The 288358-nt window shown below is 41.6% G+C and overlaps 7 protein-coding genes, 1 non-coding gene and 1 pseudogene across 11 annotated transcripts; 2 read left to right on the plus strand and 7 right to left on the minus strand.

The window, feature by feature from the left end:
* The first annotated feature begins 6112 nt into the window (after nucleotides 1-6112).
* Nucleotides 6113-33830, plus strand: LOC106589846 (glyoxalase domain-containing protein 4 pseudogene; annotated as a pseudogene).
* Nucleotides 33831-48529: 14699 nt separating this feature from the next.
* Nucleotides 48530-51077, minus strand: LOC106590134 (alpha-2A adrenergic receptor). The gene is made up of 2 exons (XM_014180757.3): nucleotides 50742-51077; nucleotides 48530-50600 (listed from the first exon to the last, which is right to left on the minus strand). Exon 2 carries the CDS (start codon nucleotides 50399-50401, stop codon nucleotides 49082-49084), a length of 1320 nt encoding a protein of 439 aa, XP_014036232.1. The 5' UTR covers nucleotides 50402-50600; nucleotides 50742-51077; the 3' UTR covers nucleotides 48530-49081.
* A 3097-nt stretch (nucleotides 51078-54174) lies between these two features.
* Nucleotides 54175-90809, minus strand: LOC106590140 (leucine-rich repeat protein SHOC-2). The gene is made up of 10 exons (XM_014180771.3): nucleotides 90705-90809; nucleotides 69649-70339; nucleotides 67113-67548; nucleotides 65915-66052; nucleotides 65407-65537; nucleotides 65133-65321; nucleotides 64467-64589; nucleotides 64089-64226; nucleotides 60841-60958; nucleotides 54175-60224 (listed from the first exon to the last, which is right to left on the minus strand). The coding sequence occupies exons 2-10, from the start codon at nucleotides 69925-69927 to the stop codon at nucleotides 60016-60018; spliced, it is 1761 nt and encodes a 586-aa protein (XP_014036246.1). The 5' UTR covers nucleotides 69928-70339; nucleotides 90705-90809; the 3' UTR covers nucleotides 54175-60015.
* A 3200-nt stretch (nucleotides 90810-94009) lies between these two features.
* Nucleotides 94010-95477, plus strand: bbip1 (BBSome interacting protein 1). Of its 2 annotated transcripts, none has more exons than XM_014180786.3 (3): nucleotides 94010-94099; nucleotides 94302-94366; nucleotides 94942-95477. In XM_014180786.3, exons 2-3 carry the CDS (start codon nucleotides 94321-94323, stop codon nucleotides 95094-95096), a joined length of 201 nt encoding a protein of 66 aa, XP_014036261.1. In that variant the 5' UTR covers nucleotides 94010-94099; nucleotides 94302-94320; the 3' UTR covers nucleotides 95097-95477. The 2 variants fall into 2 exon arrangements, with proteins under 2 accessions (XP_014036261.1, XP_014036272.1); XM_014180797.3 differs by having other exon boundaries at nucleotides 94029-94062.
* Nucleotides 95478-95557: 80 nt separating this feature from the next.
* On the minus strand, nucleotides 95558-111193 carry pdcd4 (Programmed cell death protein 4). 2 transcript variants are annotated; one of them, XM_014180174.3, is made up of 12 exons: nucleotides 111090-111193; nucleotides 110440-110548; nucleotides 109781-110092; nucleotides 106078-106172; nucleotides 105792-105905; nucleotides 105322-105543; nucleotides 98559-98656; nucleotides 97637-97751; nucleotides 97131-97238; nucleotides 96842-96952; nucleotides 96471-96610; nucleotides 95558-96378 (listed from the first exon to the last, which is right to left on the minus strand). In XM_014180174.3, the coding sequence occupies exons 2-12, from the start codon at nucleotides 110480-110482 to the stop codon at nucleotides 96318-96320; spliced, it is 1419 nt and encodes a 472-aa protein (XP_014035649.1). In that variant the 5' UTR covers nucleotides 110483-110548; nucleotides 111090-111193; the 3' UTR covers nucleotides 95558-96317.
* Nucleotides 111194-116305: 5112 nt separating this feature from the next.
* Nucleotides 116306-207612, minus strand: rbm20 (RNA binding motif protein 20). Of its 2 annotated transcripts, none has more exons than XM_045707939.2 (14): nucleotides 207066-207612; nucleotides 145159-145387; nucleotides 143972-144907; nucleotides 138249-138310; nucleotides 137009-137121; nucleotides 136038-136129; nucleotides 124565-124711; nucleotides 122994-123125; nucleotides 122786-122865; nucleotides 121882-122608; nucleotides 120988-121777; nucleotides 120708-120818; nucleotides 119558-119679; nucleotides 116306-118000 (listed from the first exon to the last, which is right to left on the minus strand). In XM_045707939.2, the coding sequence occupies exons 1-14, from the start codon at nucleotides 207197-207199 to the stop codon at nucleotides 117932-117934; spliced, it is 3744 nt and encodes a 1247-aa protein (XP_045563895.2). In that variant the 5' UTR covers nucleotides 207200-207612; the 3' UTR covers nucleotides 116306-117931. The 2 variants fall into 2 exon arrangements, with proteins under 2 accessions (XP_045563895.2, XP_045563896.2); XM_045707940.2 differs by lacking the exon at nucleotides 207066-207612 and adding an exon at nucleotides 152819-153005.
* LOC123739783 (small nucleolar RNA SNORA18) lies at nucleotides 124276-124409 on the minus strand. Its single transcript, XR_006767927.1, has one exon. It is a non-coding gene; the product is annotated as a small nucleolar RNA SNORA18 (small nucleolar RNA).
* Nucleotides 207613-222348: 14736 nt separating the features above from the next.
* On the minus strand, nucleotides 222349-251017 carry smc3 (structural maintenance of chromosomes 3). The gene is made up of 30 exons (XM_014180841.3): nucleotides 250804-251017; nucleotides 250082-250157; nucleotides 249889-249927; nucleotides 249700-249767; nucleotides 249524-249595; nucleotides 249339-249418; nucleotides 249144-249222; nucleotides 248533-248650; nucleotides 247983-248158; nucleotides 247671-247751; nucleotides 247002-247166; nucleotides 245901-246022; nucleotides 245335-245548; nucleotides 245051-245154; nucleotides 240080-240179; nucleotides 238365-238525; nucleotides 237952-238093; nucleotides 237640-237790; nucleotides 237163-237315; nucleotides 235261-235412; nucleotides 234495-234653; nucleotides 231013-231120; nucleotides 230341-230449; nucleotides 229978-230120; nucleotides 229462-229566; nucleotides 228342-228554; nucleotides 227521-227712; nucleotides 224352-224529; nucleotides 223391-223497; nucleotides 222349-223195 (listed from the first exon to the last, which is right to left on the minus strand). The coding sequence occupies exons 1-30, from the start codon at nucleotides 250816-250818 to the stop codon at nucleotides 223124-223126; spliced, it is 3654 nt and encodes a 1217-aa protein (XP_014036316.1). The 5' UTR covers nucleotides 250819-251017; the 3' UTR covers nucleotides 222349-223123.
* A 3287-nt stretch (nucleotides 251018-254304) lies between these two features.
* On the minus strand, nucleotides 254305-260899 carry dusp5 (dual specificity phosphatase 5). The gene is made up of 4 exons (XM_014180855.3): nucleotides 260408-260899; nucleotides 259265-259428; nucleotides 257909-258128; nucleotides 254305-255176 (listed from the first exon to the last, which is right to left on the minus strand). Exons 1-4 carry the CDS (start codon nucleotides 260769-260771, stop codon nucleotides 254722-254724), a joined length of 1203 nt encoding a protein of 400 aa, XP_014036330.1. The 5' UTR covers nucleotides 260772-260899; the 3' UTR covers nucleotides 254305-254721.
* Between the last annotated feature and the right edge of the window lie 27459 nt (nucleotides 260900-288358).

The following is a 288358-nucleotide window of genomic DNA, read 5'->3' on the forward strand; positions in this document are numbered from 1 at the left end:
GGGACAGTTAAAGGAAGAGAGAGAGATGAAAGGAGAACGAAATCCATCTAAAGCCCTGTGATCTGGAAAAAAGGGTTCTGAGGAGAGACGGAGTGTGAGGGCAGTCAGGTCACTCGAGATCCAAGGCGATATTCGACGTTCATCCATGTCCCCAGGATGTCGGGAGATGCCTTCAAAACAGGCCACTAGAGGCAACTGTGAGGTCCATTACCATCAAGTAGACTTGCGACAAGGGCGATGCGGATGGGGATGGCGGATAAGCTGCGAGCTCGGGGCTCCGAGGGTCATGTGTTCAATCCCAGTGCTAGGCACTTATTGGACCCTATCCCAAACCTTAACCCTTAACTCAACCATTCAGAATGAATGCCTAAACTTAACCGTCAAAATGTGACGTTTATCCCCTCCCACCTTGACAAACGTCGAATACTGAAGTCAAACTGTGAGATGTTGTTGGTGACCTCTGTAAAAGGGTTCTGATGAGAGGAGGGGTGAGAGGGAATATGAAAATTGAGAGAGAGAGACCATGGCCTGGGCTAATGGCCACCACAACCATATTAGCCACACAATAAGGGTCAGCCACACACACACGTGTGTGGTGTGGCCAGGTGGGGGGTTGTGAGATGTCATTAACCCTCCCAACAGCTGCACTGTGTGTGTGATATACCCAAAGTAAACAGGCACCAAGATAAATGGTGCAAAATGGCTCACTACACCGTGTGGTGTGTGTGTGTGTGTGTGTGTGTGTGTGTGTGTGTGTGTGTGTTATCTGGCCTGGCGGGCGGTCATGGCTGGCGACGGTGTCAATGAAAACGTTATTAATGTTTGTGTTGCAGAGATAATGGCATCATTTTTCCAGTTGCTCCTGTTTCAGTGTGTGTGATGTCGTAAAGTGGAGCGTGTGGTGGGGGGATGTGACGGGACAGTGAGAGGTGTATGTGTGAGAGTGTGCCTATTGTGCCTGCCCATGAGCATGCAAGTGTGTGGGATGTGACACATTTCTTTACTAAATAAATAATAATGACTGTCACAAGTCCAGCCACCATGATATCGTACACAAACGCCAACCCCCAGAGTTTATGAAATGTTCTAAATCATAAATACACTATATTACACCTATATGCCTACATTTTATTATTATGTTTGTTCTCTCACTCTGTTGAAGTGTAATAAAATGTGTTCTTCTCGAAAATGAAAAAATGGCAATAAATATATATATATATTGCTCAAAAAAATAAAGGGAACACTTAACCAACACAATGTAACTCCAAGTCAATCACACTTCTGTGAAATCAAACTGTCCACTTAGGAAGCAACACTGATTGACAATACATTTCACATGCTGTTGTGCAAATGGAATAGACAATAGGTGGAAATTATAGGCAATTAGCAAGACACCCCCAATAAAGGAGTGGTTCTGCAGGTGGGGACCACAGACCACTTCTCAGTTCCTATGCTTCCTGGCTGATATTTTGGTCACTTTTGAATGCTGCCGGTGCTTTCACTCTAGTGGTAGCATGAGACGGAGTCTACAACCCACACAAGTGGCTCAGGTAGTGCAGCTCATCCAGGATGGCACATCAATGCGAGCTGTGGCAAGAAGGTTTGCTGTGTCTGTCAGCGTAGTGTCCAGAGCATGGAGGCGCTACCAGGAGACAGGCCAGTACATCAGGAGATGTGGAGGAGGCCGTAGGAGGGCAACAACCCAGCAGCAGGACCACTACCTCCGCCTTTGTGCAAGGAGGAGCAGGAGAAGCACTGCCAGAGCCCTGCAAAATTACCTCCAGCAGGCCACAAATGTGCATGTGTCTGCTCAAACGGTCAGAAACAGACTCCATGAGGGTGGTATGAGGGCCCGACGTCCACAGGTGGGGGTTGTGCTTACAGCCCAACACCGTGCTGGACGTTTGGCATTTGCCAGAAAACACCAAGATTGGCAAATTCGCCACTGGCGCCCTGTGCTCTTCACAGATGAAAGCAGGTTCACATTGAGCACGTGACAGACGTGACAGAGTCTGGAGATGCCGTGGAGAACGTTCTGCTGCCTGCAACATCCTCCAGCATGACCGGTTTGGCGGTGGGTCAGTCATGGTGTGGGGTGGCATTTCTTTGGGGGGCCGCACAGCCCTCCATGTGCTCGCCAGAGGTAGCCTGACTGCCATTAGGTACCGAGATGAGATCCTCAGACCCCTTGTGAGACCATATGCTGGTGCGGTTGGCCCTGGGTTCCTCCTAATGCAAGACAATGCTAGACCTCATGTGGCTGGAGTGTGTCAGCAGTTCCTGCAAGAGGAAGGCATTGATGCTATGGACTGGCCCGCCCGTTCCCCAGACCTGAATCCAATTGAGCACATCTGGGACATCATGTCTCGCTCCATCCACCAACGCCACGTTGCACCACAGACTGTCCAGGAGTTGGCGGATGCTTTAGTCCCGGTCTGGGAGGAGATCCCTCAGGAGACCATCCGCCACCTCATCAGGAGCATGCCCAGGCGTTGTAGGGAGGTCATTCAGGCACGTGGTGGCCACACACACTACTGAGCCTCATTTTGACTTGTTTTAAGGACATTACATCAAAGTTGGATCAGCCTGTAGTGTGGTTTTCCACTTTAATTTTGAGTGTGACTCCAAATCCAGACCTCCATGGGTTGATAAATTGGATTTCCATTGATTATTTTTGTGTGATTTTGTTGTCAGCACATTCAACTATATAAAGAAAAAAGTATTTAATAAGATTATTTCTTTCATTCAGATCTAGGATGTGTTGTTTAAGTGTTCCCTTTATTTTTTTGAGCAGTATATATAAACAACTCTCTGGTTTTGACAGAGTCGGGAGGCAGCTCTGGCCGATCCGTCCAAATCAATAAGGAATTTAAGACGTTAGTGCTCGGGCCTCTACCTCATTGCTTTAGCTCATTATTTACAAGCTTGGCACGACTGGTCCTGAATGGATGGAAAGTGTTTTACTCAACAATCCCCCACATTCTCTCTCTACCGCTCTCACTCTCTCTCTACCACTCTCTGGCTCTACCTACCTGTCTCTCTCTTTGTCTGACTCTCTCTCTCTGCTTCTCTTTCTCTTTATCTCTGTCTTTCTCTCACTATCTCTCTCTTTCTGTCTCTCTTTCAATTCATTTCAACAGTAAATATTACACTCACAAAATAATATCTCTATGTTGTATTATGTCTATACAGTGTTGTAATGATGTGCAAATAGTTAAAGTACAAAAGGGAAAATAAATAAACATAAATATGGGTTGTATTTACAATGGTGTTTGTTCTTCACTGGTTGCCCTTTTCTTGTAGCAACAGGTCACACATCTTGCTGCTGTGATGGCACACTGTGGTATTTCACCCAATAGATATGGGAGTTTATCAAAATTGGATTTGTTTTCTAATTCTTTGTGGATCTGTGTAATCTGAGGGAAATATAGTCGTACATTTGGCAGGTGTCTCTCTCTCTCTCTCTCTGCCTCTCTGCCTCTCTGCCTCTCTGCCAAAGCATGTGAAATGGATAAACAATACAAAAATAAACATTACACTTACAGAAGTTCCAAAAGAATAAAGACATTTCAAATGTCATATTATGTCTATATACCGTGTTGTAATTAAGTGCAAATTGTTAAAGTACAAAAGGGAAAAGAAATAAACATAAATATGGGTTGTATTTACAATGGTGTTTGTTCTTCACTGGTTGCCCTGTCTCTCTCTCTCTCTCTAACTATATCTCTATCTCTCTCTCTCTGTGCATGCTGGGAGTTTTTTGGGATTCTGAGTGTTTGGTGTGGAGTTACATTGCCTGTGTTATTTATTTTTTTCATTTTCTTGGTGGTTTTCCTTTTTCTAGGCATGATTAAGGTTATCATTACTTTAAAAAGTTATTGCATTTTGGAAAGTTTGCAACTTCAATTAAAATTGTCCCGTTGGGTTGCAAACACCCGGCTCTGAAACGGGTTATGTTGTTTCAAACACCCGGCTCTGAAACGGCTTATGTTTTCACACCCGGCTCTGAAACAGGGTATGTTGTTTCAAACACCCGGCTCTGAAACAGGTTATGTCTTTCACACCCGGCTCTGAAACAGGTTGTTGTTTTAAACACCCGGCTCTGAAACAGGTTATGTCTTTCACACCCGGCTCTGAAACGGGTTATGTCGTTTCGGCGACCGGTGTTTGTTTTTGGACTCACCGGAGCAGACTTTAGAGTTATTGTTTTAAAGTAAAGTATGACAACAGACTGTACAGTATATGGCTTATGCTAGTACGGGTAGTCAACGGTGTTTTGAGTGTGGGGATGTTGGTCATAAGCGACATGCTTGCCCGAAAAGGGAGAAGGCAGAGGGAGGGGTGCAGGTGGTTCTCGTAACGCCTGGGCCCACTGATGTAGAGAGAGGTGGTCCTCGTAACGCCTGGGCCCACTGATGTAGAGAGAGGTGGTCCTCGTAACGCCTGGGCCCACTGATGTAGGGAGAGGTGGTCCTCGTAACGCCTGGGCCCACTGATGTAGAGAGAGGTGGTCCTCATAACGCCTGGGCCCACTGATGTAGGGAGAGGTGGTCCTCGTAACGCCTGGGCCCACTGATGAAGGGAGAGGTGGTCCTCGTAACGCCTGGGCCCACTGATGTAGAGAGAGGTGGTCCTCGTAACGCCTGGGCCCACTGATGTAGGGAGAGGTGGTCCTCGTAACGCCTGGGCCCACTGATGTAGGGAGAAGTGGGCCGACAGTGATAGAGCAGTCACAAGCACCTGTTGCTGAGGAACAAGTTGTCCGCATTGAGGGTTGCAGCTTATACCAGAGGGGAACATAGCGTCTGTTATGCAGCAGAAAAATATTGTTGTAGGAGGTAAGGATGGATTTGGGGAGGCAATTCCCCAGACTGGTGAGGAGATGCCCAGTACGAGTGTTGGGGTTCAGGTGGAGCTAGTCTCCCAGGTAGTGGAGGAGATGTCCACTACGGGTAATGGGGTTCAGGTGGGGCTAGTCTCCCAGGTAGTGGAGGAGATGTCCACTACGGGTAATGGGGTTCAGGTGGAGCTAGTCTCCCAGGTAGTGGAGGGGATGTCCACTACGGGTAATGGGGTTCAGGTGGGGCTAGTCTCCCAGGTAGTGGAGGAGATGTCCACTACGAGTAATGGGGTTCAGGTGTGGCTAGTCTCCCAGGTAGTGGAGGAGATGTCCACTATGGGTAATGGGGTACAGGTGGAGCTAGTCTCCCAGGTAGTGGAGGAGATGTCCACTACGGGTAATGAGGATCAGGTGGGGTTAGTCTTCCAGGTAGTGGAGGAGATGTCCACTACGGGTAATGAGGATCAGGTGGGGTTAGTCTTCCAGGTAGTGGAGGAGATGTCCACTACGGGTAATGAGGATCAGGTGGGGTTAGTCTTCCAGGTAGTGGAGGAGATGTCCACTACGGGTAATGGGGTGCAAGTGGGGAGTGTTCAGAGGGATGTGGCTGAGGAGAGTCAGGGGTCTGTGGCCTCAGTTGAGGAGGATCAGGAGAAGGATATGGACATCTCTGTTGATATGATAGCAGCTGGTGACGACTCAATTTACAATTTAGCGGATGTAAATGGGTTCCTGGATCAGACTTTTGGGAAATCTGTCAAATTGGCAGATTTCTTTGACGTTGATAAGTTTGTGAGGTCAGTTGTGGTGTTACAGGAGACAGTGGGGTTAGACCAGTTGAGTGTGAAGAAGCATTTCCGCTTGAGGAAATGTGTTACTGCTGTCACGGCAGCAAAAGGTAGTGGGAAACTTAGTCAGGTTCAGAGAAAATTAAAACAATGATCGTGATCATGCCTCTTAGGGTGTTTTTTCTCTCGTTTCTCTGTGGTTTCTTCTGTTTTTTCCTTTCTCTTTTCTATACGGCAATCAATTTCAAGGATGCTCAATCAACGTAGACAAACTGAGCGTGATATATAATTATACAGTACACAGCAAACTCACTTGGATTATATTGGCTTTGAGGCAAGCCTTGCATTTAGTTTTCAAAGTGGGTGACAGAAGCAAAACGGCCACCTTTTTACCGAGATGTGCTCGGCATGAAGATTTTGCGTCACGAAGAGTTTGAAGAAGGCAACTTGTAAGGACCCTTATGATGGAAAATGGACCAAGACAATGGTCGGCTTTGGGCCAGAGGATGATGACTTTGTGGCTCAACTGATCTACAATTATGGAGTGGGAGGATATCACCTAGGCAATGGCTTCCTCGGTTTGACTCTGCAGTCTAGCCAGGCTGTCAGCAATTCTAAGCGGCTTGGTTGGCCCCTCACTGAGGTTGGAAAGGGCCTCTATCTGGCTGAGGCCCCATGAGGTTATTGCTTCTACCTGATGGACAAAGAACAGCCTCCCAATGATCCTGTACAGAAGGTGTGTCCGGCAGGGTCTGACCTGCAGAAATCAATATGCTGCTCCTCCCTTCTGGGGATGAAGGTGAAAGAGAGAAATGAGGAGAAGAAGACTGTGCTGACGGGATTCACAGACACTCAGTGTAAACTAGAGATTCACAACATTGTTGGGACAGTAGATCATGGGACAGCCTTCGAGCGGATAGCATTCTAGTGTCCATGTGAGCAGTTGGCAGATCTTGAAACCTTGATGACAAAGGGAAACCACAAAATCCTTACTCTCTTGGTTAGCCTGGAAACCCCTGGGAAGGCTACAGTAGAAGTGGTCATTTGGGCTGACTCTCTCTCTCTCTCTCTCTCACACTCTCTCTCTCACTCTCACTCACTCACTCACTCACTCACTCACTCACTCACTCACTCACTCACTCACTCACTCACTCACTCACTCACTCACTCACTCACTCACTCACTCACTCACTCACTCTCTCTCACTAACTCTGCTTTATTGGCATGGGAAACATGTGTTAACATTGCCAAAGCAAGAAATAAACAATAAAAATGAACCGTAAACATTATACTCACAGAAGTTCCAAAAGAATAAAGACATTACAAGTGTCATATTATGTGTATACTGTATATACAGTGTTGTAATGATGTGCAAATGGTTAAGGTACAAAAGGGAAAGTAAATAAACATAAATATGGGTTGTGTTTACAATGGTGTTTGTTCTTCACTGGTTTCCCTTTTGTTGTGGCAACAGGTCACAAAGCTTGCTGCTGTGAGGGCACACTGTGGTATTTCACCCAGTAGATATGGGAGTTTATCAAAATTGGGTTTGTTTTTGAATTCTTTGTGGATCTGTGTAATCTGAGGGAAATATGTGTCTCTAATATGGTCATACATTTGGCAGGAGGTTAGGAAGTGCAGCTCAGTTTCCACCTCATTTTGTTGGTAGTGTGCACATAGCCTGTCTTCTCTTAAGAGCCAGGTCTGCCTACGGCGGCCTTTCTGAATAATAAGGCTATGCTCACTGAGTCTGTACATAGTCAAAGCTTTCCTTAATTTTGGGTCAGTCACAGTGGTCAGGTATTTTGCCACTGTGTACTCTCTGTTTAGGGCCAAATAGCATTCTAGTTTGCTTTTCTGTTAATTCTTTCCAATGTATCAAGTAATTATCTTTTGTTTTCTCATGATTTGGTTGGGTCTAATTGTGTTGCTGTCCTGGGGCTCTGTGGGGTCTGTTTGTGAACAGAGCTCCGAGACCAGCTTGCTTAGGGGAGTCTTCTCCAGGTTCAGCTCTCTGTAGGTGATGGCATTGTAATGGAAGATTTGGGAATCGCTTCCTTTTAGGTGGTTGTAGAATTTAACGTTTCTTCTGTATTTTGATAATTAGCAGGTATCGGCCTAATTCTGCTCTGCGTGCATTATTTGGTGTTTTACGTTATACACAGAGGATATTTTTGCAGAATTCTGCATACAGAGTCTCAATTTGGTGTTTGTCCCATTTTGTGAATTCTTGGTTGGTGAGCGGACCCCATACTTCACAACCATAAAGGGCAATGGGTTCTATAACTGATTTAAGTATTTTTTTTTGCCAGATCCTAATTGGTATGTCAAATTTTATGTTCCTTTTGATGGCATAGAAGGCCCTTCTTGCCTTGTCTCTCAGATCATTCCCAGCTTTGTGGAAGTTACCTGTGGCTCTGATGTTTGGGCCGAGGTATGTATAGTTTTTTGTGTGCTCTAGGGCAACGGTGTCTAGATGGAATTTGTATTTGGGGTCCTGGCGACTGGACCTTTTTTGGAACACCATTATTTTTGTCTTACTGAGATTTACTGTCAGGGCCCAGGTCTGACAGAATCTGTGCAGAAGATCTAGGTGCTGCTGTAGACCCTCCTTGGTTGGGGACAGAAGCACCAGATCATCAGCAAACAGTAGACATTTGACTTCAGATTCTAGTAGGGTGAGGCCGGTTGCTGCAGACTGTTCTAGTGCCCTCGCCAATTCGTTGATATATATATGTTGAAGAGGATGAGGCTTAAGCTGCATCCCTGTGTCACCCCACAGCCCTGTGGGAAGAAATGTGTTTTTTGCCAATTTTAACCGCACACTTGTTGTTTGTGTACATGGATTTTATAATGTCGTATCTCTCTCTCTCTGCTTCTCTTTCTCTCTCTGCTTCTTTCTCTCTCTCTCTCTCTCTCTCTGCTTCTCTTTATCTCTCACACTATCTTTATCTATCTCTCTTACATACACTGTCTTTTAATTCAATTTGATTCAAAGGGCTTTACAGGCATAGGAAACATATGTTTACATTACCATAGCAATTGAAATGGATAATGAACAAAAGGAAAATAAACCATCAGAAATGAACAGTAAACATTACCCTCACAAAAGTTTTGAAATAATATAGACATTTCAAATGACATTATTGGCTATGTGCGGTGTTATAACAATGTGTGAGTTGAAGTACGAAAGGGAAAATAAATAAACCTGATATAAATAGGTTGTAATTACAGTGGTGTTTGTGCTCCACTGGTTGCCCTTTACTTGTGGCAACAGGTCACAAATCTTGCTGCTGTGGTTGCACACCTAATAGATATGGGAGTTTATCAAAATTGGATTTGTTTTCAAATTCTTTCTGGGTCTGTGTAAATGGAGGGAAATATCTGTCTCTAATATGGTCATACATTTGGCAGGGGGTTAGGAAGTGCAGCTTAGATTTCATCTCATTTGTGCACATAGTCTGTCTTCTCTTGAGAGCCAGGTCTGCCTACAGTGGCCTCTATCAATAAGAAGGCTATGCTCACTGAGTCTACAACAACACCGGATGAGACCCAGATGCAGACACCGGATGAGACCCAGATGCAGACACAGGAGGCAGATGGTTCGAGTCTCAGAGAGGTATTAGATACAGTTGAAGTCGGGAGTTTACATACACTTAGGTTGGAGTCATTAAAACTCATTTTTCAACCACTCTTGTTAACAAACTATAGTTTTGGCAAGTCGGTTAGGACATCTATTTTGTGCATGACACAAGTAATTTTTCCAACAATTGTTTACAGACAGATTATTTCACTTATCATTCACTGTATCACAATTCCAGTGGGTCAGAAGTTTACATACACTAAATTGACTGTGCCTTTAAACAGCTTGGAAAATTCCAAAAAATTATGTCACGGTTTTAGAAGCTTCTGATAGGCTAATTGACATCATTTGAGTCAATTGGAGGTGTACCTGTGGATGCATTTTAAGGCCTACCTTCAAACTCAGTGCCTCTTTGCTTGACATCATGGCAAAATCAAAAGAAATCAGCCAAGATTGGTTCATCCTTGGGAGCAATTTCCAAACACCTGAAGGTACCACGTTCATCTGTACAAACAATAGTATGCAAGTATAAACACCATGGGACCACGCAGCCGTCACACCACTCAGGAAGGAGACGTGTTCTGTCTCTTAGAGATAAACGTACTTTGGTGTGAAAAGTGCAAATCAATCCCAGAACAGCAGCAAAGGACCTTGTGAAGATGCTGGAGGAAACAGGTACAAAAGTATCTATATTCACAGTAAAACTAGTCCTATATCGACATAACCTGAAAGGCCGCTCAGCAAGGAGGAAGCCACTGCTCCAGAACTGCCATAAAAAAGCCAGACTACGGTTTGCAACTGCACATGGGGACAAAGATCGTACTTTTTGGAGAAATATCCTCTGGTCGGATGAAACAAAAATAGAACCGTTTGGCCATAATAACCATGTTTGGAGGAAAAAGGGGGCTTGCAAGCCGAAGAACACCATCCCAACTGTGAAGCACGTGTTTGGCAGCATCATGTTGTGGGGGTGCTTTGCTGCAGGAGGGACTGGTGCAATTCACAAAATAGATGGCATCATGAGAAGGAAAATTATATGGCTATATTGAAGTAACATCTCAGACAGTTAAAGCTTGGTTGCAAATGGGTCTTCCAAATGGACACTGACCCCAAGCATACCTCCAAAGTTGTTGCAAAATGGCTTAAGGACAACAAAGTCAAGGTATTGGAGTGGCCATCACAAAGCCCTGACCTCAATCCTATAGAAAATGTGTGGGCAGAACTGAAAACGTGTGTGCGAGCAAGGAGGCCTACAAACCTAACTCGGTTTCACCAGCTCTGTCAGGAGGAATGGGCCAAAATTCACCCAACTTATTGTGGGAAGCTTGTGGAAGGCTACCTGAAATGTTTGACCCAAGTTAAACAATTTAAAGGCAATGCTACCAAATACTAATTGAGTGTATGTAAACTTCTGACCCACTGGGAATGTGATGAAAGGGAACCAGGAAGACTAGCGAGAAGGAAAAACACATGCTGGGACTACTTGACGGGACAAGACGACCTGGCAACAGAACGACAGGAAACACAGGTATAAATACACAAGGGATAATGGGGAAAATAGGAGACACCTGGTGGGGGGTGGAGACAAGCACGAGACAGGTAAAACAGATCAGGGTGTGACAGTCTGTACATAGTCAAAGCTTTTCTTAATTTTGGGTCAGTCACAGTTGTCAGGTATTCTGCTGCTGTGTACTCTCTGTTTAGTGCCAAATAGCTTTCCAGTTTGCTCAGTTTTTGTGTCAAGTAATTATCTTTTTGTTTTCTCATGATTTGGTTGAGTCTAATTGTATTGCTGTCCTGGGGCTTTGTGGGGTCTGTTTGTGTTTGAGTCCCAGTACCTCTTTCTCTCTCTCCCGCTCTCTTTCTGTCGGTAACACCACTCACAAGGACAGAACAAGCTGCTCCTTCCATGTCACTGTGATACTGTAGATAGCTCCCCAAACAAAAAGATACTCCTACCACCCCTCCTCTGATTCTAAAATTGGTCTAATGCCCAAGTCTCCTCCCTTACAAAATATGTTGTTGGTTTTAGAAGGCAAGAGGTAGAGCGACAGAAAGTGATAGAGTGAGTGAGCAATTGAAAGGGAGAGGGAAAGAGAGAGCAAGCTGTCTAGACACCGTACTCTTCTCTGAACTCTTCACCATGTGTCATGTTATGTACAGAACATCCTAACCCTAATCATGGCGCAGGGGATGCATCCCAAATGACACCGTATTCCCTATATTGTGCACTTATTTTGACCAGAGCCCATGGGCCTGTATAGTGAATAGGGTGCCAATTGGGAGTCAGCCTCCTGCCTCCTAGCTCGCCAGTGTTTACCCAATCTGTTTAATCAGGAAGTGTCCACCCACGGATTGGGACTGGGGATGGGGACAGGAGTACAGGTTCATATTCATTTGGCACACTGTAGCAAAATGTTTAGCAACCGGAAACTAAAACAAGCATTTTTTATTGGACAAGTTCAGGTAAAGACCCTCCATTTCAGTCTGTTTGATTGTTGTTGAATCATTTGATGCATAATGAACCAGACCTAGAACAGGAGTACAGAGTACCTTCTAGAGCTGCCAAATGAAGCAGTGTGTATGTGTGGGGGGTGGGGGGGAGGGTGTGTGTGTGTATGACGTGTACTAGACCTACTAGAGCTGCCAAATGAGCCAGCAGAAACAGGCTAATCTATATGAGCCTGGCTAACAATGCTACGGGGGGGGGGGTTTCCCCCTTACATTCTCACACATTTTTGTTCTCTTGCTATATTTTCTCTATTGTATCTCTCTCTCTCTTTCTCTACCCATCTCTTTCTTTCTTTACCTCAGTCTCTCTCTTATCCTCCTTCCCCATCCATCTTTCTCTCTATTTTACCCTCCCCTTCTCTCGTTGTCTTTCTCTCCAATATAGACTTTGTAATGTGTCTTTCAAATCTGAGGACAAGTGTCTCCTGTCGCCTTCTTCACCATAGAACATTGTTGATTCCACCCCCCCTTTCAGGACAAGATAGACAGGTAGGACTATCTGTCTGTTTGATGCTGCTAGGTGTAAATTGCAGGAAATTACATTTACCGCCATTCCCCCATGAGTATTGACAATACCTCTCCCTTTATTCAAATACCGCTTTTATGTTCGCCTTCGTCCCAAATGGCCACCTATTCACTATATGGTGCACTAGGGCCCATAGGGTTCTGGTCAAAAGTAGTGCACTATATAGGCAATAGGGTGCCATTTGGGATGCAACCTGTAAATTGAGTGGGGGGAGGAAGGGAGGAAAGGAAAAAGGTATAAAAGTGAATGCTCACACTGCATGAATGATAATTGTGTTTCTGTGGGTTGCTTGGTTACCGTTCACATGAAATTGGAGGTTGTGAAGAATTGTGATTCCGCTGTGGGTTTCCTTGCGCTGCTGTGCGTGAGCCGGTGAAAACACACTCCAGGAAATAGCACCATCACTTTGATATAATTTTTGAAAACAGTTTATGGGAGAAAGAAAGTTTGCAGAGAGACACAGAGTAGGCTGTATGATCTGTCTGTGCAGACAGATCAGATATTCTTCAACTGTTTAGTCATTTCATGGAGAAAGCAGGCGTGCCAAAACTTGGATCATATTTTCAGTAGCATAAAGACACATGGATATTTATGATAATATATTCTGTGCTCTTTCATGTCAGTCCAGAGAACAAACTAAAGAACTCAATGTACCATCCAGACAATGCATTTTTTATTGGCATTGACACACACACACACACACACACACACACACACACACACACACACACACACACACACACACACACACACTGTGGGTGGTGGTGGTGGATGGTTGTGGTGGTTGTGCTGGTGGTGGTGGTGGTGGTGGTTTTGATGGTGGGTGGTGGTGGTGGTGGTGGTGGTGGTGGTGGGAAGTACATTCTGGACATAACAATAGTAATATTGGATGATGCAATACTAGTTATAAGACTAGTATTGGTGTATCCCACTATATGGCTCTGGTCTCGGGGTTTCACTTCTTCCTATTGGAAACCATCTTTCATGGCTATCGGAGCTCTGGAACTCTGCTGCATGCATCATAATCCATTTCTTAGAAAAAATATAAATGACAAAATACTGTTCTTGGAAATAGTGACAAGATACACAATGTGAATATAAAAAACAATGTCCAAATGCAACCCGCCAGCCCATATGGAAAAGAGAATATAACAAGATTCTTATGTTTTCCTGGAACTTGTACAGCAAATACACATGCAAGATTCATCAAATGTTCTTGTAATATATACTTATATGAGTAGACAAAATGTATACTTTACAAAATGTTGCATGTATTATATAAAAACATACAAGAGACATGTAAGCTAAGCCTTCTAAGGTCTCACATACATGGGACACTGTCTGATGTATTGAAGAAAGGAGGAAGAGGAGGAGCAGGAAAAAGGAGAAGCAGGAGGAGGAAGGGAGCAAGGAGGAGGAGGAGGGAGAAGAGGAGGAATGACTTTCATAGCATTAGTGAATCTATTTCTATTTAGTGGGGATCTCTCAACAATCATTCTCATGTTCACACATTGGTCAGTGACAATGACAAATATCAAAGCTAAGCAGGGCTGGGCTAGGTTAGGGAGACCGTAGATAAATGAACTGTCCAGTAGGAGGTGTTGCCCAGCCTTAATGATGGAAACTCATATCTGAAAATGTACCATTTGTGAACAAAACATTAGGAACACCTGCTCTTTCCATGACACAGACTGACCAGGTGAATCCAGGTGAAAGCTATGATCCCTTATTGATGTCACTTGTTAAATCCACTTCAGTCAGTATAGATGAAGTGGGGAAACAGGTTAAATAAGGATTTTTAAGCCTTGAGACGATTGAGACATGGGTTGTGTATATGTGCCATTCAGAGGGTGAAGGCGTAAGACAAACGATTTACGGGCCTTTGAACAGGGTACTGTATGGTAGAAGGAGCCAGGCACACCTGTTTGAGTGTATCAAGAACTAAAACACTGTTGGGTATTTCACGCTCAACTGTTTCCTGTGTGTATCAAGATGGTCCACCACCCAAAAGACATCCAGCCAACTTCACACAACTGTGGGAAGCATTGGAGTCAACGTGGACCAGCATCCCTGTAGAAGGCTTTCGACACCTTGTGGAGTCCATGCCCCGACGAATTGAGGCTGTTCTGAGGACAAACTTAATGTGTTCCTGTTTTGTACACTCAGTGTATATGCAAATATTGGAATTTTCTTATAGTTTTTTATATGTTAACTTATAAAAACAATGTGAAACCTATAAGGAAAGCATTTATTTTGTGGAATTGACATTGTCAGAACATAAAATTGTATTATGATATTCATAGATGACTCCTGTAATGTCTCAAATATGTCATACCATGTTCATGTAGGAAATTCACCACAATCATGTAATTAATTGTGTACATCATATAAGGCATATAAGTTAACACATAAACAACTACACCACTGACACACAGTGACTTTGGAAAGTAATCAGACCCCTTGACTTTTTCCACATTTTGATACGTTACAGCCTTATTCTTAAATGGATTAAATAAAACAATTTCCTCAGCAATCTACACACAATATCCCATAAAGACAAAGCGAAAACAGGTTTTTGAAAATGTTGGCAAATTTATTAAAAACAAAAAACAGAAATACCTGATTTACATCAGTATTCGGACAATTTGCTATGGGACTCGAAATTGAGCTCAGGTGCATCCTGTTCCTTTGATCATCCTTGAGACGTTTCTACAACTTGATTGGAGTCCACCTGTGGTAAATTCAATTGATTGGACATGATTTGGAAAGGCACACACCTGTCTATATAAGGTCCCACAGTTGACAGTGCATGTCAGAGCAAAAACCAAGCCGTGAGGTCGAAGGAATTGTACTTGGAGCTCCGAGACAGGATTGTATCAAGGTACAGATCTGGGGAAGGGTACCAAAATATTTCTGCAGCATTGAAGGTCCCCAAGAACACAGTGGCCTCCGTCATTCTTAAATGGAAGAAGTTTGGAACCACCAATACTCTTCCTAGAGCTGGTCGCCCGGCCAAACTGAGCAATTGGGGGAGAAGGGCCTTGGTCAGGGAGGGGTCCAAGAACCCGATGGTCACTCTGACAGAGCTCCAGAGTTCCTCTGTGTAGATGGGAGAACCTTCCAGAAGGACAACCATCTCTGCAGCACTTCACCAATCAGGCCTTTATGGTAGAGTGGCCAGATGGAGGCCACTACTCCGTAAAAGGCACATGACAGCCCGCTTGGAGTTTGCTAAAAGGCATCTAAAGACTCTCAGACAATGAGAAACAAGATTCTCTGGTCTGATGAAACCAAGATTGAACTCTTTGGCCTAAATGCCAAACGTCACGTCTGGAGGAAACCTGGCACCATCCCTATGGTGAAGCATGGTGGTGGCAGCATCATGCTGTGGGAATGTTTTTCAGTGGCAGGGACTGGGAGACTTATCAGGATTGAGGCAAAGATGAACAGAGCAAAGTACAGAGAGATCCTTGATGAAAACCTGCTCCAGAGTGCTCAGGACCTCAGACTGGGGCAAAGGTTCACCTTCCAACAGAAAAACAACCCTAAGCACACAGCCAAGACAACGCAGGAGTGGCTTCGGGACAAGTCTCTGAATGTCCTTGAGTGGCCTAGCCAGAACCTGGACTTGGACCAGAATGAATGTCTCTGGAGAGACCTGAAAATAGCTGTGCAGCAACGCTCTCCATTCAACCTGACATGGCTTGAGAGGATTTGCAGAGAAGAATGGGAGAAACTCCCCAAATACAGGTGTGAAAAGCTTGTAGCGTCATATCCAAGAAGACTCAAGGCTGTAATTGCTGCCAAAGGTGCTTCAACAAAGTACTGAGTAAAGGGTCTGAATACTTACATTAATTTTTTATTTCCTTTTTTTTTATTTTATACATTTCCTAAATTTGATCAACAGTTTTTGCTTTGTCATTATGGGGTATTGTGTGTTGATGAGGGGAAAAAATAATTTAATCCATTTTGGAATAAGGCTGTATAGTAACAAAATGTGGAAAAAGTCAAGGGGTCTGAATACTTTCCGAAGGCACTGTATCAGGAAAACCTTTCAACATCTTACCAGATACTTATTAGATTTTTGTACAAATCTTCTTCTGCCATACAAGGTTCTAATTATATTTTCAGGATTCTTTTCCTTCAAATCTATAGTATATGATAAAATACAGCTGGTCATCGGGGTCCATAGATACACATATAACAACTAATAAACAACGCAAAAAAAATGATAGCTGATAAAATTCCACCACGTGGGTCCATATTTCATAACCACACCATGAGATCAAATGACCAACCAGGTCCATACATTTTACATCAACTGATAAACAATGTGAAAATATAACAGTAGATGATCTAATGCCAACAACAGTGAATGAGTGACCTTTCAACCCTCTCTAGCATTAGTGGAGGAGGATGATAAAGGTGGATGAAGTCCAAGAGTCTGACAAAGGTCCGGCGCAAGTCAGCCGCTGATGTCGGAATCATCTAACGCCTCTCCTTATAATGTACCTCACCCTTCCCTTTACTGAACATAATGGCTGGAAGGCTGAACATAACACAACTATTACACACACACACACACACACACACACACACACACACACACACACACACACACACACACACACACACACACACACACACACACACACACACACACACACACACACACTGTCATCTCATATCTCAAGTATGGAACGTATTGTACACGAGAGAGAAATATGTGTACATGCCTGCGTGTGTGTTCGCGCACGTGTTCTGTATGCACGGTGCACGTATGCGCTTGCGTGTGTGTGTGTGTGTGTACTAGCGAACCTAATGGAGGTCGTAGCACCTGGGTGATTACACCCCTCCAAGTATCCCTCTCATGGGTAATTTGGAGCTGCGTGTTCTGACAGACAGGAAACGTAACCATGACAAATAAGGCATTTCTCCAAGTTCTAATGTGGGGATAATGGGCCAGCTACAGGTCCACTCCATTATGGATGGATGGTTGGTTCTCCCCCTCAGTGGTGTGTGTTGATATGAATCACCATAATGGCTGTTGTTTTAGACTGATGAATTAGACTTGGCGTTTAATGGATTATGTACAAGTTCAGTGAGTGTACGTGTGTTTGGTTGTCAGGCTGAATTTAAGATGGAAATTAGTATTTTTGTGTCCTGTAGAGTCAAGGACTTGTATAAGTCACTGTAATAGATGTTGTTTTCAACAAGACAAGTGTTCGACACGTAACTGAGTCTGAAATTCCTATTATTTAATATAGTTGTATGAAGCACTGCTAAGAACGACTGTTGTTTTGGACTCAACCAACATTCAACAAATCATATTCCTGAACTTTACAGTCGTCACATTGAAGTTGAGAATGAAACCCCTAGTACTTTATGCCGTTGAAGAGTCCAGTGACTGTACGTTTGTCACATTCCTTTTCACATCCCTGTCACGTACACAAAGAACATAGTACGTCACGGCTGTGTTAGAATCAAAGGGTTCCTTCATCTTGGAGCTGTGGAGCATCTTACCCATTTGAAATAATTATGCAAAAATGTCATGTAGAGAGTATGCAAATATAATGTATCCACTGAGTAAAATGTGACAAATTTCAACCGTTAGCACACTCAGTACCATGTTTTCATGAAATTCAGAGTAAGCTGACATGTACAGCTAATCTCTCTACGTATTAAGCCCTTTACACACACGCACACACACACGTGGGTGTGCATAATCACACACCTTCCTTTGGGATCCCTCTTAGTCCAGTATGATTCCTTCCAAGTATACTGTGTTCGGGTTATGGTGTGGGTCTGGCTTGCTATTGGTCTGGAGATGGCTGAATAGGCCAATCGGTGACGTGCAGAGGTTGTCTCAGTGAGGGCAGGGGGGGGGGGGGTCATCCTGTAGACATGGTTTATTGTTACTGGCACTGCTGTCGGTTCTGTGCGGCGTGCTCTTTTCCCGTGAAACCCCCTTGAGTCTAAGGGCCCGGGGCTGGGTTTCTAATAAGCTAACAAACAAATGGAATTGTTTTAAGATGGTCGTACCAAGGAATTGTTTGAATTTTAGGACCCAACAAAAATAATAACTTGATGAAACATTACATTTCGCTTTCCTGCTATTAGCCCATAACAACACATTGAATACATTGATAGTCAAAAAATACATTAAAAGGAAGCATATTTTGAAGTGTCTCTCCTATATCTGAGAGCTATAAGACAGTTCAGGAAATTATTCTATATTTTTTTTACACATATTTAACCCTTTTTTTGGCACTAAAGTACTTCCATACTTCCATTCCTTTTTTTTAACTGGTACAGGGTTACTTCAGACCAATCTTGTGAAGCTTGTAAGCATCGTAGAGAGTCTCCTGTTCGTGAGAGTCTCCTCTTTCTACAGTGGGGTCATATTAGTTTGTAGCGCATACTGTTTGGTCGCTACAGACATTTACATGAGAAGACAGACTTCCGGGATGTCTCCTGGTGTAGCTCTACCAGGTTCCACCGCAGATGGAAGGCTGACGGTCTGCGGACAGTAGCCCATGCAGAAACGGATATCTCTCTCTAAAACGGATGGATTTTGATGAGGATTATTTGTATTATGCTAATTAGATTAGAGTCAATCGACTCTAGGGGGTAGTTCTCTTCTTTGAGTTCCATTAGTGATTTTAGTCCTCCGCACACTCACACACTCACACACCACGCACACACACACACACACTCACACGCCACACACACACACACACACACGCACACAGCCCATCCTGTCCTCATATGACACATACAGTTGAAGTCGGAAGTTTACATACACGTCGATTGGAGTCATTAAAACTCGTTTTTCAACCACTCCACACATTTCTTGTTAACAAACTATAGTTTTGGCAAGTCGGTTAGGATATCTACTTTGTGCATGACACAAGTAATTTTTCCAACAATTGTTTACAGACAGATTATTTCACTTATCATTCACTGTATCACAATTCCAATGGGTCAGAAGTTTACATACACTAAGTTGACTGTGCCTTTAAACAGCTTGGAAAATTCCAGAAAATTATGTCATGGCTTTAGAAGCTTCTGATAGGCTAATTGACATCATTTGAGTCAATTGGAGGTGTACCTGTGGATGCATTTCAAGGCCTACCTTCAAACTCAGTGCCTCTTTGCTTGACATCATGGGAAAATCAAAAGAAATCAGCTAAGACCTCAGAAAAACAATTGTAGACCTCCACAAGTCTGGTTCATCCTTGGGAGCAATTTCCAAATGCCTGAAGGTACCACGTTCATCTGTACAAACAATAATGTGCAAGTATAAACACCATGGGACCACGCAGCCGTCATACCGCTCAGGAAGGAGACGCGTTCTGCCTCCTAGAGATGAACGTACTTTGGTGCGAAGCACAGGGGTGGCAGCATCATGTTGTGGGGGTGCTTTGCTGCAGGAGGGACTGGTGCACTTCACAAAATAGATGACATCATAAGAAAGGAAGACTATGTGGATATATTGAAGCAACATCTCAAGACATCAGTCAGGAAGTTAAAGCTTGGTCGCAAATGGGTCTTCCAAATGGACAATGACCCCAAGCATACTTCCATAGGTGTGGGCAAAATGGCTTAAGGACAACAAAGTCAAGGTATTGGAGTGGCCATCACAAAGCCCTGACCTCAATCCTATAGAAAATTTGTGGGCATAACTGAAAACATGTGTGCGAGCAAGGAGGCCTACAAACCTGACTCAAGTTGCACCAGCTCTGTCAGGAGGAATGGGCCAAAATTCACCCAACTTATTGTGGGAAGCTTGTGGAAGGCTACCCAAAATGTTTGACCCAAGTTAAACAATTTGAAGGCAATGCTACCAAATACTAATTGGGTGTATGTAAACTTCTGACCCACTGGGAATGTGATGAAAGAAATAAAAGCTGAAATAAATCATTCTCTCTACTATTATTCTGACATTTCACATTCTTAAAATAAAGTGGTGATCCTAACTGACCTAAGATAGGGGAATTTTTACTAGGATTAAATGTCAGGAATTGTGAAAAACTGAGTTTAGATGTATTTGGCTAAGGTGTATGTAAACTTCTGACTTCAGCTGTACATAGTTGATAAGGTTGGCGTGATAAACTCTAAACCTATCCGGATATAGAGCAGGATCTGTAGCACTTTGTGATGATTAAATTGACTGAACACGCAGTAATAAATCAACACACACAATTGTGTGAACACTGCCCATGTTTGGCTTATAGTGGTCTATGAAGCGTGACCATATCACACACACACACACACATACACACACACACAGTGTTGGCAAATAGTGTGAAGCGTGGCTGTCTAACGTGAGAATAGGAGTAGGGAAGGGAAGGGAAGGGAAGGGAAAGGGGATGCCTAGTCAGTTGCACAACTGAATGCATTCAACTGAAATGTGTCTTCATTTACCTGACTGACTAATTCTGTTGTTTCTGCACTGTACTAAGAGTTCTTGCATGTGTCAACAGGGAATGCAATGTTAAATATTGATATTGTGTGTGTGTGTGTGTGTGTGTGTGTGTGTGTGTGTGTGTGTGTGTGTGTGTGTGTGTGTGTGTGTGTGTGTGTGTGTGTGTGTGTGTGTGTGTCTGTGTGTTAAGAAGAAGCAAGCAGGTCAATGCGAAAAAAATGAATATATATATATATATATATATATATATATATATATATATATATATATTTTATTTTACCTTTATTTTACCAGGTTAGGCTCATTGAGATTAAACATATGTTTTCCAAGAGAGACCTGGCCAAAAAAGCAACACAAATTTCCGTCAACATAAAACACAAAGCACTACAGTTGAAAAACATCCGTTTACACATTGAACATGCACATAGGGTTTGGGAGGAGGGGTTCAAATAGGGGTCAAAACATTGACATCCCGCTAAATCATTTCCCACAATAGATTTTACCCTAAATAAACTATATGACCAAAAGTATGTGGACACCTGCTTGTCGAACATCTCATTCCAAAATCATGGGCATTAATATGGAGTTGGTCCCCCCTTTGCTGCTATAACAGCCTCCACTCTTCTGGGAAGGCTTTCCACTAGATGTTGGAATATTGCTGTGAGGATTTGCTTCCATTCAGCCACAGTAACGTTAGTAAGGTCAAGCACTGATGTTGGGCGATTAGGCCTGGCTCGCAGTCGGCGTTCCAATTCATTCCAAAGGTATTCGATGGGGTTGAAGTCAGGGCTTTGTGCAGGCCAATCAAGTTCTTCCACATCAGTCTTGTCAAACCATTTCTGTATGGACTGCGCTTTGTGCACGGGGGCATTGTCATGCTGAAACAGGAAAGAGCCTTCCCCAAACTGTTGCCACAAAGTTAGAATCACAGAATCGTCTAGAATGTCATTGTATGCTGTAGCTATAAGATTTCCCTTTACTGGAATTAAGGGTGCTAGCCGAACTGTGAAAAACATCCCAGACCATTATTCCTCCTCCACCAAACTTTACAGTTGGCACTATGCATTGGGGCAGGTAGCGTTCTCCTGGCATCCGCCAAACCCAGATTCATCCGTCGGACGGCCAGATGGTGAAGCGGGATACATCACTCAAGAGAACGCGTTTCCACAGCTCCAGAGTCCAATGGCGGTGAGCTTTACACCACTCTAGCTAACGTTTGGAATTGCGCATGGTGATCTTATGCTTGTGTGTGGTTCTCGGCCATGGAAACCCATTTCATGAAGCTCCCGACTAACAGTTATTGTGCTGATGTTGCTTTCAGAGGCAGTTTGGAACTCGGTAGTGAGTGTTGCAACCGAGGACAGACTATTTTAAGTCCATACGCGCTTCAGCAGTTGGTGGTCCCGTTCTGTGAGCTTGTGTGGCCTACCACTTCACGACTGAGCCGTTGTTGCTCCAAGACGTTTCAACTTCACAATAACAGCACTTACAGTTGACTGGGGCAGCTCTGACAGGGCAACATTTTGACGAACTGACTTGTTGGAAAGATGGCATCCCATGACTGTGCCATGTTGAAAGTCACTGAGCTCTACAGTACGGGCCATTCTACTGACAATGTTTGTCTATGGCGATTGCAAGGCTGTGTGCTCGATTTTATACACCATCAGCAACGGGTGTGGCTGAAATAGCCGAATCCACACATTTGAATGGGGTCCACATACATTTAGCCTATAGCCTGTTTTCGAGAAATGTCATCATCGAATATTGTAAGAACTTTCATTATCTACTTATATGCCCCCTTTATTTGTCCCACGATTCTGACTTGGTGTACAGGGAGAATACTGTACGAATGGCCCATGTTCTGAATTCTGTCACTGTACATTTCAAAAGGGCTGAACAAATAGTTGTATTGACTACGTCAATCAAAATTACGGATTACCTCTTATCCGCTCGTTGTCCCATTATGCCATAGTTTGTACATCCCAATTGTCAGTAGAAACCACATTTGTTTAAGCAAGTAAGCCATATCAGCTATGTATTTTTAAAGGCACTAAATGAGGCTGAATGAACTGTTTCGCTGATAGTCAGGTGTAGCAGTGGCTGAAAAGAAAGCTCTGATGTTGGGCAGAGCTTTATGCAGGACCTAACAGCTTGTGGGCACTGTTTGTCACCGTTATAGTGCAATTAATGTATTGTTTAGTGTTGTGTAGTGGCTTTGCTGGCATGCATACATTTTTTTTGCCCCACCAAGATTTACACACACACAGACACATGGTGTTGGCAAATAGTGTGAAGCGTGGCTGTCTAACGTGAGAATAGGAGTAGGGAAGGGAAGGGAAGGGAAAGGGAATACCTAGTCAGTTGCACAACTGAATCCATTCAACTGAAATGTGTCTTCATTTACCTGACTGACTAATTCTGTTGTTTTTGCACTGTACTAAGAGTTCTTGCATGTGTCAACAGTGAATGCAATGTTAAATATTGATTGTGTGTGTGTGTGTGTGTGTGTGTGCGTGCATGTTTTTGAGAAAGAGCAAACCGAACAATACATTAAAGAAATATATATATAATTGATTATTTTACCTTTATTTTACCAGGTTAGGCTCATTGAGATTAAACATATGTTTTCCAAGAGAGACCTGGCCAAAAAAGCAACACAAAGTTTCCGTCATTTACAACATAAAACACAAAGCACTACAGTTGAAAAACATCAGTTTACACATTGAACAGGCACATAGGGTTTGGGAGGAGGGGTTCAAATAGGGGTCAAAACATTGACATCCCGCTAAATCCTTTCCCACAATAGAATTTACCCTAGCTGTAAAATAATTTGAGGAGACGAGATCCTGTACTTTCAAATGTTTTTGTAGCTCGTTCCAAGTAGAGGGGGCAGAGTGGGCTACTGGAATGCTTTTTTACCTAGCTCTGTACGGGCCTTAGACACGTTCCTGTGAGCGTGGGAGATAATTGCCATTAGCCTGCTGGACAATGTAGATTCACAGGTAAAATGGGAGCTGTCTCAGTATGGCCTTATAAATAAAAACATACCAATGACATAGTCTCTGTCTCCCTGAAGAGCTAAGGAAGGCCAGCCACTGTCATATAGAGGGTACAGTGATGAGTGAGGGTTTTGGTGTTCGTAATAAACCTCAGTGCCCCATGGTACACAGTGTCAAGCATGCGTAATGACGCAATAGGGGCATACAGGTACAAGGTATCCCCATAGTCGGATACAAGCAAGAAGGTAGAGGAAAACAAGTCTCTGTCTCGCTTCAAGTGAAAAACATGACTTACTTAGAAAAATGTAAAACTTCTTATCTTCTTTTATAAGCACCAGCTACATGTTCAAAATCACTATTTCTCATTAGCATTACAAATGGTTCCCCTTCCTTTCTGACAGCGACACACACACACACACACACACACACACACACACACACACACACACACACACACACACACACACACACACACACACACACACACACACACACACACACACACACACACACACACACACACACACATCCCAGCCCTCCTGACAACTCACGTAGTGCGAAAGTGCATGCTGTGATCGGTCTAATGGCTTATGGAGTGTTACGTTTAGCGTAAATTACATTGGAATGTTGGTACTGTATAAGTGTATGACCTTTCTAAAAGCGAGAACAAAACCTTCTGTAGCCAACGATAATGGCTGCATCCCAAACAGCACCCAATATTGTTCCTGGAGGCCCTATGGGCCCTGGTCAAATGTAGGGTACTAAAAATGAAATGGGGTGCCATTTGGGTCGTAGATCATGTGTTTTAATGTCTTTATGCTCAAATACCAGTGTGGGTTTTCAATAAGTGTAACAAAAAAAAATGTAAAATCCTCCAATGTTGGTTCAGGTCGTCATGACCGACCAACCAAATGGCTTAAGAGTAATTACATCGAAAATGACATTTTCTTTCAAAAAGGAACATTTATTTTTCCAAAAAGGAACATTGTTCGCATCCCAAATTGCACTACTTTTGACCAGGTCCCATAGGGAATAGGAAACCATTTGGCACGCAGACATTGAAATGCAATGCAGCTAATTAAAACAGACCTTTAGGAACGACCCCAACTCCCCCAGTGTGCTTCACTGTATTCCGTGTCACCATCTCTCTCCACCTATGAATGAGGAGACTGATGACACTCAGACAGTCCCACAAAGGAACATTGAAATGAAACAGAGTTAATTACAACAGACCTTTATGAATGACCCCCATGTGCTTCACTGTACTACGTGCCATCACTGTCCACCTATGGGTGTCGTCAATGCCAATCAGTACTCAGTACACGCACAAGCGGCACGCACACACCACACACACACACACACACACATAAAAAAGGTTTATATACTGTAAGGTCAACCTGATTAAAATGTCACTGATTAAAACAGATAAGCGCCTTGTGATGATGACTGTAACATTATTACTCACTGACTGTGTGTGTGTGTGTGTGTGTGTGTGTGTGTGTGTGTGTGTGTGTGTGTGGAGGCTCCTCAGAGGAGGAAGGGGAGGACCATCCTCCTCAGTGAATTTCATAAAAATGAAAATAGTGAAACATTAAAATAATTATCCTTTTAAGATAAAACTATACGAAATATATTTACGTCTTACACAGTAATTATGACAACTTCCGAAGAATGTCCTCCAACCTATCAGAGCTCTTGTAGCATGAACTGACATGTTGTCCACCCAAGCAAAGGATCAGAGAATAAATCTAGTGCTAATGAGCACTGCAGTTTATAAAATGTGGTGAGTAGTCGACTCAAAGAGCGAGAAAGACAATAGTTCAACAGTTTTGAAGAAATGTATTTATTTAAAAATGAATGAGAAGCAGGAGAGAGAGCTAGCTATATGTCGTTGTATTTTTTTCACTTTCACTTAGCTAGAGAATATAGCTAGCTAGTTTAGCCTACTCAAACACCTGGCTCAAACCGAAAGGGATGCTATGTTAGCTAGCTGGCTATGGCTATCCAACATTGGAACTCTTCCAAGTAAAGGTAAGCTTTTGGTTTTGTTAATTTATTGCCAACAGGGCCCGCTGGTGTAACCGCTAAACTGCTTGCTGACTACACTGTACTGCATGATTGTAGTGAGTTTACTAATGTGTTAGTTCCAATAGCTATGTTGACTAATATGATGATAAAGATTTGGTTAGGAAAGTTTTTTTCGCCTGGCCACAACCAGCTGATGTTTTGTGCACTGAAGTCCACAAGCTAAAGGCGAGAGGAGGAGAGTGCGTAGATGCGAGAAGGAATTATACAACGTGCTGTCATGCTGTTTGTATGTGGCTGCTATGAAAGTGAACTGTGTCTGCGTGTGATCAGGGGTGTATTCATTCCGCCAATTCGGTTGGAAAACGTTTCTTAAACGGAAGCAAAAGGAATGAAACGGGGATAAACATACCTGATTTTCTCCAATAGAAACTATCGTTTGGAACTGTTGGGCTAATGATTACACGCTAGATGCAGGCAAGCGTGTGCAAGGTGATATTGAATGTGTCACTGTCTGTCACTTTGATTACTCAAATGTTTCTCTCGACCTGTGCACCTACGTCGTAAACTTTCATTCATATCAAATCAAATCAAATTTATTTATATAGCCCTTCGTACATCAGCTGATATCTCAAAGTGCTGTACAGAAACCCAGCCTAAAACCCCAAACAGCAAGCAATGCATGTGAAAGAAGCATAGGCTAGGTTGTAGCAACCTCGTGATGGGTATAGAGAAAATGTAAACTGTAGTAGCCTAAACCTATCGATGTTACATTGAGGTGGGTGAATGGAATATTACTGACAGTCATCCAATATGCTGTAATGGAAATAAGGCCATGCTCATAAAAACAATTATCCTCCTCCCTTATCTTAAACGGCACCGACCGCAACTAGTGTACTGTATGTGTGTGTGAGTGTGAGTGTGTGTGTACTGTTGTTAAGACAATATTAATTTAGCCACCCCCTCATGGGATAATGAGAATGGAGTTGAATAGAAAAACATCCAACCAATGCATTTCAGCGTCATTTAACCTTCATGTTATAGTATTCATCAAGTTCCCTTACAGAAAAAACATAATTTCACATGTGGAAAATCACACGATTTCACATGAAATTTCACATGTGAAATCATGTGAAAATGTTAATTTGGAACACTTCACATGTGATCACATGTATTAATACGTATAGTTCCATGTTATCACGTTGGTTTACATGTTGTCACATAATCATATAAACTTTACATAAGACCATGTGATAACATGAAAACATATGTTTTTGGAACACTTCACATGTGATCAAGTGAAATTCGAAATGTTTTTTCTGTAAGGGTTGTTTCCCCTCTCTCTCTGTCTCACGCTCTCTCTCTTTCTCACGCTCTACGCTCACTCTCTTCGACAACCTGTGACGCTGTGTGTGTGTGTATCTGTATGAGAGAGAGAGAGAGGGAGACAGAGAGAGAGAGTTAGTGAGAGAGTTAGTGAGAGAGAGAGTTGGTGAGAGAGAATGTGAGACCACAGGAGGTTGGTGGCACTTTATTTTAATGATTTATTTTTAGGGGGTGGATCAGCTTTAATATTGCAGATAGATTTAATTGTCTCCATCATTTCCAATCCCCCATATACACTACCGGTCAAAAGTTTTAGAACACCTACTCATTCAAGTGTATATCTTTATTTTTACTATTTTCTACATTGTAGAATAATAGTGAAGACATAAAAACTATGAAATAACATATGGAATCATGTAGTAACCAAAAAAGTTTTAAATAAATCCAAATATATTTATATTTGAGATTCTTCAAAGTAGTCTCCCTTTGCCTTAATGCCAGCTTTGCACACTCTTGGCATTCTCTCAACCAGCTTCATGAGGTAGTCACCTGGAATGCATTTCAATTAACAGGTTTGCCTTCTTAAAAGTTCATTTGTGGAATTTCTTTCCTTCTTAATGCGTTTGAGTCAATCAGTTGTGTTGTGACAAGGTAGGGGGGTATACAGAAGATAGCCCTATTTGATAAAAGACCAAGTCCATATTATGGCAAGAACAGCTCAAATAAACAAAGAGAAACGACAGTTCATCAATACTTTAAGACTTGAAGGTCCGTCAATACGGAAAATGTAAAGAACTTTGAAAGTTTCTTCAAGTGCAGTCGCAAAAACCATCAAGCGCTATGATGAAACTGGCTCTCATGAGGACCGCCACAGGAAAGGAAGACCCAGAGTTACCTCTAATGCAGAGGATACATTCATTAGAGTTACCATCCTTAGAAATTGCAGCCCAAATAAATGCTTCACAGAGTTCAAGTAACAGACACATCTCAACATCAACTGTTCAGAAGAGACTGTGTGAATTAGGCCTTCGTGATCGAATTACTGCAAAGAAACCACTACTAAAGGACACCAATAAGAAGAAGAGACTTGCTTGGGCCAAGAAACACGAGCAATGGACATTAGACCGGTGGATTTTTTATATTTTTATATTTTGGGGGATTTTTCACCCCTTTTTTTCTCCCCAATTTCATGGGATTCAATTGGTAGTAGTTACAGTCTTGTGATGGTGTGGGGGTGCTTTGCTGGTGACACTGCCTGTGATTTATTTAGAATTCAAGGCACACTTAACCAGCGTGGCTACCACAGCATTCTGCAGCGATACACCATCCCATCTGGTTTGGGCTTATTGGGACTATCATTTGTTTTTCAACAGGACAATGACCCAAAATACACCTCCAGGCTGTGTAAGGACTATTTTACCAAGAAGGAGAGTGATGGAGTGCTGCATCAGATGACCTGGCCTCCACAATCCCCCGACCTCAACCAAATTGAGATAGTTTGGGATGAGTCGGACCGTAGAGTCAAGGAAAAGCAGCCAACAAGTGCTCAGCATATGTGGGAACTCCTTCAAGACTGTTGGAAAAGCATTCCATGTGAGGCTGGTTGAGAGAAGGCCAAGAGTGTGCAAAGTTGTCATCAAGGCAAAGGGTGGCTATTTGAAGAATCTCAAATATAAAATATATACTGCTCAAAAAAATAAAGGGAACACTTAAACAACACATCCTAGATCTGAATGAAAGAAATAATCTTATTAAATACTTTTTTCTTTACATAGTTGAATGTGCTGACAACAAAATCACACAAAAATAATCAATGGAAATCCAATTTATCATCCCATGGAGGTCTGGATTTGGAGTCACACTCAAAATTAAAGTGGAAAACCACACTACAGGCTGATCCAACTTTGATGTAATGTCCTTAAAACAAGTCAAAATGAGGCTCAGTAGCGTGTGTGGCCTCCACGTGCCTGTATGACCTCCCTACAACGCCTGGGCATGCTCCTGATGAGGTGGCGGATGGTCTCCTGAGGGATCTCCTCCCAGACCTGGACTAAAGCATCCGCCAACTCCTGGACAGTCTGTGGTGCAAAGTGGCGTTGGTGGATGGAGCGAGACATGATGTCCCAGATGTGCTCAATTGGATTCAGGTCTGGGGAACGGGCGAGCCAGTCCATAGCATCAATGCCTTCCTCTTGCAGGAACTGCTGACACACTCCAGCCACATGAGGTCTAGCATTGTCTTGCATTAGGAGGAACCCAGGGCCAACCGCACCAGCATATGGTCTCACAAGGGGTCTGAGGATCTCATCTCGGTACCTAATGGCAGTCAGGCTACCTCTGGCGAGCACATGGAGGGCTGTGCGGCACCCCAAAGAAATGCCACCCCACACCATGACTGACCCACCGCCAAACCGGTCATGCTGGAGGATGTTGCAGGCAGCAGAACGTTCTCCACGGCGTCTCCAGACTCTGTCACGTCTGTCACGTGCTCAGTGTGAACCTGCTTTCATCTGTGAAGAGCACAGGGCGCCAGTGGCGAATTTGCCAATGTTGGTGTTCTCTGGCAAATGCCAAACGTCCTGCACGGTGTTGGGCTGTAAGCACAACCCCCACCTGTGGACGTCGGGCCCTCATACCACCCTCATGGAGTCTGTTTCTGACCGTTTGAGCAGACACATGCACATTTGTGGCCTGCTGGAGGTCATTTTGCAGGGCTCTGGCAGTGCTTCTCCTGCTCCTCCTTGCACAAAGGCGGAGGTAGCGGTCCTGCTGCTGGGTTGTTGCCCTCCTACGGCCTCCTCCACGTCTCCTGATGTACTGGCCTGTCTCCTGGTAGCGCCTCCATGCTCTGGACACTACGCTGACAGACACAACAAACCTTCTTGCCACAGCTCGCATTGATGTGCCATCCTGGATGAGCTGCACTACCTGAGCCACTTGTGTGGGTTGTAGACTCAGTCTCATGCTACCACTAGAGTGAAAGCACCGCCAGCATTCAAAAGTGACCAAAACATCAGCCAGGAAGCATAGGAACTGAGAAGTGGTCTGTGGTCTCTACCTGCAGAACCTCTCCTTTATTGGGGGTGTCTTGCTTATTGCCTATAATTTCCACCTGTTGTCTATTCCATTTGCACAACAGCATGTGAAATGTATTGTCAATCAGTGTTGCTTCCTAAGTGGACAATTTGATTTCACAGAAGTGTGATTGACTTGGAGTTACATTGTGTTGTTTAAGTGTTCCCTGTATTTTTTTGAGCAGTATATTTTGATTTGTTTAACACTTTTTTGGTTACTACATGATTCCATGTGTTATTTCATAGTTTTAATGTCTTCACTATTATTCTACAATGTAGAAAATAGTAAAAGATAAAGAAAAACCCCTGAATGATTAGGTGTTCTAAAACCTTTGACCGGTAGTGTATAAATATAGTGTATATATTATGTTAAAAATATAGATATATTATAATTTATTTATATATATTTTCCTTTATTATTTTCCCCTAACCCTATCACCCCTCCCGTAATTGGAGTAAACTAATGAACAACAACACTTAGGCTTCTACTTCCAGTTTATACATACTATATACACATTTTACAGACACAGTATATTTTACATTAGTTATATTTTGTTTGTCTTTAGTCACACCCTTCAGCTCCACTCAACCCCTCCCATCTATCTCTGAACACCATCCAGTTGATTTCTATTTGCCATATATTTTTCCAACTGTGCCGTTTCACAAAAGTTCTGAACCTTTCTATTCTCATAGTTTCTACAAATTATAAATGAAAGAAAAACATTTCTGCTTAGAGTATTATTATATTATTGATCGATTGACTATGACTTTTCAGATCACCCTATCTCCAGAGTTAACTCCTGGTACATGTTGCAATTCTTCATCCGTTCCTGGACCTGCCACCAAAAACAAGCTACATATGGACAGAACAGATCTAATGATTCTGCCTCCTTGCAGTAAAATCTGCAGAGCTGGGATGGTTGTATCCCCCATATATATACCATTCTATTGGTTGCAATACATTTTTATAATCATTTATATTGAAAAAAGGAAAACTCTAAATTGATTTGGTTGGTGGCACCTTAATTGAGGAGGACGGGCTTGTGGTAATGGCTGGAGCAGAATAGGTGGAATGGTATCCGATACATTAAACCTGTGATTTCCATGTGTTTGATGCCATTCCATTGACTCCATTCCAGCCATTATTATGAGCTTTCCTCCCCTCAGCAGCCTCCTGGGGTACACACACACGGTGTACATCATCTAAATAATTGTATTTCCTGGCAAAAAGCGACTGACCATGTTTCACGTTGATACCAGTCACATACCAGGCTGTGTGTCATTGCTGTTACAGGATTAAAGGAAAACACACAATATAAATGTCATTGCTGTTATGAGTATACCAGACAGACAGGAAACATAAGATTGCTCTTAAATTACTCCACTGATCCACAAAAGGGTGAATATAGACAACAATATAAAGAAACACAAAACATAAATGAATATGATGAAAAATTTAGCATTAGTATATTTTTTATCGTACACAACCTTCATGTTCATATCTATCAAAGAAAGAGAGGATATAAACAGTGAGGGGTGTTGTATTTGGGCTGGTTTTTGGAGTGCTGCTTTGTGCTGCGCTCCATGAGAGAGCTTGAAAGGGCAGCTTCCCAAACGGCACCCTATTCCCTACATAGTGCACTTCTTTTGACCAGAGCCCTATTGGCCATTTGGGACGCAATGGTTTCCATTTGGGACGTAATCTAAGAGAGGTGGTTACTCGTACATGTTATTTAATGCACCTCAGAGAGCTAGAAGAACAATGCGGATGTTAAACCTACATGACGAGCAAATATTTAAGCTGGGAATGAGCCTTGTCGCGTGGCACTTAAACCAAAAAACAGGTGCATTAGCAAATATATATTTGTTACAAGACTGTGTGTGTGTGTCTGTGTGTGTGTGTGTGTGTGTGTGTGTGTGTGTGTGTGTGTGTGTGTGTGTGTGTGTGTGTGTGTGTGTGTGTGTGTGTGTGTGTGTGTGTGTGTGTGTGTTTTGTCTCTCTCTCTCTCTCTCTCTCTCTCTCTCTGTGTGTATGTTTATACTGTACGTTTATTTGATCTGGAAAATGGGTGGCAAATAGGTTCAGTTGGAGGCTTTTATCAATCTTTAGATTGAATTAACAATGACAGTTGGCTAATGTTTAATAGGACCTAATCCACATCAAATAATAATCATTTGTCATAAACAGGAGATGATCATATGCTCTGAGATAGTTGATCCACAGTAACTACGTAGTCTATTGACTTAACTCTAAGCCTACTGGACAAACATAATGAAACAATCTCTCATGCTTTGCTCTATTCTTCAAATATACTTGTTCACAGCTAGTGTAATTTGATTATTCTATTCCACTTGATAGCTCAACTTGTTTTCAGAACCTATCCATCCATTGTTATTAGCCAGGCTGCATCACATCCAGCTGTGATTGGGCGTCCCATAGGGCGGCGTACAATTGGCCCAGCGTCGTCCGGGTTTGGCTGGGGTAGACCGTCATTGTAAATAAGAATTTGTTTTTAACTGACTTGCCTAGTTAAATAAAGGTTCAATTAAAAATAAAAATAAAATATTCAAATACAGCTGACAGCTAGTGGAAAACTGTATTCCATCCCACTTGTGAGCCCATGTATTTATTTACTATTTGGGAAGAAAAGGTTTTTAAACTATGCCATTGAATTGGTTGCATGGCAGCACAGCAAAGGTCATAGTAAAGAGAAGCTCTTGTAGAGAGTCTGCAGGGAGTCACTTTGTTTGTAGCTCTCTTTGAGCAACACATTGTTAATCAATACAGTTGTGTGTGTGTGAGAGAAACAGAGTGCATTTTAGAAATAAGCCTTGGCCCCTGAAGCAACTCCATCTCTCCTCTACCGCTCTAACCACATCTGCCCTCTATGCTCTCATCCTTCCATCCTCTCACCCCTCCCTCAATCCCTTCCCACAGGGAAAGACAAATGGGAAGTTTTTAAATACATCTTCTACATCAACAATCGCTGAGAAAAAGGCAGAAATATGCCTCATGTTTTTGATTTACAAAGAAGTCTTATATCCTTAGAGCTTATGGTTAGTGGATGGGAGGAAGGATGGGTGGATGGATGGAAGGATGGGTGGGTGGATGGATGGAAGGATGGGTGGGTGGATGGGTGGGTGGATCGATGGATGGGTGAGTGGATGGAAGGATGGGTGGGTGGATGGAAGGATGGGTCGATGGATGGGTGGATGGGGAGACGGATAGGTCAAATCAAATCAGATTTTATTGGTCACATACACATGGTTAGCAGCTGTTAATGCGAGTGTAGCGAAATGCTTGTGCTTCTAGTTAGTGGAAGGATGGGTGGATGGGTGGTCAGGAAGGATGGGTGGATGGATGGATGTGGGGAAAATAAAAAATAAGACACAAAGCAGGTCAAATGCTAATCAGGGGCCCTGTATACACTCAGGTTGTACAACTGGTGCACAAGTTATTTGACACAACGGTTGTGTTACAACTGGTATTGTTGTGGGACAACGGAGAGCTTCACTGCACAAAAACGATTACACAACCATTGTGCGGATTCTTGACAACTGTTGTTTAAATAAAATTGTGCAGACAAACTCTCTGCTGTATTAAAACAGTTGTGTCAAATGTGTTGTACGTCAGTTGTACAACCTGAGTGTGGACGGGGCCATGTACAGGGAGAGGAGTGAGAGAATCAACTGTCCGTATGAGTTGCTGCTTGGAATGCTGATGAAGTAATCATTTGATCCTTCTTTCCTCACAACAGGCAGGTCTGTCCATCCGAGCAGCGGCAGGAAAAGTGGAGAGGAGAGCTTAGGTGAGGGACACCATCTGCTCTACTCTGCTCTCTACACTCTCTCTCTCGCTCTCTCGTTCTCTTTCTCTCTCTTTCTCTGCTCACATGTTGGTAGTTTTGTTTGTTTCATGGGGAATTACTCAGACCATGGGGGATTTTGTCATCAAAATAGTGAGATCGAATCTTTCACAAAATGAAAAATGACCCCAAAAAGCAACAGATAGCCTGTGGTATTCCATTTTTCATGAACTACTATGTGGTACAATATGATGTCCAGTCAGAGGCCTCATTTATACATTCACACACTATTAGTTCTCTTATAACTGGAGTATTTTCCTGATCTCAGGTCTCATGGGTCGAGGAAAAGTGCTGATCCCATATTGAGATGTATATAAACAGAAACATTACCCCATAGCCCACTTTAAGGATGTGATCCTAGAGAGAGGAACATTTTTCTGGATGTGTCATCCCCCAGTGATTGGTCAAGAGTGTGTGTGTGTGTGTGTGTGTTATCTCTCTGACCCACTCAGCATGGAGCCAGATGGAGCCTGTCCAGCCTGTCCTGTCCCTAGTAGTCTATCCTCAGGGTCCCTGGGGGGCCAACATAACAAACAGCCAGCTTATTCTGGTCCCTCTTACTAACAACCCCCCCCCCCCCCCCCCCCCTAGTCGTTCTCCAGCTCCACCATCCCTCCCTCCATTGCTCTCACATCTGGGGACCTCTCCTCCCCCCTGCTAAGTGGCTAAGTGGGAACTCTCAGCTGAAATATGAAAACAACACGTAGCAGCCTGAGTTGTAGTAAGTAAAGTAAGTAGCCTCGCTTGAGAACAGCTCATAGGGCAGGAGCCAGAACGGCCCATAGGGCAGGAGCCAGAACGGCCCATAGGGCAGGAGCCAGAACGGCCCATAGGGCAGGAGCCAGAACGCCCCATAGTGCAGGAGCTTATCTCTTGTTGTAACTTGAGGCAATTTGATGTATAAGTACACCCCCTGGACAGGACGCTGATTGGCCTGATTTGGCATGGGTTCAAACTCTACCCAGTCCCCTTCTGTCTCACACTCATACCTTTATTGTCTTCTTTTCGCTGTCCTATCGTTCAATAAAACCACACAAACATGGAAGAGAGAGTGGTACTCAAGGCTGTACTGTAGGCTATGCAGGCCTGCCACCGTCGTCAGCGACCGGTGTCGGTGCGGCAGCGCTTGAGGAGATAAGCGATAACGAGTATCTGTTCTTTCAGAAGCACCTCATCCATGGAGAGACACACACACTCCGAAGGTAATGCAGCAGGAAACGATTACAGATATGCTTCAAATGGTTGAAATTAGAGGCAGTCAGGCAACCGACCGAGGTTCAATTGCTGGCATCCTTCTTAGGTTTGCAGAGACTCCCGGAGGAGGATGTCTCAGCGCGCCAACGTTACATCAGGGTTATTGCAAGGTGTGGAATGAGATTGTCATGATCATTACCAGCATGTGATTGAGATTCATTGAACCAATAAGGAGAAGCCTAGACAGTGATAATTGTTGTTTTGTTCTAATCGCCAACATAGATGGTCTACGAGATGTTTGTACTAACGGTAGAAAGTTGGACTAACGGTAGAAAGTTTTGTCGAGTTTATCGAAGGACAGACAAACAGCTCTTTCTACAGTGACAGCCAGGAAATAAATAAAAAATGTCTGAGAAATCATCAATATCACGATTGTTGTTTTGTCCTCATCTCCAACATTGACGGTAGAACATTACATGATGCTATGATTGGTCGTGGGCTTGGAAACATATTGATGAACAGATTATCGATGAACAACCGAACAGCTCTTTCCCTCAGTGACAGCCAGGAGAAAATGAGTGTAAAAAAACAGACCAATTATTTTGGATTGTTGTGTTGTGGCAGCAGCGGGTAGAGAAACCAGACAGACTCAGTTATTAGCTATTTGCTGTAAAAGCCCAAACAAACCAATAAAGGTGGGGAGTAGGGACTGCCTGGCAGCATGGCATCTTCAGGACTGTGAGTTATCCAATCTGGATGAGGCCCTCTGGCTGTATTTGATTGAGCAGAGATTACTGTGTTTACTCTGGGGGATGCTGTGTGTGTGCGCATGTGTGCTCTGTGGATGGTCTGCGAGTCATAAAACAGTGGTAATTGAATGAGTGAGAGACTGGAGCCCCCCTTCAGACAGATAGGTAGTAAATCACAGGCTGTGACAGGAAGGTTATCCTCTAGTATCCTCCTCCTACACTGTGAACAGACCCATGAAGACAACTCTGACAGGCTAGGGCCCAACCTGCACTCAAGGCACTATCCCAACTGACATACAGGTAGTAAATCGGACTATGACAGTAAGGCTATCTTCCTCCTACTATATATTGACCTAGATTAGGGGCCTGAATTGCATTCTAGGAAGCACCCCAAATAACACCCTATTCCCTATATAATGCACCCTATTCCCCATAACGTGCACAAAAAATACAGTGTCAGTTGAAATGGAACAATGTTTTAAAACTTTTTTTTTTTTTTTTTTACCAAAGATGAGTGAAAATGTCTAATTTGTCGAATAATACATTCATCATGACACGCTTGGCCCTCTTCAATATCTGTTTGCCACTTCACAATATCTGTTTCATTCATGTCATCCCATTAAGAGCTCTCTGCTCTTGGCTGATTGTTGTTCATCACACACATTAACACACACATCCCTCCCTCAGGTGCATCAGGTTCCAGCTACAACAAGAGACTCATAGAAAAATGCAGTTGTATAAAAATAGCTGCATTTATGAATCACCGGCATGATTTTTTTCTAGAAATGTAAAAATGTATAAAACTTCTAATGACGCATTGTGATGACAGAGGGAAGTGGTGTGTGTGTGTGTGTGTGTGTGTGTGTGTGTGTGTGTGTGTGTGTGTGTGTGTGTGTGTGTGTGTGTGTGTGTGTGTGTGTGTGTGTGTGTGTGTGCCCCCAATACTTTCCACAGGCCATTGGGTTCTAATAGGATAAGAAGGCATTCCATTAATTTCTAGCATTCTCGTTTAGTAGGTACCAGTAATGAAAAAACCCATAGAGACTGCGGAGAGAGAATGACAGGAGAGATGTCTATAATATAATATAATATAATACAGTATAGGCTGGAGACCAGAGACGGATTGGGACCAAAAATCGGCCTGGGCATTTATAACACCGGTTCTTCCTTGAGGTCCCCACACTGGCCCATTTTCTTCAAGGCCCCCATTATTAGCCAAATAATGATAATTTTGCTCAAGAAAAAAATATTTAGACAGGCCCACTCAGCTTAAAATGGACCAGCCCATCTGGCATTTGCCGAACTGCCCTACGGCCGGTCTGTTTCTGCTGGAGACTGGAGAGCTAGGCTGGTGTATAGTCTCATTATAAACCAACGGACAGAGAGGAAGAGTTACCATGGTAAATTTACCGACTGTGTCTGAATAGGACAGAGACAGACGGTGTCAACTGCGTCACCAGACAGGAGTGTTCGGCTATACGTCAGGAGTGTGTGTGTGTGTGTGTGTGTGTGTGTGTGTGTGTGTGTGTGTGTGTGTGTGTGTGTGTGTGTGTGTGTGTGTGTGTGTGTGTGTGTAACAGGCAATTGCAATGAGTTATGATCACAATGCATCTCAGTAGGAAGTATAAGAGTTAACTTTGATAGGAAACTTTACTCTAACAACATAACAGATACAGAATCAAGGTGTCGGGTTCCAATATGAAAGATAACACCATTACATTTAACCCCAATAAAACTTTCTGTAGGTATCTGTCCCAGCCCGGTAGCCCACGGTACAAGTCAGTATTCAACGTCCATCCATCTGAGGACGTCAGGAGATTACGTGGAAATCAGCCACTGGGGGCAAAAGTGAGTGCTGTTACCTTCAAGTAGGTTTTAGTTTTGCTAGGGTGTTGTGGACGGGGATAGCCAGGAATTTCATTACAACGCGAGCACACGTATGCACACACACACACACACACACACACACACACACACACACACACACACATACACACACACACACACACACACACCTGTTGGCTGTGAACCTGAACCTCTTTGGGTCTAGTTTGAATTATGTGAAGGAACTCTGAATTCTTTGGCAATACAATCTCAGCCTGAGAGTTTACAGTTATATGAATGTTAGTCTAACCCTAGCTATGAATGTTAGTCTAGCCCTAGCTATGAATGTTAGTCTAGCCCTAGCTATGAATGTTAGTCTAACCCTAGCTATGAATGTTAGTCTAGCCCTAGCTATGAATGTTAGTCTAACCCTAGCTATAAATGTTAGTCTAGCCCTAGCTAGGAATGGTAGTCTAGCCCTAGCTATGAATGTTAGTCTTACCCTAGCTAGGAATGTTAGTCTAGCCCTAGCTAGGAATGTTAGTCTAGCCCTAGCTATGAATATTAGTCTAGCCCTAGCCCATAGAGGAGCACAGCATGGTTTTAAATGCAAATATTGTCTGTTCTACTGCATTTTTTCATTGTTCCCCTTTAATCAGAGACTGATTTCAACCTGGGACACCAGATGTTCGCAAGTAATTATTAAGTAGAACAGAGAACGAGCAGGCTCTGGACCTTGTAGGGTATAATAATTGCTCTTTATCACGTGTCAAAGCCATTCCACGGAGGGCTGAGTGTCTGTGGGTTTTCGCTCCTCCCTTGTACTTAATTGATGAATTAAGGTCACTAATTAATAAGGAACTCCCCTCAGCTGGTTGTCTCGGTCTTAATTGAAAGGAAAACCAAAAACCTGCAGACACTCGGCTTTCCGTGGAATTAGTTTGACAACCCTGCTTTATATGGTGTTAAGAATGAACTCAAATTCAGGCGAAAGGACAGGAACACTTTAACTAGTTGCCTTGAACGCAGCTCCCTAGCAACTCAATAAGCAACAGCTGCTACTAATTGCCAATCTGTCTCCATGCCTGTTTGCATCACTTTAACTAGTTGCCTTGAATGCGGCTCCTCAACAAGCATCAGCTGTAACTCATGTCTAATTAGCCTCCACCCTTGTCCTCACTCTCCTTAATCACCACTGCCACCCTACTTAAACCTGACCAAACTAACAATCCTCCTCTTGGTCTGCAGTGCATGTTGCGTTGAATGACACTGCATGTTACGAACATGATCAAGGTTTTGCATCCGTCTAGCTAGTATCTCTAAGGTTCTTCCGAGGATCTCTTGGGGGGGGATTGTCATCACCACAGCAGCCTAACTACCACAGCCTGACGGTGACATCTACCTGAGACTCCAAGCCAAACTCTACAGAGTCAACCCTCTGGATCCTTCATCTGCGACCCTCTGCTTCATCCGTTCCATTCTCATTGACTTCCTGAATCCTCATTATCATATCCATTCTGTTTCCTCAATAAATATTCTAAACTGGTCCTTTAACTAGTGAATAGTCATTTCCTCTGTCTCGCTAACTCTGCCAGCAGTCCTCAGCCTTATCATAAGTTGTCAGCTGCTGTCTTCATTTCCCACCATAGTAGATGGCTGACACATAATAGTCTGCCTTTTGGGTTGTTAGTCTAGCCCTAGCTAGGAATGATAGTCTAGCCCTAGCTATGAATGTTAGTCTAGCCCTAGCTAGGAATGTTAATCTAACCATAGCTAGGAATGTTAGTCTAGCCTTAGTTAAGAATGTTCATCTAGACCTAGCTAGGAATGTTAGTTTAACCCTAGCTATGAATGTCAGTCTAACCCTAATGATGAATTAAGGTCACTAGTTATGTTTGACAACACTGCTTCTTGTCAATGTATTTGTTCAGTCTCATTGTTAATCAGAGAGCCTTTACCCCCTACTGTTCACCACCTCTGTGTTCATCATAAGACAACCATATCAGGGGCCCGTATCCACAATGTCTCAGAGTAGGAGTGCTGATCTAGGATCAGTTTTGGTTTTTAGATCATAATGAATAATATTATATGGACAGATCCTAGATCAGCACTCCTATTCTGAGCTGCTATGTGGATATGGTCCTGCTCCAGTTTTCTGTGGATGGGGGCATAACGGCCTCTTTTCAGCCAGACTGACACTGATCATTACTCTAATTTCTACTACAAACATATTAGAGATGCTTTCATAGAAAATACCCAAAACACCTTTGTACACGACTATGATGTTGCACGACATCGCACTGCTATCAAAATTGCCATTTACACCATCAAGCTACCACAGACTGCCTCTACAAGACTTCAAGGATAATGGCTAACTTTAAACCATCACGCCCTGCTTTCATAAAAAAATATTTTATTGAGAACACCCAAACTACTCTATCACTGCTTGAGAATCAAGTTTGAAAATCAAAACGTCTCCTTTGTACAAGACTATGAGGACATGGGTTTACAACTAACAAAATGTCAGTTTATGTTTAAGGCCATTACAGACTGCCAAATAGGAGGGTACTTAGGTCTAATCTCCATCACACACCCACAAGCTGTCCATCACCACTCACTGGATAGAATATTAGAGCTCTCTACAGAGAGAGAGAGAGAGAGAGAGAGAGAGAGGAGAGAGAGAGAGAGAGAGAGAGAGAGAGAGAGAGAGAGAGAGAGAGAGAGAGAGAGAGAGAGAGAGAGAGAGAGAGAGAGAGGAGAGAGAGAGAGGAGAGAGAGAGAGAGAGAGAGAGAGAGAGAGAGAGAGAGAGAGAGACTGTGTTGATTATGGTAAGGCTCTGTCCCTCCTGATATCAAGTTACAGGGAATATGGATTAATGGACATTGGATTAATGGACTCAATGGACATTGTTCTGATTTCTGAACTCTTTTATGAAAGTCAACTCTGTGAGATGACAGCATCACAATTTTATGTGGTCACACATACACACACACATATATACGCACACACACACATCAATGTGACTTCAGATTAAAATAATAATATCTCTCCCTGAATGTGAATTTGAGAACACAGTGAAGCTCTGTCCCTTCTTTACAACAGTCTTTATACTGTATGCCCTCACACAGTGAGAAATGAACATTGGAACACTGGATCAGAGAGCACCAATAGGAACGGGTCTTAATATAACTGTTATAATCATCTATCATTATTATATCAGAATTATACCCCATAATATAATATACTCTACAGTATTATCCATGATTGACGTTTGTTCATGGGAAGAATTTCCTTTATGATTGTGTGTGTGTGTGTGTGTGTCTTTGCTGTATTCTGTTAAAGCCTCATTAATGCAGCTGTGAGCGACTGAAAACATAAATTTTATGTCTCTTATCAGAGTGAACAGGAAATCTTCCTGTTTCCATCGATGGCACAGAGAGAGAGGGAGAGAGAGAGGAGAGAGAAAACGAGAGAGAGCCTGACACGGCTGTGTGTGTGTGTGTGTGTGTGTGTGTGTGTGTGTGTGTGTGTGTGTGTGTGTGTGTGTGTGTGTGTGTGTGTGTGTGTGTGTTTACAGTTTGTGTGTATGTGTGTCTGTTTACAGTTTGTGTGTGTATGTGTGTCTGTTTACAGTTTGTGTGTGTATGTGTGTCTGTTTAGAGTTTGTGTCTGTGTGTGTATGTGTGTCTGTTTAGAGTTTGTATGTGTGTCTGTTTAGAATTTGTATGTGTGTCTGTTTAGAGTTTGTGTGTGTGTGTGTGTGTGTGTGTGTGTGTGTCTGTTTAGAGTTTGTGTCTGTGTGTGTATGTGTGTCTGTTTAGAGTTTGTGTCTGTGTGTGTATGTGTGTCTGTTTAGAGTTTGTGTCTGTGTGTGTATGCATGCGTGCATGTGCGCCTGTGTGTGTTTCAGAATGGCAGGAAGGTTCAATAATCAAATCCCCAAATGTCCTCTCTTTGTCTGTGAGAGGATGAGAGATAATTGCGTTCGGTAATAATGAGCTCTGGAAAATAGATTGTCTACCCAAATAGTTTTCTGGGAAATCTGTGTTTAGGGAATTTGGCATCCTGGTATACAATACATCCAGCCTAATACAGTACTATCCATAGAAAGATAGATCTATTCATTTAAAATAGATAGTACCATAGAAATATAATGAATATCATATACAGGTAACTGACAACATAAAGGAAACACCAACATGAGTGTCTTAATAGGGAGTTGGGCCACCACGAGCCGCCAGAACAGCTTCAATGCACCTTGGCATAGATTCTAGAAGTGTCTGGAACTCTTGGAGGGATACAACACCATTCTCCCACGAGAAATTCCATCATTTAGTGGAAAACGCTGTCTCCGGTGCCGCTCCAGAATCTCCCAGAAGTGTTTAATTGGGTTGAGATCTGGTGACTGACTGACACACACACACACACACACACACATACTTTATACCCCCTATGCTCCTTTGAGACCCCTCTTTCAAAGTCACTGAGAGCCCTTCTAATAGCCATGGTAGCCACAATAATGAGCAACTGGGCATTTTTATACATGACCCTAAGCATGATGGGATGTTAATTGCTTAATTAACTCAGAAAACCACACCTGTGTGGAAGCACCTGCTTTCAATATACTTTGTATCCCTCGTTTAATCAAGTGTTTCCATTATTTTGGCATTTCCCTGTATTTATCAAAGAGATTATTAAGATTTTTATTAAGGTTAACCATAAACTGGTGTTGGCATATATTCATCATGTGTTGGACATACAGCCCAATCTATTAACAACTAGATTATTCCAGTTAAAGTGGATAATAGCTTTATGTGTTCACCCAGACTAGAATACAGTAGCTACCATCATTTTATATAAGAATTTGTTCTTAACAGACTTGCCTAGTTAAATAAAGGTTAAATAAAATAAAAAATGATAATGTAGTTGTCATGGAGATTATTATTAAAGTTATCATGACCTATTGTTGGTATGTCCAACCTCCAGGCTACAGTCTCAGTGTACTAACAGTACTAATTGCAAATAGATTGTTGCAGTTATTAAACTAACATATTTAATAATAGGTATTAAGTTGACGTCATTTCAACCAGTTAGGCCTACTGGAAGTTAATAACAGGTTTTAAATCAGATGAATCATCAACATTTTGGGGGGCATTCTACCACCACGTAGACTACATTCTCAGTGTGGAATACACAGGTAGCCAAATACAATACATTCATGTATCTCTTTCTCTCTCTCTGTTCTTTTTTCTTTTCTTCTCTTTTTTTTTTTACAATTCGTCCATTTTTTTTAATCCGTGGACCATATACAGTTGAAGTTGGAAGTTTACATGCGCCGTCGCCAAATACATTTAAACTGAGTTTTTCACAATTCCTGACATTTAATCCTAGTAAAAATTCCCTGTTTTAGGTCAGTTAGGATCACCACTTTATTTTATGAATGTGAAATGTCAGAATAATAGTAGAGAGAATGATTTATTTCATATTTTATTTCTTTCATCACATTCCCAGTGGGTCAGAAGTTTACATACACCCAATTAGTATTTGGTAGCATTGCCTTCAAATTGTTTAACTTGGGTCAAACATTTTGGGTAGCCTTCCACAAGCTTCCCACAATAAGTTTGGTGAATTTTGGCCCATTCCTCCTGACAGAGCTGGTGCAACTTGAGTCAGGTTTGTAGGCATCCTTGCTCGCACACGCATTTTCAGTTCTGCCCACAAATGTTCTATGGGATTGAGGTCAGGGCTTTGTGATGGCCACTCCAATACCTTGACTTTGTTGTCCTTAAGCCATTTTGCCACAACTTTGGAAGTATGCTTAGGGTCATTGTCCATTTGGAAGACCCATTTGCAACCAAGCTTTAACTTCCTGACTGATGTCTTGATGTTGCTTCAATATATCCACATAATTTTCCTTTCTCATGATGTCATCTATTTTGTGAAGTGCACCAGTCCCTCCTGCAGCAAAGCTCCCCCACAACATGATGCTGCCACCCTTGTGCTTCACGGTTGGGATGGTGTTCTTTGGCTTGCAAGCATCCCCCTTTATCCTCCAAACATAATGATGGTCATTATGGCCAAACAGTTCTATTTTTGTTTCATCAAACCAGAGGATATTTCTCCAAAAAGTACGATCTTTGTCCCCATGTGCAGTTGCAAACCTTAGTCTGGCTTTTTATGGCGGTTTTGGAGCAGTGGCTTCTTCCTTGCTGAGCAGCCTTTCAGGTTATGTCAATATAGGACCTGTTTTACTGTGGATATAGATACTTTTTTCCCTGTTTCCTCCAGCATCTTCACAAGGTCCTTTGCTGTTGTTCTGGGATTGATTTGCACTTTTCGCACCTCTAGGAGACAGAACGCATCTCCTTCCTGAGCGGTATGACGGCTGCGTGGTCCCGTGGTGTTTATACTTGCATACTATTGTTTGTACAGATGAACGTGGTATCTTCAGGCGTTTGGAAATTGCTCCCAAGGATGAACCAGACTTGTGGAGGTCTACAATTTTTTTTTCTGAGGTCTTGGCTGATTTCTTTTGATTTTCCCATGATGTCAAGCAAAGAGGCAGTGAGTTTGAAGGTAGGCCTTGAAATACATCCACAGGTACACCTCCAATTGACTCAAATGATGTCAATTAGCCTATCAGAAGCTTCTAAAGCCATGACATCATTTTCTGGAATTTTCCAAGCTGTTTAAAGGCACAGTCAATTTAGTGTATGTAAACTTCTGACCCACTGGAATTGTGATACAGTGAATGATACGTTAAATAATCTGTCTGTAAACAATTGTTGGAAAAATTACTTGTGTCATGCACAAAGTAGATGTCCTAACCAACTTGCTAAAACTGTAGTTTGTTAACAAGAAATGTGTGGAGGGGTTGAAAAACTAGTTTTAATGACTCCAACCTAAGTGTATGTAAACTTCCGACTTCAACTGTACCTGAAAATTCTACTCTGTGTAGTTTTGATGTTACCAGTCTATATACTAACATGCCCCATTAGGGCGGTCTAGAGGCCCTCATGTTCTATCTCAATGTACGTCCCCCTAATGCTCTACCCAGCACCAATTGTATTGTGGACTTGGCTGAACTGGTACTAGCCTCCAACTATTTTCTCTTCAGAGGAGACTTCTTCCTCCAGACCAAAGGGACAGCGATGGGGAGCACTATGGCTCCTAATTATACTAACCTATATCTAGGAATGCTTGAAAAACAGGTGGTGCTGAATCCAGACCTTAACCCTTTTCTCTCCAATATTCTCCTAATTCTGAGATATTTGGATGACATTTTTGTGATCTATACAGGCACCCAGGAAGAACTTTTGGAATTCCATGTTTATCTAAACTCTATGAATGAACACCTTCACTTCAGCATTAACTATGACCTATTGCGGATCAGTGTTCTTGATGTGATGGTTATTAAGGACAAAACCTCCCTCTCTACAGCTCTGTATAGGAAACCTACGGACAGGAACACCCTCCTTAGAGGTGACAGCTTTCATCCACATCCACTTATTAAAAGTCTCTCTATAAGTCAATTCATGCTTTACCCAATACTCACCATTGGAGAAGGCATTTAAGGACATTATCAGGAAGCACTGGTACATTATTGATACTGACCCACAATTGAAACCCATTTTTAAATATCCTCCACGTATGGTTTTTAAAAGACCCCCAAACATGAGAGATACTGTGGTTAAATCTGATTACCCACCAGAGAAAAGGGAAACTTTTTTGGTCAAGGTTCCGGAGAGTAATTACAAATGTGGCCAATGTGCTCAATGCAGCTTTATGTACAAATGCAACTAATTTACCCACCCCCGCACAGGACAAAGATTTCAGATCAAGGGCCTGATTATCTGCATGTCTACCAATGTTATTTACTTGTTGAAATGTCCTTGTGGTCTGTCTTACATAGGGAAAACCTGTAGAAGCCTTAAGACACGGATCAGTGAGCACCGCAGCAATATATAGACAGGAGAAACAAAAAATCTGGTTACTGCTCATTTTGTACATGCTGGACATCCTATTAGCTCTCTGAGATACATTGGAATAGAAATGGTCAAGATGTCACGCAGGGGAGGGGACATTGAGAGGAAACTTCTTCAAAGGGAATCTTTTGGGATCCACAGGCTCAACACACTGTCTCCTCTTGGCCTTAATGACGAGTTTGACTTGAAACCGTTTTTATAGTTTCAATATGTCTAAACTGTGTGTTTAAAAAAAAAATCCTAATTGAATATTGTATGTGTATGTATATTACTATAAATATTGATCACATTCCCTGTGTATGATCATATATGTTGATACATTGAATGTTAATATTGGGAAACTATGTTATAATTTGTTTTACCTCCAGTTTCAGGAAGGGATGTCACTGAGTACTGCCTCTATATATAGGACCTTCCACCCCCACCTGGGATATGGATGCCTGATGAAGCCTAAGGGTCGAAACGTTATTGTAAATAAATATCACCTGGGAGCATGAGCAGCAGTGTGCAGTGTTTTCCTTTCAGTTTTCCATGAGTTTGCCTATAACTCCAGGAACTGCGGAAAGTACCTGGATGTGCGGATGTTTTTCAGCTTTGTGCAATTCGTCAAAACACCAATGCAAATAATCATATTGCCCTATTCTGCCATGATGATATTGTTTGGGTAGGCCCCTTGAAAAAGCAGATGTTTTTTGCTGAAAGTGCACTGGAGGTCGGAATGTTACGCAGGTGTGTTGGATTCATCATTTCCCTCCTCCACTATACGGTACTATGACATCACCAGTGAGGCAGTCAGGTCAAATGTGATTCCAGCTCGACAGCATCTCTTCCTAACTGCAATTGATTTGTCCGAGATGGCAGGAAAGAGGGTAACATTTATTCATGTATTTTGATTGGTTGGGCCCTCTTGGTGACAAATGAGCACTCAGGTTTGTTGATCTATTACCGGGGGGTGTGTGGTGTGTGTGTGTGTGTGTGTGTGTGTGTGTGTGCGTGCGTGCGTGCGTGCGTGCGTGTGCGTGTGAAAGAGAAGGGAGGGCTGTAGACTTACCAGCAGGCCTGTTAGTTGAGCTGATTTTCATATGAGGTTCTTGTTATGTGGCCCAAGTGAACGAACACTGAGCGTGGTGGTTTGTTTGGAATAAAAAATCTACAAAAAAGTGGTCTTGGTCTTTTTCTTTTCTCTGCCTGAAAATGAGGGAACGTAGCCAATATCTTCACACAGACGATATTGGCATTTTAAAACCATGCTGTGCTCCTCTATGTGCTAGGGCTAAACTAACATTTATAACTAGGTCTAGACTAACATTCATAGCTAGAGCTAAACTAACATTTATAACTAGGGCTAGACTAACATTCATAGCTAGGGTTAGACTACCATTCATAGCTAGGGCTAGACTAACATTCATAGCTAGGGCTAGACTAACATTCATAGCTAGGGTTAGACTAACATTCCTAGCTAGGGTAAGACTAACATTCATAGCTAGGGCTAGACTAACATTCCTAGCTAGGGCTAGGCTAACATTCATAGCTAGGGTTAGACTAACATTCCTAGCTATGGTAAGACTAATATTCATAGCTAGGGTTAGACTAACATTCATAGCTAGGGTTAGACTAACATTCATAGCTAGGGCTAGCTATGAATGTTAGTCTAGGGTAAGACTAATATTCATAGCTAGGGTTAGACTAACATTCATAGCTAGGGTTAGACTAACATTCATAGCTAGGGTTAGACTAACATTCCTAGCTAGGGTAAGACTAACATTCCTAGCTAGGGCTAGACTAACATTCCTAGCTAGGGCTAGACTAACATTCCTAGCTAGGGTAAGACTAACATTCATAGCTAGGGCTAGACTAACATTCCTAGCTAGGGTAAGACTAACATTCATAGCTAGGGCTAGACTAACATTCCTAGCTAGGGTAAGACTAATATTCATAGCTAGGGTTAGACTAACATTCATAGCTAGGGTTAGACTAACATTCATAGCTAGGGTTAGACTAACATTCATAGCTAGGGCTAGACTAACATTCATAGCTAGGGTTAGACTAACATTCCTAGCTAGGGTAAGACTAACATTCATAGCTAGGGTTAGACTAACATTCATAGCTAGGGCTAGACTAACATTCATAGCTAGGGCTAGACTAACATTCCTAGCTAGGGCTAGACTAATTATAATTGTATGTCTTCTTTAAATGTGAGCTCAGTAGTTAGAGAGAGAGAGAGAGAGAGAGAGTGTGTTTGTTTGTGAGTGTGTGTGTGTGTGTGTGTGTGTTCTGCCCATGACCAGTCTATCAGGTTCTGGTTTGATGAGCCAGCTAGATCCACATCCTGGGTTTAATGATGCGTGAGGCGGCGGTACGTGGAACTCTAAATGATACGTTACTCTGCAACATGGATGAGACCTGCTCTCGTAACTGCCTAACTACGTGTGTGTGTGTGTGTGTGTGTGTGTGTGTGTCTGAACAGACTGGGAATTAACATTGTTCCTTTGATTACAGCTGCTAGGCTATGTTCAAAATGGAACGATATTCCTTATACAGTGTGCTACTTCTGAAATGACACACTATATTCCCTGTCCTCACAGTGAAGCAGTGTCTGAAGCACTTTCATGAACAATGATCAATCTCACTTCTTTCTCCCTATCCCATTGTCTGTGTTCTCTCCCTAGACATGAACTTAAGGCATTATTATTATTTTCATCAGAAGTAACACTGCTCTGTGTGTGTGTGTGTGAGATACCACGCATACTATTGTGATGCTGTCATCTCAGAGTTGACCTTCCTATCAGAGTTCAGAAACCATGACAATGGCCATTGAGAGATGTTTATTCTTTAACATAACTATGGTAACCCATACTCCCAGTTGTAACATGATATCATATAAAATGACGGTGTTTCAATAACAATGAATAGAACACACCAAGGTGGCTCAGAAAGAGACAATTATTTCAACATAACATCATAAAATACTACATATATTATCATATTCCTGACCACGTTTATCCAATGTTGTGATTCAAACATTCACAAAACTGTAGAAAAACATTGGTTGAATGTTGGATGAACGTGGCTGTAATGGTTGAGCTTTTTTAAAGTCTGTATTCACAGGATAGTTTGTTTCCAAGCTGTGGTGTGGCGTAGTGCTGCCGACCTTTTGGAAAAACAACATTTTGATGCTTTTACTGCACGTACTGTAGTAGGTTTTAGTCTTTCCCCCAAAAGCCTTTGCAACATAATACATGTAGATGTTTTGTCACAGGTAGGTACATTATTTGTTTAAAGCCACGGATCAGACCATGCACGATAACAATTTATTTAAAAAAAAAAAAAACATACAAACAACTAAAAAGTCCCAAGTCTAATCATACCATTCTTCGGTTATCCCTGCAGAGAATCTTTTTAAAAGACCTTCGGAAGTCATTGTTGAAGATTGTATAGATAATGGGATTGGCTGAACTGTTACAGTAGCCGAACCAGAAGAAGAATTTAAACAGTGTGTCAGGTATGTAACACGAGTCACAGAGCGCCGTCAGAGTGTAGGTAAAGAAGAAGGGGAACCAGCAAACGACAAAAACTCCAATGACCACAGCCAAGACAAAGGTGAAACGTTTCTCCCTGTTCTGTCTCCCCTTCCATCGACTCCCCTTAGAGCTCTGTCTCACCACCAGTTTGGGCAGCGCCGGGTGGTCCAGTCCTGGTTTGATCTGGCTCAGTTTGGTTTTAGCCGTGTGTTTCTTCTTCTTGATAGAACAGGGGTTGTTGACCTGGTGGTCAGACGATGAGGAGTCCTCCATGTCCACGCCGTTTATCTCCCCTTCTTTCTCGTCCTCTCCTCTGGGTTCATCCCCCTCTCTGTCTCCTTGCTCTCCGTTGAGCTTCTCGTGACAAGCGTGTTGGTCACCTCCGACTCCCCCAGCCCCGTTCTCCTTCTTGCCCGTCACCGGCGACACCGCGGCTGCCATTTTGGGTTTCCGGTCGCCTGGTGGTACCCGCGTCCGTTTCTTAGCGATCTGATAGATCCGGATGTAAACGAGGATCATGATGACGCAGGGCACGAAGAACGAGCCGATACTGGACGAGATCATGTACCACTTGTCTTCGTTGATCTTACACACCGGCCCCTCCTCTTTATCGCTCTCCTTCTCCATGGTGATGAGGGGCGGGAACGAGATCACCGCGGCGATGACCCACACGATGACGATGATGCACTTGATCCTGCGCGGTGTCCGTTTCAGGTTGTACTCGATGGCCTTGGTGATTGACCAGTACCTGTCCAGACTAATGGCGCACAGATGGGCGATGGATGCCGTACAGAAGAGAACGTCCAGTGCAAGGTAGAACTCGCACCAGACTTTACCAAAGTACCAGTAGCCCATGAGTTCGTTGGCCAGGGAGAAGGGCATGACCAGGGTCGCAACCAAAATGTCCGCCGACGCCAACGAAACCAGGAAGAGGTTCTGAGGGGCCTTCAGGGCCCGGCTAGTAAACACAGCGATGACCACTAAGATGTTGCCGAAGACTGTCAATAGGATGAGCATCCCGACCAGGATCGTTAGGGGCAACGAGATCTGGAGGGTATAGGGCGGACCCCAAAGGATGGTCTCATTGGTCATGTTGCTCATGATGGTCGTGCTTGTAAGAGTCTCATTGGTCACGTTTGTCATGTTATCCCACCCCGCCATTGATTCTCCTTAGATCCTCAGGGATCCAATCATGTAAGGTCAGCAAATGTCATCCAGGAGACCATGTAGTTTGCAACTGGAAGACTGGAAAGTGAGGGTGTGGGACTCTTCAGTGGTTTTTCTGTAGTTATTTTTCGCTCCATTGCATGGTGGTCGATCAAGAACAGTTTAGGTTGAATACAGCGGATTGTCACTTCATCTGAAAAATAGGAGGCAGAAGTAAGAATTTTAAAAAGCCCGAACTGGAGATGCCTTAACTGTCAATTTACACAAATACAACATAACTCTCTAGTTATACTTTCCAAGAATATTGCAGGTACACACTAAATACAACTCTTACCTCAAGCATTGTGCTGTGTCACTTGGGTCCTTTTGAGTGGCCGACAATAGAATGGACAGTGAGTAACTTCTTCATGCAGGTCAGTTACCCGAATCAGCTGGCTTCTCGCGCATCTCTTCTGTGTTCCATGGACGAGCGCGAGCTGAGGTTTCACAGTCAGGTTTTCCTCTCCACAGAATGATCCGCTCCGTATCTAAGTCTGTCTCACTAGCGGAGAGCTAATAGAGCCGTAATCACGTTATCCTGTGGCTGCTGCTCCTGCTGCTGCTGCCGTCGGTTCTGAGTGGAGACTATCGCCCTACTATGCTACTGTTGGCCGCTCCAAGCTCAGTTCCGCCACGCCCTCTATTTATAACCCCAACCTCCAGTAGTGCGTTGCTATAGCAGCACCCGGAGCCCACACCACGTGGAAATTAAACATAGGCTTTTTATTTACTTGGCGCGCGCTAACTCCATTCCGTTCACGAACCAACCTCTTTTAAGCACCATTTATTGCCACACCAACCATTCTAAAACTTTTTAAATGATATTTAAAAAAAACTAAAGGGGCTGGGGTTCATAGTCAATGGTAAGATAATTATAGGCTAGGCCTACTAAGCAGTAAACTATTGACCAGTCAACATTGGCTTTAGTATAATAGTTAGCCTATAGGGTAAAATAACCAATGTCAGCCCATGTGATGCTCATTTCTGAATCAATATCTATTAAGCATTTGCAAAGGCTCTTGCATAGAACATCACATTATTGTATTAGTATTAGACATGGTCTAACACTTTCCTACGTGTGCACAAAACATGTAAAAACATGATTTGGCCACTGCATAAAAGTAGCCTATATCCTAATCATGGGCGCTTTATGTATCTCCATTGTTTAATGCTGCAATATATAACTTTTTGGAAGACTGCGAAATGTGAGTTACAGATCTGTCATTTTCATTGAAAGCAAGCCTAAGAAGTGATAGATATGTTCCATCTGCGCTATTGCTATGCTTCCTGTTCTTAAGTTTAGTTTTTGTGTATTTTATTTTCGGTTTTGCACACCCGCTTCAAACAGCTGAAAAAACAATATTTGTGGTTATTGAAAACATATTTCATAGCAGTTTAGATGATACAATTGCTTGTTTTGTCACAAACTGAAATTAGGCTATAAGAATTTTAGCAACCAGGAAATGGCAGAGCGATTTCTGCATATTCTATCATATGTTATTGAGACAGACCGCATTGGATCAACTTGAAGAGTGATAACACCCAGAGGTAGGCTATGCCCAATGTAGCCTCTCTTCCATTTTAGAACAGCCGCTTTCAATAACATAGCCTTCTATCAGTATAAAGCTTTTCTACCATATCATGTGTGTTTGGGGAATGGAGGAAGGTGTTGTTAGTGTGATATCATATGACAGCGGAGTTCTGTGTTTAGAGTAAACATCACTGCTAGTTATCATGCGTCAGTACGCGGATGGAGCGCGAGGATAGTGACACCTGTCGTCTTCTGAAACAGCTTCCGCGCCCGGCGTCGGTCTCTCCCGGATTCGCTTTGGAAGAAATAGCCCGAGGCGCGCCATCACCACTGATGTTATGTGACATTCAGGATTGTAAATCCTACCGTTAAGTATCGAATGATACCGCATAGTACTCTATGCTTTCACTGAAAACAATATTAACTATTATGCGTTTTAACTTTTACCTTTTCTAATAAGACCATAGGTAGTTCCAACTTCTGTTTTCCCATAAAACATTTTTAAAAATGCAAAAGCGTCACATATTTGACATAACCTATTTAAATTAAGACAGGACTATCCTAGGTAAATCTTTAGGCAAGGTATTTGGTTAATGCACTAAATTGTCATTTACTCCGATTCAACATCATCATCACGTGCTAAGTGCAGTCCAAATTTAGACTGCCAGTTCAGATGACACATGAAGTATTGTGATACTTTACCAGTTGTTGAAAAACGTCCCAAACTCCTCTGTCTCCATTTTCTCGTGGTGGCTTAAATGGGAAACGACAAGACAGAAGAGAAAAAAAACATACCTCACTTGTAATATGTCTAACGTAATGTATTCTGAAAAACCCAGTCAAAAACCTCAATCTGACTAGAATTCAAATCAATTTAGAAGTTGAAGGGTGAAAGTAATTGATGTTGACTGGAGTCTTGACTTGTTTTCAATTGACGTTGACTTGATGTTTTCAATTATCCAGTAGGGGACGCTCTTGTATTGGGACAGGCAGAGCCCTTTATAAACCTCTCTGGGTACAGGTGCAAATAGAATGGAACAACGTGTCGAGATTGAGAAGTACAATTTCCAGTTTTATTACACAGACCATATCCATCTACTTATTCATATTTCATCAACCGTAATATTGAATCAAAGTCAGACGTACCCCATCCATATAAATAGAAAGTGTAATTATGTATATATCGTTTATATTTAGACAGTTTGGAAACAGTGGGAGGCAGGGAAGCAGCGGTACAGAAGAATGAGTGGATGTGAGATTGAACAGTGGGGAGTTGTACACGTGCCATGAATGTTACCACTCGACTACAGGTCTTCAAAGTTAGTCATTCAGATATTCTACGTGCCTGTTATTGCTCTTCGATTGCGGTTCAGACCTTTTATTGGTCAGTCTGACGTAACCTTACTGTATATGTGCATCCCAAATGGCACACTTTTCCCAATATAGTGCACTACTTTTGACCGTAACCCTAGGGACCCTGGTCAAAAGTAGTGCAGTGCACTGTATAGGGTGCCATTTGGGATAAACAGTCATGTGCCATAAGTGAAGTAAAGAGGAAGATATTGAACTAAATGTAAGACTGTATTGAAACAGCAAGTCACTACCAGTATTTACAACTTTACCTATCTATCAATTTGTTATCGCTTTGTCCAATTGGACAATATAGGGGCAGTTTCCCCACACACTAATTAAGCCTAATTGAGTTAGCTTTTAGTCCACGACCAGGCTTAATATTTGGCCGGGAAACTGCTTCACAGTCCCTGATATAGTGGTCAGTTATATTTTCTCATTTGAAAGAACACATCCATACAACATAATGTATAAATTCAAGACAGAGTAACCGTTTTCTTTATATTGAAGAAGTAACAAACAGCACATTACAATTAATTGGATTAAAAGTACATTTATCAGTTTTTTTTCAGAGCTTAAATTCCACAATTTGACAAATAGTGGGAAAACCTCCAAAATATAAAATGAAAACCAAAGCATTGTGCAGGCATGACAGGAGTAATATACAAACATCAGAACATTGTAAAATGATAAAGTTTGTACACTCGAATGACAACAAATGACACGTTTTTCTAGGTACAAAAGAGACATTTGAGAGAGAACAGCCCAGTCCTGAACATAATAAAAAAGGCACAATACTGTCTCTTTTTGAAATGTGGGAAACATTTCAACTGCTTTTTTTGGGGGGGGGGGGGGGGGGGTGTTAACTGACTAACAGGATAAGAGTCAATTCCATTTTAAATTCAACCAAGAAGTACAACAAAATCAAATTCTAATTTCCCTCAATGCTCCTCTTTGTAATTTCAGCAAACATCAGGAATTAACTGAATTCAAATGGATCCCTGCTGACTAACGTACAATATACTTTTCAAAGGTCTCCAGCTGATACTGCTGTCTATAATAGACAGAGAGAGATATTGAATGCACTTCACTACCAAAGATATATACTGACTAATTTTTACCTTTAGCTAAAGGGCCAGACAATGTAGATAATGCTTCTAGAATCTACATAACCCAAAAACATTCTGGGCCTAGACGGTATAGCAACAATCCAAAGCCTATATGAGTTTAGTTTTTCATTTAGCTTCAGGCAACAAGTTTGGGCACCCTACATATCAAGTGTTCCAGAGTAGGTGTGCTGCTGATCTAGGATCAGTTTTGCCCTTTAGATCATACTGAATAAGATTACATGGACAGGTGGGACCCTGGGCCAGTGTTCAAAAAGCATCTCACAGTAGGAATGCTGATCTAGGATCAGGTCTCCACCTGTCGATATAATCTAAAAGGCGAAATGGATCCTACATCAGCACTCTTACTTTGAGACAGACACTTGGGCTGTGTTTAGACAGGAAGCCCAATTCTGATCTTTTTTCACTAATTGGTCTTTTGACCAATCAGATTAGCTCTGAAAAAGAGCTGATGTGGAAAATAAGATCAGAATTGGGCTTCCTGTCTAAACGCAGCCCAAGTGTCTGTCTCAAAGTAAGAGTGCTGATGTAGGATCCGTTTCGCCTTTTAGATCATATTGAATAAGATTATATGGACAGGTGGAGACCTGATCCTAGATCAGCACTCCTACTGTGAGATTCTGTGTAAACAGTCTAAGTGCCATTGTCTTCTGTATGATTGGGATTTTGAAATTGTGCCCTTGCTGTGCAAATCATTGCTAAAAGGTCATATACTGTGCAGGACTCTTGGCTTAAATGCTGCTTCATGTGTTTTGAAAATAAATACAAATTCAGTTACAGAGAAGGGAAAAAAAAGAACAAAGACAAAAATAGGAATTACTTGAGGACATAGGCAGCTCTGTTCTGCTCTCTCAATGTGACCGGCAAACAACCAACCATGTTCATTTTGCAGTACTTTTTGGTGAAAGCAAAAAAAAAAAAAATTACAAGTCACTTTTTTATTTTCAAATTTGTAAAGGTTTATAGGTTTATTAATTAAAAATATTTATGTATGTACATGCAGAATGTCACCAAACATTGCAGTTTTTCACCCATTTTGCAAACTTAGGAGTCTAAATAATTTTCTTTACAATGGGTCGGCTTTGATTAATAATTGTGTCATTTACAACCAAGCAAACAAATCCTTTTTCTAATTTCAATCGCCAAGTAATACTCAGTAAAGGCATGTCTCTCGGTACTAAACAGTAGGATGTTAAGGTAAAATAAATTTGTCATGTCACTATTTTTCCAATTCTCTTACATACTCCTCAACTTGGACCATGGTGGCCACCGTAGTCAGGTAGTCACGTCTGCATATACTGTACTCATATTGGTATAGACAGAAAAGAAAGCCATATAGTTATTATTGGCTATAACTCTTAGTTTTTCCTGGTCAGGTGACTGGTCACATTAAGGTTGGGAAAAGCATTTCCCCCTATTTATATCAAACTGATTTGTCTTACATGATTAAAAAATAGCAAAGTGACTGAAGGTCTGACTGGGTGAAAGTTGAGGGAGAGGTGATGCTTGGTGCACGACTTAAGGCAGTTAAATGAATGTTGGTTTTTGCTCCAACCCCAGTTGTAACTAAACTGATTCAGTTTATCAACCAGCTAATTATTAGAATCTGGTGCGCTAGTTTAGGGTTAGAGCAAAAACCTACAGGACAGTAGCACTCCAGGACCAGGGTTGGAGACCACTGGTATATGGATTGTTTGGAGTGGCCTGTAGCTAGCATGGAATCCGAACTGAATTGTGTTGTTTCACTATTGCTCACTAGTGTTCCAGAATAATGAAACTGAACACAGAATTCAGTTTGGAGAGTGCTTATGTGAACTGTCAAGCAATCATCAGATCAGGTTAAAATATGCATGCACAGAGCTAGAAAGGAAGAAAGAACAGAAAATGAAAGTTACCTACTACAGCCACAGACACGAAGGGTTAATAACAAAAAGGTTTTTAACAGTTAAGGCTGCTTGATAAAGAATAGGTAGGTAAAGCATTGCTGGCTGCACAATGTTTCAAATACTGTGAAATGTACAAAAAAAATCTACAGGAAACATTTTTGCAGATACCAAATAGTAGCAACATTATCTGGTCTTCTATTTACAACGAATCGCCACCCCAATGTAGCTCCGATCCAGACAAAAAAAACCATGTCAAATTATTTTTCAACATGCATTTTGCTACAATTTAAAAAATAAAAAGAATTAAAAAAAGGCCACGATTACACACTTTATGACCCAAAATCAGACTGAAAAATAAACACCACCTAGTCATCTCCAAATCATTAGGATGCATCAGAACAATACCTCTTCGTCATCAACCTCAGATACAAGAATCCAAAATATGATCACCCCCAAACCTAGACTAAGTCACACATTTCTTTTCCAAAAAGCGTGTTTTAACTTACATTCCTTGTTTTGATAAATGCTTTTCTGAACAATGACGATTATGTCTCAGGTTCTCTACACATACGTCAGTCATCCACCCCTCACCTTGCAAATGGCACATAGATACAAATATGAACAAAAACAGACTCAACATTATACAGGATAACAGCGTTTCTCTTGCTGCATACCCTAATGCACATCTCACTTAAGTACTTACACTGAAGGCATTTTCACATAATGATTCCATTTTGTTTATAGATAAAACGTAAAACGTAAATACACAACCAATCCCCCAAAACAATTTACATATTTTTATTTTTCATTTCTTCCGAAGCTTTTTTAAAATATAAAACCAGGAATGCAATGCCTCTGGTGGTATTCTTTGAGCGTGAACGAGAAGAAAGCCCTTTTTACATTTTTTTGTCTTTTCAAAAAAGTATTGTGTTGTAACTGCGTCGTTATAGGCTCAAATATGCACCTTGGTTTTTCCTCATTGTACGTCGGTCCAAACAATTTGATCTGTTTGAAAACCACCAGACCTCATGTGACCCCAAACTCAGAGGTCAAGGACAGAGGTCAATCTTCCCAGGCAGGCTACTGTACGAGTCTTGTGTATCGATGTTGATTTTGTTTAGGATAGATCTCACTTTTCCCGCCCCATCAATCGTTTACAGCACATTTTTCAAGCAGCAATAGGTTCTGCTGGTAGGATTAGAAGCAGCAATACATTTTGTCTGGGTGTGTGCTCTGCCCAGGCCTCGTTTTTTTCTTAGCAGTCCACAACCCACATCGAAACTGTAATCCTAAACTGCTGCCAAAAAACTAGACCCACACTTGATTGAAAATAAATACTAAAAGATGATTGAGTACAAAGCTTGGACGCAACACATTCATTTCCAAAACCAAAAAAAGCTTTTGGTTTGATCTACCTTAGTTGGGATTTTAATGTACAGTCACGTGATATAATACTAACCCAATACAGTGTCAAAAAAATTATAGTAACAGAAAATGATTTAAATTTTACAATGTGGATCTCAACGAATTGCAATAATTTGACATAAAACATTTTGCTTGTAGTACATATGAGAAAGATATGGGGTACTTTAATACATCTTTAAACATATCAATAAGACCCTTATTGGACATACACAGTTCAAGCTAATATTTTCCATCAAGATTGATAGGACGAAAGCCAAAACGTCTGAATTCGACGCTCCACATACTTACTAGTTTAGATTAATCTTGAGCTTGTCATCTCATCCTTAATATTCATTTGACACCATTATAAAATGTACACGATACACTGTTCAAAGAGATAAAATACTTCTTCACTGTGAAACAAAAATGCCCCAGTTCCACGTAACCATGGAGATAAGGATATTGTCATTGTTAAAAGAGGATGATGCCAATGTCATTTACAAAGTGCATAAGAACAGCATCATTGCTGGGACAGTGTGGGACAAAAAAAAAAAAAAGGAAGCCAAGTAACAAACTTTCAGATCTCGTGAAGAGGCGTATTCAAAAAAGCAGTCAAAGAAACTGGATGTAAAATGACAATTATGGGTTTTGATTCATGTTTTTGGCATACCTTAATGACCGTAACCATGGCAACGTTAGTCATTAGTTATAGACACCTTTCCTTCAACGTTCCTGATATGTTGTTGTTGGTCAATCGTTTCCACGTTGTATGACAGCCCCAACACTGAAGACATAGCGAAAAAGTAAACATTAAAATGACTCAATTGCACTCAAGGCAACAATCAGTATTTATAGAATATATAAAATCACTACAGATCACTTATCTAATCACCTGTCTTTTTACAGTTTAACTATTTATTTATTTTTCTCTCAAAGCAAAAACAAATCTAATATCTTAAACATGAGGGCAACATTACTGCCCATTTTGGAAAGGTTTGAGTCAAACTTGCTAAGTCCATTTTTTAAAGCATTAAAGATTTCGCATTTATTTTATATATTACTAGCTTACTGTTTAAAGATTACTGCTTTTTTTTTTTCTTTCTTTAAAACCTCCGAACGACATTGATTCAAATGTATACTTTATCGCTTTATTTTATAGAATCATTGTCATCCAACAATGATAGAACTAATGTAAAAAAAAAAAAAATTTTTACAAACCATAATTCTAGAAAGAAAATTGGTTTACTAAATGATACCTTTGTATAATGGACAATTGTGTTTAGAGCGTCAGAAAAACCAGTGGACCTTCCTGGACATATAGGCACTGTTTTTTTACGTATTAATGTGAAATTAAAATCATCAACATTAGACCTTTGTTCTTTAACCTCAAACCTCACGATAACAAATCTTTAGTCGAGTGGTAAAAAATATATATACACATATCAAAAAGAAAGACATGACAAAATGAACATCGATAATGGCAGCAGCAGTAAAAATTTAAGTTTCAAATATTATTTTTGCATACAATAGTTGTATCCTAAGCTCTCCTAATATACATACCTAATTACTGTAAATATGTTGGCATTGGGAATCTGGTTTCTATGTTAAAAGAATCATAGCCACTTTAGCTCACTGGTACTCAATATACATGATCCGTTTTGGCAAAAGGTGGTAGAGATATTAAAGGGCAATTCCACCACTTTTTAATCTCCTATTCATTACCTCCAGCACTATACCAGTGTCTTCATATGTATGAAAACAGATTATGTAACATATGGTGCTGGAGTTAATGAATATAATGTAAAAAAAAATTAATAATAAGTTGTGTAATGACCCTTTAAGTTTTGTCTTACATGATTCGGGAATAAAATATTGGAGAAGTTGGCCTTCTACATGGCTATGATTCCTCAACAGAAACGCTGGAGCACAGTCTCAATATAAATGTACTTGTTACGTTTTTTTTCCGCATATAGATAGATAATGTATGAACCGAAAATGTTTTCCTCTCTTTTTGTACATTTAGTTTGTTTTTGTTATGATGTATTTTAATTTTTTTTACAGTGTATGACACACGTAGTTGGATAGGTATGTGATTGGGTGGGGTGTCTGAATGGGTGGGCGTCGGCCTTCAGAATATGGGCATGGTCTATCCAATTATGGGCGTGGTCCGTTATCAGATCATGGGCATTGCGTGGGCCTGGTATATCAGCCATCAAATCAGCTCTCAGACTATGGCCTCCCTCTGGGCCCAGAGGCCAAGATTGTGGTCTATCAGACCATGGCACGGTAGGGCCCCTGCATCTTGAGGAACTGGATAATGAAGGAGGGGCCCCCGGCGACGATCTGCGGGGGCAGATGGCTGAGAGGACAGTTCTCGATGCTCATGATGGACAGCTTGCTGCACAGGGCCAACTCAAACGGGAGGCTGTGCAGGTTGGGGTTGTCATTGAGGTACAGCTCCTCCAAGTTCTCCAGTGTACCTAGGATGGAAAGAAAGGAGGGAGGGAGGGAAGGATGGAGAGAGATAGGAGGGGTGGAGGATACAGGAGTGTTATATTCTATCTGGAGGCACAGACAGATCATCAGCTGGTACATACAGTAATTATTGATGGGCTGTAGATTGCTGGGGCTAAAATATGCTAATTAAATTGTTTAGCTGAAGTTACATTTTATATGTAATATATAAATATATGCCATCTAGCAGACGCTTTTATCCAAAGCGACTTAGTCATGTGTGCATACATTTTAAGTATGGGTGGTCACGAGAATCTAAGCCGCTACCCTGGCGTTACAAGCGCCATGGTCTACCAACTGACCTACAAAGACCACATGTAGTTCCCTCTCTATTCTGTCAAGTGTAAGTATCCAAATGAAAGCTTGTGACCTCCTCCAATAAGCTCCTTGTTTCTCAATGACATTTGGAGTTCAGGTGAGGATGGAAGTAATCAAGGAAGTACTTTTGAGTTTCACTCCTAGTCTGAGTTGTATGTAGCCTGGGTACCAGTCTTTCTGTATATTTGGCAAATGACAGAGTACAAGGAGTGGTCTCAGCAGAAACAGACCGGTACCCAGTGGTATGATGTAAAATGTATTTACCGATCTCCTCCGGCAGGTGCTGCAGCAGGTTCTCTCCCAGACCCAGGTGGGTCAGGTTGGTGAGGTGACCGATCCCACGGGGCAACGTGGTCAGCTGATTATTGGTCAACACTAGTTTCTGATAGGATACAAGCAAAAGATGCAAACAGCTTAGCTGTCGAAACGTTGGTGAATAAATTATTCTATCTGAGCTCCATCGTTCAAACCCGGGAGATATAAAATGGTTTATCTAAAAAGGTCCAATGCAGCAGATCAATATAAAATTGTTTGTTTTCAATTTTTAAAAAAAGATTATTATCCAAGAGCAATTTCTCCAGCAAGAATTTTGCTAGGAGTGTCAGAGTGGTCTGAGTGGGGAGGGGACAAGTGAAAACTAGCTCTTATTGGTTTGGGACTCTTTCTTTTTGGTCTATTAACTAATTTACCACTGGGTGATGTCAGGCCGAAACTCCAATCCACCAAAACAGGCTTACATTTTAGAGACAGTCTTTTCAAACAGCTCTTACACTAAAAGAGCATTATCATAATTTTTACAATTTCACAGAATTATTCCAACCTTACAGTGTGGAAATACAAAAAGTATGTGGACACCTGCGTGTCAAAAATCTCATTCCAAAATCATGGGCCTTAATATGGAATTGGTATCCCCTTTGCTGCTAGAACAGCCTCCACTCTTCTGGAAGGCTTTCCACTAGATGTTGGAACAGGGGGGACTGGCTTCCATTCAGCCACAAGAGCATTAGTGAGGTCAGGCACTGATGTTGGCCGATTAAGCCTGGCTCACAGTCGGTGTTACAATTCATCCCAAAGGTGTTCGATGGGGACTGCCAGATGGTGAAGCATGATTCATCGCTCCAGAAAATGGAGTCCAATGGCGGCGAGCTTTACACCACTCCAGCCGACGCTTGGCATTGTGATCTTAGGCTTGTGTGCTTGGCCATGGAAACCCATTTCATGAAACTCCTGACCGACAGTTCTTGTGCTGACGTTGCTTCCAGAGGCAGTTTGGAACTCATTAGTGAGTGTTGCAACCGAGGACAGATTATTTTTACGTTTCAGTACTCGGCGGTCCCATTCTGTGAGCTTGTGTGATGTACCACTTCACGACTGAACCGTTGTTGATCCTAGACATTTCCGCTTCAAAATAACAGCACTTACAGTTGACCGTAGCAGCTCTAGAAGGGCAGAAATTTTACAAACTGACTTGTTGGAAAAGTGGCATCCTATAACAGTGCCACGTTGAAAGTCACGGAGCTCTACACTAAGGCCATTCTACTGCCAATGTTGGGCTATGGAGATTGCATGGCTCTGTGCTCAATTTTATACACCAGTCAACAGGTGTGGCTGAAATAGCCAAATCCACTAATTTGAAGGGGTCCATGTACTTTTGTATATACAGTGCCTTTGGAAAGTATTTAGATCCCTTGACTTGTTTCACATTTTGTTAGATTACAGCCTTATTAAATTGTTTTTTCCCCCTCAATCTACACACATCTACATAATGACAAAGCAAAAACTGTTTTTCAGAAAATAACACATTTACATAAGTATTCAGACCCTTTACTCAGTACTTTGTTGAAGCACCTGTGGCAGTAATTACAGCTTTGAGTCTTCTTGGGTATGATGCTACAAGCTTGGGAGTTTCATTATTCTCTGCAGATCCTCTCAAGCTCTGTCAGGTTGGATGGGGAGCGTTGCTGCACAGCTATTTTCAGGTCCGGGCTCTGGCTGGGCTACTCAAGAACATTCAAGAGACTTGTCCCAATGCCACTCCTGTGTCGTCTTGTTGGAAGGTGAACCATCGCCCCAGTCGGAGGTCCTGAGCACTCTGGAGCAGGTTTTCATTAAGGATCTCTCTGTACTTTGCTCTGTTAATCTTTGCCTCGATCCCAACTAGTCTCCCAGCCCCTGCCGCTGAAAAACATCCCCACAGCATGATGCTGCCACCACCATGCTTCACCGTAGGGATGGTGCCAGGTTTCTTCCAGATGTGACACTTGGCATTCAAGCCAAAGAGTTCAATCTTGGTTTCATCAGACCAGAGAATCTTGTTTCTCATGGTCTGAGTCTTTAGATGCCTTTTGGCAAACTCTAAGAGGGCTGTCAAACTCTAAGAGTGGTTTCCGTCTGTCTACTCTACCATAAAGGTGTGATTGGTGGAGTGCTGCAGAGATGGTTGTCCTTCTGGGATTTCTCCCAGCTGCACAGAGGAACTCTAAAGTTCTGTCAGAGTGACCATCGGGTTCTTGGTTACCTCCCTGACCAAGGCCCTTCTCCCCTGATTGCTTAGTTTGGCCGGGCGGCCAGCTCTAGGAAGAGTCTTGGTGGTTCCAAACTTCTTCCATTTTAAGAATGATGGAGGCCACTGTTCTTTGGGTCCTTCAATGCTGCAGAATTTTTTTGGTACCCTTCCCCAGATCTGTGCCTCGACACAATCCTGTCTCTGAGCTCTTCGGACAATTCCTTCTACCTCACGGTGTGGTTTTTGCTCTGACATGCACTGTCAACTGTGGGGCCTCATGTGTGCCTTTCCAAATCATGTCCAATCAATTGAACTGACCACAGTTGGACAATCAAGTTGTAGTTTATTTTTACTTTACCTTTATTTAACTAGGCAAGTCAGTTAAGAACAAATTCTTGTTTACAATAACGGCTTACCACGGCCACACCCTAACGACGCTGAGTCAAATTGTGCGCCACCCTATGGGACTCCCAATCACGGCCGGTTGTGATACAGCCTGGAATCGAACCAGGGTTTGTCGTGACGCCTCTAGCACTGAGATGCAGTGCCTTAGACCACTGCACCACTCGGGAGTAGTAATATCAAGGACGGTCAATGGAACCCGGATGCACATGAGCTCAATTTCGAGTCTCATAGCAAAGGGTCTGAATACTTACGTAAAAAAACATTTTCGCTTTGTCATTGTGGGGTATTGTGTCTAGATTGATGAGGGCAAAAAAACGATTTAATCAATTTTAGAATAAGGCTATAACGTAACAAAATGTGGAAAAAGTCAAGGGGTCTGAAAACCTTCCGAAGGCACTATAAAGTGTATATATAAATCCCTTTTTATTTATGCATTGGGCCTTTAAAAGTAGAAGAAAGATTACAAGTGTCAATCACAGCACTACAGTATCACTACATCTGTTAGTGGTCTTTGAATGGTTTATAACTCAACACATTTTAGTTAAAGGTAGGCCTAAATGCTTACGTGACAGTGCAGGGAAATAGCGTAATAGTATCAAACCTGTAAATCTTTCAGGTAAGCGATTTCATTCGGGAGCGATTCCAACTTGTTCTCCTCCAAGTCGAGCTCCCGTAGTTTCCTCAGGTTGCCAATACCATGTGGCAACTTCTTGAGAAGATTGTTGGACAATATCAAGACCTGTGTACAAAACAGATGTTTCAGAACACTGAAGCGAACTATCACAACCTGTAGCTTGTGTTACAGACCTAAAAATAACTAAATAGTTGATCACCTACTGTATGCTGAAATGAGAGAGTGATAATCATTCAGATTTTCTGGTCAGTTTAAATAATGTATGAATTGATGACGGCATCAGAAAAGTACTAAGTCCACATTTCTCAGGAAAGATCCCATCTGGGAATTCTATCTAGGCCTCACCTCAAGCGAAACGAGACCGCAGATGTCCTCTGGGATCTTTGTCAGCTGATTGGTGGCCAGGTTGAGCTCCACCATACTGGTCCACGTGCCAAAGTCCAGAGGCAGAGACGTCAACTGGTTGTCCTGAAAAAAATAAACAACGACATTGACAACAATTCCAGAATCAGAGCAGAAAGAAGACATTGGTCATCATGTCAGCTCTTTACCTAAGCAAGCACCGTCACCAACCATTGTCAACCTTAAAGGGATAGTTCGGGATTTTGGCAATGAGGCCCTTTTTCATCTGACTCTGGGGAAGTAGATATCGGGGATAGCATTTTTATGTCTCCGCGTGCAGTTTGAAGGAAGTTGCCATCTAGTGTCGGCGCAATGACTGTTCCTGTAGACTTCCAGTGATTGCGCTAACGCTAGTTAGCACTGGCTCACGAAACTACCATTAACTTCTTTCATACTGGATGCAGACTCATAAAAATGGTATCCACGACTCTGGGAAAGTACATAAAGGGCTTCATTGCCAAAATACCCAACTATCCCTTTAACGTCAGAAGAAAGAGACGTTGTCCTGCCTACATAATATCTGGGACTATCGTCTTGGTCCTCTTCCTAGAAGTCATCAAAAAAAGAGGGAAGGAGATGACAACACATAACAATGGACAGCATCCTTACCTTCATGTTGAGTTTGCTGAGGACTTTGGCCCTGGAGAAGATTCCAAAGGGTATCTTGTTGATGCGGTTGTGCTCCATGTTGAGAGAGTAGATGGTGGAGAACTGGGAGGGTCCTCCCACCGGGTAGGACTGGAAACAGTTCCTCGCTAGGGTTAGACTGGTCAGATTCACCAGACTAGACAGGAGACCCTGGGATAGAGAGAAGGAGGTAGATAGATCTGCTATATCCCTAACAATACCATTAAATGCAGTAATCGATAAAAGCACCACTCACTTCTGGTAACACGGAGATGTTGTTGTTTTCTAGGTTGAGCTCTTCCAGTTCTCTGCACTTGGCTAGCGACCTGGGGATGGCTGACAACCGGTTGTACCGCAGACCCAAGCGGTTTATGCTTGACAAGTTACCTGCAACGAGAGAAGGTTAAATACAAAAACGACAATCAACAAAGTCAGATATTAGATATCATGTTAAGCGTTTCAAATGTATGTATGTATGCATGCATGCATGCATGCATGCATGTATTGGCTGGTGCAATCAAATTTCCCCTCTGGGGGATCAATAAAGTACCATCTTATCTTAAATACCAGCACTTGCAGTTCCTAAAACTGTAGATTATACAATTAATGAGAATTCTCAAATGTTTTATCCTAGTCATCACAATGTACAGTTAGGAATGTGCACTGTGCAGCTGTGTCAGTACTGGTATCCTGTAGGCAGATGATTGCCCAAATTGCATTGAGGAGAGAATATTTCTGACTGCCGAGGTCCCGGTCAGTCTCACCTATAGTTTCTGGTAGGTCCAGTAGCTCGTTGTGCTGTAGATCCAGGTTGGTGATCTGGGTGCAGTTGCCGATCTCCTTGGGTAGATGTTCCAGCTGGTTATGGGCTACGTCCAGGGTGATGAGGTTACAGAGCTCCCCTGCAGAGAGGCAGGGCCAATACAACAGTCAACACACAAACGTGACTAATCTGGACAAGAACCGCAATCAGAGTTATTAAAAGACTGGTTTAGCTTATGGCTTTAGCTTATTCACAACACTGCAGCAATGTCTTCTGTAATGCCGGGTTTACACCAGACGACTTTCAAAATCCTAACATCGCTGAGCTGCTCACATTTAACGACCGTCTTCCCTGTAGCTTGTTGTCTGGCTAACGTAGTGGTGCGCACACTAAACCATGTGGCACAGACGGGTGTCACACACTACAAGACTCTTCAGTTGGTTGTGAGGATTCTCCATACCACGCTGTCTCGCGAAAACAATGTGATTAGATCGTTAAAGTAGCCACAACAAGCTGTGGCTCAGACAAGCCTCACAACGTTTTGAATAACATTGGTAGTGAACTTCAGAGCTGTAACGATTTGATACTTTGGCTTTGGTTAAAGGCAAGTACAAACACATACTAGTAGTAGTTATCACTCCTGCTGGAGAGTCTACACATTCTGGGTGATGTGATGCAACATCATCTCACTGGCTTCTTCTCTGGCGAGCGCTCATTGGCTATTGCTGATCACTGTTCTCATAACTTGTCATTGCACCTCTCACACTACAAGAGCATTGGAGATTTTGAAAATATTGGGACGTCTGAAAGACGGGATCGGAAGCCCTCGGATTGCATCACTGAACCGAGCGTCGGTGACGGCCATGCGCCCCAAGTAGGCAACGACATGGGGATTTTGTCTCCGATCTCAAAAACTTGTCTGGGACAGCTAAAATCAAGGCCAAAAGAGTGCGTATGCCCTTGGCTTATGGTAGGCAAAAATTATGATGCATCATCATTGTTATCAAGAACCCAATCTGCCAGCCTCGACTCCCTCCCTCCCTCCCTCCCTCCTCAACACTCATCTGTTTGATCTTGTTCTTGTGGATGACTCTCCCTCCCACTCACTTCTTCCCCTACATCCCTCCCTCCTCCACATCCCTCCCTTCTCCACTCACCTCTCTCTATTTCCCTCCTCCCCATCTCCCTCCCTCATTCACCTATCTCAGCAGGCAGCTGTTTGATCTTGTTCTCACGGATGCTGAGCATGGTCAACTTCGCCAGGTTCCGGATGTCCCTCTCCACCGCCGTGATCCGGTTGAACCTCAGGTACAGTGTGGTCAGCGACGTCACCCGGTAAACCACGGCCGGTATCTCCCTCAGTTTGTTATGCCTCAGGTCCAGCATCCTCAACTTCTTCAGGGAGTCCAAGGACTCTGGTAGGCTGGTTAGAGAGTTCTCACTCAGGGCTAAGGTGACCAGGCCAGACAGGCAGCCCACTTCTGAGGGGAGGCTCTGGAGCTTGTTGCTGTACAGGTAGAGCTCTGCCAGCTGGGTGAGTTCCTTGATGGAGGTGGGTAACATGTGGATGGAACGCTTGGACAGGTCCAGACGCATGGAGTTCTCCTCACGGCACTTGTTGAGCTCTTTGATCACCTGGGAATGGGAAAGTTGTGTCCACGTTATTGAAGACATGTTATGCGTTTCCAAAACTCAGTCTTGAGGACCCACGGTTAGTTTGCCTTAGCACTACATAGCTAATTTAAATAATCGACTCATCAACAAGCTTTGATTATTTGAATGAATGGTGCAGTGCTAGAATAAAAAAAAGATGTGCCCCCCCTTGGGGTCCCCAGGACTGAGTTTGAGAAACGCTGTGTTGTGTGATATAGAATAATAATACACAAGTTTTTTCTGGATCAAAATTGGGCTTAGGTGGTGGGCGTGGCAGGGGCGTGGCCATGGTGTGGACGCCAACCCAATTGTTTGGAAATTTCTACACATTTTGCCATGTAGCGGAGACAAAAATGTGCAATTTTAAAGCCAATTTCCTGCAATTCTACACATTTTGCCATCGGAGTGACTCAAACATACATTTCAGACAGAATATTTGTTCTCATTGAAAAGTATATTGGTCCATTATCTTTTATACATACTTTACATCTGTATCCGAAAGTTACACAACGCCATACATGTGGTCTGCGGTTTTGAGGCCTGTTGGACGTACTGCCAAATTCTCTAAAATGACGGAGGCGGCTTATGCTAGAGAAATTAACATGAAAATTCTCTGGCAACAGCTCTGGTGGACATTCCTGCAGTCAGCATGCCAACTGCAAGCTCCCTCAACTTGACACAACCATGAATGCCATGGTTGTCTCAAGTTGAGGGAGCTTGCAGTGTGACAAAACTGCACATTTTAGAGTGGCCTTTTATTGTGCCCAGCACAAGGTGCACCTGTGTAATGATCATGCTGTTGAGTCAACTTCTTGATATGCCCCACTTGTCAGGTGGATGGATTACCTACATATGTACATATGTGTGTGTGTGTATAATATATATATATATAAATAATTCTGGCAGCTTCATTAAATAGTTCCCGCAAAAGACCAGTCTCAACGTCAACAATGAAGAGGCGACTCCGGGATGCTGGCCTCCTAGGCAGAGTACCTCTGTCCAGTGTCTCTTCTTTTGCCCATCTTAATCTTTTCGTTTTATTGGCCAGTCTGAGATATGTTTTTTTTTTTTTTTTGCAACTCTGCCTAGAATGCCAGCATCCCGGAGTCGCCTCTTCACTGTTGACGTTGAGACTGGTGTTTTGCAGGTACTATTTAATGAAGCTTCCATTTGAGGACTTGTGAGGCGTCTGTTTCTCAAATTAGACTCTAATGTACTTGTCCTCTTGCTCAGTTGTGCACCGGGGCCTCCCACTCCTCTTTCTATTCTGGTTAGAGCCGGTTTGTGCTGTTCTGTGAAGTGAGTAGTACAAGAATAGACTGACGAGTTTCATAAGAAAGTTCTTTGTTTCTGGCCATTTTGAACCTGTAATCAAACCCAGAAATGCTGATGCTCCAGATACTCAACTAGTTTAAAGAAGGCCAATTTAATTGCTTCTTTAAAATCAGCACAACAGTTTTCACCTGTGCTAACACAATTGCAAAAGGGTTTTCTAATGATCAATTAGCCTTTTAAAATGATAAACTTGGATTAGCTAACACTACGTGCCATTGGAACACAGGAGTGATGGTTGCTGATAATGGGCCTCTGTAACCCTATGTAGATATTCCATTTAATTTTTTTTTATTATTATTATTATTTTTTTAAATCAGCAGTTTCCAGCTACAATAATCTTTTACAACATTAACAATGTCTACACTGTATTTCTGATCAATTATGTTATTTTAAAATTGACAATTTTTTTTGCTTTTCTTTCAAAAAACAAGGACATTTCTAAGTGACCCCAAACTTTTGAACAGGTATGTATGCATCTCTGCAACTTCAAAATTAATTTACATGTAAATGGACAATAAAGTATATCGTATCGTACATTAATTTTCTTATGAGTAGCCCCTGCAGGAAACAAACCCCTTGACCATAGCGTTGCAAGCGCTATGCTCTACCAACTACCACATAGGAACACAAATAATGTGTCTTATTAATATTAGTTTAGATTTTTTAAAAAATCAATATTTTCAGCCACAAATGTGTACGTTATGATATGTTAGGCTGTGTGTTTTGTAATAAAGTATCTCATCTTACCTCGGCGTTACTGGACTTCTTGCGCGTCCCCGGCGCCGGGTTGGGCCTCTTTATCGTGTTGTCCACGGAGAAGGCGACGGCGGGCGACGCGGAGCCTGCATCCTTCTTTCCTTCTTTGGCATCTTTCCCTTTGGCCTTGGGATCCTTGCCGCAGTCTTTGCCGCCTAAGCCAGCCAGGGCCGCTTTGGCCTCTTTTTCCCTTTCTTTCCCTCCTGTCGGACCTCCTTTCAGGTCCTTCTCTTTCCAGTCTTTGTCTTTGTTACCTAAAGTACTACTCATGGCGTCGACGTGATTGTCGGTCCCCCTGCGGAGTCTCTCATGGGACCGCAACACCCCAACTGTCACTCTCCTTGGTTTGTTTGGAGTTTTCCCTCAAAAAAGCAGTCAACAGACAAGTAGGCGTGGAGAGGGATAAGAGCAGGAGACGACCTTTATAAACACACCAGCTGATACATACCTGTGTAGGCCTATACATTTACTTCACAAATAAATCCCTGTGATCCAAGCGGTTTCGTTTCTCAGAACGCCATAGGGGAGTAAATCCTTTGAAGCTGTGACTTGACAGGAGTGGTGGTGGCAGCCATGGGTCACCTAGTTGTTTGAACTGTAGACGATTATCCCTCAGTTCGGTTTGAAGCCAGTTCAGACTAGAAAGGTCATTGAGGTTCTCATCCTTTGGGCTTTTTGAATGCTGTTGAATAAAACAGACAATGAGTCAAAAGGCTGTTCAACGTGATCATATTTGAAATGACGAGTCAAAATCACATTTGATATCTTAGTGAATAGCGGTAGAAAAATATCTATAAAAAAGGAGGCAGATGGATGATATTTTAGGCCGATATTCAATATCATTAAAGGGGCAATCGGCAGTTTCTACATTCATTTTTGGACTAATGATATGTACCCATTGATTCTTGATGAATATAAACGTATAAATGCCTCATGAGCTTAATTCAACTGTCACACCCCAACAGAACCCCAAATAATCTTATTTCACTCCAATGTTTGTAAACAAAGTAAATGTAAACAAACACTATATTGCCTCAAAACATGGTTAAAACTAATGTTGATATCATGGATGACCAATCCTTGCATCCAAAGCTATGAATTTGAGAGTGATTCAATGTCTCCAGCCCCATGCCTCAGCTTTTTACCGAACCAGGGGTGGGGAGTACGCTTTACTATTGTTTCTACTACTGATTGCCGCTTTAAAATATGAACATTTTGATAACAGAATTTGCCCAGAGAGCCATGTACGCATTAATGTATCAATTTTAAAATCAAACAATACATTTTACTAATCTAACTTCAAAACATAATGGTAATAATTTTATTTGAATGGTAAATCTCTTGATAAAATGTAAATGAAGATGGCATATGCCTACTCACAATGCATGCATCAAGTTATTGAGCTAGTTTTGGCTGATCAGTGGAGTCAGATACCTTATTTACATAAGTATTCAGACCCTTTGCTCAGGTGCATCCTGTTTACATTGATCAACCTTGATGTTTCTACAACTTGATTGGAGTCCACCTGTGGTCAATTCAATTGATTGGACATGATTTGGAAAGGCACACATAAGGCCCCACAATTGACAGTGCATGTCAGAGCAAAAACCACACCATGAGGTAGAAGGAATTGTCTGTAGAGCTCAGAGACAGGATTGTGTCGAGGCACAGATCTGGGGAAGGGTACCAAAACATTTCTGCAGCATTGAAGGTCCCCAAGAACACAGTGGCCTCCATCATTCTTAATGGAAGAAGTTTGGAACCACCAAGACTCTTCCTAGAGCTGGCCAAACTGAGCAATCGGGGGAAGAAGGGCCTTGGTCAGGGAGGTGACCAAGAACCCACACTCTGACAGAGCTCCAGAGTTCCTTTGTGGAGATGAGAACCTTCCAGAAGGACAACCATCTCTGCAGCACTACACCAATCAAACTTTTATGGTAGAGTGGCAAGACAGAAGCCACTCTTCAGTAAAAGGTACATAAAAGCCGCTTGGAGTTTGCCAAAAAGGCACCTAAAGAGACTCTCAGACCATGAGAAACAAGATTCTCTGGTCTGATGAAACCAAGATTGAACTCTTTGGCTTGAATGCCAAGCGTCACATCTGGAAGAAACCTGGCACCATCCTTACGGTGAAGCATAGTGGTGGCAGCATCATGCTGTGGGGATGTTTTTCAGCGGCAGGGACTGGGAGACTAGTCAGGATCGAGGGGAAGATGAACCGAGCAAAGTACCAAGAGATCCTTGATGAAAACCTGATCCAGAGTGCTCAGGACCTCAGACTGGGGTGAAGGTTCACCTTCCAAAAGGACAACAACCCAAAAGGACAACAAGCACACAGCCAAAACAACATAGGAGTGGCTTCGGGACAAGTCTCTGAAAGTCCTTGAGTGGCCCAGCCAGAGCCCGGACTTGAACCCGATCGAACATCTCTGGAGAGACCAGGAAAAAGTTGTGCAAATCTCCATCCAACTTGATAGAGCTTGAGAGGATCTGCAGAGAAGAATGGGAGGAACTCCCCAAATACAGGTCTGCCAAGCTTCTAGAGTCATACCCAAGACGACTTGCGGCTGTAATCTCTGCCAAAGGTACTTTAACAAAGCACTGAGTAAAGGGTCTGAAATTTCTGTTTTATTTTATAAATTACCAAAAAATTCTAAATACTGTTTTTTGTTGCTTTGTCATTATGGGGTATTGTGTGTAGATTGAGGGGGAAAAAAACGACTGAATCAATTTTAGAATAAGGCTGCAACGTAACAAAATGTGGAAAAAGTCAAGGGGTCCAAATACACAATATATTAGCCTACTGATCAACAACATTTGCATAGAAGCATCATTGAAGATATAAAATAACATCAATTCAATGTAAATGGGTCTAACGTAACTTCATGATTTGTGATCACGGATGCTAATGAAACTAGTATTTGTAATTTTCTGTGATCGGGAATTATTTTAATTTTTTTCTGCTGTCAGGACACAACTGTAAACAACTCACCTACCAGGACAAAATCCAAAACAACTCAATTGGCTAGTTCAGCCATCTGTCAAGAAACAGGCGGGTTCTAACTTGTATCCTACTGCTACGATTGGATAGAGTGAGGCTGTAACGCCGTTTACTTTCATATCTCTTTCCATCGCTCATATCACTTGGTGCTGTGTACTGCTACTATGACAACTAGTTCAATGGCAATGGCATTTGCTACCAAGTCATAAATGTACATAATATCTAACAAGGACAACGAGGGTAGGGGGAAATATCTTGTTGCCGAAAATGGTGCATGTGTAAAAATGACAACCAGCTAATGTTAGGGGCTAATAGCCAACGTAGCTAGCTATCTGATATCTTAGGACCATGCTTATCTAGCTAGCATAGTAGCTAATATAGCTAGCTAACACCACAGATGAAATGGCTAATAATCGTAATCTTTGCTAACAGGTCACATAGCTATGTGCTTAGCTAGCTTATTTTTTTTTTCACCAGGTAGGCTAGTTGAAAACAAGTTCTCATTTACAACTCCGACACAAACAGAGTTACACATGGAATAAACAAACATACAGTCAATAACACAATAAGAAAAAAGTCTGTATACAGTGTGTGCAAATGAGGTAACATAAGGGAGGTAAGGCAATAAATAGGCCATAGTGGCAAAATAATTACAATTTAGCAATTAAACACTGGAGTGATAGATGTGCAGAAGATGAATGTGCAAGTAGAGATACTGGGGTGCAAAGGAGCAAAAAATAATAACAGCATGGGGATGAGGTAGTTGGATGGGCTATTTACAGATGGGCTATGTACAGGTGCAGTGATCTGTGAGCTGCTCTGACAGCTGGTGCTTCAAGCTAGTGAGGGAGATATGAGTCTCCAGCTTCAGTGATTTTTGCAATTCGTTCCAGTCATTGGCAGCAGAGAACTGGAAGGAAAGGCGGCCATAAAATGAATTGGCTTTGGGGGTGACAAGTGAAATATACCTGCTGAAGCGCGTACTACGGGTGGGTGCTGCTATGGTGACCAGTGAGCTGAGATGAGGCTGACCTTTACCTAGCAAAGACTTATAGATGACCTGGAGCCAGTGGGTTTGGCGACGAATATGAAGCGAGGGCCAGCCAATGAGAGCATACAGGTCGCAATGGTGGGTAGTATATGGGGCTTTGGTGACAAAACGGATGGCACTGTGATAGCAAATTGGATGCAGTCTGAGTAGAGTGTTGGAGGCTATTTTGTAAATGACATCGCCGAAGCCAAGGATCGGTAGAATAGTCCGTTTTACGAGGGTATGTTTGGCACCATGAGTGAAGGATGCTTTGTTGCGAAATAGGTAGCCAATTCTAGATGTAATTTTGGATTAGAAATGCTTAATGTGAGTCTGGAAGGAGAGTTTACAGTCTAACCACACACCTAGATATTTGTAGATGTCCACATATTCTAAGTCAGAATGGTCCAGAGTAGTGATGCTGAACGGGCAGGCAGGTGCTGGTAGCGATCGGTTGAAGAGCATGCATTTAGTTTTACTTGCATTTAAGAGCAGTTGGAGGCCACGGAAGGAGAGTTGTATGGCATTGAAGCTCGTATGGAGGTTAGTTAACACAGTGTCCAAAGAAGGGCCAGAAGTATACAGAATGGTGTCGTCTGCGTAGAGGTGGATCAGAGAATCACCAGCAGCAAGAGCGATATCATTGATGTATACAGAGAAAAGAGTCAGCCCAAGAATTGAATCCTGTGGCACCCCCATAGAGACGGCCAGAGGTCCGGACAACAGGGTCTCCGATTTGACACACTGAATTCTATCGGAGAAGTAGTTGGTGAACCAGGCAAGGCAGTCATTTGCGAAACCAAGGCTGTTGAGTCTGCCGATAAGAATGTGGTGATTGACAGAGTCGAAATCCTTGGCCAGGTCTATAAATACAGCTGCACAGTATTGTCTCTTATCTATGGCGGTTATGATATCGTTTAGGACCTTGAGCGTGGCTGAGGTGCACCCATGACCAGCTCGGAAACCAGATTGCATAGCGGAGAAGGTACGGTGGGATTCGAAATGGTCGGTGATCTGTTTGTTAACTTGGCTTTCAAAGACCTTAGAAAGGCAGGGTAGGATAGATATAGGTCTGTAGTAGTTTGGGCCTAGAGTGTCTCCCCCTTTGAAGAGGGGGATGACCGCGGCAGCTTTCCAATCTTTGGGGATCTCAGACAATACGAAGTAGGAGGTTGAACAGGCTAGTAATAGGGGTTGCAACAATTTTGGCTGATCATTTTAGAAAGAGAGGGTCCAGATTGTCACGCCCTGCAGATTTGTAGGGGTCCAGATTTTGCCGCTCTTTCAGAACATCAGCTATCTGGATTTGGGTGAAGGAGAAATGGGGGAGGCTTGGGCAAGTTGCTGTGGGGGGTGCAGGGCTGTTGACCAGGGGTGGCCAGGTGGAAAGCCTGGCCAGCCATAGAATAATGCTTACTGAAATTCTCAATTATCGTGGATTTATCAGTGGTGACAGTGTTTCCCAGCCTCAGTGCTTCCTAGCCTCAGTGCAGTGGGCAGCTGGGAGGAGGTGCTCTTATTCTCCATGGACTTTAGTGTCCCAGAACTTTTTGGAGTTTGTGCTGCAGGATGCAAATTTCTGTTTGAAAAAGCTATCATTTGCTTTCCTAACTGCCTGTGTATATTGGTTCCTAACTTCCCTGAAAAGTTGCATATCGCGGGGGATATTCGATGCTTGCTTACTGCATGCATGCATGTCCGGGCACATCGACACAAGCCTTACTATTACTGAATTAACTACACAAATATTTTATTTTGGTCATAGTGTCAATTCCTCCATTTCTCAGTACTGCACCTTCCTGTTGGAGAATGAGCCAGCTTGCCGCTGTGGTTGATTTTCCCAGCTAGACATTCCTCAGCATTGTGCAATTAGAGATAGGGCTATCATATCATGGTATTTTTCACAGTACATTTCTTTGTGCACTTATTTGAGAATTTCCACACTGCCACATAGGGCTGCACAATACAGGCAACAAATCTAAGCCTTATTTTTAACCAAATGTTGCAACTGTGATTTAGATCAAAAACACTTAGGTGAACTGTTGGAATCATGGAAGTAGAATGTGGGCACTTAGAATAGTGTTATTTGACATGACAACAAATGAAAATGCCAGGGAGGAGTTATTGTGACAGGATAGGAACCAAAGTGTTAGTCAGCGTTTCCTAAAGGACCCTATAATCTTTGCTTACATTAAAAGTTCCTTCATGTAGCCAATATATTCATGCTTAGCCTATTCCTCTTTGATTTGGAAGATACTGTTACACAAACAACATGGTGATTTAGGCCTACACCATCACTGTTATCAAGCTGTATTAGCTAGCTTTGCCTCAGTACATTTATTAGCTAGCAAGCGAGCTAACTAGCGATTAGCGACTAAAACTTGCTAAGAAAAGACAAGCGCATAGTGTAATTATAGAACGCTTGAGAATTTACATTAAGCAAAATGTATCGTTGTCATCAACATTGTTGCATGTACTGCATTGACCATGCAGACTGAACAACAAATGCGCTCCTTGAATGAAAGGGGGCGGGGCTAAGTCGGTGTGATAAGCGGCATGGAATGAGAGAGCGGAGGGGGATGACTCAAGTAGAGGTGTAAACTATAAATATTTTTGTTACACACGCCATATCACATTTACAAACCAAACATACAAATACTGTTATAGAAGATAAACAAAAAATGGTCAGTGGATCAATACCGGTATATAGTAAAATACGGTATACCGCCCAGCCCTATGTGCAGTGCTCGTGGCTCAGGCTGGCATAGCAGCAGCTTTGCCATGTAGAGGGACTATCAGCAAAGCCGATAGAGAGGGGCCGATAGAATAGAAAAGGCCAATATCATCCCGATACATCGGCTTGGACGATTATCGGTCGTTCTCTAAATCCTATCATATTGACAACATTGCAATATTATTTGCGCTAGCTGGCTGTACCAAAACTACAGTATTTTTCCTTCATAGCTTGTTCAAATCAAATTATATTTGTCACATGCCCTGAAGACAACAGGTGTAGGTAGACTTGAAATGCTTACTTACGAGCCCTTTCACACAAAAAAAGGAATTAGCAAATAAGAAAAAAGAAATCGTAACAATAAAATAACAATAGCGAGGCTATATAAAAGGAGTAGAGGTAATATGTACATGTAGGTAGAGGTAAAAGTGACTAGGCAGCAGCGTATGTGAAGAGTGTGAAAGTGTGTCTATGTGCGACAGTGTGTGTGGTGTCATAATGCGTGTGTGTGGTGTCATAATGCGGTGTGTGTGTGTGTGTGTGTGTTGGAGCATCAGTGTAGTCAGTGTGTGGGTAGAGTCCAGTGAGTGTGCATGGAGCCAGTGCAATAATATCTCTCCATCTTTGTAAATAGGGAGACAATTTGTTTTCCGCACTTATCTCCATGACTGATCAAAAACATTTTCTCATTGCTCTCGTCCCTCTGCAGCAGACAGAGGTGAGCAATAAATCACAGTATCGAATCTACGGTGGACCCCATTTAGTCGACTGGTTGATTGGCTTTTGGTCGACTGCTAAAGATTTCTTTAGTCTAGCAGTAGCAAAAAATAAAATCATGGTGTACAAGACACCTGTCTGATTGGCACCTGTTTGAGTGGACTGATCCATTGTGGGGATGGCACAGTCCATCACTAAGACCTATGCTACTGAAATTGTATATGGTTATATTATGTAAGAACAATGATGCTACACTAATAAAAATAATATTTTATAACAAATGTGCCTTCTCCTGCATTGGATAGTGTTCGCTGTCCTCAGTTCTGAAACACATCAGCGCGTTGTTGAATTGGCACATTTTCCTAGACCATGTTGCTATGTGCATAATAGAGAAGTTAACAAGCATATTGGTGTGGAGAAGAATGCTGGAGGCAGCAGCGAAGTTAGGAGACTAGAAAACAGCCCTTGCCTTAATCATCTAAAAAAAGTGAGGAGAGAGGAAAGCACCTTAATTAGGCCTATAATCAATGACCTAACTGTTAAATGTACCTGGCTTTATAAATCATCCATATATACACTACCGGTCAAAAGTTCTAAAAGGTGTTCTTTATTTTCTACATTGTAGAATAGTTATGACATCAAAACTATGAAATAACACATATGGAATTATTTAGTAACAAAAACAGTGTTAAACAAATCAGAATATATTTGAGATTCTTCAAAATAGCCACCCTTTGCCAAGAGTGTGCAAAGCTGTCATCAAGGCATTCTCTCAACCAGCTAAATGAGGTAGTCACCTGGAATGCATTTCAATTAACAGGTGTGGCTTGCTAAAAGTTAATGCATTTGAGCCAATCAGTTGTGTTGTGACAAGGTAGGGGGGTATACAGAATATATGTTTTACCAAATAGGGCTCAAGTCCATAATATGGCAAGAACAGCTCAAATAAGCAAAGAGAAACGACAGTCCATCATTACTTTAAGACATGAAGGTCAGTCAATATGGAACATTTCAAGAACTTTGACAGTTTCTTCAAGTGCAGTCGCAAAAACCATCAAGCGCTATGAAACTGGCTCTCATGAGGAACGCCACAGGAATGGAAGACCAGAGTTACCTCTGCTGCAGATAATAAGTTCATTAGTTACCAGCCTCAGAAATTGCAGCCCAAATAAATGCTTCAGAGTTCAAGTAACAGACACATCAACATCAACTGTTCAGAGGAGACTGTGTGAATCAGGCCTTCATGGTCAAATTGCTGCAAAGAAACCACAACTAAAGGACACAAATAAGAAGAGGAGAATTGCTTGGACCAAGAAACATAAGCAATGGACATTAGACCAGTGGAAATCTGTCCTTTGGTCTGATAAGTCCAAATTTGAGATTTTTGGTTCCAACCGCCATGTCTTTGTGAGACGCAGAGTTAGTGAACGGATGATCTCTGCATGTGTGGTTACCACCGTGAAGCATGGAGGTGGTGGTGAGATGGTGCTTTTCTGGTGACACTGTCAGTGATTTATTTAGAAATCAAGTCACACTTAACCAGCATGGCTACCACAGCATTCTGCAGCGATACGCCATCCCATCTGGTTTGCGTTTAGTGGGACTATCATGTTTTTCAACAGGACAATGACCCAGAATACACCTCCAGGCTGTGTAAGGGCTATTTGACCAAGAAGGACAGTGATGAAGTGCTGCATCAGATGACCTGGCATCCACAATCACCCGACCTCAACCCAATTGACATGGTTTGGGATAAGTTGGACCGCAGAGTGAAGGAAAAGCAGCCAACATGTGCTCAGCATGTGGGAACTCCTTCAAGACTGTTGGAAAAGCATTCCAGGTGAAGCTGGTTGAGAGAATGCCAAGTGTGCAAAGCTGTCTTCAAGGCAAAGGGTGGCTACTTTGCAGAATCTCAAATATAAAATACATTTTGATTTGTTCAACACTTTTTTGGTTACTACATGTGTGGTATTTCATAGTTGATGTCTTCACTATTATTATACAATGTAGAAAATAGTAAAAATAAAAATCTTGAATGAGTAGGCGTGTCCAAACTTTTGACTGGTACTGTGTATGAATATGTAACCCTACCATCCCTCCAGTAATTGGATTAAACTAATGAACGCCACCACTTAGGCTTCTAATTCCAGTTTATACATACTATATACACATTTTACAGACACAGTATATTTTACATTAGTTATATTTTGTTTGTCTTTAGTCCCATCCTTCAGCTCCACTCAACCCCTCCCATCTATCTCTGAACACCATCCAGTTGATTTATATTTGCCATATGTTGTTTTTTGTAACCTTTATTTAACTAAGTCAGTTAAGAACAAATTCTTATTTACAATGACGGTCTAGGAATAGTGGGTTAACCTCTATGGGCTAGGTGGGACGCTTGCGTCCCACCTACTCAACAGCCAGTGGAATCCCGTGGCGCGATATTCAAATACCTTAGAAATGCTATTACTTCAATTTCTCAAACATATGACTATTTTACACCATTTTAAAGACAAGACTCTCGTTAATCTAACCACACTGTCCGATTTCAAAAAGGCTTTACAACGAAAGCAAAACATTAGATTATGTCAGCAGAGTACCCAGCCAGAAATAATCAGACACCCATTTTTCAAGCTAGCCTCTTAACCTGTTGGGTCTAGGGGGCAGCATTTGCACGTCTGGATAAAAAAAATGTACCCGATTTAATCTGGTTACTAATCCTACCCAGTAACTAGAATATGCATATACTTATTATATATGGATAGAAAACACTCTAAAGTTTCCAAAACTGTTTGAATGGTGTCTGTGAGTATAACAGAACTCATTTGGCAGGCAAAACCCTGAGACATTTTCTGACAGGAAGTGGATACCTGATGTGTTGTATTGACTTTAAACCTATCCCATTGAAAAACACAGGGGCTTAGGAATATTTTGGCACTTCCTATTGCTTCCACTAGATGTCACCAGCCTTTACAAAGTGTTTTGAGTCTTCTGGAGGGAGATCTGACCGAACAAGAGCCATGGAACGATGATGTCCCATTAGACACCTGGCGCGCGTGTTCATGTTGGGTACCCTCGTTCCAATACGTTATAAAAGAGTATGCATTCGTCCACCTTGAATATTATTCATGTTCTGGTTAAAAAAGGCCCTAATGATTTATGCTATACAACGTTTGACATGTTTGAACGAACGGAAATATATTTTTTCCCCTCGTTCATGACGAGAAGTCCGGCTGGCTTACATCATGTGCTAACGAGACGGAGATTTTTGGACATAAATGATGAGCTTTTTTGAACAAAACTACATTCGTTATGGACCTGTGATACCTGGAAGTGACATCTGATGAAGAGAATCAAAGGTAATGGATTATTTACATAGTATTTTCGATTTTAGATCTCCCCAACATGACGTCTAGTCTGTATCGCAACGCGTATTTTTCTGGGCGCAGTGCTCAGATTATTGCAAAGTGTGATTTCCCAGTAAGGTTATTTTTAAATCTGGCAAGTTGATTGAGTTCAAGAGATGTAAATCTATAATTCTTTAAATGACAATATAATATTTTACCAATGTTTTCTAATTTTAATTATTTAATTTGTGACGCTGACTTGACTGCCGGTTATTGGAGGGAAACGATTTCCTCAACATCAATGCCATAGTAAAACGCTGTTTTTGGATATAAATATGAACTTGATAGAACTAAAAATGCATGCATTGTCTAACATAATGTCCTAGGAGTGTCATCTGATGGAGATTGCAAAAGGTTAGTGCATCATTTTAGCTGGTTTTATGGTTTTGGTGACCCTGTCTTTGACTTGACAAAACATTACACACAATTCTTGTAAATGTACTGTCCTAACATACTCTAAATGTATGCTTTCGCCGTAAAACCTTTTTGAAATCGTAAAACGTGGTTAAATTAAGGAGATGTTTATCTTTCAAATGGTGTAAAATAGTTGTATTTTTGAAAAATTTGAATTTTGACATTTATTTGGATTCAAATTTGCCGCTCTTGAAATGCACCTGCTGTTGATGGAGTGCACCACGGGTGGCACGCTAGCGTCCCACCTAGCCCCAAGAGGTTATTAAGGATACCCTAGGATAGGGGGCGCCACAGCGCATTTTGAAAACAATTTGTTCCCATTTTCAACGGCCTACTAATCAAACTCAGAAGCTAGGACATGCATATACTTATTATATATGGATAGAAAACACCCTAAAGTTTCTAAAACTGTTTGAATGGTGTCTGTGAGTATAACAGAACTCATATGGCAGTCAAAACCCCGAGACCGATTGAAACAGGAAGTGTAATTCTGAATTGTGGACTCGACTTCATCACTTTGCCTATTAATCACACCGTGAGCAATGGTTCACTGAGCACTTCCTATTGCTTCCACTAGATGTCCCCAGTCTTTTCACAGTGGTTTGAGCCTTATACAGTCGAAACTCAGTCAATGAGACACATTGGAAATTGGTCACAGGGGATGGGCCATCACCATTATGACGTCGGCGGCCCTGTCTACCCCCACCTTTGGAAACGTTTCAAAACACTCTGCAATCGTCCCCGTCGAATCTTATTGGCTCTCTTGGTGTTACAGGCCCTGAAGATGAATGTTTTACAACGTTTGACATGTTTGAACGAACCTAGTGGAGGAAAAAAGTAAATTTTCCGAAACTACTGTCCCGCGCACGTCGGAGCAGTTGGAGACACGCTACCAACAGCAGGCTAATGGAACATGAAGGATGGAATTTTTCGACAGAAAATACATCTGTTGTGGACCTGGGATTCCTGGAAGTGCTTTCTGATGAAGACAACTAAAGGTAGGCGATTATTGACAATATTATACAAGATCAGATGTGACTTGCGATTGTGCCAAGATGGCGCGGCGCTAGTTTTCCAGGCTCATTTTCTGAGTATCGCATCTCCTTTTATCGCAAAGTGTGATTACCCAGTAAAGTTAATTTAAAATCTGGTATGACAGGTGTTCAAGAGATATTCATCTATAAATGTTAGATTGACAATATACATTTAAAAAATTGTTTTCGAATAGTAATAAAGGGAATGATGCACTGTTTCCCGGAACGCATTTGAGGGGAAAATAGTTAGTCAACGTCAGACGCCGATGTAAAATGCTGTTTTTATATATAAATATGACCTTTATTGAACAAAAGAATGCATGCTGTGTGTAACATGATGTCCTAGGTGTGTCATCTGATGAAGTTTGTAAAAGGTTAGTGCTGCATTTAGCTGTCTTCTGGGTTTTCGTGACATTATATGCTAGCTTGAAAAATGGGTGTCTGATTATTTCTGGCTTGGTACTCTGCTGACATAATCAAATTTTTTGCTTTCGCTGTAAAGCCTTTTTGAAATCGGACAGTGTGGTTAGATAAAGGAGAGTCTTGTCTTTAAAATGCTGGGAAATAGTCATATGTTTGAAAAATTGAAGTTTTCGGATTTTAGAGGAATTTGTGTTTCGCGCAACGCCCATCATTGGATATTGGAGCAGGTGCTCCGCTAGCGGAACGTCTAGATGTAAGAGGCTAGCATATGTCACAAAAACCAAAACCACAGCTAAATGCAGCACTAACCTTTGATGATCTTCATCAGATGACACTCCTAGGACATTATGTTATACAATACATGCATGTTTTGTTCAATCAAGTTCATATTTATATCAAAAACCAGCTTTTTACATTAGCATGTGACTAGCATGTGACTAGCATTCCCACCGAACACTTCCGGTGAATTTACTAAATTACTCATGATAAACGTTCACAAAAAACATAACAATTATTTTAAGAATTATAGATACAGAACTCCTTTATGCAATCGCTATGTCCGATTTTAAAATAGCTTTTCGGTGAAAGCACATTTTGCAATATTCTGAGTAGATAGCCCGGCCATCACAGGCTAGCTATTTTGACACCCACCAAGTTTGGTACTCACCAAACTCAGATTTACTATAAGAAAAATTGGATTACCTTTGCTGTTCTTCGTCAGAATGCACTCCCAGGACTTCTACTTCAATAACAAATGTTGGTTTGGTTCCAAATAATCCATAGTTATATCCAAATAGCGGCGTTTTGTTCGTGCGTTCAAGACACTATCCGAAGGGTAAAGAATGGTGACGCGCCCGGCGCGTATCGTGACAAAAATTCAAAATATTCCATTACCGTACTTCGAAGCATGTCAAACGCTGTTTAAAATCAATTTTTATGCGATTTTTCTCGTAAAAAAGCGATAATATTCCGACCGGGAAACCCTGTTTTCGTTCAAAGACTGAAAATGTAAACATGGTGGAGTCTCGTGCACGCGCGCCCCAGTCTCATTGTTCTCAGATCGACCACTTACCAAATGCGCTACTGTTTTTCAGCTATGGCCTGCAAAGTCATCATTCAACGTTCTGGCGCCTTCTGAGAGCCTATGGGAGCGTTAGAAAATGTCACATTATGCCAGAGATCCCCTGTTTTGGATAGAGATGATCAAGAAGGCCAAGAAATGGTCAGAGAGGGTGCTTCCTGTTTGGAATCTTCTCAGGTTTTGGCCTGCCAAATGAGTTCTGTTATACTCACAGACACCATTCAAACAGTTTTAGAAACGTTAGGGTGTTTTCTATCCAAATCAAACAATTATATGCATATTCTAGTTACTGGGCAGGAGTAGTAACCAGATTAAATCGGGTACGTTTTTTATCCGGCCGTGCAAATACTGCCCCCTATCCCCAACAGGTTAACCTGTCTGGGCTAGGGGGCAGTATTTTCACGGCCGGATGAAAAACGTACCCAATTTAAACAGGTTACTACTCTGGCCCAGAAACTAGAACATGCATATTATTAGTAGATTTGGATAGAAAACACCCTGAAGTTTCTAAAATTGTTTGAATGGTGTCTGAGTATAACAGAACTCATATGGCAGGCAAAAACCTGAGAAAATTCCAAGCAGGAAGTGGAAAGTCTGAGAATTGTAGTTCTTTTGATTCTCTATCGAAGCTACAGTGTTTGTGGGGTGACGTTGCACTTCCTAAGGCTTCCATTGGCTGTCTAAAGCCTTCAGAAAGTGGTTTGAGCATTTTCCTGTCACTGGGCAGATAATAGGAGCTCAGTTACTGAGTGGTCTGCCTGGCAACAAAGGGATTGGATATGCTCGGTCCCGCGAGCGCGCCCCTCGTTTTTCTTCTTGAATGAATATGCTATTGTCCGGTTGGAATATTATCACAATTTTACGTTAAAAATACCATAAAAATTGATTTTAAACAGCGTTTGACATGCTTCCAAGTATGGTAATGGAACATTTTGACTTTGTCTCTGGTACCGCGCTCACGCGTTATGCCTTTGGATAAGTGATCTGTACGCACGAACAAAACGGAGGTATTTGTACATAAATATGGATTATTTCGAACAAAAACAACATTTCTTGTGGAAGTAGCAGTCCTGGAAGTGCATTCTGACGAAGATCAGCAAAGGTAAGAGAATATTTCTAATACTAATTCTGAGTTTAGGTTGCCCCAAACTTGGCGGGTGTCTGAATAGCTCACCGTGATGGCTGAGCTATGTACTCAGAATATTGAAAAATGTGCTTTCTCCGTAAAGCTATTTTAAAATCTGACACAGTGGTTGCATCCAGGGGTAGTCTATGTATAATTCTTTAAATAATTGTTATATATTTTGTCAACGTTTATGATGAGTATTTTTGTAAATTGATGTGCACATTCACCGGACGTTTTGGTGGGAATACATTTTCTGATCACGCGCCAATGTAAAATGCTGTTTTTGGATATAAATATGAACTTTATCGAACAAAACATACATGTATTGTGTAACATAATGTCCTAGGAGTGTCATCTGATGAAGATCGTCAAAGGTTAGTGCTTCATTTAGCTGTGTTTTGGGTTTTATTGACACATGTCCTTGCTTGGAAAATGGCTGTGTGATTATTTTTGTCTATGTACTCTCCTAACATAATCTAATGTTTTGCTTTCGCTGTAAAGCCTTTTTGAAATCGGACAATGTGGTTAGATTAACGAGAAGTTTCTTTAAAATGGTGTAAAATAGTTGTATGTTTGAGAAAGTTGAATTATGACATTTTGTTGTTTTTGAATTTTCCGCCCTGATATTTCACTGGCTGTGTCCTGCAGGCTACCGTCCCACCTAGGCCATAGAAGTTAACTTCCTTGTTCAGGGGCAGAACGACAGATTTTTAGCTTATCAGCTTGGGGATTCGATCTTGAAACCTTTCGTTTAATGGCCTAACGCTCTAACCACTAGGCTACCTGCCGCCCCAAGCTGTAAGCCTAAGAGCTGTAGGGCTAAGAGCACCTCCTGTTTACTCATAATACCGTACTTAGGCCTATATTTCAATAGGCTACAGTACTGCATCAATAAATCAATAATTCCTTCATATCACAGCATACAAGTCATTCATGATTTGAAATGCAATCAAGCATTTTAGTTTTAAAATAAAATATAGCAAGCCTTGAATAATTAGCGTAAACAACAAACCGTTCCATTTCGGAAATTTCATTCACGAACGTTACAAACTCTGGTATGCTTGTAATTTATTTAGTGTTGTTTACATTCTTCCAAAAAGTCAGAAAAATGTTTTATTGTAATCTAACAGCCCCTTTTTGGCACACATAATATGCACACACTGCTTGCTCCTTTCTTTTTCTTGATCTCCAGTATTTTCCATAACTAGTCAAACTCATTCCACACATCTGACTTCCCCTTTACCTACTGACTACTGAGCAACCAGTAAACATTCCCCCGTTTGAGTTTGTCACGTCCTCTACATTCATTTTGCTGTAATGTGTTACAGTGTTCGGAGTTTGCTATAACCAATTATTGATGTGATTATGATATGCTATAGGTCAGGCCCTATTGGTCACGCGCATGTGACGCATACATGTGTCATGTGAAGACCACAAGGATTGAGGGTATAGGGAATGTTTTTCCTAAACAAATGAAGGATTTCAGCAACGACTTTTCAGTCTATATAATGGAAAAATACGTTATAAAATGTCAACCAAATAATTGGTTGAAAGAACAGACATCTCGGTTGACCAATATAGATTTGTTATTTCTCGGGGACAGCCCTAATCAAACTACATAGAATCGTGAGAATCACAATACATATCGTATCGGCACCTAAGTATCGTGATAATATCGTATTGTGAGGCCCCTGGCAATACCCAGCGCTATTAGCGAATAAGCTAGGCCATAGGCAACTTCAACAGGTTAAGTGAGAAGACATTGTAAGCCAATGAATGTACTACAATAGCTACAAGTGATGTTGAGAAAACCTGGTAAGCAGGTTGGCCTGACTTAAGCTAAAGGTCATAAAAGACAAATTGACAACAAGTGTCAAGAGCGTCAACATCAAAATGATTGATATAAAACCAAAGTCTCTTGGTTCCTGTCTTTGTTATGCCCATAGAAATAGATTATCTAGGAAGGGTTTGGAACCTCTAACCCTCATTTTAGTTCTGTGGTTCCATCTCACAGCCTGTAGTACAGCAGTAGCATCATTTGTATGTAGTAATAGGCTACAGTATGAAGCCTAATAAAGTCATTGTCTGTTATGCTCTAGGTGTGTGTAGTGTAGAAAAAGAGCAGGCTTGGCTACAGATCAGAGCTAAGGGAAAGGTTAGCACTGCTGCTGAGAGTAGGGGTTTGTGTGCGTCTAATCTTTGGGAGGGAGCGGTCTTCAAAGCATAAGACTCATAAAACCTATAGGGGTAAAAAGGGGTCCTGTTGATCCCCTTAATGACAAAGAGATAAGCTTAAAGGCCCAATTTCTGCTGTTTTTATATCAAATCAATTCTGTAATAGCTCACCATTAAAAATGGTCAAAAATAACAAGTATTGCTTTATTAGCAAAAAAACTCCAAATTATTTGCTAGGACTGTCAGAGTGGTCTGAGTGGGTAAACTGGCTGTTATTGGCAAAGGTTTGTAACTGTTATTTATCTATTAATTACTTTTCCCCTGGTGATGTCATCAGGCAAGCTGAAACTCCACCTATGCAAAACCAAGTGATTAGAAGGTCCTGTGTAGATTGTATTTTCAACCAGTAACTATCAGGAAATTACGATCAAATGTGTTCACACTTTTACAGTGTTAGTGTCATCAGCTGTTGTACAATATTATACAAATACACAGGAAAAACTGAATGTTGACTACACAGGGTCTTTAATATTGCTGTGTAGGTAAATGTTGTGGCTCTTCTCAGTAACAGTTATGTTCACTCAACAGAGAAGTATCTAGCAGCACTGACCTCACTGACTTAGGATAACTGTGAACTCTATATAAGGCTACTAATAAAATGAGAAAAGAGATGATGAATATTAAAAATACATAAATAACAATGTGACAGACTGTATACTGTGAACTAGGCCGACAGCAAAGCATCAATCACTGAATGACCTCTGACTCAACCCAGATTATAATGAACTAAGAGAAAGGTGATGGATGTTGAATATCAAAATACATTACTGTATAAAATAATAGTTTGTTGTATCAAAGCAGATAGCTTCTTTGTGTTTTCTTTTGGGAATAGTCCCTCAAATAGGGTCGTCACTAGATGCCAAAAAGTCAGAAACCCCGTGCCACAAAGTCACTGCTAAACTTAAGACAAAAAAGCACATTTTTGTTTTCATGTAGAGTATTTTTACAATACAGCCAATTTTGACTTTGTGGCATTGGTAACTTGTGGAAACCCTAAAATAGCCTACTTACTATCACATCAATCATGTCTTGGATAAAGGCAACACAGCAGTGGGGTCTGGGGTTGCCTGGCGACTCATTCTGAATTTAATTTTGCTGCTCTAACTATCATTCAGTCAGACTGCCATCGTAGAAGTCCTTTCTGCTGATGTCAACGTGAGGGGCGTTATACAAAACAAGTCATCTGCGATTGAATTGTCTTTAACCAATCAGAGTATCAAAAGCAATGACCATTTCTGAAACGCCGCTTTACCCACGTCTTCAGGCTCTGGCCACACCCATGGGTTACTGGGACCAACCAGAACGGTTTGAACGTGTTGGCATTCGAGAAGTCCTCGGGGAGGAGATCAAATGCAGACTCATTGTGGAGAATACATTTTAATGGGCGTGGCGTTTGGCCAGAGAGATGTGGACTGGTCACCAGGCATAGTCTGGGGTGCATCAAGTGTCAAAATCCCAACAATAAACATGGCAACGGCAAGCAGAGAACTAACCTACTGGCCCTCACCTAAACAAGCAGTGGGATGTCATTGTTTGTTTATTCTTTAAATTCCTCTTCAAAATCATAAAATGTACCCAAAGGTTTGAAACAAACATGAGAGCTAGTTTAATAATATGCAGGTGACCGAACCGAAGAAGCACTCCCCCCCCCCCCCCCAACTCCAGAAAAATTACTTTTGGGCGAAGTCATGCTGTAGAAAAAGCACATAAGGTCAAGGGTCACGGAGCTCAGCAACTTTCCAGTTATTTTTCATCACTGACTGACTAAATGTATCATTCCAGATTCCACTCCATGGAGAGCAACCAAAAGGAGAAGAACCAAAAGGAAAGGAAGAGGAACCAAGTTTGGGATGAATGGCAGGCGGTGCAATAGATGATATACATAAAATGAGAAGGCTGGACACCATTTTCCTCTGATTATTATGATGATCCAGCAGCACCCCCATATTTTGGAAATAAATATTTTGCCGTGAGCATGGGCATGGATGAGTGAGCCCATCATCATACCTGTTTTTTCAGTGTACCAGACAAGACAGGCTAATGAAACATAGTTCTGGAACAAAACCTAAACCCAACTGTCAATATTTAAATCCCTACAGTTTTCATGCCAAATCATAAACGAATCCTTCATTTCCTCCACCAGCATCATCATAATCATCACTGTAGCTTTCCTCAATTCACGTGCCAATTGTTAAGCCTCTACTTGTATAATGTAGCCTATAGCCAGTTTGTGGACATCTTGGGCAAAGCAAGCAGTCACTACTACCAATCCTGCCAAGTCTTCCCATGTCGTTGCGTCATGTTTGCTCAAGACTGGCCAATTTTCTTCATCTCTGTCTTCTCCCTTTGAGGATTGCATAAGTATACGCATATATCATCATCATCATAGGAATAATGTTGGAATAACACATAGGTTTAGGCTTTGATATGATACAAACACTACAATTGTGCAAATACATTTGGCTGCCATATTTGTGATTGTTCCAAAGTCCTTAACCCCCAATCAATCTCCCCATGTCCACTCCTGAATGAATGACAGTGAGAGAGCAGAAATAAACTCTTTCCCTTGCATATCTTTTTTCATTTTACAAAGCATTTAGCTAACTAGGTAACGTTAGGCTTAACAACTCTCTCACTGACTGACTATCAAAAATGATTACAACCAATAGGCCTAATACTACGCAGCTCCTGTAATGTGTGTCTACATTTGACAGTGATGGCAAGAGATGCACTGGTGAGGTGGCAGGCTGCTACATAACCAGCCCACAGCACAAGCAGGATGTAACCGTGCCAATGACAAATCCGTGGAAAGAGAGATTATGGATAAAACCGGTGCCACAGTTCGTGGAAGTCAAGTTACGTTCAAGATCACGATTGATATGCGTAAAAACGAGACGCAAGCCAACCTGTGTGTGTATGATACAGCAGCAAACGATGGGGTGGTCCTGCTGTTCTTGTCAAAGCCACATACTAACGTTAAGTTGGTTAGTTAGCAAGCCTACGAACTGGCTAACATTAACTAGCTAGTTAGCTATTGATTGTTTGGGAAAAGTAGCCGCAAATAGTTAGCTATTCTTAATTTAGTGTCACCCTTGTCGTGCTATCAAAATCTGTAAGCAAACTAGCTAAATTATTTCAACTGGTCATGAAATCAAAAAACGAAACGTCAACACATCTAGCTAACTTCAGAAGCTAAGCGAGGCTGACAAACATTTTTTTGCAACCATTCAGTCAAATCGAGGAGCAAACAACTATGACAACGTCATATCTAGGTACAATTCTGGTAGAGGAAACAAATATCAGTCTCAGTAGCTAGATAGCCTTCTTATTTATAAAAATAATTGCTAACGTTAACCTCAAAGCTCACATACCCGAGCGTTCTGACTGTGCGGTTCCCGTAGGCCCCACCAAAGCAGCTGTCATTCTTGGAACACCATCCCGACAATCGCGAGCCTATCACGGGGAAATAAGCAAGCACGCAACCCCACTATCGAGCTACCTTCTTCAACTGTACTGACACCCACATAATAACAACTATGTTAAAATCGTTAGTTTACAGTTTGACACTTGGTCATTCAAGGCCGTTTTCTCGTCAAGCATTTTCGCAGCGCCCTTTTCTCGCTCTCGTAGTGAAATGAGGAAAAAACAAAACATTCTCAAAACAGCGGCCATTCCGAACAAAGCTTGAACAAAAGAGTGCGTTCTCAGTCTACGGAAAGGCAGTACTGCGTCATCAACCAAGCTATGCGGATGACAAAAGGGACATTTAAGAAGCCTACTATAAAAACATCAGCTTGATTTAAAGGTATATTGAAAGGTATGAAATAATAGAACTGTTTTACCTTCAGAGGTGTGACTCTGCCATCCCTGCTTCCTCCTCTTTTCTACCACTGCTGTTGCTTGGGTCCCCTCCCTACCACCAAATTGCGTCACACGCACGCATTACCAATGTATCACGAGACTTACTTGAACAGAAAAGGTGTTTGGTTGAGTGAAAGTGGTGAAAATGTGTCATTTAGCTACCTGACATATTTATTGTCATAATAAATGTGTAAAAGTCAGAGAAACCCGGAATATAACTCAAAGCTTTTTCCTGGGAGTGAAAATTAATGTTTGAAGCAAGCATATATTGCTAGTAGGTTTAGTATAAATTCGTTTATATTCGTATTCAAACAGTCAGTTAGAACAATAATGCACATCCGAAGAGTTGGATTAGGTCTGCTCCATGAGCATCTATTTTAGCCACTACCAGAGCTGCCAACTCTCACGCATTGGCGGTGAGACACGCATTTGACGATCTTCTCATGTTCTCACGGCACAGCTTTTATATCACACGCATTGAAAAGTACAGATTTTATTTGTCTAATTATTCCATTGTATAGACAGCGCGTTCACTTTTCAACTGTGGTCTAAATCGTTTTGAAATCAGAGCATCTGCGCCTGCAATTTAACATCACGAGCCACAGCGCTGTGAACAGCGGCACATTGAAGCATATGATTGGCCTAATTATGTAAGAGATCAAGGGGATTGGAGGCATGTTTTAAAGAAACGCCCCTCAAGATTTGAGTGGCGCTAAATAGAGAGAGAGCGAGAGAGAGAGAGAGAGAGAGAGAGAGAGGGAGAGAGAGACAACGTTCTGTGATGAGGTGTGTGGACCACGGTAGCACGCTGTTTTATGTACCACGTCGTCAACAAAATTAGGTTGCTGTTACTCCCGTCCCTATTGCAGAATGCAGCCTTTAGACAGCATGTACTAATATCGATTTAATCCACGTTTGCATTAGTCCCCTCGTTTGGTGATTGGCATTTAGGCTGTGACAACGAACAGGCAGCAGACAGACCCACACAGTTTTAGTCGGGACGTTTGGTATTGTGACCTAATTTGTAACTATAACAAATAATTTGGTCAAACAGATTGTGAACCCAACACTGTACGTTTGATTCAAGAGGGGGGACAATAAATATACCAATTATTTGGTTTTGGTGAATGGGTAGATTTATGTGGTTTTCAGGAGATTGTATTATCTATTTACTTTATTTTGTCTGATCAGTGGAACAATTCTCATTCTTAACATTGTGCTACATTTTCAGCAAGAACACTACTGCTATTCCCCACACTTATTTTATTATTCTGCTTCTTCCCAATTTTGACAGTGCATTTAAATATTTGAAATCTGATATGCTGACCTGTGTCTCTGAAAATGAATTATATGAGGCTATGTAGTTTTTTCAGCCGTTCATGAACAGTTTTGAATAAGTCATACAAATAAGCATTGGATATTAAATGCTCCAGGAATCAAATATAATTTTTGGCATTTTAGAATTGTGTGCATCAGTGGTGGTTCTAGCTTGTATGGCTCCCTGGGCGAACCCCCTCTTCAGCGCCCCAACAAACAAACAAAAATCACCATTCTGCACTAACTGTCATTTTTTATTCAGACATTTTGAACAACATAAATAAATAATCATAACATTTAAATTCTATAAATATATATACAAAAATAAGACTCATAAATATCAAAAAGAAGTAACAAAGACAAATAGAAACAAATTGTAGTTTATAAATAAAAATAAAAAAGAGAATTGAATTATTAAACTATTACCGTATTGCTAACAAAAAACACAAATAAAACTAAATTGCACAAATCCTATATCACACAAATACACATATAGAATAACACACTTATAAAGAAGAGAACCTGATTATTACACTGTTGAACTTCAAACAAGAAACACACAAACTAAATTGCACAACTAATTGCATTACTAATTACATTAGTACTGTACAAAGTTAGAGATGTGCTGTATGATAGATTCCCCCACTCCCCCTACCTCGGGCTTCCAGTGGGGAGACCTGAGGTCAACCTACCCCCACCCCCTTCCCATCTCGTACTTCTGAGTGGGAGCTCACAAACTGGAATCAGGGCACCCACTCCGACAAGGTTAATTGACCCACAGTCCCACACGGTGACATGATATCATTGACATGACGTGTAAATGAGTGATAGAAAACCGATCGTGCAAATGTCACCATTCGGAATATTTGTTGTTTCTTTGTGTTTTTTAAAATTAATATATATATATTTTTTTTGTGTGGGCACCCCATGCCGCCCCCTGGCAAGATGCCACCCTGGGTGGCTGCTCATGTCGCCTATGCCTAAATCCGCCACTGGTGTGCATGCTAGGCAGAGATGGTAGGGGGTCTCACAACTCATAAACTCATATCACATTAATTTATGTTCTACTAGTTGAAGATCCTTGGCATCATCTTACTGATTATTACACTATTGTAAGATGATGCCACTGATATTCAACTAGTAGGCATAAACCACCTGAATATTGATATTCGTTCGATTTTTCTTGAAAAATGTATTGTTATAACAAGAACATTTTCAAACATCTAGCACTTGGAAAATATACAGGGTCAGGGGTGGCCAACCCTCTTGGAGAGCAAATTGAATTTTCTTCCAGCCTGATTTTAAAGTGAGTTCACCCAAATTACAAAATACAAATGTTTGTGTCCTTACCTTGAAAGCAGTCTATGGACAAGGAGACTGCGATCTATAATTTGGTTACCCACTGCCATGCACCTTTAATATTAACATTTCCTGTGGAGAGCCTTGGTGTAGTGGTACGTGTCCTTGGCACATGTCACATACAACCTTCCACCCGAGAACAGGGATCAATCCCTACTTCCAACCTTCCCACTGTTTCTAGCATTTGCCTGTCTCCCTATCTCATTTAATTATTGTCTGAACAAAGTGTCAAATTACTTAAAAAACATGTTTACAAAAATATTAGCATACTTTAAATGTCAAAGTAACAAAGTAGTTAAATTCTGAGAGCTCGTTTAATGTTCAAAGCCTCCTGTGGTTTTTATTTTCCAAATCTCACTCCAAGCTTTCTTCAAAAGTTGGCAGCCCTGCACTGCCTACCTCTACATATTACATATCTTCTCACTCCTTATTTTCTCTCTGGGCTAGATAAGATATGTTTAAATTAAATGATGTAAAGAAAATACGTGATTTATCTCTTTATCACATTTATATGATGTGTAGTGTTTTGAGATTTTATGAACTCAATATAAACTTCCAACTCTGCCCACCAGATGGCTGCAATGCGATGCACTGTTTCTAAACCGGGTCGTAAAACCGTAGAGGAAAACGCCAGCTGACAATCCCGGAAGGGGACATACATTGGTTTGTTTGGCTTGGCAACCTGAATCTGTCAATTGTGGTAATGTTGTGGTTATAAATCAATTTCGTGTGGATAACGTCACGTACCTATATGATTGAAGATTGATGGATAAATATGTTTTTAATCATCAGTGACTAAATAAATCGTGTGTGTGCAGCTCATTAACTACAGTAGCTAGCTATCTTATCGTGCCTTAATCTTATGCCAACTATAAATATTCATGTTCATGCTTTTATTTCAGCTGGACCTAACAATACATAATGCCTGAAGTCAAATCGATGTTCAGAGAAGTGTTGCCCAAACAAGGTGAGTAACGACCATTATGAATAAAGACTGTGTGGTATAAATTAGCAATTTCGTCTATCATGCAACTCAACACAGCAGCCACCCCTTCACTTCTGCAGTAACGTTAGATGCTCTAAAATACTGTAAACACATTCCTTTCAGTAGAAGGAACAGTTCGAAACACTGCCAAGTGTGTGCCAACTGCCAACCGATGTTATGTTCCTTCAGGTTTTTACTCCTACTGAAAATACCTCTCTGCCATCTACTGTTGAAACCGGTCACTGACCCCAAAAGATACACCTACACATAGCCCACCAGATTCTTTCTCTTTACCTGAAAACTTAACTACAGTATGTTCAGTGGAAAACTGCACGGTACTACAACAGTATACCATGTTGATAGTGTGAGGAATTATGCAGATTTTATTGGTCATAGTAATGAGTCTATTCTTTAAAGACAGTCTTGTAAAGTGTTGGTTAATTCCTAGGCTTGTGGCATGCAGGAAACCTGGGTTTGTGTCTTATTTTCTGTTTGCATTCTGATAACTAGAAGACAAGCCTGTAACTTCTCACTCTTGGTTATGCTACCATCTAAAGGGCAGTTGTCCATGGAGGACGTCCCCACCATGGTGCTGTGTAAGCCCAAGCTGATGCCTCTGAAATCAGTCACCCTGGAGAAACTGGAGAAGATGCAACTGGAGGCCCAGGAGGCCATCAAGCAACAGGATCTGGCACTGAACGAGCCACAGTAGACACGGTGGCAGCCACGCAATGGCAGCCCAAGGAGTAGTACGGTCAGTAGACACAAAATGGATGATAGTTTTATTATCAACCAACAGGAACTGAATGAGCAGCAGGAGCCACAATGGAGGACAGTAGCAACACCAGTAGACACAAAATGGACTACAGCCAGATGTTAAGATGGATACAATGGAGGGCAGAGGGTCACAACCTAATATTGCAATATATCACTGTTGGCATCAATCTCATGGATTATTTTAATTGCTGAGAATGTATAATAGCCTTGTAAATATGAGAAGTCTTATTTCTGAGAGAAGTTGAATTGGAGTTTAGGTAAATATAACATCTTTTGTGAACACGTTCTTCAAATAAACTAAGATTTATTTCCCATTTATGACAGTACTAGATTTAGATCACACCATGATTCTCAAGTCATCTTTCATCTACTCACACAAATATATTGACAATAGCATACATTTTGTATAGCAATTTATTGAACTTTTGACAATCAGGGTGCAATTAAGACTTGGTACATTTTCACAACAGTGTTCGCCAAATATAAAAATAAACATTCTGGACACCATTTTGTTGTGAAATGATCGCAACCAGATCCAAATCTCTTAGCTTAACTTTATTTTTTATTAATTGCCTTGAGTAATGACATATTTAATTAAAAAATATATTTTTAATTTTTTTTTTTAAAGTGAAGAGAAAAAAAAGTCAAGCACAGCATAGAAATAGACTAGTCTGGTACCCAGATCTGTTTGTGCCATCTTGCCCAAATTCCTATGGTAGAAGTTGTGTAAAACAGCACAAACAGATCTTGAAACCAGGCTAGAAACAGACAGCAGCTGGTGAGGGAAGGTGTTGCTTTGAACCAACGATCTGCCCCCCTTTTCATTAAAAAGCTTTATACACAAACCAGTTTAATTCTTGTACAAACACTTTAATCTAGAACAAGAATGGAGTGGCAGTGAAATAAAGAGAAAATATAAAAACAACATGGAATGACTCGTTGAGGTGTGGCACTTTCTGGGTTTTAGCTTATACATGTATACTCAAACACCTTAAATGGGTGTATCGTCTAACTTTTCGTCAACTAAAGAACAAAGTACCATTTTACGCATTTTTTTATGTACATTCTTTCACTGTTAAGGAAAACAATAAGTGACATGGATCATAGTAAAAAGTAGCTTCAGTTTTGCAGAACATCTCTGGCACAAAATGGCTTCTTAGTAGCTTTCCAATTTGAAGCGACCGCCGTCCCCCTCGCTCACAAATCTCTTCCGGCCCCTGTGAAAATAGCCAAAATCAGTACATCTCCATCAATCATAAAACATGGATGTGTGTGAGAAACAAAAATAGTAAATTAAAAAGATACTTACCGACTAGGACAAAGATCCCTCAGCTTTTCACAGATGAAGCCAGCACTGAAACTCTTGTCGACAAACTGCTCCAAGATGAAGTACGCACGAGGGACGTCGATGTTGATTTCAGCTATGTCCATGTAAACTCTTTCGTATCCCTGCAAACAAGATAATTATCATGTAAACAGTGACTTTCAATGTAATTCCAATGAAAAAAATAAGTGTAACATTTTATAGATCAAATCAATGGTAAACAAGGAGATGCAGTTGATTTTTAGGTAAAAAGTATTATATATCACATTGGTCCTCGAACCACAAGTCTCAACACCAGGTGGCGCCACATGCACTGCAGTAGTATAATGTTACCACCAGGTGGCACCCAAGCTCACCCTTCTCATTTGGTCCACAGTGATGATGGAGGACACCCACAGAAACTTCAGCAGCTGCAGAACCATTTTGAACGTTTTCTCCCCTTTGGATTCCAGGACCATGACTATGGCCTATTGATAATAGGAAGAAAAGATGAATAACTTTTCTTACAATCAACTAAGGAAAATTCAGTATGTGAGTACATCAGTGAGTACTTTTCCAATGCACCTACAGGTAATACGTTCATATAAGATAAGTTAACATGAAAACTGGGGAAAGAAAAACTAGACAACGGATGCTGTGAGTTACCTCATAGACAAACTCATGGTGGAAGTGTGGTACCTCCAGTTCTCTCAGACACCTCTCTGCTTCCTTGTTGTCTCCAGACAGAAGATACTCCTTCAGCAACAGGGTCATCTGATACAAGTAGAGAAAAAAAGGGGACAGCCAAAGTCAATGTATGCCCATTGTACACCGGAGGTTCATCGATGACAACAAAAAGGCCTGCTCACAGATAGGGAATAGGAAGAACACATGAAACTAAGCCAGTTCAGCAACGGCTGAGGATGTTCACATGACGTGTACATCCGAGTAGCCGTAATGGACGTGTCGATATCATGTGATCACTGGAGACATCAGTAAAACTCTAAAGCAGGTCTTGATGACCTCACCCTTTCATAGTGAAAGCTCAATGAAATTACATTCCAATAACTTCATTTGGAGAACATAAACAAGATTTAAATAGCTGGCATACATAAAGAACACACACTTGACAAGCAGCTCATTCAGTCCTCTATAAGATGAGCAGGTCTCACCTCTCTGACGAGCTGGGTGACAGGTCTCTGACCCCCACCTGTTCCCCAGAGGTTGTCGATGCGCAGGCCGCCCATACCCATCTTCAACAGTACCGCCGCCCGGTCCAAGGCCGCTCTATATGGAAAACACACAGCGACAAGACAGTGTGGACACTCTCCTGTCAATCATCCATCTCTACCTCCCTCTGTCATGGAATTATCCTTCCCATAGTCATTCATTCCTCTGCCCCAGTTTATACCCTCTCATTCCAAACTCCCATAAACCATCCCTCGGGATGCATTAGATTTCCCTCATAAGTTCTCTCAATGCATTCATAGAATGAAGACATTTCATTACGTAAACTCTGCCTAGCAACAAGCCACCAACTATTCTGTAACCAATGTATGACACTTCCCCAAAAGCTTCACTCATTGGTCTCAGTGAATACACCCACCGAATTACAAGTTGAAACACTTAACATAACAACCCAGGGGTTCCCAAACCTTTTGGGGCTGGGGGACGCCTTTTATGACAGAAAATTCATCAGGGGCCCCCTCAATATCAGAACACAACTCCTACTTTAGAGTGTGATTAAAAAAATAAAAATAAAATGTTTTACTACGATTACTGCAGTGCATGCTAAGTCTCAAGACCTGGGAAAGAACATTTTAAATGCCCCCCCTCTGCATCGGAGAGAACATTTTGCCATTTTAAAGCTTTTCCTGAAACTCCACACATTTTCCCATGGAGCAGGCAATTTTGCAGTGAGGACGGTTGAGGAAAACTGAATCATTGATGGAGTATTGTAGATCTCTGTGAGCCTCCCGGGCCCTGTTGTGCCTATAAGGGTATACTGTAAACGCCCTCATCAACATCTCCATGATCATACCACATAGAAATGGGAGAAGGCGTTTCGTGTTTAATAATAACACCAACACATACCTTGCATGAACACAGTCGACTTTCCCCTTGTAGCCGTCTAAGTAGCTCTTGGAGAGGATCTTGTCTTTGACAGCCCGGGCAATGAATTGGCCGACGAGCTGAAAGAAAAAGCAAACACGGTTAACACACACACACACACACACACTCTGGCCTCGAACACTTATCTCTCTGGTCCACCCCAAAAACGACAGAACGGGAAGTTGGCAGAGCTAACGAAGAAATGAAAATAAATAGGGCAGACTGAACTGTTGCCAGATAGCATGCCCATGGGCCTGAAATATCTTGACTGCAGCATAATGTAATCCATTTGGAAATGAAGCGTCACGAACACATGTAAGCTTAACTGCATAGCCATAAACCATTATAGTACAATACACATATTTTATAACCTCATTTGATAATGAATTACTGCAGAGGCAAATAGACAGCAAATCACCTACATTTAGCATCAAAGTAGGCCAATGGAGAGACCAGAGGCTGGATGGATGCATAAACACTTGTGTTGTTTGGGATGAGGTGACAGTGGCACTGTTTGTTGACATGAGTCAGAGAGATGAGAGAGATGAGAGCGTGACGAAAAGAAGAAAAAAAAGCCAGAGAAAAATGCTGGCCTTGCTGTTCTGGACAGGACAAACTGGACAAAGCCTGTTGCTAACAAGCCATTGTGTCTGTGCAGACAAGAGAGCCCCAAACTCATCTGACCAGAACCAGTCTGGAAAGAGAGGAATGAGAGAGAAAGAGACTGCACAGTCAGGGGGAAGAACAGAGCGGGTGGCCTTGCAGGAAGTGAGAGAGAGAAAGTGTGAGAGGGAGAGATGATAAATAACCCTTTTATCAGCCTCCTACGCTGAGCTAGCATTTTGTGCCTGGCGCTGCCGAGACAATGAGGCGAGAGATCGCATGTCTGCTCTGTGTGGACGGGGAGAAGAGAAAGAAAAGAGCTGAAACTCACCATCGCTTTCTTTCACAGACAGTCTCATCTACCGTACCACAGTGTTATTCAGTGGTGTAAAGTACCTAAGTAAAAATACTTTAAAGCACTACTTTAGTTTTGTACTTTACGACTTTTACTCCACTACATTCCTAAAGAAAATAATGTACTTTACATTTTCCCCGACACCCAAAAGTACTCGTTACATTTTGAATGCTTAACCGGACAGGAAAATGGTCCAATTCACACACTTATCAAGAGAACACATGGTCATCCCTACTGCCTCTGATCTGGAGGACTCACTAAACAAATGCTTAATTTGTCAATTATGTCTGAGTGTGCCCCTGGCTATCAGTAAATATATACAGTACCAGTCAAAAGTTTGCATACATTTTGATTTGTTCACCACTTTAAGGGTTTTCTTTATTTTTACTATTTAGAATAGTGAAGACATCAAAACTATGAAATCATGTAGTAAAAAAAATTAAAAAAAATAAAAAGTGGTGAACAAATCAAAATATATTTTATATTTGAGATTCTGAAAAGTAGCCACCCTTTGCCTTAATGACAGCTTTGCACACTCTTGGCAGTCTCTCAACCAGCTTCATGAGGTTCTCACCTGAATGCATTTTAATTAACAGGTGTGCCTTGTTAAAAGTTCATTTGTGGAATTTCTTTCCTTCTTAATGTGTTTGAGTCAATCAGTTGTGTTGTGACAAGGTAGTGGTGGTATACAGAAGATATCCTATTTGGTAAAAGACCAAGTCCATATTATGGCAAGAACAGCTCAGATAAGCAAATAAAAAACAAGAGTTCATCATTACTTTAAGACATGAAGGTCAGCCAATACAGAAAAGTTCAAGAACTTTTAACATTTCTTCAAGTGCAGTCATTGTAAATAAGAATTTGTTCTTAACGGGGTTAAATAAAATAAATAACCAAGCCCTATGATGAAACTGGCTCTCATGAGGACCGCCACAGGAAAGGAAGACCCAGAGTTACCTATAATGCAGAGGGTAAGTTGATTAGAGTTACCAGCCTCAGAAATTTCAGCCCAAATACATTTTTATAACAGACACATCAACTGTTCAGAGGAGACTGCGTGAATTATACCTTCATGGTCAAATTGCTGAAAAGAAACCACTAAAAGGACACCAATAAGAAGAGACTTGCTTGAGCCAAGAAACACGAGTAATGGACATTAGACAGGTGGAAATCTGTCCTTGGGTCTGATGAGTCCAAATTTGAGATTTTTGGTTCCAACCGCCGTGTCTTTGTGAGATGCAGAGTAGGTGAACGGATGATCTCCGCATGTGTGGTTCCCACCGAGGAGGTGTGATGGTGTGGGGGTGCTTTGCTGGTGACGGTCTGATTTATTTAGAATTCAAGGCACACTTAACCAGCACGGCTACCACAGCATTCTGCAGCGATACACCATCCCATCTGGTTTGCGCTTAGTGGGACTATCATTTGTTTTTCAACAGGACAATGACCCAAAACACACCTCCAGGCTGTGTAAGGGGTATTTGACCAAGAAGGAGAGTGATGGAGCACTGCATCAGATGATCTGGCCACCACAATCACCAGACCTCAACCAAATTGAGATGGTTTGGGATGAGGTGGACTGCAGAGTGAATTAAAGCAGCAAAAAAAAGCGCTCAGCATGTGTGGGAACTCCTTCAAGATTGCTGGAAAAGCATTCCAGGTGAAGCTGGTTGAGACAATACTTCAACTGGGCTTGATTGAGCTTGCCTGGCGCAGTGGAACGGAACACACAAAGTGGAAACCTTGTCCACCTGGCACTCTAAAGCAAATGTATTTGAAAGTATTTCAAATACTGTTTGAACCCAGCTCTGTTATGCACACAGGGTACAGAACAACAACATACATCCCACACAGTAGTGACACCAACAACAAAAAAAAGCATTGTATCTGGGACAAATCATTCACCAACTCTTGTAATGAATAAACTGTCATGGTAAAAACATATTGATACAACAGTAGCTAAGATGGGGAGAAGTCTGTCCATAATAAAGCGCTGCTCTGCATTCTTAACACTATCAACAAGGCAGGTCCCACAGGCCCTAGTTTTGTCACACCTTGACTACTGTTCAGTCTTGTGGTCAGGTGCCACAAAGAGGGACTGGAAAATGAAAATTGGCTCAGAACAGGGAGCACGGCTGGCCCTTAAATGTACGCGGAGAGCTAACATTAATAATATGCATGTAAATCTCATGGCTCAAAGTGGAAGAGAGATTGACTTCATTACTACTTGTTTTTGTAAGAATTGTTGACAAGCTGAATGGACCAAGGTGTCTGTTTAAACTACTAGCACACAGCTCGGAAACCCATACATACTAGAGGTCGACCGATTAATCAGGGCCGATTTCAAGTGTTCATAACAATTGGTAATCGGCCTTTTTAGACACCGATTACATTGCAATCCACGAGGAAACTGCATGGAAGGCTGACCAGCTGTTACGTGAGTGCAGTGTCAAAAGGACCCAAGTTAAGTTGCTAGCTAGCATTAAACTTATCTTATAAAAAAACAATCACTAGTTAACTTAGTAATATCATCAACCATGAACCATGTGTAGTTAACTAGCTTGTCCTGTGTTGCATATAATCAATACGGTGCCTGTTAATTTATCATCGAATCACAGCCTACTTCAACTTCGCCAAACGGGTGATGATTTAACAAAAGTGCATTCGCGGAAAAAGCACAATTGTACCAACCATCAATGCCTTTCTTAAAATCAATACATATTAGTATATTTTTTTAAACCTGCCTATTTAGTTAAGAAATTCATGTTAGCAGGCAATATTAACTAGGGAAATTGTCTCACTTCTCTTGCGTTCAGTGCAAACAGAGTCCGGGTATATGCAACAGTTTTGGCCGCCTGGCTCGTTGCGAACTAATTTGCCAGAATTTTACATAATTATAACATTGAAGGTTGTGCAATTTAACAGCAATATTTAGACTTAGGGATGCCACCCGTTCGATAAAATACGGAACGGTTCCATATTTCACTGAAAGAATAAACGTTTCATTTTCAAAATGATCGTTTCTGGATTTAACCAGATTAATGACCAAAGGCTCGTATTTCTGTGTGTTTATTATAATTAAGTCTATGGTTTGATATTTGATAGAGCAGTCTGACTAAACAGTGGTAGGCAGCAGCAGGCTCGTAAGCATTCATTCAAACAGAACTTTACTGCATTTGCCAGCAGCTCTTAGCAATGCTTGATGCACGGCGCTGTTTGACTTCAAGCCTATCAACTCCCGAGATTAGGCTGGCAATACTATAGTGCCTATTAGAACATCCAATAGTCAAAGATATATGAAATACAAATGGTATTGAGGGAAATAGTGGACGCGTCATAATTCCTATAATAACTACAACCTAAAACTTCTTAACTGGGAATATTGAACCACCAGCTTTCATATGTTCTCATGTTCTGAGCAAGGAACTTAAACGTTTGCTTTTTACATGGCACATATTGCACTTTCTTCTCCAACACTTTTTGCATTATTTAAACCAAATTGAACATGTTTCATTATTTGAGACTAAATAGTTTGATTTATGTATTATATTAAGTTAAAATAAAAGGGTTCATTGTTCATTCAGTATTGTTGTAAATATTATTACAAATGAAAAAATAAAATAGTCGGCATCGGATTTTTTTGGTCCTCCAATCAGTCGAACTCTAATGCATACCCCACAAGACATTTTACACTGCTGCTACTCTGTTATCATCTATGCAGTCACTTTAATAACTCTAACTACATGTACATAATACCTCGACTAACCGGTGCCCCCGCACCTCCTGTATATAGCGTCAATATTGTTATTTTACTACTGTTCTTAAATGTTACTTTTATTGGTTACTCATATTTTTGTAAAAAAGAAAAGAAAAGTCAACTGCATTGATGGTTAAGGGCTTGTAAGTAAGCATTTCACTGAAAGGTCTACACCTGTTGTATTCGGCACATGTGACAAATAAGATTTGATGCCACCAGAGGTCTCTTCACAATCCCCAAGTCCAGAACAGACTATGGGAGGCGCACAGTACTACATAGAGCCATGACTATGTGGAACATTATTCCAAAAACAGGTAACTGATGCAAGCAGTAAAATAAGATTTAAAAAATAAATAAATATAAAAAAAACGGGTAAAAATACACCTTTTGGAACATCGGGGACTGTGAAGAGAAAGGTACAGACAAACGCATATTGTTGTATGGTGGTATTATACATTGTGTATTGTACATGTGTAATATTGTCGTATTATACATTGTGTATTGTAGATGTGTAATATTGTCGTATTATACATTGTGTATTGTAGATGTGTAATATTGTCGTATTATACATTGTGTATTATAGGTATGTAGTGGTGTAATATTGTTATATGGTGGTATTATACATCGTGTATTGTAGATATGTATTGGTGTAATATTGTGGTATTATACATTGTGTATTGTAGATATGTAGTGGTGTAATATTGTTGTATGATGGTATTATACATTGTGTATTGTAGATGTGTAGTGGTGTAATATTGTTGTATTATACATTGTGTATTGTAGATGTGTAGTGGTGTAATATTGTTGTATTATACATTGTGTATTGTAGATATGTAGTATGGTGGTATTATACATTTTGTATTGTAGATGTGTAGTGGTGTAATATTGTTATATGGTGGTATTATACATTTTGTATTGTAGATGTGTAGTGGTGTAATATTGTGGTATTATACATTGTGTATTGTAGATATGTAGTATGGTGGTATTATACATTGTGTATTGTAGATGTGTAGTGGTGTAATATTGTTATATGGTGGTATTATACATTTTGTATTGTAGATGTGTAGTGGTGTAATATTGTGGTATTATACATTGTGTATTGTAGATATGTAGTATGGTGGTATTATACATTTTGTATTGTAGATGTGTAGTGGTGTAATATTGTTATATGGTGGTATTATACATTTTGTATTGTAGATGTGTAGTGGTGTAATATTGTGGTATTATACATTGTGTATTGTAGATATGTAGTATGGTGGTATTATACATTGTGTATTGTAGATATGTAGTGGTGTAATATTGTTATATGGTGGTATTATACAATTTGTATTGTAGATGTGTAGTGGTGTAATATTGTGGTATTGTAGATATGTAGTATGGTGGTATTATACATTTTGTATTGTAGATGTGTAGTGGTGTAATATTGTTATATGGTGGTATTATACATTGTGTATTGTAGATATGTAGTATGGTGGTATTATACATTTTGTATTGTAGATGTGTAGTGGTGTAATATTGTGGTATTATACATTGTGTATTGTAGATATGTAGTATTATACATTTTGTATTGTAGATGTGTAGTGGTGTAATATTGTTATATGATGTATTGTTTTATATGTAATGTAAGTTCCTTAATGTGTTTGGACCCCAGGAAGAGTAGCTGCTGCCTTGGCAACAGCTAATGGGGATCCCTAATAAATACCATGCTTGAACAGTGCGTCTGTTGACTTTACAGTCGCGATAGGAACGGTCAGATGGCTATAGTAACTGTAAAGCTCTTATTTTATGACCTGCATATAGAATTTCCAAACAGAACATATGCATTCTGTTCTGAGATACACTGCTCCGGTTTGCATGCAGAACAGAACACAGAAACACAGCACAAGCATAAAAGACAACACATATACACACACTGCAGTGCGCCTGCTAAGTCACTCAAACATTCACAAGGGCACGCGGTCAATTAGACATTTTCACAGATACTCCCAAACACTTCTATTCTTAGACGGCGCGATATCAAAACACACTACCTGAGCGGCTCCAGGTGTGTCCAACACCAGGTCAGGCAGCTCCCTTAGTAACTTGTCAAATGAGCTCTCCACGTCTCTACGGCTCAGCACGCGGCCACACAGGTCCGCCAACAGCCTGGACGTCAGCTCTCTGTGGCTGGCCTTGGCCTCCAGGGCCAGGCTCACAGCCAGCATGGGCACACCGCTAGACATGGAGCCCAGGTTGAGTTCACCCAGGAGCTCCTACGGAGGGGAGAGAGGGGGATGGGTTTGGGTCAGATGGAATAAAGAGTCGGTCATGGGGAGAGAGAGAGGGTATTGGCCAAGAAGAGGGAGTGGGCTCATAGGGTCAAATCAGAGAAGAACATAGCTACATCCTTCAGAATTAACTTGGTCTACAGTTAGATAAATGGCAGAAGCAGGTCCAGTGTTTAGGACATTAAAAGCACTAGTTAGCACTACAGAAAACTCAACCTTTGAAATTAACCTACCGCTACTTCATTGGTGTCGCCATGTTCAAAGTACTCCTGCACGATGGGAGTGAGCGTCTTCTCAAAGTCCCCTTCCTCCAGCGGAGGAACCACCGTCTCATACACACAGTTCTCCTGTAGAGGACACCAGAAAGCAGAGGAATGAAGCCGATCAAGACTGGATACCAAAAAACTTGTATAGTACACTTAAGGCTCTGAGTTCTCATGAGCAGGTAAAACTCAGGGTCCTAACCATACTGTACCTAACTCAGACGGTCATAGGTCCAAAATAAAAATGGTCCAATACCTGAGCTTCGTCATAGTTGGGGTCTTTGACATCGACCTCCTCCAGGTCGTACACTTCTCCAGGTGGGCCCCACACCCCTTTGCCTCCCGCTCCACCTGACAAAGAACAAGGACAATGCCTCTGATGTTTTCAAAACAGAAACAGTTTCATGGTGCAAAATAGTTTAAATCTGTAGCAAAACGTAAAAATCATTAGAATCCGGCAGTGTGATTTAAAGACACAATATGCAGAAATCGCGACGCCATTTCCTGGTTGCTAAAATAGTTTGATAAAACAAGCAAGTACAGTGTAGAGAATCATTGTACCATCCGAACCACTGTGAAGTGTCTTTTCCATAGCTAAAAATGTTGTATTTTCAACTGCAAAAACAAAATTTAACAGGAAGCATAGAAATAGCCACATATACTGAACAAAAATATAAAATGCAACATGTAAAGTGTTGGTCCCATGTTTTCCATACGCACAAAAAGCTTAGTTCTCTCAAATTTTGGGCACAAATTTGCTTACATCCCTCCTTTGCCAAGATAATCCATCCACCTGACAGGTGTGGCATATCAAGAAGCTGATTAAGTAGTATGCCCATTACACAGGTGCACCTTCTACTGGGGACAATAAAAGGCCACTAAAATGTGCAGTTGTGTCACACAACACAATGCCAGACATCTCAAGTTGAGGGAGCATGCAATTGGGAAGCAGACTGCAAAAATGTCCACCAGAGCTCTTGCCAGAGAATTGAATGTTAATTTCTCTACCATAAACCACCACCAACGTCATTTTAGAGAGAATTTGGAAGTACCTCCACCAGGCCTCACAACCGCTGACCACGTGTAACCACGCCAGCCCAGGACCTCCACATCCGGCTTCTTCACCTAAAGGATCATCTGAGACCAGCCACCCGGACAGCTGATGAAACTGAGGAGTATTTATGTCTGTAATAAAATATTTTTGTGGGGAAAACTCATTCTGATTGACTGGGCCTGGCTTCCCAGTGGGTGGGCCGATGCCCTCCAAGGCCCATGGCTGCACCCCTGCCCAGTCATGTCAAATCCATAGATTAGGGCCTAATTATTTATTTCAATTGACCGATATGAACTGAAACTCCGTAAAATCGTTGTTTATATTTTTGTTCAGTATAAAAATAGCCACATACAACACTCCTTTCTTCAGCAATGTGCGTTATAAAAAGGCCACTATTGATGCATTGCTCAGATTAGGGTGAAGTCATCCCTAGACATTGGTCTTGGGGTCAGTTTTGCATTTCCCCCACTTAGGGTTAAGGTTAGGATTTAGGGAAGGCAAGCTGATCCTAGATCTGCGTCACCCCAGAGCTTTCAAAAACATACTACCAACCAGTAGCCGATATGTGGTCACCTGCAGCGGGTTGACATTACAATGCAGCCTACATCTGAACACAAACACTGTGCTGACAAAGGAAAGGTCAACAGTACCCCATGTACAATATACAGCATGTCACACACACAGCAGCGTTCTGTGCTTGAGACAGGATGCCTCCAATACAACTGAAGTGAAACACTGAAAACCACCTTCAGTTCAAAAGGCTTTTCTCCAGAAAGACAGAGAGCATATGACGTCATAGTGTCAAAATACCACAGGCAGACAGATACTACTGATTGCGGAAACCAGTATGAAACATTACTACAAACAGGAACTGGCCTAACTATACAGGGGTACAGATAAATAAAATCATATTTCCTATAGACCTTTTATTTATCCATACCACTATGGTGGGCCTATAACTAGACAGGAACAAGTGGTGAGCACAAAAATACCCCCTTACTTCCTCTATATGACACTTCCTATATAGTGTGTGTTGTTCAGACAGTATAGCACTTTAAAGGCTCAACTGGTGACATAAACCACATATTTAAAAAGGGGTCATTCCTCATTAGTAAGTAAGTGTTACACAAAGCCACATCTGTTGGTGGCTCTGTAGAAACAAATTGCCAGTCTATTTAAGAAGAGACCCATTTCCAAAGCAGCTCATCTTGTCTAGGCCTACATGTTTTAACCCCCCCACCCTCCTATAAGTCCCACCCAGTGTGTGTGTGTATATGTTACATTCCTCCTGTATATAGCTCTGCCCATTTAGAAAGTTGTCTGTGCCATGGCTGATTCCGGAACATGATGTACCTATTACCCTCGTTGCCCTGAGAGATTCCACCCATAGAATAGTTTCTGTTACACTTCCAAAACCTTACACCACTTTAATTTTTACAGGAGCCCCTAAACCACAGCGGGTCCTAGATTGTGTTCCAAATGGCACCCTATTCCCTTTACTATAGTGAATAGGTTGCCATTTGGGACAGAAGCCCAGGCATTTACATTGACATCATGGTTCTTTGGTTACATAACAACTCAAACACATCTGTGCCAAGATGGTTCCTTTCTATCAGAAAACAACTAACTGTACTGTGCTGCAGCAAGATGTTATTTTGGCAATGGGGACTGACATTAAAGGCCAAGAAAAATACGTCAGTTTCATTTTATCAGATAAGAACCGAACTAACCAGTTCGAAAGGTCTCTCAGAGCAGGAGTACTGATCTAGGATCAGATTCCCACCTTTCCACATAATCCTATTCATTAAGATCTAAAAAGGCTAAACTGATCCTTTATCAGCACTCTTACTCTGAAAGTCACTGTCAATATGAAACCAGAGGTAAAACAGCTGGGGGTATGGCAAGCTGCTCTGACTACATCCCAAATGACACCCTATTCCCAATGTAGTGCACTACTTTTGACCGGGGCCCATAGGGATCTGGCTAAAAGTAGTGCACTATATATAGAATAGGGTACCATTTGGAACACGTACTTTGACTCTGCTGAGAAGCAGCTTCCTCTCCAGTTATACATAACCGCTGAAGCGTCATGCATGTACAAGGTGATTACAAAGTAGTAAATAGCTTATCACCTTGAATATTAATATGCAGGCAACTATAAGATTTAAAAGGAGTCACTCATGTAATTGGTAAACAAGCCAGGCTAGTTGGAGATGTCAGCCACCATGGGAAGGTGAGGTGATGTTATCTACAACAAACCACCATGCTCTTGCCATCTAGGTTACTTTATTGCCTAGTTTGCATGTCTTTGGACAAATGCTCAATCTTGTTTCAGTTATCCAAATCGCTTAGACGAGATATTATAATGTGCTGAATTATGGAGCCTCTATAAGCAATAAGATTTCAATCTTATTTTTCTTTCTTTTTGACTCCAGGAAGGATCATACATCACCCACAAATCTACAAAGTCAGTCACCTTAAAGGTCATAGGCCTAGTGGAAACTTCTAGGGGGGGAAAAGCCTTCAGCGGATGGATGCCAAAAGGAGATAAGAGTTGTGTTAATATAAGTGAGTGTTAATATAAGTGAGTGTGATCGGATCAGCCTCACCTTGACATTTTTTAACATGCTAATTGGTTTACTACTGGGCTGGCAGTTGGAGGGACAGATACACCTGTTAGGTATTACAATCTTCTAGAAATGTTAACGCCCCATTACTGGTCTTCGGTAGGCTTCAATGGCCTTACCTTCCCTAGCCGTGACTTCACGTGATCACAAGTAGGCCTATGTTAACAACACTTTATTACATAACCACATAAATAGTCACTCCCCATTCCTTTCTCTGATAGTCCTCTTCCCTTCCATTTAACATTATATGTTTTTAACATCTACATAACTCCCCATACCTTTCTTTGGAAGTCCTCTTCCCTTCCCTGCCCGAGACTTCCTGTCCAGCAGTTTGCTCTTGGGGCTGGTGGGGGGTACGGTGCCGTTAGTGCCCCGGGAGGGGTCCCCGTTATCACTAAACGAGTCCCCTCTCCCAGAGTCTCTAGAAGAAGTCTTCCTCAGCCTCCTCTTCGCTTTGGCTTTGAGACGGGCCTCGTGGATACTGTTAGGTGCCGAAATCCAGTTGCCATTTATTTCGTTCTTGACGTTTTTGGTGATAATGCCATTCTCCTCTTCGCCCGATAGGAAAGAGTCACTCAGGTCGTCTGCGTCTGTTGGCGGGGGGTGAAAGAGGTGGTGAAAGACAAGGTAAGAAGGCAGTTTGACTGATTGACCAGAAAACACTTTTTGCAGATGTTATATTTCATGAGCGAGGTTATGGGTCATTTGATGTTCACAATGCACTAATTGTCTTATAAACATAGTGTGTATATAATATAATGCATTATCACTTTAAAAAAAACGTATTGACTATATAAAATGTAAGACCAGCAGAATACAAATCATGATCAGTGGTTACAGAAAACGCTGCAGTCACTGAAAGTTAGAATCGCCAGTAATCACTGAGTTACTTCCGCATAAAAAGTCCAGACAGAATAGACTGGTAAAGATAACTTACCAAGGGGGTTAGCGTTCAGCCATGCCTCGCAGTCATTTGCCATTGTTTTAAAATGGGGATTTGGAGCAGCGGAAATGCGTGCGAATAAAAAAAAAAATTATGCAGACACCTAAAATGATAAAATAACGTTTCAATTCATTTTGATGTGCATTCATTTCATTGGCACGTCAACATGTCCAGACAAGCCCCCCCACCTGACCTAATTCATGCATTGATAATCTCCACACAAAAAAACATTTTGTTGACAGATTTGTATTTAGACAGCAGCACAGCAAATCACTTTTGTCAGTCAATCGCAAGCCCCTGCTGCGACGACGCACCACTACGCAGGCAAAACAATGACCGCATCGTTGTGCAGAAATCAATGACGAGATATTACACGGTAAAAATGGTAAGCAATGAAACAACAATAGTTAAATACAGCTTAAAGTTGATGCACTCTATATACAATTCATATTTCAGGGATAATTTGTATATTGTCATTAGCTTTGCAGTTATCACAAAGTTAAAGGCTGCCTCGGTTGTTGTCACTTGGCAGCCCAAGTCCCAAGCGACGGCACAACAACAAAGCCAGCTATATTACAGTAGGTAAAATAATTTTTCGTCAACTTAGAAGCGCTGCTCCATAATGTCAAACATTAGCTGTCTACCTCTTGCGTGTCCAAAGGAAAATCACTGACCGTTGATGTGGTTTTAAATTCTGTTGTTTTTATGTTGTGCACCCAGCAACACTTGGCATATAATTGTGTTTGAGATATCCGATTGGCTGACCTTGCAAACGTGTTGTAAAGAGGGCACCAATCAAAATCCCGGATGAGACCTGGCTTCTCGTATTTTCTGTAGGGTCGACTTCCTAATGATATAGTGCTGCCCCCTATCGTTGGGGTTGCAGAGTAGCAACAATACGTGTTTGAAAAACTTTCAACACTATTGCTATAACGCTATTGCTATAATAACGACTTATAATAAGCATGTTTGTGTTGGAGAAAAGGTCAAATAACTTTCATTGTATTTGAAACCCAACAAAATAAGCCTAAGTCCTAAATTGTGCAATGTTAGACCCTAAAATACCTAGAACATTTTGTCCACTACAGTGTAGGCCAAGGGTTCTGAAACTTTTTGGGGCCATAGACCCCTTTTGTGATAGAAAATTCCTCATGGACCCCCTCATAATCAGAACACAACTTGAGTGAGATAAAAAAAAAATAGCATACAAGGAGTACTATGACTGGCAGTGCATGGCTGGATGAATCAAATCTCGACTCTTTGGAAGGAACATTAAAGGCCCATACCTTGTCATCAGAAAGTACATTTAGCAGTTTTCAAGCAAATTTCCTGCAATTCTGCACATTCTGTTATGGGGCAGAGAGATGTTTTTGTTGTTGCAGCTTTAAAGCTAATATCAATCAAATGTATTTATAAAGCCCTTTTTACATCAGCCGATGTCACAAGTGCTATACAGAAACCCAGCCTAAAACTCCAAACAGCAAGCAATGCAGATGTAGAAGCACGGTGGCTAGGAAAAACTCCCTACAAAGGCAGGAACCCAGGAAGAAACCTAGAGAGGAACCAGGTTCTGAGGGGTGGCCAGTCCTCTTCTGGCTGTGCCGGGTGGAGATTATAACAGTACATGGCCAAGATGTTAAAACAATCATAGATGACCAGCAGGGTCAAATAATAATAATCACAGTGGTTATAGAGGGTGCAACAGGTCAGCACCTCAGGAGTAAATGTCAGTTGGCTTTTCATATGGGGTCATTCAGAGTTAAAGACAGCAGGTGCGGTAGAAAGAGAGAGTCGAAATCAGCAGGTCCGGGACAAGGTAGCACGTCCGGTGAACAGGTCAGGGTTCCATAGCAGGCAGAACAGTTGAAACTGGAGCAGTAGCACGACCAGGTGGACTGAGAGAGAGAGAGAGAGAGAGAGAGAGAGAGAGAATTAGAGGGCGCATACTTAAATTCACACAGGATAAGACAGGAGAAATACTCCAGATATAACAGACTGACCCTAGCCCCTCGTCACATAAACTATTGCAGCATAATTACTGGAGGCTGATACAGGAGGGGTCGGGAGACACTGTGGCCCCGTCCGACTATACCCCCGGACAGGGCCAACCAGGCAGGATATAACCCAACCCACTTTGCCAAAGCACAGCCCCCACACCACTAAAGGGATATCTAAAACCACCAACTTACTACCCTGAGACAAGGCTGAGTATAGCCCACGAAGATCTCCCCCACAGCACGAACCCGAGGGTGGCGCCAACCCGGACAGGAAGATCACGTCAGTGACTCAACCCACTCAAGTGACGCACCCCTCCTAGGGACGGCATGGAAGAGCACCAGTAAGCCAGTGACTCAGCCCCTGTAATAGGGTTAGAGGCAGAGAATCCCAGTGGAGAGAGTAGAACCGGCCAGGCAGAGACAGCAAGGGCAGTTCGTCACTCCAGTGCCTTTCCGTTCACCTTCACACCCCTGGGCCAGACTACACTCAATCATAGGACCTACTGAAGAGATGAGTCTTCAATAAAGACTTAAAGGTCGAGACCGAGCCTGCGTCTCTCACATGGATAGGTAAACCATTCCATAAAAATGGAGCTCCATAGCAGAAAGCCCTGCCTCCAGCTGTTTGTTTAGAAATTCTAGGGACAGTAAGGAGGCCTGCGTCTTGTGACCATAGCGTACATGTAGGTATGTACGGGAGGACCAAATCGGAAAGATGGGTAGGAGCAAGCCCATGTAATGCTTTGTAGGTTAGCAGTAAAACCTTGAAATCAGCCCTAGCCTTAACAGGTAGCCAGTGTAGAGAGGCTAGCACTGGAGTAATATGATAACATTGTTGGGTTCTAGTCAAGATTCTAGCAGCCGTGTTTAGCACTACTGAAGTGTCCTGCAATTCTACACATTTACAAGAAGTAAATACAACAAGTATTGAGTTGAAATATAATTGGTGAAGTAGGTACTGTGTGTGGATACCAATATCCGTGTGAGCTTCCCAGGCCCATGTTGCCCAGGGGTAAGAACAGACAGTACCAGTCAAAAGTTTGGACACACCTACTCATTCCAGAGCTTTATTTGATCTTTCCTATTTTCTATTTTGTAGAATAATAGAAGACATCAAAACTATGAAATAACACATATGGAATCATGTAGTAACCAAAAAAGTTTTAAACGAATCAAAAAATATTTTTGTTTCTTCAAAGTAGCCACCCTCTGCCTTTATGACAGCTTTGCACACTCTTGGCATTCTCTCAACCAGCTTCACCTGGAATGCTTTTCCTACAGCCTTGAAGGAGTTCCTACATATGCTGAGCACTTGTTGGCAGCTTGTCCTTCACTCTGCGGTCCAACTCATCCCAAACCATCTCAATTGGTTTGAGGTGGGGTGATTGTGGAGGCCAGGTCATCTAATGCAGCACTCCATCACTCTCCTTCTTGCTCAAATAGCCCTTACACAGCCTGGAGGTGTGTTGGATCATTCTCCTGTTGAAAAGCAAATTATAGTCCCACTAAGCGCAAACCAGATGGGATGTTGTATTGTTGCAGAATGCTGTGGTAGCTATGCTGGTTAAGTGTGCAGTGAATTCTAAATAAATCACTGATGGTGTCACCAGCAAAGCACCCCCACACAATCACACCTCCTCCCCCATGCTTCACGGTGGGAACCACACATGCAGAAATCATCATTCTTTTTTATTTAACCTTTACTTAAGTAGACAAGTGTTTAACTAGGTAAGTATTTAACCAAAGGTTGGAAACAAAAATATCAAATTTGGACTCAAATTTGCTTGTGTTTCTTGTTCCAAGCAAGTCTCGTCTTATTATTGGTGTCCTTTAGTAGTGGTTTATTTGCAGCAATTCGACCATGAAGGCCTGATTCACGCTGTCTCCTCTGAGCAGACGACACCATTCTGTATACTTCTGGCCCTTCTTTGGACACTGTGTTAACATCCCTCCAGACGAGCTTCAATGCCATACAACTCTCCTTCCGTCCGTAGCCTCCAACTGCTCTTAAATGCAAGTAAAACTAAATGCATGCTCTTCAACCGATCGATGCCTGCACCTGCCCGCCCGTCCAGCATCACTACTCTGGACGGTTCTGACTTAGAATATGTGCACAACTACAAATACATACAGTAGGTGTCTGGTTAGACTGTAAACTCTCCTTCCAGACTCACATCAAACATCTCCAATCCAAAGTTAAATCTAGAATTAGCTTCCTATTTCGCAACAAAGCATCTTTCACTCATGCTGCCAAACATACCCTCGTAATACTGACCATCCTACCGATCCTCGACTTCGGCGATGTCATTTACAAAATAGCTTCCAATACCCTACTCAATAAATTGGATGCAGTCTATCACAGTGCCATCCGTTTTGTCACCAAAGCCCCATATACTACCCACCACTGCGACCTGTACGCTCTCGTTGGCTGGCCCTCGCTTCATACTCGTCGCCAAACCCACTGGCTCCAGGTCATCTACAAGACCCTGCTAGGTAAAGTTCCCCCTTATCTCAGCTCGCTGGTCACCATAGCAGCACCCACCTGTAGCACGCGCTCCAGCAGGTATATCTCTCTGGTCACCCCCAAAGCCAATTCCTCCTTCGGCCGCCTCTCCTTCCAGTTCTCTGCTGCCAATGACTGGAACGAACTACAAAAATCTCTAAAACTGGAAACACTTATCTCCCTCACTAGCTTTAAGCACCAGCTGTCAGAGCAGCTCACAGATTACTGCACCTGTACATAGCCCATCTATAATTTAGCCCATCCAACTACCTCTTCCCCTACTGTATTTTTTTATTTATTTATTTATTTGCTCCTTTGCACCCCATTATTTCTATTTCTACTTTGCACTTTCTTCCACTGCAAATCTACCATTCCAGTGTTTTACTTGCTATATTGTATTTACTTTGCCACCATGGCCTTTTTTGCCTTTACCTCCTTTATCTCACCTCATTTGCTCACATTGTATATAGACTTATTTTTCTACTATATTATGGACTGTAGGTTTGTTTTATTCCGTGTGTAACTCTGTATTGTTGTATGTGTCAAACTGCTTTGCTTTATCTTGGCCAGGTCGCAATTGTAAATGAGAACTTGTTCTCAACTTGCCTACCTGGTTAAATAAAGGTGAAATAAATAAATAAATAAAAAACAGTTGATGTTGATATGTGTCTGTTACTTGAACTCTGTGAAGCATTTATTTGGGCTGCAATTTCTGAGGCTGGTAACTCTAATGAATTTATCCTCTGCAGCAGAGGTAACTCGTATACATAACAAGTTGTTACTGGGAAACTGTCCAAAGATAGATAGTTTATTGTAAAAAAAAATCCTATTTGACTGTAATGTGTAATGTCAATGATCAAGTCCAAGGGTGCAGTTGACTTGACAAAGTCTGTGCTATCAAAAGGAATAATCATTATACAATTCGTTTTGTCTGACAAGTGTAATATCCTACCTTAACATCTGGGGGCGCTCCCCTCAAACAGTAGAACGTCACAATGCCCCATGCACATGGAAGTACCAGTTTTTCTCATTCTCAAGGATTTTATTTATGCACGTAGTCTTTTACTGTGTTTTGCTTTCCAAATTGTCTAATAAACTAAACTCATTATTTTGCATCCCGTTATTCAATGTGAGAAAATAGAGAAAATAGCTAAATTGGTAACACACACACCACAGGAGGTTGGTGGCACCTTAATTAAGGAGGCAGGCTCGTGGTAATGGATGGAGTGGAATAGGTGGAATGGCATGAAATACATCAAACGCATGTTTTCCATGTGTTTGATGTCATTCCATTTGTGCCGTTCCAGCCATTATTATGAGCCGTCCTCCCCTCAGCCTCCGCCACTGATACACAAACAGCTTTCTCTCGTAACATTTTTATTCAAATGATTGCATCAGAAAATAACCATAAGAAAAGTTCAACAAAATCTTAAACCCAATCTTAAAACTTGGAGCAACATTCACAGTGTAGAAAACAGAGAGAGAGAGCAAGTTTCAAACCCTGCCTCGACAAGATATTATACTGACTTAAAATCACACTTAATTTAACTCTTAAATAACACACATGGTCCAGTTCAAGTTTCTCTACAGTTTAAAGGCACTGTATAAATTATTTAGACATTTGCAAAATATTGAACCTGATTGAAACAAACTTTACAATTCACAAAGTTGTCAAAGTATTTTTAAATTAAATCAAATACAGGACAAAACACAATAGAAGAAAACCTGAAGAAAACGTATGGCGATACTTTGGCAAAACTGTATCTCAATTTAAAGGAAAATTCCACACAAAAAAAATATATTTAGGTATTTGTTTCATTAGTCGATTGATGACATAGTCCCAAAATGTTCTGCTTGTCAGAATTTTGGGACTAAAGCATTTACAGCACTTAAGTTTTCAAGATATGTAACTTTCAAAATTGATGCAAAATGCATCATACAGGGATGATTTCTGTATTTTGAAAGTTACATATCTTTCAGACTGATATGTCTTTGTCCATGTCTGTCGGGAACCGTATTCCATTTTGTCTCAATGAACAGACACAGTAGGTATAACAAGTGTAGGCCTTCATATCCTTCAGTTATACACAAAAACACTGTGTAATGAAATATACATTCAAAATTCAACATCTGAATGAAACCAACCTGAGGATTACTTCTACACTACCAATGGCAGATATGTTCTAAGGCACTTTGCATCTAAAAACACATTATGTAATATCCCTAACACTTTACAGACTAAAATTAAAAGTTAAATCAAATGATTATAGTACTATTTGGAGTACAGCTACATAGAACAACATGTAACCAGAACCAGGACAAATACTAATATGGATGAGTTTCAGTTCACTATATCACAGAATCTGACTTCCACAATAATTACTAGGAAGAAGGCTGTGTTTATTCCTGTGATGAAAAACAAACACATTTATTCTCTACTGCAAATAAATCAAAGGCTGAGAGATAGATAAATATCTTTTAACACAAATCTTTGGTGACCGGTTTTCATTTTCACAAATGTAGTACATTAACACTGGAACCTTTTTAAACTACAGTATTTTTATACTATGTACAAAATCAAACATATTGCTATATTGTATAGCCTCGTTATTGTTATTTTGTTGTGTTACTATATTCTTTAGCAAATATTTTTCTTTCTTTTTAACTCTGCATGGTTGGGAATGGGCTCGTAAGTAAGCATTTCACGGTAAAGTCTACACCTGTTGTATATGGCGCATGTGACCAATAACATTTGGTTTGATTTGATTTTTAGCAATGAGTTTTAGTCCAAGCAATTCTCATAGAATCGCTCTTCTCTCCGGGTCCAGTGCATTTTACCGTGTGACTTCCATCCGATATGTCATTTATTCATGTCTCTTTCGTTGAGTGGTCCTTGGCAAGCTCAGATCACTCAGTCTGTAGCACACACGCAACGCTGTCCACCATATCCACTTGATAGTACCGAATGATGAGTATAGGTCAGAGGTCACTCTGTAGCTGAGGTGTCAGTTAGTGCACCAAGTAGACTCTCCTCTGCCAGCTGAGACAGGTACTTCTGTGAAGAGCACAAATATAAAAGTTAGCTTTGTGTACGTAGTTGTAGAGTTCCCCTTTAAGTGGGATATTCAACTGCCTTCAAATACTTAGCCTATAACACAGCTATCCACGTTCCACCTTTATTTCGCTTTCCACTATGATACACTACAACTCCATCCGACTTCCTGTGAATTTTAAAATAAGGAGACCTGATTCATCTGTACTGAGTTTCTTATGCATATTCCGCCATAGAAACTCCTCAGCCAGAGCTACTGCTGTTTGACACAATAGTGAAGGAGGGAGACCTCAGAGAGTGGAATGTTCTGAGAGAGAGGCAGGTGCTTCCTGAACAGACATTAACCTGTCTAGTTTCTACATTCACTGTATTTCCCCAGTCCTGTTAAAGGCCAAAACCATCATCACCAGCCTGCTCTCGGCTAAGCGGGTAGCAGCAGGGAGCCCCGACACACACAATCATACACACAAAACCCCTCAGCTTTTGACGGACAGCGCAACTGTTCTTGAGGTTTTTTACCCTCGCAATGTAATCCATCAAATGTGAAGGAATCTTTTCCCCTTCTGGCTGCTTTCAGCTGTGCAGCTTTGCATGTGTGGGGGGTGTTTGCGTGTGTGGGGGGTGTTTGCGTGCGAGTGTGTGTGGATGTGCCTGGATGGGCATTGGGCACTAATAGGTAACCTAATACAACTCCCAGTACTCAACACTGTGAGGGGGCCTTCCTGTAGTCAATGGGCTGCCCCTTCCACTGCCTGTTCACAGCCGCACAGAAATACCCTGGCCTGCTGAACCAAGAGCCTATTGGGAATGAACCTTCAGAATGTTTTTACTTTACTTGAAGAGCACAATGGGTCTAACAAATGTAGGACTTTCTATCCGCCACTTAGTCTACATGTTGCCTGTATACAAAGTAGGTCCCCAGGAAGGACTAGAGCAGCTGGGAGCCTTTAGGAAGTAAAGTAATGGATAGACTCCCATGGGCACCACACTAACACCCTCTACTCTACTCACTCATCGAAAGTCTCCTTTTCTGACACCCCACTGTAGGACCCCCCCCCCCCACCACCACACCCACGGTGGAGAGGGAAAAAAAGCTTTGGATTTTGACGTATGTGTGTGTGTGTGTGCGTGCGTGTGTGTGTGTAATAGAGATAGTGAGTGACTGATCTCTGTATCTTGTGCTCTGTCCCATGGTTGGGTAACATGTGCCACACTGTAACTCAACTCTAAAGACATTTTTCTGAACTTTGGTCTCACAATGATGTCACTGAGTGATAAGCTTTCAAGCGTTCCCCGTAATAACTAATACATGTCACACATATGTTCATGACTCTTCTGCAAGGGGTAGTGTAAGTTAACGATGGAGAGGGTTAGTGTTTCCTGCTATCAAAATCTTCATCATCATCATCATCATCGTTCATCCCCTTCCTTCTTTCTCTTCTTCTTCCTCCTCTTCCTCCTCCTCATCCTTCTCCTCCTCTTCTTCCTCCTCCTCCTCCTCTTCCTCATAACCATGTCTAATTAGAACGACCTATGTTAATAGTAAATGTGTTGCTGTACCTGAAGGTTCCTGTAGTGGACAGTACTGCGACAGTGAGAGGTCTTGGCTGTCTCCTCGCTGGTGTAGAACAGGCCACACAGCTTACAGTAGAACCCCGTACTGGGCACGATGAACTCCACCCCTAGAACAGCAACACACCAATCAGAAAACTGCTAATACACCTCTAGAACAGCACAAACCAATCAGAGAATAGAACATGTACCCCTTCAGCAGCCGCAGACCAATTAGAAAAGAGAATCCCCCGACCATACAACAGCATCAGACCAATCAGAACACAGCCCACGTACCTCTAGAACTGTTAATAAAAGTTGTTACAAATGTGATTAGAGTGTTAGTACACAGGGACTAGAGTAACGTAATGTAGTGTTACCAATGTAACTGACCGGCTAGAGAGGTTACCCAGGGCTAACTCCCAGGTCTGAAACAGAGGCAGCTAGGAGGAAAGTCAGCGGGCAGCATGGCCCCTCCACCCCTCATCAGTAGCCTTGTTGTCAGTGTGACAGAGGGAAGTTGTCAACTCTTCGAGCTGATCTAGATCAGCTGCACTGTCACTGTCTCTCTCATGGGAGAACACAACACTGCAGCCAGACACTACTCAATTGTGAATGACCGTAGCATTTGGCTGTGAAACACACACACACACACACACACACACACACACACACACACACACACGGTGCACATACACTGACACACACCCACGTACACACGCCCGCGTACACACACACACACACACACACACACACACACACACACACACACACACACACACACACACACACACACACACTCGAAGGCCATCATAGTCCACTCATGTGTAGCGTTCACCAACGAGGCACAGTAAGTCATGTGTTGTGTGTGTGCCTATGTCATTCCAGGCCTAAATAAACACATCTCAGGGGTGCGTTTAACACCTTGCTCTCAACAAGTGGCCAGCTGAAGCTACCACATGCGCTCTTTCACTCCAGGCAAAGATAGCATTGGTATAACTGGTTGTTGATTAATAATCATATTATATTCAATAAGCTTTATTTGTCTCCAAGGCCAAGGGGCAATTGCTACTGGACTTAAAATGACATTGCAGATAGCATACATACAACAAAAAACAACAACAATACTTCATGTAAATAAAAGTAATTTGGTCCTTACCCAGAGGGATGCTGTGTTCACTGATAATCTTCTCCTGCTCTCTAGAAGGTGAGGGAGCCCATATGTCTATCAGGTTTATAGGACGTGGGACATGTGTTGAATTCTGGATGACTGTAAATGAGAAGTGAACATAAGTTACCTATAAAATCTAGAAGAATAACATCTGTCCAATAATAAACAGGAAACATGGATGACGATTCAAAATCCCGATACTGGCTTATTTTATCAGGAAGTAAAATACTGGACATATTATTTCATAGTGAGAGCAAATGTTCTGTACCTCTAGGAGTCTCAGCCTTGTGCTGCTGTATGTCTGGCTCCATGACCGTTAATTCCCTCCCCACGTCCTCCATCTTGTGTATTACATCCTGGGTCTTGCTGCTTTCACACGCACCAGCGTGATTGGTTAGCACCAGCTCCTGCGTCGGCGCTCCACTCTTCAGTACTTCAGCTTCCAAACACGTCTCTTCCAGGGCTGCCTTGAACTCTGGGTTGGGGAAATCATCCAGATCTGAACTGATCTGTTCTGAGGCTACTGGGATGAGTAGCTGTGGATGTGGCTGTGGCTGTGACTGTAGCTGTGGCTGTGGCTGTGGCAGTGACTGGTCTGTGGGGCTGGGGTTTGTGCTAATCTCCCCATCTTTCTCCTCTGTAGGTGTAGGATCCACCACCCCACCTACCCCACCTCCTCTGCCCAACTTGGTATCCTCTCTCTGGGCTAACTCCTTCTCAGAGCAGGGCCTGGGACTGGGGGTGGAGGTTGATCGTGGAGCCTCCCCCTCTTCCTCCTCCTCCTCCTCCTCCTCCGTAGGATCCTTGTGGAGGTCTGAGGCTGACACGTCCTCATGCTCCTGCAGCTCAGGGAGGTCCGGTTCGATGATGGAGTCGTCCTCTCCTACCTCGTCCACTGTGACCAGCTCCTCCATGTTCTTGGGGTACCAGCACTCACCCTCCGTGTCGTCCCCACTCTCCCACTCCTCCGCCTCGCTGTCTTTTTCACTCTCATGTTTGCCACTTCGTTGAGGAGAAACAGACTTCTCTTTGGATCGCTGATCCTCAGCGGTTTCTCCCTGTAATGATACGGCATTTGTTTGTAAATAAGATATAACGTACATGTCCAACTTCTGTTTTACCTATAAATCTTACTTACTTAAAAAAAAATCCTAGCACTTACGTTATTTTCAGTAATCTCTATTTCCAGTTTCTCCGTTCCGTGTCTCATGGTGGGTTTCTTGCTCCTTCCCCGTGTCGGGGACACTCCTCTCTGTCTTCTGTCTTCTCCTGTCCTGGTGGGAAGAGACTCCTCTCCCAGCTTTGACTCTGAGTGTCTGGATCTGTGGTAGTCCCCTCCATCTCTCCTCTTTGACATGACTCTCCCCTCCTCATGTCTCTGGTACTGTGGCCTCAGGGGCTTCTCTGACTTGTACACGTGTTGTGTTTTGTAGGAGTCCTCATCCATGTTCCTGTACGAAGGGAAGGGGGGCATCCCCTGAGGGCTACCCCGCGGGTGGGGGTACCAGTCTCCCCCCCTGTTTCCCCCCCTCATCCCCTCCCCACTTCCTCCTCCTCTTTCGTCCGCTGATCTGGGACTGATCCGGTCTCGGTCGGAGGGTTTCAGGTACGGCTTGTTCCGTCGATCCTGCATTCTCCCGTTCAGCCTGTCGTCATCCACTGTACCTCCGTTCCTCCATGGCACCTCCTCCCTTTCCCTCTCTCGTTCTCTGTCCTCATCCCCCTTTCTCATGTGTTTGGCGGTCCAGGAGCCCCGTTCCGGGCCTCCTCGGCAGGGTGCCCCCTGCGGGCTGTGGGCTGAACTACAGGAGGTAAAGCTGGGGCTGTGGGAGCGAGGGCTCAGAGAGCGGCTGATGGGACTACGGGACCGCGCTCTCTCTGGCATGTAGCTGGGAGGAAATAATATAATTAATATGCAGTTTGTAGTCAGGAAGTAGTGTTGGATAATTTCCTCCATTATTTGTCGTCTTCTTCAGGGGATCGATCGTACATGGACAATCGCATATTACAACAAAAAATTGCCGCTAAGAAAATGTACAAGGAAAGAATGAAACAAGTCGCCTTACTGATCAATCTCCTGCATCTCGTCCCTTTCCCTCAGAGAGTTGATATCCTGGATGATTGAATCAACGTCTTTACCTGGTTTCTGTATGAACAGAGCGTTTTACACCATAATATGATACTGTACTGTAGATACAGTACACAGTTGGTATGAGCTAAATAACAACTGTAATAAACATTTCAACACCACATTGTCAACCCAGTACAACTCACCTTGAGCTGAAGCTCCTTGTATCTCTTGGACATCCTGATCAGTAGTTTCTGATCGTTGATCGTGGCTGGAGTCAGCTGGTAGTATTGAACCATAGCCTGGGCCGCCTCAATGTACGCCATCTCCACAAACGCCTGTGGAGTGAAGAAGAGGAAGAGGAAGAATACTTTATTGATCCATTTTCCCTTACAGTCCAAGAAAATGTGTCTTACATTTTACCCCAACCCCTTCAAAAGGCAAACACACACAGGTTGGAGATGTTTGCGCAGAGAGTATTCACAGTGCAGGCTGCAACACCCCATGCAGACTTTAGGGCTTAAGTGCCTTGCTAAAGGGCACAACGGAAGTTGAGTGGAGTGAGAGAAAGACACCAGTGTTAGACAACTGTTTGTGACAGTTTAACGTCCTTTTTTTCAAATAACATTTTTGCAATAACATATGTCAAACAAGGTGCGAGCAAATCTTCTATATCCCAGCCAGGTTATCATATTTCATTGGCATCATAAATCAGAAAGACAGTTACAATCTGCTCAGATACATTTCTGGGTAACCAACACCCATGATTTTAGTGTAGTCGAGCCCCTTGAATGTGATGTGGGTGACATTAATGAGTCATTTTAATACAGTGTCTGATAAATGAAATTCTAGAGACTGAGTGAGACATCATGTTCTGTGATAAAATGGTTGGATGGACCGTAGGAAAAAAGACATCATTATCACATTACAATGGAAAATGGTCCATGAGAAAAAGGCATCTTATCGTATTACAAGATAATATGAAGTGGAAACAATTCATCTGGTCCATAGCAACACAGGGGTACTGGTCCATAGCAACACAGGGGTACTGGTCCATAGCAACACAGGGGTATTTGTCCATAGCAACACAGGGGTATTGGTCCATAGCAACACAGGGGTACTGGTCCATAGCAACACAGGGGTACTGGTCCATAGCAACACAGGGGTATTAGTCCATAGCAACACAGGGGTATTGGTCCATAGCAACACAGGGGTATTTCAAGACATTAGAGAACTGCTCCAGTTGTCAAGGGCATTGACCCTTTTCTCCCAACAAATATATGTGACTAATATTGTGACTAGACTCCACAGTAGAGCAGTAGACGTTTGTGAGGGGGGGAAATGGGGTATCTGGTCCATAGCAACCGAGGGTTATTTCAAGACGTTCGCAAAGGGCCACACGTCCTTTGGTTTGCGTTTCTCCATGGCAGTTCTTTGTTCATTGAAGTGTGACTTGACTCCTTAGTGGTGCTGTATACATTAGTGAGTATTTGTTCTGCAGTGATATCCCACAGGGCTAATGGCAGTAGCTGTGAGGGTAAAGCGAAACCACAGGTTTGTTCTTTGAGGCATTTCCAACGACTAGGGCTCACTGTGAGGAGTCTGTCGGGATAGGCCTCAGTCGTTAAGTTAATCGTTTAATTAATCTTTTAATAATCATCAGGTAAGACCAAAAACGAACTCACTTTTTGGCCATTCTGGGACTGGAGGACTGGAGTTGTGTGCTTGTGTTTGGCGTTGTGTGCTTGTGTTTGGAGAGAATAACATTGTACTGTACCTGGTGGGTAGAGCGCATGAGGATGTAGTTGGTGACTTTCCCGAAGGGCAGTCCCAGGTTGATGACATCATTCTCTGTGCAGCTGCCCTCGGGGAGGTTGCAGATGTGGACGACCCGTCCTGTGATTGATTTCCTGGGTGGAAATAGCTAAAATAAAGAGAAAAATGCATCAGTATGTTTATTACTGTTAAAACATCATACAATTCGTGTAATATTTCACTGTATTTCGTGGATTATTTACACTAGTAAAAGTCTGATTAAAATAATCAATTACAGGTATGCTCTTATCTAAAATGACAAATATGAAAAAACATGTCCGCATTTAAGAAAACAGCAAAATGATCTGAGAAATGATCAGACAGAAATGCAGTCCATTCTAGGATGTTGCTGTCTTCTTCCCTCTTTTTGGAAGACTTTTAAGGTCAATGAAAATATTTGAACCTACTTCAGCCACAGACTGTAGACCTAGACTAGACTGTGGGGAACTATTTCCTCTCTAATGTCAAAGCACTTCAACATTATCACTCACACTCAGCTACAGAATGTGATGTATCCCTCCACTCTTAGAGCGTATCCCTCCACCTCAGTGGCTCTGATATAAATAGATCCCTGGTGAAGTGACACGATCGCCGTGACAATGATAATGAGAGCTTTCTCGCTTGGATTTGGGAACATGTCAGCTGACCATGTACACACACACACGCACACACACACACACACACACACACACACACACACACACACACACACACACACACACACACACACACACACACACACACACACACACACACACACACATCCCAGTCATCTTTGTCACTAATCCCTCTGGATTGCCAGAGGGCAGCGTAGCCTAGTGGTTACAGTGTTGGACTAGTACCCAAAAGGTTGCAAGACTGAATCCCCGAGCTGACAAGGTACAAAATCTGTCGTTCTGCCCCTGAACAAGGCAGATAACCCACTGTTCCTAGGCCATCATTGAAAATAAGAATTTTTAACTGACTTGCCTAGTTAAATAAAGGTAAAATATAATAAAAATAGCAAGCCCTGCTGCTCCTCTCCTCCTACCTCCTCCCTCAGAGTGGTGTAACTTACACCCAGGGGCAGCACTCAGCTCTGAGGTAAAAACCATTGGCTTCTCGTCTGACTGACTAATGGCCAACAAAGTAAGTGAATGAAGAGGGCGTCAACACTTTTCCCTAACAGCTACGACACCAGATGTAATGGGAATCAGCATCATGGGTCAACCTATGGAATATATCAACCACTGTGTTGTTCAGTTGATACAGCACTGGATGTACAGTAACATATGTACTGTACACTACTCAGACATTTCATGTTCACTTACGGGAAGACATTCAACATATCTTTATTTTTTATGTATCTGTAATCTTTCATTCTGCATTGTTGGAAAAAGGACCCGTAACTAAGTATTTTGCTGTTAGACTACACCTGTTGTTTACAAAGAATGTGACAAATACAATTTGATTTGATTTGGATTTGGAAATTCCAGGCCAAACCGGGATCATTCCTAACCCTAACTTTCACCTTCAGATCACTTCAAAGCAAAATGTGTTTATGTGTCACATAAAACAGCACTGACAGACAGTCCCTGACAGCCGGGGGTTTGGGTGACCATGATATTACCCAGGGAGGTCATAAATCCCTCCATGTTCTCCCCTAACCTCTGCCCTCTCTACTGTTCAATATGTCAGTTAGTGCTGGATTTCTTCAGATCAGATTTATAAGAACAACAACACTGCAGCCTTTCAGACCTGATCTGTCCGTAACCATGACATTACCCCAGAGACGGGCTGCCCAGCTAGCCTGATACACAGTCCCCCTCTTACCTCTACCCTTTGTCCTCTCTGCCTTCTGTAAAATGTCCGGTAGTGCTGGATTTCTTCCGAGAATATTCCCTTTACATGTAAGAACAACACTGTAGCCTGACTAGGGTTGCAAAGGGAGGGTATATTAGTGGTAACTTTCTAAGTTTACCAGTACACTACCAGAATTTTGGTAACTTTCAAGGCATTTATGGAATTTTATAGTGGCCTTTTTAGGTACCGTAATTTCCGGACTATAAGCCGCAACTTTTTTCCCAGGCTTTGAACATCGCGGCTTAAACAATGACGCGGCTAATATATGGATTTTTCCCGCTTTGAATTTTTTTTCTCCAAAAAAACACATTCTGTGACGTGCTCAGTTTTTGCCGGCATGAAGCTTTCATTAGACCAATGAAATTGCCGAACGGGTTAAGGTCAAACAACTATTTTTGTTTACTGTTTAGATTAAATCGAGCGCTCTCAAACTTCCCATCATTCTGATTACGGTAGTCATTTTGTCACCCTGATTCCTGGGGGCACAACAAAGTATTTGCAGCCACTCGACATCAGTGTAAATCGTGCATTTAAGGTGGCGCTCCGTGTTCAGCGGGAGGCTTGGATGACAAGTGGGGAGAAATCCTTCACTAAAACGGGCCGCATGCGAAGAGCAACTTATGGTCAAGTCTGCCAGTGGGTCCAGACAGCGTGGAGCATTGTCAAAAAATCCACTATCATCAACGTGTTTCGAAAGGCTGGACTGCTGCGTGTTGAAGAGGGCTCAGCGGGGGATTAGCCTCCGGATGAAAGTGACGAGAGCGACAATGAAAACGATCCAATATCGGATGAAGCAATTCTGAGGCTATTCAACTCCGACACCGAAGGAGATGGTTTCAGTGGTTTCAGTGCACAGGAGAAGGAAGATGGTGACCAATGACTTTCTTGGTAGGCTACTGTTTACTGTTAATTTTGTATTTTTTGTTACAAGCCGTGTTTCGTTAAAGCCTATTTATTTTTGTTACAAGCCGTGTTTCGTTAAAGCCTGTGTAAAGTTCATTTGTTTCAATGTACCGGTAGGCACCTGCGGCTTATAGACATGTGTGGCTTATTTATTTAGTAGCCAGGGCCAGGGATGGTGTTGTTTTTATAAGGAACTTGTACAGAGGAAATCTAGCACCCCCGTAACGTCCCTGATGCGAGTTTGAGTAATGCCCAACGATCTTCTGTAAAATAACTTAACTGTCTTGTTAAGAAAATCAAACTTGCATTGTGCTTGATGGTCCCTATACACCAGGTCACAGGCTAAAATGGGGGAACTCTTACCAGCGTATCTGTATAGCTACCTATTTCCACTAAGGAACACTGCTACATTTGATAGTAGACAGAAAACTAGACCATACTAGTACTATGAGTTAGGAAAGTTGTGTCAAAAGAACATTGCTACTATGCTGCTACCCTATAATCCTTCCCTCACCCCAAGATTAGAACCAAGATGTTACACCACAAGATCAGAACCAAGATGTTACACCCCAAGATTAGAACCAAGATGTTACACCACAAGATTAGAACCAAGATGTTACACCACAAGATTAGAACCAAGATGTTACACCACAAGATTAGAACCAAGATGTTATACCACAAGATTAGAACCAAGATGTTACACCCCAAGATTAGAACCAAGATGTTACACCACAAGATTAGAACCAAGATGTTACACCCCAAGATTAGTAGGTAGTTTATGTGAAGAACATTGCTACTGTGCTGCTACCCTAGACTAATCCGCTATCCCCAATGTTAATCTATCCAAAGCCCTGATTGCCTACAGGGTTAAATAACTGTCGTTTAACTGCCTCTGGCACGCCACCTGATTTTAACGGTTTCAGATGCGAGAGTGATAATTCTATTAGCGGCTCTGTGCCAACTACCACTAGGCTAAGCTAGCTAGCTAGCGTGCACACACACACACACACGAAAGGTCACAGCAGCCCAGTCAGTAAACAGCTACAAAAATAGACAGCAACAGGCTGTTAATGTCCTTGAGGTGAAAGAGGGAACAAGAGTCTTGCCACCGGCCCGGCCGGTCATCGGGGTTGTATCAGTCAGAGTGTTTGCCTTGTAAATATGTGGTCCAGCGATCTGGACACTTGTTCATGCTTTTACATCCTTTGGATCCATAAATTGAGGGTCAAACAGTATCTGTTTCTGGGCTTGGGGAAGATGTTGACGCTTCTAAATCACAGATCTTGGATCAGATTACCCTAGTCATAAACCATTAGGAGGATGACTGTCTGACCTTGTATCAGTGGTTATGGGCTAGACTTGTTCATACTTTTATACAGCCTGAGCCTTACCCCTGACTTGAGGGTCATACAGTGTAAATGTTCTTAGGCTGTGGAAAGATGTCAACACTTCTTAAACACAGCTCTAGCATTTTTTTATTTAACCTTTATTTTACTTGGCAAGTCAGTTAAGAACAAATTTGTATTACAATGGCAGCCTAGGAACAGTGGGTTAACTGGCTTGTTCATGGGCAGAACGACAGACTTTTACCTTGTTAGCTCGGGGATTCGATCTAGCAACCTTTCGGTTACTGGCTCAACGCTCTAACCACTAGGCTACCTGCAGTAGCAATGACATTACCCCTTGCTTCAATTTTAACCATTGGAAGGGTGTAACAAAAAAAAGCCTGACATTGTATCAGTGGTTAAAGACAATTTCTTTACTATAAATCTATGTACTGTAGTGTATTGCAGATTAAAAATATATATTATTTCAAGCCATAATCCCCAAAAGGACCAAAAGGAACCACTGGTCCTTACGTTGACATTGGACATTGTTAGTGTGTATATTACTAATTTAGCTGATCTACAACAGCTGTGGATGGACTGGAGTGTTGCTGTTGATTAGTGTGTGGAGGCTGAAAATGGCAGATGATTTACACATCTCGTAAATCATCATCATGTGTACATTTACCTCATTTAGCAGACGCTCTTATCCAGAGCGACTTACAAATTGGTAATGCGATGCTACTGGCGGCAGAGAAGTCAGGCGCAGGAGTGCGGAAACTGATTTACAATGGTTGTGTTTAATAACCATAAACCACCGTCAACAGAATAATACAATCAATGGGTCAAACAAAACCCGGTAAATACCAGCATACCGTGCACAAGCACTACAACAAACAATTACGGACAAGGACATGGGGGGGGGGGGACAGAGGGTTAAATACACAACATGTAATTGATGTAATTGGAACCAGGTGTGATGGAAGACAAGACAAAACCAATGGAAAATGAAAGTGGATCGGCGATAGCTAGAAGGTTGGTGATGTCGACCGCCGAACGCCGCCCGAACAAGGAGAGGGACCAACTTCGGCGGAAGTCGTGACAGTACCCCCCCCCCCCTTGACGAGTGGCTCCAGCAGCGCGTCAACACCGGCCTCAGGGACGACCCGGAGTGCGAGGCGCAGGGCGATCCGGACGAAGACGGTGGAACTCCTGCAGCATTGAAGGGTCCAATATGTCCTCGACCGGAACCCAGCACCTCTCCTCCGGACCGTACCCCTCCCACTCCACGAGATACTGAAGGCCCCTTGCCCGGCGCCTCGAATCCAGTATGGAGCGAACAGAGTACGCCGGAGCCCCCCCGATGTCCAGAGGGGGCGGAGGAACCTCCCGCACCTCAGACTCCTGGAGCAGGCCAGTCACCACCAGCCTGAGGAGAGACACATGGAACGAGTGGTTAATACGGTAATCGGGTGGAAGCTGTTACCTATAACAAACCTCGTTCACTCTCCTCAGGACTTTAAATGGCCCCAGAAACCGTGGACCCAGCTTCCGGCAGGGCAGGCGGAGGGGCAGGTTTCGGGTCGAGAGTCAGACCCGGTCCCCCGGTGCAAACACCGGGGTCTCACTGCGGTGGCGTTCTGCGTTCTTCTTTTGGCGCGTCACAGCCTGCTGAAGGTGGACACGGACGGCTTCCCATGTCTCCTCAACGTGCTTGAACCAGTCGTCCCCCGCAGGAACCTCGGTCTGACTCTGATGCCAAGGCGCCAGAACCGGCTGGTACCCCAGTACACACTGGAAGGGAGAGAGGTTAGTGGAGGAGTGGCGGAGCGAGTTCTCTGTCATCTCGGCCCAGGGCACAAACGCCGCCCACTCCCCCGGCCGGTCCTGGCAATAGGACCGCAGAAACCTACCCACATCCTGGTTCACTCTCTCCACCTGCCCATTACTCTCGGGGTGAAACCCTGAAGTAAGGCTGATCGAGACCCCCAGACGTTCCATGAATGCCTTCCAGACCCTAGACGTGAACTGGGGACCCCGATCAGACACTATATCCTCAGGCACCCCGTAGTGCCGGGAGACATGTGTAAACAAGGGCTCCGCAGTCTGTAGGGCTGTAGGGAGACCGGGCAGAGGGAGGAGACGACAGGACTTAGAGAAACAATCCACAACAACCAGGATCGCGGTGTTAGCCTGTGAGAGTGGAAGATCAGTCAGAAAATTCACCAACAGGTGCGACCAAGGCCCGCTGTGGAACGGGTAAGGAGTGTAGCTTACCTCTGGGCAGGTGCCTAGGAGCCTTACACTGGGAGCATACCGAGCAGGAGGAAACATAAACCCTCACGTCCTTAGCCAAGGTAGGCCACCAGTATCTCCTGCTCAAACAGCGCACTGTCCGACCAATCCCAGGATGACCAGAGGAGGGTGACGTGTGGGCCCAATAGATCAATCGGTCATGAACAGCAGACGGGACATACAGACACCCAGCGGAACACTGGACGGGAGCGGGCTCTGCACGTAACGCCTGCTCAATGTCCGTGTCCAGCTCCCACACTACCGGCGCCACCAGGCAGGAGGCCGGGAGTATGGGAGTGGGATCCATGGGCCGCTCCTCTGTGTCATACAGCCGGGACAATGCGTCTGCCTTTACGTTCTGGGAGCCTGGTCTGTAGGAAAGGGTAAACACAAAACGGGTGAAAAACATGGCCCACCTTGCCTGGCGAGGGTTCAGTCTCCTCGCTGCCCGGATGTACTCCAGATTGCGGTGGTCAGTCCAGATGAGAAAAGGGTGTCTAGCCCCCTCAAGCCAATGTCTCCACACCTTCAAGGCCTTGATGACAGCCAACAACTCCCGGTCCCCCACGTCATAGTTTTGCTCCGCCGGGCTGAGCTTCTTCGAGAAGAAGGCACAGGGGCGGAGCTTCGATGGCGTACCCGAGTGCTGAGAGAGCACCTCTCCTATCCCAGCCTCGGACGCGTCCACCTCCACTATGAACGCCAAAGAAGGATCCGGATGGGCCAGCACGGGAGCCGAGGTAAACAGAGCCCTCAGGTGACTAAAAGCCCTGTCCGCCTCAGCCGACCACTGCAAATGCACCGGGCCCCCTTCAGCAGTGAGGTAATGGGAGCCGCTACCTGAACAAAACCTCGGATAAACCTCCGGTAGTAGTTGGCAAACCCTAAGAACGGCTGCACCTCCGTTACCATGGTGGGAGTCGGCCAATTACACATGGCTGAAATGCGGTCACTCTCCATCTCCACCCCTGAGGTGGAAATGCGATACCTTAGGAAGGAGACGGATTGCTGGAAAAACAAGTATTTCTCAGCCTTGACGTACAGGTCATGCTCCAACAGGCGACCATGCACCCTGCGCATGTGGGACACATGCTCGGCGCATGTAGCGGAGTATATCAGAATGGCATCAATATACACCACTACACCCTGCCCGTGCAGGTCCCTGAAAATCTCATCTACAAAGGCTTGGAAGACTGATGGCGCATTCATCAACCCGTACGGCATGACGAGGTACTCATACAGTGAGGGAAAAAAGTATTTGATCCCCTGCTGATTTTGTACGTTTGCCCACTGACAAAGAAATGATCAGTCTATAATTTTAATGGTAGGTTTATTTGAACAGTGAGAGACAGAATAACAACAAAATAATCCAGAAAAATGCATGTCAAAAATGTTATAAAATGATTTCCATTTTAATGAGGGAAATAAGTATTTGACCCATCTGCAAAACATGACTTAGTACTTGGTGGCAAAACCCTTGTTGGCAATCACAGAGGTCAGATGTTTCTTGTAGTTGGCCACCAGGTTTGCACACATCTCAGGAGGGATTTTGTCCCACTCTTCTTTCCAGATCTTCTCCAAGTCATTAACGTTTTGAGGCTGACGTTTGGCAACTCGAACCTTCAGCTCCCTCCACAGATTTTCTCTGGGATTAAGGTCTGGAGACTGGCTAGGCCACTCCAGGACTGTGCTTCTTCTTGAGCCCCTCCTTTGTTGCCTTGGCCGTGTGTTTTGGGTCATTGTCATGCTGGAATACCCATCCACGACCCATTTTCAATGCCCTGGCTGAGGGAAGGAGGTTCTCACCCAAGATTTGACGGTACATGGCCTCGTCCATCGTCTCTTTGATGTGGTGAAGTTGTCCTGTCCCCTTAGCAGAAAAACACCCCCAAAGCATAATGTTTCCACCTTCATGTTTGATGGTGGGGATGGTGTTCTTGGGGTCATAGGCAGCATTCCTCCTCCTCCAAACACGGCGAGTTGAGTTGATGCCAAAGAGCTCCATTTTGGTCTCATCTGATCACAACATTTTCACCCAGTTGTCCTCTGAATCATTCAGATGTTCATTGGCAAACTTCAGACAGGCATGTATATGTGCTTTCTTGAGCAGGGGGACCTTGCCGGCGCTGCAGGATTTCAGTCCTTCACGGTGTAGTGTGTTACCAATTGTTTTCTTGGTACTATGGTCCCAGCTGCCTTGAGATCATTGACAAGATCCCCCCGTGTAGTTCTGGGCTGATTCCTCACCGTTCTCATGATCATTGCAACTCCACGAGGTGAGATCTTGCATGGAGCCCCAGGCCGAGGGAGATTGACAGTTCTTTTGTGTTTCTTCCATTTGCGAATAATCGTACCAACTGTTGTCACCTTCTCACCAAGCTGCTTGGCGATGGTCTTGTAGCCCATTCCAGCCTTCTGTAGGTCTACAATCTTGTCCCTGACATCCTTGGAGAGCTCTTTGGTCTTGGCCATGGTGGAGAGTTTGGAATCTGATTGATTGCTTCTGTGGACAGGTGTCTTTTATACAGGTAACAAACTGAGATCAGGAGCACTCCCTTTAAGAGTGTGCTCCTAATCTCAGCTCGTTACCTGTATAAAAGACCTGGGAGCCAGAAATCTTTCTGATTGAGAGGGGGTCAAATACTTATTTCCCTCATTAAAATGCTAATCATTTTATAACATTTTTGATGTGTTTTTCTGGATTTTTTTGTTGTTATTTTGTCTTTCAGTGTTCAAATTAACCTATCATTAAAATTATAGACTGATAATTTCTTTGTCAGTGGGCAAACGACAAAATCAGCAGGGGATCAAATCCTTTTTACCCTCACTGTACATGATGTCAGAGCTCAGGCTTTGCGCTTCACAGCTATGAATGGGTTTTGACTGACAACCATTCTGAACATGAGCACCGCGAGCGACAAGAAGTTGCCTCCCCCCTCCCTCACGCTAATTGGGCAACTTTTAGCAAATGTTTGGTTGTCCGAGTGAGGTAAATTCTGTAAATTACGAGGACTCTGTTTCTTACATATACCACATGGCACAAATAATATAATATAACAGAATAAAATAAAATAGAATGGATCATTGGTGAAAAAGGATGAATCTATCATTAAAAAAAACTATACTGAAAATGAAATAACACACGTAAAAAGATCTATTCATACTCCAAATAAATGAATACCAAAAATTCAACAGTTACATGTATAAACCGTTATTATCTGGCCAAAGCCTACGGGGGTTTAGTATCTGTGTAACTACATCTTCGCATAAGGTTGCGATTTAATCAGATAGACCCCTTTCATCACTAAAGAGCTGAAATCTGTGTTTACAAGCCAGGCATTTCATTATATAGTTTGTAGGATATATAAGTTACAAATCAAATCAAATCAACAACAACAAATAGTATAAAAAGCAACAAAAATGAACCGGGATTATGAAAATCTATCTTGCCACAGCCAATGTATTTTTTTTGCAGTTTAGCACTGTAGAGTCCTCGCATATGGTTGTGATAAAGTCCATTAGACCCGTTTTATCACTAATACGCAAACTTAAATCTGTTCATTTCACACACGCGTTTTCAAGCCAGGCATTTAATTACATAGTTTGCCGGAGATATCCATTTAAATGGAGTTAAGTTGTCTAACAAAGACAAAAGCTGCTCTCTGGATCCACAGCTGTCAACAAGGCCCTTCGCTGGTCCGTTATTATTGACTGACACAACACACAACACCATCCACCACCACAGCTTAGATATCCTAATAGCTGAAACACAGTTGAAATCCGTATGCTCAAAACCAGAGAGATATGGATGGAAGCCAGTGGTCAAACTAAAACAAGAGTGCACATCTCAGTCAATATGGTTCTTTTAAATATACTGTATTTAAAAATACATCAAATAAGTAGAACTGACTGGAGAAACACTGCCATACAACAAGAAAAATACACCTTGGCACAAATACATAGCCTGCTATGTGCCCCCATGTTGGGCCCCTGTGTTGAGCCCTTCCTCTGCCATGCTCTCTCTAGGCACAGAGACAAGCCAGGGCATAGGTGGAACAAGGTGACGTGTCTAACCAGCTTTCTCACAGACACACAACACATCACACACCAAATGAAATATACGTTGATTAATTATGTAGGAATAGACACATTCAATTCAATTATATTAATAACTTTAAGAGCAGAGACTGTGCGCCAAAGATGGTGGTCAAATTAAAATACTTCACTGAGGCCATTTACCATTGACAAAAATGGTCAGTTCTTGTCTACTTAAGCTGTGATAGCATGGGTCTGGTCTACTTAGTTTATTGACTTCCATTGAAACAGAAAAAAATGAGGGAGTGGGATGTCTCTCTTCCTCTTCCGTCTCTGCTGTGCGCAAAGTAGAGAATCCCGCACATGCGAAGAAGCTTCAGACCTTTAGCTGTCAGGAAGAGGGTTCCAGAAAACATGGATCTGCAGCCACTCCGTAACTTTAATTAATAAGCCATACTAAATGCTTTTTAATGTTTTTTTATAAATTATTGTAATGCATATAATGCTTAGAATTTGCAATGCTTATAAATGTTTATAAATGCACTATTACTACTAACTTATTGATAGTGTATTTACTATGTATAAATAGTTGATGTATGCTGACTAGTTAAATTAAAGTAATATTTTATATTATAAAGTTATTATAAAGTGTTACCATAAAATCAATCTGTCATTCAGCCCAAATGTACTATATGTATTTCACAAAAGCATGTATTCACTAATCTTGATATACAAAAGCCAAAACATTGACCTTTAAATTGTTTAATCATGCTTATTAATGAAAGTTATTGTAAGGCGTTACCCCAAACTACAGTCCTTATATCTCATTCAGTAGGGCATTTACAGTTTTTGTTTCACAGCAGCAGCCTAACTGATCTTGATAAGAGAAAGCCAAACATTTATCTGACCTTTTACAAGTTTAAGTAACCCAAACTGTACAATCTGACGTTGTAGCCTACACGTATTTACATCCACACACAGCAGTAGCACATATCCCCTAATCTTGATAAGCGAAAGCCAAAACATTTGTCTGACCTTTGACCCAGGTGGGAGTTGGGTAAATCCAGCCCCTGACATGGGATAGGTCCTCATTACTCCAGCTGGTAGGTTAGCTCCGGATGATACATCTGGATAAATGTGGAGGAAACAGGAACGACAGGACCATGAAACACATGGGATTGGGGAAGTTTATGTTGTGTTAATTCTTGACTGTGAAGAAACCAGAAAATCACAATGACCTATGTTAAAATGTTGTCATGCTATCCTAGTTTTGCTTGTTATGTTTGTATCATGGCTGTTCTTGAATTTAAAGGGCCAGTCTACTTCACAAGCTCACCTTAAAAATTAAAAATAAAACATATTGGCTCCGATAAGAAAATACCACATTTCTATTATTTTATTATTTTTATTTAACCTTTATTTAACTAGGCAAGCCAGTTAAATACAAATTCTTATTTACAATGACGGCCTACCCTGGCCAAACCCGGACGACTCTGGGCCGTCCTATGGGACTCCCAATCACGGCCGGATGTGATACAGCCTGGAATCGAACCAGGGACTGTAGGGACACCTCTTGCACTGAGATGCAGTGCCTTAGACCACTGCGACACTCGGGAGCCCAAAAATAAGTTGTACTCTCAAAATACTGTAATCTTTACTGAAAAAAAACTATAAACCCCAGACAAATAGTGTAAAAATACAAGTTGCACAATTAGTATTAGTAATTTACATCGGTATTACAAGTTTTATTCGTGTTTTATAAGTACTATATTGAGATGATATCAACACATCAAGTTAGCCCGATCTGCTCCCTACTCCCTAGATCGAAAAATCCAAAATGAGACCCATGCCATGCACCCTGCAGTCTAAAAATAGCAGCAGTTCCACCCCCATCTACTGCATATCTACCACATATCACATATTTCCCCTCTTAAAAACACCACAAAATTGACCTTCAACCTCCAACCCGAAGTCTTTGAGACACAGACACACACACTCCAACCTACCTTGATTGGCGGTGGAAGAGTAAGCCATGGAGTTATTCACTCCGACGTTGTTTAGGCATCCTTCAGACGACCCGGCGGGACCGTAGTGGACGGCTCCGGCTGTGATTGTAGCACTGCGGACAGAACCGGACGCCACGAGAGGCTTGTTTTAGTTTCCTGACTAACTGATTGAGTGATCTGACTACCTGCACTGCTCTGTCCTCCCTGGCTAGTCTATCTTGCTGACTAACAGAAAAGTAAACGTATGAAAGAAAATTAAATAAAGAATTTTGCACACTCTATATATAGTATATCCCAATGATTTAATGGGTATTAATTACACCAATGTTTTGGGCATTATGGCCCTTCTGCAGGGACGCTACCGGAGACTAGTTTTAGATTTCTGACAGACTGACTGACCACCCTCCCCTCGACTGTCCATGCCTGGCTGTTGCTATATCTTGTGACGGGGGACCTCAAGTCTCATATTCAAAAGCCATTAAGGCTGTATATGGAACACAAGTGTAAAATCAAATGCCTCGGCTGTCCGGGGGTTTTTACTTTGGGAATAACGGATGAGATTAGATTAAGGTGAAGACATGACGTAATGGTCACAAGAGTATAACGATTAAACTTACAAAACAAGGACAGAAACTAATACATGAAGTAACTCATCCTCTTTTATAAAGCATTTTATAAAGCATGTATAAACAGGTATAATGGCTTAATTATGAATGTTATTACAATTTTGTAGCCTATATCTGACTGTAACGTACCCTAAGAACAAACTTTCAGTGAAGCACATGCTACACAACTGCTACACAACACAAAAACACGTTTTTGATAATACTTTGCAATAAGGTACACTTTCTAAAGCGTTTCTAATTATGTTATTAATGATTTATAATGCATTTACAAATGATTAAATAACCATTAATGTAGTTATAAACCCTTTAAACTCTATATGAACGGTACCCTATTGTAAAGAGTTTTTTTCCTTATATCTGATGTCAAAACAAGATCAAAACAGAACACATTTAAGAAATAGTTTTAGCCTATACTCTATCTAACAGAAAGGCTCCCTCAATACTGTACTTCACAACCCACAGTATGAGCGGAGCACGTTACACATTACTCATTTGTTGTCAGTCACTCCCTATTCCTAGACAGGAAACAGAAAGACGTTTCTAGATCACACAGAAGCATATCAACGTGCTGTCTAATAGATTTGACCTCCCTATAACTCATCCTTATAACTCACCCTTCAGAGTACAGCAAGCGGTTCTGCAGGTGTAGTTTACCTTTCACGTGCTGGTCCCAGTCCTGAAAACACACATCCAACCAAACCCAGTCAGATAGATAGACCCTGACTCACTGAACGCTAACCCCTACCTCAGTGCACCCCCTTTGAGCACAGCAACATTCCCCCCCTGTGTGTCTGGCCCTGATCATGGGTGGCTGGACTATAATTAAAGGGGCAACGACTTGGAGCGGAGAGCAACTGCTTCTGGAGCAGCTACAGTTAGTCTGGTCTCAGATCTGTTTGTGCTGTATAGCCAACTTGTCATGCCAATGGGATATATGAGTCCCAAAGGAGTTGGCTAGACCACACAAACAGATCTGGGACCAGGCTAACTGTAGTTGGCTCTGTGGTGTAATGATGTTACAGCCTGCACACCACAGTAAAACTAAACTGTTCCTCACACCCCCATTCAAGGAAGAGGCCATTTACAGTTCAGTTCACACACACTAATGAACTAGTAGTTGTTGAGCAAAGGATCTATTACAGAGCTTAACATTAGAAAGAGCAAGATGCAAAAGGGATTGAGTTCAATATTTACACCATAGAATTAGGAATTAGTATACTAGAATCTACATGAACCTTCTTATGATGGGATAAAGGTCAGCCATTTTGGTCAGGAAGTTGATCAACCATGGTTTGCCAGTGTTGTGATAAGATATTGTGTAAAATAATGAATTTGAAGAATTTATCTGCACTGTGTTTGTTAGCTAGCTAGCCAGCCAGTTTTAGAGGAATGATTCCAATAACTTTTCAAATTTACTGCCAACATTCCATTCAAACAATGCAGTCAACCCACAGCCATACACTGGCTGAAATCAGTTGATGATAGGACTTAGACAAGTTGTAAATGCAACAAGTACTGATTGTATCATATAATAGCACTCACAGCATTCCAAGAAAACTGAAATTGAGACATTAATGGTCTGTTTACATATATTTTTGTCACGCCCTGATCTGCTTCAACTGTCCTCGTGCTTGACTCCACCCCCCTCCAGGTGTCGCCCCTCTTCCCAACTATCCCCTGTGTATTTATACCTGTGTTCTCTGTCTGTTTGTTGCCAGTTCGTCTTGTTCGTTCAAGCTAACCAGCGTTTTCCTGTCAGCTCCAATCGTTTCCCAGCCTCTCTTTCCTCATCCTCCTGGTTTTTGATCTCTGCTTGTCCTGACCCTGTGCCTGCCTGCCTGACCTCTCTGCCTGTGTCTGCCTGCCGTCCTGTACCGCTGCTCCACCTCTGGATTACTGAACTCTGCCTGTCCCTGACCCTGAGTCCGCCTGCCATCCTGTACCTTGGCCTTACCGTGGTTCTTTCGACCCCTGCCTGCCTTGACCTGTCTTTGCCTGCCCCTGTTGCGGCAATAAACATTGTTACCTCAACAGTCTGCACCTGGGTCTTACCTTGATCCGTGATAGTACGAACTGGCCATGACTGACCCAGCAGACCTGGACCAGCTCCGCCATGCCATCTCCTCCCAAGGAGCCGCCATTGGTAGGCACGAGGAGTTGCTTCGCGGTATGATGGAGGGGTTCCAGGCCACGGCCGAACGTCACGACCAAGCATTGGACATTTTGCGGGAGCATGACGGTAACCTCCCAGCCCCTCTGTAACCCGGCTGGTAGCAGCGCCGTCACCCCGGTTTCCCGGGAACCACGCTTACCTCCACCATAGCACTATGATGGAGATTCCGGAACCTGCCAGGCCTTTCTCTCCCAGTGCTCCCTCGTTTTCGAGCTGCAGCCTTCTTCGTTCCCCTCAGACCACTCGAAGATAGTGTATATTATTACGCTGATGTCCGGGAGGGCACTTGTCTGGGCCACAGCGGTGTGGGAGCAATAATCTGCCATCTGCCTCAGTCTGGAGGTATTCGTGGCGGAGGTGAGAAAGGTGTTCGAGGCTGTGGTGTCCGGGAGAGAGGCTGCCAAGAAATTACTCCAGCTTCGGCAGGACACCCTTAGTGTGGCAGACTATGTGGTGGAGTTCCGCACACTAGCAGCGGAGGGTACCTGGAACCCGGAAGCGCTGTTCGACACATTCCTGCATGGATTATCGGAGGAGGTAAAGGATGAGCTAGCAGCCCGAGAACTACCGACGGATCTCGACTCACTCATCGCTTTAACCTGTTATGGCTAGGGAGCAGTATTTTCATGGCTGGATAAAAAACGTACCCGATTTAATCTGGTTACTACTCCTGCCCAGTAACTAGAATATGCATATAATTATTGGCTTTGGATAGAAAACACTCCAAAGTTTCTAAAACTGTTTGAATGGTGTCTGTGAGTATAACAGAACTCAAATGGCAGGTCAAAACCTGAGAGATTCCTTTACAGGAAGTGGCCTGTCTGACCATTTCTTGAACTTCTTTGCCATCTCTATCTTTTACAAAGGATCTCTGCTCTAACGTGACACTTCCTACGTCTTCCAAAGGGCGCTCAGAGCCCGGGAAAAAACAGAATGTCGTCATCCCAGCCCCAGGCTGAAACACATTATCGCCTTTCTCAAGTGGCCGATCAAGGGACTGTGGGCTTAGGCGCGTGCCCTGGCCGCCCCCGTCTTTGTGATTTTTCCTCTGTTTGCCGAAAAGGAGATTCCCGGTCGGAATATTATCGCTTTTTTACGAGATAAATTGCATAAAAATTTATTTTAAACAGCGGTTGACATGCTTCAAAGTACGGTAATGGAATATTTCGAATTTTTTTGTCACGAATTGCGCCATGCGCACGACCCTGATTTACCATTTCGGATAGTGTCTGGGACGCACGAACAAAATGCCGCTATTCGGATATAACGATGGATTATTTTGGACCAAACCAACATTTGTTAATGAAGTAGCAGTCCTGGGAGTGCATTCTGACGAAGACAACAAAAGGTAATCAAACTTTTATAATAGTAAATCTGATTTTGGTGAAGGCTAAACTTGCCGGGTGTCTAAATAGCTAGCCCGTGATGGCTGGGCTATGTACTTAGAATATTGCAAAATGTGCTTTCACCAAAAAGCTATTTTAAAATCGGACATATCGAGTGCATAGAGGAGTTCTGTATCTATAATTCTTAAAATAATTGTTATGCTTTTTGTGAACGTTTATCGTGAGTAATTTAGTAAATTGTTAGCAAATTCCCCGGAAGTTTGCGGGGGGTATGCTAGTTCTGAACGTCACATGCTAATGTAAAAAGCTGTTTTTTTATATAAATATGAACTTGATTGAACAAAACATGCATGTATTGTATAACATAATGTCCTAGGTGTGTCATCTGATGAAGATCATCAAAGGTTAGTGCTGCATTTCGCTGTCTTCTGGGTTTTTGTGACATTATATGCTAGCTTGAAAAATGGGTGTCTGATTATTTCTGGCTTGGTACTCTGCTGACATAATCTAATGTTTTGCTTTCGCTGTAAAGCCTTTTTGAAATCGGACAGTGTGGTTAGATAAAGGAGAGTCTTGTCTTTAAAATGCTGTGTAATAGTCATATGTTTGAAAAATTGAAGTTTTTGTATTTTTGAGGAATTTGTAATTCGTGCCACGCCTATCATTGGATATTGGAGCAGGTGTTCCACTAGCGGAACGTCTAGATGTAAGAGGTTAACCATCTGGATCGATGGTCGGCTGCGGGAACATAGGAGGGAGAAGAGGTTCTATTGCAGTCCCAATCGCTCACTCAGGGATCCCACCCTGCAGCTGATAAACTCCGTAAGTCCCCGAAAGGATCCGTGCTTACCCGAGTCCCTCCAAGAGCCTCCGGAGACTGCAGATTCACCTCTTCCCGAGCTGACACAGCTCGACAGGGCTAGGCTGCCTCCAGCCGAGCGCGTACGCAGACTTGGAACCCAGAGTTGTCTGTATTGCGATACTGCTGGTCATTTTGTGTCTACTTGTCCCTTCAAGAGAGTTAGCTCATCCGTTGGAGTGAGTACACTGGTGGGTCTGAGAGATAATTGTTCTTCTCCCCTTACTCGCCCCCCTTTCTATGCCACCCTGCTGTGGGGCGACCTGTCCAAGTCTCTCCAGGTGCTCATCAACTCGGGGTCCGATGTGAGTCTCATGGACAATACCCTGGCGTCCGAGCTGGGCATCCCCACTCAACCCCTCCCCATTCCCATGGGTGTTAGAGTGCCGGACGGGCGCTCTATAGGCTGGGTCACCCACCAGACCACCCCCGTCAGCCTACGAGTGTCAGGAACCACAGCGAGGCTATCCAATTCCTGCTGGTTGAGTCTCTGCAGGTTCTCGTGGTATTGGGATTCTCTTGGCTCCAGCGACACAAACCCTCCATTGATTGTGCTGCTGGTGCCATTGTGGGCTGGAGCCCGTCATGCCACACTCGTTGCCTAAAGTCAGCTCTGCCTGCATCTTCCTGGGGGCTTGGAAATTGCCCCAGACCTCTCCGCAAGCTCCACAGAGTACCAGGACCTCCGGGAGGGGTTCAGTAAGACCCGGGCCACTGCGCTTCCTCAGCACCGACCGGTATCCAAGGAAGTCAAGTCTGAGGCACTGGCACGTCGCTTTAGGGCCATGGCTACACCCCCGGAAGCCACGACCTGTCCCCCCCGCTCCAAGATCACTAGCCCCTCTGCTGTTTGTCTTCTGTTGCCCTGTACCCTCCGTATTTTTCCTACCTTTTCGGTGTCTAGAGTCAAAAACATGTCTGACTGCCCATTGTCTTCTGTTTCTTGCCCCCCCCCCCCCCCCCCCCCCCGTGTCATTGATGGCCAGCCAGCGTACACAGTGAGACGCCTCCTGTGGATTCGACCACGGGGCAGGGGTTTCCAGTACCTGGTTGACTGGGAGGGTTATGGCCCGGGGGAGAGGTGCTGGGTTCCCGCTAAAGACATCTTGGACCCGGCCCTCATCACCGACTTTCACCGCCGGCACCCGCCCAGGTCGAACGCCAGGTGGCATCCCTAGAGGTGGGGGGGTACTGTCACGCCCTGATCTGTTTCACCTGTCCTCGTGCTTGTCTCCACCCCCCTCCAGGTGTCGCCCCTCTTCCCAATTATGTCCTGTGTATTTATATCTATGTTCTCTGTCTGTTTGTTGCCAGTTCGTCTTGTTTGTTCAAGCTAACCAGCATTTCCCTGTCAGATCCTATCATTTCCCAGCCTCTCTTTCCTCGTCCTCCTGGTTTTTGATCTCTGCTTGTCCTGACCCTGTACCCGCCTGCCTGACCTCTCTGCCTGTCCCGGACCCTGTGTCTGCCTGCCGTCCTGAACTGTTGCTCCACCTCTGGATTACTGAACTCTGCCTGTCCCTGAGTCCGCCTGCCATCCGCCTGCCATCCTGTACATAATTAAAATCAGGATTATGCCTCTACTGCCATTCATTCCAATCAGACTGGTTTGGATTTCTCCCTGACCAATATGGCTGCAATTTTCACTTCATTCTGGAACTTTGAGGGTTTATGACATAGCCCCTCTAGTAATTTAATAGGATCTCTATGGTTCGCACACTACAGTAAATTAAAATTGAAACGTATTGATGATATATGTTCACTAGAATAAAACCAAATGTTATCCAGCATCGTCTATGCCTGCATCTCAGTTTCAAAGAGCAATACATTCTAACCAAGCTTGTTCAATGTAAGTATTTCTCTAGTCTAGACTTTACAGGAAGTTACATGTTTCTCCACAGGAAGTGACATACTGCCCACAGGAAATTATATAATCCCCGTCCAGTGAGCTCCACCCACCTTGAGGTTATAGACCTTCTTCTCACAGATGGTGCACTGGTGGGGCAGGTGGGGTGGCGTCACAGCGTGGAAGTCATTCAGCTGGTGAGGTTGGAGTTGTACGGAACCACCTGTAGACAGGATCTCCTCTCCCCCCTGCAGGGGCTGCTTGTGGTATCCCACAAACCCCTTGGTGCCACCCATGCCTGCTCCGAACGAGGAAGTAACTCCCCCACCGCCGGAATACAACTTGGGGTCAGAGGTTGGTTCCTCTGGATTGTACAGTTCCTCTCTGGAACGGAATGGCTGCCCAGTCCCCATCCATACTGTGGCAGTATTGGAAACCATGTCCAACCCTTTTCCCGTGTGGCTCATGTTAGCTGGGCTTTTCCACTGCTGTTCATTAAAAGCGTTCTTGTTCTGATCGTTTTGATTCCCAACACCGAACCCAGCCTGTTGTTGTTGACTCTGACCGTTTTGTCCATAGAAGTCAATCTGAAAGCCTTGGTTTGTACTCTTTGCCTGAGTCATGATCGGCACGTACTGTCCTTGTCCCTCTCCGGCTTCACTCAACGCCACCGACGTCCCCCCTATGAAGCCATACTGGAGATGCCTATCCGTATCTGAAGGGTATGTTGAGCCAGTTTTCTTGCCGTAGTCTGATCCACCATGCTGGTTGGCCTGTTGCTGCTGCGGTTGGTTCCCAGAAACACCCCCACCTCCGTAATGGTTCAGCCTCACATTACCATGATTCTGGTTGAATCCGGCCCCTACCAAAGTCCCCAGGGCAGAGTTGGGGGGCGGTGGCGGTGGCGGCGGTGGTGGCGGTGGTGGAGGCAGTTGGAAGGCTAGGGCACTGGAGTGGAAACCACCACCAACTGCTTGGGTATTATTGACCATGGCCGAGGCGCGGAGCTGGTTGAAGAGGGGCTGGGACATGGCCACATTGGCGAGGACCTGATTGAGGGAGAAGATAGATGAAAAAACATTAGTCTCGAAAACAGCCGACAGTTATTTGAAAAGTGTGTGAAAATAAATGTTTGCATTTCAGAATAAAATTCCCAGATATGTAAATACAAGAAAACCAACCAACCCTGTTACAGATCTGATTGAGGAAACTGTATGACACTGTAAGTATGTCAAAATAAAAGCTTGCATTCCAAAGTACCCAAAAGAATACAAGCAAACCAATAAATTCTGTAACAGACCTGATTGAGGATGCTGGCTGCGTTTGCAGAGTTTGCGTTGCCCCCCACAGCACTCTGGGCCAGTTTAAGGCGGTGGAAGGTGAGCTGGGCCTGGAGCTGGGCTAGCTGGATGCTGGCGGGTGTCAAGAGGAGCTGTGTGTTCTGGTGGGTCCCACCCCCACCACTCAGGTGGCCCTGGCCACCACCCACTGGCTGGGGCTTGTTATAATTGCCGTCTGACACGTTGGTGCTATAAACAAACAGAAAAATATGGATGAGAAAATGTAAACAACTATAAAACACAGCTTTTAATCAGAGGTTTAAAATGAATAAATAAATACATTATGTAGCCTTAACATTTAGCTTCTGTGGAGGAACTACAATTCGTATCAGGATCATAGACTGTTGCATTATAGAGGAACCAGTAGCAGTAACAGCTTGTTTCGCACCACGCATGGTTAAACGAGACAACAACGTTTTGCAACCAGCTGTAGACATTAACCCTTATCCACATACCCACATACCCACCCCAGACCCTTCCCGAAGGCACTTTGACTGGGCCCTGTCCTTTCGTGTTCTGATGAATGTGCTCACATGCTGGCTAAATTGAGTGTCTTGCACTATCAATCAAATCATCTGTAGAACCCCATGACTTGACACAGCCCAACCCGACCAACCATCACCCCCGATCCAACACTCTAGAACTAGAAGGCGAGAGACCAATTGAATTAGGGGTGGGCAAGGTCCCAAGAGAAAGTTGTTTTAGACATTGATGGACACGGCAGCTATGTTGTTTTCTCACATACACGAAGGTCTATAGCCCCGCATAAGGGACATTTTGTTTGTGAAACGTAACATCACAGCTTCTTCACAGGGTTAGTGTCTGCTGGGTTCCAATTCTGAAATATGGACAAGAGATTAATATAGATATTTAGATCGTTGTGGTTTTGTTCGGAACATGGAGAAGCAACTGAATCGTTGCGAGGATTAGCACCTCTTGGTTTGTGGTGCTACCGGCTTGTAGAGTTGTCATATGATCTTACGAAGACGTATGTTTCCACATCAGAAAGTCAACACGTCAGTGCTGTCGCTAAATTAGACATCACTTATATTATAGACCACGGAGTTGATTTTGTTATTGAGATTTCACCATTTTAACAACCGATCACATTTGAACGATTATATGCCATCATTATTCCATAGATTATTCAAATAATATTTTTCCATAGTAATAGTCTAACATCATACACAGTTAAAGTGCACCTGCGACTTGCATTTTTTAGAGACATCTTGATATTAGCATACTGCATTACACACTTCTGATAGTACACATGTCCCTCTGTGACCTAATTCAAACTTGGACAATTAACCGCTATGACTTAACGGTAACAAGATGACCTCATACTGACATCCTCATACAGTATTACTGTGTATATCATATCACTATGACTTTGGTCTTACGGTCACATGTTACTGTATAACATCATCATACTTTGTTTGCACCATGGCACCAGAGCTTCATGTTAAATTACATACTAGCTTGTACTGAGGCTTGTTGCCTACGGTGACGCTAAGACTTTAGGACCCCACAGCAGCTGCCCTTTTAATTGCCTGTCTGTCTTTCCATCCTGGCAACACCACACGCTAACTCTGTTGTAGTATACGTAGCCATCTTTAAAAGTCCTGCTTTACGACCTGCAAGCTGTAAAACCACACAAACAACAACTGCCCCGGTTGCCCCTCGTCGTCCTTCTGTTAGCTGAGATTAAAGTGGCAGTAATGTCACAATGATACCCTCTGTCTCAGTCAGAACAGACCAGACTATAGGCCTAGCTGCCCAGATCAGATGAAGCTGTTTATGTCATGTCACCCAGTAAACGGATAAAAACTGTGATTGTCACGGTATAGGTGGATAAGCAGGGTGACTTGTGCTAGAGTATAGGACAATATGAGAGGTGATTTATAAATACGGGTTTATAAAGGAAGCAAGGAAGCAAAAAGATTGAATAATTTAAATACTTTGCAGCATATTGTTGTCTTTCCACAAGATGCTTTGAGCACCAATACCAATATGTACTTTATTTAAAAGCTACGTAAGTAAGTGTTGAACTAGATCTCTTGGACACTTGACAGGGCGGTCAGCCCCCTGTGCTGCATGTTGTACACACTCTTATCAGTACAAGCACGCTGATGGATCATATAAACTCTGCCACAGCCAATGACTCGCTGCTAAAAATACTAGTCTCTCATCTGTTCTGACACACAGCCCTTAATAGACAAATATGGCCTTGGCTCTTACTGAGGCAGTTGGCTCTGAGTAGAGCAGACCTGGGTCCAAATAGTATTTGGTTCATTCAAATCCTTTAGCTGCTCTTGATTGAGCTGGCATAATGGGACCAATGGAATAGTCCCAAAAGTTCAAACACTGCCCACCTGGCATTCAGGGCAAAGCTCAATCAAACGGCTAAAGTATTTTAAATACAGAAAGTACTATTTGAACCGAGGTGTGGCTCGCTGAATGCTGCTAGCCAGGCCACAGACCTGTTCAGATCTTGTAATACGAAACAGATTTAGTAGTAGAGGTATAGATCCATGGATGAGTCTCAAATGGCACTTTATTTTCTATATACTACTACTTTTTACTATGGGCCTTCTTCAGAAGTAGTTTTCTACATTTATTTTATTTTAAGAACAAATTGTTATTTACAATGACGGCCTACACATAAGGAATAGGGTGTCATTTAAGACGCAACCCAGGTGTGAAGTCGTCCCGGACAGTAATTTATTCATTAAAATCAGGTGGTGGGATATTGGAGCGTGATATGATAAGCCATCATTAGATGCCCCCTGAAGAATGTGTGTGTGTGTGTCTGCCTGTCATACAATCATTAATAAATTCAAACCAGGTGTTAGGGGTATTGGAGCGTGATCGGATAATAGATCATTAGATGTGCTCTAAAGGATTGGAGGCCTTTACACCAATCAGAGATGGATACAGTGTATATTACACTGACTGATGACAATATGAATGTCACACTGTGAATTTCTCTTGGAGCGATCCTCAGCTGAAGATGACTACATATGGTAAGTTGCACTTATACCTGTGTATTAACTAAAGCAACAACGTTGTATTAAATAGTACCTAAGTAATTGCATTATAATTGAGTTAAACATGTTTTTTTTATTACAGAGGAATAAACTGTTGCTTTTAAAAAAACGCTGAGTCCCCTGTTGTTTTGCTAATGACCTTGTAACTGACTAGGCTATTAGGCCCAAATGCTTGTCTGAGGTCCTATTGTGTGTCTGCTGTCTGCTGGGAATCTCTTACCATGTCATAAATGCTGGACCCAGTCTCCTATACGCCAGAAAAAGACTCGCACACACAGGGTGACGTCATTGCTGCCTTAGCTTATGTCGCCACGGTTCAACAAGCTCAACCTTGAGTGTATATTTGGGGGTGTTCAGTTTTAGAAACACAATAACGACGTAGGGAGTGAGCTATTATTTTCAACAGGTACATACCGGTATGTCTAGTTGTACACCAACTAAAATAGAATTAGGATCTTATAAATCACTATATCAGAGACAACATTGTGAATAAATATAATACAGAAATACATCACAAATACAAATTATTAATCATCCAAAATAATCTTAGCAATATCCAATCCTATACATATAATTCAACCGAATCAGACTAGTTTTAACGTGTGAAATTATTTCATGCTCCTGTTTTTAATGGTGTAACAATGTGGACGGGACGGTGTTGTACTGTGGGTATGGCCACATGCTTCATCATTAATTAGTAGTAGTTATTATAAACAGGGAAGGGCGGAGAGCTCACTGGCATTGTTATGCTGCATACAGGTGTTGGATCTTCATTTCACCAGTATTGTCAAAGCAAAATAATTTTAGTCCATAATGTTGCTTGATTATTGGTTAGGCTATTAGCTGGCCAAAATTAGGCTACATGAAAACTGCAATACTGTTAGTGTAACCCACCATGTGTTAGTGTGGGTTTTCAGTGAATTCATATCAGTCATGAAGCTCATCTGCATTTCCTGAGGTGCATGAAAATTCTCATCAACAAAAGAGTGATCAAATTAATATCCTACATCTGTACGTATATGGTAATATGTGATAATATGTTAAACGTTGGAAATGTAGTTCATATAAGCAGTCATTTAAAGAAACAGGATACTAATAATGTTAATGATGTCAAATTGCCCTAAAGTGTATGCGTTCAAAAACTAAAATATAGTCACTATTTTGTATATTCATTTGAATTGGGTTGTTTCTCTCAACATGCTGAGAGAGACCATATTGCAGTCTAACTTTTACTAACAGAAAACAATTAAGCTAATAATAATTTATTAGCTAATTTTCCGTTTACAATTTTACTAATAGAAATGTGCAGTAATTGAAATAAATGAACGATAGATATATTTTTATTTGTGCTGCTACTAGGACACAAATATTATACATTTTATAAAGTTTATATAAAAGTATTTTTTTTAAATTATATATTTTGTTTAAGTATATGTCAACATTTGTTAACATATACTTAAGTTATATGTATTTAACTTATACTTACTGTATACACTGTGTGTTTGAAAACACTAGGAACACCTGCTTTTTCCATGTTCCCTGTGGAACGCTTTTGACACCTTGTAGAGTCCATGCCCGGACAAATTGAGGCTGTTCTGAGCGCAAAATAAATGGGGTGCAACTCAATATTAGGAACATGTTCTTAATGTTTTCTACACAGTGTATGTTATAAGTATAATTATAATAGTATATGTTTTGGGAAAAAGCTAATTGATTGATTATTATTGTTTGATTATTGGGTTCTACTTAATTCAATAACTTACATTTACACAAAGAACAGTTTATGTATTATGAAACACTAATTATTTGAATGTATTTATTTATTATGAAACACTAATTATTTGTCCAAACAATGCTTCAAGCAAATGTGTTCCTAGCAAAATGGAATATTGTTGTGTAAAATATACTGTATACAAAAATGCTACTCACAAAGTCAAACAAATTCTTAATGAATCATTCTAAATGAACAAAATCTTAATGAATCATTCTAAATGAACAAAATCTTAATGAATCATTCTAAATGAACAAAATCTTAATGAATCATTCTAAATGAACAAAATCTTAATGAATCATTCTAAATGAACAAAAACAAACATAACCCAGCAAAAGCAAGTCCCTCTATCTCCGCTCCAGACTTTCCTTCTCTCTCTCCCTTGTTCCCTCTTTCCTCCCATGCAACACAAGACACTATTTGGAGCAGCTGGTTCCCTCTCCTCTGTGTGTATAACCAATTTGTCATGATCAGACTTCTCACCAACATTCAAACACACAGTCCCCCTCTCCTCTGCAGACTGATAGATGACTGTACTAACCATTATCACCCGTTTCTGTTATGTGACTGTCTCAAAGCCCAATGAGTGTTGACTCCACAACAAATGAGGACAGAGTAGCTTAGCTGTGTAGCATGTCTCCATAATGGACTCTGTAACGTACACTGCATGCATATATGATACATTGCTAGTAAATACAGTATATGTGTATGGCTATATGTATGGAGTGTGTGCATGTATGGCGCATTACACAGACGTACTATATGTAGCCTGCATGTTGGGGATTGCATTTCTAGGGACATAGTATCGATATAGCACATACATATTTTAAATGAATAGAAACAGTATATATTAATTAGCTCAATATATCATTGACACTATATTTTAGTCTCACGCTGAAAGATTTGTCTGTAAGCCAAGTGTTCCTGCTGAAAATATTAACACACACTTGAACTTGAATGAATATGTAAAAACTGAAATAGTACATTGAACAGACGTAGGGAGAAGGAGATATGATATGAATTAATCGTGATATGAATATGATATGAATTAATCGTGTGTCCAAACAAATACAATAATTATCTTATATTAGTAGTGCAATAAAAATGCCAGGGATAAACCTTCATGTTGATTCATTGAATAATTAAAAAGGACACCAATTACATAATTTGATAAATAAATCTGAACTAAATCACTTGAACAAATTATTTGTGGACAAAAGTAAAACTAGCAAAATAAATATCTGAAATAATATCTGAAACAAACTCAAAATCACTCCCACTTTCCAACAAATCCCAAAACCCCCAGTGTCTACCAGTAAGTCATCAAACAAGTCCAATATTCAGATATAAGTCCATATTGTTCAGATATAAGTCCATATTGTTCAGATATAAGTCCATATTGTTCGGATATAAGTCCATATTGTTCGGATATAAGTCCACATCGTTCGGATATAAGTCCATATCGTTTGGATATAAGTCCATATTGTTCGGATATAAGTCCATATTGTTCGGACATAAGTCCATATTGTTCGGACATAAGTCCATATTGTTTGGATATAAGTCCATATTGTTTGGATATAAGTCCATATTGTTTGGATATAAGTCCATATTGTTTGGATATAAGTCCATATTGTTTGGATATAAGTCCATATTGTTTGGATATAAGTCCATATGGTTCGGATATAAGTCCATATGGTTCGGATATAAGCAGGGTTACTCAACCAGTCCCATTCAAGTAGAGATCCATAGTTCCTTCCACACACTTACAACTTAGAACACTTCTGAAGACATCATCATAAAGTTCTACACACCAAATAGGCCAAGTCCCGCTAGCTTTATGAGAGGAAATATACTACTTAACTGGACCCTAAGGTGCCGAGTGAGTGAAGCAATTTAGGGAGCACAGTTCAAAAGTGAAAAGTGTGCGGAACAAGACGGCACATGCTTTCCCCAACCAAATCAAATCAAATGTATTTATAAAGCCCTTTTTACATCAGCCGATGTCACAAAGTGCTATACAGAAACCCAGCCTAAAACACCAAACAGCAAGCAATGCAGATGTAGAAACACAATGCAGATGTAGAACCACAATACAGACGTAGAACACACAATACAGATGTAGAACCACAATACAGATGTAGAACCACAATGCAGACGTAGAAACACAATGCAGATGTCGAACCACAATACAGACGTAGAAACACAATACAGATGTAGAACCACTGCCCAAACACAGCAAGCCTACAGAGAGATATCAATTTGACTTTTGGATTTGATGAATTAAGATCCCCATTAGCCAATGCCAATGGCTCTATAGGTGGCCGTAGGCTACAACCCACCACTACATACCCCTGCACAACACAGAGAGCTATCAATCTGTACAACACAGCGAGCCTACAGAGAGCTATCAATCTGCACAACACAGTGAGCCTACAGAGAGCTATCAATCTGCACAACACAGCGAGACTACAGAGAGCTATCAATCTGCACAACACAGCGAGACTAAAGAGAGCTATCAATCTGTACAACACAGCGAGACTACAGAGAGCTATCAATCTGCACAACACAGCGAGACTACAGAGAGCTATCAATCTGCACAACACAGCGAGACTACAGAGAGCTATCAATCTGCACAACACAGCGAGACTACAGAGAGCTATCAATCTGTACAACACAGCGAGACTACAGAGAGCTATCAATCTGCACAACACAGCCTTGACCCTATACTTCTATACTCCTATACTCAACAGAGCATCTCCAGTCTTAGAAACACTCCCAGAGGAACAGAAAAGTCACACCAACCTGGAGCAGCGGTTGCACTGTAGGAGTCCTCTCTATGTTACACCCCACTAGCAGCTACTGTAGTTACGTTATGACCTATGTCTAGTGGCTGAAGAGGCATGAGACTTGCTTACTGCCCGTCTCTCTACTAGCACTGCGGCTGTGTACACCAACTCCACCACCCCAACCCTTTCCTATGTAGTTAACTTTAACTCCACCACTACACCCCTGCCCTTGAGAGTGCACTGACGCTATAGTCTAACACACTGCCCTGTGAGTCCCTGTATGAGAGTGTCCCTGCCCCTATGTAAGTCCAATGTTGTTAACGCTAAGTTTACCACTATACCACTACCCTCGGCCCTTCCCTGAGATGGTCCCCCAGCCCACCTGGTTTATTATTTACCACCAGATGTATTGGGAGAGATGGGGGCCATTTTGTGGGTCAACTCTACTAGGATTCCACTATGACAAAAAAATACAGTATTTAGAAAATATGTATATTTTATAGGTTTAAAATAAATTATATTTAAATTACTTGGCTGTTGCAAGTTAATATAATTTCAATGATCAGACATCTAAATACATAAAACAAAAATGTCTTCTAAATCATAACATAGATATTTTAGATAGAAGCTGGAATATCGGGTAGGTTAAAGATGGTATTTATAAAGTGCATTACCTTTATAACGTATATGAAAACAATTATTAGGTGATATGTTCAACCCGGCTTTCTCATACTGACCGTAACATGGCTTAAATAAAATGTTATCCACATCTATCCACCTTGGTAGGCACACACACACACACACACACACACACACACACACACGAACACGAACACACACACACACACACACACACACACACACACACACACACACACACACACACACACACACACACACACACACACACAGACAATTATATTGAGTATTATATTAATATTTTACCCTATGGTACATTTATAATAGGAAACATTTAGCAACAGGTTTAACAACACAAAGCCCATCCTAAATGGATATAGCAACAGACGCCAATGACCATAATGAGAGATTTTTTTTCCCATAACGTTTTCTTTGCCCACATATTAAAAACAGCTGCAGGTATGCTGATAATTTGCTTGAATAAATTGTTTATTTTTATTCTTCTACCTATTATTGTTATTTTTTTTATTTTTTTACAAAGAACCCATTTTCATTAAGAAAATATTTCGAGCGGCTTTATGAATTATTAGGTGTTAAAACTGTATGTTTACTGACAATGTAGTAATGCTTTTGAAACAACTACATAGGCCTACTTCATCTATCAGTTTGCACCCAAAAAAGAATGTTCACAACTTCGTATAGATTGTGTATTTTAATTTGACAACGAAGGAATATTATTGCATCTTCAAATGTGTTTAATGAAGATATTTTTTTTTATCAATTTTCCTAGGCTTATCAGAATTAGATAAATGTCCACAAGCAAATTAATGAAAGTAAATGAATAGGCCTACATTAACTTTAATTAAGTTGTAAAGTTTCATAGCATGTTTGGATAATGTTTGATATTGTCGGTTGTGTAAAATGCATAGCCTATGCTATTATAACAAAGAAGAAGACTAAACATAATTAATAAGAAGCCTACGACACAGACTTATAATATAACGTTAGCAAATGCGGACAATATAGGCTATTTAAATCAATTAACTTTTCTACAACTTTTTCATCTATTTGAAGAAAAAATGTACAATTTGTATTCTGCCTTTTAGTCCCCAGATAACATCATTCTGCCTCATGTTTGTCAACACTGTAATTCTCAAAACTCAACATAAAGATATAAATTAAATTCGATCGATATTTGAAACACTACCCACTTCGGACGACATTGCTAACTTGCCAGAAAATTGGTGAAGGCGACTAGGTCTAATATCCTGTTAATATGTCCTTATTATGCATTAATAAAAATGATGATTGGGCCATACTTCGAATCAATAAACTCTAGGCCTACTTTATTAACATGCGGATAGTTAATTTGGTGACATCTCACCACTTTTGCGCATTGGTTTCCAGCTCTCATAAAGACGAGCATTTAACCTAAACTCCCAGGCATCCTATTCTCTGTGAGGTGCCAATGCAACAGATTTACATCCCCTCCATCTGTTGCAGTTTAGCTCGGGGCGGTCCATCCGGTGGAGAGAGAGAACAAACTGCTTTTAGTGAGCCTATCTCCAACTTATTTTAAAAGTCCGGAACAGGACATGACTGGGCCAAAATGTTAGGCCCTAAATACAGTGCACCGTGCAACACGGTTCTTTCCAACGAGTTTCTCTCAGGACAGCCGCCTATAAGGTGACGCCTGTGGCCTACAGGTAAACTCCCCATCTCGCTGACCGTAAATATAATTCACGGAGCATCAATTTGATTGCGCAATATAAAACTTTTATATTGAGTTACCAAGAAATGTGCCTGCAGAGGACGAACGTTTGCCTAAAAAAGTACAACATTAATATCACAATAATCATCATTAATATAAAAAAGTGACAAGCAAAATTGACAAGCAGAATTAATGCATATGACCTACAAACCTGTTCACTTTAAAATAAATGAAATTGACAGATTATCAATTAAGCCCCTTAATCAAAGCAACCCCACCAAACCATCGCCTCTGTATGAATACAATCTTTAATTAACCTAGTCTAATTTAATCCCACTAGATGGCACTAAATGCTTTGCTCTGTGGCTCCAGGAGTCCCTGTGGAGATAGGATTTAACCATATGAGGGCACCATTCTCTTTCTGATGAATCTAAACCTGAGGTCTCCAAGCCTTTTCCCAGAGAGTTACCCTCCTGCAGGTTTTCACTCCAAACCCAGTTGTAACCAACCTAGTTAAGTTTATCAACCAACTAATTATTAGAATCAGGTGTGCTATATTAGGGTTTGAGTGAAAACCTACAGGAAGGTAGCTCGCCAGGAACAGGGTTAGAGCGAAAACCTACAGGACGGTAGCTCGCCAGGAACAGGGTTCGAGCGAAAACCTACAGGACGGTAGCTCGCCAGGAACAGGGTTCGAGCGAAAACCTACAGGAAGGTAGCTCGCCAGGAACAGGGTTCGAGCGAAAACCTACAGGACGGTAGCTCGCCAGGAACAGGGTCCGAGCGAAAACCTACAGGACGGTAGCTCGCCAGGAACAGGGTTCGAGCGAAAACCTACAGGAAGGTAGCTCGCCAGGAACAGGGTTCGAGCGAAAACCTACAGGACGGTAGCTCGCCAGGAACAGGGTTCGAGCGAAAACCTACAAGACGGTAGCTCGCCAGGAACAGGGTTCGAGCGAAAACCTACAGGACGGTAGCTCGCCAGGAACAGGGTTTGAGATCTCTGATCTAAACTGTGTCATGTCTGTCTGTCATGTCTCTGTCATTTATTTATTATGTATTTATCTTGCTCCTTTGCACCCCAGTATCTCTACTTGCACATTCATCTTCTGCACATCTATCACTCCAGTGTTTAATTGATATATTGTAATTACTTCGCCACCATGGCCTATTTATTGCCTTACCTCCCTTATCTTACCTCATTTGCACACACTGTATATAGACTTTTTCTACTGTATTATTGACTATATGTTTGTTTATTCCACGTGTAACTCTGTGTTGTTCTATGTGTCGAACTGCTTTGCTTTATCTTGGCCAGGTCGCAGTTGTAAATGAAAACTTGTTCTCAACTAGCCTACCTGGTTAAATAAAGGTGCATTTAAAAAAAAATAATTAAAATGTCTATCTTGTCTCTGTCATGTCTGTCCTCACAGCTATGAGAGTTTGATTATTGATAGAAATGTGGTCCAATGTGGCTCAGTTGGTAGCTTATGGTGCTTGCAACACAAGGGTCACGGGTTTGTTTCCGGCTGGGGCCCCATACGTAATGTATGCGCGCATAACTTTAAGTTGCTTTGGATAGTTATTATATTATTAAAAACTGCAGCCATAAGTAGTATTAGAATGCAAGATAAAGCAAAGAGTACATCATAAAATGGTCCCTTGTGGCTCAGCTGGTAGAGCATGGTGCTTGCGACGTCAGGGTTGTGGGTTTGATTCCCACAGGGGACCAGTATGAAAATGTATGCACTCACTACTGTAAGTAACTCTGGATAAGAGTGTCTGCTAAATGACTAACATGTAAATGAAATCACCTGCCTGTTGATAGTTAATAGAATAAAGAATAATGCATTTAGGATGATGACCGTCTCTCTAACACAGGTGTATGCTGCTACGCTGTCTTTGTCTCACCCAAACGCACACCAGTGGAGGCTGCTGAGGGGAGGACAGCTAATAATAATGTCTGGAAATTAGCGAATGAAATGGCATCCTGGAAACCATGTATTTCATACCAATCCACCTATTCCGCTCCAGCCATTACCACGAGCCTGTCCTCCCCAATTATGGTGCCGACAACCTCCTGTGACGCACCCACCCAAACCCCCCAATCTCACGAAGAGACATGGATCAGGTTGTCAAGTCCATCAACCCTAACCATGCCCCTTGACTTTTCCCAATACGGAACAACCAGTCAATCACATTCCCACAACCCTAATGAAAGTTTTCAACAGATCCATCACATAACACTCGACTGCTTACTCATCACGGGGTTGTCATGTTCACTGAGGTGAGGGAGGGTGAACTATGGATGGATGGGTCAGCTAGATTACTCATCATGTGGTCTAAATGTTTGTTAGGGTGGGGGGTGGGGGGTGAGGGAGGTTTGGGGTAAGGCCTGGGCTAGGGGTAAAGTATGTATGGACGAGTCCGGGGGGTCTGGGTCAGCTAGATTGAGCCTGAGTTTGCAGCTCCAGGGGATCAAATACATGGTATATGGCACAGCTGAGGGAGCCTCTGATTTATAGCTGCCCAGGAACGGGTGAGGAATCCTGGCCACGGACACATGGGCAGGATCCTGAGGAGCCTGGAGGACTGGTGCTCCATGAGACTGATGGGTGGTAGCTGTGGTAGCGGTGTGTGTGTGTGTGTGTGTGTGTGTGTGTGTGTGTGTGTGTGTGTGTGTGTGTGTGTGTGTGTGTGAGTGTGTGTGTGTGTGTGTGTGTGTGTGTGTGTGTGTGTGTGTGGTCCAAGTATAATGGCCGTGATTGGCACATTCCACCTGACGTTTTTAAAAGGTGGAAATGTATGTTGCAGGTTAAATGTGGGGTTTTTATTAAGTAAAATAAAAACATTTACTTTAGGGTAACACACACTAAAAGCATCACGTCCCCTCTGTCCCCTGCTGTCAAATAAATGTTGAGTCACATGGTAGCAAACACACATACTCTCACAAATCCTCTCTCTCTCTCTCTCACACACACACACACACACAGTAGCTCTTATTTCAGCCACCAGCTATTAGGAAGGTGTAACATAGGATATCAGGGTCACAGAGAAACACGCAGGTCAAATGGAATCTTCTGGTCGAAGACAGCTGGACCATAACTGTGTTTCAGCACTAAGAGCATTCCTGCTAAAATGATCATACGTGTGTGTGTGTGTGTTCATTCCTGCTGTTCGGTGTGCGTGTGCGTGTGTGTGTGCGTGCGCGTGTGCCTTCCTGCTAAAACACACAGTGGAAATACCTAACTTAGTGTTTGACACTGACTACCAGTGGAAGTGTGGAATTGTTCCCTAGAGTACTATGGAAATACAGTGACACCTGTTGCAATAATTAAGTAAAACATTTATTTAAACAGGAAGTTAAGGTTATAAACAATGGATTTACCTTAATCTATACCCATCATTGCCTTCATTATAACTATCAATCATTGTAACTGTCACGATTGTCGTTGGTAATGGAGGACCAAAACGCAGCAGGTATGTGTAAGCTCATCTTGACGTTTATTAACTCAGAATGAACGTACAAAAATAACAACCAAGAGAACGAACACTCAACAGCCAGTCTGGCCAGGCACAAGGCTAAACACAGAACAATCTCCCACAAATACACAGACAAACACACCCAACTAATATAGGACTTCCAATCAAAGGCAACACCACACAGCTGCCTTCAATTGGAAGTCCACCCCAATTAACTCAACATAGAAACACACTCACTAGACTACACATAGAAATACATAAACATAGACCATAACTCAAAACCCGGAAATAATAAATCAAACGCCCTCCTAACTAACACACCACCCTGAACCACATAAAACAAATACCCTCTGCCACGTCCTGACCAAACTAAAATGACAATTAACCCTTATACTGGCCAGGACGTGACAGTAACCATACAGTAGTAAGTAGTAAGCTCACTTTAACTGCAATTTAAGAGAAAAATATTCTGAATTCAACGAGACAAAATATCAACCAAAACATATTTCAGAAAAACGACTAATTGATTGATTCTCAATGGACCAACACTTAAAAATGTAATACATGAATATAACACATTCCTACGGCTAATGTTTTTCAGTAGCTAGATAATGTCTCTGAGTAGAGAGTCATTTCTTCAGCTGGTGTTTCTGAGCACGAAGCTAGCTCATAATACAGCTAATGTTTTTGAAACTGTTCGTCAGTACTTGTCCACTGTATCGAATGCTCCTCTGCGGTTTGCATTGTGAGGTGTGCATAGAGCTCTGCATGTGTGTGTCTAAGGTGGTTGGACCGTCTACAGATTGACACAGGAGGCCCCTAGGAACTGTAGATGGGAGACGAGAGACCGAGAATGTCTAAAACTAACTAACAGACGTTACTTATAGTGGGTGGCCTTAGGGATCACTTCCAGGTCAATAGGTCAATTCTTCGCTCCACTATCAGGTCGACGACACTACAACCCTGCCCCAAAACGAAACCTAACCCCTACCTCCTGGATTTAGCACTAGATCGGAAAGAATTGTGTAGATCAGAAAGAATTGGACAGGTATAAGCAATATAATTGTAGATCCAACTTGGCTTCTGATAGGATAGTTCCGATTTAGGTATTTGCTCATACCTCTCCAGTGCTTTCAGATCTACACCAGGAGAATCACTAGTTTCTTTGGCAGACAGTGAATTGTTTTGGCTATAATATAAAGGGAGAATTGCTATAACAGCTGAGTCTGACAAGCAATTTTCCTGCTGTGTTGTAAAATATATTTATAGCTTTACTAGTGTCCCCTTGTGGAGAATCAATTCTCCATTTTCATTGGCTGAGCTATTCCTGTGACAGATTAAAAAGCCATCTTTTTTTCCTGATGAAATTCCACAGTCAAAACAACAGTGAAAACCGATGTTCCACTGACATTTTGGACAATTTGAAGGATGAAGTGCAGCTCCTTGCCACTCAGGAGTCTTCCCTCTCTGCAGACAGCAACACAGGAGCTTTTTTTGGAGTACAGGGTGACGCATTTGTATCTCCCCCTCTGTCTCTCTCCTTCTCTCCCTCATCCCTCTTTCTCCCTCTCTTTCCTTCACTCTCCTTCTCTCTCTCCCTCCCTCGTCCCTCTATCCAAAGCAAGCGTAGCATTTAACCATCTGTCAGCGCCATCAGCCAGCGACTGCCAATCACACCCTGTCACACCCTGGCAAAGTGTGCCTCATCAGCCAATCGGAATGCAGTTTCCCCTCCACCTGCTCCACCCCCCCCCCCCAACCCTGACCCCTACCACCCTTGCTGTCCACACATGGAAAACTATGGCCACTCACAACAGGAGGTGCGAGGTAAGGCCTCTCCAGCCTCTCTCCTTGGCCTGCCTGCCTGCAAACCTCTCTGCTCTCTCTTTGTTAAAGACGAGATGCCCTCCTTGAAAGTAATAGTGCCCTGGGCACTGATGAGTAGGATCCCTTTGCCATGGCAGTCTGTGTATATCAGTTCAGAGCAGAGGAAGAGAGAGAAAGGAGAGAGGGAAGAAAAAGTAGACTATGGAGAGGATGAAGTGAAGAGAGAGAGGGAAAATGCTTGCCTGTCTACCCAGAATTTTTGCTCCGGCCAAACGCCACACCCACTGATGTTAGTTTCTTCTCCGCAATGAGTCTGGATCTGAATACCTCCCAGACAATTTATAGAATGGAAATCCATTCTAGACCGTCTGATTGGTCCCAGAAACCAATGGGTTGGGCCAGAGCAGAGCCAGAACACATGTGGGTACAGAGGCGTTTGAAAATGTGTCATTGTCTTTGTACAACACCCCTCATTTTGACGTCACCACAAATGACTTCAACGATGGCAGTCTCAGACTGAAGGAACATAGATCAGTGGAAGAATTCAGTTTGAGGCAAGGGACAGACAGGATAAGAGAGTGGGGTAACGAGAGAGAGAGAGAGAGAGAGAGAGAGAGGAGAGAGGAAAGATGAGATAATGGAGAGAGAAGGGAAAGAGAGAAGGAGGAAAAATGTGAGTATTGAGAGAGAAGAAAAGAGAGAGGTAAAAGAGAGAGTGTAAGACAGGAAAGTAGCAAGAGAGTGGGGTAAGGAGAGAGAGAGAGAGAGAGAGAGAGAGAGAGCGAGAGCGAGAGAGTGAGAGATAATGGGATACAGAGAGAGAGAACATGAGGCATAGCCTAAACATCTCTAGATCTCTCACTCTACCCTGTAGGACTATTTTTTCACATCTCATTCGTATCCACCCTGACAGGGAGTGTTGAGCCTACTTGAGTTAAGTTACGTTGTAAGATAAGCTCTCACCTTCCATCTCTGTCAGATGGATTAGACATGGCCGTTCTCCACAGGAGTGCAGTTCAATTCATGACTCATATTTGTAAGATGGATTTGACTCCAACTGTATTAGATTCCTTCTCCTGTGAGGTAGCCTGGTACCAGATTTCTTTGTATTGTCTTGCCAACACACTATGACCACAGGAGTTGGCAAAACAGACAGACAAAACTACCCCTGCCTTGCTGTAAGGTAAAAAAAAAGTCTACTCTATTTCAATATAAGGGCTTTATTAGCATGGGAAACACATGTTTCCATTTCCAAAACAAGTGAAGTAGATAATAAACAAAAGTGAAATTAACAATACAAATTGACAGTACACATTACACTCACAAAAGTTCCAAAAGAATAAAGACATTTCAAATGTCATATTATGTGCAAATAGTTAAAGTACAAAAAATAAGTAAACATAAATATGGGTTTTATTTACAATGGTGTTTGTTCTTCACTGGTTGCCCTTTTCTTGTGGCAACAGGTCACAAATATTGCTGCTGTGATGGCACACATTGGGTACGTTTTCGAATTCTTTGTGGGTCTGTGTAATCTGGGGAAAATATGTGTCTCTAATATGGTCATACATTTGTCAGGAGGTTAGGAAGTGCAGCTCAGTTTCCACCTCATTTTGTGGGCAGTGTTCACATAGCCTGTCTTCTCTTGAGAGCCAGGTCTGCCTACGGCGGCCTTTCTCAATAGCAAGGCTATGCTCACTGAGTCTGTACATAGTCAAAGCTTTGGGTCAGTCACAGTGGCCTTCTCATGTACTCTCTCTCTCTCTCTCTCTCACCAGTAAGAGTGGATTGATGTGGTTGTCTGTGTGAAAGCCAAAGCTATTGAAATATTATGTTATAATTGTAAATGTTTCACATAGTGTAAGCCAGTACAGTACAGGAGAAATACAGGAGAAATGTACAGGGGAAATGTAGATCGATTAAGCTTTCTAGTTAAGACAGAGGAACAGATGGGATGAGAAAAACAGTTTAGGAAAAACCTTGCATAACACACACACACACACACACAGACAGACAGACAGACAGACAGACAGACAGACAGACAGACAGACAGACAGACAGACAGACAGACAGACAGACAGACAGACAGACAGACAGACAGACACACACACACACACACACACACACACACACACACACACACACACAGACACATAGACACACGCAGATGTGATTCTGACAGCCAAGCCATGTGGTCCCATTTGTCTCCTTCCCAGAAGCCATTGGGATCATTTTCAGGCCACATAAATAGCCAAATAGCCATTAGCACAAATGAACGTAAACAATGAGAAGAATGAAGCGATCTCGCTAACAGCTGCCATGGAACTTCAACAGGAAAGAAAGCCAGCTCAGTGAAAGCCAGTGGACAGAACGCGTTGGATTTGCCCTGATATAGTCACCATCTAGCACTGGATATCAAGACCTGGGTTTAAATAGTATTTGCTTTCTTTCAAATAATTTAGCTGCTCCTTCATCGAGCATGCCTGGCGCAATGGAACAAATTAAATAGTCCCAACAGTACAAACTCTGTTCCTCTCACACTCCAGGCCATCACAATTAAACGCTGAAAGTATTTAAAAGAAAACAAATACTATTTGAACCCAGTTGGATATCAAAGCCATGCAGGCCCAAAGGTAGTGTGATGATCCCTCATTCATTACACTGCACGGACTTTTGAGGAAATCAGAGCGCTTTGTGGATGAAGACATGCAAACTTGTCAAAGTCCAAAGAAAAATGGCAACCGCAGCCAAGTCTCAGACTAGTGCTGATCTACTCTGAGACTATGGTAACTGGTGCCTCCCTCCCTCCCTCCCTCCCTCCCTCCCTCCCTCCCTCCCTCCCTCCCTCCCTCCCTCCCTCCCTCCCTCCCTCCCTCCCTCCCTCCCTCCCTCCCTCCCTCCTTATCTCCTGTCACTATGGTAGCTGGTGCTTCACTCCCTACCTCCTTATCTCCTGTCACTATGGTAACTGGTGCTTCCCTCCCTCCCTCCCTCCCTCCCTCCCTCCCCTCCCTCCCTCCCTCCCTCCCTCCCTCCCTCCTTATCTCCTGTCACTATGGTAGCTGGTGCTTCACTCCCTCCCCCTCCCCCTTCTCCCTCTCTCCCCCCCTCCCTCCTACTCTCCTGTCATTATGGTAGCTGGTCCCTCCCTCCCTCCCTCCCTCCCTCCCTCCCTCCCTCCTACTCTCCTGTCACTGTGGTAGCTGGTGCTATGCTTATTGATGGTGCTACCAGAATGGATCTTGGCTGCTGTTTTGAAGGGATGATGAGTGAGGAATTGTCACATTCCATGTAAGACAATATACTGTCAGAAATGATCAGATATATTTCACAGGTACATGATTGTCATGCCAGAGGGAGTCCTGTGTAAGCTAATATACTGTCACTGACGTTTTTCACCAAAGGTTGCCCAGACATTGTTATCGGAAAATATTCCGAAGTTGCCAAGATATTACACATAAATATTTCCCAGGTGTGTGCAGGCCAGGCCTACAGTCTATGTATGGCTTAAAGCCATAGGTGATGAGTGGGCAACAAGACAGGCCAAGAGCTTGATATCTAGTTCAGCTCCCATTCTGTGACCTACAGATCACCTCTGCAGGTATGCTGGTCTGGATAGTAAAGAATAAAGAACTTACCCACCTCGGATGTACATCTCAAACTAAAGCAACGTGGGTTTATTATCTTCAGTTAACAGCCTGGAATGAGGGGCTGGCTAGCCTGGAAGCCGCAGGAGGGGCTAAAACGATACGGCCACCCCTCCCTCTCTCTCTATCTATCTTCACCACGGAAAGTCTCTCTCTCTCTCTCTCTCTCTCTCTCTCTCTCTCTCTCTCTCTCTCTCTCTCTCTCTCTCTCTCTCTCTCTCTCTCTCTCTCTCTCTCTCTATCTATCTTCACCACGGAAAGTCTCTCTCTCTCTCTCTATCTCTCTCTCTCTATCTCTCTCTCTCTTTCTCCTCACACACACACACACAATCAAACTTGTCAAGTTGGCATCTATGTCTTGCAGAGCGAGAATACATTCACATCTAGGGTCCGATTACTTAATAGCAGCTATCATCAGGTCTCCATCAGCTACCTCTCCCAGTCCTTTCCCTGGACTCCTCTCCCTGTGGGCCCAGTGATTGGCTAAGAGTTAATAAGCAGGAGACTCTTTAGCTGGAGTCACGACCTTGTACTGACAGACCAACATTTTCCAGGCCCTCACTGTTGTCCTATATGGGTGTTTTGGGGTAGGCCATTAACATGCCTGATGTTAAATGAGTGCCGCCAACAATACACTCTCTCTGTCACGCTCTGTCGTTCTCTCTCTATCTCTGTGTATATCTGTCGCTCTTTCTCAGTCTCGCTCTTCCCCTCTCTCTCCCTCTCTCCCCATCCTCTCTCTCTCTCTCTCTCTCTCTCGCTCTGCCTCTCTATCTTTCTGTCTCTCCCTCTCTCCACGTCCGTCCCTGACACTCATCTGTCTGTGTTAGCAGATACAGTAGCTGTAGAGGAAGGGATGATAGCAGTGATCCAGAATAGCATTCTGAGGTCCGGGGAGTTTTGTACAGAGCCAGGTGCCGTGATTAGAGCCAAGGGGAGGAGGACACCTCATAGAAGGATATCTCATTAAGCCCTTGCTTAAGGGACGCACGGTGACACCACCGGTGACACAGCAGTTGGTCTAAGCCGAGAATGATTAATGACGTCATAACTGTATGTTCTGTAATGAAGGTAGCCTACATGTGATATCCTGAATACACTTCCCTCTGGGCACACACTGGTCGAATCAACGTTGTTCTACCAACGTGGAATAGACGTTGAATTGTTAGTTATGAAAGTTATGAAAGACTCGTCCATAGCACCCAATTCAGAGGAGGCATAGAACACTTGACAAAAGCATACAATAGATAAAAGCCTCACTGTGACTGACCTTCGTACTTCAAACAGCCATTTAGAGGCGTTTTCATTTTCAAATCCTACGATCCAAACTTTCCAAACTGGGTTACCTCAAAGCGACACATTTCATAACCCACACGGCTGACTCTGGCCTCAGGCAGTGTTGTTATGGTATGGTTTACGTACTATAGGCCTGCTGCTTCAAACTAACACATTGCATCCCCCCTAGAAGTGGTGAACCAGTTATCAAAGTAGTACCAAAGTGTGTGTGTGTGTGTGTGTGTGTGTGTGTGTGTGTGTGTGTGTGTGTGTGTGTGTGTGTGTGTGTGTGTGTGTGTGTGTGTGTGTGTGTGTGTGTGTGCGTGTGCGTGTGCAGTTTGTGTGTGTGTGTGCCTGTGTGCGTGTGCGAGCGCGTGTGGTGTGTGTGCATGTGTGGTGTGTGGTGTGCGTGCGTGCGTGCGTGCGTGTGTGTGGTGTGTGGTGTGTGTGTGTTATGCAAAGTGTAGGAGTATAGACGGTCAGTCAGTTATCAAAGTAGTACCAAAGTGTGTGCGTGTGTGTGTGTGAGTATAGACTGTCAGTCGTGACTCACTCAGACCCACCAACCAACCTGTCATATGAGTCACTTGAGACTCAGGTCTCTAACACTGTTCCACACCAGCTATGTGCCCTTTTCAGACCCCCGCTTGCTATTTCAAACGGTACACATTAAATAAATACATGAAATAAAGACATTAATGAAGCCACAAAAATATCAAAAGTGTTATTTGCACTTGACTTTGCACCTGCTGTGATCAAAGTCTCGCCAACGGGAGGAAAAATCAGGAATAATCGTCGACGTCTGACTTAATTAATAGTTTCAAGGTAGTGTAGGCACATCCAGGGACTTGCAGGGGCTCAGTTATTAATAACCTCCCGTGAAGAGGAAGAAAGCAACATTTGATTAGAAATGTCTCCATGTCAGGGGAAATAATAATGTATGTAATTAACTGTATGAGCAATCATATTATATTTATCGTCTTCATGTGTTCCGGACATGACTAATGATGATTCATGTGTTGAAAAGTTGTGGGATTTAAACACCCAAAGTGTAATGGAGTGGTGAATAGAACTAACCAGAGAGCTGGGCCAACTTTTAGAATGGACGCCATGTTAGCGCCTTTGAGCATTCTATTTGTCCATTCATGACGAGAATTTGGACTCTTGTACATTGCATTGTTTAAAATGTAGAAAATTCAGTGGACTGCTATTGGTCAATATTGCACATGCGGAGCTAACATGGCTGCCGTGGAATGTAGTGTCATGTAAATCTCTATAGTTACTACATGACCAAAAGTATGTGGACACGTGCCTGTCAAGCATCTCATTCCAAAATCATGGGCATTAATAAGGAGTTGGTCCCCCTTTGTTGCTGTAACAGCCTCCACTCTTCTGGGAAGGCTTTCCACTAGTTGTTGGAACATTGCTGCGGGGACTTGCTCCCATTCAGCCACAAGAGCATTAGTGAGTTTCGGCACTGATGTTGGGCAATTAGGCCTGGCTTGCAGTCGGCGTTCCAATTCATCCCAAAGGTCTTTGATGGGGTTGAGGTCAGGGCTCTGTATAGACCAGTCAAGTTCTTCCACACGGATCTCGACAAACCCTTTGTATATGGACCTCGTTTTGTGCAAGGGGGCATTGTTATGCTGAAACAGGAAAGGGCCTTCTCCAAACTGTTGCCTCAACATTGGAAGCACAGAATCGTCTAGAACGTTATTGTATGCTGTAGCGTTAACATTTCCCTTCACTGGAACTAAGAGGCCTAGCCTGAACCACAGCCCCAGACCATTATTCCTCCTCCACCAAACTTTACAGTTGGCACTATGCATTGGAGCAGGTAGTGTTCTCCTGGCATCCACCAAACCCAGATTTGTCCGTCGGACTATCACATGGTGAAGCGTGATTCATCACACCAGAGAACGCATTTCCACTGATTCAAAGTCCAATGGCGGCGAGCTTTACACCACTCCAGCCGACGCTTGGCATTGCGCATAGTGATCTTAGGCTTATGTGCGGCTGCTCGGACATGGAAACCAATTTCATGAAGCTCCCGATGAGCAGTTCTTGTGCTGATGTTGCTTCCAGAGGCAGTTTGGAACTCGGTAGTGAGTGTTCCAACCAAGGACAGACGATCAGCACTCGGCGGTCCCGTTCTGTGAGCTTGTGTGGCCTACTACTTCGCGGCTGAGCCATTGTTGCTCCTAGACGTTTCCTATAACAGTACTTACAGTTTACCGTAGCAGGTCTAGCAGGGCAGAATTTTGGCAATAGCACTTGTTGGAAAGGTGGCGGTGCCTCGTTGAAAGTCACTGAGCTCTTCAGTAAGGCCATTCTACTGCCAGTGTTTGTCTATGGAGATTGCATGGCTGTGTGCTTGATTTTATACAACTGTCAGCAATGGGTGTGGCTAAAATAGCTGAATCCACAAATTTGTATATAGAGTGTATATGGCTCTGGGTCTAATGGTATGCCACATCTGGACCCACCTAGATAGACTGAAAAATCACAAATGTAACTGTTCCACAGTTTATGGTTTCTGTGAAAACAAAATCCATGTGTGGGCCATTAATTCAATTGCTAATATGGTGAGGAGCAGGGGAGGAGAGTTTGGTATGGCCCTCCAAGTCTCTGATTACATGGAAAGATAATACGGCTAGGGCCTGGCCAGTGCCGGTGACAGGCTGACCAGCCGGAGTCGGATTTCCGGAGCTGGGCCGGAGTCGATTTTCCTGACCCTCAGTATCCATTGGACAGCGTGAACATTTCTGTTGCCACCCGGGCTTGTCCCATTTCCTTTCCATCCTTCTCCTTTGGGAGAAATCCCATGTTGGTTCCCATTTGTGTTGAACCAGGTGTCAAAAAGGGACTGAAGCCAGAGAGAGGGGAGACTGAGAGGACATGGGATGATGATTCTCTCTCTCTCTCTCGCTCTCAATTCAATTTCAATTCAATTTAAGGGGCTTTACTGGCATGGGAAACATATGTTTACATTGCCATAGCAAGTGAAATAGATAATAAACAAAAGTGAAGTCTCTCTCTCACCCTCTCTCTCTCTCTCTCCCCTCTCTCTCTCTCTCTCTCTCTCTCTCACCCTCACCCTCTCTCTCTCTCAATATACTGTAGCAGCTATATCTTTAGCAGCTAGTTTCTCCCATGTGATCCTAATTGTTCTAATTCTACTCCTGTGGTTTCCTCTGTGTGAGAATACAGACTACAGTATAACTGGTTCGTGTAGACCTCCATGCAAGGCCTCCTCTTCTTATGAACTCATCTAATGCTCCATGAATATGCTGTAACATTCACTGAAAGCCATGAGCTTTTGATTGTACATGGATTTAACATCTGCTTGCAATAATAAACATAAAGGTATCATAAACCAAATAAAAATGGATTTTTCTGTTTGTTAAGTTTATCTAACCCTATTTTGTGAGACTTCTAAGATGTCCCGTCAAAGCAGCCAAGCCAAACTGATTGTACTGTATTTCTTCGCTATAGTCAGAGTTATTTTTCAAAAAATGATTTATATCGCCTATCAGCAGTAGAATTAGAGTCCCCCGAGTGCCAAAATGAGCGGACTACAGAATATTAGTATTGCCATGCTAAGCCCTCCTTATTTTTTTAACATATCGCACAGTAGGTGTTGGCCATTAGACACCATGGCACAAGACAAATGGTGACCTGTTTTCAACTGTCAACAAGTCCCACAAAACGTCACCGGGGCCTTGATCCTCGCTCAACCCCATTGACTGAGCACCACCCGCACGTACCTCATTGGCCGAGACGGGTCTTGTGACACTCCGTGGAGAGCTCCGTTGTGAATAGCACACATTGTTCCTTTATGATGCGGTGGTGGGTATCGTATCTTGAATAACCAAATGGTGAGGTGTAACATTTTCTATTAGCCCCCCCTCTTCTAACACACCTGCTGGCCAATCTGATCAGGGGCACAGTGGAGGGGGCAGTGGGGTGAGGATTCAGGGGTGTTGGTGTGACAGATCATTTATACACATCCCATCTGGTGTTATACTCAGACAGGCCAGACCTGGGTTCAAATACTGTTCTAAATCATTTCAAATACTTCAGCTGTGCTCGAATGAGCTTGCCTGCCACAATGGACCCAATAGAAGAAAAAGTACAAAAGTGAAGAAAAGTGGAAACCCAGCCTCCAGGCAAGCTACAGCAAACATTGAAGGTATTTGAACCCAGGTCTGGGACAGGCTGTCTATAGGGCCAGACATTATTCAGGCCCCAACCGATCTCCTTGTAGTGTGTCGTTGGTGTAGCTTAATACGTCACAAATCACTGTCACTGGTGTCATTGGTGTCAGGTAAAAACATGCCGTTAGTGAGGGGCTTAGGTATGCATCAGCACCTCCCTGGGAGACATAGGTCTGGGTAGATGGGATACATGTAGGCTACAGGGACTACTTTCAAACATTAAGCACCTGGACCCACCGCCACAGACACTTACTCACCTACGATCCAAAATACAAAACACAAACTGACATGGCACCTCCCCTGTCCAATGAACACAATGATTATCAACTTCATTCCATGGTTACCAACGTGATTACATGATCACCAAGTTGTCAAACACACCTACCGTATGTGGTTCTTCAGAGAGACACACAGCACTTGTTATACAGGCCCTTCCCCTCCTCCCCTATCTCCTGCCATTGTCCTCCCCCTCTCATTCTCTCTCCATTGACACTGAGCGACAGGCATATTGGACTGCTGACAGGGCGATGGTCGTGTCATACAGGGCTCTCTGATTTCACTCGTTTTCAAAGGCTAGGCCATAGGAATGCTCTACACACTCCTCCGTTTTACCCCTCCCTTCCTTCCTCCCTTCCACCCACTTTACCCCTCCCTTCCTCCCTTCCTCCCTTCCTCCCACCCACTTTCCCCTCGTGATCAGGCTCCACATGTGAATTTTCAATATCGCTTACACACCACCAGGTGTTTTGTGGGTCTCTCTCTCTCTCTCTCTCTCTCTCTCTCTCTCTCTCTCTCTCTCTCTCCGAAGCTGTGCCGGAGTCGGTTTTCCCAACCCTCAGTGTCCATTGGACAGTGAGAATGTTTCTGTTGCCACCTGGCTTTCCCCATTTAATTCCCATCCTTCATACCAACTCCTTTGGGAGAAATCCCATGTTGGTTCCCATTTGTGGGACTGAAGCCAGAGAAGGGTAGACTGAGAGAACATGGGATGATGATACTTTCTCTCTCTCTCTCTCTCTCTCTCTCTCTCTCTCTCTCTCTCCCTCTCCCTCTCCCTCTCTCTCAATTCAATTTGAGGGGCTTTATTGGCATGGGAAACATATGTTTACATTGCCAAAGCAAGTGAAATGGATAAACAAAAGTGAAATAAACAAAAAGTGAACAGTAAATATTACACTCACACATTTCAAATGTCATATTATGTCTATATAGTGTTGTAACAATGTGCAAATAGTTAAAGTAAAGAAGGGAAATAAATAAACATAAATATGGGTTGTATTTACAATGGTCTTTGTTCTTCACTGGTTTCCCTATTCTTGGACAACAGTTCACAAATCTTGCTGCTGTGATGGCACACTGTGGTATTTCGCCCAATAGATATGGGAGTTTATCAAAATTGGATTTGTTTTCGGATTCTTTGTGGGTCTGTGTAATCTGAGGGGAATATGTGTCTCTAATATGGTCATACATTTGGCAGGAGGTTAGGAAGTGCAGCTCAGTTTCCACCTCATTTTGTGGGCAGTATTCTCTCTCTCACTCACTCACTCACTCACTCACTCACTCACTCACTCACTCACTCACTCACTCACTCACTCACTCACTCACTCACTCACTCACTCACTCACTCACTCACTCACTCACTCACTCACTCACTCACTCACAACCCTAATGTTACCCCAATGTCATCTATAACACTAATGTTACCTTTAATGGTACCATAATGTTACCTATAACCCTAACGCGTGCGCCATCGTGCATACATTTATTTTGTCCCCCTACACCAAACGCGATCACGACACGCATGTTGAAATATCAAAACAAACTCTGAACCAATTACATTAATTTGGGGACAGGTTGAAAAGCATTAAACATTTATGGCAATTTAGCTAGTTAGCTTGCACATGCTAGCTAATTTATCCTATTTAGCTAGCTTGCTGTTGCTAGCTAATTGGTCCTGGGATATAAACATTGAGTTGTTATTTTGAAATACACAAGGTCCTCTACTCCGACATTTAATCCACACATAAAACGGTCAACCGAATTGTTTCTAGTCATCTCTCCTCCTTCCAGGCTTTTTCATCTTTGAACTTATATGGTGATCGGCATCTAAACTTTCATAGTATTACTACGACGACCGGCAACACAATTCATCTTTCAATCACCCACGTGGGTGTAACCAATGAGGAGATGGCACGTGGGTACCTGCTTCTATATACCAATGAGGAGATGGGAAAGGCAGGACTTGCAGCGCGATCTGCGTCAGAAATAGAAAGGACTTCTATTTTAGCCCTTGGCAATGCAGACGCGCGCGAGCAGCGTGGGTGCAATAATTGAATAACATAGATTTCTAAACGTATTTTGCAACGTTTGCGCACGTGAGCGGTGTAGTCAGGGTATAATGTTACCTATAACCCTAATGTTACCTATAACCCTAATGTTACCTATAACCCTAATGTTACCATAATGTTACCTATAACCCTAATGTTACCTATAACCCTAATGTTACCATAATGTTACCTATATCCCTATTGTTACCCTAATGTTACCTATAACCCTAATGTTACCTATAACCCTAATGTTACACATAACCCTAATGTTACCCTAATGTTACCTATAACCCTAATGTTACCCTAATGTTACCTATAACCCTAATGTTACACATAACCCTAATGTTATCCTCATGTTACCTATAAACCTAATGTTACCTTTAAACCGAATATTACCTGTTACCATAATGTTACCTATAACCCTAATGTTACCTATAACCCGAATGTTACCTATAACCCGAATGTTACCTTTAACCCGAAAGTTACCTTTAACCCTAATGTTATCTATAACCCTAATGTTACCTATAACCCTAACGTTACCCTAATGTTACCTGTAACCCTAATGTTACCCTAATGTTACCTATAAAGTTAATGTTACCTATAACCCTAATGTTACCCCAATGTTATTTCCTCCAAACATAATGTGGCATGTATTAAAAGAGAAGAAGGTAATGTAATTGAACTGAAACATGATGAAATATGAACAAGATAATCAAAGGACAGGAAGGAAGTAAGGACTTTATTTCAACATGTCTGTCTGCTTTGTTGAGGTAGCCTAATCTGTCAAAATGACTATCTTAAGGGGTCAAAACTGCTTTTCGGCCCTTACAATTCCACAGGAAGGTACATTACAGCTAGCATTTAATGGGTTGGGGCATTCCAGAAACTTCAGAGGAGGAAGGAACCCCACAACATGTCAAAACACATAACACCATCACTGAAAAGCATCCTAGATCTTAACAGCACTGCTTCATACAGTTATGAGGTTGCGTGACATCATATTTCAGTTTCCTTGTCATCATATTTATAGTTTAAACATTCAATAAAGCTATACCTGATCCACAGGACGTTTTATCTACTATATCAAGGCACGAGGGTAGCTTATAGAAGCCATACTTGCGCACACACACACGCCCGCCCGCACACACACACACACACACACACACACACACACACACACACACACACACACACACACACACACACACACACACACACACACACACACACACACACACACACACACACACACACACGCCCACATAGACACACACGCGCACACACACGTCAAGCTAATATCAAATAATGACAATAATGACATTACGTCCATCTAGAATCTAGAGACGTAAATCTAGAATCTAGAGACGTAAATCTAGAATCTAGAGACGTAAATCTAGAATCTAGAGACATACATCTCGAATCTAGAGACGTACATCTAGAATCTAGAGACGTAAATCTAGACATCTATTGACGTCAGGAATATGAGTCATGTTTCACTAGTCTGTAATTTATCTGGTGGATTACTAATCATTAACCAGCTCATTAACACGCCATCTTTAGCCCCCCATCGAGTCTAAACATCCACGCACCCTCCTCAGTAATCTTCTACACGGCCAAGAAGTCTGAACCCAGTGTCGCTGCCAGCAGGGGGTGCTATAGATAGCAGGACACCTGTGGAGAGGATGAGGGCATCACACCACGGCTCTGACCGTGATACAATTGAATCCTTAATTCTGTAATCTCACTCTTTTGTTACGTAATCTACTAACAGCACAACCTTGGAACACTAAAACACTGTAACGTTGACTCAAAAGTGATGTTATGTCTGCATTGTCAAGTGTGAGATATCCAGTTTCATCATCCTCCCCATTAGCTTCTCTGACGCGGCTGTTTTTGAAAATAGAATGTGGTATTAACAGGGGGTTAGCACTAGACAATAACACACAGTCATTATAAGTAATAGCGTGTGCCAGATGAGCGCGGGGCCAGGCTATATTCTGCTCTGGGCTCTCACACTGTGAGAAACACTACCCCCACCAATGGAAGCTCTCAGGGGGTAGGTCCATCTAAAGGAGGTAGCCTAAACACGGTAAGGACATCTAAGATGATGTAACTAAATTAGAATGGGCTGCTATTAATATTCGTATGCAGAGGGGGACGGCATTTACATAAACATGATATGATATTTTGCACATTATTTTGACCAGCTTCCTGAAGTCAGCTATGGCTGTTTGTTCCAGCTATAGACCTACATGTACTCTATACAGTCCAAACTGTTGCCACAAATGGGAATTTGACCCATTTGAGCAGAGCAATCAAATAACTGTAGAAGAAAGAAGTCTGTAGGACTTTACAGTGTCTGCACCCCACATCCAGTCCTGCAGTTCACATTCGTCAATGAACAACTGGTTGAAGTATTAGCCTGCTAGCATTAGCCTGCTGCCATTGTGAAACGTGTGAGGGTTTATATTTGATTTCCTGTATTCTGTTCCAATGTAGATGAAAGCAGAGGGATGCCTTTGGGGTGAGCACAGGTGCTGCACACTCTACCAGTCCCTCAGCTGTTCACACACAAACAGACGCATGCGCACACACTCAGACAGAGACGTGCATGCATGCATGCGCGCACACACACACACACACACACACACACACACACACACACACACACACACACACACACACACACACACACACACACACACACACACACACACACACACACACACACAGCATGGCTCTGGACTTCATACAGGGTGGTTATCTTCTTTAAAACAGGCTATCCCGCTAGGCTAACCCCTGCTAGGCTAACCCCTGCTAGGCTAACCCCTGCTAGGAGTATCCCCACTGGGTAGACCTGGGCAGCAACATGCATACAGTACATTCTCTATATTAGAACACACAGGGGATGTCCTCAGCATTTCACACACGTGGTTGGGTGCAGACCTGGGTTCAAATACTATTTTGAAATCCTTTCAAATATTTTGTCTGTGCTTGATTGATCTTGCCTGTTGCAATCAATAGAGTAGTCACAAAAGTGTTAACCCTGCCCATCTGGCACTCCAGGAAGGCTAATGTTTGAACCCAGGTCTGGTGGTTGGTATGTATTTGAGGGAGAGAAGGCAGCGAGAGAGACGGAGAGAGAATGGGAGATGGAGAGAGAGAGACGGAGAGAGAGAGATACAGAGAGAGAGACAGAGCGAGAGCAAGTCAATAGGCATTACTTTGTTGAAGCCCTGATCTCTTTGTCACTAATAATAACCAAACCATGTGTATTTTGGTGACATGCTCAGTCGATAGAAACCCTTTCTTTTTTGATATGCCTACGCAAGCCTGACGACCTCTGATATAAACCATGGATTAATGGATTGTCCCACACACACACACACACACACACACACACACACACACACACACACACACACACACACACACACACACACACACACACACACACACACACACACACACACACACTGAGCTGATCGTATTACTTTTTCAATCATCGTTTAGATGTCTAAGTTCATAAGGTTTATAAAGTACAACAAGTGTTGATGTTAAGGGAGGATGGAAAGATTTGAGGCTGAAACACACACTCACTAACGTGTGTGACACACACACACACACACACACACACACACAGGCGCACTTACCCACACAAAGTACTGCACGCACACACTAACACACAGTACTTGCGGCCCACCCCCACACACACACACACACACACACACACACACACACACACACACACACACACACACACACACACACACACACACACACACACACACACACACACACACAAAGTACTGCATGCCCACACACACGCGCGATCACACACTCGCTGACGCACACGTACACTCTGAATTGTAAACTCTTATATAAAGAGTCCACGTGTTTTCTGAAATGTTACCCATGGTACACTGCGTCTTTTTACAGTCAAATAAAGGCTATCTGATTTTCTATAAAGTTGACAGCCTGTCCCTCATTCACCATGACCATTCCTAGTGTGATCTACATGAACAGCTCTTTTCATTTTAGAGACTGTTTAACACTGACTGGGACGTTTACATGTGTCCAGATTGGCCTTCTAAATTACAGTACAAGACAAAGACCTGCCAGTAAATGGGCCCATTATGGTGACATATGATCTAATACCTTAAATTAGTACTTTAAAGGAGGCTATTTAGTTATATTTCCAGCTGCAAATAGCACTAAATGTCCACTATATATCTGTAGTAGTAAAGGAATAGAATTCCCAGAGAGGAGCCTTCCACAACAAAGGCTGAAAATGTGATGATCTGTGGAAATTAATACAGTATATCTCTCTGATTCCCATCTCTGTGTGTGAAAAGCTCTTGGCTGTGTAAGAAACAACAAGCCAAGGGACAATCTTTCATTGAGCGCTTATCTAAAGTCGGCTAAACTCTTGCCTGTCAACCTTGACTTATCAAACAGACGTTTAAACCCCTTCAAAATCCTCTTGTTCTGAACAAAGTTCCAGATGCTTAGTACTGTTAAGTCTACACACTCCACACCTCTACTCTGATTTTGTTTTACCATGGGGTTATTATTCAGCCCTCCTGTTCATAAGATGCTTTCGATAAAATGCTCTGGATTTCCTAGCCTGGTCGCAGATCATTTTGTGGTGTCTTGTCAACTCCTCTGATCATTGGCAACAGCACAAACCGTTTTGGGACCAGGCCACGAATTCTCTTGAAGCCGTAAGGAAAAAAACTCTTCCATATCCAACAAAAATCTCTCTTAATCTCTGATGTCTACGGATGTAGGAGGCAGTTTGCTACAGCAGGGAAATAATCCTGCAACAACAGGAAATGTGAATTATCATGTGGATTATAATTAATGGACATTTTTTGTAGGTTTTTCGTAAGGGGAAAATCAAGTCTGAAATTAAAAACTTTAGAAGCCTTTTCTAAAACTCAAATACACTACAGGTTTGCATTTACTGCTGTGCAGGAGAATTCTCAGCAACAGAAGGGTGATCAAATTAAGATCCGACATCTGTACCTTGTAGGGTAGCTCTGGTGTCATAGGGGTCATAAACAGTATCTATAGGATAATATATTACCAATGGTGTAATTAAAGGTTATGTTTAATCTATCTGGCTGCTTTAAGGCTCTTTCAGTCATCTAGTACAGCTCGAAGGATTTTGATAGGGAAACTGAGTAAGGCATCAATAATTGGGCACAAGCACCTGTAAGAGAGATCCCTGCTAGATTGGGATCACCAGCCTTAATTCTTCTGAACATGGATATTTTGTTACTTTGCAATGTTTCTATGACATCACATACTTTGTACTTCCCCAATCAAATCATAAAGTTTTGTAACTTAAGTTACAATGATTTATCTGATGTAACAAAGATTCCTGAGAAGCATAGATTTTGTACAGACGCAGGCACAGACGCAGGCACACTTGCTAGATTTGTGAGAGGGTTTCATTTGAACAAAAGAGAGAAGCTAACTATCAACCAAAATATCTGAGTAACTTTTCAAAATCAGCTTCTTATTTCTCGAAAGATAACTTTGTGAAACAACACAGTAGATAGTCAGACAAGCGTCAAAGACCTCAGGAACCTCAGCCTCGCAGCCCGGCACCTTCTACTAATTCCACTGGGTTACACTATGCAAACATTAGAAAGGTTGACCTGGGTAAGCCTACCTTTCTAATATCAACATATTTTCGCTTGACATTACTTTTCTAAAACCTGTTGAAGCAACATCAATCTGTAAATATGACCATGTGGTATTAGAGTCAGGAGTTAGGAGCACTGACACAGCATGGGCAAAATGCTTCAGAAACCCCAACAACTGTCTAACACCTAACCTTCTAGCTTTCCAATATCTGTTTATTTCCCCTTGATAAAAGTTTCCTAATGCCCGGTGCCCACAACACTGTTCAAACACAACCTGCTCTAAACACATCTTTGTGAAACCACATGGTAGTGAGTCAGGTCAAGAGCACTAACTGAAGCATTATGGTCAAGGAGCTCCATGCTGCTTTCTTAGTGCCACGGACCTGTCAGCCATTTAACATAAAGATTAGCCCAGTTGCTGCCATGTGTCAACACAGCAATGAACACATGCTCAGGGTCCAGGGTTAGATGGGGGGTGGAGAGGAAGAAGGAGGAAGGTGAGGGAAGAGGAGGAAGAGGAGGAGGAGGAGGAAGAGGGGGAGGGGGAAGAGGAGGAGGTGTTGCTCCAAATACACAACTTCTGTAGCAAGGGAGGAATTAAATGATCCCTGTCCAGATCAGTTTGTGCTATCCTGCCAGCTGACCACAGGAATGGGCAAGACTGGACAAACTGATCTGGGACCATGATAGAATAAAATCACCTATCTACAAATAGGCCTTAGTCGGTGGTCTGTGTGTGTTGCAGCTGTGGCCTACTGTGGCCTACTGTGGTTGGGCAGAGCAAATAAGATCTGTCCCCTGGCACCAAGGCAGTTAGCGTGTCATGCTAATGTTGCTAACGTCCTTCTAATGGTATTTTCTAAATCCATTTTATAAGAAGCAACAGCCACATGGAGTATTGTTTTTATGTCGCTCTCCTTACTGCCATGGCCCGGCTTGACTCGGTAAACTGTTTACTTTCACAGAGGCACGAGGATTAGGACAAGCACCTGTCGTCCGGGTTTAGCCGGGGTAGGCCGTCATTGTAAATAAGAATTTGTTCTTAACTGACTTGCCTAGTTAAATAAAGGTTAAATAAATACAAATAAAAATAAACCTGCCTTTCCCTGAATAAACAAATACAAAGTGGGGTAATGGTATTTCAACTTGATGTCCCCCTAAAGCAAACTGAGTGATTTCAAAGCAGTCCCTCTACTGTTAGTCTACTATCCCAGAGCTGTTAATATAGCCACTAATCAATCATCTAGCCACTAATTAATGTCAAGGCTGACATTATTATTGCCTGGCAGGGGGTACTATGCCGTGTTGGACCTGGGAAAACACATTAGAGAGCTTTGGTTAATGTCCCCCTATCTGTCTGGTCAGTGTGACAGAACTACTGACACCTTCTTTCTCATCAACTGCAGCACTTTACTTCACTTTATAGCACTTTACTGCAGCAATTAACATTTATGGTCCTTACGGTGTTTATGATTATTGTATTATTTTGTTCAAATACTTGTGTAGTAACAATATAATTACTATGGTAACAATGTTGTAATAACTTTCTGTTGCTTTGTAATAGCATACTAATGTACTTGAGCGCTTTTTGCAAAAGAACATGAATGTCATACCTTCAGCCATTTGTCTTTCTGAGATCTACAGCGGAATCACCAGCATCAATGGTGAGCTATTGTTCTCTACACCATCATGGCATGGGACAAATAGCAAAGCTTAGAGAACAAAATAACAAAAGCATTCAGAACATGTTCTCCGTGTTTTCCACAGGTATTTACCCGTCATCAGCCGCACCCCAGTACCATATCCTGCAAGCTACATCCTTAGAAAAAAAGGTTCCAAAAGGGTTCTTCGGCTGTCCCCATAAGAGAACCATTTTTGGTTCTTGGTACAACCCTTTTTAGTTCCAGGTATAACCCTTTTGGGTTCCATGTAGAGCCCTCTGTGGAAAGCGTTCTACATGGAACACAAAAGTGTTCTACTTGGAACCAAAGGGGTTTTACCCAGAACCAAAAACGGTTCTTCAAAAGGTTCTCCTATGAGGACAGTCGAAGAACCCTTTAAGGTTCTAGATAGCACCTTTACTTCTAAGAGTGCATTAACAGCACTATGAACCTTTAAAATTGTGTAAAATAGTCATATGTTTGAAAAATTGAAGTTTTTGCATTTTTGAGGTATTTGTAATTCGCGCCACGCTATACCATTGGATGTTGGTGAGGCGTTCCGCTAGCGGAACGTCTAGATGTAAGAGGTTAACAGAAATATACAAATATTTACAGTCATTCTTTGGGGACAGCTATCCCCTCGCTAGGCTAGACCATATGTCCTACTACAGTACGGACAGCTATCCCCTAGCTAGTTTAAACCATTAGTCATACTACAGTACGGACAGCTATCCCCTCGCTAGTCTAAACCATTAGTCATACTACAGTACGGACAGCTATCCCCTAGCTAGTTTAAACCATTAGTCATACTACAGTACGGACAGCTATCCCCTCGCTAGTCTAAACCATTAGTCATACTACAGTATGGACAGCTATCCCCTAGCTAGTCTAAACCATTAGTCATACTACAGTATGGACAGCTATCCCCTCGCTAGGCTAGACCATATGTCCTACTACAGTACGGACAGCTATCCCCTCGCTAGTCTAAACCATTAGTCATACTACAGTACGGACAGCTATCCCCTAGCTAGTCTAAACCATTAGTCATACTACAGTACGGACAGCTATCCCCTAGCTAGTCTAAACCATTAGTCATACTACAGTATGGACAGCTATCCCCTCGCTAGTCTAAACCATTAGTCATACTACAGTACGGACAGCTATCCCCTAGCTAGTCTAAACCATTAGTCATACTACAGTACGGACAGCTATCCCCTCGCTAGTCTAAACCATTAGTCATACTACAGTACGGACAGCTATCCCCTAGCTAGTCTAAACCATTAGTCATACTACAGTATGGACAGCTATCCCCTAGCTAGTCTAAACCATTAGTCATACTACAGTACGGACAGCTATCTCCTCGCTAGTCTAAACCATTAGTCATACTACAGTACGGACAGCTATCCCCTCGCTAGTCTAAACCATTAGTCATACTACAGTACGGACAGCTATCCCCTAGCTAGTCTAAACCATTAGTCATACTACAGTATGGACAGCTATCCCCTAGCTAGTCTAAACCATTAGTCATACTACAGTACGGACAGCTATCCCCTAGCTAGTCTAAACCATTAGTCATACTACAGTACGGACAGCTATCCCCTCGCTAGTCTAAACCATTAGTCATACTACAGTACGGACAGCTATCCCCTAGCTAGTCTAAACCATTAGTCATACTACAGTACGGCCATAATGTGTCTGTAATAGGAGTCTCACCACATCATTCAAGTGTGAAGCAACAACTACTACATCACAACAAGAGAATAGCAAAACAACAACAACAACATCCATAACAACAACAACAGCTAGAGAAGAATAGGAATATTACAACAACATCCATAACAACAACAACAGCTAGAGAAGAATAGGAATATTACAACAACATCCATAACAACAATAACAGCTAGAGAAGAATAGGAATATTACAACAACATCCATAACAACAACAACAACAGCTAGAGAAGAATAGGAATATTACAACAACATCCATAACAACAACAACAACAGCTAGAGAAGAATAGGAATATTACAACAACATACATAACAACAACAACAGCTAGAGAAGAATAGGAATATTACAACAACATACATAACAACAACAACAACAGCTAGAGAAGAATAGGAATATTACAACAACATACATAACAACAACATCAACAGCTAGAGAAGAATAGGAATATTACAACAACATCCATAACAACAACAACAACAGCTAGAGAAGAATAGGAATATTACAACAACATACATAACAACAACAACAGCTAGAGAAGAATAGGAATATTACAACAACATACATAACAACAACAACAGCTAGAGAAGAATAGGAATATTACAACAACATACATAACAACAACAACAACTAGAGAAGAATAGGAATATTACAACAACATACATAACAACAACAACAGCTAGAGAAGAATAGGAATATTACAACAACATCCATAACAACAACAACAGCTAGAGAAGAATAGGAATATTACAACAACATACATAACAACAACAACAGCTAGAGAAGAATAGGAATATTACAACAACATACATAACAACAACAACAGCTAGAGAAGAATAGGAATATTACAACAACATACATAACAACAACAACAACTAGAGAAGAATAGGAATATTACAACAACATCCATAACAACAACAACAGCTAGAGAAGAATAGGAATATTACAACAACATACATAACAACAACAACAGCTAGAGAAGAATAGGAATATTACAACAACATACATAACAACAACAACAGCTAGAGAAGAATAGGAATATTACAACAACATACATAACAACAACAACAACAGCTAGAGAAGAATAGGAATATTACAACAACATACATAACAACAACAACAGCTAGAGAAGAATAGGAATATTACAACAACATACATAACAACAACAACAACAGCTAGAGAAGAATAGGAATATTACAACAACATACATAACAACAACAACAGCTAGAGAAGAATAGGAATATTACAACAACATACATAACAACAACAACAGCTAGAGAAGAATAGGAATATTACAACAACATACATAACAACAACAACAACTAGAGAAGAATAGGAATATTACAACAACATCCATAACAACAACAACAGCTAGAGAAGAATAGGAATATTACAACAACATACATAACAACAACAACAGCTAGAGAAGAATAGGAATATTACAACAACATACATAACAACAACAACAGCTAGAGAAGAATAGGAATATTACAACAACATACATAACAACAACAACAACAGCTAGAGAAGAATAGGAATATTACAACAACATACATAACAACAACAACAGCTAGAGAAGAATAGGAATATTACAACAACATACATAACAACAACAACAACAGCTAGAGAAGAATAGGAATATTACAACAACATACATAACAACAACAACAGCTAGAGAAGAATAGGAATATTACAACAACATACATAACAACAACAACAGCTAGAGAAGAATAGGAATATTACAACAACATACATAACAACAACAACAACAGCTAGAGAAGAATAGGAATATTACAACAACATCCATAACAACAACAACAGCTAGAGAAGAATAGGAATATTACAACAACATACATAACAACAACAACAGCTAGAGAAGAATAGGAATATTACAACAACATCCATAACAACAACAACAGCTAGAGAAGAATAGGAATATTACAACAACATACATAACAACAACAACAGCTAGAGAAGAATAGGAATATTACAACAACATACATAACAACAACAACAGCTAGAGAAGAATAGGAATATTACAACAACATCCATAACAACAACAACAACTAGAGAAGAATAGGAATATTACAACAACATCCATAACAACAACAACAGCTAGAGAAGAATAGGAATATTACAACAACATACATAACAACAACAACAGCTAGAGAAGAATAGGAATATTACAACAACATCCATAACAACAACAACAACAGCTAGAGAAGAATAGGAATATTACAACAACATCCATAACAACAACAACAGCCAGAGAAGAATAGGAATATTACAACAACATACATAACAACAACAACAGCTAGAGAAGAATAGGAATATTACAACAACATCCATAACAACAACAACAACTAGAGAAGAATAGGAATATTACAACAACATCCATAACAACAACAACAACTAGAGAAGAATAGGAATATTACAACAACATACATAACAACAACAACAACAGCTAGAGAAGAATAGGAATATTACAACAACATACATAACAACAACAACAGCTAGAGAAGAATAGGAATATTACAACAACATCCATAACAACAACAACAGCTAGAGAAGAATAGGAATATTACAACAACATCCATAACAACAACAACAGCTAGAGAAGAATAGGAATATTACAACAACATCCATAACAACAACAACAGCTAGAGAAGAATAGGAATATTACAACAACATACATAACAACAACAACAGCTAGAGAAGAATAGGAATATTACAACAACATACATAACAACAACAACAGCTAGAGAAGAATAGGAATATTACAACAACATCCATAACAACAACAACAGCTAGAGAAGAATAGGAATATTACAACAACATACATAACAACAACAACAGCTAGAGAAGAATAGGAATATTACAACAACATACATAACAACAACAACAACAGCTAGAGAAGAATAGGAATATTACAACAACATACATAACAACAACAACAGCTAGAGAAGAATAGGAATATTACAACAACATCCATAACAACAACAACAACAGCTAGAGAAGAATAGGAATATTACAACAACATACATAACAACAACAACAACAGCTAGAGAAGAATAGGAATATTACAACAACATACATAACAACAACAACAGCTAGAGAAGAATAGGAATATTACAACAACATACATAACAACAACAACAACAGCTAGAGAAGAATAGGAATATTACAACAACATACATAACAACAACAACAGCTAGAGAAGAATAGGAATATTACAACAACATACATAACAACAACAACAGCTAGAGAAGAATAGGAATATTACAACAACATACATAACAACAACAACAACTAGAGAAGAATAGGAATATTACAACAACATACATAACAACAACAACAACTAGAGAAGAATAGGAATATTACAACAACATCCATAACAACAACAACAGCTAGAGAAGAATAGGAATATTACAACAACATCCATAACAACAACAACAGCTAGAGAAGAATAGGAATATTACAACAACATACATAACAACAACAACAACAGCTAGAGAAGAATAGGAATATTACAACAACATACATAACAACAACAACAACAGCTAGAGAAGAATAGGAATATTACAACAACATACATAACAACAACAACAACAGCTAGAGAAGAATAGGAATATTACAACAACATACATAACAACAACAACAACAACTAGAGAAGAATAGGAATATTACAACAACATACATAACAACAACAACAGCTAGAGAAGAATAGGAATATTACAACAACATCCATAACAACAACAACAGCTAGAGAAGAATAGGAATATTACAACAACATACATAACAACAACAACAGCTAGAGAAGAATAGGAATATTACAACAACATACACAACAACAACAACAACAGCTAGAGAAGAATAGGAATATTACAACAACATACATAACAACAACAACAGCCAGAGAAGAATAGAAATAATACAACAACATCCATAACAACAACAACAGCTAGAGAAGAATAGGAATATTACAACAACATCCATAACAACAACAACAACAACTAGAGAAGAATAGGAATATTACAACAACATCCATAACAACAACAACAGCCAGAGAAGAATAGGAATATTACAACAACATCCATAACAACAACAACAGCTAGAGAAGAATAGGAATATTACAACAACATACATAACAACAACAACAGCTAGAGAAGAATAGGAATATTACAACAACATCCATAACAACAACAACAGCTAGAGAAGAATAGGAATATTACAACAACATCCATAACAACAACAACAGCTAGAGAAGAATAGGAATATTACAACAACATACATAACAACAACAACAGCTAGAGAAGAATAGGAATATTACAACAACATACATAACAACAACAACAGCTAGAGAAGAATAGGAATATTACAACAACATACATAACAACAACAACAACAGCAGAGAAGAATAGGAATATTACAACAACATCCATAACAACAACACCACTAGAGAAGAATAGGAATATTACAACAACATCCATAACAACAACAACAGCTAGAGAAGAATAGGAATATTACAACAACATACATAACAACAACAACAACAGCTAGAGAAGAATAGGAATATTACAACAACATCCATAACAACAACAACAGCTAGAGAAGAATAGGAATATTACAACAACATACATAACAACAACAACAACAGCTAGAGAAGAATAGGAATATTACAACAACATCCATAACAACAACAACAGCTAGAGAAGAATAGGAATATTACAACAACATCCATAACAACAACAACAACAGCTAGAGAAGAATAGGAATATTACAACAACATACATAACAACAACAACAGCTAGAGAAGAATAGGAATATTACAACAACATCCATAACAACAACAACAACAGCTAGAGAAGAATAGGAATATTACAACAACATCCATAACAACAACAACAGCTAGAGAAGAATAGGAATATTACAACAACATCCATAACAACAACAACAGCTAGAGAAGAATAGGAATATTACAACAACATACATAACAACAACAACAGCTAGAGAAGAATAGGAATATTACAACAACATCCATAACAACAACAACAACTAGAGAAGAATAGGAATATTACAACAACATACATAACAACAACAACAACAGCTAGAGAAGAATAGGAATATTACAACAACATCCATAACAACAACAACAGCTAGAGAAGAATAGGAATATTACAACAACATCCATAACAACAACAACAGCTAGAGAAGAATAGGAATATTACAACAACATCCATAACAACAACAACAACAGCTAGAGAAGAATAGGAATATTACAACAACATACATAACAACAACAACAACAGCTAGAGAAGAATAGGAATATTACAACAACATACATAACAACAACAACAACAGCTAGAGAAGAATAGGAATATTACAACAACATACATAACAACAACAACAACTAGAGAAGAATAGGAATATTACAACAACATACATAACAACAACAACAGCTAGAGAAGAATAGGAATATTACAACAACATACATAACAACAACAACAACAGCTAGAGAAGAATAGGAATATTACAACAACATACATAACAACAACAACAACAGCTAGAGAAGAATAGGAATATTACAACAACATACATAACAACAACAACAACAGCTAGAGAAGAATAGGAATATTACAACAACATCCATAACAACAACAACAGCTAGAGAAGAATAGGAATATTACAACAACATACATAACAACAACAACAACAGCTAGAGAAGAATAGGAATATTACAACAACATACATAACAACAACAACAGCTAGAGAAGAATAGGAATATTACAACAACATACATAACAACAACAACAGCTAGAGAAGAATAGGAATATTACAACAACATACATAACAACAACAACAGCTAGAGAAGAATAGGAATATTACAACAACATACATAACAACAACAACAGCTAGAGAAGAATAGGAATATTACAACAACATACATAACAACAACAACAACTAGAGAAGAATAGGAATATTACAACAACATACATAACAACAACAACAGCTAGAGAAGAATAGGAATATTACAACAACATCCATAACAACAACAACAACTAGAGAAGAATAGGAATATTACAACAACATACATAACAACAACAACAACTAGAGAAGAATAGGAATATTACAACAACATACATAACAACAACAACAGCTAGAGAAGAATAGGAATATTACAACAACATACATAACAACAACAACAGCTAGAGAAGAATAGGAATATTACAACAACATACATAACAACAACAACAGCTAGAGAAGAATAGGAATATTACAACAACATCCATAACAACAACAACAACAACTAGAGAAGAATAGGAATATTACAACAACATACATAACAACAACAACAACTAGAGAAGAATAGGAATATTACAACAACATCCATAACAACAACAACAGCTAGAGAAGAATAGGAATATTACAACAACATACATAACAACAACAACAACTAGAGAAGAATAGGAATATTACAACAACATACATAACAACAACAACAACAGCTAGAGAAGAATAGGAATATTACAACAACATACATAACAACAACAACAGCTAGAGAAGAATAGGAATATTACAACAACATACATAACAACAACAACAGCTAGAGAAGAATAGGAATATTACAACAACATACATAACAACAACAACAACAACTAGAGAAGAATAGGAATATTACAACAACATACATAACAACAACAACAACAGCTAGAGAAGAATAGGAATATTACAACAACATACATAACAACAACAACAACAACTAGAGAAGAATAGGAATATTACAACAACATACATAACAACAACAACAGCTAGAGAAGAATAGGAATATTACAACAACATCCATAACAACAACAACAGCTAGAGAAGAATAGGAATATTACAACAACATCCATAACAACAACAACAACTAGAGAAGAATAGGAATATTACAACAACATACATAACAACAACAACAACTAGAGAAGAATAGGAATATTACAACAACATCCATAACAACAACAACAGCTAGAGAAGAATAGGAATATTACAACAACATACATAACAACAACAACAACAACTAGAGAAGAATAGGAATATTACAACAACATACATAACAACAACAACAGCTAGAGAAGAATAGGAATATTACAACAACATACATAACAACAACAACAGCTAGAGAAGAATAGGAATATTACAACAACATACATAACAACAACAACAGCTAGAGAAGAATAGGAATATTACAACAACATCCATAACAACAACAACAACTAGAGAAGAATAGGAATATTACAACAACATCCATAACAACAACAACAGCTAGAGAAGAATAGGAATATTACAACAACATCCATAACAACAACAACAACTAGAGAAGAATAGGAATATTACAACAACATCCATAACAACAACAACAACTAGAGAAGAATAGGAATATTACAACAACATCCATAACAACAACAACAACTAGAGAAGAATAGGAATATTACAACAACATCCATAACAACAACAACAACTAGAGAAGAATAGGAATATTACAACAACATCCATAACAACAACAACAGCTAGAGAAGAATAGGAATATTACAACAACATACATAACAACAACAACAACAGCTAGAGAAGAATAGGAATATTACAACAACATACATAACAACAACAACAACTAGAGAAGAATAGGAATATTACAACAACATACATAACAACAACAACAGCTAGAGAAGAATAGGAATATTACAACAACATACATAACAACAACAACAACTAGAGAAGAATAGGAATATTACAACAACATACATAACAACAACAACAGCTAGAGAAGAATAGGAATATTACAACAACATACATAACAACAACAACAACTAGAGAAGAATAGGAATATTACAACAACATACATAACAACAACAACAACAGCTAGAGAAGAATAGGAATATTACAACAACATACATAACAACAACAACAGCTAGAGAAGAATAGGAATATTACAACAACATACATAACAACAACAACAGCTAGAGAAGAATAGGAATATTACAACAACATACATAACAACAACAACAGCTAGAGAAGAATAGGAATATTACAACAACATACATAACAACAACAACAGCTAGAGAAGAATAGGAATATTACAACAACATACATAACAACAACAACAACAGCTAGAGAAGAATAGGAATATTACAACAACATCCATAACAACAACAACAACAGCTAGAGAAGAATAGGAATATTACAACAACATCCATAACAACAACAACAACAGCTAGAGAAGAATAGGAATATTACAACAACATACATAACAACAACAACAGCTAGAGAAGAATAGGAATATTACAACAACATCCATAACAACAACAACAGCTAGAGAAGAATAGGAATATTACAACAACATACATAACAACAACAACAGCTAGAGAAGAATAGGAATATTACAACAACATCCATAACAACAACAACAACTAGAGAAGAATAGGAATATTACAACAACATACATAACAACAACAACAGCTAGAGAAGAATAGGAATATTACAACAACATACATAACAACAACAACAGCTAGAGAAGAATAGGAATATTACAACAACATACATAACAACAACAACAGCTAGAGAAGAATAGGAATATTACAACAACATCCATAACAACAACAACAACTAGAGAAGAATAGGAATATTACAACAACATACATAACAACAACAACAGCTAGAGAAGAATAGGAATATTACAACAACATACACAACAACAACAACAACAGCTAGAGAAGAATAGGAATATTACAACAACATACATAACAACAACAACAGCTAGAGAAGAATAGGAATATTACAACAACATCCATAACAACAACAACAACTAGAGAAGAATAGGAATATTACAACAACATCCATAACAACAACAACAACTAGAGAAGAATAGGAATATTACAACAACATACATAACAACAACAACAACTAGAGAAGAATAGGAATATTACAACAACATCCATAACAACAACAACAGCTAGAGAAGAATAGGAATATTACAACAACATACATAACAACAACAACAGCTAGAGAAGAATAGGAATATTACAACAACATACATAACAACAACAACAGCTAGAGAAGAATAGGAATATTACAACAACATCCATAACAACAACAACAACTAGAGAAGAATAGGAATATTACAACAACATACATAACAACAACAACAGCTAGAGAAGAATAGGAATATTACAACAACATACATAACAACAACAACAGCTAGAGAAGAATAGGAATATTACAACAACATACATAACAACAACAACAACAGCTAGAGAAGAATAGGAATATTACAACAACATACATAACAACAACAACAACTAGAGAAGAATAGGAATATTACAACAACATACATAACAACAACAACAACTAGAGAAGAATAGGAATATTACAACAACATACATAACAACAACAACAGCTAGAGAAGAATAGGAATATTACAACAACATACATAACAACAACAACAGCTAGAGAAGAATAGGAATATTACAACAACATACATAACAACAACAACAGCTAGAGAAGAATAGGAATATTACAACAACATCCATAACAACAACAACAACAACTAGAGAAGAATAGGAATATTACAACAACATACATAACAACAACAACAACTAGAGAAGAATAGGAATATTACAACAACATCCATAACAACAACAACAGCTAGAGAAGAATAGGAATATTACAACAACATACATAACAACAACAACAACTAGAGAAGAATAGGAATATTACAACAACATACATAACAACAACAACAACAGCTAGAGAAGAATAGGAATATTACAACAACATACATAACAACAACAACAGCTAGAGAAGAATAGGAATATTACAACAACATACATAACAACAACAACAGCTAGAGAAGAATAGGAATATTACAACAACATACATAACAACAACAACAACAACTAGAGAAGAATAGGAATATTACAACAACATACATAACAACAACAACAACAGCTAGAGAAGAATAGGAATATTACAACAACATACATAACAACAACAACAACAACTAGAGAAGAATAGGAATATTACAACAACATACATAACAACAACAACAGCTAGAGAAGAATAGGAATATTACAACAACATCCATAACAACAACAACAGCTAGAGAAGAATAGGAATATTACAACAACATCCATAACAACAACAACAACTAGAGAAGAATAGGAATATTACAACAACATCCATAACAACAACAACAGCTAGAGAAGAATAGGAATATTACAACAACATACATAACAACAACAACAGCTAGAGAAGAATAGGAATATTACAACAACATACATAACAACAACAACAGCTAGAGAAGAATAGGAATATTACAACAACATACATAACAACAACAACAACTAGAGAAGAATAGGAATATTACAACAACATACATAACAACAACAACAGCTAGAGAAGAATAGGAATATTACAACAACATACATAACAACAACAACAGCTAGAGAAGAATAGGAATATTACAACAACATACATAACAACAACAACAGCTAGAGAAGAATAGGAATATTACAACAACATCCATAACAACAACAACAACTAGAGAAGAATAGGAATATTACAACAACATCCATAACAACAACAACAGCTAGAGAAGAATAGGAATATTACAACAACATCCATAACAACAACAACAACTAGAGAAGAATAGGAATATTACAACAACATCCATAACAACAACAACAACTAGAGAAGAATAGGAATATTACAACAACATCCATAACAACAACAACAACTAGAGAAGAATAGGAATATTACAACAACATCCATAACAACAACAACAACTAGAGAAGAATAGGAATATTACAACAACATCCATAACAACAACAACAGCTAGAGAAGAATAGGAATATTACAACAACATACATAACAACAACAACAGCTAGAGAAGAATAGGAATATTACAACAACATCCATAACAACAACAACAACTAGAGAAGAATAGGAATATTACAACAACATACATAACAACAACAACAGCTAGAGAAGAATAGGAATATTACAACAACATACATAACAACAACAACAGCTAGAGAAGAATAGGAATATTACAACAACATACATAACAACAACAACAGCTAGAGAAGAATAGGAATATTACAACAACATCCATAACAACAACAACAACTAGAGAAGAATAGGAATATTACAACAACATACATAACAACAACAACAGCTAGAGAAGAATAGGAATATTACAACAACATACATAACAACAACAACAACAGCTAGAGAAGAATAGGAATATTACAACAACATACATAACAACAACAACAGCTAGAGAAGAATAGGAATATTACAACAACATCCATAACAACAACAACAACTAGAGAAGAATAGGAATATTACAACAACATCCATAACAACAACAACAACTAGAGAAGAATAGGAATATTACAACAACATACATAACAACAACAACAACTAGAGAAGAATAGGAATATTACAACAACATCCATAACAACAACAACAGCTAGAGAAGAATAGGAATATTACAACAACATACATAACAACAACAACAGCTAGAGAAGAATAGGAATATTACAACAACATACATAACAACAACAACAGCTAGAGAAGAATAGGAATATTACAACAACATCCATAACAACAACAACAACTAGAGAAGAATAGGAATATTACAACAACATACATAACAACAACAACAGCTAGAGAAGAATAGGAATATTACAACAACATACATAACAACAACAACAGCTAGAGAAGAATAGGAATATTACAACAACATACATAACAACAACAACAGCTAGAGAAGAATAGGAATATTACAACAACATACATAACAACAACAACAACTAGAGAAGAATAGGAATATTACAACAACATACATAACAACAACAACAGCTAGAGAAGAATAGGAATATTACAACAACATACATAACAACAACAACAACAGCTAGAGAAGAATAGGAATATTACAACAACATACATAACAACAACAACAGCTAGAGAAGAATAGGAATATTACAACAACATACATAACAACAACAACAACTAGAGAAGAATAGGAATATTACAACAACATCCATAACAACAACAACAACTAGAGAAGAATAGGAATATTACAACAACATACATAACAACAACAACAGCTAGAGAAGAATAGGAATATTACAACAACATACATAACAACAACAACAGCTAGAGAAGAATAGGAATATTACAACAACATACATAACAACAACAACAGCTAGAGAAGAATAGGAATATTACAACAACATACATAACAACAACAACAACTAGAGAAGAATAGGAATATTACAACAACATACATAACAACAACAACAGCTAGAGAAGAATAGGAATATTACAACAACATACATAACAACAACAACAGCTAGAGAAGAATAGGAATATTACAACAACATACATAACAACAACAACAGCTAGAGAAGAATAGGAATATTACAACAACATACATAACAACAACAACAGCTAGAGAAGAATAGGAATATTACAACAACATACATAACAACAACAACAACTAGAGAAGAATAGGAATATTACAACAACATACATAACAACAACAACAAGCTAGAGAAGAATAGGAATATTACAACAACATACATAACAACAACAACAACTAGAGAAGAATAGGAATATTACAACAACATACATAACAACAACAACAGCTAGAGAAGAATAGGAATATTACAACAACATACATAACAACAACAACAGCTAGAGAAGAATAGGAATATTACAACAACATACATAACAACAACAACAACTAGAGAAGAATAGGAATATTACAACAACATACATAACAACAACAACAGCTAGAGAAGAATAGGAATATTACAACAACATACATAACAACAACAACAGCTAGAGAAGAATAGGAATATTACAACAACATACATAACAACAACAACAGCTAGAGAAGAATAGGAATATTACAACAACATACATAACAACAACAACAGCTAGAGAAGAATAGGAATATTACAACAACATACATAACAACAACAACAGCTAGAGAAGAATAGGAATATTACAACAACATACATAACAACAACAACAGCTAGAGAAGAATAGGAATATTACAACAACATACATAACAACAACAACAGCTAGAGAAGAATAGGAATATTACAACAACATACATAACAACAACAACAACTAGAGAAGAATAGGAATATTACAACAACATACATAACAACAACAACAGCTAGAGAAGAATAGGAATATTACAACAACATACATAACAACAACAACAACTAGAGAAGAATAGGAATATTACAACAACATACATAACAACAACAACAACAGCTAGAGAAGAATAGGAATATTACAACAACATACATAACAACAACAACAGCTAGAGAAGAATAGGAATATTACAACAACATACATAACAACAACAACAGCTAGAGAAGAATAGGAATATTACAACAACATACATAACAACAACAACAGCTAGAGAAGAATAGGAATATTACAACAACATACATAACAACAACAACAGCTAGAGAAGAATAGGAATATTACAACAACATACATAACAACAACAACAGCTAGAGAAGAATAGGAATATTACAACAACATACATAACAACAACAACAGCTAGAGAAGAATAGGAATATTACAACAACATCCATAACAACAACAACAGCTAGAGAAGAATAGGAATATTACAACAACATACATAACAACAACAACAGCTAGAGAAGAATAGGAATATTACAACAACATACATAACAACAACAACAGCTAGAGAAGAATAGGAATATTACAACAACATCCATAACAACAACAACAACTAGAGAAGAATAGGAATATTACAACAACATACATAACAACAACAACAGCTAGAGAAGAATAGGAATATTACAACAACATACATAACAACAACAACAGCTAGAGAAGAATAGGAATATTACAACAACATACATAACAACAACAACAGCTAGAGAAGAATAGGAATATTACAACAACATACATAACAACAACAACAACTAGAGAAGAATAGGAATATTACAACAACATACATAACAACAACAACAGCTAGAGAAGAATAGGAATATTACAACAACATACATAACAACAACAACAACAGCTAGAGAAGAATAGGAATATTACAACAACATACATAACAACAACAACAGCTAGAGAAGAATAGGAATATTACAACAACATACATAACAACAACAACAAGCTAGAGAAGAATAGGAATATTACAACAACATCCATAACAACAACAACAGCTAGAGAAGAATAGGAATATTACAACAACATCCATAACAACAACAACAACTAGAGAAGAATAGGAATATTACAACAACATACATAACAACAACAACAGCTAGAGAAGAATAGGAATATTACAACAACATCCATAACAACAACAACAGCTAGAGAAGAATAGGAATATTACAACAACATCCATAACAACAACAACAACTAGAGAAGAATAGGAATATTACAACAACATCCATAACAACAACAACAACTAGAGAAGAATAGGAATATTACAACAACATCCATAACAACAACAACAGCTAGAGAAGAATAGGAATATTACAACAACATCCATAACAACAACAACAACTAGAGAAGAATAGGAATATTACAACAACATACATAACAACAACAACAGCTAGAGAAGAATAGGAATATTACAACAACATACATAACAACAACAACAGCTAGAGAAGAATAGGAATATTACAACAACATACATAACAACAACAACAAGCTAGAGAAGAATAGGAATATTACAACAACATACATAACAACAACAACAGCTAGAGAAGAATAGGAATATTACAACAACATCAAGGAATATTACAACAACATACATAACAACAACAACAGCTAGAGAAGAATAGGAATATTACAACAACATACATAACAACAACAACAACTAGAGAAGAATAGGAATATTACAACAACATCCATAACAACAACAACAGCTAGAGAAGAATAGGAATATTACAACAACATCCATAACAACAACAACAACTAGAGAAGAATAGGAATATTACAACAACATCCATAACAACAACAACAGCTAGAGAAGAATAGGAATATTACAACAACATACATAACAACAACAACAGCTAGAGAAGAATAGGAATATTACAACAACATCCATAACAACAACAACAAGCTAGAGAAGAATAGGAATATTACAACAACATCCATAACAACAACAACAGCTAGAGAAGAATAGGAATATTACAACAACATCCATAACAACAACAACAACAGCTAGAGAAGAATAGGAATATTACAACAACATACATAACAACAACAACAGCTAGAGAAGAATAGGAATATTACAACAACATCCATAACAACAACAACAGCTAGAGAAGAATAGGAATATTACAACAACATACATAACAACAACAACAACTAGAGAAGAATAGGAATATTACAACAACATACATAACAACAACAACAGCTAGAGAAGAATAGGAATATTACAACAACATACATAACAACAACAACAACAGCTAGAGAAGAATAGGAATATTACAACAACATACATAACAACAACAACAGCTAGAGAAGAATAGGAATATTACAACAACATCCATAACAACAACAACAACAGCTAGAGAAGAATAGGAATATTACAACAACATACATAACAACAACAACAGCTAGAGAAGAATAGGAATATTACAACAACATCCATAACAACAACAACAGCTAGAGAAGAATAGGAATATTACAACAACATCCATAACAACAACAACAGCTAGAGAAGAATAGGAATATTACAACAACATACATAACAACAACAACAGCTAGAGAAGAATAGGAATATTACAACAACATACATAACAACAACAACAGCTAGAGAAGAATAGGAATATTACAACAACATCCATAACAACAACAACAGCTAGAGAAGAATAGGAATATTACAACAACATCCATAACAACAACAACAGCTAGAGAAGAATAGGAATATTACAACAACATACATAACAACAACAACAGCTAGAGAAGAATAGGAATATTACAACAACATCCATAACAACAACAACAACTAGAGAAGAATAGGAATATTACAACAACATACATAACAACAACAACAGCTAGAGAAGAATAGGAATATTACAACAACATACATAACAACAACAACAACTAGAGAAGAATAGGAATATTACAACAACATCCATAACAACAACAACAGCTAGAGAAGAATAGGAATATTACAACAACATCCATAACAACAACAACAACTAGAGAAGAATAGGAATATTACAACAACATCCATAACAACAACAACAACAGCTAGAGAAGAATAGGAATATTACAACAACATACATAACAACAACAACAGCTAGAGAAGAATAGGAATATTACAACAACATCCATAACAACAACAACAAGCTAGAGAAGAATAGGAATATTACAACAACATCCATAACAACAACAACAGCTAGAGAAGAATAGGAATATTACAACAACATACATAACAACAACAACAACTAGAGAAGAATAGGAATATTACAACAACATCCATAACAACAACAACAGCTAGAGAAGAATAGGAATATTACAACAACATCCATAACAACAACAACAACAGCTAGAGAAGAATAGGAATATTACAACAACATACATAACAACAACAACAGCTAGAGAAGAATAGGAATATTACAACAACATACATAACAACAACAACAGCTAGAGAAGAATAGGAATATTACAACAACATACATAACAACAACAACAACTAGAGAAGAATAGGAATATTACAACAACATACATAACAACAACAACAGCTAGAGAAGAATAGGAATATTACAACAACATACATAACAACAACAACAGCTAGAGAAGAATAGGAATATTACAACAACATACATAACAACAACAACAGCTAGAGAAGAATAGGAATATTACAACAACATCCATAACAACAACAACAACAGCTAGAGAAGAATAGGAATATTACAACAACATACATAACAACAACAACAGCTAGAGAAGAATAGGAATATTACAACAACATCCATAACAACAACAACAACAGCTAGAGAAGAATAGGAATATTACAACAACATACATAACAACAACAACAGCTAGAGAAGAATAGGAATATTACAACAACATACATAACAACAACAACAGCTAGAGAAGAATAGGAATATTACAACAACATACATAACAACAACAACAACAGCTAGAGAAGAATAGGAATATTACAACAACATACATAACAACAACAACAGCTAGAGAAGAATAGGAATATTACAACAACATACATAACAACAACAACAGCTAGAGAAGAATAGGAATATTACAACAACATACATAACAACAACAACAGCTAGAGAAGAATAGGAATATTACAACAACATACATAACAACAACAACAGCTAGAGAAGAATAGGAATATTACAACAACATACATAACAACAACAACAGCTAGAGAAGAATAGGAATATTACAACAACATACATAACAACAACAACAGCTAGAGAAGAATAGGAATATTACAACAACATCCATAACAACAACAACAAGCTAGAGAAGAATAGGAATATTACAACAACATCCATAACAACAACAACAGCTAGAGAAGAATAGGAATATTACAACAACATACATAACAACAACAACAACTAGAGAAGAATAGGAATATTACAACAACATCCATAACAACAACAACAGCTAGAGAAGAATAGGAATATTACAACAACATCCATAACAACAACAACAACTAGAGAAGAATAGGAATATTACAACAACATCCATAACAACAACAACAGCTAGAGAAGAATAGGAATATTACAACAACATCCATAACAACAACAACAACTAGAGAAGAATAGGAATATTACAACAACATCCATAACAACAACAACAGCTAGAGAAGAATAGGAATATTACAACAACATACATAACAACAACAACAGCTAGAGAAGAATAGGAATATTACAACAACATACATAACAACAACAACAGCTAGAGAAGAATAGGAATATTACAACAACATACATAACAACAACAACAACTAGAGAAGAATAGGAATATTACAACAACATCCATAACAACAACAACAGCTAGAGAAGAATAGGAATATTACAACAACATACATAACAACAACAACAGCTAGAGAAGAATAGGAATATTACAACAACATACATAACAACAACAACAGCTAGAGAAGAATAGGAATATTACAACAACATACATAACAACAACAACAAGCTAGAGAAGAATAGGAATATTACAACAACATACATAACAACAACAACAGCTAGAGAAGAATAGGAATATTACAACAACATCCATAACAACAACAACAACTAGAGAAGAATAGGAATATTACAACAACATCCATAACAACAACAACAGCTAGAGAAGAATAGGAATATTACAACAACATACATAACAACAACAACAGCTAGAGAAGAATAGGAATATTACAACAACATACATAACAACAACAACAGCTAGAGAAGAATAGGAATATTACAACAACATCCATAACAACAACAACAGCTAGAGAAGAATAGGAATATTACAACAACATACATAACAACAACAACAGCTAGAGAAGAATAGGAATATTACAACAACATCCATAACAACAAAACAGCTAGAGAAGAATAGGAATATTACAACAACATCCATAACAACAACAACAGCTAGAGAAGAATAGGAATATTACAACAACATACATAACAACAACAACAACTAGAGAAGAATAGGAATATTACAACAACATCCATAACAACAACAACAGCTAGAGAAGAATAGGAATATTACAACAACATACATAACAACAACAACAGCTAGAGAAGAATAGGAATATTACAACAACATACATAACAACAACAACAGCTAGAGAAGAATAGGAATATTACAACAACATCCATAACAACAACAACAACAGCTAGAGAAGAATAGGAATATTACAACAACATCCATAACAACAACAACAGCTAGAGAAGAATAGGAATATTACAACAACATACATAACAACAACAACAGCTAGAGAAGAATAGGAATATTACAACAACATCCACAACAACAACAACAACAGCTAGAGAAGAATAGGAATATTACAACAACATCCATAACAACAACAACAACAGCTAGAGAAGAATAGGAATATTACAACAACATACATAACAACAACAACAAGCTAGAGAAGAATAGGAATATTACAACAACATACATAACAACAACAACAACAGCTAGAGAAGAATAGGAATATTACAACAACATACATAACAACAACAACAGCTAGAGAAGAATAGGAATATTACAACAACATCCATAACAACAACAACAGCTAGAGAAGAATAGGAATATTACAACAACATACATAACAACAACAACAACTAGAGAAGAATAGGAATATTACAACAACATACATAACAACAACAACAGCTAGAGAAGAATAGGAATATTACAACAACATCCATAACAACAACAACAACAGCTAGAGAAGAATAGGAATATTACAACAACATACATAACAACAACAACAACTAGAGAAGAATAGGAATATTACAACAACATCCATAACAACAACAACAGCTAGAGAAGAATAGGAATATTACAACAACATACATAACAACAACAACAGCTAGAGAAGAATAGGAATATTACAACAACATACATAACAACAACAACAGCTAGAGAAGAATAGGAATATTACAACAACATACATAACAACAACAACAGCTAGAGAAGAATAGGAATATTACAACAACATCCATAACAACAACAACAGCTAGAGAAGAATAGGAATATTACAACAACATCCATAACAACAACAACAACAGCTAGAGAAGAATAGGAATATTACAACAACATACATAACAACAACAACAGCTAGAGAAGAATAGGAATATTACAACAACATCCATAACAACAACAACAACAGCTAGAGAAGAATAGGAATATTACAACAACATACATAACAACAACAACAACTAGAGAAGAATAGGAATATTACAACAACATACACAACAACAACAACAGCTAGAGAAGAATAGGAATATTACAACAACATACATAACAACAACAACAACAGCTAGAGAAGAATAGGAATATTACAACAACATCCATAACAACAACAACAACAGCTAGAGAAGAATAGGAATATTACAACAACATCCATAACAACAACAACAACAGCTAGAGAAGAATAGGAATATTACAACAACATACATAACAACAACAACAACTAGAGAAGAATAGGAATATTACAACAACATCCATAACAACAACAACAACTAGAGAAGAATAGGAATATTACAACAACATACATAACAACAACAACAACTAGAGAAGAATAGGAATATTACAACAACATACATAACAACAACAACAGCTAGAGAAGAATAGGAATATTACAACAACATCCATAACAACAACAACAACTAGAGAAGAATAGGAATATTACAACAACATCCATAACAACAACAACAGCTAGAGAAGAATAGGAATATTACAACAACATCCATAACAACAACAACAGCTAGAGAAGAATAGCAAAACAACAACAACAACATCCATAACAACAACAACAGCTAGAGAAGAATAGCAAAACAACAACAACAACATCCATAACAACAACAACAGCTAGAGAAGAATAGGAATATTACAACAACATACATAACAACAACAACAACAGCTAGAGAAGAATAGGAATATTACAACAACATCCATAACAACAACAACAGCTAGAGAAGAATAGGAATATTACAACAACATACATAACAACAACAACAGCTAGAGAAGAATAGGAATATTACAACAACATACATAACAACAACAACAACTAGAGAAGAATAGGAATATTACAACAACATACATAACAACAACAACAACAGCTAGAGAAGAATAGGAATATTACAACAACATACACAACAACAACAACAACTAGAGAAGAATAGCAAAACAACAACAACATCCATAACAACAACAACAGCCAGAGAAGAATAGAAATAATACAACAACATCCACAACAATAAAATGTTCTACAGCCTCAGAGGAACATTCACTGAGGAGGCAGGCCTTCTGTAGGGGCTGTAGGTGAGAGAGAGGGGGGTGGGGGGGGGAGAAAGAAAGCAAGCGAGAGAGGGGGGAAGTGAGAGCGAGAGAGATAGAGAGAACTAAATGGCAGAAGAAAAACAGCCCCGCGCTTCAGGCTGCGGATGAGTTGTGGGCCTAGAATGGTGTCTGGGGCGCTAATCAGTGCTGCCTAAGAAGAGGGGTCAGAGGCAACTTCCCCTTCTCTGACAAACTGGTCAGGGTGATATAAAGCACACAGCTGGGGAAAGAGAGGGATGAGAGAGAGTGAGAAAGGGGACAGAGAGAGAAAGGGGGAGAGAGAGAGAAAGGGAGGAGAGAGAGAAAGGGAGGAGGGAGAAAGTGGAGCGTGTGTAAGACAGAGAGGTATAGGTATAAATGAAGCACTGTGTAAGGCGATACATAAACTTCCCTACTGTACTATGTTATGTTTACTTGGGTGTAAAACCTTAACATATGGTTCCTGGTTCCTGGTTGCTGGTTCAGGAACAGCTAAGAGAGGAACTGCCTGATATTCCCGTAATGTATAGAACCTGCGGTAGTAGTAATGTATAGTACATAAACTACAGTACTGGGCTATGTTATGTTATGGCTACTTGTGTGAAGCCTTAACATATGTTAAGATGCCTCAGGAACTGGTATTCCCATTACGCTAAGATAGAAAACCCGTGTCCTGTAAAAGTATAACTCACACAGGCATGACAGGTGCTCTACAGCTGGACTGAGACTAGGTTACATCAAAACTTAACTGACTCAACAAAGAGTAGTGAGAGAGAGAGAGAGAGAGAGAGAGAGAGAGAGGAGAGAGAGAGAGAGAGAGAGAGAGAGAGAGAGAGAGCACATAATGGTCTACTGCTTACATTTATACAAGCAAGTAACGTATATATTGATGTGTAAAAGTAATTCTATCAGTGTCTTTGCCTAGACAAATTTCTCCAGAAAAATACAAGAAATGAATGGAGTATTGTTTTTGACAAAGACCACGACTGAAGACTTCTCCTTTTAAAAAACACTTTTGATCTATAATCCGAATAATCAGTTATCTCCACATCTGTCCACAGTTGAAGCAGATTCTAGACATGAACCAATGATTTATTTACAATTCACTGGTCAAGGTCATTTTTCATTGAATTAGCTACTACTGTGGTTACTATGTAGTGGCATGTAACATTTCAAGAAATGGATGCAAGTTGATAGTTCAACCAAATTTCAAATGTACATATTTGTTTTCTTATCTTTAAAGCAGTTTATGGTCAAGGAGAGACTACAAATGTCTAGATTTGTAATAGCCTGATCTTTCCCTCTAAGTGTACTGTGACCCAAAACGAATGTGTATTATTAGTTAGGACTGGTGAGTAGGCTATAAATCATGTGTAGAGAGGTTAATCATTCTATGTTCTTCTAATTGATGGACGGCTATAAACCATGTTGTGTGTCAGGTGAGGGTTCTGCGTATATAGAAATTGTTGCTGTTTTAAAATAGAATGAGTGGGCAGGCAAGCCATATAAGGACTGCTCTAACATTTCACTTTCTAGCTCAGCAACACACAAACATGGCCGCTTGATCCTACGCCTCTCTGCACACGCACGCGTGCATAGACGTGCGCAAATACACGCACAAACATACACGGGTGCACACACACACACACACTTAACTCTTTTCCGTTCCATCCCCAGTCAAATCCTTACTCTTATCCTTATCGTTAATCAGATGTCGTGTAAAACATTGGTGTGAATTACACATATTTACTCTACTATTTACTGTCTCAAACTCAAAGACATAAGGCCTAGTTCATAGACTCATATTATATTATGTGACGACGATCAAAACGTAAAGAAAAATCGCCTACCTGTGCCGTTTCACTGGGCGATAATTCTAAATGTAACTGTAAAAATATAGATTTTGGTTGCAGTAACGGAAATAAATGTACATTTGTAGGTAAAATGACATTTTAAAAGTGATTTAGAAACAGACATCAAGAACCTGTGCCGTGCTGCATTCACTTGTCTTGATCAAGCAGATCGCTTCTCTCACGACGTTTATACATTTACGTCTTACATATTTTAAGCCGCGAGACATGTAATATGACATATTACTTATGATCTCTCCCCTTTTCTAGTTACTCCATCATGATAAGTCCCCATAACTATGATCTCTCCCCTTTTCTAGTTACTCCATCATGATAAGTCCCCATAACTATGATCTCTCCCCTTTTCTAGTTACTCCATCATGATAAGTCCCCATAACTATGATCTCTCCCCTTTTCTAGTTACTCCATCATGATAAGTCCCCAGAACTATGATCTCTCCCCTTTTCTAGTTACTCCATCATGATAAGTCCCCAGAACTATGATCTCTCCCCTTTTCTAGTTACTCCATCATGATAAGTCCCCATAACTATGATCTCTCCCCTTTTCTAGTTACTCCATCATGATAAGTCCCCATAACTATGATCTCTCCCCTTTTCTAGTTACTCCATCATGATAAGTCCCCATGAACTCCCTTTACAAATAAGGTACACCTTTAAGCTGTGCAATTTTCCTCCCTCAAACAGCCTACTTTACCACGGCTCACTGGTTCACATGGTAAAATGTGGGGTTTTCTATGATCAAATCGTACATATTAGTGCACTAAAATACTGCTTGTACCCTTTTGCATGTTCACTAGGTGTACAAAGACATGGTCAGTACAGCGGCTTAATGCCAGTAAACAGTTGGGCCAACTTTATCATTACAAGTAGTAGCAAAAACAAAGGCTTACTTTGTTATTGTAAAAGTTAACGCTGATAATCAATGTTATATAAGAGTCAACATTGAGAAGTTAACATTGATAATCTATTATAAACCAGACTAAATCCAGTATAAACTACCCTTGCATAAGTATTCACACCTATGTTGAATAGAATTTTAATACAGTCAATAATTACAGCTTTCTTAATATACATTGACACAATTATATTTAATCAGTGGAAAATATGTCAATGATTAGCAAATAAGATAATACCTGTTTTTTTGTTCAACATGTAAGTCGAGGTCAAGGTTGCATAATTCAAGATAGATAATCAGTTATATTACACTGACGCTGCTAAACTTTACACACCTGAAAATAATCATGGTTGCGGAAATTCCGTGTGTCGTTACCGTAGATACTGTAGCAAATGTACTTTTTGAAGAAGACACCAAAGGCTATTACATTGCACACGTACGATTATTTATTACATATTATTTTTTAACATAAGATTACGAAGTTAAATGTTGAATCTGATATCAAATAACGATTTATTGTTGCTATGACCTTTGTTCCACTGACAATGTAAGCCTAAAATGGGACATTATAATAAAATGAAGGGGATATCTAACTACACTGTAGGGGGATTAGAGGAAATTGTCCGTTAACTTTTCATAGAATGAGTTGGTCTTCAATAAACTCAATTCATCTCTTCATTATCGATAATACATATTGTTGTATTTTAAACTAGTGAAATAAATTAAATATCTATTTACTACAACTTGTGTAATGTGTTTGAATGGCAAGTTAATTTGGCCTAGGGGAAGCTAAAGGCTATGACAAAAGTGGTAAACATTGTATTTGTGATTTCTCTTAAAAACAAATATACTGATTTATTCTACACTATATTGAGAATGGTATGTTCCATGTCGTTATAGTTATATAAATAACAATAAAGTTGTTATCACAAGGTCTCAATCCAACTTCTCATATAACGCTTGTTACAAGTTGTTAATAAAAGGTCTCGTATTTAGCTCACGTTCATTTAGAAAGTCAGGGTTTTTACTGGCGTCTGTAGAATCTCTTGGGCTGTTTATTGCTTATTTATTTAACAAAAACAATGATGTATTCATTATTTAAGAGGGAGATCTAATACTTTAATTTACTTCTAAAGTTCCTCAACTCATATAAGCCCGGGTTTTAGTCTACCCCAATGGATTTTTGTGCTAATATTCTCGAAAGAAGAAATACAAAAAAACTAACAAATAAAAGTATAATAACATCAAAACAAAGGGAATGTTTTAGGAAACACAAATATAAGGAGAAACGACTAATACATTCTTCAACATACTAAAGTTCTATATAATTATGACTAGCAAATTTACTTTAATTTCAAAAAAATTAAAATTTCAATCTAATATTTTCAGTTTTGCCTTTAGTATGTCCTGCCTACTTTACTTAGAGCATAGTACTGCTTGTGTTTCAATATGAGACCTTACTGTCTGTTATAAACATATACAGTGTGTGTGTGTGTTTGAGACTGAGTCAGACAGATCTTCTATAAAAGATCTTTGTTGTAATATTCTCTGTTTTCTCTTTTTCTCTTTTTCCATGGTAGGACTTTCTGTAAAACTCTGTTTGAGACCGTGCTACTCCGCTCCATGGTAGAATGAACACTAGTGAGCCACAGTTAAATAAATGATTGTACAGAAACACTGTAGGCCATTGAGCCCACCCCTTCCACCTCATCCATCTTGCTCACAGGGATGACATTGAGGAGTTTTGGGAAGTGTTTTTTTCCTCTTTCCACAGCTTTTCCGAAGCGTATATACACTAGAACTCATCTGCCACCATCCGACTACAGTATTCCTTGGAACTATTGTTCAGAAGTTTGAATTCCATCATCCATAGCTAGTTAGAGAAATATATATTCATGAATACCAGCCTGCCAAATCTCCCTTCAGCAAATGAATTATCCATCCCTATTCCTCGGAAGTTGGAATTGCCTCAATGCCGCTAAGGAGACATTTATTAATTTATATATTGATCCTAAATCCCCCTTGGAACTAATTCATTTTCATACATGCCTTTGGGATAACAGCCATGGCATGTTTTTAATATGACATACATACATATATATATATATATATATATATATATATATATATATATATATATATATATATATATATATATATATATATATATATATATATATATATATATGTCTTCCCATAGCCTGTCTATGGCACATAGCATACCGGTATATGTGCATATATTTGCAGCAATATTTCCCTTACCTCTGGAAGTGTTCGTTGGACGTCTTGGCTCCCATATATCCTCCTTGGTTTTTCCCCGACATTTCACCCGTTTGGCCGTTCTTGACACCTTCGATGTGAGCCTCAAAGAGAGCCTTATCCCAGGCCTGTTGCATGGCCAAAGAAAATCACTAACTAGTCCTTTATCTTCACTAACCAACCACACACACCCCTCAGAAAAGTTGTTACTGACTGTCGCCGTGGGCTATAAATAAAAAATCCTTTGGTGTAACTCTCTCTCTCCCTTGCGATTGCCGACCGATAGCCTAGGGAGGCTGTTGAATACTGTACGCGCGGTCCGGTGGACTACTTTAACTCGTCAGGAACTTTTTCTCTCTCTTCCCTCTCGCTCTCCCCGGTGCTTCTCCTGACAGACAATGACAATGGCAGCCAGCAAAGCCCCTGGCCTTAGCTCTCTCTCTCCCTCTCTCCCTCCTTTCTCTCTCTGCTTTCTCTCTTCCTCCTCTTCTCCCCAGTGACAGAAAGTAAAACCCCAGGGGAGGAGGGTGATCAAAGGGAAACGACCACAGTTGAATGAAGAGTTTGAGGAAACGACAGAGGTGGGGAGAGTTGGAGGGATAGGGTGGGATCGGGAGGGAGGGAGGGGGTAGTAAATTAAAAGGCTCTTGACCAAATTGGGAGTCCCTGCCTGCTGGCCCAGTGGTGGTAGTGTGTGCATCATATTCGGACGGTGTGTGTAATAACAGGGGAAGAGTCCTCCTTACGCCACGCTGTTGATTATCACCTCATGCTCACAAATTCACACACAGAGACAAACACACGCATGCAAGCAGGCACGCACATGTGTGTGAGTGTGTGTGTGCATGCGTGTGTGTAGGGGCTGCTCCCAGTCCCTAATTCCCTAGGACACAGTGTCAGATTATTTACATTTTGTGATGGCCTGTCTGTCTGGAGTTACACCTCTGTGCCTGAGCCAAAAGTCCTGGGACCCCTTTCAACCATAAATCACTACTGGTGAAGAAAAGTACTGAGTGGAAGACTTAGCAACTACCCTCTCTACCAGTTCACTTTACCCTTAAAGAGTCAGCTACTACCCTCTCTACCGGTTCACTTTACCCTTAAAGAGTCAGCTACTATCCTCTCTACCAGTTCACTTTACCCTTAAAGAGTCAGCTACTACCCTCTCTACCGGTTCACTTTACCCTTAAAGAGTCAGCTACTATCCTCTCTACCAGTTCACTTTACCCTTAAAGAGTCAGCTACTACCCTCTCTACCGGCAATGGCGGTTCTAGACCATTTCAACTGGGGGGGCCCAAGCTGGGGCCAGTTGTACTGTTAGAGGGGCCAGTTACATTAGACGTTATTGTTGTCATATCGTTTTCTTCACTGCATTGCAGGCATTAGCAGGCAAAAGACCATGTTCATAATCATCATCGTTGCCACTGTCTAATAACGAATGTAAAAAAAGAACGATAGCAAAAATTAGTTATGTAAAAACTATTTCATACTCCACATTTAGGGGGGCCACAAGGGGGTCCAAAATTGTTGTCACAGGGGCACTGGCCCCCCCTGGCCCCCCCCCCCCCCCAGAACCGCTAGGGTCTACCGGTTCACTTTATCCTTAAAGAGTCAGCTACTACCCTCTCTACAGGTTTCCAAAGGATGAATAGTGCTGGCTGACTGAGGAGTGAGAGTGTCAGCAGTCAGTAAACAACCCCTTCCCCTTGCTTACTTTACACAAAAGACAGTCCTTAAATTGTACTGGCACATCTCGTAGAATAATGGATCTAAAACATGAACACCTGTACTGTATATTATTAACACCTGTACTGTAAAATATTAACACCTGAGTGTAAATTACAGTGAGGGAAAAAAATATTTGATCCCCTGCTGATTTTGTACGTTTCCCCACTGACAAAGAAATGATCAGTCTATCATTTTAATGGTAGGTTTATTTGAACAGTGAGACAGAATAACAACAAAAAAATCCAGAAAAACGCATGCCAAAAATGTTATAAAATGATTTGCATTTTAATGAGGGAAATAAGTATTTGACCCCTCTGCAAAACATGACTTAGTACTTGGTGGCAAAACCCTTGTTGGCAATCACAGAGGTCAGACGTTTCTTGTAGTTGGCCACCAGGTTTGCACACATCTCAGGAGGGATTTTGTCCCACTCCTCTTTGCAGATCTTCTCCAAGTGATTAAGGTTTCGAGACTGACGTTTGGCAACTCAAACCTTCAGCTCCCTCCACATATTTCCTATGGGATTAAGGTCTGGAGACTGGCTAGGCCACTCCAGGACCTTAATGTGCTTCTTCTTGAGCCACTCCTTTGTTGCCTTGGCCGTGTGTTTTGGGTCATTGTCATGCTGGAATACCCATCCACGACCCATTTTCAATGCCCTGGCTGAGGGAAGGAGGTTCTCGCCCAAGATTTGACGGTACATGGCCCCGACCATGGTCCCTTTGATGCGGTGAAGTTGTCCTGTCCCCTTAGCAGAAAAACACCCCCAAAGCATAATGTTTCCACCTCCATGTTTGACGGTGGGGATGGTGTTCTTGGGGTCATAGGCAGCATTCCTCCTCCTCCAAACACGGCGAGTTGAGTTGATGCCAAAGAGCTCCATTTTGGTCTCATCTGACCACAACACTTTCACCCAGTTGTCCTCTGAATCATTCAGATGTTCATTGGCAAACTTCAGACGGGCATGTATATGTGCTTTCTTGAGCAGGGGGACCTTGCAGGCGCTGCAGGATTTCAGTCCTTCACGGCGTAGTGTGTTACCAATTGTTTTCTTGGTGACTATGGTCCCAGCTGCCTTGAGATCATTGACAAGATCCTCCCGTGTAGTTCTGGGCTGATTCCTCACCATTCTCATGATCATTGCAACTCCACGAGGTGAGATCTTGCATGGAGCCCCAGGCCGAGGGAGATTGACAGTTCTTTTGTGTTTCTTCCATTTGCGAATAATCGTACCAACTGTTGTCACCTTCTCACCAATCTGCTTGGCGATGGTGTGTAGCCCATTCCAGCCTTGTGTAGGTCTACAATCTTGTCCCTGACATCCTTGGAGAGCTCTTTGGTCTTGGCCATGGTGGAGAGTTTGGAATCTGATTGATTGATTGATTGCTTCTGTGGACAGGTGTCTTTTATACAGGTAACAAGCTGAGATTAGGAGCACTCCCTTTAAGAGTGTGCTCCTAATCTCAGCTCGTTACCTGTATAAAAGACACCTGCGAGCCAGAAATCTTACTGATTGAGAGGGGGTCAAATACTTATTTCCCTCATTAAAATACAAATCATTTTATAACATTTTTGACATGCGTTTTTCTGGATTTTTTGTTGTTATTCTGTCTCTCACTGTTCAAATAAACTTACCATTAAAATTATAGACTGATCATTTCTTTGTCAGTGGTTAAACGTACAGAATCAGCAGGGGATCAAATACTTTTTTCCCTCACTGTATTAACAGCTGTACTGTAAAATATTTACACGTTTTCTGTAAATTGTAAATGAGTACGGGTATCACTGCCTGAAGGGACAGGGTGGTGGTGGGATCAGACTATAGTATCACTGCCTGAAGGGACAGGGTGGTGGTGAGTGCAAAGTGTGATATCACTGCCTGAAGGGACAGGGTGGTGGTGAGTGGAAACTGTGGAAAATTTCACGTTAAACAGAGGAGTTGATTAAAGAAACGGTTATTCGGGGGGATAATATTATGTCTGGCAACCAACCCTAGGCCTGTTTCTACAGGACAAGAGTAGAGGATTGTCTAAACTGGGATTTCCTCTCTCTTCTCGTTGCCAGATATAGTATTAAAGCACAACAGTTTTCTTTGATAGTCCTGAATGGCTGGCTTGATGATATAACCACATCATTCAGACAGAATAAAAACACACCTTATGTAATAGTGGCCTACCAATGGAACATAACGGACAATTTCACATGTATGACTCCAGATTACCCGTCTAATGTATCACCTGTCTCAAACTAGTAGTGACTATTTTTCTCTCCCTGAAAAGGTTGGTTCTATTATTCAGTTGTAACCTAACCCTACTGATGGAACATAATGGACTTCACAATTTCACATGTATAACACTCCGTTAAATGTGCCATCTCCCACTGGGCACAGACGTCAATTGAATGTCTATTCAACCAGTGTGTACTGAGCGGCGTCATGTTCATAACAACATCTGTATCCCTGAAAACATGTACGTCTCTTAATCAAACCATAACGCTTTTGACTGTGTGATGACAGATCAGCCTCCCCAATGTGCTAGAACCACGGACAGGGAGATAAATGTCTTCTAACTAGATAGACAAATAAATCATGATAATGCAGAGAGTACAGGCCGCTCAGGGCCCAGTGTCCTGGACAGGAGACATCAACTCTACATCTACACATCATCTGTTTGGATGAGTGATGGCAAAGCTGATAGATTTCTTGTTGACAACCCCCGGTAACTCTGGGGGAGCATGCAGGCATGTATATACTCAACCGTGTGAGCACACACACCCGTGTATTTTTGGCCCGCGGGAGAGATACTACCACTGTCCTGAGCCTGTGACAGAAGGAAGAAAGGTGCTTTTTGTCCCCTGCGATGAAATCGGGGAGGGGACTGTGGATCTGTCTCTGTACGTTCGTACGTCCCACGCGATATCTCAGACACCATTGGTCCAATTTTTATGAAACTTGGGTGAATGACACTGAATGCCTGGTTGGTGGTGCTATAACAAGAGATTGAAAATGCAAACTTTGAAAAGTCATGGCCTTCAACCCGTTCAACCGAGAGTCGTGAAATTCGTTACCTAGGTCCCTGTCATCATTCGTGGTGGACGACATGTTTACTGTTGATTTTTTCCTTGATGAATAGAGTAATGAAACGTTCAAAAAGAATATTCAGTGTTTGAGAATTCTGTTTTAGGATGTTCAGTGGTTGAGAGTTCAATTCCAGGTGAAGCTGGTTGAGAGAATGCCAAGAGTGTGCAAAGCTGTCATCAAGGCAAAGAGTGACTACTTTGAAGAATCTAAATATATGTTGATTTCTTTAACACTTATTTACTACAGTATTCTATATGTGTTATTTCGTAGTGTTGATGTCTTCACTATTATTCTACAATTAAGAAAATATTAAAAATAAAGAAAACCTCTTGAATGATTAGGTTTGTCCTAACTTTTGACTGGTACTGTATGTCTGGAGTGAAATCCTTGCATGCTTCATCCATGGCCGGAAGGGGCTGTTGTACTCTCTTGGGGATGGCAAACATACAGTGAGGGAAAAAAGTATTTGATCCCCTGCTGATTTTGTATGTTTGTCCACTGACAAAGAAATGATCAGTCTATAATTTTAATGGTAGGTTTATTTGAACAGTGAGAGACAGAATAACAACAAAAAAATCCAGAAAAACGCATGTCAAAAATGTTATAAAATGATTTGCATTTTAATGAGGGAAATAAGTATTTGACCCCTCTACAAAACATGACTTAGTACTTGGTGGCAAAACGCTTGTTGGCAATCACAGAGGTCAGACGTTTCTTGTAGTTGGCCACCAGGTTTGCACACATCTCAGGAGGGATTTTGTCCCACTCCTCTTTGCAGATCTTCTCCAAGTGATTAAGGTTTCGAGGCTGACGTATGGCAACGTGAACCTTCAGCTCCCTCCACAGATTTTCTATGGGATTAAGGTCTGGAGACTGGCTAGGCCACTCCAGGACCTTAATGTGCTTCTTCTTGAGCCACTCCTTTGTTGCCTTGGCCGTGTGTTTTGGGTCATTGTCATGCTGGAATACCCATCCACGACCCATTTTCAATGCCCTGGCTGAGATTATTATGTTCTCACCCAAGATATGACGGTACATGGCCCCGTCCATCGTCCCTTTGATGCGGTGAAGTTGTCCTGTCCCCTTAGCAGAAAAACACCCCCAAAGCATAATGTTTCCACCTCCATGTTTGACGGTGGGGATGGTGTTCTTGGGGTCATAGGCAGCATTCCTCCTCCTCCAAACACGGCGAGTTGAGTTGATGCCAAAGAGCTCCATTTTGGTCTCATCGGACCACAACACTTTCACCCAGTTGTCCTCTGAATCATTCAGATGTTCATTGGCAAACTTCAGACGGGCATGTATATGTATTCTTGAGCACGGGGACCTTGCAGGCGCTGCATGATTTCAGTCCTTCACGGCGTAGTGTGTTACCAATTGTTTTCTTGGTGACTATGGTCCCAGCTGCCTTGAGATCATTGACAAGATCCTCCCGTGTAGTTCTGGGCTGATTCCTCACCGTTCTCATGATCATTGCAACCCCACGAGGTGAGATCTTGCATGGAGCCCCAGGCCGAGGGATATTGATAGTTCTTTTGTGTTTCTTCCATTTGCAAATAATCGCACCAAATGTTGTCACCTTCTCACCAATCTGCTTGGCGATGGTCTTGTAGCCTATTCCAGCCTTGTGTAGGTCTACAATCTTGTCCCTGACATTCTTGGAGAGCTCTTTGGTCTTGGCCATGGTGGAGAGTTTGGAATCTGATTGATTGATTGCGTCTGTGGACAGGTGTCTTTTTTACAGGTAACAAGCTGCGGTTAGGAGCGCTCCCTTTAAGAGTGTGCTACTAATCTCAGCTCGTTACCTGTATAAAAGACACCTGGGAGCCAGAAATCTTTCAGATTGAGAGGGGGTCAAATACTTATTTCCCTCATTAAAATGCAAATCAATTTATAACATTTTTGACATGCGTTTTTCTGGATATTTTTGTTGTTATTCTGTCTCTCACTGTTCAAATAAACCTACCATTAAAATTATAGACTGATCCTTTCTTTATCAGTGGTCAAACGTACAGAATCAGCAGGGGATCAAATACTTTTTTCCCCCACTGTACATCTTCTACCTATATTATAATCGTGTATTGTATTTTACAGTACTGTACTTATGTTTTGTAGTGGTACTGTACGTGGCTCAGTTCATAAGAGCATGGCACTAGAGTTGTGGGTTCGATTCCCACTGGGTTCACATACCAAAATGTGTGGACTGTTGTCACTTTTTATCAAAGTGTCTGCAACGTAAATGGCATATATTACAGTATTACAGTACTGTATTGGCCAATGCAATTTTTGTAAAGCAGTGTGACCCCACCCCCACCAATCAAAAAGACCCCAGAAACTTCCTTTTGGATACATGTTTACTGTATAAGGGATGCATTTCTTTCTTGTTTTGGACTTTCTGGATTATTTGCGTATTGAAATGATATTGTATTACTAAACCGTAGGAGCTAGAAAACACAATTATTTTTCTGCACCTGATGTAACATGTTAATGCGCGACCAATAAAGTTTTATTTGTTACATAAAGTACATCTCTGATCTTGTCAATATCAGACTTGTAAAAATTTGAGTAAAATCATAGTAGTTATCGTCATTACATTTACGTCATTTAGCAGACGCTCTTATCCAGAGCAACTTACAAATTGGTGCATTCACCTTATGATATCCAGTGGAACAACCACTTTACAATAGTACATCTATATCTTTTTTGGGGGGGGGGGGTTAGAAGGATTACTTTATCCTATCCCAGGTATTCCTTAAAGAGGTGGGGTTTCAGGTGTCTCCGGAAGGTGGTGATTGACTCCGCTGTCCTGGCATCGTGAGGGAGCTTGTTCCACCATTGGGGTGCCAGAGCAGTGAACAGTTTTGACTGGGCTGAGCGGGAACTGTGCTTCCGCAGAGGTAGGGAAGCGAGCAGGCCAGAGGTGGATGAACGCAGTGCCCTTCTTTGGGTGTAGGGACTGATCAGAGCCTGAAGGTACGGAGGTGCCGTTCCCCTCACAGCTCCGTAGGCAAGCACCATGGTCTTGTAGCATAGTAGTACGTTTGAGTTACAATTGCCTTCGGAATGTATTCAGACCCCATGACTTTTTCGACATTTTGTTACGTTGCAATCTTATTATAAAATGTATTAAATAGTTTTTTCCCCTCATAAATCTACACACAATACCCCATAATGACAAAGCAAAAAAAGATTTGTAGAATTTTTGCTAATTTATAAAAACTAAAACACTGAAATATCAAACTTACATAAGTATTCAGACCCTTTACTAGGTACTTTGTTGAAGCACCTTTGGCAGCGATTACAGCATCAAGTCTTCTTGGGTATGATGCTACAAGCTTGACGCACATGTATTTATCCCATTCTTCTCTGCAGATCCTCTAAAGCTCTGTCAGGTTGGATGGGGAGCGTTGCTGCACAGCTATTTTCAGGTCTGTCCAGAGATGTTTGATCGGGTTCAAGTCCGGGCTTTGGCTGGGTCACTCAAGGACATTCATAGACTTGTCCCGAATCCTTCAGTCTGGCCACTCTACCATACATAAAGGCCTGATTGGTGGAGTGCTGCAGAGATGGTTGTCCTTCTGGAAGGTTCTCCCATCTCCACAGAGGAACTCTAGAGCTCTGTCAGAGTGACCATCAGGTTCTTGGTCACCTCCCTGACCAAGGCTCTTCTCCCCCGATGGATCAGTTTGGCCGGGTGGCCAGCTCTAGGAAGAGTCTTGGTGGTTCCAAACGTCTTCCATTTAAGAATGATGGAGGCCACCGTGTTCTTGGGGACCTTCAGTTCTCAGAATCTGTAGTAGACAAACCAATTGACATGTAAAATGTACAGGTTCACCAAACATTTAAGTGATCATCTTTTAAGGGAAGTTGAATTAAGTAATAGTAAACTGTCTTCCAACAAAAGAGAAGAAAATCATATTAAAAGTAACGTGGGCGTTGCGAAAGGCAATTACTTTATATGAACATATATTGCAATGTGAAACATGTATTTTAGATGAAACACTGATTAAGTTTGGTGAAAAAGTTACTGTATGATTTTGTGTATTGTACTTAGTCGATTGAAAATGTGCTTAGAGTTATTAAACAACTGCCTTTTTGATTGTGTTTTGAGTTTTGTACTAAGAGTTGTGAAAATGTACCACATACTTGTGAAAACTGCATGAAAGCGATTAAAAAAAATGGCATGAAATATGCCGTAGCACTGACAGATGCCAATCATTTGTAATAAACTGAGAGTTGCCCATCTTTTTTAAATAAACACATTTTCCAGTCTTTTTTTCAATACATTTTAGTTTTTGGTTTTAACAGTAGATTTGAGGGAGAGGTGGGAGGAACCTGTGGATTAGAACACGTTTTGACAAACAATAAATGAAAGTGAAACAAAAGCTCTGTGAGTCCCTGTCAGACTATGGTTTAGTCTCATCACTTCGTCACAATAATTCACCAAAACACAGACAACCATAACAATCCACCCGGCCCTGCTTGGTTAAGAGCAGCTCCCTTCCCTCTCCATACGATCACTTTTCCAGAACAGAAACGTTCACGGAGGGTACAGCTGAGAATTCCATTCCCCAGAACACGGCCGCAGGGCATTCCCATGAAGGGGTTGGGTATGTTTATTTTGCGGGGGATTAAACCAGATGTGTGAAGTCATTATCTAGGCTTAGCTTTATAATGAAAACCATTTGAATATGCTACCTTTATGCCTCATTACCAAATCAAATGTTATTTGTCACATGCGCCGAATACAACAGGTGTAGACCTTACAGTGAAATGCTTACTTACAAGCCCTTAACCAACAACGCTTTAAGAAGTAAAAAAAAAAGTTGTTTTAAGTAAAAAAATGATAAGTAGAAAATAAAAGTAACAAGTAATTAAACAGCAGCAGTAAAATAACAAGCAAGGCTATATACAGGGGGTACCGGTACAGAGTCAATGTGCGGGGGCACCGGTTAGTCGAGGATTATGCTAAACCCTCTGTTTGGACTCGACCGCGGGTATTTGACGTATGCATACACACACACACACACACACACACACACAGGTCAGCTGTGGCTAAGGCCATGGCGTGAGAAGAAGATATTTATTTCGCCTTGTCTGTTCTCTCATTATCTTGCTCTTTCATTCTCTCTCCCTCTCATGCTCACTCTAACCCTACTGGGGCCTGGGGCTCTAAGTCGCTTATGCCTGGAGCCGGCCCCCCAAACCACAGAGGACGTTGATCGTTGGTCCCTGTTGCTACCTCCATATCTACGCGGAGGACGCCTGACCTCATAAAATAGGCTTAAAACAGGAATGAAAGCACCGGCCATCGCCGATGACAACAGCTCGTAAATTCCATTGTTCACACAGGTATGGCAGATGCATTTTGTCTATGGAGAACTAAAAGTACATAGCGACAGAGCATGGCGATGACATACATTTACATTTTAGTCATTTAGCAGACGCTCTTATCCTGAGCGACTTACAGTAGTGAATGCATACATTTCATTTCATGCATTTGTTTTTGTGCTGGCCCCCCGTGGGAATCGAACCCACAACCCTGGCGTTGCACACACCATGCTGGCGTTGCACACACCATGCTCTACCAACTGAGCCACAGGGAAGACTGACCATGGCACTGGTCAGTCTGTGTTATATTAGTGGGGTTTTAGGTTTGAGGAAGAGGTACAAAGACGACTGTTTTAAATGGTTGTGAAAAAAGACTTTGTAAACACTTCAGAACGTTTTATGGAATTGAACAGCACTCACACACCAACACTTAGTTAACACTAGGTGTTAGGATTGTAAAAGCACAGGATGAAACAAGCCTAGTGTTGCTAACCAAAAGATTAAAGTAGCAAAACAAATGTTATGGACATTGTAATGACGTTTGATGCTGAGTAAAGAGTTAAGGTTGAGGCTACGGTTAGGGTGGAACCGGATGTGGACATGAAGCTAGGGTTAGGTTGTGGTTGAAGGTTAGGGTTACGGCTAGGGTAACAGCTGTAAACAACTACTGTGGATGTTGTGTATTCCCATAGACATACTGTAGGTCATTGGCTATGATTTAAAATTATATTACCACATTTCCAACTACAGCAAAACTGAATCCAACAACATTCACTCAACACATTTATTAAAGAGGCATTATTAAGCTGTAGTTTAATCCATCAACATTTACTCAACACATTTATTAAAGAAGCATTATTAAGCTGTAGTTTAATCCAACAACATTCACTCAACACATTTATTAAAGAAGCATTATTAAACTGTAGCTTTATTTTATGTCTCACTCTCTAAGGGCTACATTGAAACCAACACCATTTAGTTCTGGGTAGTTAGTTACCAAACAAACACTAGTTTAATACCAGTCCCATCAACTAAAGTGCTACTGATATAATATTACAGTAATTGAATTAGAGGGTAAATCCATCTCATCTCCATTGGGACCCCGGCGCCATGGTGTCTGAACCGCTAAACTGGCCTCCTGTGAGGGCAACAGGGGGAGGGAGGGCAGCCCCAACCCCAGTCCTCCAGCCCCAACCCCAGTCCTCCAGCCCCAGCTCCACACAGACAACCATAGCCCTGGGTTCATTAGGCACCAAACGGAACTAAACTGATTTAACAGGGAGGGATCGCTATCTGCTCATTTTCATTTTCTGTTGCAATTACAAAACGTAAAAAGCATTTTCTGTTGCCTGCCCTAATGAACATGACCCTGGAGTTGCACATGAGGTGCCCTTGTGAACATGACTCTCATCTAGTAGCCTGCCTAACAACTGGTGTCTCATCTTCCTGACGTCTCCTCTCCCCCATGACATGTTTATTGGATGTGTGACACTGTACAGATCCTATCAGACCAGACCACCGCAGTGCAAGGACAGGGCATCCGGTGTTAATAACGGGTCCCTTACCATCACCACAGAGTCAGACCTGGGTTCAAACAGTATTAGGAACATTTCAAATCCTTTTTGCAATTGCTTTAACCTGCCTGGAGTGCCAGATGGGTGGGATTTGCTATTTTGTAGCTATTCTACTGGTTCAATTGTGCCTGACAAGCCCAGATCGGGCATTTGAAATATTCCAAATAGTATTTGAACCCAGCTGATTTGTACAGTACCAGCAGTATAACGGCACCTGTCGGACAACAAATTAACTTGTTGGTGTGAATGGCTGTACATCCCGGACAGATTTATGTTGTGGTTTATTGAAGTTAGTCTCTCGCTTTATGTCTCTGGCCTGATTATGGGTTTGGGATCATCTGTTGATTACTGTGGGAGCATCCCAAATTGTACTTTATTCCCTATATAGTGCACTACTTTAGACCCGAGCCCTATGGACCCTGGTCAAAAGTAGTGCACGATAAAGGGAATAGGGGGCGGAACCTGTAGCTCTGATTCCACAGGATATGAGGGGTAGATGAGTGGGAGGGTATGGAGGGGAGGAGCAGGTTGACATTTATTGTCATGAGTCTTCTCCTTAGATAGGCCAGCTGCAAAGTCGAAATTGTCTTTTGTAAAAAAAATAAAAATGTTAAGTCTTAATTTAAGGTTAGGTTTAGGCATTAGGGTTAGCAATGTGGTTAAGGTTAGGTTTAAAATCCGATGTTATGACTTTGTGGCTGTGCCAGCTAGTAACCACCGTGCAGTGCTGCCTCCAGAACAAGATTCATGACAAAACACTAACCTGCAGGGGAGGAAGAGAGGAAGTGGGAGGTTGGAAACTTGATTTTATATGTTCTGTAGAGGTGAGGGTGGAGGGAAGGAAAGGAGTACTGTATTTAAATATGATAGATACAGTGGGGAGAACAAGTATTTGATACACTGCCGATTTTGCAGGTTTTCCTACTTACAAAGCATGTAGAGGTCTGTAATTTTTATCATAGGTACACTTCAACTGTGAGAGACGGAATCTAAAACAAAAATCCAGAAAATCACATTGTATGATTTTTAAGTAATTAATTTGCATTTTATTGCATGACATAAGTATTTGATACATCAGAAAAGCAGAACTTATTTGGTACAGAAACCTTTGTTTGCAATTACAGAGATCATACGTTTCCTGTAGTTCTTGACCAGGTTTGCACACACTGCAGCAGGGATTTTGGCCCACTCCTCCATACAGACCTTCTCCAGATCCTTCAGGTTTCACGGCTGTCGCTGGGCAATACGGACTTTCAGCTCCCTCCAAAGATTTTCTATTGGGTTCAGGTCTGGAGACTGGCTAGGCCACTCCAGGACCTTGAGATACTTCTTACGGAGCCACTCCTTAGTTGCCCTGGCTGTGTGTTTTGGGTCGTTGTCATGCTGGAAGACCCATCCACGACCCATCTTCAACGCTCTTACTGAGGGAAGGAGGTTGTTGGCCAAGATCTCGTGATACATGGCCCCATCCATCCTCCCCTCAATACGGTGCAGTCGTCCTGTCCCCTTTGCAGAAAAGCATCCCCAAAGAATGATGTTTCCACCTCCATGCTTCACGGTTGGGATGGTGTTCTTGGGGTTGTACTCATCCTTCTTCTTCCTCCAAACACGGCGAGTGGAGTTTAGACCAAAAAGCTCTATTTTTGTCTCATCAGACCACATGACCTTCTCCCATTCCTCCTCTGGATCATCCAGATGGTCATTGGCAAACTTCAGACGGGCCTGGACATGCGCTGGCTTGAGCAGGGGGACCTTGCGTGCGCTGCAGGATTTGAATCCATGACGGCGTAGTGTGTTACTAATGGTTTTCTTTGAGAATGTGGTCCCAGCTCTCTTCAGGTCATTGACCAGGTCCTGCAGTGTAGTTCTGGGCTGATCCCTCACCTTCCTCATGATCATTGATGCCCCACGAGGTGAGATCTTGCATGGAGCCCCAGACCGAGGGTGATTGACCGTCATCTTGAACTTCTTCCATTTTCTAATAATTGTGCCAACAGTTGTTGCCTTCTCACCAAGCTGCTTGCCTATTGTCCTGTAGCCCACCCCAGCCTTGTGCAGGTCTACAATTTTATCCCCGATGTCCTTACACAGCTCTCTGGTCTTGGCCATTGTGGAGAGGTTGGAGTCTGTTTGATTGAGTGTGTCGACAGGTGTCTTTTATACAGGTAACGAGTTCAAACAGGTGCAGTTAATACAGGTAATGAGTAGAGAACAGGAGGGATTCTTAAAGAAAAACTAACAGGTCTGTGAGAGCCGGAATTCTTACTGGTTGGTAGGTGATCAAATACTTATGTCATGCAATAAAATGCAAATGAATTACTTAAAAATCATACAATGTGATTTTCTGGATTTTTGTTTTAGATTCCGTCTCTCACAGTTGAAGTGTACCTATGATAAAAATTACAGACCTCTACATGCCTTGTAAGTAGGAAAACCTGCAAAATCGGCAGTGTATCAAATACTTGTTCTCCCCACTGTATATCGTTTAGTAGAACGGGAGGAGACAGAGGGAATGGATGGTAAGAAGAGGAGGGGGTCTGAGTTCATTTCAGCTGACGAGAGAGAGGGGCAACATTGCTTGGGTAGTCTTGGATAGATGTCAGATCATCTGACAGCAATTACTTGACACTTGGATGAAATACCGAGTTCAGATCAGCTGACTAGGGACAGTGAGAGAATATGGAGTATTGCCTGTTCCCTGGCTAATGGCTTGGGCCTGGCAGGGCACAGGGGTATGAGGTGTACTGTTGGCAGGGTGTGAGACTAGTCTGGTGGTCAGTTAGGTCAGTAATCAGTGTACTGTAGTCACGGTCAGTAGGGTCATTAAGCAGATGACTATCTATCCCAGATGTCTGGCTGACTCTGGGCACACAGTCTGAGGGTGGGTCACACCCTTTCACATTCACTAACAGGGCACTGGGTTACCCTGGTCCCAGAGAGACCGTAAGTGGCAAGACAGCCTAGGTCATGGGGATTTCATCAGACAGAAAATAAAAAGTGTGAGGAGACGAGAGGATCACAATTAACTTCTGGGTGTCCAACTTGGCAGATTGAAATCCATTCAATGGTTCAATTAGGGCCATTGATCAGCTGTTAATCTGGGTTTCATTACCTTCCTGACTAGTCATACTGTTTCAGATTGACATCTTATCAACCAATTTCAGAAATACTGTCAGGCTCATTGGTAGAAATCTAATTTCTTTCTCATGTTTCTTTCTCAAATTCATTCAATGGTGGCCATTGAATGTTCAACTGGGTTTCTGGTAGCTAGCCTCTTCACTGATATGATCCCCATGTCTGATATTACGTCTTCCAGTATGAAACACCAGTAGGCTCATTTGGTGATATCAATCTCTGTGCCACTCTAGACATTCACTATGTATATTATAGGTCCCTCATTACAGCTCGTGGTGTAACTTCATCTTATTCGCGGTCCATGTAGTTACCAGACAGATGTATGGTTCAGGTGACAAGTTTGTGACCTAGCGCCACCCAGTGGTATAATGCTACACAGATCACATGTCACACTACAACTTACTTCACTACAAATGCACACAACTTCTCTTCAGGAAATGTCCTTATACAATTTTTATTGTTTTCTAATAGAGTAACAGGGAGAGAACAACTAGTTAAAATGCTGCAGTCAGTGTAGAACTAACTGGTTACAAGATAATGACCTACAACAGGGAATGCCAAGACACCGTTAACAAAAAGAAAGAATTAAAAAAAAATTCCGAACGTTTCAAACCATTTTTCTGGTAACGACGTTACAACAAGTAAATAATACGTCATATCTTAAACATGGAAGATTATTCTGACAAACTGGTTATTATTTCTGTCTTTCACTATACCTCACAGTTTGAGATTCAAAGTGACCAACCAATTTATGATGACAAATCATCAGCACAACATCAGCACAGACCAACAGTTTCAAATAAAAAAAGAACATGCATTTGAATCTGAAAAGTTCTCAATTTTCCATTACATACAATGAGGTCAAAGGCTGCGCCAGCACTGAAATTCAACCCTCATCTCAAACATCAACACCTGAAAACGTTGTTAAAAATAAAATAAAAACAATCCAGAAAAAAACCGAAATTAACTTTTATTTTCCCTCCTCGGCCGCTAAGACGATGGATGTCGTCATAACGATTGCATAGAGGAGGGAACAGTGGTGCAGCTACTAAGCGCTAGATGATGGACTAGGGAGTTCTGACGGTAGAATGAGAATAGATTCCAATAACGGCTGACCATAGAGTTCTGGTTGAGTTCTGTCAGAGTGGAGAGGACTGAAGACTCAGAGTTAGGCAGTGCACTATGGAGGTGGATGATGAAGAGTTGATTATTCTTAACCATGGGTAGTGTCGTCCTCCACAAAGTCTTTCGCCTGCTCTGCCGAGATCACGTCAATGTGACTCACCTGAAAACACACACAGTGAGTGACCAATGCCTGTGTCTGAGTTCCACTGAGACAACCATCTTATGAAACATACTTTTCACGTCTCTGAATGCCAGAGGTTATTAAACTAGTCTAAAACTAGCCAGTGAGTGAGTAACCAGTACCCACGCATTCATACCGATGTGGACCAACGTATAAACTTTTAAGTAACTTCACCTTGTTTCTGAACTTGACTCCGTAGAACTTGTCGGCTGACTCCAGAAGCTCAGGTCTGAACGTAGTGGTGATAAACTGGGCATGGCCCGCCAGCTCTACAATCATATCTGGAACACACATTACACACCGGTAAGGATAAGATATTTATAGATATGTTATAATGCTTAAATTTCTTCATGCTTGTTGAAGGATTGTGGTTGCCTGACGACTCAAACTGAATTCTTCCACTGCTCTACATACTTCAGTCTGAGACTGCCATCATTTAAGCCGTTTGTGGTGACGTCAAAACGATGGGTGTTGTACAAAACAAAGTCATCAGCAATTGGATCATTTCTAACCAATCAAGAGTATCAAAGCCAATGACGAATTTTCAAATTGCTGCTTTGCCCAAGTGTGTTCTGGCTCTGGCCCAACCCATCCGTTTCTGGGACCAATCAGAACGTGTTTGCATTCTAGAAATCGTCGGGGAGGTACTCAGATCCAGACTAATTGTGGAGAAGAAACTAACGTCCATGGGCGTAGCGTTTTGCCGGAGAAAGAAGTTCGGGCAGTCAGGCAAGGGTTGTGGATGGCCGAACATTGAAAATCAAGACAGAAAGGCTAGCTGTAAATTCAACAGACTTATTAAAGTCAGAAAATGTATTTTACAGATACATTTGTCATTCAGCAGACGCTCCAGAGCGACTTACAGGAGCAATTAGGGTTAAGTGCTTTGCTCAAGGGCACATCGACCGATTTGGCTCGGGGATTTGAACCAGCGACCTTTAAGTTACTGGCCCAACACTGTTAACTGCTAAGCTACCTGCCACCCATTGAAAATTAAGACAGAAAGGCTAGCTGTAAATTCAACACACTTATTCCATCTCTTCTTATCCAAGGGAGGCAGTCTGTGAGTGGTTGTGTTGTTTAAAATATGCTATTAAAATATAATCTCTTTATTTGATACGAGTGGTGTTATTACCCGAGACAGCCTTCCTGTGCTGTGCATCCAGGGCCTGGTCAATCTCATCAAACAGGTAGAAAGGAGCGGGGTCACACTTCTGGATGGCGAAGATGAGGGCCAGGGCCACCAGGGACTTCTGACCTCCAGAGAGCTGCTGCATCTCCCTCATCTCCCCCTGCTTCCCCGTGAACGACACCTGGATGGGGCAAGACCAGAGAAAGAAATGTGGAAAATTATTGAAAAGGATATACACATACAGTGCCTTTGGAAAGTATTCACACCCCTTGACCGTTTCCACATTTTGTTGTGTTACTGCCTGAATTTAAAATGGAATCAATTGAGATTTTGTATCACTGGCCTACACATAATACACCATAATGTCAAAGTGGAATTTTGTTTTTTTAAATTAATAAAAAATGAAAAGCTGAAATGTCGTGAGTCAGTAAGTATTCAACCCCTTTGTTATGGCAAGCCTAAACATGTTAAGTAGTAAACATTTGCTTAACAAGTAAGTTGCATGGACTCACTATGTGTGCAATAATAGTGTTTAACATAAATGACTACCTCATCTCTGTACCCGACACATACAATTATCTGCAAGGTCCCTCAGTCGAGCAGTGAAATTCAAAACACAGATTCAACCACAAATACCTTGCAAAGGGCACCCATTGGTAGATGGGTAAAAATGGATCCCTTTGAGCTTGGTTAAGTTATTAATGACACTTTGGATGGTGTATCAATAAACCCAGTCACTACAAAGATACAGGCGTCCTTCCTAACTCAGTTGTCAGAGAGGAAGGAAACCATGAGGCCAATGGTGACTTTAAAACATTTACAGAGTTTAATGGCTGTGATAGAAAACTGAAGATGGATCAACAACATTGTCGTTACTCCATAATACTAATCTAAATGACAGAGTGAAAATAAGCAGGTAAGAATAAACAATAAAACATGCATCCTGTTTGCAATAAGGCACTAAAGTAAAACTGTAAAAAATGTGGCAAAGAAATTAACTTTGTCCTGAATACAAAGCGTTATGTTTGGGGCAAATCCAACAACACAACACTGAGTACAACTCTTCATATTTTCAAGCATGGTGGTGGCTGCATCATGTAATGGGTATGCTTGTCGTTGGCAAGGACTAGGGAGTTTAGGATAAAAATAAATGGAATGGAGCTAGAGGAAAACCTGGTTCAGTCTGCTTTCCAAAAGACACAGAGACAAATGAACCTTTCAGCAGGACAATAATCTAAAAACACAAGGCCAAATATACACTGGAGTTGCTTACCAAAACTAATACAGCTTTTATGGCAAACCTTGAAAATCTATGGCAAACCTTGAAAATGGCTGTCTAGCAATGACCAAAAACCAACTTGACAGAGCTTGAAGAATTTTTACAAGAATAATGGGAAAATATTGTACAATCCAGATGTGCAAAGCTCTTAGAGACTTACCCAGAAACACTCACAGCTGTAATCACTGCCAAAGATGATTGTAACATGTATTGACTCAGGGGTGTGAATACTTATGTAAATGAGATATTTCTGTATAAAATGTTCTATAAATTAGTTTAAAAAATCTGAAAACATGTTTTCAATGTCATTATGGGGCATTGTGTGTAGATGGGTGATATGTATTTAAATGTTTATCTATTTTGAATTCAGGACATAACACAACAAAATGTGGGTATGAATACTTTCTACATACACATTGACATATTGAATTTCATGACTTTTAACCAAATTTTCATGACCAACAATTGTCGTCTATGTACGTATAAAAAATAAGCGTAATGTGGAATCGACACTGGGAGACTGCTCTCTGATCCCATGTAACATCGCCTGTCGTGGTGCAAGGCACTTAGGCAACTGTATAAAACACATGTGGTCAACCCTCAGTCTGGAGAGCCTATGGATGTGCAACCCTGCTCAAACACATCAGAGCCAGTTTATCAAGGTCTGGTTGAGCAGCTCATTTCTAAAATGTGGTTTGTTAGAGGGGGACTGGAATAAAAGCCTGCACACCCGTTAGCTCTCCTTGAGGATGGTTGACCACCCTTGATGTATAACATTGCGACATTACAACCAAATACGTTTTTTATGCCTTTTAAAATCATTTGCTCATTCAATATATCAAAAGATCAAATGGCTATGGTAGGCTACAAATCCTTTTATTCAGTTGAAGCAAGCCCACAAATCTTTTTCAGGAAATGTACCTTTTCGAGTTTAGTCATTTTATCTTATAAGTGGTTATTTGCAGGCAGACTAGCATCTATTGAGTTGCAATGTCCCAAACATTGAATGTTCAAATCAACTGAAAGTATCTACAAAACAAGTTGAAGGGACATAATCCAAAATAAACGCCAATTGCAAATTATTATTTTGATTCACTGCGATTGAACAGAATCCCAACTAATACAAAGGCAAAGTGAATAGTGAGTGTCGTTAAAATCTTTTAAATGAATCATATGAATCGTTCAAAAAAAGTAAATCAACTTTGTATGGCCTTATTCGTGTGTGTCGGTGGAATGTGTTTTGAGTCATGCCAGAAAAATGAACACATGCTATTAACAGCTAAAGTTAACTAGAGGGTACAAGATATGTTTTGAATTGGCTACCTAGTTATTAGTCCGTTCTCTCATATTTTATAGGCTAGGCCTACATGGTGCTGCAATGTCCGTCTCTCTCCTTGAGCAATGGCCTACTCGACTAGTCTCGCACACATGAAGGTGATGCCACTGAGGTATAAGGTGATGCGCGCAAACACAGACGATGCTCAACTACACTTTGAAATTTCAACTTGTGTATTCTACCTTCCAACATTAGGTTAAGACCCCAACTGAGTTCTTTAAAAAAAAAAATGGTAAAGGGTTGCTCATCCCTGTTCTACATGAACCTGGAAATACGACAGAACCTTACCTTTTTTCAATATTAGGAAGAAAAGGTGACATGAGCAACAGCAAACTAGGATAATGTGATACAGTCAATAATGAAACTAATCATGTTTTGCCCATGCTGGGATTTTGATTACTTTGTGTAAAATAGGGAGAAAAAAAATATATCTTAAAAAAGCTATTCGGAGTACATATGACATTTTCACTATTTATCACAAATCTCTCTCGTGGTTCTCGGGTTCACTCTCAAACACACACACCGGTCCACTCACCCACCCGCACAAACACTCTTACCCTGATGCCGACTCCGGTGAACTGGTCTACAGAGGGCACACTGCTCTGAGAGCCTGAGCCCTTCTCGCTGTCGGTGCCCCCCTCCCCCTCGTCCTGGGACTGACCCCCCTCCGTGTCACCCTTTTTCATCACCAGGGTGGCCTTGCCCCCTGGAACCAGCTTCTGGAACACCTCACTGAAGTTCTTAGACACCTGAGGAGAGGAAAGATGGAATTAGTCATGATATGGTTAGTCACTTTGGAACAGAGATAATTACTGTAAAATGAAAAGAGCTTGTAAGTAAAAACTACTATTATCCATCCAGCAATGTGATTGATTGAACTCATGCTGACAGAAGTCAACAACAACCGTGTCCTTCATTTGAGGACTTGAGTTCATATGGTTAAATCATGAACATTTCTGTTGAAGGATAATGACTTATTCGGGGGGTTGAAGTCTCTGATTGAGACCTTGCTCAGAGGTACAGGTGTATGTGCAGAAGGTGTCACAGTCTATCTGTTAGAGACCTAAATCAGGTTGAAAGCGTACCAGTTTCAGACTTGATTGAGGTTTTGATTCATTTTTTTTTACATTTACATTTTAGTCATTTAGCAGACGCTCTTATCCAGAGCGACTTACAGTAGTGAATACATACATTTCCTTTCTTTTTGGTACTGGCCCCCCGTGGGAATCGAACCCACAACCCTGGCGTTGCACACACCATGCTGGCGTTGCAAACACCATGCTCTACCAACTGAGCCACAGGGAAGACGATACAAGGGTTGAAGCGTACCTGTCACCTAATGAAGAGGTTGGGTACTTGCCCATTGAGGACAACGTACCTGTTTGAATGTGAGCTGGATGGCCTCATACTTCCTGAGCTCCAGGACGTTCATGAGCTCCATGATGGACTTGTGTCCTCGCTCCAGCTCGTCCTGGCGCTTGATCAGCTTCTCCTTCTGCTCAGAGAAGTTGACAAACTGGTCCAGGGCCTTCTTGTTCACGTGGCTGTACTTCTTCAGCTCTGTGTTGCACTGCTCTAGCTTACGGAACAGCTACAGAGGGAGGGAGGGAAAGAGAGAGAGTTAGGGTAACATGAAAAATGTCTTGTTCACGTGGCCGTACTTCTTCAGCTTACAGAACAACTTGTGGGGAGGAACATTTGGTTGAAGAGGCAAGGTAACGCGTTACTACACATGCTGTATTGTAGACATACACGTTTCAAGTGAAAAGCTTGATGATCATCTCTTGAGTATGAAGAGGAGTTGAAATAACCATAATCCCAACTCTGACACGTATTCCTTCAAAACACTCAAAACTATTAATAATCTTCAGTTTCTATGTCAAGTCAAGAGACCTATCAAAGAGAGAGGCTGTATAAGAGGTAGACTATCATCCTTTGGCTTCATCCACTTCTCACTATCTGACCTGGCCGGCTAATCAAGACTCAATGTCTTGGGGAGAAGGATTAAGGAAGCTAACCTTCATCCTCATGAAGTATGGGATATTTCTAGTCTTGTCAAGGAGACACACACTTATGAGAGATGAGCCAGCAGCCCACTCGACACACACGGAGAGCCCAGGGACGTCTGGCGGCGGGAGCTGGCTAACTAGGTGTCTGAGTCACAGTGAGGTGGCTGCTGCTTTCATAAGTGTGAGAGTGGGTGGGCGGTGTCTCAGTTGTGTGTATGTGACCAGGCCCTGGCCCCTCGGTCGAGGTGGCTCTCTGAGATAATTGTCGTCGTGACTGTTTGGCTTTGGCTGCTAATAAGTCCTGAAAGATAAAAACAGGACAGGGAGCCCAGAGAGAGAGAGAGAGAGAGAGAGAGAGAGAGAGAGAGTGTGTTTACCTATAGAGTGTGTGTTCAGAGTATTTGTGCAGGTTTATCCCTAGGGAGTGTGTGTGTATACTCCTAGAGAGAGAGAGAGAGAGAGAGAGAGAGAGAGAGTGAAAGAATTCACCTGTTTGAGCGTGAGGGTCTGGTACTTCTCGAAGGCCTCCTGTGGTAAGGACCCCAGCTCCCTGATCTTCTTCATGCACTCCTCTTTCTTCTTCAGCAGCATGCCCTGTAGTAGGAGTAGTAACAGTAGCATTATGGTTTTTGTAGTAGTAACAGTACTTTATTTCCACACAGCATCAGCAATGATCAGAGACACAAGGAGCAATAACAGGTGTTACCTGTCAGGTATTTTAAACTATTCTAATATCTGCTTATCAAATGTTTTTAATGTCTACTACTGTCGTCTTTCACCATAAATTGTCAAGTCTTATGTCTAATGTATTTTTAGTCATGTGTATGGACCGCAGGAAGATTAGCGGTTGTCATGGCGCCAGTCAATGGGCATCCTAATAAGGTACAGTAAGTAGCCTTGGTTTGTGCGAGCCACAATGGCTCATAGGAGCAGGAGCCCATCTCCTGTTTCTGTACACCCACTGGGCAGGATGCTAGTCTATCGCTGGAGATTCAAAAGGCGGACCTGTCGGTTGGTCATCTTCTCCAACTCCTTGGTGTCATGGTTGATGGCGTCGTTCTGTTCCTTCTCTACATTCTTCCAGCGGTCCATGCTCTTGGCGTGGTCCTTGACCTCAATCTCCGCCTTGTCGATCAACACGTCCAGGTCTGGGGGATGAACAGGGACAGATACCATTTTTTTTTTTTAAACGTTGGCACTTTGAAGACGTAACAATTGTACCTTTATTGATATTGAGGATTGTGTGAAGGTTTTCATCAATTCAGGTCAAATAACGTACTACTGTTCAAGAGAGACCAACACAATACTTCCTGTGAGCTCCATTCTTTCTATTGCTAATGCCTGTCTGTGTGTGTGTGTGAAACCTACCCTCTGAGCGTGCCAGTGTATCTTTGATGCGTTTGTTGATTCCCTCCAGCTCTGAGGAGGTGGCTGTGAGCATGGTGCCTCCCTCAGTCTCTCTCAGCTCATTCAACTCCTACAGGATCACATGGAGAAAGAAGTTAATAAGGAGTAACAAACACATTCACAAGCGCTTCCCTATGTCTCTCCTAGCTCATACATCTCCTACAGGAGTGGTATTCAGTCGGGAACAAAAAATAAAGAGTACAGATTATTGTATGGGACAATATACAAACATTTTTGAGAAAGATATTTAGAAAAATTACATTTTATTCTGTATTTATTTAATGGTTCCTTTTCATTTTGATAAGAGATTAAAATGTAATGAACTGAAGGTTATTTGAAGATGTAAAAATATTAATGTAGCAATTTTAAGGTTGTGTCAATATTTGGGGTGGGGTCACAAGACATTGTGAAATCAATTCTGACTTAAAAAATGTTAAAGGTTAAATAAAAAATAAAAAAAATAAAAAATGTTGCTATTGTGATATTCTGGAATTCTACCTGTTCTAGGTTCCCATCTAGACATTCTGGAACCGGACCGGTTCTAGTGTCTGTTTGGAAAATTCTGGAACCGTACCTCTACTGTGGAACCGGACCTGTTCTAGGTTTAGTTTTGCACATTGTGTAACACCATACCTGTTCTACTTGGTCGAGGCGTTTCCGTAGGTTCTCGTTGAGGTACGTCTCCACCCTGGTCATGATCCCCTCCAGCTTGATCCTCTCATTCAGCAGCTGCCTGTTGTCCTACACACAAAGATAACCTGATGAATTACTCCTTTCGTACAACAATACATCACACACAAACACAGCAATCATGATTGTTGTTCTACATTCATGTCCTCATCTTTCATAACAAAATACAGAACACATTTCAGAGAGAGACTCCCTCTGTTCGTAATAGAATAGATGAGAGAAAAAGAGCGTACACCCCCACACACCAAACAAATGAGCCTTCATAAGAAAGAAAGAAAAATGAATTTAGAGAAGAAAAAAAATAATGAAAAGAACTGCAGGCGGGGAGAAAAAGAGAGAGCGAGGGAGAGGAGACTGAGGGTCACAGCCCGTCTACCTACTCCTGTACAGAACATGAGTCTATTTCTATATCGGGGACGATTGCATAACGTTAGCAGATAGACCGGCTGAGGTGGCTACTGAGGTGGTCATTGTGAGCAGCTGGTAGTGTGTCTGTGTGGTTGGGTGTGAATGCAGTGCCCACACCACAGCAGCTAGCTAGCGCTCAAACTCATCGAGGCCACTTAAAACTCGACTGTGAGTCTTAGGGTGTTTGTATCAAAAAGGCAAAGACAAAGCTGTTAACAATCCATGTATGATATAACAACGGAAGGAACAAGACAGTGAAAAAAAAAGTATTTCTTTTTTATTTCACCTTTATTTAACCAGTTAGAACTTGTTCTCAACTAGCCTAACTTACAACTGCGACCTGGCCAAGACAAAGCAAAGCAGTGTGACACAGACAACAACACAGTTACACATGGAATAAACAATAAACAAGCCAACAACACAATAAACAGTAGAAAAAAAGAAAGTCTGTATACAGTGTGTGCAAAAGGCATGAGGAGGTAGGCAATAAATAGGCCATAGTAGCGAAGAATTACAATTTAGCAGATTAACACTGGAGTGATAAATGAGCATATGATGATGTGCAAGTAGAGATACTAGTGTGCAAAAGAGCAGAAAAGTAAATAAAAACAGTACGGGGATGAGGTAGGTAGATTGGGTGGGCTATTTACAGATGGACTATGTACAGCTGCAGCGATCGGTTAGCTGCTCAGATAGCTGATGTTTAAAGTTGGTGAGGGAAATATAAGTCTCCAGCTTCAGCGATTTTTGCAATTCGTTCCAGTCATTGGCAGCAGAGAACTGGAAGGAAAGGCAGCCAAATGTGGTGTTGGCTTTGGGGATGATCAGTGCTGGAACGTGTGCTACGGGTGGGTGTTGTTATCGTGACCAGTGAGCTGAGATAAGGCGGAGCTTTACCTAGCATAGACTTATAGATGACCTGGAGCCAGTGGGTTTGGCGATGAATATGTAGCGAGGGCCAGCCGACTAGAGCATACAGGTCGCAGTGGTGGGTGGTATAAGGTGATTTGGTAACAAAACGGATGGCACTGTGATAGACTGCATCATAAGCATTAATTTTCTTCTTTCATCAGGGACAGGGTGATAAATTAGAATCAAGTGAACTTCCGGTATTCATTCACTCACTGTCTGTATTCTTGACAATATCCACAAACTTTCTCAACCAGGTATTACGTCATTCGGGGCAGAAGATACATACCCCGTATAGGCCTAATTGCAAGAAGATACATGTGCTAAATTACTTTCTATGTTCTGAAATGGCATGTAGAGCTCTGGTGGAACTCATCAAACCTTTGAAAAGATGCCAAGAGGGGGGGCTGAACTCTGATATTACACAGGCTCTTAAGGATTGGGAGAAGGGGTTTGCTAGTTTGTTTTCAGGTATCGAAAATGTAGCATATTTTGAGGAATCATTTTATAAAGACATATGTTCCCTGAGAACTAAAATGGAAAATAAAAATGTCAGAACCCTCATATATATGTAACCCGTACTTAAATGAGGAGCTGTCTGCAAAAGTTAACTTGTTGAGGATAGGGGGCAGTATTTTCACGGCCGGATGAAAAACGTACCCAAATTAAACTGGTTACTACTCTGGCCCAGAAACTAGAATATGCATATTATTAGTAGATTAGGATAGAAAACACGCTGAAGTTTCTAAAACTGTTTGAATGGTGTCTGTGTATAACAGAACTCATATGGCAGGCAAAAACCTGAGAAAAATCCAACCAGGAAGTGTAAAGTCTGAGAATTGTAGTTCTTCTTTTGATTCTCTATCGAAACTACAGTTTCTGTGGGGTCACGTTGCACTTCCTAAGGCTTCCATTGGCTGTCAACAGCCTTCAGAAAGTTCTTTCAGCATTCTCCTGTCACTGGGCAGATAATGGGAGCTCAGTCAATCAGTGGACTGCCTGTGGACAAAGGGATTGGATATGCGCGGTCCCACGAGCGCGCTGTTCCTTCTTTTTCTCCATGAATGAATACGCTATTGTCCGGTTGAAATATTATCGCAATTTTACGTAAAAAATTACATAAAGATTGATTTTAAACAGCGTTTGACATGCTTCCAAGTATGGTAATGGAACATTTTGACTTTTCGTCTCTGGTACCGCGCTCACGCGTTATGCCTTTGGATAAGTGATCTGTACGCACGAACAAAACGGAGGTATTTGGACATAAATATGGATTATTTCGAACAAAAACAACATTTCTTGTGGAAGTAGCAGTCCTGGGAGTGCATTCTGACGAAGATCAGCAGAGGTAAGAGAATATTTATAATACTAATTCTGAGTTTAGGTGACCCCGAACTTGGCGGGTGTCTGTATAGCTTGCTGTGATGGCGAGCTATGTACTCAGAATATTGAAAAATGTGCTTTCTCCGTAAAGCTATTTTAAAATCTGACACAGCGGTTGCATAAAGGAGTACTGTATCTATAATTCTTAAAATAATTGTTATGTATTTTGTCAACGTTTATGATGAGTATTTCTGTAAATTCACCGGATGTCTTTGGTGGGAATACATTTTCTGAACATCACGCGCCAATGTAAAATGCTGTTTTTGGATATAAATATGAACTTTATCGAACAAAACATACATGTATTGCGTAACATAATGTCCTAGGAGTGTCATCTGATGAAGATCGTCAAAGGTTAGTGCTTCATTTAGTTGTGTTTTGGGTTTTATTGACACATGTCCTTGCTTGGAAAATGGCTGTGTGATTATTTTTGTCTATGTACTCTCCTAACATAATCTAATGTTTTGCTTTCGCTGTAAAGCCTTTTTGAAAATCGGACAATGTGGTTACATCAAGGAGAAGTGTATCTTTAAAATGGTGTAAAATAGTTGTATGTTTGAGAAAGTTGAATTGTGACATTGTTGTTGTTTTGAATTTGCCGCCCTGATATTTCACTGGCTGTGTCCCGCAGGTGGGACGCTAGCGTTCAAACACCACATACAACCACACACAGTGCCCTGTTTAAACTTATTCCCCCTGTAGTCTTTCATTAACTGTCTCCTTACCTGCTGCAGCTGTCTGATCTCGTCGTTGAGGTCATCCACACGTCTCTGGTCCTCCAGACTGAGCTGAGAGAGCAGGTCTGTCCCCAGCTCAGCCTTCAGAGACTCCCTGGTGGACTCCATGGCATGGAGACTGGCCTCTAGAGACTGCAGTGAACGTTGCTGTGAGGAGAGAACAGAGGAGAGATAGTTGAAGAGAGGAAGAGTTACAGGGTAGACACCATGGAATGGAGACTGGCCTCTAGAGACTGGAGAGAGCGTTGCTGTGAGGAGAGATTGAATGGGTTGAAATTACTTTATCAATACCCAAAAGATGACATTTGGTTTGCAAGCAGCAGGCACAGTTTATGCTAGTACAGTGCAGCAATGTGTTCATGTATTCAACTGGTGGACTACATGTTCAAGATAATTCAAGAAGTCTAGACAGAAGAAGACACCAACAATCATACAGTTAGCTATATAACTGTAGGCTACCTTAGGCATGAATGTCTTCTCAGACTGCTGCATTCTCACAAATGTAAAAAGGCGGGGTGCTTGTCATGGTAGCATAATACTGACATTTGTAGGGTATAAAAATACACCCTTCTCATCATCCTCCTGGATGTGCACGGTACTTTTCTGAATCTCAAAACAATCTGACATTTTTTGTCATAACGCTGAACTGGATCAAGGTCTGATTCAGTCAACTACGACTACATTTTATTCATGATTCCCTTGAATAGGGCCCAATAGAAACCAAGAGACACATTGAAGTCCAAATCAACCTCACCTTCGGCATGAACGTCTTCTCGGACTGCTGCCTCTTCTCCTTGAGCATCTTCATCTCAGACAGGATGGAGTCTCTGGAAGCCTTGAACTTCCTCTGCTGGGTCTCAATCTGCTGCATCTGGTTCATCAGCTGGTCGATCTCATTGTTGATACGTGATGCAGGGTTAAGGAACATACTTTATACACAAATAGGACCTATATAACCTATAGATCTCATTGTTGATACATACAGGGGAGGGTTACGGAACATACTTCATACATGATGGATATCATTGTTCAATTGATTGATTGGTTGGTTTTTGGGATTTATAACACACTTTGGAGAGGCTCAAAGCATGTAACATTGTATTGGTTAAACTCAAATCATCCAAAACTAGATATTTCGTTTTCCATACAATTGAAGTGGCCATCAGCAATTTAAACAATAAAAATTGGACTCCCTGCCCGTTTGGGTTAAAAGCTGAGGGAAAGGGCTGGAGAAATGTAACCGCTCTCAAATTCATAGGACTGACCACCCATGATATAAAAATTATAGTTTTAACCATGTTTTGAGTCTATATAGTGTTTGTTTACATTTACTTTGTTTACAAACATTGGCGTAAAACAAGCTTATATATTTTGGGGTATGATGGGGTATGACAGCTGAACTAAGCTCATCAGGCATTTCTAAATTTGATTCTTCAAGAATCAATGGGTCCATATCATAATTAATAAGTCAAAAAATGATGTAGCAACTACAGATTGCCCCTTTAAAGACTGATTTAAAATAAAACAGGCAGGCATCTCCCTAATGGCAAGCTTACCTAAGGACAACACACCATCACTGACTGAGCCCTTGTATTTAGGACTAAAATGGCATATTAGTATCTCTGGTGTCTGACTCACTTCAGGTCCACTGTAGGGTAGGGAGTTGAGTTAGTGTACAACAAGCTAGACTGAGACAGGACCATGGTAAATGGGTCAGATCAATACGTGCCTGTATTCCTGACTAATCAGAAACAAAAACAGTGCCTATAAAATCCCCGATGCGGAAAATGCGGACAGAATCATGGAATCCAGACATTAAAACGGAATTCAACAATATAAAAAAAAACGCATTGAATTTAGTAGGGAATCAACTAAATGTATTGAATATTAATTTGCCCAAGTTTATCATAATAAATTAACAGAATGCATAAGTTATTCGTATTTCCTAAAACTGCTTGTCTACCACCTTGTGTAGCCATTTGCGATGACGCTAATGAGTGTCTTCTGTTAGATGGAAAGGCTTTCCCGAAAACCTTTTCATTTAAATGTTAACTACAAAGTAGCCTATGCTTACCTGGCAGATTGATATGGTTATTTGCATCAGTATGCGTTTTGCAATCTCTACCATCACGTGCACTACAAAAACACAAATTAACTACCTACATGTACATACTACCTCAACTAACCGGTGCCCCTGCACATTGACTCTGTACGGGAACCCCCCCTGTATATATTGTTATTATTTTTTTGTACTTCTTAAAGCGTTGTTTGTTAGGGGCTCGTAAGTAAGCATTTCACTGTAAGGTCTACACCTGCTGTATTCGGCACATGTGACTAATAAAATTTGATTTGATTTAAACAACAGCCAAGTGCTTGGTGTGCACTAGAACGAAAAGGGTAACTACATCCAAAAATACACGTTTCCAATTAAGTTGCTTTTCCCTTTTTTTTTTTTTAAGAAACAGGGGAAAACAGAAACCTGGAAAAACAAAATGGAGAAAACGGAATTTGGGTAGAAACAAAACGGAAATCAGACAAAAACAATCTAATTTTATAGGGCCCTACAAAAAAATCAGTTTGGGTCTTTAATTTAGAGGACTAGGAAGATCTGTGTGAATGAATGAACCAACAAACCAGCAATGGAGTTAAAAGATATGTTCGATGTTCCTGCGGAGGTTCTCATTGAGTTTGGCCTCCAGCTCTCCCAGCTCCTCCTCAGCCTTCCTCATGTCCTTCTGCAGCTCCAGACGTGACTTCCTGGTGTCATAGTAACCCCCTGTCAGCGCCCCGCGGTGGGACACCTGGTCACCTGAGAGACACAGTAACAAAACAAAACAATTACAAAAAATATATATAAATAACAAAATTACACACCAGAAAAATAACGAATTAAATTACAATTAAAATAACTAAACTGTCCCACAGCACACTAACTGGTATGGTACTGTGCTGGTCACCTCTGCAACAGAAAAACACCTGTGATCTCAACTCACAAACACAACAACAAAAGCCGAAACACTTCAAAATCTACACTAAGAAACCTCTAGTTACTTGAACATAGACTGTAAAAGGCAGACAAGAATTCGTGTCATGTACATTAATTGTCATCTTGATCACGTAAGTCGTCACCTACCCTCCAGAGTTATACAGTCCATGGTGAATGCCCTGGCCAGCTGAGTGGACACCTCCATGCTACGACAGATCAGGGTCTTTCCAAACACGTGCTTGAAGGCCTTGTCAAACTGCTGGCTGTAGCGCAGCTTGCTGATCATGGGGATGGCATCCTAAAGGAGAGAGAGAAGAAATATAGGTCAGTTTAACAATCTTTGACGACCCTAAGTCATAGCAGGCCTGGGTCAAATACATAGTACAGTATTTGAGGTATGTTTCATTTTTTTGCTTGGTTACACTTTTAGGACGATTCCATTCAAGAATATTCCCTTACGTTGGTCTCAGGGTAGGCGGTGTCCCTGACATCCAGCTTGCTGAGGGGCAGGAAGGTGACCTCTCCAGGCAGGTTCATCTTGTTGAACTCCGTCAGGATCTTGGTGCTCACCTCATCTGTCTCCACTATGTGGTAGAACAACCTAGTCGGGAGGGGGACATGAAGGAGTATGAGCTGACAAATTTGAGTAACAGTTACTTTTACATTGAGGAAACAAGCTTCTCTCTGGCTTTCTCAATGGTCTTTCCACGATTCACCGTGTCCCCTCTCCCCGTCTCCTTCTCAAAACACACCGGAGGTCAGAGAGGAAGAAACTCAGATCTTCTCCTCCAATGTGTTCTCCAATCCAGGAGAAAAGAAACGACCCAAGGTATACAAAAAAAAAAACGATTGAAAAAGAGCCTGTCACTCACCTGGTTCCCGCAGTGACCTCCACACAGGTGTAGAAGGCGGGCTCACACTCAAAGTTGTTCATGACGATGCCATGGTAACCGTTGATGACGTGCTGGTTGATCCCCTTTCTGCGGAAATGCTCCAGCACCTTGTTGATGCTGTCAATACCGTTCAGAATGGCCTAGTGGGGACAAAAACAGCAAGATTTACCTTAACATTTCAACACTTTTTAAATGCATATTTATCTGTGGCGTCATACAAGCGTCTTCATTGGGGATGGGCATTTTTTCCCAGATATTCGGACAATTGAAATAGATTCGTTTTAAAGAAAGCACTTGTTTTGATCCCCACGTCCTTGTCTACAACTCAATTGATATTAAAACAGCCTACCTGTTGGTTGCTCATTGTAGCCTAATCCTCATAATTTAGCCAATTTAATTCCGTAATTCTAAGTCCATTTAGCATTGATTAGAAATCTCCCACTTCACTTGCTACACATGGAGCCTTTGATGGTAGTGAAGCTTTGACTGACCCACAATAAGCCACATGCGTGAAAAGTGTGTAGGCTACCGGCACCTCTTTTTCTGTTTGTTATGGGGCCCAGTCATAAAAACGATCAAACTGTTGTTTTATTAAAATGTCATGGTCTGTCTTTGTATGTACTCTCGGAAGTCATTGAAAATTAACGTCCGTTTCGATATTTATAATAATAGTGCCCATCCCTAGTCTACGTAGGTGAAAATAGTGATTCTCCACATTTTGTAGTCCAAAAGATAAGTACTCTCTGTGACGTCCCGGGTATAAGGCAGCTTCGACCAGACCACTCAAGCAAAGTAAAGACGGCAATCACCAAGTTAACCATCTGGAATTTTGATAGAACGTCATTTTGAGGAGATTTTGATTGAAGAAAGGACTGATTAGTGTGACTGAAAAAGTAATAAGCAGCTGAGTCATAGACACACACTGTAGATTTCTAGGAGAGTGGGGAGAAAGGGGTGGGCTGATTCTTTGTTAGAGTGTCTTTACCTCTACGCAATTTCTTTCCCTAATAATTGGTTGAGTCACAAAATCACTACCCCTCTCTCTTTCCCCAATAATGGAGTCACAAAGTGAGTCTTCAGTGTTCAGGTGGGATTGCTTTCATCAGTGACTCATCGTTGCTAAAGCCGAGCCATCGACGTCGGTTGAGTAGGTAGTGCGAAGGCGTGTGTGTGTAGCCTTTATTTCATGGTGTGGACTTAATAATACATCTGTAACACCAGGCCCATGACATGACTGGTAGTAAACAGTAAATATGTGGAAATGAGTGTCCGTGTGAAGGTGTGTGTAGTCTTTCTCCTTGGCCGTGGGGCAGGGAGTATATAAATGGATGGGTGCGTGTAAAGGTGTGACCTTCGTAATCTATGATTGCCTCAGAAGATTTACCACATGGCTAGTATGATCACGTGTAAAGGGAAGGTGTGTGTCCTTTCTAATCTGGCATTGATTCATAGATAAATGGAACTACCACACATGGTTTAGCATAAGGCTAGTAGGATGATATGGATTACATAGACATTCATGTAGAGGTGAAGGTGGGTCTTCTATAATTAATATGACTCATAGGTCAATCTAACGCCATGGGGGGGTTATTTTGACCTGCCGGTGGCAGTATGATGATATGCATGATATGATGATGCATGCTAAGGGGCGAGTGTGTGTGTGTGTGTTTCGTTGGGTAGGAAGTCACACTGACCTTGCCGGTGGCTGCTCTAAGGAGCTGTTGTTTCTTCTCCAGCTCCTCTCGTTTGGCTGCCAGGGCCTGCTGCTCAGCGTTCTCCTCCCGCCACAGATAGCTGTTGGAGGCGCACAGACAAACACACTGCTAGTTTAATGCATTAACTTGTCATTCAGTCCAAAAGACATTGTACGAAATTATGCAGCCAGGGCAAATATTGTAAATGCTAATTTTGTTGAATCACTTCCAGGAAAATGCCTTAATTTTGAGAGCAGCTCTATTGTAAACTTTAATGACCCATATGTCATATTCATCGTCTCTGGTCTTCTCCCTCCTCCTTACACAACTCAGTATCTCAAGGCCCTTCTCTACAGCACACAGTGCAAAGCTCCAGGCAGCGTCCAACATCCATCTCACAGTGTTATAAATACCCCTCCATTGTTGAGGAGAGGAGAGGGGAAAGGCATGCTGACATTCACAGCAGAGCAGACCATAGTCTGGTAAGGAAATAAAGGTTGCCAGGCGGAAGATGAATGAAAGTCTTAACCTGTCAAGGTATAGGGGGCAGTATTTTCGATTTCGGATGAAAAACGTGCCCAGAGTAAACTGCCTAATACTCGGGCCCAGAGTCAAATATTTGCATATTATTAGTAGATTTGGTTAGAACACTCTGAAGTTTCTAAAACTGTTTGAATGATGTCTGTGAGTATAACAGAACTCCTATGGCAGGCAAAAACCTGAGAAAAATCCAACCAGGAAGTGGGAAATCTGATGCTTGTAGTCTTTTCAAGTCATTGCCTATCGAACACACAGTGACTTAGGGTTCATTTTGCACTTCCTAAGGCTTCCACTAGATGTCAACAGTCTTTAGAACCTAGTTGCAGGCTTTTGCGGTGAACACAGAGCGAACAAGAAGGCCGAGAAGTTGGTGACTCAGAAAATGACATGAGTTTTGTGGCACGCGTTCACGTGATGAGGTAGCTGTGTTCCATAACGTTTTTCAAGACATTGGAATCGTCAGGTTGGAATATTATTGAAGTTTTATGTTAACCTGTTGGGGGTAGAGGGCATTATTGACACGGCCGGATAAAAAAAACGTACCCGATTTAATCTGGTTACTACTCCTGCCCAGTAACTAGAATATGCATATAATTATTGGCTTTGGATAGAAAACACCCTAAAGTTTCTAAAACTGTTTGAATGGTGTCTGTGAGTATAACAGAACTCATATGGCAGGCAAAAACCTGAGAGGATTCTATATGGGAAGTGGCCTGTCTGACAAGTTGTTCTTCATCTTGGCTCTTTTTATTGAAGACTGAGGATCTTTGCTGTAACGTGACACTTCCTACGGCTCCCATAGGCTCTCAGAGCCTGGGAAAAAGCTGAACGATATCGAGGCAGCCTCTGGCTGAAACACATTATCGCTTTTGGCAAGTGGCCGATCAGAGTACTATGGGCTTAGGCGCGTGCCCGAGTCGACCCCATGCTTTATTTTCTTTCGTCTGTTTACCTAAATGCAGATTCCCGGTCGGAATATTATCGCTTTTTTACAAGAAAAATGGCATAAAAATTGATTTTAAACAGCGGTTGACATGCTTCAAAGTACGATAATGGAATATTTAGAATTTTTTTGTCACGAAATGCGCCATGCTCGTAACCCTTATTTACCCTTTCGGATAGTGTCTTGAACGCACGAACAAAACGCCGCTATTTGGATATAACTATGGATTATTTGGGACCAAACCAACATTTGTTATTGAAGTAGAAGTCCTGGGAGTGCATTCTGACGAAGAACACCAAAGGTAATAACATTTTTCTTATAGTAAATCTGACTTTGGTGAGTGCTAAACTTGCTGGGTGTCTAAATAGCTAGCCCTGTGATGCCGGGCTATCTACTTAGAATATTGCAAAATGTGCTTTCACCGAAAAGCTATTTTAAAATCGGACATATCGAGTGCATAGAGGAGTTCTGTATCTATAATTCTTCAAATAATTGTTATGCTTTTTGTGAACGTTTATTGTGAGTAATTTAGTAAATTCACCGGAGGTTTGCGGGGGGTATGCTAGTTCTGAACGTCACATGCTAATGTAAAAAGCTGGTTTTTGATATAAATATGAACTTGATTGAACAAAACATGCATGTATTGTATAACATAATGTCATAGGTGTGTCATCTGATGAAGATCATCAAAGGTTAGTGCTGCATTTAGCTGTCTTCTGCGTTTTTGTGACATTATATGCTAGCTTGAAAAATGGGTGTCTGATTATTTCTGGCTGGGTACTCTGCTGACATAATCTAATGTTTTGCTTTCGTTGTAAAGCCTTTTTGAAATCGGACAGTGTGGTTAGATTAACGAGAGTCTTGTCTTTAAAATGGTGTAAAATAGTCATATGTTTGAGAAATTGAAGTAATAGCATTTCTAAGGTATTTGAATAACGCGCCACAGGATTCCACTGGCTGTTACGTAGGTGGGACGATTTCGTCCCGCCGGCCCTAGAGAAGTTAAAAAGGCCCTAAAGATTGATGCTATACAACGTTTGACATGTTTCAACGAACGTAAATATAACTTTTTTAGACTTTTCGTCGTGAAATTTTGGGCTCGCTTCCTACATTTGGAGTAGCTTACTGAACGCGCTAACAACAAGTAGGTATTTGGACATAAATAATGGACTTTATTGAACAAAACAACATTTATTGTGGACCTGGGATTCCTGGAAGTGCCTTCTGATGAAGATCATCAAAGGTAAGTGAATATTTATAATGCTATTTATGATTTTAGATGACTCCAAAATGGCGGGTATCTGTATTGCCTGTTGTATTTTTCTGAGCGCCGTACTCAGATTATTGCAAAGTGTTCTTTCCCCGTGAAGCTTTTTTGAAATCTGTCACAGCGGTTGCATTCAGGAGATGTTTATCTATAATTCTTTGAATAACAGTTTAATATTTTATCAACGTTTATGATGAGTATTTTTGTAAATTGTTGTGCTGATTCATCTGCAGTTTTGGAGGGAAAATATTTTCTGAACATCACGCGCCAATGTAAAATGTTTTTTTTTTTTATATAAATATGAACTTTATCGAACAAAACATACATGTATTGTGTAACATTGAGTCCTAGGAGTGTCATCTGATGAAGATCGTCAAAGGTTAGTGCTGAATGTTAGCTGTATTTATGTTTTTTTGTGACCCCACTCCTGCTTGGAAAATGGCTGTGTGGTTTTTCTTGTGTTGGCACTGTCCTAACATAATCTAACTTTATGCTTTCGCCGTAAAGCCTTTTTGAAATCGGACAATGTGGTTGGATTAAGGAGAGGTGTATCTTTAAAATTGTGTAAAATAGTTGTATGTTTGAGAACTTTGAATTATGACATTTTGTTGTTTTGAATTTGGCGCTCTGATTTTTCACTGGCTGTTGAATAGTGTGAACCATGGGTGGGACGGTAGCGTCCCACGTAGCCCTGAGACGTTAAGGGGGAACAACCATCCAACCTCATGTTCTGGTTAAAAAAGGCCCTAATGATTTATGCTATACAACGTTTGACATGTTTGAACGAACGGAAATATATTTTTTCCCCTCGTTCATGACGAGAAGTCCGGCTGGCTTAGATCATGTGCGAACAAGACGGAGATTTTTGGACATAAATGATGAGCTTTTTTGAACAAAACTACATTCGTTATGGACCTGTGATACCTGGAAGTGACATCTGATGAAGAGAATCAAAGGTAATGGATTATTTACATAGTATTTTCGATTTTAGATCTCCCCAACATGACGTCTAGTCTGTATCGCAACGCGTATTTTTCTGGGCGCAGTGCTCAGATTATTGCAAAGTGTGATTTCCCAGTAAGGTTATTTTTAAATCTGGCAAGTTGATTGCGTTCAAGAGATGTAAATCTATAATTCTTTAAATGACAATATAATATTTTACCAATGTTTTCTAATTTTAATTATTTAATTTGTGACGCTGACTTGACTGCCGGTTATTGGAGGGAAACGATTTCCTCAACATCAATGCCATAGTAAAACGCTGTTTTTGGATATAAATATGAACTTGATAGAACTAAAAATGCATGCATTGTCTAACATAATGTCCTAGGAGTGTCATCTGATGGAGATTGTAAAAGGTTAGTGCATCATTTTAGCTGGTTTTATGGTTTTGGTGACCCTGTCTTTGACTTGACAAAACATTACACACAACTCTTGTAAATGTACTGTCCTAACATACTCTAAATTTATGCTTTCGCCGTAAAACCTTTTTGACATCGTAAAACGTGGTTAGATTAAGGAGATGTTTATCTTTCAAATGGTGTAAAATAGTTGTATTTTTGAAAAATTTGAATTTTGACATTTATTTGGATTCAAATTTGCCGCTCTTGAAATGCACCTGCTGTTGATGGAGTGCACCACGGGTGGCACGCTAGCGTCCCACCTAGCCCATAGAGGTTAACACGGTGGAGGTCGAATCAGGGCTAATAGGCCTTCGTCATACATTTTACATTTTAGTCATTTTAGCAGACGCTCTTATCCAGAGCGACTTACAGTAGTGAATGCATACATTTCATAAATGTTTTCTCCGTACTGGTCTCCCGTGGGAATCAAACCCACAACCCTGGCGTTGCAAACACCATGCTCTACCAACTGAGCCACAAGGGACCTGGGGTCTTGCATTCCAGACAAAGTAAATACATATTTTCTAAGTAAATAAATATTTAAAGTGCAAACCATGACTCAATGAGGAAAGAGTAAAAAAAACAAAAAAACAAAAGAGCAAAGAAAGTTACGATTTATAAGTTAGAATCAATATATAAAAGCGCAAATGATGACTCAACGAACATTGACCAAAAAGCAGTAAAGAAGAAAGAAAAGCGAGATGGCGAAGTAAAGATTTACAGGTTCAAATCAATATCTTTGCCTAACAGTGCAATGACTCAACCCAAGAAACAAGATGGAGCAAAACAAATGATTAAGATATGGATCATGATCTTACTTTCTCTCGCTCTGCAGCTCGTCCTTCTTATTCTTGACTTCGTAGTATTTCTTGTCCAGCTCTTCCACCCTGGTCTTCACCTCATTCAGGTCCTGGTCCAGTTTCTACAGGGGAAAACAGACCAGTCAGATAGAAACTTGATCCCAAGAATTATAGAATAGAGGGAAATCTAGAACAGAATCGAACATTCTATTTAAACAAAATCATTCTTATAAGGCATTATAATCAACCATGATAGTTCCAATTGAACTATAGCATAATGAGTCATGAGTTAGGTTCCATACACTATACTGTTCCAGGTTCTTCTCCTTGTTGGTCTCAGTGTCCTCCAGGTCTTTATGGATGGCAGCAATCTGCCTCTTCTTGTCATTGATGGCCTGGTCTAGGGACTTGAGTTCCTTCTTGATCCACTTGTCCCTCTCCTCTTTAGAAGTAAACTGGCTGCCACGGCCCTGCTTGGCGTACAGGTCTGTTCTCTCCTGGGTGGCCTGGGCCAGTCTGGGTGGAGCGACGGATGACAGGAGGTGTTAAAAGGTACATGGGGAAGTTCAGAAAAAATATCTGAAAGGGGGGCTTATTCCTTATTTAGTGGCCTACCAATAAGGTGCCATGTTGGACACACTCCAGTCTATCACCAATGAGGATTACAAGAGTACCAACTTCATTCACCTTCTAGTGGATCATTCTTACTGACTTCTACCACATTCTAATTTTCAGCAACATCAGGTGTAACTAACATTACATGGGGGAAAAAATGAGTAAATATCCTTTTACTAATACATTAAAAAGATGTCTATTAAATTATTAATTCATTGTTGAGCCTTGAGCAGTGTAGGGTTTTCCTACAGACCTGGCGATGCCCCTCTCCTCCCTCTCCTTCACAGTGTTGAACTTGGGCTCAGTCTCCTGCAGCTCCTTCTGCTTCTCCTCTATCTTCTCTAGCAGCTTCTGCCGCTCCTTCAGTAGACGTTTCTGGAGGAGGAATTCATTATTATTAAATAGAAACAAATAGTGACAATGGGTGACACTCAGAGGCATTTGAGGATACTCATATGTGTGTGGGGTCATCGCTGAAATAAATTCAAACGCCAGCAGATTATCTTTTATCTACACGTGATTACTCTAGATATGTCAACCATAAGGGAAAGGGGATACCTAGTCAGTTGCACAACAATGCATTCAACTGAAATGTGTCTTCTTCATTTAACACAACCCCTCTGAAGAAGAGAGGTGCCGGGAGCTGCCTTCATCGATGTCGTCGCCGCCGCCTGGGGAGCTTCCTAAAGTCTGCTTTGATCCATATCACTCAGATAGGATCATGTGACTCACAGCAGTCAGAAAGGCAGATGACGCAGGTACACCCACCCTCTTTCTCCCTACTTCCCTCTTCCTGCCCCCCTCCAACCATCCCAACAAAACAATGCTAACAAGAAAGCTGTTCTCCCGGCCAGGTGGGCCTAATCCAACCTCGCTGAGATGCTGCTGTCTAATCTGCAACACACACAGGGATTGGGGCCAGATCTCTTCCCTTGGGCCACTGCCCAGAATGAAGGGATGCAGGGAGAGAGAGAAAGAGAGGTTAAGACTAGCAGTAAGGGGAGAGGGATGGAGGTGTGTGGTGAATCAGTGACGCAGATGGAGAGGCTTCTGTCCTTACCCTCTGAGAAAAAGAAGGGGGGACGGAGGGATGGAGAAAAGAAGAGGTAGGTGGTGTTGGAGGTGTGGGGGGGATTATAACTGACGCAGATGGAGAGGCTCCTGTTTGAGGATGGAGAGGTAGGTACGTAGTAGGTAAGGATGGCGAGTCTCACACACACATCTAAACCCACACACAGTGACGCAGATGAGGAGGTTTCTAACCGCCCCGTTTCTTCGGTTCACTGTTGCCAACTACACACCACTCTCTATCTCAGACACGCACACACACACCACCACCACCGCGCTCCCCTACCTTCTGTTCGCTGTTGCCGGCCAGCTCCTCCTGCAGGTCTTTGGATTTGAGCTCCAGCTTGGTCCTCTGTTTAATCTGCTCCTGTCTCTCTGAGCTCAGCTGCTCCTTCTCCTCCTTCATGGCACTGATCTTAGATTTCTTCTCACGCACCACACGCTCCGTCTCCTACAATGGGAGGAAGAGGAGGAGGCCATGAGAGGAATAACACGTAGACTAGACGGACACCGACTGAAAAAAGCTAGTCAGGTTTGCATACACAAGAGCCCTAAGATAGAAACCTTTTTTTGTTTTACCCCCTTTTCCTCTTAAATTTCGTGATATCCAATTGCGATCCAATTACAATCTTGTCTCGTCGCTGCAACTCCCCAACGGGCTCGGGAGAGGTGAAGGTCGACTCATGCGTCCCCTTGAAACATGACCCGCCAAACCGCGCTTCTTAACACCAGCCCGCCCGCCACAAGGAGTCGCTACAGCACGATGAGCCCTCCCCCCCGCCAAACCCTCCCCTAACCCTCCCCTAGTCCTTTTCAGCACGGTTACAGGAACTGTGGTGGATGGATGCGTAACCAGGCCAGCTCAGTACAGCTTGGCTCAGTAGTGTGAAAAGCTGATCATATCCATTTACACTCCAAGCCATTCTGTGCAAATACTGTATGCAGAATCACTTACCTCTACTTTGTCTCTGGCATCCTGCTGGGCATCTCTCAGATGTCTGGACTTGTCTCCACAGGTCTCTCTCTTGGAGGACAACTGAAAGAGGAAACAGAATTTAAAGAACAGTTAACTATGCAATCAAAAATATCAAATGCCATTTAAAAAAGGAAGAATTTGAAAGGCCAGACAACAAAAGCAAACCCCTACCAACTGAAAGTTACTTTTTGTTAGACATCCTTTGCCCATGATGAATACAATTTGATAGATATTTATTTCTCGACCCAAACTCCATAAACACATTTTGTTGATTTTTTAAATTCTTGTTACCTCGTCCAGCTTGGCGCGTGTCTCGTTGAGCTCCTGGTTATAGATAGTGTACTCCAGAGCCCTCCTCATCTTGTCCCACTTCTGGTACTGAGCCAGCTCCTCCTTCTCATCCTCCAGGGTCTGGAGACGCTCCTCAATGTACTTCAGCAGCTCATTGATCTTCTCTCTCTTACCCTCTGGGGGAAACACAAAACAGTGCACCAGTATGTTATTTAGGTCTAGTTATATCTATAGCTGTGGTGGCCCAACCAAGGGCCATTTGTAATAGGAAAGGGAGATGCTTATTCTGGGAACTAAATGTATAGCTTTTCCTTGGAAAATAATTAGGAAATTGAAAGAGCAGCATTTATTTAGAAAGTTTGTGCGATAGGTCTGAAAGTCGACTGTTTCTTTCCGTAGATAACTGCACGTTTTGAATTTGTCTAAATCAAAGCCCATCTTAGGTAGTGAGTCAGAATACCTCTGCTTAGATCTGGTGACTGAATGCATGTGAACAGAGTCTTAGATGGTGTCATCGTAGACATATAGAGAGACTTTGGTTCTTCTGTACCTGTTTCCTTCATGAGGGAGATGGACTCCTCCTTGCGCTCGTCGTACACCCTGGTTCCTGCCACCTCACGCAGCAGCTTCAGACGCTGGGAATCAGGGGCTGTAGCCATCTGGTTAATCTGGATACATGATAAAGAGAGGAAACACACATAAACGATACCCATGTATAACTTACGTAAAAAGTGATCTGGATACAGGATAAAGAGAGGAAACATATGAAAGGTATCATATGTATAAAGTTATATGGTTGATCTGGATACATAATGAATCAAATTTCAATTGTCACATGCGCCGAATACAACAGGTGTAGTAGCCCTTACAGTGAAATGCTTACTTACAAGGGGTGCAAATAGTCTGGGTAGCCATTTGAGAGACGAAACATATTAAAGGTATCCTTTGTATAATTTATGTAGAAAGTTACATGGTTGTTCTGGACACAGATTACGGACAAGGGAAAACATGTTACTTAAGATATGATATGGTATGATACGTTGGGTTGTATGAACAGATATAGTCAGCACAGTGGTGCAAAGAAACATGTTTGCAGCAAATAACCAATGAATGTTGCACAACGGAGCCTGTTTAGAGCATATGTTCATAGTGCTGTCTTACCTTCCCCTGCTTGACGATGTAGTAGGGGTTACTACGGGAGAAACCAGCACTCTCCAAGAGGTTCATGACATCATTTTTACTGGAACAAAATCAACATACATGATTGCTGATTACATGATGATTACATATTCAAACAGAGAGGCAATTTTCGATCGTTGCTCAGTCACAACAGACGTGTAGTCAACAGATACTTACGTCACCATCTTCTTGTCTAAGAAGTACTGGTCCTTCTTGGCGCCGATGACACGGCGGAGGGACACCTCCTCTTTGTCGATCTGGAGGGAGAGTGAATTTATTGACCAACGAACGGAGAGATATCAAACTAAACATGAGAGACTAAATAGTCAAAAGGTGACAATCATGTTTGGTGAGAATCTTACCGGCAACCTGTTGTCAGAATTGTCAAATATAATCTCCACAAAAGCTGAGATAACACGAGGACCAGTTCCCTCCTGCAGTGACAGGGAATAACATTGTTATAACAGTGTTATAGGGTTAACAACAGACTGAGGATTATGTAATATCCATTACTGTTAGTATAACTTCCACTACTTACATGGAGCAAGGCCAGGCGCTGTTCGGGGCGAAGATGGCTGAACTCATCACTGAGCACAAACTGAATGGCTGAAAAACAAACATTTGTTTTTGTTATATACAGCAAATAAATGCATCACCATTTTTTATATTCTTCTAATTTCATATGGTAGAAAACATCAGAAGAGGACAGGGGAGAGCGCGCACGTACCGTAGAAAAAGTTACTTTTTCCAGATCCATTTCTTCCCACTGTGAGAAAACAACATACAGGGAGGGAAATGTCAGTCAATCAATGGATGGAAAGGCAGCAGCCCATTGTTTCCTCTACCTACATCGTGATGTGTTGTTGATGACTAAAGATAGCTAGAGGTTTTGGGAGAAAGTAAACATTGCAGAAACTCACCGATGACATTGGACTTTGGACTGAAAGGATCCACCACAGTCTGGTCCCTGTAACTTCGGAACCCCTGGATGATGACCTGAGAGGAAAAGAAGGGAAGTGCAACTGCTATCACAAATATGAAATGATCCATGCTTGCTAGTTACAGCACCATTGCATTGAATAAACGATTCAGACATCCACCAATAGTTTTTCACAGGATGTTGAAATTAGCTGCCAACAATTGCTAGCCAGCTAGCTTGTTAGCTATGTCAAAAGGCAAACTAATGTCATGCAAGCTAGATGGGGCAGTATTTTCCGAGCTAGCTTAGCTAATAACAAACAACGTTATCTGAATAGCTAGCTAATGTGACTACTTTATAAATGGCTTGCCTTGATAGCTAACTGGCAAGATAGTTAGCTGCCCTAACTAGTTACGTTAGCTGGTATGAAGAAAGTTACCACATATTGCTAGCTATTATAACGTTAGCTAGCGACTAGCATCACTACTACTTGTACCTGAGCTAACTAGCCTACTGACAGACATGGTCCGAAATTATTTGCAATCCGGCACATGACAATTTTTGTAGATTACTTTTCCAATTGCAGTATTGTAGACTAGATCCAGCTAGCTAGCTACATGTAAATTTACAGTAGTTCTTAGCTAAAGCTAGCTATCTGGCTAGGCCGCAAGCATCCCTTTCAGAGAGCGGGTCGTCGAGATGGAGCTCGCGCCGTTAGTTTACCTGTTTGATGTACATGGTCGCCTAATCAGGAACTTTCCTCAGAAAGCGAAACAAACAACTTAAATAAATACCCCTTCTCCTTCAATAAAGGGAAGGTGGGCTTTTAAAGTGATTATTGTGAATATTTTTTCAAAATGCATGTATCCAAGTTTGTTGAAATATCCTGGCGAAAGAGAAACAACAAGGAAAATGGCGTCACGAGCGGGATGAAATGGAACAGTCAATAATGAGAAAAGAGGGGGAGCATAGATATTTAGATGAATGAATATTAGATACAATCGAAATATAAAATGTTACTCGTTTACCCGTTAAAATATAAACCTACAAAGGATATGTATAAATGTGAACTTGATTCATACAAGTACATACAACATATTTATTATTAGTATTCTGTTTTATTACATCCCCATTATTTGTACTTGGTATGGTCCTCATGCGTGCGATTGTTGGGCGCCAAAGAGCTGACAGAGAAAGTATATTTTGGTACAGTATTTAAAACTGCAATACTGTATTTTGAAAAACTGTGTTTTCTTCGCCAAACGAAGGACTGAGGGAGGGATATTTAAACACCAGAGAGAAGAAACAGGCCACCCATTTTTATAATTGTTTCCTAAATGTGACACTGAATGATGTTCTATGATTTCCACTCAGAGTATATATATATATATATATATATTTTTTTTTTAATATATATATTTGTTTACCTTAATTTAACTAGGCAAGTCTAAGCATGCATGGTCAACAATGCTTCTGTATCATTAATTAACTCAAAATTGCTACAATGTAGTCATCATAGACTAGTTTGGATCTCTCTCTTTTTAGGACGCTGCAGGTGTCACTGTTGCCTAATGCTAATCTTTTGGCCTAGCCTACTACTGTATGGTTATGTATCCATTATCCTAATTATGCATATGTGTCAGAAGAGGCAGGTGGGAGGAGGTATAGGAGGATGGGCACATTTTAATGGCTGGAATGGAATAAAAGGAATGGTATCAAACATGTTTGATTCCATTTATTCCATTACTGTCTTTAAAATGAGCCTGTCTTCCTATAACTCCCCCCACCAACTTCCACTGATTACTTTGTTACTGCGTTTGAAATACAGTTCAAATAAGGATTGTGATCGATCAATCAATCAAATTCATTTATAAAGCCCTTCTTACATCAGCTGATGTCACAAAGTGCTGTACAGAAACCCAGCCTAAAACCACAAACAGCAAGCAATAAAGGTGTAGAAGCACGGTGGCTAAGAACCAGGCTATGAGGGGTGGCCAGTCCTCTTCTGGCTGTGCCGGGTGGAGATTATAACAGAACCATGGCCAAGATGTTCAAATGTTCATAGATGACCAGCAGGGTCAAATAATAATAATTATAGTTGTTTTTGAGGGTGAAACAGGTCAGCACCTCAGGAGTAAATGTCAGTTGGCTTTTCATAGCCAATCATTCAGAGTATCTCTACCGCTCCTGCTGTTTCTAGAGAGTTGAAAACAGCAGGTCTGGGACAGGTAGCACATCCGGTGAACAGGTCAGGGTTCCATAGCTGCAGGCAGAACAGTTGAAACTGGAGCAGCAGCAGGGCCAGGTGGACTGGGGACAGCAAGGAGTCATCAGGCCAGGTAGTCCTGAGGCATGGTCCTAGGGCTCAGGTTCTCCGAGAGAAAGAAAGAAAGAAAGAAAGAAAGAAAGAAAGAAAGAAAGAAAGAAAGAAAGAAAGAAAGAAAGAAAGAAAGAAAGAAAGAAAGAAAGAATTAGAGACCATACTTAAATTCACACAGGATACTGGATAAGACAGGAGAAATACTCCAGATATAACAGACTGACCCTAGTCCCCCGACACAAACAACTACAGCATAAATACTGGAGGCTGAAACAGGAGGGGTCGGGAGACACTGTGGCCCTGTCCGACGATACCCCCGGACAGGTCCAAACAGGCAGGATATAACCCCACCCACTTTGCCAAAGCAAAGCCCCACACCACTAGAGGGATATCTTCAACCACCAACTTATCATCCTGAGACAAGGGCGAGTATAGCCCACAAAGATCTCCGCCAAAGCACAACCCAAGGGGGGGCGCCAACCCAGACAGGAAGATCACGTCAGTGACTCAACCCACTCAAGTGACGCACCCCTCCTAGGGAGGGTTTATTGATAGTCAATATTTGATGTTGTATGTTGTGTTGTGCATGTTGCTGTGGCTAAAGACAGATTCCGGTGTAAGAAGATTGTTGTGGCCTATATGTCCCACCCGGGACTAAGAAAGGCTTAATAATTGTAAGTAGTAGCACATGTTGCCCTGTGGAGGCTTGTGGGAGGAGCTATAGGAGGACTAAACACCTCCCTCTGCAACTGGATCCTGGACTTCCTGACGGGCCGCCCCCAGGTGGTAAGGGTAGGTAACAACACATCTGCCACGCTGATCCTCAACACTGGAGCCCCTCAGGGGTGCGTGCTCAGTCCCCTCCTGTACTCCCTGTTCACCCACGACTGCATGGCCAGGCACGACTCCAACACCATCATTAAGTTTGCAGACGATACAACAGTGGTAAGCCTGATCACTGACAACGACGAGACAGCCTATAGGGAGGAGGTCAGAGACCTGGCCAGGTGGTGCCAGAATAACAACCTATCCCTCAACTTAATCAAGACAAAGGAGATGATTGTGGACTACAGGAAAAGGAGGACCGAGCATGCCCCCATTCTCATCGACGAGGCTGTAGTGGAGCAGGTTGAGAGCTTCAAATTCCTTGGTGTCCACATCACCAACAAACTAGAATGGTCCAAACACACCAAGACAGTTGTGAAGAGGGCACGACAAAGCTTATTCCCCCTCAGAAAACTACAAAGATTTGGCATGGGTCCTCAGTTCCTCAAAAGGTTCTACAGCTGCAACATCGAGAGCATCCTGACTGGTTGCGTCACTGCCTGGTACGGCAACTGCTCAGCCTCCGACCGCAAGGCACTACAGAGGGTAGTGCGTATGGCCCAGTACATCACTGGGGCTAAGTTGCCTGCCATCCAGGACCTCTATACCAGGCGGTGTCAGAGGAAGGCCCTAAAAATTGTCAAAGACTCCAGCCACCCCAGTCATAGACTGTTCTCTCTGCTACCGCATGGCAAACGGTATCCGAGCACCAAGTCTAGGACCAAAAGGCTTCTCAACAGCTTTTACCCCCAAGCCATAAGACTCCTGAACAGCTAATCAACTGGGTACCCGGACTATGCATTGTGTCCCGCCTGTTGTATTTGGCACACATGACAAATAAACTTTGATTTGACAGGCTCATTGTAATGGCTGGAATGGAAACCTGGTTTCCATATCCTTTACAATGAGCCTGTCCTTCTATAACTCCTCTCACCAGCCTCCTCCAATGTTTCCCTGTCTTATATATATATATATATAAAACATGGCTTTATAGGGCCTCATATATATATATATATATATATATCACAATTGTATTCATATAAGGTTCATATTTGAGAAAAAGAACATGAACACAAAGGTACTTTTTGGTGGAAACATTTATTGGCATCCACATTTGTATTTAGAAAAAACACAGACAATCAGACAGACAAGATGTATCAAATAAATTAGGTTAAAATGCCTTGATACGGCATGTGAATAGGCAAAACATCACATTATCAACCTAAGGCATGTATTGCAGTAGTCTTTGTGGTTTCACGCTGCAGTTCAAAGTTCAAACAAAGACTGTAGTCTGAATTTCAGGGACTTTTCCCAACTTGAATGAAAAATCCTATATAGACGATCACCGCAATATCTTCTCTCAGTCATTGTTTCTGTATAGACAGCCGTTCCACTTCATTACTGGCTTGTGCCAGCACCAGACAAATAGAGCATTTTATTTGTATTTTGTTATTGTTATTTTTCAAGTAATCTGAGACCTACTAAACAGTCACATCTTAAGGCAGTGCAGTTAAAGGGCTCAATTTAAAATGGCGGAGTGGAGGAGTCTGAAGAGGCATGGGGGTGAGGAAGGAGGTAGGGAGGGGGGCGAAAACTGTGGAAGGTTCAAAGTCAAAGTTATTGTTGTTGAATGTGAACTCTTTCGAACTCCCAAAGAAGGAGGCCGTCTCTTTACCGATGCAACAGGGCGTGGCGGGTTCGGTGGCGGTTTCGGGGGTCGTTGCTGCGGTAATAGGTGTCGAAGACAGGACCTCAGACTCGAACTGCAGCAGCTGGCCCATGAAGCTGAAGTTGGGCGAGATGAGGGAGCGGCGCTGTTTGATGATGTCAAAGGCCTCTTCGAGCTGTAGCCGCTTGGTACTCATGATATAGGCCAGACAGATGGTCGGGGAGCGGGAGATGCCCGCCTCACAGTGCACCAGGACTCTACCCCCTGTCTGCTTCACACCATCTGGAGAGGAGACAAAACGGTAACATTTACATTAATGACATGATAAACATGAGCTATAATACATTGTTACATTTGGTCAGAAATGAAGTATGGCCACATAGCCACTTACACTGTGTAACTCAAATATAGAAGAATTGAATAGGATAACTGCATCCTAGAATAGAACCACTCTGGCTAAATTCTCACTGGAAACGAGTGCTGTCAGAGCTATTTTAGTTTGTGAATGCAGAGATTGATTCCTGTTCTTCAGTGTCTAATCATCACCTGCCTCCACACCCCTTCACTCTTCCTCTCTTCTCGCCCACACAGAACCTATAAGAGCCCTGCTGCCACTCAGTCACCACTCTCCCATTAGAAACACACACTGCGGCAGGGCTGACTGACTCACCCTGCACAGCTGCACACGAGACCATGTCTCTCTCTCTCCTACGTGCCTGTGGGGGAGCTGAGCAGTACTATACTAAGTTCACCACGGCTGGGAGAGGAGGGAACTTATTCTACTTCAGTATTACATGCACTTCCTCCACACTCTATCTGACACACACACACACACACCTAGATTATCTGTGTCACACACACATGTATGAGCCACAGGGGGGAACAGCCAGCGATGGTTTCTGACAGCTCCGATCCTGTGAAAACCAAATGAATGAATCATTAAGCTGCTCCCATCTGGAGTGCTGGGAGGCTTTCTGAGAGGCAGCTAGAGAGCCTGTGGGTGTTTTAATGACCCATCCTCTGGCTAATGGCACCCTATTCCCTACATATTGCACTACCTTTGACTGGGACCCATATGGCTCTGGTTAAATGTAGTGCACTATTTAGGGAATAGGGTGCCTAAATATGTTTTTGACTGCTGTTTTTATCCTCTATTTCCAGCTAAATGGTTGGTTGACAGAAGAATATTCTACCTCCACCACATTCATCCAGAGGTTCAGGGAATTGGGATGTCTTCTTCATAAAGAGAAACAAGCCTATTGTTTTACATTTGGATGCAATGAGTGAATATCTGAACACTCCCTGTATATAGCTCCACATTGATCTGGTACTGGTACTCCCTGTATATCGCTTCACATTGATCTGGTACTGATACTCCCTGTATATAGCTCCACATTGATCTGGTACAGGTACTCCCTGTATATCGCTTCACATTGATCTGGTACTGATACTCCCTGTATATAGCTCCACATTGATCTAGTACTGGTACTCCCTGTATATAGCTCCACATTGATCTGGTACTGGTACTCCTTGTATATAGCTCCACATTGATCTGGTACTGGTACTCCCTGTATATAGCTCCACATTGATCTGGTACTGGTACTCCCTGTATATAGCTCCACATTGATCTGGTACTGGTACTCCCTGTATATAGCTCCACATTGATCTGGTACTGGTACTCCCTGTATATAGCTCCATTCTTGTGTATTTTATTTGTATTCCTCTTGTGTTAGTTACTATTTCATTTTGTATAATTATTTTTCAAACTCTGCGTCGTTGGGTAAGGTTCGTAAGCAAGCATTTCACTGTACAGTATACACCAATTGTATTTGGTGCATGTGATAAATCCAGTTGGATTTTATTTAATTGAAGATAGTTTTTTTCAAGGAGACATCCTCTGTTAAGATTCAGCCCTGGGCTGAGAAGGACACCTCTTTGTCTTACGGAATGCTTACAGGCTTTAGGCAAAGACGCTTAAATGTGGGGGCTTAAAACAAAGAAGAACAACAGCAACACCTCCACCATTGATACAGGTCAGGTGAGGCCTCCATGTTGGGTGAGAATGAGATTCAAGCTTGTCCTCGGCTGTGCCTGGATATTACATTTATAAATAGAAGTGCAGGCTGCTCAACATCTTTGTGAGCGCTATTATCCAACACTTCAAGCCTCTTTCTATCACACATTCACTCTCTGTTCCCTCAAGGCTCTGTCTCTGAACACATGCATCATGGTTGAGTTCCTTTGGTACCAAACAGAAGAAAAATGACTGAAACACTACCTGAAGTTGACCAATAAATGCTTGTTTTCATTTTCTGTTGCGAAACATTTAGCTACGGTTTGCCCTAATGAATATGACCCAGATAAACAATAACTAAACAACCTTTGTGTACCTTTTTGTCTGTGAACACAGCCTCCCTCCTTCAAAAACCCTCCACCCACCATTAGTGAGTAAGGCTAGCTAACAACATTTGTCACACTGACAAACTGACTGAGTGAACTGACCACACCCGGTAATAACCCGCAATAAGCCACTAGCCGAGATTAACTGTGAGCCGGGAGGCAATGACGGCATTGCAGAGAATCTCTTTTTAAACTTAAAATGGGGGGGATGAGGGAGAGGTGGAGGGAGGGGTAGGGGAGGGAGGGAGGGAGTGAGGAGAGGGGGACGGAGCACACAGAAGCTGTTCTCTGAATGAAGCCAATCTGGGGATTTGTGAAAGGAGAGAGAGAGAGAGAGAGAGAGAGAGAGAAATGGAAGGAAGGCAGATGAGGCTAACAGATTAGTGAGAGGTTGTTGCCTGTCCTCCTTTCAGATTGGCAGTGGGGGGGGGGGAGTGAAGCCATTAACTATTTTAATTGAGTTGCCCCATCCCCTCTGTTAATGGACTTGGAATCCTATCTTTTCCATGAGAGAAGAAGAAAAAAGAAAAGAGCAGAGAAGAGAAGAAATCTGAAAAAAAGGAGAAGAGGGCAGGAAAAAAGAGAGAACAAAATGTCCAGACCACGACACTCACCAATGAACTGGAAGGCCTCTTGGAAATGTGAGCTGATATCTGCTGTGACGTTGTCCTCCACCGGGATCCACTTGTAGTCGTAGTGGCCCTTGGAGGGCCTGGTGTCCCTCCTGGAGACATTCAGCAGGGCTGTGACTCCAAGGTCACTCAGATAGTCCTGCCTGGAGGCATGGTAGGCACTGCCCAGGTACAGGAAAGGAAGGATCTCCACCGGCTTGCCCTGAAGAGAGAGGGTAGATAATAAAGGGGGGGAGATATTAGACATAAGAACTGCGGAGTGTGTGAGCCGAGATAGAGGGGAGACACAACAAAGTGATATTAAATCTGTGAGCGGTAGAGACAGAGTGTGGCAGAGATACAGTACATGAAACACAGGGTTTCCTAAAGACACAACAATGGGGGGTTAGAGTTCAAATACAGATGTAGGATCTTAATTTGAGCCAGTTTTCTACAGCAGTAAAATAATCCTGCAGCAACAGGAAATATAAATTATTATGTGGATTATTATAAATTGACATTTTTGTAGGGGTTGATACATTTTTCATAAGGGAAAATCAAGTTTGAAATTTCAAAGTGGAAATTACAAACTTCAGAAACCTTTTTAAAACCTCAAATACACTACAAAGTTATTCTGCAACAGAGTAATCAAATTAAGATCCTACACCTTTAGTACATACATCAACGGAGATACTGAGAGGTATGTACGGTGCAAGACGCAATAGTACATTTTCTGTACTGTAAACAGATTGTGTTAGCCTATCATGATGGTGTAAGAGGTAGGGAAAAGGTCAGGGATGAAAAGGTTATAAAAGGACTTCTGATGTCAGCTGGGGGTCTCTGACTAGTGGCCATCTTCTCTTGATGACTGGGATGCAGTGAAGGTCAAAGCTAATATCAAGCGTGTGTCGGAGAGAATGTTGAATGGTGGAGGCCACTGTTTTGAGAATGGTCAGTAACATATCTGACTCCATAGACAAAATATTATCCTTATGAATGTACAGCTGTACATTTAAGATCAGCTAGACAATATGTGCCTTTTATAATCCTATGAGTAGGCTTTTTGTTTTTTATGTCTTTCCTTGAATGAAACTAAATGTGCTCTATCAAGTCCACAAATATCTCTGAACATACAGTACATTCGGCTATATAAATCTATTTTGAATTGCCAAGAAGACAGTATGACTAAACCGAGTACAGAACAGTCATTCTTATCTAACAGGGATATTCACTCAGTCAAAAACCCTGCAGCCACAGCCTCAACCCTAAACCCCAGCCCAACCTAGGGGAAGTGGCTAGCCACCTAACCCTGAAAGAATAGGCAGCAGGCTAAAAAGGAAGTTGTTTTCGTTTCCATACCTGATCGTAATCTGGTTTGAGGTTGGAGCCCAGTTTCTCACAGCATAGGGCGATACTCGGCCTGCATTTCCCGGTTTCGGTTCCGTTGTTCTGGTCGACGCCAACGGGCTTCACGACCTCAGTGCAAAGTTCAGGGTACTGGCCATGGAAGTTCTCAAACCCCCCTGGTAAATACACAGAACAATACAAAACACATTTAATATTTTAATGAAATTCAATAGCCTACAATTGAATGTATTCCATCAGGGGACATTTTAAAAGAAATTATACACCCAAGACAGCTTTGTCTGGCTTGCCTAGTTAAATAAAGGTTAAATAAAACATTGAAAAAATGATAAAATGTTTATTTGTGCGTCATGAATGTCAGCATTTGCCAACTAGATTTAGGGCTCATACCAGGCTGTGAAAACGATGTGCTTATAATGGATTATAACGTCATATAACCTTATTCTAACGTCGTAATTCATCTGCGTTTCAATTAAAATAATCAATTTAGGTCTATGAGTACAAGGTGACAATCTGACAGACTTTAAATGAATGGTTCTGACACATAGTCGAAAGGAAGAGGTATAAATGTTCGAAACGAATGCTAGAAAATGTATGCTTTCCTTGTGAACATTCACACATAGAACATTCTCAGAACAAGCAGTCATGATGTTCTCGAGTTCTCACAAGCATTTCGCGCACTGACTCATCTGGACTACTTTGACGCACACATTACATTTATCTCTCGGAGAGCTCGACCGGAGAAGTGTATTGCTCAAATGGGAGGGTTGCTACAACACGGTCAAATAAAACAATGACTTTGCGTCATAGGTCATGGAAAACTATACCAAGGCCTTTTACATTTTTTTGTTGATTTGAAGATATGAGGATATGGGTCACATACAGTTTTCTAAACAAAAAGGGAGGATGTTATAAGGCATATTGAATGTCAACCATTTCATGTTATCTCCAAAATATAGTTTTTATAATAGCATAATTTATTAGCGTAGCCAAATCGGTTATAATAAACATTGTGTTCAAGTGGCTTCAGACAGTGAATTAGCCCTGGACACTCAGTGAAAAAGTTACAAAGACAAACTTATAATGGATTTAGAGTTTTATAGTCGAATGATTTCAGAATTTTGTAACAATTCTCACCTTTTAGGAAACAGATGTTTGTCCCACTCGCCAGATTATTGAGCGTGTTAATCACTATCTGTGCGATACTGTCCTTTTTCAGTTTCTGCCAGTGAGGAGCTCGGTCATCAAGAACTACCACTGCCGATATGCTCCCCTCTCGCAGCCGTAACAGGGCTTTCTCATCCGGGATGACAAACTGAAGAGGTACCGGCCCTCCTCTGGATCTCCGGACAACAACCGAGTTCAGGTTGGCATTGACAGAGCCTTTGATATTAGAGTTCGAGAACGAAAAATAAGGTCGACAGTCCACAATGAGAGAGGTTCCACATTCCTTCCTGATAATCTTCTTGAGGCGACGGCAATCTATGCTTGAGACTTTCATGTTTGCCTCTAACAGTGTGTATTATTTTATAAGCAATTACTGTATACGGGCCGTCAGAGACGAGTAAACTGAACGCGTCCTAATGAACCTGGTAGTTGCTTAGATTTCCTCCAAGGGGATACCGTCGGATCGGTTTTATATCGACGGAACCACCGGCTCGTGACATCACGAACCATATATGGACACCGACAAGAATGATCAAAAGAGAGCCTGCCCACACCGGAGTATTGACTCCGTTCTAACCGTTCTAACCCCGCTCTGTCTGGGGTGAAGTGAATTTATGCTCTCAGTTTGACTTAACTATTACTCATGGCTATCCAAACGTTTCGTTCTCATGTTTATACTGCCCATCCTAGGAACCATAACAACAGCATTCTTCAAGGAAATACTATGAATGCCTCTCATATTTGAGTAGACATTAGAATATTATCCGTGTTGTCATGAACTAACAATATCTGAAATGCCCCCTGCCCCAATAGAGACTAAAGGTAGACTATTGACTCTATACAATAGAAATACAATTTAGATTCGATTTCTATACTCTATACACCAGACCTCACCACCACCAGCCCACTGATAGCCTATAGGTCTATGAATCAGGAAACTAAATCAATGATTGACAGAATAGTCTGAGAAAGAGAGAGGACTCTATTGGACTATGTAGCCTATTGACTAAAGCAAGGTAAACTTCTGTCTGTTATTGCATGTTTAGCCGGCTGTTTTATGCAATATCTGCTGGTTGTAATCTCATTATGGGCTCATGGGGCTTAAATGTCATGCTACTGGACTCATGCACATGTTAGGCTATAGACAACAGTTAGATAGACTGTGCCATTGTGTATGTGTCTTAGAATGGGAATGGATAGATGTGAATAATGCTACAAGATAAGCAAGACAGTGAGAGTCTCTCTCTCTTTTACACTCTCTTCCTTTGTAGCCTGCCTATTTTTCTCTCTGTCAGACACACACAGAGACAGCGTGAGAGAGAGAGAGAGAGAGAGAGAGAGAGAATAAACAAAAACAAACAGAGAAAGAATGAGAGAAAAAAATACTTCAATCTTCTCTGCTCCTTAGCTAGTCCAAAACGTGAGCTTGACATAAGTGAAACAGGGATCCATGGTGCCAGGATAACAGGAAGGAAAGAAGGTGGATGCCAGTGCATTAGTAGCAAAACAGACAGCAGGCAGTAAGGCAGTATTAGTAGCAGAACAGACAGCAGGCAGTAAGGCGGTATTAGTAGCAGAACATACAGCAGGCAGTAAGGCAGTATTAGTAGCAGGACATACAGCAGGCAGTAAGGCAGTATTAGTAGCAGGACATACAGCAGGCAGTAAGGCAGTATTAGTAGCAGAACAGACAGCAGGCAGTAAGGCAGTATTAGTAGCAGGACATACAGCAGGCAGTAAGGCAGTATTAGTAGCAGAACAGACAGAAGGCAGTAAGGCAGTATTAGTAGCAGGACATACAGCAGGCAGTAAGGCAGTATTAGTAGCAGGACATACAGCAGGCAGTAAGGCAGTATTTGCTTAATCTTGGGCCGTGACATCACTTACTGAGGAGTGGGAAGCACTCAACCCATCCACCATCCGTTTCTCTAGTCTTCGACACACACACACACGCACGCACGCACACACGCATGCACGCACGCACGCACCCACCCATGCCTCAGTGCACGTGCTGTAGCTAATATGGATTGCCTTGGTTTCATTCATGCCTCAGTGTAGTGTTGTAGTTAATATGTTTAGGATGTTGTCTGCAGACCATGCAGGCCTTAATCCTTCTTACAGGGAGGTCTTTTGTGAATGACTGATACACTAAATGTACTGTACTGAAGCTACAGACAGTATGACAGTGATAAGGACCGTTTAGGCCTAGTGTTAATTGATTGAATACTTTATTGTCCCTTTAGCTGACATTTTTCTGGAAACATACTGCAGCTCCTTGCACACACATACACAAAATCCAAAATACAGGACATACTTCACTTATGTACAACACATATGTCAGGACATACTTCACTTATGTACAACACATATGTCAGGACATACTTCACTTATGTACAACACATATGTCAGGACATACTTCACTTATGTACAACACATATGTCAGGACATACTTCATTTATGTACAACACATATGTCAGGACATACTTCACTTATGTACAACACATATGTCAGGACATACTTCACTTATGTACAACACATATGTCAGGACATACTTCACTTATGTACAACACATATGTCAGGACATACGGGAAGCAGACGTTGGTTCAAATAGTATTTGTTTTCTCTAACACTTAAGCTTTGTTTGATTAGGCATGCCTGCATGGAGCATTGTCACTCCAGACAGGCTCAATGACATGTCAATGTCCCGACAAACAATATTCCATGAAAATGCACTGGGTTTCTGGGTAACTTGGTTGAGATTTCAATCAATGTAACCAAATCATTCGTCTCACATGGTCTCTCTTCCTCTGAATTTGTTCAAGCTACGGATGTTTATTTATTTACAGGAGAGTAAACAATCACTTCTCTCTCTGGAGTGGTAGTATGTGTAGCCTACGCATCGAGTGACTTCCTGAAAGAATATAGCAACACACACATACATTTTTACACACACACACACGCACCCACACTCACACACTTACATACACAAGGAACTATAGATATCAAAAAGAAAGGAGAATCAAGGCCATGCAGCCGAAACACGTCGGATTTTTAGAAACATTGTTTCTATTGAACATGCAATACTAATAAAGGCATTTTAATCAATTATATGAAGAGTGCCTTGGTCCTCCTTTCTTTTTGATGACCAACTCACCCCTTTTACCAAAGAGCACCTTCTGTCTACCAAAATTTACTATTGTGTACCTTAGTAGCGCTTCCCTTCCTCCTCTTTCTACTAGTTAAGAACTATAGATACTTCCATCATGGGGTTTATAAAAAGATTCCCACACAATGGCCGCCACATAGACAGGTCCCTGTGCAACACACAGGTGCTTCCTGGTTCTCTGACAACCCATCAAATTCCTGTGGCAAAACACCATTTCCCCCAATAAGAACACACGATTACTCACCTCAGCTGACTGTTGGACAATGTGTGTTCTAAAGGATTGTTCCCAAAATGGTAATGTGTTGCTGATGTTGGGGATTTCACAATCCAGGGGCCGACTGGTCATAGGTCAGTTTGGGCAAAGGCCAGATGGGCTAGTCCATTTGGGCTGTCTGTGTGGGATTTCTTTGTAAAAAAACTATCATACAGATGTAGGATTTTAATTTGATCACTCTTTTGTTGCTGAGAATTTTCCTGCACAGCAGAAAATGAAAACTCGTAGTGTATTCAAGGTTTAATAAGGCTACTAAAGTTTGGAGTTTCCATTTTAAAATATCAGACTTCATTTACCCTAATGAAAAATGTATCAACCCCTACAAAAAATGTCCATTAATTATAATCCACATAATAATTCACATTTCCTGTTGCTGCATGATTATTTCCCTGCGGTAGAAAACTGGCTCAAATTAAGATCCTACATCTGTAATTTGTCTAACAACGTGGGCCCTGAGCGGGGGCTGTATTAGAAATGTCCGGCCCAATTCCTGGCCCATTCTGTCCATGTCACAATGATAACACTATCGGCTATGGAATGTCTACCTAAATTCCTCTCAATATCTCAATTTCTCATTGCCAGGAATACTGGTAGTAATTCAGAGGAATGTTGGTTACATACTTTAGCAGTGGGGGTTAATGTTCACACACTGGGCACAGACATCAGTTCAACGTCTAGTTTTGATTTACTGGTGGGAGACGCTATAGGAGGAAGGGCTAATTGTAATGGAATAAATGGAACGGTATCAAACATCAAACATATGGAAACCACGTTTGACTCCGTTCCATTGATACTATTCCGGCCATTACAACAAGCCCTTCCTCCTTTAGCTCCACTGTTGTCAACTAACTCGAATGCAACGTTAAATCAACATAACATTTCACCATCTCATCAGACCTACGTTAAAAGTTGGGTGAAAAAAAGACGAAATGCCCACGCGTTGATGACTGATTGATTACATTTGATTTCCACATTGATTCGGGAGAATTGACGTGGAAACAATGTTGATTCAACCAGTTTTTGCACAGTGGGCAGTGACATACAACCAAGAGAAAACAAAGGGAGTGTGACTCTAAGGACAACTACAGTTATGAAGACAATGGTTTCATCCCAAATAGCACCCTTTTCCCATTAATGTGCACTACTTTTGACCAGGGCCCATACGGAATAGGGTGCCATTTGGGACAAAGCCAGCGTCTGCATTTTTCAAGACATGGTATATGAGAGTGCAGTGACATACCCGATGGGTTGGACGATACCTTTCTCATCAATCATCTTGAAAAAACGTATACTTAAAAACAGGACGTTTTCACGCCCTGACCTGAGAGAGACGTTTTATTTCTCTATTTTGTTAGGTCAGGGTGTGGGCAGTCTATGTGATATATTTCTATGTTGTCTTTTTCTTTAATTTGCCTAGTATGGTTTCCAATCAGAGGCAGCTGTCTATCGTTGTCTCTGATTGGGAATCATACTTAGGCAGCCCTTTTTCCCTCCTTTAGTGTGGGATCTTGTTTTTGTACAGCTCAGTAAGCCTGCAGAACGTGATGTTCGTTTTTCGTTGTTTATTATTTTGATTTAGTGTTCTGAGTTACAATAAAGAAATATGAGCACTTACCATGCTGCACCTTGGTCTACTCCTTTTGACGATCGTCACAGAAGATCCCACCACCAAGAGACCAAGCAGCGTGGTCCGGAGAAATGGACCTGGGAAGACACCCAGGAGGAGATGGCATCCTGGTCTATTGAGGAGATGAGGAGGAGTATATCCAGGGCTTTGGAGGAATTAGGGCCAGGAGAAAAGCGCCTCCCATGGGAACAGGTGGAGGCAGCAAGAGCACGGCAACAAGGGAAGCACGAGAGGCAGCCCCAAAACATTTTTTTGGGTGGGGGGCACACGGGGAGATTGGCACAGTCAGGTTGTAGACCTGAGCCAACTACTCGTGCTTACCGTGGGGAGCGAGTGACTGAGCAAGCACCGTGTTATGCAGTGATGCGCACTGTGTCGCCAGTGCGCATTCACAGACCGGTGCGCTCTGTGCCTGCCCCACGTACCAGCCCTCCAGTGAGTATATCCTGCCTGGTACGCCCTGTGCCTGCTCCTCGCACTTGCCCTGAGGTGCGTGTCACCAGTCTGGCGCCACCTGTGCCAGCCCCATGCATCAGGCCTCCAGGGTGCGCCTTCCCAGTCCAGAGCTTCCGGCGACAGTTCCCAGTCCAGAGCTTCCGGCGACGTCCCCAAGTCCGGAGCCTCCAGCGACGTTCCCTAGTCCAGTGAGACCTGTTCCGGCTCCACGTAAGAAGCCTCCAGTGATGATCCATGGTCCAAAGCCTCCAGTGATGATCCATGGCACGAAGCCTCCAGTGATGATCCATGGCACGAAGCCTCCAGTGATGATACATGGCCCGGAGCCTCCAGTGATAATCCATGGCAAGAAGCCTGTAGGGATGATCCATGGCACGAAGCCTCCAGTGATAATCCATGGCCGGAGCCTCCAGTGATGATCCATGGCACAAAGCCTCCAGTGGTGATCCATGGCATGGAGCCTGCAGCGACAGTCCGGAACCTCCTGAGATGGCCCGCAGTCCGGAACCTCCTGAGACGGCCCGCAGTCCGGAACCTCCTGAGACGGCCCGCAGTCCGGAACCTCCTGAGACGGCCCGCAGTCCGGAACCTCCTGAGACGGCCAGCAGTCCCGAACCTCCTGAGACGGCCCGCAGCCCGGAGCCTCCAGCGGCGGTCTGCAGCCCAGAGCCTCCAGCGGCGGTCTACAGCCCAGAGCCTCCAGCGGCGGTCTGCAGTACGGTTCCGACGACGATCCACGGTCCGGTGGCACAGAAGCAAAGGGATCAGCGGGCGGTGCAGGGGCTACGCCCCGAACCGGAGCCGCCACCATGGGTAGATGCCACCCGGACCCTCCCCTATAGGTTCAGGTTTGCAGCCGGGAGTCCGCACCTTTGGGGGGGGTACTGTCACGCCTTGACCTGAGAGACGTTTTATTTCTCTATTTTGTTAGGTCAGGGTGTGGGGTGGGCAGTCTATGTGATATATTTCTATGTTGTCTTTTTCTTGAATTGGCCTAGTATGGTTTCCAATCAGAGGCAGCTGTCTATCGTTGTCTCTGATTTTGAATCATACTTAGGCAGCCCTTTTTCCCTCCTTCAGTGTGGGATCTTGTTGGTGCAGTTTGAGGCCGTATGGCGGAGAGTGATGCTGGCGCTGGAGATGGGTGTGTGAGGAGGTGGGTCTGGGCAGGTGTGATGTCGTTGTTTGTGTATGTATGTCTTGTATTGTTTAAAAAATAAAATAAATAAATAATACAATCTTACAAAAAAGGGAATAGAGTGCAATTCGGGACGCAGACACTGACTGCTGTACAATGTGTGTTCCAAATGAATCCTTCCAAAAATGGTAATGTATTGCTGATGGGGATTTTGCAATCATAACAAGGAATTTCTTCCCAATCTGGTAGTGGTCCCTAGGAATTCCGGTAATTTTCTCTTTATCTTGATTTGGATGCCCTTTAACAATAGCTATTCTAAGGAATGTTGATAGTAGTTCCAAGGAACGTTTGTATACATTCTTTAAGAGGGGTTGGTCATGACTAACAATGTGGATTAATGGGGAGCCATTTTTATGACTACAGTAACTAGTATGGAGACATCGACTGTTGTACAATATGTTCAAACTGACCCCTTCCGAGCTAATAATACAATGTTTATAGTGGGAATTTCTCAACAACTAACAATTCTGATAACAATACTACCATGGAATGAAGGGTTTTATACTTTATAAAGTGATGGTTTGCTACCCAAGAAAGGGAGTCACTCTTATGAGTAACAACAGGTTCAGAATAGCACAACAAACTGGAAATGAAATAAGAACATACAAGATATCATAACAGATGAAAACACACACACACACACACACACACACACACACACCAGAAATTTGACTGACTCACCCTAGATCCCACCCACTGCTCCTCCCGTGTCACAAGAGAGCCACGAGAGAGAGAGAGAGAGAGACGGGGATAGAGGAGAAGAAGAAAAGAAAGTCTCATCTTTATCCACCTCTGTTGTTCAGAAATCTCAGAGAGAAAGTCTGCTCTGTGAAAATAGAAATAGCAGGGGCCTCAGGTGGCGACAGATTTCCTGTCAACATTATCAGCCCTCTGCATCATTATTTTCTGTCAACATTATCAGCCGACGCATCACTATTTTCTGTCAACATTATCAGCTAGTTTAAAAAAAATCATTTTGCAGTGCAGCAGACTCAACTCTCCAGTACATCTGTTAATAATGACGGTAACCTTAAATGACCCAAAGAAAAGTGAAAGCGTGGTATTGATGGATTGAAATACCCTGTCCCTATTTCCTCTTTGATCAGAATAGAAAGTAAATACTTTGGTAGTTCTCTACACTATGTTGTGTGTCTTTGTGGTGTACTAGTGCCATAACCACAACAGAGGCATCACTGACACGGCTACTTTGGTGCTTAGTCAGTTCTCTGTCAACTTCCGCTTTTAGTCAGAGGCTGCGTTCTAAATGGCATCCTATTCCCTACATAGTGCACTACTTTTAATCAGAGCCCTATGGGATCCCTAGAGTAGTGCACTATATGGGGAATAGGGTGCCATTTCAGACATTACAGGGCAAACTGAGGGGAAATTTGGAAACCACTCCGAGCTGTGAGAATTCTACAAAGACTTGACAGACATTGGAAACTGTCTGAACCATCACCCTTTGTCTTGCTGCCATATGTCAATATATCCTCTCCAATATACAGAACAATATTACTCCTCCAAAGCTACGGTCCTCTTTCTACAAAGTGTGTGTATATCTCAGTGTATATTGTATATATATGTATATATACTGTACATGAATACAAAGTATTAAACATTATGATTGCATTGTAAAAAACTTCACCCTGAAAGCATGTCTTCCACCCCTTTCCCACCCCCCTAGCAACTAGGGTTGCTTGTCAGTCACACCCCTCCAAACCCCCACATCTCTATCTGCCCACCCATCACCCTACCCTCCCAGAAATATATATATAAGCCGTCTTACAGCAAAAGGAAACAGACAGATGAATAGACTTGGTGAGTGGATGGAGCAGTGGTGAGGCGCAAGCCGAGATTGAGTTTGCCTCATACTGAAGTCCTCAATGCAGCTTCTAGGAGGAAATCAATATAGGTTTAAGCTCCATGGTATAAGTCAGACTGGATCAATGTCCTAAATGACACCCTATTCCCTATATTGTGCACTGCTTTTGACTAAGAGCCCAATGGGCCCTGGGAGAAAGCAGTGCACACTACATAAGGAATAGGGTGCTATTTGGGACTCAAGCCTATGGATCATAATGGACTGTCAGCCCCTGCATCCATAGCTCCATCCATGAATTTTACAGTGGCTGGTGGTTCAATTCTTTATCCCCATCTTTCAGCTTTATTGGGCTGTCATTTTGTTGTTTTTCAAATAACGGAGTGGGCCTTTAATGCTACTTCAAGGAGGAATTATGAATAGAGTTTCAAGTCCCTAGTATGAGTCAGACGAGCTAGGCTCATAAACTTCAGAGCACAGTGCAAATAATCTAATCCGTGTCTGCATTGAGGAAGACTATACATAATGTAGAGACAGTATCTGAAAGAACTGGGTTTCAGTTAGCTACCAAGAAAAGGATGGAGGGCAAACTTAGTGGAAGCAGTGAGTGACATTGTGAAAAAGTCATTCAAATACTGACGTTGGTTATTTCTTTGTCAGTGTGTTGTCATCATTTCAAGAGGACACTGAGACAAGAAAGACCCACATACTGTCGGCCATCTATTGCAATAAAGGGGTCTGCTGTAGAGGTTTTCAATTGAACACACAACTTGCACCAAGAGTATCCTTTATTTTGTTGTTGTTGTTGTGACCTATTTATTTAGTTAGCGACATTCATCATCTCACAGAAACGTTGGTGTGAAAAGCGGTCAGCCGCTGAAAATAACAACCTTCAACTTTTCTGGAACATTTCCTGAAGATTGGAGAGAAGGGCAAGCCAGCCTTTGTTGTTGGAGGAAGTACATTCCCTTACCAGCTCAAAAACATTCCACTAAACAATTAGACATTTGTGTTGTGCCATGCGACTGTGTGTGATGTGTGAAAATGTGTACAGAGGGGGAGAGGATTGAATATGAACTATAAATCATTTGGTGACTGCAAGAACCTCTGTAAGCGTCTTAGGGAAAATAAGGAAAATAAAGAAAGGGATTTTACCTGTACCCAAACCATCGTTCCACACGACTTCACAACAACAGAAGCTATTATTAAGACAAAATGGCCGACGCTAGAAGGAAACACAGGGTCCAGTGGAGGGAAACCATGTCAGAGATCACCAACAGCACAGATGCAACAGAGATAAAGAGGTTCTATTAAAGAATCGGAACAAAATAATCTCCCTCTCTCTCTCTCTCTCTCTCTCTCTCTCTCTCTCTCTCTCTCTCCTGTGTCAGGGAGGGATGGATGTGTCATTCCCTCTGCCTTATCCCTCTCTCTTATCCTGCCATCTCTCTCTCTCTGACTCTATCCCTCTACTCTCTGTGTCATCCCCCTCCACCCCTCTTCCATCCCTGCAGCTCTGCCCCTCCCTCCCTCCCTCCCTCCCTCCCTCCCCTCCCTCCCTCCCTCCCTCCCTCCCTCCCTCCCTCCCTCCCTCCCTCCCTCCCTCCCTCCCTCCCTCACTTCACCTGTGTGGGAGGCAGAAAGCCAAATCCACTCAGCCGGAATTAAAGGCAGCAGGACCACAGATTGCACCGGTCTACTCCTACCTCCCTAATCACACATAGACAGACAGCTCCACTCACCCAGAGCAGGGAGGGAGGGATGGAGGGGAGGTGGAGGTGGGGGGTTGGAGCACATCCACGTCATAGGAAGAGTTTCTCCGGACCCCCCCCCCCCCACACGCACGCACGCGCACACACACACACTCTCTGTCGTCATCAGGAGCAGGTGTTGGAGTGTACGAGAAATGGATTTGTAATTTGTGGCAGGCTTGACATAGCATGAGACAAACACAAAAGACAGATCCTATCTGGGTAACACCTACAGTACCGTCACTACGTCATAGAAACATATATTTGTGTTCTCTCGACCCTTCTGCTTTTAAAGAGGAATAAGAACAGTAAACGGTTTCCATTAGTGTTTTAATCGCTAGGTTTTTGTGCTGGGAGTACAGTAGCTTCAATGCTATATTTAAAATGTCATTATAAACTGGGTGGTTTGAGCCCTGAATGCTGATTGGCTGACAGCCGTGGTATATCAGACTGTATACCACAGGTATGACAAAACATTTATTTTTCCTGCTCTAATTACGTTGTTAACCAGTTTATAATAGCAATAAGGCACCTCTGGGGTTTGTGATATATGGCCAATATACCACTAAGGGCTGTTCTTAGGCAAGACACAACACGGAGATATACAGCACCTCCTCGGGCCTTATTGCTTAATTATAACAGTCAAGTCAAATTACACTTGATATTCTGACAGACAGAAGTCATGAGTTTTGGGGGGATTTATCTGAAGTAGGATGTCACACAGACAGAAGTCATGAATTGGGGGGGGGATTTATCTGAAGTAGGATGTCACACAGACAGAAGTCATGAGTTTTGGGGGGATTTATCAAAAGTAGGATGTCACACAGACAGAAGTCATGAGTTTTGGGGGGATTTATCAAAAGTAGGATGTCACACAGACAGAATGGAATTGATGCCCCCCTACTGAAACCACCACAACAAACCTTCTGTCTGATCTGACTCAGAAGTAACACTGTTTCCAATTTACGTAAGAAACCACAACGGTTAGGCCGTGTAACTATCAGGGGGTGAAGAAGTATGCAATCATCAAAGTGCTATACACCACATACAGTAAGTCTTGAACAATGACATGTAGCTGCCACTGTGGAAGTTTTAAATGAGACATAGGCCTACAGTTGGCTGTCTAGGGGATGAGTTGACAGGTGGGCTGGCAGACAGCTGGGGGTTTTGACATTCTTTCTCTCTCTCGCTCTCTCTCTCGCTCTTCCTCTCTCTCTCTCTCTCTCTCTCTCTCTTGCTCTCTCTTCTATACCATCCTTCCTTTAACGTTTTCTCTTGAGGCTGGCGATGGACCAGAAGTGAGTGACTCATACTGTCTGTAGTCACCATCTAACTTCCCTTTTTTAGTGTATATGTGTGTGTATGAGTGTGTGTGTATGTGTGTGTGTGTGTGTGTGTGTGTGTGTGTGTGTGTGTGTATGAGTGTGTGTGTATGTGTGTGTGTGTATGTGTGCTTAAGGGGGGGGTGTGACTGTCTTTTCCTCTTCCCCATTGGGTAGGGAGAGAAATATGTGAGGGAGGGCTGTGGTGGGACAGTTGTGGAGGAGGGAGGAAGGTGACACATCCTATAGCTTCGAGGCATCAGAGTTGCAATTTACTGTAGAGATAGAGTTCTGTCCTACTATCCAGGTCTATGCTCAAACAGTTCGAGCTACTACTTTTAAAAATACATCTCTCCAGAAATAAGTCTCTCACTGTTGCCGCTTGTTATAGACCCCCCTCAGCTCCCAGCTGTGCCCTGGACATCATATGTGAATTAATTGCCCCCCATCTATCGTCAGAGTTCGTACTGTTTGGTGACCTAAACTGGGATATGCTTAACACAATCTAAGCTAGATGCCCTCAATCTCACACAAATTATCAAGGAACCTACCAGGTACAACCCCAAATCTGTAAACATGGGCACCCTCATAGATATCATCCTGACCGACTTGCCCTCTAAATACACCTCTGCTGTTTTCAACCAGGATCTCAGCGATCACTGCCTCATTGCCTGCGTCCGTTATGGGTCCGTGGTAAAACGACCACCCCTCATCACAGTCAAACGGCCTTTCTAATCGACCTGGCCCGGGTATCTTGGAAGGATATTGACCTCATCCCATCAGGAGAGGATGCCTGGTTGTTCTTCAAAAGTGCCTTCCTCACCATCTTAAATAAGCATGCCCCTTTCAAAAAATGTAGAACTAAGAACAGATATAGCCCTTGGTTCACTCCAGACTTGACTGCCCTTCACCAGCACAAAAACATCCTGTGGCGCACTGCACTAGCTTCGAATAATCCCCGCGATATGCAACTTTTCAGGGAAGTCAGGAACCAATATATACAGTCAGTTAGGAAAGCAAAGGCTAGCTTTTTCAAACAGAAATTTGCTTCCTGCAGCACTAATTCCAAAAAGTTTTGGGACACTGTAAAGTCCATGGAGAATAAAAGCACCTCCTCCCAGTTGCGCACTGCACTGAGGCTAGGAAACACTGTCACCACCGATAAATCCACGATAATCGAGAATTTCAATAAGCATTTCTCTATGGCTGGCCACAATTTCCACCTGGCAACCCCAACCCCGGCCAACAGCTCTGTACCCCACGCAGCAACTGGCCCAAGCCCCCCCCCGCTTCTCCTTCACCCAAATCCAGATAGCTGATGTCCTGAAAGAGCTGCAAAATCTGGATCCCTACAAATAAGCTGGGCTAGACAATCTGGACCCTCTCTTCTTAAAATTATCTGCCGCCATTGTCGCAACCCCTATTACTAATCTGTTCAATGTCTCTTTCGTATCATCTGAGATTCCTAAAGATTGGAAAGCGGCCGTGGTCATCCCCCTCTTCAAAGGCGGAGACACTCTAGACCCAAACTGTTACAGACCTATACCCATCCTGCCCTGCCTTTCTAAAGTCTTCGAAAGCCAAGTGAACAAACAGATCACCGACCATTTCGAATCCCACCATACCTTCTCCGCTATGCAATCCGGTTTCCGAGCTGGTCACGGGTGCACCTCAGCCACGCTCAAGGTCCTAGATGATATCATAATCACCATCGATAAAAAACAGTACTGTGCAGCCGTCTCCATCAACCTATCCAAGATTTGCGACTCTGTCAATCACCGTTTCTCTAATGACTGCCTCGACTGGTTCACTAACTACTTCTCAGATAGAGTTCAGTGTGTCAAATCGGAGGGCCTGTTGTCCGGACCTCTGGCAGTCTCTATGGAGGTGCCACAGGGTTCAATTCTCAGGCCGACTCTTTTCTCTGTATATATCAATGATGTCGCTCTTGCTGCGGGTGATTCTTTGATCCACATCTACGCAGACAACACCATTCCGTATACATCGGGTCCTTCTTTGGACACTGTGTTAACAAACCTCCAAACGAGCTTCAATGCCATACAACTCTCCTTCCGTGGCCTCCAACTGCTCTTACAGTTCTGACTTAGAATATGTGGACAACTATAAATACCTAGGTGTCTGGCTAGACTGTAAACTCTCCTTCCAGACTCATATTAAGCATCTCCAATCCAAAATTAAATCTAGAATCGGCTTCCTATTTCGCAACAAAGCCTCCTTCACTCATGCTGCCAAACATACCCTCGTAAAACTGACTATCCTGCCGATCCTTGACTTCGGCGATGTCATTTACAAATTAGTCTCCAACACTCTACTCAGCAAATTGGATGCAGTCTATCACAGCGCCATCCTTTTTGTCACCAAAGCCCCATATACTACCCACCATTGCTACCTGTATTCTCTCGTTGGTTGGTCCTCGCTTCATATTCGCCGCCAAACCCACTGGCTCCAGGTCATCTATAAGTCTTTGCTAGGTAAAGCTCCGCCTTATCTCAGCTCATTGGTCACCATAGCAACACCCACCCATAGCACACGCTCCAGCAGGTATATTTCACTGTTCATCCCCAAAGCCAACACCTCCTTTGGCCGCCTTTCCTTCCAGTTCTCTGCTGCCAATGACTGGAATGAATTGCAAAAATCACTGAAGTTGGAGACTTATATCTCCCTCACTAACTTCAAGCATTGGCTGTCAGAGCAGCTTACTGATCGCTGCAGCTGTACACAGCCCATCTGTAAATAGCCCATCCAACAAACTACCTACCTCATCCCCCAATTAAAAATAAAAAAAATCTGCTCTTTTGCACACCAGTATTTCTACTTGCACATCCTCATCTGCACATCTATCACTCCAGTGTTAATTGTGAAATTGTAATTATTTCACCACTATGGCCTATTTATTGCCTTACCTCCTTACTTCATTTGCACACACTGTATACAGATTTTCTATTGTGTTATTGAATGTATGTTTGTTTATCCCATGTGTAACTCTGTGTTGTTGTTTTTGTCGCACTGCTTTGCTTTATCTTGGCCAGGTCGCAGTTGTAAAATAACCTGTTCTCATCTGGCCTACCTGGTTAAATTAAGGTGAAATAAAAAATAAATAAAAAATCCCCTCCTACTTTTCCCCTCCTGCCCTGTCTCCCCCTCCCCCTTACCTTCTCACACAGCTATCAAACACTCAACACTGTATATAACCATAATATAACATTTGAAATGTCTCTATTCTTTTTGAACTTTTGTGAGTGTAATGTTTACTGTTCATTTTATATAGTTTATTTGACTTTTGTTTATTATGTATTTCATTTGCTTTGGCAATGTAAACATATGTTTCCCATGCCAATAAAGCACTTTGAATTGAATTGAGAGAATAATTTGACCGTGCCTAACCCACTACCTTGACTAGTGAAGACTGATTCTGCCTGATAAGTGGCTGGCTGTGCTGTTAAGAAAAGGAATTGTTTTCACCACCAGACAATCAGTGACAACAACCTCAGGAGATAGAGCGGTAGCTATCTAAACTCCTCTTTAAACCGCAGGAGGGGATAGAGAGGTAGCTATCTAAACTCCTCTTTAAACCTCAGGAGGGGATAGAGAGGTAGCTATCTAAACTCCTCTTTAAACCTCAGGAGATAGAGAGGTAGCTATCTAAACTCCTCTTTAAAGATCAGGAGATAGAGAGGTAGCTATCTAAACTCCTCTTTAAACCTCAGGAGATAGAGAGGTAGCTATCTAAACTCCTCTTTAAAGATCAGGAGATAGCTACCTCTCTATCTAAACTCCTCTTTAAACCTAGGAGATAGAGAGGTAGCTATCTAAACTCCTCTTTAAACCTCAGGAGATAGAGAGGTAGCTATCTAAACTCCTCTTTAAACCTCAGGAGGGGATAGAGAGGTAGCTATCTAAACTCCTCTTTAAACCTCAGGAGATAGAGAGGTAGCTATCTAAACTCCTCTTTAAAGATCAGGAGATAGAGAGGTAGCTATCTAAACTCATCTTTAAACCTCAGGAGATAGAGAGGTAGCTATCTAAACTCCTCTTTAAAGATCAGGAGATAGCTACCTCTCTATCTAAACTCCTCTTTAAACCTAGGAGATAGAGAGGTAGCTATCTAAACTCCTCTTTAAATTATGAATCATAATGAGGAGGATAAATAATGGAAATCTAAATTTTCAGGATCCTTATTTTTACCGTGGGTGCCAGTCTGTTGGTCGTGATTGCTTATAGTATAACCTTCTGGGTTCAAATCCAGGTTTCATGCATGTCACAAGACTGTGTTATCCTGCTGAGCTAAAGCCCTATGCATTACTAAGCAGGCAGTAATCGAACAGGCAGGAACTCTCCCAGACAGTCTGTCCTTTTCTAGTCTCAACCTCTCAGTTACCGGTGCTTTACTAGCATAATCATCATATAATGGAAACTATGGTAGCAGAAATCACAACAGAAAAACTCCCATTATAAGACTGTCTCCCTTTTTCTCTGATCACATATAATTCACAGGAAATGTGAATTGTTATGTGGATTATAAATAATGGACATTTTTTGTAGCAGTTGAGACATTTATTTGTTAGGGGAAATCAATTCTGACATTTTAAAGTGAATATTTGAAACGGCAGAAGCCTTTTTGAATCTCAAAATTCTCAGCCACAAAAGAGTGATCAAATTAAGATCTTACATCTGTAATCTGTTCCTTTGGTGACTCATGGATTTGAGTCAGGGAGGCAGAGACAAATCAGAGGCAGAGGACGCATATGTGTGTGTGTGTGTTTGTGTGTGCGAGTGTGTGTGCGAGTGCACGGTTGTGTGTATATGTGCATGTGTGTGTGTACCCTTACACCACTAAGCCTGTGCGCTATCATCTGTGAGAAAATACCATTAATCGGCAGGGTAGGAGGGTAGCAGACAGCATTAGACACATGTGGGTCAGACGGGCTGGGAGAGAGAGCCTGAGCAAAAATACACCAATGGAGCAGTAGTGCACATTATAAATCTGTGGAAGTCTGAACCATAGAATCACAATTAGAATGCTATGTGAGTCTAATTTTGGCTAGCTAAAGGATACACCAAAACTGTAGAACAAATACAAGTATAAGTGGACTTCATGGAATCAGATCAGCTGTCAAAGTTTCTACAGTTACTCAAAGCATCAGTTCAATAAAATTCGCCCTGCCTCCCAGAGAGAGAACAAGAACTGTCCTTTCTTTCAACCCACTATTTTTATGACAGATGATCAAAACGAAACGGTATGACTCAACCAACTCAACCACCTCAAACTGTATTTCAAACCTGAAAAACCTGAATCATATATGTAACAATAGGTCTGTCTGGAGGAAGTCCACAGGAAGTTTCTGCAATATACCCTGGGAAATCACGGATGTTTCTAGCCGACGTACTGTAGTAATTCAGAGAATACCATCTAATTGGTTCCTTTGTTCCTGTAAAGATTATTGCCTTCTCTAACATTAATGAGTAATTAATTAAGGTGTAGAGACAGTAGTGATTTCTCATTCATATAATTAGGGCCTTTCCTAAAGCTGATTGGGAAAATCTCTGGGCCTGAATTTTGCCCCAAAAGAATGGTGTTGGGAATGTACAGATGTCTCATTTGTTTTCTGTATGTTGTGATGGAGTTGGAAATGTATATATCCAATATAAAAGTATTTTCCTATATGCAAATCTCACAGCATTGACCTTAAAAGGCACTATTTGTCTTGCAACAAAGGAAGTTGAATGCTGCTTTTGCAGTTAAAACCTTGTTATCAAAACCTCTTCATTCAGAAGTACCCTGGCTGCTGATTAGAGGGGCTAGACTTCTCTCACTCAGAAGACACGGGTACGGTCGAGTGTTACCTTGGAAAGTACTGTAACAGACCACAGGTTAGCAAAAGAGCATATTACAAGAGACATTTTTATTAGCATTAGCATTACACATTGCTAAAAGGTTAAAGAATCAACCAATTTCATGAGCAAAGAGGACACTCTGCCTGCATGACTTGAATATTATGGCTCTCTTATCCCTCATTGGCTTGAAATTGACTTGGCGGTTACACTTACACTATTTGGATTGTCTGGAACGTTCACTTGTAGATGCTCTGGTCATACTATCAACAAACTATCTGTTGATAAGCAACTGCTTGCTAAGGTTACGGTTAGGTTTAGAATAAGGGTTAGGGTAAGTGTTAAGGTTAGGGTAAGGCTTAAGTTTAGGGTTAGTATAAGGGTTAAGGTTAGGGTAAGAGTTAAGGTTAGGGTAAGTGTTAAGGTTAGGGTAAGGGTTACGTTTAGGGTTAGTATAAGGGTTAAGGTTAGGGTAAGGGTTAAGGTTAGGGTAAGTGTTAAGGTTAGGGTAAGGGTTAAGATTAGGGTTAGTATAAGGGTTAAGGTTAGGGTAAGTGTTAAGGTTAGGGTACAGGTTAAGGTTAGGGTAAGTGTTAAGGTTAGGGTAAGTGTTAAGGTTAGGGTTAGTATAAGGGTTAAGGTTAGGGTAAGGGTTAAGGTTAGGGTAAGTGTTAAGGTTAGGGTAAGTATAAGGGTTAAGGTTAGGGTTAGTATAAGGGTTCAGTTTAGGGTTAGTAGATAGTTGAAATGTTACTGATAGTCTCCCCACTATCCTCCCCATCACCCGCCCACCTTCCTATTAACTTTGGTCAGCCAATCCCATATAATGTGGAGATGCGTATGTTAGCAGCCCTCGGCAGCCGGGTTCATTAACGTCTTGTTTGGCCAGGCCAGGTCTTTACGCGGTGACTCACTGGCCTTCCAGAAAGCCATTCACACACTCACGTACACATACACGCATGTACGTACGCAGGCATGCACAAACAAGTACACACACACACACCACACACACACACACACACACACACACACCACACACACACACACACACACACACACACACACACACACACACACACACACACACACACACACACACACACACACACACACACACACACACACACACACACACACTTATTAGCAGCTGCCATCATCAGGAGGAAGTTGATGACCTCAGTGACGATGTCCATTTTAGGCCAAATTTACCAGAACTGAGCTGGTGCAATTTTTTAGTGAGATCCTCTTCTCAGGCTGAAAAACACGTAGGCTGGTTGGATGGAGGGTGAAAGGGTGAGATATCCTAATGTGGTGTAAGGGGGGAAAGCAGAAGATACCAGCTGGTAGTCTTGTTGTAGCCGACAATGTGAAAGAAGCTACTTTGTCTCAACAGTGCTTTAAAATGTTAACCAATGACAAATATACAAGTATTTCCCCTTTATTTAGATGCAAAGTGACACAGAGACATTTCGTTTCTGTGGTGAGGTTAGATCACCTGTTCAACTTCCCGTATGAAACATACAAGCTGATTTTCTTTTTTGCGAGAGTTGTTTCCTGTTAAAGAGCATTTTATAGGAAATGTGTTTTCCATCACAGTGACTACAAACTGAGTAAGTTGTGCAACCAGAATGACATTAGAAATGTCTTATGAACCCATTGTTACTCTCAATACATTTCACAACCCATACGTAACCAGCCATGAAAAGGAGTCTCATAAACCAACTGTAACTCTAAATACATTTTCCAATCCACACAAAACAACCCAAAATGTGGATTCAGCACTAAAACTCGCTGGCTGCGATAAGAGAGGTTGTCCAAACATCAGTTTCCCTGACTGTAGAAGAAGAGGACAATGTTTGGCATGTGGGAGGAAACTGCTTCCTGTTGGCCCAGGACACACTTCCTGTTCACTTCCTGTCCTAGCAATGCTGAGTGACAACAGCACTTCCTGTAGGACAGGAAATGGCTGGGAGAAGCCTGTGGTGCCTTGGGCCTCTGGAACATACTGGACCTAAACTAGACTGTGCCTTTAGAGTTTAGACAAAGGCCCCTCAAGGCCCGTTTCAATCTGAAGTCTATGTATGTTTCAATACAGTACCTTGTAGTGCAGATACTTTAAACTAAACTGGTTTTATGCCTACAACTGCTAACCACCAGTCCTGGCAACCCATATTGCGCACGCCTGGCAAGCATCATTACGCACACCTGCTCCCCATCGTTTAGCACATCTGGACATCATCCCCACCCTGATGGTAGCCCTCAGTAGCCTCAGTCATCAGGCAGTATTGGTTTTGGTTACGTTCAGTACGCTTCTCTTGTTTTGTATTTTCTTCATGTTTATTATTATGAAACTCACTTTCTGCACCTGCTTCCTTACTCCCTGCATATACATTACAACTGGGCCTCTAGATCAGGGTCCTTCAGGCCAATTTCATCTTTGAATATAGTATGTTATTCTAGTTAGCCCGTACATTGACCTACATCATTCTGATTGCATTCTACAGGTTGTATCTAAAGATATCCAGACTTGTAAGGTGAGAAGTTGAAAATGAACCATAACAAAATAGCTGGAATATTTCTTTAAACAAGTTATGTGGAAGTACTGGAAGATGAGTCATCTTCACGTATTAAGCCTGTCAGTGAGTGGTAGGGTGTGAGGCCATCCCCCTTTCTGCATACTGCAGGTGTGGAATCCGCTAAGGTTGTAGTGAGAGTGAAACTACAGCACAGCAAAACACGCTTTTGTCATAGCACCACGCTCACACATCTGGGCTGGGTGGGGTGCGTGTCTTATGTGCGCAAAGGAAATACGCGAGTGTTTAGGAAATAAGCGGGGGCAAGGCAACTTTGACACAAATGTGGTGTTTAGTGTGTGTGTGTGTGTGTGGGGGGGGGGGGGGGGGGGGTTGTGTGTGTGTGTTGTGAAACCCTTATTTCTGCAGTAGTGAGAGACTACAAGCCTACACATGCTGATTTTACGATGAGGAATAATCATGGTATTGGGCCTGAGGCTAAGGCATATCCTCAATAATGGGAAGGAGTGTAACTTCCCAGTTCCCATCACTTGCATTTTATTCAAAGTAGATCATCAAATCATTTCCATATGTAAATGATAACTAACTATGACTTTATGCTACTGTCTGAGGGATTCAGTATCAACGCCTAAAGACAATTCTATATGACTACTATTCAATTCTGGCTAAACCTGAATGGCTAAAACACATATATTATATGAGTGACTACCACATTCTTACCTTCAGAGAGATTGTCGTTTGAAGCTTTGGACAAACTGAATTTAGGCAACGTAGTTCAGTCCCTGATCTAACTGAAGGGTCTGAAACTGTGCAGGTCTACTTTGGTCCCATGTCCCACATCCACCAAGGTCCCCATCTTCTCTCCACCATGCCCCACCAGAGTGTCTCGAGGCTAGGGGAAGGAAGCCGTAGCGGGTGGGTCCAGGGCCAGGAGTTCCATGTTTATGTAATAACATCCTGCCTGCTGACTGCTGCCAACAGTGAATAATCTGCCCCCAATCTGTTCTGTTTCCCCGGTCGCCTGGCGTCTGCTCTACCACCCGCCACCCAGCCCTGCCAAAAACCAGCCTGGCACTGGCTGGTCCCAGATCTGCCTCTGCTTGAGCCGACTCTGTCTATCAATGTCATGCCAAGAACCAGTCTGGTCCCAGATCTATTTGTGCTACAGCCAACGTTGTCATGCCTGGTTCTGGCTGGTCCCAGATCAGGATATACTTTAGTCAACTAACTGGCTACCGTCATGCCATACAATGGCTCTGACTATCAGTGTCATGGGAGGGTTTGTCTGGTCCCAGATCTGTATGTTTTAGCCAACTGCTCTGACAATGAGTGTCATGGCAGGGCTGGTCCCAGATCTGTATGTGCTGTTGTCAACTGCTATCGTTGTCATGCAATAAGTTAGCCTGGTCCTAGATCTGTGTGTGTTTCAGCCAACTCCTTTCATGCTATCATATAGCCTGGTCCCAGATCAGTATTTGCTCTAGCCAACGTTGCCATGCCAAGAGCTAGCCTGGTCCAAGATCTCTATATACTTTAGCCAACTAACTGACCACCATCATGCCATACAATGGTATAATATGTTTGATTTAGCCTGGTCCCAGATCTGTATGATTTAGCCTTACGGCTCTGACTATCAGTGTCATGGCAGGGTTTGGCTGGAGCCCCTACAGATCTGGCACCAGGCTATATCTTGGCCTGAAACAGAGAGTTACGCAGGAAGAGGATGCCACATTTGCAGTCAGCATGCCTGGCTGTTAGCTAGATGTGATGAAAGAGTCTTGGCAGTAACGGGGGGGTGGCAATGAAGAAGTGGGAGTGTGTATTAACACTCCAGATATAAAAGTGCTGATTTGATGTACAGTGTAGAGAATTGTAGTTTAATAAAATACAGGGAGAAAACCATGCAATCATATTAGAATGAGCGCTCTGGCTGACATTTGTGATGACTGTTTTCTAATCGGTATTCATGATGACAATAGCAAGGATAACGACGAGGACAGAATTGTTTGTGGGTGTGGTCAATCAAGAGCTGTGACTAAACCTCCTTACCTCTGTGTGTCATTGGCCAACGCCTCCGTAGACCACACCGCTTTCACTGGAGATCTCTCTTAATATTTATTCACCTGAGATAATGCTATATCCGTAAGAACATCTACCTGCCTTAACATTCCCAGGCAGGATCCACAAACCATACCCCCAGGTCTGCTGATGAGTCAACCCAGAGACGGATGCCTCCACCTGGGGGAGACGTCTTGGTTACCTTGGGCTCTCCTGGAGAATTTCCAAACCCTCAACGATGTGTAAAAGAGAAGTATGATAGAGAAGTATGATAGGGCCATTGAGAGAGATAAGGGGCTGTTTCCAGCTTCCTGTGTGTGTAATGCTTATGGTTGTGTAGCTTTGGGCAGGGAAGGTGGAAGAAGGGTTCATTTCCTCAACAAAAATAGTGACTCAAATATTTGTCAACCACCTATTTTTCAGTGCCAATTAACAAGACTATAACTGACTAAATAGACCCAGAAAAAACTATAAGTAAACAAAAATTATTTTTCATTTCAGTTGACTAAAACGAGACAAGACTAAAATCTGACTACTAAGTGCACTGGACAAGAAATTGAGAGCTTTTCAGTGATAAGCACAATTAAAATTAGCAGCACAGCGCAGTTCTGTTCAGCAGTGGGAAGGATGCGCCACACCCGGAACACAGCCTAGTCTACATCCGCTTGTGAACTGTGGGGGAGCAAGCGATGAGTGTTGGCAGACAGGCACCAGGCAGACAGGCAGACAGGCACCAGGCAGACAGGCAGACAGGCACCAGGCAGACAGGCAGACAGGCACCAGGCAGACAGGCAGACAGGCAGACAGGCTCCATTTCGGCTCCGATGATACACCTCGCCCATGCGACTCTCCGGTTGCATCACCGCCTGGTATGGCAACTGCTCGGGCATCTGACCGTAAGGCGCTTCAGAGGGTAGTGCGTACGGCCCAGTACATTACTGGGGTCAAGCTTCCTGCCATCCAGGACCTCTATACCAGGCGGTGTCAGAGGAAAGCCCATAAAATTGTCAGAGACTCCAGTCACCCAAGTTAAAGACTGTTTTCTCTGCTACCGCACGGCAAGCGGTACCGGAGCGCCAAGTCTAGAACGAAAAGGCTCCTCAACAGCTTCTACCCCCAAGCCATAAGATCGCCACCGGACAATTTACATTGACCCCCTCCCTTTTGTACACTGCTGTTACTCTCTGTTTGTTTGTTACCTATGCATAGTCACTTCGCCCCCACCTACATGTACATATTACCTCAACTAGCCTGTACCCCCGCACACTGACTGGGTACTGGTGCCCCCTGTATATAGCCTCGTTATTGTTATTCTTATTGTGTTACTTTTTGTTATTACTTTTTATTTTAGTCTACTTGGTAAATATTTTCTTCTTCTTGAACTGCACTGTTGGTTAAGGGCTTGTAAGTAAAGCATTTCACGGTAAAGTCTACACCTGTTGTATTCGGGGCATGTGACAATAGCAGCATTAAGTTTAATAGCAAAACAACAGTCTAGCTATATTTTTCTCTCCCTTGAGTATAGAAAAGTTTTGGAATTTGTAGTCTCGCTAAACCTTCGCACTTTCCCCACTGTGTTTCATTACCAGGTTCTGTAGCCAACACACTAGCCAAGTTTCCTTCTTTTTCTCAGAGAAAACGATTCTAGCCATTACCGTTCAAAAGATATCACCCATAATGCCGGCGCTACGTTTGTTTCTTTCTATCGTGCATTGGTGGGCCACATCTTACATTCATAAAGCACATCGCAGGCTGTTCTAAAACAAGGTTACTTGCGGACCGGACCGTTAATCATTGGTTTAGGCTACACCTTGTTCAGTCATGTTAGCTCATTAGCTAGCTATAGCTAACATCCTGTGGCGCGTTCAGCAGGACGCAACGTTTTGGAATGTTCAGATAGAAATATCCTATGTAGGACAAACATGAATCTCTGACATGTTGAGTAAGGGATAACGAGGAATTCATGGAATTTCTATCTGCAACGTTCAAGAACGTTTCGCAACTGAACGTTGCGGTAAATAACTTTATTTTGAGTTCATGTGGACCCTCGACTACATCACTGGGCGAAACAGTCATTATCTCCCATTCAAAGTCATTATCTCCGTACAACTTGCGGCTGTGGTATCACACCCTGATCTGTTTCACCTGTTTTGTGCTTGTCTCCACCCCCCACCAGGTGTCTCCCATTTGTCCCCATTATCTCCTGTGTATTTATACCTATTTTTTCTGTTTGTCTGTTGCCAGTTCGTCTTGTCCCGTCAAGTCCTACTAGCGCGTTCCTGTGTTCCCTTTGCTCTAGTTTCTGTTCGTCCTAGTCTTCCCAGTTCTGACCGTTCTGCGTGTCCTGATCCTGCCTGCCGTCCTGTACCTGCCTGTCTCTGATTTGGATTACGACTCTTTTCCTGCCATGACTTCCCTTTTGCCTGCCCCTTGTTCTATAATAAACTCTGAGACTCATACTATCCGCCTCCTGTGTCTGCATTCTGGGTCTTAGCCTGAGCCTTGATCTGCAGCGTCTGGAACGTTGATAACAATGGTAATGACAACACTGAGTGACAGAGGTGCAACCCATACTACTGCCAATACTTTACAGCACCATCTGGTGATTGTGCTTCTCTCTCTCTCTCTCGCTCTCTCTCAAATGAAAGGGCATTTAGTTGACTAAAATGGCCCACTGTTTTTGTCATTTTTACAATAGCTAAATCAATATTCAAATTACAAAACTGTAACTAAGACGTCAAAATGACTAACACTAGACAAAATCTAAAGTAGAGTGTGAAAATGAACGCTGGGTGGAAGAGGTTGGGCCGTAACGTCCACAATGTACAATAGTGATGCTGATGGCTGATTAATTCACTACAATGCGTCTCTCCTGCACCTGCATGCACAAGAGTCTGTCTGTCTGTCTGTGTGTGTGCCATTCCGCGGTCTCCATCAATATATGACTGCATGACTCCTCCAAAGCCCTCTCTGATGACGCACATCTCAACAGGCTCAGCTCTGTAATACATCTCTTCCTCATCTCCCTGCCCTATTTATTAAAAGCCCCTCATATATAGGTGTGTGTGCATGCTTGCGCTCGTGTGTGTGTGTGTAGGTGATGACCGTTGAGGCCAATGAACTCTTCTGTAATATGATCATAACACTGTCAGGTTTTAGTGTTGCAAACCAGACAGGATTATTACAGTATGTTTTGTGTGTGTGTGTGTGTGTGTGTGTGTGTGTGTGTGTGTGTGTGTGTGTGTGTGTGTGTGTGTGTGTGTGTGTGTGTGTGTGTGTGTGTGTGTGTGTGTGTGTGTGTGTGTGTGTGTGTGTGTGTGTGTGTGTGTGTGTGTGTGTGTGTGTGTACGTGTGTGTGTGTGTGCGTGTGTGTGTGTGCCCAATATGGGCAGAACACTGTCAGCTTTTAATGTTGTCAGCCAGACACGACAAAGGCATTACAATATTGTTAAACCATTATTGCATTATTATTACACATTTATAACATTGCCAACGCTATGTCGCAAATTTGATCATGGTGACTCTGTTCTGATATGTTCTGATTTGGGGCGGCAGCGTAGCCTAGTGGTTAGAGTGTTGAACTAGTAACCAAAAGGTTGCAAGATCAAATCCCCGAGCTGGCAAGGTACAAATCTGTCGTTCTGCCCCTGAACAAGGCAGTTAACCCACTGTTCCTAGGCTGTCATTGAAAAGAAGAATTTGATTTTAACTGACTTACCTAGTTAAATAAAGGTAAAAAAAAAAAAAATAATAATATGTGACTTGACTCAATGGAATTGATTGTGTTTGATGTGTTTTGCCTGAACAAGATGGTGGTTCTGTCTAACGTTTGACTCATGGCATAGTGGCGCACACACACACGGAGCTCCTGGCCATGGACCTACCAGCTCTGGCTTCCTTCCCCCAGCCTCGAGACACTCTGGTGGGGAACAGTGGAGAAGAGAAGTGGGCCTGGGTGGATGTGGGTCCAAAGTAGGCTTGCACAATCTAAACCACTTCACTTGGATTAGGGACTGATCTTTGCAACCCAAATTCTGTTTTTCAAAACTTCAAAAACGATTGAACAATCATCACTATTTATTTTCTGGTTGACACTTCTATTCATAGAGGTATTTATGATGACAATACCAATCTGGACAGACTTTCTTGTGGTTGTGGTCAACTAAGCCACCATACATCTGCGTGTCATTGGCCAACGCCCAGGGTTAGGAAGGTTACTTTCTAAATGTAATCCGTACAGTTACTAGTTACCTGCCCAAAATTGTAATCAGTTACGTAATCTGATTATTTTCAGTTACTTTCCCCTTAAGAGACATTGAAAGAAAACAAAAAGGATCCATCAAACACATTTGGTGTGTCATCATAGTGGTCTCTGACTTGTGGTCAGACTCATTCAGGTGGAACAAACTTAAGAATCTGACACTTTTTCACCTAAAATGACATACCCAAATCTAACTGCCTGTAGCTCAGGACCTGAAGCAAGGATATGCATATTCTTGATGCCATTTGAAAGGAAACACTTTGAACACATTAGATCTGGTAAAAGATAATACAAAGAAAAAACATGCTTTTTTGTACCATCATCTTTGAAATGCAAGAGAAAGGCCATAATATATTATTCCAGCCCAGGTGCAATTTAGATGTTGGCCACTAGATGACAGCAGTGTATGTGCAACGTTTTAGACTGATCCAATGAACCATTGCATATCTGTTCAAAATGTTGTATCAAGACTGCCCAAATGTGCCTAATTGGTTTATTAATACATTTTCAAGTTCATAATTGTGCACTCTCCTCAAACAATAGCATGGTATTCTTTCACTGTAATAACTACTATATTGTCCGTATGGTAGTATATTGATAGTATATTGTACATATGGTAGTATACTGTCCGTATGGTAGTATATTGGTAGTATATTGTCCATATGGTAGTATATTGGTAGTATATTGTCTGTATGGTAGTATATTGTCCGTACGGTAGTATATTGGTAGTATATTGTCCGTATGGTAGTATATTGGTAGTATATTGTCCGTATGGTAGTATATTGTCCGTATGGTAGTATATTGGTAGTATATTGTATATATGGTAGTATATTGTCCATATGGTAGTATATTGGTAGTATATTGTCCGTATGGTAGTATATTGGTAATAAATTGTCTGTATGGTAGTATAGTGGTAGTATATTGTCCGTATGGTAGTATATTGGTAGTATATTGTCCGTATGGTAGTATATTGGTAGTATATTGTCCGTTTGGTAGTATATTGTCCGTATGGTAGTATATTGGTAGTATATTGTACATATGGTAGTATATTGTTCATATGGTAGTATACTGGTAGTATATTGTCCGTATGGTAGTATATAGGTAGTATATTGTCCGTATGGTAGTATATTGGTAGTATATTGTCTGTATGGTAGTATACTGGTAGTATATTGTCCATATGGTAGTATATTGTCTGTATGGTAGTATATTGGTAGTATATTGTCCATATGGTAGTATATTGGTAGTATATTGTCTGTATGGTAGTATATTGGTAGTATATTGTCCGTATGGTAGTATGTTGGTAGTATATTGTTCATACAATAGTATATTGTCCGTATGGTAGTATATTGGTAGTATATTGTCTGTATTGTAGTATATTGTCCGTATGGTAGTATATTGTCCGTATGGTAGTATATTAGTAGTGTACTGTAGTATATTGTCCGTATGGTAGTATACTGTCTGTATTGTAGTATATTGTCCGTACGGTAGTATATTGTCCTTATGGTAGTATATTGTATGTATTGTAGTATATTGTCCGTATGGTAGTATATTGGTAGTATATTGTCCGTATGGTAGTATATTGTCCGTATGGTAGTATATTGT

This window comes from Salmo salar, chromosome 02 (genome assembly GCF_965601325.2).
Source record: "Salmo salar chromosome 02, fSalSal1, whole genome shotgun sequence".
Classification (NCBI taxonomy): domain Eukaryota; kingdom Metazoa; phylum Chordata; class Actinopteri; order Salmoniformes; family Salmonidae; genus Salmo; species Salmo salar.

Excerpts from the sequence above, each read along its gene's own strand:
- bbip1 (XM_014180786.3), top strand. The coding sequence starts at position 94,321 with ATGCCTGAAGTCAAATCGATGTTCAGAGAAGTGTTGCCCAAACAAG. Across the intron at positions 94,367-94,941 it reads AGAAGTGTTGCCCAAACAAG|GGCAGTTGTCCATGGAGGAC; the intron begins GTGAGTAACGAC and ends TACCATCTAAAG.
- dusp5 (XM_014180855.3), bottom strand. The coding sequence starts at position 260,771 with ATGAAAGTCTCAAGCATAGATTGCCGTCGCCTCAAGAAGATTATCAGG. Across the intron at positions 259,429-260,407 it reads AAACATCTGTTTCCTAAAAG|GGGGGTTTGAGAACTTCCAT; the intron begins GTGAGAATTGTT and ends TGTATTTACCAG. Across the intron at positions 255,177-257,908 it reads AGAGGCCTTCCAGTTCATTG|ATGGTGTGAAGCAGACAGGG; the intron begins GTGAGTGTCGTG and ends TCTCCTCTCCAG.
- LOC106590140 (XM_014180771.3), bottom strand. The coding sequence starts at position 69,927 with ATGAGTAGTACTTTAGGTAACAAAGACAAAGACTGGAAAGAGAAGGAC. Across the intron at positions 64,227-64,466 it reads GCGGTCTCGTTTCGCTTGAG|GTCTTGATATTGTCCAACAA; the intron begins GTGAGGCCTAGA and ends TTTTGTACACAG. Across the intron at positions 60,225-60,840 it reads GCACCTGCCGGAGGAGATCG|GTACACTGGAGAACTTGGAG; the intron begins GTAAATACATTT and ends TTTCCATCCTAG.
- smc3 (XM_014180841.3), bottom strand. Across the intron at positions 249,223-249,338 it reads TTAGACAAGAAGATGGTGAC|TAAAAATGATGTCATGAACC; the intron begins GTAAGTATCTGT and ends ATTTTGTTCCAG. Across the intron at positions 247,167-247,670 it reads ATGCCAGAGACAAAGTAGAG|GAGACGGAGCGTGTGGTGCG; the intron begins GTAAGTGATTCT and ends CTCCCATTGTAG.
- rbm20 (XM_045707939.2), bottom strand. The coding sequence starts at position 207,199 with ATGCAACAGGCCTGGGATAAGGCTCTCTTTGAGGCTCACATCGAAGGT. Across the intron at positions 145,388-207,065 it reads TCCAACGAACACTTCCAGAG|CACCAACGTGTCAGACGGCA; the intron begins GTAAGGGAAATA and ends GTTTGTTTATAG. Across the intron at positions 144,908-145,158 it reads CAGCCAGCATCCTCAATCAG|GTCCTCGCCAATGTGGCCAT; the intron begins GTCTGTTACAGA and ends TCCCTCAATCAG.
- pdcd4 (XM_014180174.3), bottom strand. The coding sequence starts at position 110,482 with ATGGCAAATGACTGCGAGGCATGGCTGAACGCTAACCCCCTTG. Across the intron at positions 105,544-105,791 it reads GCGACACCAATGAAGTAGCG|GAGCTCCTGGGTGAACTCAA; the intron begins GTAGGTTAATTT and ends TCCCCTCCGTAG. Across the intron at positions 97,752-98,558 it reads GTCGACTGTGTTCATGCAAG|AGCGGCCTTGGACCGGGCGG; the intron begins GTATGTGTTGGT and ends TTTTCCATATAG.
- LOC106590134 (XM_014180757.3), bottom strand. The coding sequence starts at position 50,401 with ATGGCGGGGTGGGATAACATGACAAACGTGACCAATGAGACTCTTACA.